Source organism: Leucopleurus acutus (assembly GCF_964270905.1).
Source record: "Leucopleurus acutus genome assembly, chromosome: 9".
Classification (NCBI taxonomy): Eukaryota; Metazoa; Chordata; class Mammalia; order Artiodactyla; family Delphinidae; genus Leucopleurus; species Leucopleurus acutus.
The window spans coordinates 30,769,056-31,057,413 of NC_139144.1; the positions used below are offsets into that span (position 1 = coordinate 30,769,056).

The window sequence follows — 288,358 nt, forward strand, 5'->3', positions numbered from 1 at the left end:
GATACACCATATTAACAAATTGAAGAATAAAAACCATATGATCATCTCAATAGATGCACAAAAAGCTTTTGACAGAATTCTATACCCATTTATGATAAAAACTCTCCAGAAAGTGGGCATAGAGGGAATCTACCTCAACATAATAAAGGCCATATACAACAAACCCACAGCAAACATCATTCTCAATGATGACTGAAAAAACTGAAAGCATTTCCTCTAAGATCAGGAAAAAGACAAGGATGTCCACTCTCGCCACTATTATTCAACATAGTTTTGGAAGTCCTAGCCACGGCAATCAGAGAAGAAAAAGAAATAAAAGGAATACAAATTGGAAAAGAAGAAGTAAAACCGTCACTGTTTGCAGATAACATGATACTATACATAGAGAGTCCTAAAGATGCCACCAGAAAACGACTAGAGCTAATCAATGAATTTGGTAAAGTTGCAGGATACAAAATTAATGCACAGAAATCTCTTGCATTCCTATACACTAACAATGAAAGATCAGAAAGAGAAATTAAGGGAACAATCCCATTCACCACTGCAACTAAAAGAATAAAATAGCTAGGAATAAACCTACCTAAGGATATAAAAGAGCTGTACTCAGAAAACTATAAGACACCGATGAAAGAAGTCAAAGATGACACAAACAGATGGAGAGATAGACCATGTTCTTGGATTGAAAGAATCAATATTGTAAAAATGACTGTACTACCCAGGTTCAACGCAATCCCTATCAGATTACCACTGACAGTTTCTACAGAACTAGAGCAAAAAATCTTAAAATTTGTATGGAAACACAAAAGACCCTGAATAGCCAAAACAATCTTGAGGGAAGAAAACAGAGCTGGAGGAATCAGACTCCCTGACTTCAGACTATACAAAAGCTACAGTAATGAAGGAAATATGGTCCTGGCACAAAACCAGAAAAATAGATCAATGTAACAGGATAGAAAACCCAGAGATATACCCACGCACTTATAGTCAACTAATCTATGACAAAGAAGGCAAGGATATACAATGGAGAAAAGACAGTCTCTTCAATAAGTGGTGCTGAGAAAACTGGACAGCTACATGTAAAAGAATAAAATGAGAACACTCCCCAACACCGTACACAAAAGTAAACTCAAAATGGATTAAAGACCTAAGTGTAAGACCAGACACTATAAAACTCTTAGAGGAAAACATAAGAAGAACAGTGTTCGACATAAATCACAGCAAGATCCTTTTTGACCCACCTCCTAGAGAAATGGAAATAAAAACAAAAATAAACAAATGGGACCTAATGAAACTTAAAAGCTTTTTCACAGCAAAGGAAACTATAAACAAGATGAAAAGACAACCCTCAGGATGGGAGAAAATATTTGCAAATGAATAAACAGACAAAGGATTAATCTCCAAAGTATATAAACAGCTCATGCAGCTCAATAGCAAAAAAACAAACAACCCAATCAAAAAATGGGCAGAAGACCTAAAGAGACACTTTTCCAAAGAAGACATATAGATGGTCAAGAGGCACATGAAAAGCTGCTCAACATCACTAATGATTAGAGAAATGCAGATCAAAACTACAATGAGGTATCACCTCACACCAGTTAGAATGGGCATCATCAGAAAATCTACAAACAACAAATGCTGGAGAGGGTGTGGAGAAAAGGGAATCCTCGTACACTATTGGTAGGAATGTAAATTGATACAGCCACTATGAAGAACAGTATGGAGGTTCCTTAAACTAAAAATAAATAAATAAATAAATAAAACTAAAAATTTTTAAAAACTAAAAATAGAATTACGTATTACCCAGCAATCCCACTACTGGGCATATACCCAGAGGAAACCATAATTCAAAAAGACACATGCACCCCAATGTTCCCAATTGCAGCACTATATACAATAGCCAGGTCATGGAAGCAACCTAAATGCCCATCGACAGACGAATGGATAAAGAAGATGTAGTACATATATACAGTGGAATATTACTCAGCCATAGAAAGGAACAAAATTGGGTCATTTGTAGAGACATGGATGGACGTAGAGACTGTCATACAGAATGAAGTAAGTCAGAAAGAGAAAAACAGATATTGTATATTAATGCATATCTGCGGGATCTAGAAAAATGGTACAGATGAACTGGTTTGGAAGACAGAAATAGAGACACAGACGTAGAGAACAAACGTATGGACACCACAGGTGGAAAGTGGCGGGGGGCTGGGGTGGTGGTAGGATGAATTGGGAGATTGTGATTGACATATATGTACCAATATGTATAAAATAGATAACTAATTAAAAAAATGTAGTAGAAAGAAAAAAGGAAAATTTGCCAGAAGTCAGGGTATCCAAGCATGTTCACCTTTAGATATAACATTGAGAAACTTTCACACAGGTCTATACAGAAATATAGACAAGGATGCTTATCCTACTGGTGTTTGTAGAAGAAAAGAACCATCTGGGTTGCTATGACCAGGGGAATAGGAGATCAGGCATATATATATGCCTGAATACCACTGCGAAATTCAGAGTCAAGGAAATGTGACTTATGTACATCAGCATTACAGATCTCAAAATATAATATTTTCCATGAAAAACAGTAAGAAACACATGTATAATTTATGCAAAGTAAACATATACAGATACAATACATTTTATACGTTACAAAAGCTCTAAATAAACATGTAGAGAGCAGATTGCAAGAATGTTCATTTAATACATTAAAATAGGTGTCTGAAATGGGTGGAGAAGTGGAAAATTGTTTCTTAAGAATATAACCAAGATACCAAAAGCAGTACAGTTAGATTGTCCTCAGTGATTTGCTCTTCATTATTAGTAACTTTGAGAGGAAATTGAAAAGAAGTCCTTTTCGGATTAGAAATTTATTTTAATTATCTGTTTATTAGTCAAGTATCACCACAATAAGGACGTGAAACAGACCTCTGCAAAATCTCAGTAGCTTGCAGGAAGAGCATTTATTTTTCCCACTCACAGCTTTGCCATTTGAATAGGGTGGTCCTATTTGAATAGGGTGGTCCTGCATCAGGTAATGTATCCGCTCAGGTTGAATCCAGGCTTCACACTAGTTTTCTTTCAGCCCACAGGTCTCTAGATGCTCCTTGCACCTGCAGTTCTCCAGGGCATGTTCATATCATGATATATCAATGGAATACAAGAGGCAAAGCCATGCCATGCAAATACTTTAAAGATCCTTGCTTGCATCACATTCTAGTAAAATTTCTTTAGCCAAAGCTGGTGATGTGGCCATGTTCAATATTAGTGGTATGAGAACATATATCCCTTTATTCTAAAGACATGAAAGATCCTATGGCAGAAGGGGAGTGGAGAATTGGGGGGAGAATCCAATCTACCATTGCAAAATTCACTCTCCCTGTCCCAACTCCCAGATTCTCATCCAGTCACAACATCGGGCTTGAAGTCCAGGATCTAATGATTTACCTCAGATCCAGATGAGGATCCTCTTGATCAGAAGACCTATGAACTAAAAAGACAACTAAACTGTCCTCTACACACCACTTGCACAAGAAAGTACTGTGATAAACACTCCCATGTAAAAGGTGGGGGGGGGGCGGTTGTGGAATGAGAGCCATATAGTAGCTATCATTCCACAGCAGTTCTGAAATTCTGGAGGCCAAATGTTGCAAGGTTCACGTAACTTGTGGGTAGGGTATATCCCTTCATCAGGCCCTTATCTACCTCCTGTGGTAGTTCCTCAGTCCAGTTTTCTCCAGGATTGTTGCTTTACCACATGGCATGTCCTTCTTCGATGTCATTCACCTTGGTCATATCTGAAAAGGGCACTGAAGAACTAAATCTTGGTGGCTGGGTAGCTTCCTGAGTTCACTTCGTGCTTACATAAAGTTACAATTCTAAAGGTATTCTTATATCTTGAATTTTAAATTATTTTGTTGCCAATGGAGTTCACAAATTCTGTAAGTATTCTGTATTTATGATTCATAACCAGTAAGTCTTTTTGATCAGTACATTTTCCTCTAGACTTATTTACTAAGGCTTTGGACATGTCTGGCTTCTGCACACCATGTGCTCAATCTTTTTAGGATTGATTGCTTTGTTCTAACTCATAGCATCTACAAGGTACTACCTTAATCCTTTCATAGGGCTAGCAGAGGTTGTGCCAGCCACATCCTTGAGTAGATCGTGCCCTAGGGCTTTGTCTTAATGGTTACACCCTTGATTTGGTCTTTGTTTTGAAGCTGTGTTTTAACAGCATTGGTTTCTTTTTTCAAAGAAAACAGTTTACAGAGGGTTATTCTCAGTGGGCTCAAAATCTGCTAGTTTCTTTGAGCTCTTATGGAAAACTTTTTCCTTGCAAATGGTGGATCTTCAGTTTTCCAACCTAGGGTAGGTTTTGTTTTCTTTTTTGACATTTGCAACTTGACCACTGAGCCCATTAGTTTTTGTTTAGTTTGAGACCTTCTTCAAGGTACCAATTACAGTATAAGTTAGGCATGAGGTACCTGAAAAGATTCTCTTAATTTGTTAGAAATGAATTTCAATTTAAGAACCAGGAACTTATCTTGGCCTCCAGCCCAGTGGCTAAATCTACTGCTTTCTTTTTTTTTTTTTTTTTTTTTTTTTGCGGTACGTGGGCCTCTCACTGTTGTGGCCACTCCCGTTGCGGAGCACAGGCTCCGGACGCGCAGGCTCAGCAGCCATGGCTCACGGGCCCAGCCGCTCCGCGGCATGTGGGATCTTCCCGGACTGGGGCACGAACCCGCGTCCCCTGCATCGGCAGGCGGACTCTCAACCACTGCGCCACCAGGGAAGCCCTACTGCTTTCTTTACACACTCTAACATAGAACAATTCTAAATTTAGATGTGGTAGAATGACCTTAAAGTATCAGAAAGCCAAATAAGCACATGAAAAAAAAACTGCTTATCACTAATCCCTAGAGAAATGCAAATCAAAACCACAGTGAGATGCCACTTCATACCTATTAGTATAACTATTATCAAAAACCAGAAGATAACAGGAGTTGGTGAGGATGTGGATAAACTAGAACACTTGTTCTTTGATGGTGGGAATGTAACATGATACAGCCAGTATGGAAAACAGTATGGCAGTTCCTCAAAAAGTTAAACTTTTTGCATGATCCAGCAATTCCACTACTGGTTATATACCCAGAAGAATAGAAAGTAGGGTCTTGAACAGATATTTGTGTACCAGTGTTCATAACAGAGTTATTCACAGTAGCTGAAAGGTGGAAACAACCCAAATGTCCATTGACAGATGAATAGACCAAAGGTGGCATACACATACAATGGAATGTTATTCACTGTTAAAAAGATATGTGTAACAACATGGATGAACCTTGAAGACCTTATGCTAAGTGAAATAGCCAGACACACTAGGACAAATATTGTACGATTCTACTTTTATAAGATACCTGGAGTAGTCAGATTCCTAGAGACAGAAAGTTGAAGTGTGTTTTTCAGGGGCTGGGAGGCAGAGAGAATGGGGAGTTATTGTTTAATGGGTACAGAGTTGCAGTTTGCAACTTAGTTGCAATTCTAAAAATGGATTGTAGTGATGACTGCACAACGATGTGAATGTAGTTAATACCATTGAACTGTACACTTAAAAATGGTTTAAATGGTAGGTTTTATGTACATTTTACCACAATAAAAATTATTTTTAAATATCAGGAGGCCTGCAGCAGCAAATCTAAAGGGCCAGTAATGTGGACCAGCGTATGTGGAACTGAGGTACTTTGAAAGAAGAACACCTACCTGAGGAGGGAGAGAGAAAACATCTGTAAAGTGTGGAAGTGAGAGGGAAATATTAGCTCCTGAATAGTGTGTCACTAAAATGACTCCTAAATTCAGCTCCCATTGACTTGTATCTGAGTCTTGGCAGAGGAGGAAGTGTAACTATACATTTTATAGAATCCAAGACAGTTATTCTTGGGAGCGTTACGAGACCCCCTTCCTAACCGGAAGTTGGGTAAGGTCTGAAGGAATCTCTAATTCTCACAGGTCTGCAGTTGGGCTTGAACTTTTTTCATTATGATTGTGACACTGCTGAGTACTTAACCTCGTGTGGTCTAAAGAAGCACCAATTACACAAGCTGTTCACATTCTAACTTGTATGAGAGTTGTCATCTGTCGTACAATACCTTCAAATTTCAAATGAAGGGGTAAACAAGAATGGAAATGAAGCTTCCTGAAACTGTTGGTAAGTGCAGAATTACTGGTTCCATTCTCTCATGACACCAGTAATTTCCACCTGGGATCCGTAAATTGATTCTTCTCTCCATCTATAAATCTGGCAGAAAGTTATAATTATAATGTTTTAACAGAGACAACATAAAATGTTCCTCTCTGCATTACAAGTGCTTTTATGCCAACTGCTGGAGGCAAATGCACTCCTTGCATCAACAAGTCAGTGAAAGTTGATTGAAACAGGAATAAAGCTGAGAGATTCTCTCAGTGATAACTGCAACACCTGTCTTAAAGGGCTAGCCGGTAAGAATTATGAGAAGTAATGAAGCAGTAGCAAATCTTATGTTTGGTGTTGAGTCCTTGACAACATAATTGTATCTTACTTGCTGTTATTTTAATCACAGTACTGGAGAACACCCAGTGAAACCAAAAAGAATCATGAAGACATCTGTGTCTGTATGTGTCCATGTTTTTCACCTGTAATGGTATATATATCTTTTTTAGAGAAAGGTGTAGTAGCCAATGAAAATGTACAGTAGCTAATATATCTTTTGCCTCCATCTTCTTTTAAAACCATTTACTGTGTTACTATTTTCACTAGTATCATTATAAAAACAGTGAAATAAAATTTAAGTTGCCAAAGACATAGGACATACAATGTAATAGAAATCATCTATTCTTTAGGTAACTTAGCCACAAATCTTCTGTTATTTTTACTGTAAATACACACAGTATGATGAATGTTAAATTGCTCATGACCAATAGATTTCACATGTATCCAGCTTCTCTTGAATTCATGGAAAAATAGACCGCAAAATTCACTGTAAATTAAAAATATTAAAAATTGCCTATAATGTGTTCGTTGAACAAATATTTTGCTGGTAACTGCAGCTAAACTCAAAATCTGCTCAGATTCTGCAGGCACTTAATGATGGAGTCAGCTCCTAATAATGAATCTACTTTAGCAGATTTTTCTAATGGAATCCTTCCTCCAGGATGGAAAAAAGAGGAGTAGGAAAGGGCCCTCTGTTTGCTCTAGGAATAACTAACAGTGCATTTTCAAACCAATTTTCTATCATTTATTATTCAAGATAGCATGAAACTCCTGTAACTAAAATCAATGGTATTTTATGAAAACTTTTATTTTTCTAATTTCTCAACTTCAGGCCTACAAATAAAACTCCCCTAAGAATAACCTATTAAGATTTCAGCAAAAGAACATATTATAGTAGCAATGGACAGTGCTACTCCTATTTATATTTTTCTTGCCCTTATTCAAATTGAATCCCCAGTGTCTTTTTCTGTACCTCTTATATGGTTGCCAAAAGGTTAACGAAGGCTATCTGGACTACATTTTTCCCAAATACAGCATAATTGTAAGCTTAGCATATAGCTGTTTGGCCATATTTTCTTTCTTTCTTTCTTTTTTATTTTTTTTACATCTTTATTGGAGTGTAATTGGTTTACAATGGTGTGTTAGTTTCTGCTTTATAACAAAGTGAATCATATGTTCCCATATCTCTTCCCTGTTGCGTCTCCCTCCCTCCCACCCTCCCTATCCCACCCCTCCAGGCGGTCACAAAGCACCGGGCTGATCTCCCTGTGCTATGCGGCTGCTTCCCACTAGCTATCTACCTTATGTTTGGCAGTGTATATATATGTATATATACATATATATATATATATATATATATATATATATTCACTGGCCATATTTTATTTAAGTAAAACCCAGTTCAGCTTCATGGTGTAATTTTTAATACTGTTTCTCTCTATTATATAATAATATGGTCCCATCAATTATATGATTAATATTATATTCTTGTTTATTACTGTTTCTAAGTCCAGTAGCTTGCCACAGTAAAAAAAAAAATTAATCTTAACTATAGCTTTATTTCTTATTTCCATATACCATTTGATAGACATCCTGAATTTTTCCAGTTAAGAGTGAACTTCTGTTACCTCTGCTGTCTTTAATTCAACCCAGATTTATTAATTATTGAGTGCATTCCTTATTTTTTAACATACATTAAAATTTGTTGGAGTATTTGAGGAAAAAACTAGAAAATTTCAATGAAAAAATACTTAAATGATAGAATATACAGCTTGTACTAATTAATCAACTTCTTTTAGATAAGATTTTGAAATAAATGGGACAAAATCAAGGTATTTTTAAATGCTTTAATATTGCTTTTGAAAATCTTGAGATTCCTATAATATCATCTGGACCCAGAAAATTTCATTCAAATTCAGTTTCCCATTGGGTACAACTATTTTTTAATGAATTTTTATTATATGGTCCCATAGTTGATTTGTACCCTCCTCCTGTTAAATGATGCACCTGAGGTGTTATTCTTATTCCTGAGATGTAGAACCAGCTAGCCACAGGTGTCAACCATGTGAGTTGCTGAAAGAAAGGCCATGAGGATTGTGGTGCATAGAAAATATGTTCATCTTAAAGTGAAGCTGGGCACTATTTGTACACTCAAGGTATTTTTACTAGTGGGCTTTGAACTACTTAGGCAGGTGCCTACGTAAAATTTTGGTCTGTGGAACAGATGTATATCTATCTATGCCTAACAAATCATAAAAACCTAAAGGTTTATAAAGGGATAAGAGGTGTGACCAAGAGTAGGGCTTGGTGTGAGTTCATAGGATAATTTAGCTATGAAGTTGACACATATAGAGAGGCACACTAAAGAGCATTTCCTTCCCTCTAAAGAGATACTTAAATGTTTCCATCTCCTTTGGGCTTGGTGAGATGTATGTAACCCTGTGCTAGATTATTTTCAGGTGGTATGGAGTTTTCGTGAAATGAGTGGTGTGTAAGTGGAATTTAGAAGTCAGTTGTTCTCTTGTTAGAAAAATAAAAATAAATAAAAATTAAAATCTGATAACACAGAGGATTCATTCCACATCATTCCGCAGAACATAGTGTTTCAAATGAAATTCAGTATGAGGGACATTAAGTTTGCTCTTGAAAATTATAGTTTCTTTTAAAAATAAAATTACTTCTGTGAGATGAAATCCAAATTTAGAAGGCTGTAGGTTTTGTACTAACATTATTGGCGTGTGAAATGCATAATTATGAATTTGAATTGCTTCAGAATTATACTAAGTTACTAAAAATAATTTATGGAATGCGGTTTATTGAGTACATACTGTAAAAGAAGGTATATATATTAGAACACAGGAATTATTTGAAATTCTTTAAAGCAGAATAAACAGATGTTGTTGAAGCAAATATGATTTAAATACACAAAAAAGAGCCAATACAAGAAATATTTTTTACTAAACTAATTGGTAATTAGCATAGAATAATGGGATCAATTCTAAAATTCTAGGTTAGGACAGGAAGTTAAAATGATAAATGTAATATTCATGTACATAAGAGCACTTCTTTTCAAACCTGTGTGGAATAATTGAGATAAACTTACTAATATCCAGCACAAAAATATGAAGCACTCAGAGATTCATGAACATGGTACATGTGTGAAGATATTACACATTTTGATATTTTAGGAATTATTTACAATCTTTGAAGTTTCTTTGAAGAATATCTTCTTTCAGATATTCAACAAAATATAAAGCAGGATTCTAGAAGTGTAACACTAGTTTGAGTCTAGCCTGAGCCCGCATAGTTTGTTGGTTTGCTTCTCTTATAAACATAAGATGTTTGAATTATGTGTAGAATTTGTATGAGCATCTCTGTGTGCAAAGTGTAATATTGGACAATCTACTAAATGATATAAGGATTTTTCAAAAGGTGAACCTAAGCTCACACTGTCTCAACAGTCAGTGAGGAGAATGCTTTCCACATGGCTTTCACCATGCCACAATCTGGTTCTCTGCTTTGAAGATCATTGTCAGTGGCAGAGAGGGAAGACACCAAGGGCAGAGTGATTTTAGGTCCACATCTGCTGGCAGCACTGTGGCTGCAGGAAAAGATATTCATACTCTGCGCTTGTAGTCAACAGGATTCTGGATCCACAATTCAGTCTTTCTGATGCCTTAGGTACTGAATATTGTTTCCATTTTAGTCAATTTCAATCAAGTTTGAGAACATAGTTTTGCTAACATGCAATATTTACCAGGAAACAGTTGGGGAAATTGTAATGCTAATTGGTATAGCAAGGTTTATCTGCATATTTAATTCTCAGTCTCATATTGAAAGCAAGTGTTTAGTGCTCTACCTATCTTTCACACAGGGTCAAGCCTATAGAAAACTTACAAAGACAACCTCACCAAACTTCAGTTTCCCCAAATCTGAGAAATGGGATTGAGGTAAAGATTAAGTCAGGTGATGCATGTAAAATACCTGGCACATGTGTGTGCTTAACAAATGTAAGGTTTTAAATATTTTTGTCATCATCATTTTTTTTAATTTGAAGCTCTACCTTCACTTCATAATTCAAAATTATAGTAGGCAACACATTTAAATGGTTTTAAAATGAAGATTAACAAAGAATATACATTGGAGACTCTTCATTCCTCCCTCTTTCCAATCAAGTGGTTCTCTGTCAGGAGAAACTCATCAGTTCCTTCTGTATCCTTCCAGAGATGTTTTGCATATATGCAGGTAAATATAAAAGTATTATTTACTTTTATACATGTTGCTGCATAGTATGCCTAACACATTTCTGCCCCCGCTTATTATTAGAATTATTATTATTCAGTATGTTTTCTCTCTCTTTATTCAGCCTCCTTGGAACTGACCACTTGTTCACAGGATAGTTAGCCTTACAGGCTATCTCTGGGTCAGGCAACCTCCTACCTTGCCTCCTCTTCTGATATGCACATTAGGAGTTTTTCATTCCTATCCTAATATTTCCCACAATCTTCTTTCCCCTTCCCTGGAATAAAAAATCTATTCTAAGGAAAACTTCGGTAAATAAATCATTCCATCATATTTCTATACTCAACTAATAGTGAATATTCATTTCAACAAAATGAGTCTACTTTGGTTTTCTCTCTTCCCTGATATGTAAGGACTTAACAGATGATCAGAAAAGAAAAGCCCAATAAACAAACTTTTTCAGTCTAAGCATTAGGACTTCGTAAATATGTGAAAAGTACGTTAATGGGGGACTGGAACACAGTGGTTGTGAGTCCTAGTTTTTCTAAGTGTCTGCCAATTCAGTCAACTCATTTTCCTCCTCTGTGTGTCCACAATATTATCTCTAAAATAAGGGGGTTGAGCCAAGTGGTTTCTGAGTTCCTCAGCATTAACATGATGGGTCTAATTTATATCTGCAAAGACCTTTTTGCTATCATCACACAATACAAATGTCAACAGAAACATGGAGAAATAATGAGAATTTTAATAAATCTAGGACATTTTGAAGCAAACTGGTATCAGTTACTCCCAATTTTCTGAAGAATGAGGCTTTATGCTTTGGGTTGAATGGTTGGCATCCCCAGTTTTTACTGTAGGAATATGTTAAATAGGTGCTTTAAAACCATTACTTTATTAACTTTTTAAGGGAAACTTCAAAAGTAGAATTTAATTTCTTTGAATTGTTTACAATTGGTATAAAATATCCTATGGAAATAAAATTCAAACACGAAAAGGAATGATAAGAGAATTTAAAGGGAATGCAATGAAAATAAAATGTAAGTGAAAACTTAAAATGTCAGGGTCTATTCCCATGCCCATCCTCCCAGAAATATGTGCAGTGGTAGATGTTCTTGGTGTCCCTTGCAAATCCCCTTCACTGGCCAGAACACCCATCCCCCACCTGCCGTGAGTGTTTGCTGCTGAAGTTTGCCAACTTTCACCTAGCCCATGGGTCAAGGAACACATGTGAGGATTCTGCCAGTTGCTAAGTGTATTTATTCCAACAAAGAATTCCAGAACTGAATTTAAAACAAAAAAGACCACCTGGGGGGGGTTTATGGACCCACTGGACCCACTCTGAGATGGACCTGAGGCAAACCTCCATCGAGCATTTAATTCCATAAAAGCCCTACTCACACTACTGGGCCAGAGTTGGTGTTCAGTGTCTCCAGGAATCAGGGTCAGTTCAGAGTCAGTGCTCAGTAATCCATGAATAGTTTGTGTAGTCCCCCTTCCCAAATTCAGAGTCACTCTGAAAAGTGGCCACAAGTTCTTTGAAGAAGGAGGAAGATTTATGGTATATTTTTGGCAGTGTAGCAGGGTCCTTCCTCGGGGGGTCTTGCCCTCCCACACACTCTAGGAGTTCTGAGTCTGTGAACTGGGTCAAGTATAGGAATGGGTGGAGGGATTCAAACTCTCTATTTTGGTAATTTGAGTCAGACCTCTATTAACATTAACCAGATTTAGAACTCTTTTAAATAGGTAAATCAAATAAGATTTTTGTAGAATGCCATCTATTTCAGTTTTAGGGAAACCAGGGCCAATTAGCCAAAGGCAAAAGCCTTAGCTGGTAAAACCATTTTAATTACTGCCTTGACTGTGATGCCCATTACAGTAACCACAGTCACCTTTTCTTGGTGATTAAGCACCACTGGTTGGCTTCTGCTATCCCAGGTACACATCATCCACATTGAGTTCAAGGAGTCCAGTTCAATGGCATTCTGAATGTATTCCCAGCCAGTGGAGAACGACCTCCACAGAAATCTTGTAGGATGCCAGGACTCTCGTCGACAAAGCATTCCTAAAAAGCTTTGTAGAGAGAGTGTCCTCTAGACTCTTCCAGGAGGTATATTAAGAGGACGGTTGAGCAGACCTTAACTGATAAATCTGCTGTAGGACTGCAGTCTCTGTGAGCTTTTACATGCCTTCCTCTATGGTATACCAAGGTGGGTTGGTTGAGGAGCACATTTGACTTTCACTGGGTCATCATGACTTGGAAGCAGGGGCATAAACTGGGAAGCTGGCAGTCACTGACCAAGTCCTGTCTGTTTGCCTTTCCTGCTGATCACTCAGATTATGAGAAGGTGTTCTATTGTTATATACGATCTGGCCACTATCCATTTGTATATCCACTTTCTCGATATAAAAATAGTTACAGGTTTGTTCAGTAACAATTTGGCCAAAATATTACTTTCGTCCATATCGTATACCACTAAGCAGGTGAAGTATGCACACAAAACATTGCAGAGAGATTACCACCTCCCACCTTTCCATAATGCAGTCTTATTAGAAAGTGGCTTCGTAAACTAAAATAAATGTGAAGCTAATAACAATTCAAAAATGTTTTTAGTCTTTTGTTTTATATTGGAGTATAGCAGATTAACAATGTTGTGATAGTTTCAGGTGCACAGGTTTCAAATATTATTGATTGTTAAAGCAAAGTCCCCAGTGTTACTGCATTAAGTGAAACATCCTTAGGGTTTTAAGTTGATAATTGATAGACGGTTTTATTTTGGAAATGTTTGATTGATAGAAAATTGCTCCAACCCTTCAGGCCTGTGCAGGAGTTCAAATCACTGGCTTTCAAATTTTGTTGTGCTTTTTTTCATTATTCCTTGTCATTCCATCTGGCAAAAACCTGCATCATGCCTCTTCATTTTCTGCATACGACATCAATAATGGGTTTATCATCCATGCAGAGATGCATAGGCTTATTACTTTGTCACTGAGGACGCTTTATTTTTTAATTGTTGGTTTTTTGAAGTCAGAATAACTGTCAATGAATGTCATACTTGGCATTGTGCCAAGATATATAATGAGAAATAAAATATTGTCAGTTTATTATAATCTCCTAAGTATGCTGAGTATATTAAATTAAATATAAATAAGTTTAACAGTTTGTCCATAATCTAGCAAGAAGATTCACACACACTTTCAATAGTATAATGTGCAGAAAGAAATTTTTTAAATGACAGCCTTCTGATGGTTTATTGATTCTATTTTTGGAGGGTTTTTTGTGACATAACAAACTAGTTGTGTGCTTTTGTGAGTTATAAAAAACATTTAGTGAATGGTGATGACATTTTGCATGTATCTTTTATTTATTTATTTATTTTAAATTTATTTATTTTTGGCTGCATTGGGTCTTCGTTGTTCCACGCGGGCTTTCTCTAGTTGTGGCGAGCAGGGGCTACTCTTCATTGCTGTGCGTGAGCTTCTCATTGCGGTAGCTTCTCTTGTTGCAGAGCACAGGCTCTAGGCGTACAGGCTTCAGTAGTTGTGGCACACCGGCTCAGTAGTTGTGGCACGCAGGCTTAGTTGCTCCACGGCATGTGGGATCTTCCCAGACCAAGGATCAAACCCATGTCCACTCCATTGGCAGGCGGATTCTTAACCACTGCACCACCAGGGAAGTCCCTGCATGTATCTTTTATTAACTCAACAATTGCCTTTAATTGGAGAAAAGACTACCAAATAAATATAGTAAAATTAAGATATAAAGAAAGAAAGCATATGAGAGATAGCAATCGTCTTCTCATTACCCCCACCCCACATATGCTATAACACATGCCCCATCTTGATCATAGATCTTTAGCCGTAGCCTCTACTGAACGGGCAATGATCTACATGCACCTAACCTGTGTCCTCCCCTGGGTTATAATTGGCTGGACCCACATTCACTCCTGGCACTGGACCAATCAGATGCTCTCTCATGAGAATTTTGGGTTAGAAATTATAGTCAGTGTCTGATGTAGAATAAAAGAAAAAATTGTTTGGTCATTCAGTAGATGTAGAAAAAATTTACTTGACAATGTTCAATTCTCCATTCCTGACAGAAGCTTTCAGTAAACCAGGAATTTAAGGGAACTTTATCACTCTGATAAAAAGGTATCAACAAAAAACTTAAAGATCACACTTAGTGGTAAAACATTGAAAACAATAAGATAAGAACAAGGCAAGGATGAATACTGTCTTTTACTTATAGTCTCTTTTGTAGGGTATCTTAAGTAGGGAAATATGGGGGGGTTGTCATGGAGAATGAAAAGAACAAAATGGGTTGAAAAAGACTAAAATTTATACCAGGGTTACAGAGGGGCTTATGTTATAGTCGAGTGTTCTATTTCTTAAATTGGTAAGTACATGAGGTTGCTTTTCTTATTACAGTTTAACATGTAGGTGTAACTTTATAAACTCTTGTTCAAATCAATGCATACTTTTTTTTTTTTTTTTTGCGGTACGCAGGCCTCTCAGTGTTGTGGTCTCTCCCGCTGCGGAGCACAGGCTCCGGACGCGCACGCTCAACGGCCATGGCTCACGGGCCCAGCTGCTCTGCGGCATGTGGGATCTTCCCGGACCGGGGCACGAACCTGTGTCCCCTGCATTGGCAGGCGGACTCTCAACCACTGCGCCACCAGGGAAGCCCCAATGCATACTTTTGAGATAAAGTTTAATCCAGGAAAAACAACATAACAGTATTTAATTTGGGTAAAGATAAGGAAATAACCTTAGGTTATTTAAACCAATTACTTTTTTAGGCAGATGATAATTGAGTCTCATTAAAATGACCACATGTGAAACTGCAACACCATACAGAATGTGAGGTTTCACTCCTCCTTAAAATAGCTGGAAGAGCCCACACTCCCTTCTATTTAGTGAATTCCCAAATAAAAGATTTAATTCCAAATTTCTGTACTTTATGTCCCCTTCTACTCAACAGTTTCAGAGGAGGCAATTGCGAAAAGTCTTGGAGAGTTGCAAATATAAAGGGAATACTGTTGAAGGGACTGGCGCCCCCACCACTGTATCGTTTAACGGTATACAAATGATTTAGCAGTAATACCACCAGGCTTCTCAGAGTTCACAGTCTCCATTCTCACGTCTGAAAATAGATCATAGCTCTGCTAACGGTTCATGCCATTTTTCTAAATAGGCCAGCAGAGCCTTTAATATCCAGTGTTTAAAAGGCATTACCACAAACGCTGTTCCTACATACACTTAGGTAAAATGGTGTGATTTGTGGGACACAAAGGAAATCCCCCCAAACAACATAATCACTTAAAAATAAACTTGGATTGCTCACTGGTCTTACAAGATGCTTAAAAACATCATCGTCCTATTTAATTGCAAGGAAAATAAATCTAGAGAAATTCAAATTTAAGGAGAGATGGAGAGGAGGAAGCAGAGACAAAGGGAGAGTTAGAGGGAGAAAGAGAGAGAGAAAATGAGAGCGAGAGAAAGAAGAGTGAAAGTGAAAAGGACAGAAAGCTGAAGAGACAGAGGGGAAAAAAAGAGAAAGACAGAGAGAGAGATTCAGAGACCAAGAGAGTCAGAGAAAGAGGAGAAAGTACAATAGGACACTGGAAAAAGAGAATGATATGCAGCAGATAAGGGAAAAACTCCCCTCTCCGCACTCCCCTCTCTCTCTCACACACGCACAATGTATGTATCAAATGATTAATTCAAATTCACATAATCACTGACATATGAATGATGATCCAGAACTGAGTAATGTGCTCGAATTTATAGCAGTTTTTTGGGGGTGGCTGCACAAGGGGAAGGATCTGCATGGTGAGAGTAAGAGGAGTAGGAAGAAGGACTGAGTTGACCGGACAAGGTAACAGGAATGGAGGATGATGAATAGTGAAATTTATGTTGGAACACATAGGTCAAGCGTCCTACTTTTTCTAGAAGTGACTGCCAATTCAGATAAGTGTTTGTCTACTGCAAGCCCCTCCAGTTGTACATAGGAGAAAAGAAGACAATAAATATTTAGCAGTCGGGGAAGGGAATCTGTCTCTTAACCTCCACTTTCTATGAAGCTGCCTCTGGGCCCCTGCTGACGCTTCCTGGACAGCTCAGTTACCATCACCCTTCTCCACATTGGAAAGCATCAAGACTCTGTTTATGGTTCTGACATGAAACTGAGCCCCTGCACTGACATGATTAACATGCAGCACAGTAGAAATTACTGGAACCATGCTCTGAAGTCATGCCAAACACATGCTCTGTAGACATGATAACCTTCAATAAAAATCACAAATAAGTGTTTTCATTTTCAAGTGAGAGGATTAACTGCAGGATTACCACCCAGAGAGCTCCATTCACGTAGCTGGGGCATGATTAATTTTGAATTATGAAAATAGAACTCCTTTCAATCATGTCTGAAATTCCATTCAACCTGGTATGAAAGCAACTATAATACACAGAAATACTATGAAGGGTGCAAATTAAACCCACACAAAGAGGGATTTGGGCCAGATTTCTGGAAGGATATTCAACCTTAGCTCATGCCAGTGTTGTGCAAACATAAATTAAAAAAGAGAAAGTGCCAATATCCTGACGGAGTAACAGCATGAATCTAGCCTCAGGCCTCAAGTCTGAATTATCCATTAATAATATTTCCAGTCTTATTCAAACCGGGCATGATCCTTGGAGCAACTCAGAAGAGCCTAATGCATGGTGAGCATTACTAGCCCGCATAAGTGAGGGAATATCAATCTCTCGTGGTAGAAAGGAACAGAGGTAATTTACCAAATGGTACCCTACTGACCTGAAAGAACTGATTTACCTCATATGGAAGTTTCATTTTAGAGGAGATTTTGTTTACCAGGCCTCATTGTAAGACCGACATATTATATGCTGATTAAGAGTGTATGGGACTATTTTTCTTCCCTATGGTCCTTTTTTGAAGTAGGAAGGTTCATATTTAGTTGCAGATTACAAGGTGCTGAGTTAATGTTCTAGAACTGGAAATCAGAGGTATGCTGAAGCATATTGGGCTGTGTTTTCATCTGCACTGAATCAGAATGATACCTATTACCGAATTATTAAAATGCAGACTGTTTAAAACCCTGAATCACAAAGGAAATTCTTTTCTCCTTGACATATTCAGCATATGTTATTATTTCAAATTCTGAGTTTCTCTGTGTTGTATGTCCTATAGAAAATAAATGCAATTAAATGTGATATATTAAGGGCTTCCCAGTCTGTAGTTTAGGATCAAGTTACTAAAAATTAGACTGTTTCTTTTACTAAAGGAAAAGAGAAAGATCTTGGGTAAGGATTTCAAATGAAGCATTAATGTTCCTGGATCTGTAGAAAGAAAGGTTATCAGCTTGTAGTGCATTGTGTCACTATAATTTCTGTTTAGAAGAATCATATTCAGGATAATGTTGAGACTTCTCAAAATTTCCACCATCAGAAAAAACAAATTGCTCGTCAAGCCCACAAAGTAGAAAACTCAATTGCCTTGGAGGAGTAAGAGGGAGAAATAATTATTGAAACACAATTCCAAACGCTCTGAGAACTGCATATCATATTTTGTCCTGAGGGTCTCTGAAGGACTCAACTGACAGTAACACTGTTGCTGGCCCCTGTGATACTCCCATGGCGCCGTTTAGAGCTTTCTCCTCATTAAATAACAGAAATTTTGTGGAATTGATAAATATAGTCTTCAACATTAACTAAATAATCCTCCCAATAGTCTGGTAAAGCAGATGGAGAGAATAAAACAGAGAAGTTGTTAAGGAGCTTAACTCAGCCCATAGAGACAAGCCTGTGATTTAGTTAGGACTGGACCTCCCTGGTTTAACTTCATGACACCTTCTCTTCCATTCTTTACTTATAAATAGGAACCAAGTCTCCACACCACAGCTACCCCAGCCCCCAATCCCTCATGCCTGTCTTTAATTCTTTCCATTTAATCAAGAACAGGACGTAGTCCTGCTGCAAAGGGAATTACAACTTTTTCATGTATACATTTCTTATGTATACATTTAAGAGCATTAAAATCGCTTTTAATAAGACATTTTTTTCAACTGGATGAATATTTTTTATGTTTTCCTTTTTTTTACAGGAGCAAATCAGTTTGAAGCACATTGTTTCTATCAACCTCTAAATTATTTCTATTCCTTGTCCTTTGACATCATCAACTCCTCTTTAATTAAGTGGAATAAGCTGATTATTGCATTTCTTCCTGGCACTTTTTTGGCCACTCGAGGGGCATAAATGAGTACGATATGGCTGCCATCTTGAAGGAAACTGGGATGGGGAAGGAAATTGATGACTAAACAAATAATACTGGTCATAGCAATGACAATAATTCCTGGGAGTTTATTGCATTCCAGAGCCTTTGCTGAACGTGCCTTACTTCATTTGATCCTTTCATGTAAGAACTATTTCTATTCTCATTTTTCACAGACTATGCAACTGAAGCTTGCCAGGTTAATGCCTTTACACATTGAACCTTTGTGAAAAACAAATACCCCATTCTCCCATTCAGAGAGTATCAAGCAGTGTTTTAATATTTCAGCTTTTCATATAATTTTTCCATACAGAGCTTGTCTGACAGTTTTAGTTCTCAATATAATTAATACTTTTCATTCTGGTTTATATTTTTATGATTTTTCTTGGCTTGAATTCTATCCCCAAGTCTAATCAATTCTGGGTCAGTGACAAATAGCATTTCAGAAACTGCAAAGTTGAAAACTATTTTGACAATTACTTTTAGGTCGTACTACCATGTCACTTTTTGTGGTTAGTGGGTTTTCTCTCAAATACCAGCTAATCTTTGGAAACTTTCCTGAGTTTCAGAGAGATGTGAATACTACTTTTCTACTGCCCTTTTAAAATATCCCTATATTGCTATATTTATTTTTATACCATATTCACATGATATCCTTCACTTTCAAGTGATAGATATCTTAAGATGGAAACTAAATGTGCTAGCTAAATTTGGATTCTTCAGGGTCCACATTCAGTGTCTGATATATAGTAAGTCTCAGTGTCCGTTGAGTTGAATTTTACTTTCTTGCGAAGAGGGCTTTATCTATAAGGTCTTTAACCTTTCTTTGTATTACCTATTCAATATCTCTCTTTACCTCTCTTTTATTTGTTTCTTATTGTTTCAGAGATGTAGAGGTCTCCCCTCCTTTTCAAATGTGGTCCCACCAGTTTTACACTGTGGTTATTATTGATCTGTTTTTCCCCATGACCAGTAGTCACTCAGTATCTACTTCTCCCTATCAGAAGCTCTCATGGCTATCTCTTCCTTCCCGTTTGACTATAAGTTTTATTTGATTTGTCAAAATCCCTTCCAAAGAGTACAGTGTGGAAAAAAAGAGTAACTTAATAGTGGAGAAATACTACCTGAACCACATGATCAAGGTCAACATCAACGGTGATAAATCATGTTGATAGTGTGTGCGTTTGATTCAATGTGTACTTTATCTCTGTGGTTTTCCTCCCAAGAACGCACATCCCCATTCTAACCATGGGAAAAACATCAACCAAATTCCAATAGGGGGCGTGTGAGAAAAATACCTGACTAGTACTGTCAACACTGTCAAAGTCATTGTTTTAATTTCTTAATGAACTGGCAACGCTGTGCCCCCACCACCAGGGGTTCTAGGAGAGATTCAGTCCCATGACTCTTCCAGCTTCTGCATTCCTGTGCTTGTGGTTGAATCACTCTAATCTCTGCTTCTGTGATCACATTGCTTCTTCCTCTTCTCTCTCTATGTCTCTCCTTTGTTTGCCTCATATAAGGACACTCATAATTGGATTGAAGGTCCACTCAGATAATTCAGGAAGATCTCATCTGGAGACCTTTAACTTAATTACATACAAAAGCTTGCTTTTCCAGATAAAGTCACATTCACAGTTTTCAGGGATTAAAACATGGAAATATCTTTTTGAGGGCCACCATTCAACCCACTACAGTCATTTTAATGACAAAGAATGTCTGAAAAACAGTGACAGCCAAGAAGAGCCTAAGCAGACATGATGACTAAATGTAATATGGTATCCTGAATGGGATCCTGGAATAGACAAAGGACACTAGGCAATAACTAAGGAAATCTGAATAAAGAACGACTTTAGTTAATAATAATATATCAATATTGGTTTATCCATTGTAACAGATGAACCATACTAATGCAAGATGTTAATAATAGTGGAAATTGGCTGTGGGGCATATGGGATCTAAAACTGTTCTAAAGCTCAAAATCTACTTTAAAACAACTCTATGTTTAATCCTTTATAACTCTATGTATAATCCTTTTCTGTCAGGTAGAAATATAATGCAAACCACATATGTGATTTTAAGTTTTCTAGAAGCCACATTTCAAAAAGTAAAAAGAAATAGGTGAAATTAATATTAATAATACATTTCACTTTATGTAGCCTGATATATCCAAAATAATATCATTTCAATAAGTGATTGATATAAAAATTATTAGCAACATGTATCACAGTCTTTTCTTGGTAATGTGTTATGTGTAATTCTAGAAATGGCACAGGTCCTGACAGAACTACAATCCAATAACAACACTGCAAGTAATCAAAGAGTGAAACATCATCCTAACAAAACAAAGTTGTGTTTAACAAAAAAAAAAAAAATTTTTTTTTTACATTGCTTCAGCTTTTAAGTTCAAATTAATTAGATTACATAAAATTCAAAATTCAGTTTCTCAGGCATGGTAGCCACATTTCAAGGGCTCAACCTCACTGAACTGCATAGCTCCAAATGTTTTCCTTGTTGCTGGTTTCCATTATCTACCCTATAACCAGCTATCCCCTCCCCCCAAATTAGTGCCTTAAAATAACAATAATTTATTATATCTCATAATGCTTTGAGTTGACCTTGTAATCATTTTCTGGTCTTGCTTTATGTCTCTCGTGCTGATGGTGTTAGAGAACCACTGGGGCTGGAACTTCCAGAATGACCTTATCACAGGTCTGGCTCCTTGGCTGGGACAGCTGGAAGGCTGGGCTGACCTGGGCCTCTCTCTCCTGCCCCGTAGCCCCAGGGCCTCTCCCTTGACACATGCCCTCTCCTTGTGTTCTCTCCAGCTGGGTGGTCAGACTTAATGCATCTGTGGTTCAGGGCTCCCCAAAGCTCAAAAGTAGAAACCTCCAGGACTTCTTAAGGATTAGATCTAAGGCTCAGCACAGCGTCACTTCTGTGCTGTTTAAATATTGTTGTTTAAAGATTGCTCTTGTTTAAAGTGAGTCATGGAGCCAGCGGATCCAAGATGGAAGGGAAAGACACAAGGGCATAAATACCAAGAGACGTGGAGATTAGTGTTGTTGAGTGTTGGTTCAGTTTTCAACAAGTATTTATTTCATGAGGATTGTCACTGTTAATTCTCATAATTGTGTACTGTTACTTCAAAGTAACAGAGATACAAAAGTTAGGAAACGTGCTGAAGCAAGGGTGCCTCACTAAGTGGGGAACCTGGGATTCAAACCCAGGCAGTTCTGATTCCTGAGCCCCTGTCCTTTTTGTTAATTTTTTCCATGTTAAATTTGTTGATGTAAACGACTTCTAAGGGCAAAAATTAAAAGAGAAGGAAACAGTCCTACTAAGCAATATTTTAAATCCCTGATGTTATGCTTGTTATGCTTAAAGGAGTTCTCATTTATTGAAACTTACAGTGAGCATTAATTACATCTGCCGTGAAAAGATCTGACACTTTCTCTCTCCTCTATCTCATACTTTCTCTCATTCTCTCTTTATGGATAAATGTGATGGTTGTGTGGAAATTTCTGCCAGCTTTATACAACCTATTCACTTAAAAGTTTCAGTAAAATGCATTTTTATCTAACCACCCAGGGCTCTTTCTGCTGACCTTAACTGTTTCTTATCCTTTGTAACCCCTGAAGACTCATCAGTGACATTAGTAGTTCCGTGTAATATAATATGTTTGCATTCCATATTTTTCTTAGGCAAAGAAATCAACTCTGATAAAGTAATGACCTCAACATAATTGTCATTAACAAAAAGGTTACAGTGTTCTCACCAGAATAATAGAGCCAGGAATCATTCTCTTTTGTGATTCTATATCTTACTTTGCTCTGAGCTCTTTAAACATAACAAATAATCGTGCCTTATTAAGCACCTGCTCAGTGAAGTTGGGAAATCAGACTATGGCGACATTAAATCCTGACCTTTGACTTCTTCTGTCAGATGTCAGAATGATTATTTCTACTGGATCTTGGTTTGACATTAGGGAGCAATTGGCTAATTCTCAGATTCTCCAAACTTGCTCTCTGGTCTCTTGCTAATGCTCATCTTGTTCTGAGTCTTAGATTTATTATGATTTATTCACAATGTGGGGTAACAGTATCTCCTTTTATCTTAAAGGGAACGGCATCTATATGGTTTTAAGCCCTAATTCTCAAGGGAACTCGGGGGAAAAGTTTAAAAACGTAGAAATGGGCTTTTACCTCTTTCCTTTGTCTTCTTTCCTAATATAGAATTTGGACAAGTGGATAAGGGAAGAGACGTGTAAGAGGAAAACACTCTGGGTCTAATTAGTCGGCACATCTCCCATGAGGGGTGAATATTAGAGTAACATCATACCCAGAAAAAGAACTACGGATTTGATAGCTTTTCCAAACAATGGGCCTAACATATTTGTTTTGAAATGTAATCACTGGCCTTTAGTATTTTAAAAGCGTAGTTGGAGTTTGGCATTGCTGTTAAATTACAAATATGATAAAGTCCAGAATTGTGAACAGTGTCAGCCCAGATTATATACAGAATGAAGTGTGAGAAAAAGTATGGGAAAATTTTCGGTAGACTAGGTAGGAGAGAGAAACCTTGGGGAAAGGAGATGTGCTCAAGCAGAAAATTTAAGAAAAGTGAAACTCACCTTAACTTATCATCTATTACGTGTCAAACACTGTGCTGGGCATATCATAAATGAACAGGAAAACTGAACAATAGCGGTAGCATCCCATGAAAAGGAGCTAGAATAGAAAGGAGAGAGCAGCATTGAAATAATGAATTTATATCTAGGATTTGCTGAAAACATCTGAACATAACTCTTATATCAGAAAATCCCTAAATAGGGCACAGTAGAGCTCTACATCCAACTATAAAAATTGAAGTGGGGACAAACAGCCCTTCTCCTACTTCAAGGCAATTTACTAAGCTTTATCCATCCGAATGTGCTTACAATTCACTCACTCCCTTTTTGCTGAAGTTACCCACAGTGTTTCTCTTCTTTGCTGCCATGAGCTGATGCTGGTTTGCCAGTAACAGTTTTAGAACTTTTGTGGGTTGTTGATCCATGTGTCTTAATACAATCCTTTTAAGTATTCAAAGTGAAGGCTGCTAAATAAAGAGCCCAGGTTCAGTACCTAACAAGAGTCCTTAAGAGGAGGGAGAAAAAGATAAAAGACAAGAGTTGTATGGTAGTAGGAGAGACAATAAAATTAGAAGGACATTGCAAACGATACGGTAATGTAGAGAAATGTAGGAAGCTTGCAGAGTCCTTAGCGCTTTGTTCACATGTTCTCCAGAACTAAGCACACCTTGATAAATACTGGCTGACTGGTAAGTGAATTGTTCAAGGCCATTGCTTCCACATCTTTTTCATGTCGCAGCAGGCTTAGAAAATGTATGGTAAACAGGGGTAAACGAGAGTGTTTTCTTGCAGCTGGAGAGGATTGACTTCCAGGGTTCCTGCCTACTCCAGGTCTTATGGGATGCCCAGAGGATGAGCAGTTGAGTTTCTGAGCACCTGCATGTGTTGTGGTCCAATGCATGAGAAGCAGTAACCTAGACTATGAAATATACTTTTCTTCACGTCTGTTATTAGCACACTCTAACCTTGGTGTGTATTCTGGACAGATGGTGCTTTTCGGGGGTAAAAATGCTTCCCTTCCTTTAGGTGGATTCAGCTCCATAAAACCTACTGCTTGGCACAAGTTACATGGGCTGGATTCAACCCCGGCTCACTCATCCACTGTGCACTCAGCATTCTACTGTCCTCTTTCACTCAGCTAATTTTATGCAATCTCTAATCTAGTGGTCACCGACCACCTTATACTTTTAAATTTATCAGTTCTGTTTCTTGCCTTCGTGAAATCTTCCTTTCGCTCAGATTTCTCGTAAACTATCCGCTCAAGTTTCACAGTTCTATATTCTCCTGAATCTACTTGAAAGGGAGAAGAAAACAGAAATCTAAAATTTTCTCTCCCCATTATCTTTTGTGTTGTCGTCTTTGTTTTGATTTGTTTTTTGCCAAACTAATTTATCCTGAATCACAGCCTCTGATGATTCGAGCTAAGGTCGAGGCCCACCAGCCATGACTTCGAAAAACACACTTGTTGGTTTACATGCCTTGCTCTCAACATGTGGGTTTTCTGGAGAAGTTTTTGAGGGGTGCTTATTGAAGTATTTGGGTTTGGACTATGTGATTCCACAAAGGGATGGAGAAAATGAAGGTCCTTTTTGGATTGAGTGCTGTCAGGAAGCAGGGGCAGTTCAGTGACCAGTTGTCTCAGTTATTTTTATCTGGAAAGAGAAAGGATTAAAGTCAAGCTGAAGTTGTCATTGATAAAGAAGCAGTTGTCCCTTGTGGTAATCAGCAGAAGGGCTGTTATTTTTGTAGTTGTAGAGTATCTTTGTCTCTGTCTTGTTTCAGGCATAATCACAGTGTGGACTCATCTGTTTTGTCCACCATAGTCACCAGATGGCCAGGTTTGGGTATTGCTTATACAGACATACCTGGGAGAGAGATTTCAGGTTCCTTTCCAGACCACTGCAACAAAGTGAATACCGCAATAAAATGAGTCACATGCCCTTTTTTTTTTTTTTCCACATGCCTTTTTAAATTTCCCAGTGAATATAAAAGCTGTTTGCACAATACTGTAGTCTATGAAGTGTGCAATAACATTATGTCTAAAAAAACAATGTATGTACCTTAATTAAAAAATACTTTATTGCCTTTAGCAAGCCACACTAGTTATGTCAAAGATCACTGATCACAGGTCACCATAACAAATATAATAACATAGAAAAAGTTTGAAATATGGTGAAGATTACCAAAATGTGACACAGAGACACAGAGCGAGCAAATGTTGTTAGAAACGTGGCGCCAGTAGACTTGCTTCATTGTCACAAAACTTCAATTTGTAAAAAACGCAGTATCTGCTAAATGCAATAAAGCGAAGCATGATAAAACGAGGTGTGACAGTATTCTGCAAGCATTTTTTATGTTCGGTTGGAAACATTAGGCCTAGCTACCAGCTCTGGACTGCCAGACCTCCAGCTTTTTCAGTGCAGAATCTTTTTATTCACGTAGTTATTGTTCTTTATTTGCTTGCACCCTCCCTTTAAATCTTTCCTACTTAGACTAAGGATTCACCATCAAGCCGGAAGATGGGAAAATCCTGTCAGATACTGATACGGGTCCCTTCCTGAAATCTTCAGGTCTATAAAAAGAGAGAAGGAAAACAGAGCTACTGTGAATTTACTTTGTAGTATCAAAGCTCTCAGCTGGAGAATAAAGACAGAGTCAAGAGTCAGAGAAGTCACAGCATGAAGTTTCACTCCTGTGAAGGCGTCCTGTGGCATAAATGAGCCTTGTAGGTGTCTGCACTCTGCCTGGCTTGGCCACACAAGTCAGGGATATTCCCCAAGTATCTTATTTTTGGATTGATGATCCTGCACACTTTAACTTGTCTTTGTCGTTTCCATTTTGTGTGTGAGATATTAGTGGGGTTTCGTCAGAATTACGTCCAAGATGCAGTAATATAGGGAAAATCCCAAGTGTTTTTTCCATGCTCTCCCTTAACTTATGCCATCTGTCTAGATATAACAAACCTTTTGAAATTTCTGGGAGGTCATCAGTAATAGATGTCTTTAGTTTTCTGTACTGATGTAGCTTTTCCTTATTTTTATATTCTGTTGGTAATTTCCATGGGAGCTGGTGGGAAGAGACAAGAGTAATTGCTTTCTGAGGTAGTCATTTCGCTCTCCTTTCTGGAGAAATGTATGTGATTTCTAAAGACTGAAAGAGAAAAGGTGTGTTTTCCATGTGTCATTTTTTTTTACTTGCAAATGGTTGTAGTTGCTGCAAACTTTCATCACCCAAACTTCTCAGGCAAAATGTCCCTTTCCAGATGAGAGAGAAACCGATTGTAGTAAATAGACTTAAGGATGCTCTCAGTTCCCTTAGGGAAGCCTCAGGTGTCCTTCTGCCATGTAGCCCAGCACTGCAGACATACACATAGCTAAGAGATGACCATTTAGCCGACTGACAAACCTGATGACCTGTTCTTAAGGAAGAACTTTATCAATAGAAATTAATCTAATGTTATACTTCAAGCTGCCTCCCTCCTCTCACCCAGAAAATTCTAATCACCGATCCTTGATCCCAGTGGATGGGTAGTGCAGGAATGTAGGCATTTTGGTAATGTGCTCAGAAAAACATGGTTTACGAGTAAAACAGGGAGTCTGCAATTTCTGCATCCATCGGTGCCTGATAAAAGCAATATACCTTCAAATCATTTTTATTTCTGTCATTGCTCACAGATTTGGATACCATTGATAAAGATTGATTTCTTTTTAACTGGCATGTTATTTAAATGCTTCCAGAAATATAATCATGCACTTTGAAAACTGAGAAAAACTTTGGGAGTCATCTGGCTTATAAATGGGTCTAAAAATAGCATAAAAAATGTGTTCCATTTTCACCTAACCTCGTTAAACACATGTCCCCCTGAAAGTTAAATTGCAGCCTTTATTTAGAGTCTCATTTATAAATATACACTGTGAATTTTCAAGACAGGATATAAAATACAATATTTCCCAAACTTATGTGATCAATCACCCTCTTTCAATTTCATACCAGTTAATATTTTCTGGAAGAATATTTGGAAAAGCACTGTTTGGAAAACTCACATTTATCCACACTTTCTCATTTTTATGAAGGAAACCTGGCAGAGTTCATCTATTAGTGTCAATTCCCAGAATAGCACCCAGGATCATGATTTCCAGACTAATTTCCCACTACATCACACACTTCAAAGATGTATGCATATCAACACTGGATAATCATTGTTGAACACACTTATCTGTATAAAATTATATTGTATCTTTGCTATCTTAGAATATATTAAAGAGTTGTTTCGTTGTCTAATGAACTTCTAATCAAGTAAATAATCCAAAACTGCCAAAGCTGCTGTGTTTTATTCTTTGTATTTGACTCTCTTGCCAAATACATACATTTTTAGTATAAACCAAATGATAGAGTGATAGGAATCAATAGAAGCTGGATGATTTTGTTTAAATCTTTGATTACAGTCAGCAAAATATAGTCACATAGCTCAAGTTAGCCTATAATATGTTTCTCTTCATTGCTTCAATTGCAAATTTAATCTGAATCCAGTGTTTATATATCTACTGCATAGTCAGAATAAAACACTGATTGAAGCCCCTTTTATAAATAAGCAGTTATGCTATTAATCAAGTTAAACATTTCAATAATATACAAAATATATTATTTTCTTGGAGGAAAGTATTGGTGGTAAAACTATTATGGGAGCGCTTAGCTCAATAAACAAAACTAGGTGGAATTGTAACTGTTAACGATTGAGTCGGGAAAAAATAATAGAGTTTTTATGCAAAGGTCTTTTGGAACTTTCCTCTGAGGTCTTTTAAACTATGTGGTACATTGAATCGTAAGTATAATTTTACCAAACTGGAGATAACTCAGAAAGTAAAATATACCTAAAAATCTGATTATTGCCATTAGTAAGAATTATTATTTTTAAACCAAGATAAAATTTGGATTAATTTAACCATGTTGTGCAATAATTGCATTGTTATAGTGCTTTCACAAGAATGCATTCATGACTATTTATTACAAAAAAAAAGAATTTTTGATTTTAGTATCACAAACACTTATTCTAGAAAAAAATGATCAAATTCTAGTGAATAGTTAGCTGTTCATAAAAGAAACCTATTTACTTTTCTTGCTTGTGATTCACAAGCATGGATTTCTGGGTCCTCAAAAAACCTGATAACATTCAGTATAAAGAAACAGAAGCTTTCTTCCATCTTTCCCTGTATATGTTACTCCTTAGCCTGTTTCTCCTTTTTATATTGTCAAGATCTTTCTTTCTTCAAGTTCTCACCTAAGTCCCACCTAAGTACAACATAAAACTAGCTCTAGCCTTTACATATTCCTCTACTCTGGAATCAGTCTTTGGTTATTCAGCCCTGTGAAGAGCCCAGCAATGAGGTCACTACACACTGATTAGAAAATGGCCAAAATGTGGAACACTGACACCAAATGCTGGTAAAGATGTGAAGCAGCAGGAAATCTCACTCATTGCTGGTGGGAATACAAAATGGTGCAGACACTTTGGCAATTTCTTACAAAACTAAACATACTTTTACTGTAGGATCCAGCAATTACACTCCTTGGTATTCATGCGAAGGAGTTTAAAACTTAGGTCCACACAAAAACCTGCACACAGATGTTTGTAGCAGCTTTATTCATGATTGCTAAAATGTAGAAGCAACCAGGATGTCCTTCAGTAGGTGAATGGATAAATAAACTATAGTATAATGCATCCAGGCAGTGGAATATTATTCAGCACTAAAAGAAATGAGTTATGAAGCCATGAGAAAACATGGAGGAACCTTAAATGCATATTACTAAGTGAAAGAAAACCAGTCTGAGAAGGGTAAATACCGTATGATTCCAACTATACAACATTCTGGAAACAGCAAAACTCTGACTCCAATAAAATGATCAACAGTTGCCAGTTGTGGGGAGGAGAAAAGAATAGGCAGAACACAGAATGTTTGGGCAGTGAAAATATTCTGTACAATACAGTAATATCTATGTCATTATATATTTGCCCAAACTCATAGAATGTGCAGCACCAGGTGTAAACTCTAAGGTACACTATGGACTTTGGGTGATTATAATGTGTTGATGTATTAAATAGCTTCATCCTTGGTGGAACATGTGCCCTTCCAGTGAGTGATGTTAATAACGGGGGAGGCTGTGCATGTGGGGGTGGGGCAGGACGTATACGCGAAATCTCTATACCTTCCTTTCAATCTTACTATAAACCTAAATCTTCTCTAAAAAATAAGAGACTTATACAATAGAATTCAAAGATCAAATTAATTCAGCAGGAATTCACTATTAATCATCAGCATCAGAGTTGGTAGAGAGATCAAATAAGAAAAAAGATAATAAGTGTATGTTGGAATTGTCACCTTCTAGATGACTGGTTATCTTAGCAAAACTCAGTGATTTGAGGATATGAGGAAAGAGAAGAAATATATGCAGTAATGGTAGCAACATCATCTTGAACCATGACTGTAAAAGAAAGGAGAGTTGAAGAGATGCAACCAGAGAGTATAGCCAAGGAATGCAACCAGAGAGTATAGCCAAGTAATGTTGAAAATACAAAAAAATAATTGATGCAATAAATTCTTGGCAAAGACATAAGTAGATGAGGTCAAGAGCATAAGTGGACAGGTGAGCTTCAAATTCTAAGATACAGTTTTAAAGGGGTAAGAATACGTACAGGTGTAATATAGGTAAGGGGAAGTTGAAGAAATTTGCAACTGATGGAGTCTCTTTGAGAAGTAAAAAATAAGATATATTTATTTAACAACTCCGTATCACACTGTCAAAGAGACTGTCAGCTGCACCTGGAAATGAGTAGAAACTTGACTACAGCTTAAGTTCTTTTGCAGAAAAAAAAAAAAAAAATCTGTGGTAGGGAAGTTTCTAGGGGTGTTTCAATTGGTTTTCCTAGAAAAGCTGAGTCTTAATCTAACAGTGATGAAGGAGAGAAATGAGGGTCTCTGTCATCTACGTGGCTGTAGCCCCATCCTTCCTTCGTTCTTCAACACAATCACCCCAGCCCTGTTCCCTGGATGTAAGAAATACCATCATTTAATTTACATATTGTCTTTCATCCCTGGGATCCTTCCAGCTGAGGATTATTTTTTTTCCCCTGGAGTTGAAGTCTTTGCTCACTGTAACTCCACTATAGTTCATGTAATTCTCCCTATCTTGCATCTAAAACCCCAGATTCTGATGTTTATATCACTTCCAAATCAATCTCAGAACTTGAGGGCCACCTTATGAGCCTCTTTTAGGCCTTACACTTGGCTTCTCATCCAGGTTTTATTCCCTGTTAATTTTCTACTACTATTTGTCTCACCATTTCCATATTCCTTTTTTATCTTATCCCAATGCCCTTCTTCTGGTCCCTAGCCTTCACTTCGCTTCTTTTAATTCTTGTTGTATCCGAATCTCATAACATCTGTTAGATGTGCGCATGTTGTATGTGTATATAAATGGGTGTAATGTGCAATTGAACATATACTTGATACCTACTACTCAGTACATGTCTTTATGTCTACTTAAGAAGGGCGTGTATTAAGTCAAAGAAGTATGTGGTTGAACATGTGTGACTGGCTAACCTGTGGACAGATAGCCAGGAAGGATATTGTAGAGTTTTACTTGGCTGGAAAAGACTATGGAAATCATATGGGAGATGATTTCAGGAAGGGGAAGAGATAAGCCTCTGTTAACCTCCTAGCATACTAAGATCCTCTTAGAAAAACATTGACTTTTTTGAGCACTTTTTGCTTTCTATTCCCTGGCCAGATTCATTTCTTACCTCACATATCTTCAGAGCAAAAAAAGTCAGAATGATGAGCAAAAATTTCCTACACACACACACACACACACACACACACACACACACACACACACACACACACACACACACACACACACACACACACACACACACACACACACACACACACACACACACACACACACACACACACACACCCCAAATCTGAAGAGCTTAGATTCTGCTTCTGAAGAGATTATTGTTCTGATGAAATATGCCTAATCCCAATGCTTTAGGGATATCTCCAGTTCGAAAGCGAGGTCCAAGGGGGAAATAAAGATACAGTTTAATAAACCTGTGTTGCTTCACTCTCTCTGTAATATTGGATGATTATGTAATACATATTAATTCACAGTGTGTGCACATAATAAACCCTCCTTAAATTAAAAAAAAATTGACAGGGGACAGTTTGAAATAAAAAATAAAATATTGGTGGAAAATTGCCAGGCCTCCACCCACCAGAAACTTACAATTTAGAACATTATTAATCACCTCTCCCTTATCTTTTATTTTTTTCTGTATTTTGTTCCTAGTCACTCCAAGTCTTAGGACAGGGTGTTCTCTCTAGCTCATTGTTTTTATAAATACCCATTTTAGTAATTGCCTGCAACTTTCTTTTGGAATCCACTCCACCGTTCTGTGTGCGATCATTTGGGCGTAACCAGTCCCTGCACCTTGGTTAGCACAGAATATATACAAATGCTGTTCTGCAGAAAAGCACAGCTTGCTCCTACTGATAGTGTTACCTGACATATGTCCCGATTACAAACTTGGCTCCCTGGAGAAAAGCAATCTGTGCCAAAAGGAAACATGGAATGAAGTCCTCTGAGCTTCCAGAGGAGGTTTTCTGTCTAATATGCCTCCTAAAATGGAACCATAATTCACTTAAGTTCTACAGACACTATCACCCTACTTCTAAGCAGAAGAGCAGTAACTTTTGACCAACAGACCCTCGCAGAGGTAACAAAGAGCCTTATTTGATACTCACCCTAGAAACCACAGTTGATCTTAGCTGAAAGGGTAATGTTAAAATACAAAGTAACTAAATGTTTATAAAAAGTCTTGAATTTTGCAAGTACGAATAAATAACTATAATGCTACTAACTGAATTTATGAACATATATTTTAACCTGTGCCTCAACTACTACCCAGTTAATTCAGTGCCATTTCCTAACTCTGTGATGGCATTTTCCAAATCTATGGGAATATATTAATTCAGAGAATGAGAAGGATGGACATCATCTCAGAAGAAACAGAGCAACTTCAGTTAATAAGAATTCATATGTTGCAACATGGAAAATTAGTATGACTATACAATTTTTGTCACCTAAATTATCCTACGTATAATTTCTTCACTCTAATAATGTAATATAGATGTTCACAGAGCAGAGTTTAGGGGTTGGGCTTGAGTGTCATTGCTTCCTTGCTTTTATCAATTTGCAGATGTAAGGCAACGCAGAATGATTCAGACCCAACCCCTGTAGCTTAAACCCTATCTCTGCCCCTTGCGGGGCCTTGGGCAAGTTATTTCACTTCTCTGTGCCTTAAATTTCCTTATCTGTAAAATCTAGATGAAAATAGTCCTAGTTCAGGCGAGGTTGTGGGAAACAAATAAATTAATATTTCTAAAGACCATAGAACTGGCACCAACTATGCCTATATTAGTATGTATAAAGTAAATATCATTGGAACATGTATTTAATCTCTGGAATATTGAGATTTTTTGTTAATAAATATAAATTAAAATAGTATTTACTAGATTTTTAAGAGAATTTAATGCAGATTTCATTACATAAATACTGGTTTTTATAATTATTAGCTGTTAATAAATAGAAACAAAATTAACTCTCCATATAGCAGTAATGAGAATATTTATTATAGACACTTTCAATTTAGAAATGGGCCGAGAGACAACAACACAGTTACTGTTAACACCTTGGAATTTAGGATCAGACAGACTGGATGGAATTTTTTGTTCTGCCACTTAGCAGCTTTGTAATACCTGTAATGACATCAGGTCACAGTTTTATTCTCTGCCAGTCTCAGCTTCTTCTTTTGAAAAATGTGGATAATAATCCCTACGTCTAAGTGTTGTTGTGAGCATTAACTGCGTCCATGTCTGTAAAGTAGCCGGCACCTGCATTCAATCATTGGTGGGTGTTAGCAACTTTAGTGTTTATTGGGTTCCACGGTTTGAAACTCAAATCACATTTTCCCCGAGAAACTATATTTCAGATTGTGGCCAGTATCTTGGAAAAGTCTAGGTAAAAATATTTCACTCGAAGATTAACTAAAATAAAAGCAATATTCCAATGAGAACATAGCCATCTGAAGTACCCACTGAGGAAATCTGGACCATGGCTACCTTCACAAGAGGGAACCCTTTTCTTACAGTCACATTCATGGTGGGATGTTTTTGTCCATGAAGTGGTAGATCTTCCATGGACCAGTAATTAAGTAACTGTCCTCTCCTGTTGGTCTGCCCAAATGCAACACTCTTTCTCTCCCTTGGTAACCTCAGCTACAGAGGTTTGAGTAGATTACAGCCCACAGTTCATCACACATTGTTATCATCGGATCATGCAAATCCTTTTTCTTTGCTTATTTGCTTGTTTATTTTATCCCCATATCTAGGCTAGCCCATTATATTTGCAGGGCTGGGGCAAGAGTATAAATGGAGGCCTCAGGCCCATGACTCTCTCTGCTTCCTGAACTTCAAGGGGCCTCAAGCAGATGCATGTGAATACCCCAGGGTACGTGTATTCCAGCATCCTCCACTACCCCACTTCCTGGGCTTGGGGATGCCACACTGACAAAGACTTTCCTTGACCAAACCTTCGGCTTCTTTAAGGCCTCTTCTCAACTAATTTGATCTTGGACCTCAGTGTCCGTCTTTGTTGGGCCTGCATCACCCAGTTTTAGCAAGAATCCTGTCAAGTCAGTTTAGGCAGAGACTCTCCTTACCACTGATGTTTTTGTCTTAGTATTTTCCATCCACTGACCCCAACTCTGTTTCTTAGCTATAAATCCCCACTTGTTTATGTTGACTTGGAATGGAGCCCCATTCTTTTTTTTTTTTAATATTTATGGAGGTTGTCCTTAAGCCATATACTCCAATTAATTCACCGTTACTGATTCCTTATATTTATCAAAATCTTTATTTCCTACCTGTAATACAAGAATTGAGCACACTTTTATGTCCCTTTGGTCCCCATCATCCCTTGCACCATAATATTGACATTGAGAAGCATGAATCGAACCTTATCCAATTTGCCATCTTTTCATGAGATGCAACAAACCACTTCATATTAGTCACTCCCTTGGTGAGATAAAGTGGAAAACAAAGGAGAGTTCCTAAATGTGTTTGGTGTGGAGTTCCTACTGAGATTCCCCAGATATACATCTGCATCTTATAAATTTCGGACAACTCTCCATATACTCAAAAAGAATTATCATTTTTTGTTAATTAAATTTGTTCACTAGAAATGTAAAACACTGCTATATAAATGCATTTATGAGTAGCTTTAATGAATATTAAGGGTCCAAAAGAAAGGATTGTTGTTTGTTATATAATAACAAAGAAAGCAGGTAGTTCTAAGCTTTGCCAATGGTTAGGAATGCTTGTTTTCCAGGAGCAGGACCTTGAAAAGCTGATTTCTGCTCTAGTTACATATAGCATCCTGAGTTTAAATAAAAACAGAAACTCTCATATGTCAATATTTCCCTTTTTAAAATATATGATGCATCTTAAGTAATACATCTTAATAGTTCTAAGTCAGTGAGAGAAGTTAACTTTTGCTATTTGATTGATAAAATGTGTAAATGTAACCAATATGCCTGATTCAACTGCATTTTTGAGACAACATAAACAGGGTTGAAAATGGATAAACAGGGTTATAACTTTGGTTTACTCTCATTTAGCACTGGACTTTAAAGGTCTAGTAGAATGTTTTTCCAAGAAGATTCCATTTAAGAGTTATGTGCTCTTTAATGTAAATTGAACAGGGAAATGCTATGGCACAAATAAAATAATTTAAAATATTATTAACCAAAGAATATCTATTAGAGAAATCTATATTCTTGACTGTGCTATGAATTTAAATGTTCAAAGTTTTCTTCAAAGACGTCTTCAAAGTCCTTGTGTTTCAACAAACCAACCATTACAAATGATATGGACCTTCTTTCTATCAGTTTAAACCTTGTAGATTATGGCACTGAGACCACCTGAATCAAAGGAAAAAAAACCAACACCAGTTTGTAATCGTTTTGTTTAAAACAGATGAACGTTCAAAATGAAAATAGACTTTCATCAATTTACCAATTTGATTTAAAAAGCAGAACATGGGGTAAGAATTTTAGAAAATGCTTCCATTTGGGGGAATTTTTTCTTACTAGTTCCTTAAGTAATGAATCATAACAGTTTTGAGGAAAACTTGTCGTTTTACAGCACAGGTTTAACTGGTTTTTAGTTGCCAGAGACTGCACTAGATATTAAGAATAGAGATTTTGTCTTCCAGAAATTTAGTTTCTGGTGGAAGATAAATTTTTAAGTTGTTTGGTACCTTAGAGACATCTCATTGAGGTACAGAGAAATGAATGATAACCCACATCAGGAGACACACTAATTTAGGCTAAAATGACCACCCTACTTGCTTGTATTCACTGAATCCCCTAGTGTGTTACTTCTGTCATTTATACCAGTGACCACACAATAATTCCAGCTTTCATTTCTCCTGAGCATCACACCCGTATATCAAACTGTCTACCAGACACTCCTCAAATCATCCCAAACTCACATCCCAGACTCCCCAGATCATCCCAAAGAAACTATGATCTTCCCACCCTAACCTCCTTTTTTCCCCACTATAATTCCTGTTTTGTTTTTTTTTTAAACTGTCATCCATCCATTCGCAAAACATAGAAATTAAGGGGTCATTTTTCACTTTATGTTTATTTCTCAAATGCAGATTTGATGAAAATCTCATTATATCATGTCTCTGATTAAAAATACCAAAATGTCTCCCCCTGTCTGCAGGATTAAATCTCTATCTCATCTGAATCATAAAGTTCCTAACAATCAAACCCTTGACTTCTTGGCCAGCTTTCTATGATTTCCACACCTGAGTAAGATATGGTTATTCTCACACTTAACTTTGCCTGTGGGCACTGAAACCTAAGACTACTTCCAAATGTCTATAAAGACTAACTGTAACAACACAAATTACCACAGGAGATTTTAAGTTTTTATTTGTTTTTCAATAGTAAAAATGACCTGTAGGAAAGGGCTGCAATTATAACACAATTCGATAATTGGAGATAATTACCTGATAGTAACTTGTTTCAATATATTAAAAGCATAGAGGGATATGGCCCATTAAACAACCCCTTTCCTGACTCTAAATGATAACTTCCTATCTGGTAAATGGGTTTCATTTTCTTCTTATCCAAGTTTATGTACTTTAAATGAATACTCTCTGAATATGCCCCCTTCTACTCATACAATGTGTATTTAAATGTACTAGCCCCTCATTAACAGGACCCAATAAAATTGAGAATTTGCAAACTGCAAAAACGTTGGGCTAAATTTTGACCCATCTCTACACATGAGCAAAACATCCACAGTAAACGAAAAATGAGGATTATATTTATATAAAATCTTTCCAATAGAAAATAATGGTTCATGAGATCATTTAAAGACATTTTGCAAGATATAAATATGTCTCGTCCCTCTTCAGCTTACCTAAAGAGCATAAGTTGGCTTATCAATTTGATATGTAAGCCAGAAAGAAGAAGCTGTCTATTTGAAATATAAATCTTGAACACTGTTCAGTCCAAGAAAGGCCAACTCAGCTGTTTGGAGCCCTTTGGCATGTTAAGCACATAGTTCCATATCCTAGATGCCTTAGGCATTTCCATAACAATAAGGCGTTGCTTTGAAAAATAGGCATTATTCCAGGGTCCGTGAGGCCAAACAAGGTCCTAGCTGTCACATTTTTAAAATAATCAGGGTGTCCAAGAAAGTCCATAATGTAAGAGTCAGGGGAACTGGAAAGTTGCATCTGTTATGATGGCTGCATATCTAATATTTCTATATATTATTCTTTTCTCTCTTTCCCTGTCTTTTTCTTTCTCTTTTTAGATTTTACTGCTAACTTGTTCTTTTATTGAGATGTAGAGCGTTCATCTGCTTTTTTATTATGAAATATTTTAAGCACACAGAATTATGTTGAGAGTAATATATTTAAATTATAATCCAACGCCCAACTTTGTGAAATATTAACACTTAAATATACTAGTTCCTACAAATATATGTAATATAATATTGAGTTTAGATTTTAAAATATGTATATTGAAACAGTCATAGCTCCCTGTGTCCTCATTCTCTTATTTCTTAGAGAAAAACATATTCTGAATATGGTGCTTAACTTTTCCAGAAATTTTTTTATATGTTTACTGCTTACATATGAATGTATGTATCCATAAGCAGTATCGTTTGCTTCTTTCAACTTGATATACCTAGTATAATTCCTTTTGCTTTCCTGTACTCCTTGATTCTATTCCTTTAACATTGTTTCTGAGGTTTTTCTATGTTGATGAATGTAGCTCTTTTTTTTTTTCCCATTTTAAACTTCTGTATCCATTTAGTGACTATACTTCAATTTATCCGTTCTCCTTTTGTAGAATATATAGATTGTTCTCTTTTTTCTATTATAATTAATCTTACAATAAATGTTTTTAAAAATGTCTGTTACTGCACATGTGGAGAGGGTTCTCAAGGGTATATACTTAATTGCGAAAAGCTGGTTCTTGGAGTATGTGCATTTTACACTTCATTGGATATTGCCAAATCCCTGTCCAAGATGTGTTTGTACCAGTATATACACGAATGAAAAGTATATGAGCTTCTGAAACAAACAATAAAGTTATTCGCAGCTTCATCTTCCTAGGCAAGAGTTTCCTGGACTAGCAAATCATGTTAAAGAGGATAAGTTGTGTGGTTATAGATGCTTTTGATTCTCAAATGCTAAACTTTTGTTTCTTTTGTCTTGAGAATCACTCGCGTGACATTCTATATTCAAACAAATACAACTGGAATGTTTTCAATTATTAATCTTCTGTTGTATTTTATTTATAGTAACAGCTTGGACATGATCCACCTAAGAGTGCCCTATATACATTTTTTTCTTTTAAAGATGTTATGTATATATACTACTATAAATTCTTATGTTCGAAGCTTGTCAGAGCCCTCAGAAAACGTGACATTTCTCTATACAACATCCCTACAATTTATTTCATTACAAGGTTGGAGGGGATATCATAATATCTCTTTGTAAACACAAAATATCCTTTATGTGAGTACCAAATTAACAAGACATATAATTTTCTCTAAAAGAAATTCAAGAAAGGTCTTTATAAAGCAAAAACAAAAACCTCAGCCTCTGCCTTTAAAAAAGTATACTCATACAGTACTAAACACATCGATGAGTAGTTTTAAATTTCACTTATAGAATGGTAGTTGGAAATCTTAAAAGTAGTTACTTGGAGTAGTAATATTAATTCAGTCTACCAAAGTCTAAATTTAAATCACTGTAAAGCTTAACTGTAATACTTGTATTAATTGGGGAGAGAAACTTATTCTTTTCTTTCATAAGGGAAATTACTGCATACTTACAGTGTAAACTATATCCACTAAAAATTGTCAGGAAATATTTTCCTTGGTATTTGATTTAGTGCGAGTCTATGTATAAAATCTGGTTACCATGTTTAGGGTTTGAAAACAAAATTGCACACAAACCAACATTCTGTTAATAACCATAGAACACTAATGTTTGTATTTTATTATAATACAACCAAAATATACATTTAACAACTTTCCATTGTTTTAGATTACAAGACTACATTTCTTTTAAAATAGCAAAACTACAAATTCAAAATAGATTGCTAACCACTTACAATTATTAAGAATTAAATTACACAATTAAGTGACAGATTTTTGCCCTTCACCCCCAAATCACCTATATCAAACTTACCATAAATACTTTATAGGACAAAATATTTAAATGAGAGGTATAAGTCATGTGCATGTTCCTGTCTTTGCACTGTCAATGTGTACAGTGTTGGAATTTTAGATCTCATTTTTTAATCTCACATGCAAATTAAATTATTTAAATACTGTGGTCATTTACTGTGAGAAAAAAATATTTCTTTCTATAAAACATTTCAAATATCTCTTTTTACTAAACTATCCATTCCCAATAAGGCTAATGAGTTCCAACATGTTGTCCAAGACAAATTCTAAAGGGAAGCTATTTCCGTTTTGATTTCCACTTTCATTTATGATATATATGAAATATCATATTTAAATTTAAAATATCAGTGTTTAATTAATGCTCTGGTCCAATTTAGTATTTCGTAGACATCTGGATGCTACCAAACCGTCCTTGAAAATTTAATTTTCAATGTAATGTGGAAAAACAGGCACCGACAACTGTAAACTTATTTTTTAGTTGAGTCTACACAATTCAGCAGAAACAAAAATTAATAGCATGTAAAGAACCGAAACATAGACCAAAGGAAAAATTCAAGAGTAAGACCATTTTGCAGGCAGCATGTTGTAAATAAGCATTATTTAATCAGCGGATGGATGAGGTATGGTGTGAATTATAATTCTTTCACTACTGTTGTGGCTTTTGCAAATTTCTAAATTTCTCTGTGACAGTTTTCCATTTCTTAAATAATTTGGTTGGTTTTCAAAAATGTTTATTCAATAATGTGAATGTAGTGTTTTGAGCTCTTTGGGGAAGAAACAGTTTATATATAAATTAATTATTTAGACTATCCCTTTCTAAACAAACTCTTAAAATTCCCAATAAATTGAATGTAAATGAATGCAGACAGTCAGGATTCCATTTAGCAGCAGAAATAGCTGGCGTGAAATGCAGATGAGAATATGCAAGTCAGAGCCATACGTATTCAAAACAGGGGAAAAAATATAAAACCAAGAATAAACATAGACGTTTTAAGACCTCTCCATAAAGAGCTGATTTCTTAGCAAATGTATTTGAAACTATTAACTATAATTTCATTTTTCATTATTTCAAAGAAAATTTGGTAAAAACTTTCAGCGGTGAGGAAGTATATATTGTATCTCATCTCTAGATTTAATATATTCACACTGTTCTTCTAAGTGTTCGAGGCAATTAAAAGATTAAAAAATTAAACATAGTAGCTTATATGTCTTCTGTCTTTATAAATACACATAAATCCTTGCCCATATGGTTTATTTATTATGACTTTTTATTTTACTAACAATATTTCAAATATATTTTAATTATCATAAATTAATAGTTTTAGATCCAAAGCAGCCTGTAAATTAAAATGTCCCCCCCAATTTTTTCTGAATAACTAAGATTAGAAGGAATTAATTAAAAAATGGCTTGGACATTCATATTTTGATGGAAACCAAATTTATTTTCACAAGTCAATCCTAACATTTGAGCTTCATGAAATTTTCCCAAAGCCATCCATAATTTGATCACTACTGTCTGATATACAAATATTTGGAAATCTTTTAAAAAACATGCTGCTACTTTGAGCTTTGAGCTTACTATGAGTTCCTGGAACATTTTGAGCCCGCAAATCAAGTTACAAACACTCTTGTTAGCAGTCTGATCTTGCTACAACTATTCTTATGAATTACTTTTTAATAGAGTGATTTGTTCTGGTTCACTTAAAAAAAAAAAAACAACTATCTTCCTTAAGTTTTCCTTACAGTAAAACATCTACACATATTTATGAGTATCATATCAAAAGGCGACTTAACCTCATAGATCAGTGTGACTACTTTGAGTAGGTAAACAATGCAAACACAATGAATGTAAGATAGAACGTTTTGAGCGTAAAGCCAGTCACAGACGTGATACTGAACTGTAATAAGTTGCCCTATAATCACAGGGTTCTCACAGGCTTTTATTTTCAAGACACGTAGAATGCATGAGAAACGAGCTATGTCTGCTATTTAGTTTTCTGAAAAGCTGCCTTCCATGTGAGGAAGTGACTAATTTTTCATTTCACACCAAAAACGGCATGAAAAGGCAAAACAGAAGAAGGCTAAGGGTTTTGTGTTATACGAAGGAAAGGTGAGTCCTTCTTAAACAGGCAGGAAACATTCCATACATATTCAGAGGAAAGGACACATTGGAAACATTTGCAAGTGCTAACAAAATGTGAAAAAATGTTTATGTTAATGTTGTGAGTTTGTTTTCTTTACATGCAGTAGGCTTATTTATTATTAAATTACTAAAACAATGCTACTTGAATTACAGCATATAATCTCAGAAATGCAAAAAGATTGTGTGAAGAAAAGATGTCAAAGAGTTAATTTAACCCTTTCCGTTGTCAAAATTTTTGCATTTGTTCTGTTATTCAACAAATATATAGTATTACCACTCCCCACCACTGTTGTCTACCTAATTCTATCTCTCTATATATGTATATATTGTTTTTTCCTATTCACTCAAATAAAATCTAATAATCCAATATTTGGGAGAGCATAAGGCAGTAAATAGAAATAATTTATAGAGCATGATGCATTTTTAGAAAAAAAGAGGAAGTACATACTGAAATCCCATTGGTTGTAAATAAATTTGTATTCATTTTTCCCATGATCCTTTAGAAAATTTACTTTTCCTCAGACTTTTGCTAGCAGTTTGTTATAATCTAGAGGTTTTTTTTTTTAACAGATGGATTACAAATTGGCAGCTACTTATATTCCAGTGAGTAAAGCTACAGTACATTTCACGCACTGTATTTGTGATTGTTCTTCCTTTTTATGGGGATGTGAGTTTTCCCCAAAGCCAGAATTTATGGCTGTCTTTCTTTCTTTCTCTTAACAAATCCCAGCTGTGTGCTTTCCCATTAGGATGCAGTATACATCATGATGTTTCCCTTATTTTATTAAAATGCTTTCCCATATCCTATTAAAATATTTATTAAGCATTCTGTCCCTGTAAAGCTCAGCATATATTCTAAAGACACATAACTGAGCACCACCTTCTCTCTGTGAACCTGTTATCCTGACAAGTCATAAGGAATCCTGGGAGGAACATTTATGCTCTTCAGTAAATCAATGCTCCAGGACACTAAATGTAACCCCTGGAGTCTGAAAGGAGTAATGCACCTCTCCAAATTCCTAAACCATGCACCAAGAGTGAATGGTTCACTGGGAAAGTTCCTGTTGATAATGTGAGCTGTATCTTATGTCTTCCCTCCAGTCCGACCACCAGGTAGCCAGTTCTAGAGTGGAATGATGTATCTGTTCATAAGAACATATAGCACAATTGCATGGTCAACTCCGTGCTTAAAGGCCATGCAAGGGAAATAAAACACCTTATTACAATGTCAAATTTGACACTTTCTTAGCTCATTTATGTAACATAATAAATTCAAAAACTCAGAGTGTAAAACATTTACAAATGTAAAGCCCCTCTTTTGAGATAATTCTGATACTTTGCAGGTATAAGTTTAGTTCTTGGAAAATTGGTTCAGATGAATGGTTTGCCCTTGCTAATGCCATGTCCACCAGATACAGTCTTATTCAGATTACTGTTCTTGTGCTTTAGCAAAACTCCATGGAAAGCTCTTATGAGTTAACGTAAGGATGAATAAAACAGAAGACAGTATTTTTGCAGGTGAAGAATTCTTTTTCTTTAAATTAAATAGAAAACTATGTAGCCACAGCTCTAGGAAGCTCTTCTAGGTCTCTGTGATGTCTTCGATTTCGTTTCTTCTTCATTTCCTGCATGTGCTTCCACTTTGGGCCGCCCTTGTTTCGCTGTCTCCGCTTCTCCCTGTGCCACATCTGTTCGCAGTACTGGTCGAGGCTGAAGTTTGGGCTGCTAAGGATTTGGATATAGTCTTTGTATCTCAGCCGTGACTCAGCCAACAGATCCTTGACCCGCCCCTCCTCGTGCTCTGCCCTCTGGGTATTTTCCATCTGTTCATTCTCAATGACATTCAAAGTCAGCTTCACTATGGTGTGGATAAAAGTGTGCTCCTGTGCTTTGCAGTAATACATCCCAGAGTCCTTCTTCTGCAGACTTCGAATCAGTAGCCCGTATTCTGTTTTGATGATCCTTTCATCGGGTTTCAACTGCAGAATTGGAAAAATGTAGGCAATAAATGAGAAACAGAGAGGGCTATGAGCAAAGGCAAAGAGGCTACATAGTTTTACTTAGATGAACCTAAAAGATACAATCCCTGTCTCTCTGTCATTAAGCATAGTATTGTCAGCCATAGTCGAAGAGAGTGACTAAACTCTCTTTCAACTAAAGTAACAGCCCCCAAAGATGTATGGTTGCATCTTATTACATCTAACTTAGCCTTTGGAATATAGTTTTTCTTCCAGTCTACAGATAGCAATAAAAAGCTGTGAAAGTTAATGAAGTAAACCTGGAAACTATCAACTGACCATCTTTACAAAGATTTCAGATACTAATTGGTGTACTAAGAGCACCAATTTGTTTCTGAATTTCAGAGCTAGAATGTGACTCTGACAGTCATTGTGCAGAAAAAGAGCTTTAGTGCACACTACTACCTGTAATGTAGAAGAGAGCAGTTATTCCAAAAGGAATTTAATGTTTGCTAGATATTGCCAAATAAATGATCTGAGCAGCTTATGGAAACTGTAAGTGGTGACTTGTTAAAAGTCAAGTGGAAAGGCATGGAGGATACAGCCTTTTGGATGTCAGGTCTGTACTGAATAGGACCATATAGTCAGAAGTTTAGCAACATTTAAAGCTGAATTTCTCTTTTTACTGTGGATTGAATTTTGATACTTTATGTCTGTGTGATACTTTAGACTATGTCATTTGTGGAAATATTTGCCATACCTCGGTATACTGTAACATGGTAATGTGATTTCAAGTGTGAGAAAGCTCAATGAACAAAAAGAACCTCCACTGAAATGTGACGCTCTTTGCCCTTTGAAGCAGTAGTACTGAAAGACAATTCAAACATTTAAGCTTGCCTGGCCTCCAATCTGGTGTGAATAGAGAACCTATCTTCAATAAACTACAGGCATGTTTACCGACACAAGAGCCCTGTTTAATGTGGAGTATTGTTGAGCGGCTCAGCATTAAGTAGAATAACAACAAAGAAGTCTGGAAGATTTCCCAGTTTACACATCTGCCCCTGTATTGTAGACTTAGAGTTGATGGAAATCAAGGAGGCATAAAGACGGCTAAATTAAATTTATTCACAGTGGGTGGACTATACTTTGCATCTTTATGTGAAAAATATGTAGGAAAAATCCCTCCAATTCTGGAAATATGAGAAAAGGCAAAGAAACATCTCTGGCTACCAGCCCAGTTAACTAACAAGTATATGGCCAACCACCTTCTATGCCAGAGAAGTGCAGCTGGCGGGGTACCACACAAGGCCAAAGGCAGGTCACAGCTCAGATCCCTGGTTAATGAGGCTGAATGGTCTCCAGCCCTGCCCTTGCGCTACAACGAATCCACACCATCAGGGGTTTGTTTGTTTCCCTTACTTTGCCCATTTGGTGAATTGGTGTGTAGTAGATTTTTTTTTTTTTCTAATGGATTTATCAAAGGCCCACATATTTTTAAATGCTACTGTAATACAAACTAATGTTGAAGTAACTTACATTCTCAGAAACTATAGGAATCTGATGCCAAAAATAAAAGGGAATTTGAATTGGTAGAGCTCTAAAGGATCAGTCTTAAACAATCATATCAATCTCAAATGTAACACATACTACATCTCTTCCTTTAAATAATTTTATTGTAGGAATTGTTGTTTTTTCATTTAAATATATCTTAGAACGTGAAATTGAAACTCTGACTCCACAGCCCACGTTCTGGTCCCTATCTGCTCTGCTTCCTATGACTACTCATTTATCTTCCCCAATTGGTGTCCCATTTATCAAGTTGGTGACACAGCGTACGGTGTATTTGGGGTGTTAAAAGTAAAGCTCTCTGAAGGTTGAGTGTGAAGTATTATTAGCAGCATCATAGACTGCTGCCATATTGCTGGAGAGGTGACGTTCTGAAGCCTTTACTTCTGTAGTTCTTTAACGGAAAATGGCCTGTGGTTACCAGCATGATGACCAAAGTGCGTGACTTCCGTTCCGTTTCATCTCTGGATGTTCTTTCCTAGCTGGTATTCTTGCTAATGTTTAAACTGCGTTTAACGTGGCTTTTAGAGACTGTCACAGCTCTGAGTCACTAGTTTTTATTGTTCTTTTTAAGCTTCTGACAGGAAGGAATGATGACTTTGTGACTTCACACATACTGTGCAACACTTCATCATTATTTTTGCTATTCTCTTTTTGTGTCCCATTTATGTTATTCTACTCTGAAGTCTGGCCCCCTTCTCTCCTTTCCAGTCTACTTCTGTCCCTAACAGGACTCAGGGTTTCATAAACACCTGACATTTCATTACTCCATCGTGGTCCTTCACCTTTCCTTTCTTTGATGGAATGCTTACTTTTTCCTTTGGTTTTTGACCTACAGATAAAAAGTTTGCTTTAATGAATTTCTTTCTGGATTTATTAGATCAGAAAGTCTATTAGATCATTTAAGTGATTTTTTTCTCTTCCTAAAATTTCAAAACTATGCCTTTCATGAAATGGTATCTCTAATAAAACACATTTTGAATTGATGTATTTTCATAGGATTTTTGCAGTCTAGAGATAGAAACCTGTGACCCAGAAATTAAGTGGTTGATTAACATTTGCCTACTTTACATTCCCATTCTCTGTAGTGCTTTCATTCCGTGCTGGAATAGGACGCATTATGCAGACTGCATCTCGACAGTGAAATGTCAGCACAGTCAATTTAGAAAATTCAGCTCCTCTACAAAGAGATAATGTAATCTCTGACCAGTGATTTAAATTCATGGAATGTTCTTCACTCTAGAAGTGATAAGTAAAAACTGCTCAGCCTTACATATCAAAACCATGCTTGAACCGGGCTCAACTATCCATTTGCTTAATGTGAGCAAGGATAATATATTTGGCATTATTCAATGTAGATCTTCAGTGAAGGGCAATTCATTTGAAGTGAAAAGAGAAACATGGTAAGGGACAAAGGACAGTTAGGTACTAAACAGCAGGTAAAGGTCAGTGACTTCCTTCTCTGATAATAGCAGCCTAATGGTAATTCCTCTGCATATAATTCACCTTTCAGGTCTTTCATAGCGAAAGCACTGCACGTGTCTTGGAAGTGACTAGGGATTCAAGAATATCTCCCTTCTTCAACAAACATAGGAGATGACTTATTTAAAAATAGTGCTGAGGCAACTGGCTCATTATTTAAAGGAAAAAAAAATCGAATGAATACATAACTCACTCCTAGATTAACTAATATCTTTAATTAAATGTAAATATAAAATGTAAACTGTAATTGTAAAAATAAAATCATAAAATGACTAGAAAATATATATTTGCTGTTTCATTGGGGAAGGAAATTCTAAGCACAAGTGAGAAATATAGATATAAATCAATAGATTTGTCTATATAAAACATAAAACTTGTGTGTGTTAGGGACACAAAAATTTTTAGAGATAGAAAACAATAAAAAGTTACATATAATACGCATAACATTAAAATGATAATATCTATAATATAAAGGGGTTTGTTAAAATAATTTTTAAATGAATATATCAACATAAACCAAGCAAATGATACGTAAGGCAATTTACCAATATGGTGATTTTGATGAGAAATTAGCAATATGCAGTTGTTTATCCAAAGCTGTAAGATAATTAAAGTCTTTAACTCACTTATTTTACATTTAAGAATTTGTCCTAAGAAAATAGACGAGCAGAGAAAGAGTTAGCTAAAGGAAAGTTGATTGCTTTTTTAAGAGGTTACGTGAACTTAATAAAACATGGAACATCTGTGGATGACTGTCATCAGGATGGCAGGGATGTGGGACAGGAAACATGGTATTAAAATTGAATGGCAGGGGAAAATGCTTATAGTGTAATGGTAAGTAGGAAAAAAAAAAAAAGGTGGAATAGACGTCAGAATAGTGTTTGTGCTTATCTACACTTAGTGGTCTCATAGTTGTTTATTTTCAAAACCATTTATATTGCTTTTATAATAAAAGCAACAAAAATAAAACGAAGACCTACAGATAGAAAAATACAAATATTTGAAGATGTTTTTAAAATGTTTTAAAAATCCACAGAAAAAATACTATCACAAATGGTATAAGGTACTGCCTCTTTTATTTATTCAGATCTCAGAAGTTCAACAGAAGCTTGGGGACCGATTAACTTGCTAGTTACAGCACAAACATCATCAATTTCAAGAACAGCTTTATAAGAAAGTCAGTGAATAACTGACTCATGACCTCCCCAACAGCACCCAACTGTGAAACAACTCAGTAAGGAAATGTTCTCCTCCTGGCAGAGAATAACCTGGTGACAGCGTCTGTGCCACAGGAGATCCTGGGCCTTCCCTCAGGCTTTTTTTTTTTTTTTTTTTTCTTTTTTTGAGTGGAGGAAAGATTTCAAACTGTGACCTTCTTGGTAAAGAGCAGAGGGTATCCTGCTGGGAAAAATGCTTCAAATCTAGTCTGGATTTTGCCCCTTTCCTCAGTTCAGGAAGCAGTACTGCATATCCTGGACAATGTATAACTATTTACAAAGGTAGATGAAAATACCAGTTGAAACATTACAGCTAAAATATTTTAAAGTATAAATCAATAAATACGCTATTTCTGCTCCATTGAAATTTATGGAGCATGCTACCACCATGACTGTCTGATATACTTAAAACATACATTAAAGTAATGTATAGCATTTTCAGGAAACATGAAAGATGTGAGTGCAAACATGCATAGGCAAACGTACATCTCTATAACTGGGAGAGTACCCCAAGCAGAGTTCCACATTTTTTAAAAGTCAGATTAAATTTGTCATGGAGAAAAAAAAAATCATTAAAAAATTATATTTAAATGAAATTATCAAACTTTATTAACTATAAAATTAAAAATAGTCATTGGGGATATTCAAAAGTAAAATACTGCAATATATCTAAAAGAAAATCTGCATGTTACAAAAATTCAGATAATGTCCTTGCAATATTTCATGGATAAATAATAAATGCTTTATATCTTGAAATTAAATCACCTCTGTGTCAGGTAAAACTTCAGTGTATTGGTAAACAGTGAGACTCTTAAAATAAATATTTAGTATAAATATGGATATGCCATATTCTTAGAACTTATGGATGTTAGGAACAATGAAGAATCAAGTTTTACCAGAGAAATCTGAAATAAAGAAGGAAGTTATTCCCATAATATTAAGTATGTGAAGGGTCAATATTTTGATAGAGAAATTATTCTCAGATGAAGAGAATGATAATTTCTTAATGTAACAGTGGAACGTATCTTTACATTAATCACTTATGATAAAATTTGGTTCTTTGACTCCAAGGTTTCTCAGCCTTAGCACAACTGACATTTGGGTGAGATGGATGGTCATCTATTGTGAGGTATTGTGCATTGCAGGATGGTAGCATCATCCTTGACCTCGACCCACTAGATGCCAGTAGCATCCTCCGTCCACCCAGTCGTGACAACCAAAAATGTCTCCAGGTATCGCTAAATGTGAATACCTTGGGAGCAAAACTACCTGAGGTTGAGAACCACTATTACACAGTAATGTTTGACCGATTACATATACTATTTAAATGTTTATAGACCTCACAAGGAGGCTGATATTTTAGAGAACATCTGGTCCACCTGCTTATATGGCAGAGAAACTGAGTGCTAGAGGAGTCACCACCTGCTTACGAACCCTCAGCAGTCAGGGTGAACACATCATCAGTGCTCTTTCGTATTTCACGCGTCCTCCCAGTAGAGAGTGCCTGCAATTTTATATGCATACTTTAACACTTGTGAGTAATCCTCTGCTTTGAAATACACATTCTTGTATATGTTTTCTCATTTAATTTTGACAGTAACTTTTGCATTGATTTTATTTACCTTAGAAAATTCCAGCCCACAGTCCTCAGTAATATTACCAAAGAATCATTAGTCAACGCATCTAATTCTGAGCCTGTGTTCGCGCCATTACCATTACAGTGTCCTTAGTTTAATATTGGGGCTTTTAGAAATCTAGATTGAGTATCACTGGTTTCTCATAGGCATTAGAATAGAAATATAAAAATTCTGTCATTTAACCTTTGTTACATGACATTTGAATAATACAGGATTTCTCAGACTACCCAAACTCATCTCATTAAATTCAGTAACATATATAACCTACATATCTCACAAAATCTTTGTGATATGTTTTAATCACATGTATGTGTTAGAAAAAAACAAACAGAAAAAAGTCAGAAGATGAGTAAAGCATCCATATTACTTTTCCCAATTACTTTTCCATATTACTTTTGATTTAATTTTAATACACTAGAGTGGAAAGGTACAGATGTCCAGATACTTATCCAACTTGCTCCTATGATATGATAAGACAGATATTTCCATTTCTGTACAAACTTGACATGTTTTATGATCTAAACTGAACACAGTGAGAGAGAGAATTTAGTCATTGTGCTTTTGTGAGGGGAAAGTCTTGTTCTTGGTCAGGGAATTATTCTAAAATATAGACCATCAATGAAAAATAAAATGTAGAAGAAGGATCCTGTATTTTTTAAATTCAATTTGCTTTTAAATGTATTTATTAACACATTTGCATTAAATTGGCCTATTCATATCTCAAAGGCATTGTTACCTTGGGTACTAGAGAGTATAAAATTTTATTTTCCTTGTTATGTAGTGATAAGAGCTCCACTTGGCACTAAAAGTTGAACATCTCCTCTCACAACCTAAACTTGATTTAAGTTTTACACTGTTTCCCTCAAGGTGAGCATTCTTTGATGACTATAACTTACCTCCTCTCGATATTCATCTCCTGACCGCTGGATATACCACTTAATAGATGCTTGTTGGGATTTAGGTATACATTCCAGAAAGGTTGAATTAAATTCAATGCCAAAAATCACCTTTTCATCAGCAGCTTCATGACTAATGCCTGGAAAGCAAACATGGAATAGGAGATTAACCTTGACACGATTTTAAAAGCAATGGGAAAATAGACTGATTTAGAACAGATGCCATGGAGGAAAGATTCATACACATTATTAAAGAGAAAGGAAATTCATGTTATAATGTTGTAACCTGAGAGTAGAATACTATCTAATAGATTGATTTTTAAAACTCTATCCCTGCACTGCAATTTTTACTTTTTCATCAATATATTAACTTTTTGCAATTTCTTTTTTTAAATAAGAATTCACAAGATCTAACTTTAAACACTGAGCCTCTCTGAGCTGAACTGAATAAACTTCAACATCTTTTAATGCTTTAATGCCTTTTAATTTATATAAAATATAACTAATTCTTCAGATATTTCTGAAGAGCAATTTATCTTACCTCTAAAGAGAAATTCTATTACGATTTGGTCCACAGAGCTGACCATATAACATATAACCATGTGTTATGACCATATGACATTTTGATCTCAGAAAAGTCAGTGCAGTGCTCTATACTTAATGAAACTCTATGATGATGCTAATAAGTTAGATGCTCTAATACTCAGAATCAGGACCTTATCTGTATTATCTACCAAAAAATGTTCTCTTTTATTCAAAGAGGGATATTATAGCCCAACATGCATTTGCTATAAGATAGTTAATGGGAGGCTAAAGGATCAGTGTCTCAGACACCTTTTTCTTGTAAATCAACTGCACCATCTGAAATACATTCCTTCCAGAGTAGCCAAAGGCTGTGTCCCATGTGTGATCTAAGATCTGTAGCTCAGATTTGATCAAATAAAAAATGACAGCTTCTCAGCCTGGCCCAAACATGCACTTTTTCATCGTATATTCACATGTCTCAATTCTGCAGATGGGCCTACTTAGCATTTTAGGCATAAACCAGAGTAAGGCTTAAGGGGCCTAAGTGAATCCTAAACCTAAGCACGCAGAATTATCAGCAAATGGCATGAATGCACATGCATCCAACAGTTAGGCTTCTTTTCAAGAAACTTCTTTTGAACTTATTTGTGTCTTACCAGCAGTGATTAAGTCAAACATGCTGACCCCATTATGAATTAACCTTACCTAACCTTCAAAATGTGTGGATTCCACTTGAAATCTGTAATCTATCCACTCTCTTCTGGCAATTTAACAGATTATAGCCACGATTTTCACAGCTAATAACTTCCTAATGTACAGGAAGATCACCAGTGCTGATCACGGAAGAGAAAGACACACATCACTTCATAGTAACAGATACCATTTTCCTGAGTAAAGGGAGTTCATGAACAAAGCAGGGAGGATGCAGGCTGATTGTTTAGGTGATGGGGCAAGGGCTCAGGAGAAACTCAATTAGACAGATTCAACCAAAGAATTGGTCAATTCAGTGAAAGATAAATTAGTGAAATCAACTGGAAAAGTGAAATAGTGAGCTGATTATAAGAAATCCATTTTCAAATCAGTAGAAACAGTGACCCTTTGAAACAAAGTTCATCCCTACATCAGTTTGACTGGAAATTAATTTGTTTCTTCCAATAATGTTTGTTTTATCTGTGAGTTTAAAATCTTCTATTTTTAAATTTAAACCTATATGTATGTATGTATATATACACACACACACATATATACATACAAACTATATATAAGGTCTGTTACTATCCATTTTTAAAAGTGCAAAAGTTGTATACAATAATGTTTTTAAATAGCAGAATAACTTCTCATTAAGTATAAAATAATTTTAAAGATAATGTTTTAATCTTCCAGATTGCAGGCAAAAATTTTTTTTCATAGAGAAATATCTGGAATATTTCTTTAGAATACACATATGACATGTCACTGAAGTCACTGCAGCAAGATTATATGTGTTTAACATTGTTAAACACAGTTCATCTACATGAATTACTGATTTTATATCATTAATAATCATGCAGTATCACAGTATATAACAATTAATGAACAAAGGAAGGAAGGAAGAAACAAAACAGCTATTTGCCAGTTATTCAAGACTTGACCGACTCAATGCAACACATATTTATGGTGGGTTATAAGCAAGTCATCTCCTTTCTTCTTTACCAGAAACAAGTGTTCAAATGTGACCCTTTCTCTCCCCTAAGATCGAAAACGCTTAGTTTGTAAATACCCTCATAATCTCTACTTTAATTCTCACAGTTGATTCTCTGTCTCTGGCTTCTCCTATTCCAATCAGTCACCAAACAGGTATAAATTACTTTTATTTTTAAAAACAATTTTTCTTAGTAATATGAAATAGCTCCTTAGCACCTATAGAGTGAACTCTAGACAATAACAAAGGGATCATCACAAACTTAACAAAACCTATGTGAATTCTTTCTGATTTTAATAATTGTTACTTCATCTACTTAGTAAAATTTGATTGTTTCCTTAAGGCACAGCTCAAGTGCTCTCCATCTGGGTATCCTTCCTTTTACCTATGCATTATGCAAAGATTCTTTCATGCCTACCATACTGGCATTGCTTTCAGTGCAGGAAATATACGGATGACTATGACAGGCAAATTCACCACCTTTATATTCCAGTGACAGAGACAAAATAATCAAGTGAATGAATAAATAAAGAATATAGTATCTGGCTGTGTTACACATTACAAGTAAAAATAAAGTAGCTTAGGGAATAATTAGGGTTAGAAGGGTATTTCAGGTAGGTTAGTCAGGAAGGGTGTCTCTGAGAAATTAACATTTCAATCCCGGGATTAAATGATGTGAAGATGGAGCCACGTGGACACCTGAAGTGAAGAGTTCTTCAGGTACAGAGGAAACAAATGCAAACAGGGCTGAGGCAGGAACCAGACTGGTGCTTTTGAAAAAGAGAAAGCCTGTGAGCAAGCTGTGCCACAGTGATGCGAGGGTCAGACAAGGTGTTAAAGCAGATCAGGTAGAATCTCGCAGGCCATGGTAAAGGCTGTGGAGTGTTTCCTAATTGCTCTAAGATGCTAGTGAAAGATTCTGAGTAAGGGAGTGACAAGATCTGATTAAAGGGTGGTTTTTTTTGGCTGCGTTGGGTCTTCATTACTGCGCACGGGCTTTCTCTAGTTGTGGCGAGCAGGGGCTACTCTTTGCTGCGGTGCGAGGGCTTCTCATTGCGGTGGCTTCTCTTGTTGCAGAGCACCGGCTCTAGGCACGCGGGCTTCAGTAGTTGTGGCACGCGGGCTCAAGAGTGCAGGCTCAGTAGTTGTGGTGCACGGGCTCAGTTGCTCCGTGGCATGTGGGATCTTCCTGGACCAGGGATCAAACCCGTGTCCCCTGCATTGGCAGGCGGATTCTTAAGCACTGCGCCACCAGGGAAGCCCCGTGACTGAAGTTTAGAAAGAGGTTACTCTGGCTACTGAGTGGGATCTAGACTGAAGGGAGGCAAGCTTGGAAGCAGGGAGACCAGTTTAGCAGCTACTGAAGAGTTCTGGTGGGTCTGGTTAGGATGGCATCTGTGGAGGTGATGAGAAGTGGCAGTTGTGACCACTGAGCCAAAGGTCTGTACTGAGAGGCTGGTGATAAGATGTAAAAGAGAGAGAAGCATAAAAAGATGACTCCTAGCTGCTTTTTTGACAAAGCAGTTGGGTGAGTGGTGGTGCTATTTCTTAATATGGGGACGTCTGCAGAGCAAATAGGTTTTAGAGAAGATGACAAGAATTCTTTCCCAGGTATAATTTGAGATTCTTACTCGGCACATGAGAGGGGCTCTTGAGCAGGCACAGAGCACACAAGTCGTGCTCACAGGCGAGAGTTCAGAACTGGACAATCAATCTGGGAGCCAAATTGCCTCTGACAGAGAATACTATGAACAATTATATGCCAACAAACTGGACAACCCAGAAGAAATGGGCATGTTTCTAGAAACATACAGCCTACCAAAACTGAATCAAAAGGAAACAGGCAATTTGAACAGACTGATCACTAGAAGTGAAATAGAATCTGAACTAATATAACTCCCTGCAAACAGAAGTCCAGGACCAGAAGGCTTCACTGGGGAATTCTACCAAACAATAAGAGAAGAAACTATACCAATCCTTCTCAAACTCTTCCAAAAGATTGAGGAAGAGGGAACACTCCCAAAGTCATTCTATGAAGCCACCATTACCCTGACACCAAAATGAGACAAAGACACTACCAAAAAAGAAAATTACAGGCCAGTATCTTTGATGAATATAGATGCAAAAATTCCCAACAAAGTATTAGCAAAGCAAATCCAACAACACGTAAAAAAGATCATACACCATTACCAAACTGGATTTATCCCAGGGTCACAAGGATGGTTCAACATATGCAAATCAATGTGATACACCAAATCAACAAAAGAAAGACAAAAACCACATGATCAACAGAACCACATCTCAACAGATGCAGAAAAAGCATTTGATAAAATTCAACATCCATTCATGATAAAAACTCTTATCAAGGTGAGTTTAGAGGGAACATACCTCAACATAACAAAAGCTATTTATGACAAACCAACAGCCAACATAACACTCAACAGTGAAAAGCTGAAAGCCTTCCTGCTGAAATCCAGACCAGACAAGGATGCCCACTCTCACCACTCCTGTTCAACATAGCACTGGAAGTCCTAGCCACAGCAAGCAGACAAGAAAAAGAAAGAAAAGTTATCCAGGTTGGAAGAGAAGAGGTAAAATTGTCATTGTATGCAGATGACATGATACTACATATAGAAAACCCTAAAGACTTCACACAAAAACTACTAGAATTGATAAACAAATTCAGCCAGGTAGCAGTATACAAGATCAACATACAGAAATTGGTTGCATCAGAAAGAGAAAGTGAAAAAAAAAAAAAAAAGAAAAAAAAATCCCTTTTAAAATCTCGTCCAAAAAAAATAAAATACTTAGGAATAAACCTGACCGAGGAGGTGAAAGACATATACGCTGAGAACTATAAAACACTTATAAAGGAAACTGAAGACGATTTAAAGAAATGGAAAAACATTCCATGCTCTTGGATTGGAAGAATTAATATTGTTAAAATGGCCATATTACACAAAGCAATCTACAGATTTAATGAGATCCCTTTTAAATTACCCCTGACATTTTTCACAGAACTAGAACCAATAATCCTAATATTTATATGGAACCTTAAAAGACCCAGAATTGCCAAAGCAATCCTGAGGAAAAAGAAGAAAGCAGGAGGCATAACCCTCCCAACCTTCAGACAATACTGCAAAGCTACAGTAATCAAAACAGCATAGTATTGTCATAAAAGCAGACATATGGATCAATGGAACAGAATAGAGAGCCTAGAAATAAACCCACACACGTATGGTCAATTAATCTTTTACAAAGGAGGCAAGAATATACACTGGAGAAAAGACAGTCTCTTCAGCAAGTGTTGTTGGGAATGTTGGACAGCCACTTGTAAATCAAGTGAAGTTAGAACACACCCTCACACTATACACAAAAATAAGCTCAAAATGGCTTAAAGACTTAAGTATAAGACACGAAACCATAACACTCCTAGAAGAGAATGTAGGCAAAATATTTCTCTGATATAAATTGTACCAATACTTTCTTAGGTCAGTCTACCAAGCCAATAGAAATAAAAGCAAAAATAAACAAATGGGACCTAATCAAACTTACAAACTTATAAACAAAACAAAAAGACAACCTACGAACTGGGAGAAGATATTTGTAAATGATGTGACCAACAAGGGCTTAATTTCCAAAATATACAAACAGCCCATACAACTCAATAACAAAAACAAACAAACCAAAAAAACAACCCAATCAAAAAGTGTGCAGATCTAAATAGACATTTCTCCAAAGAAGACGTACAGATGGCCAATAGGCACATGAAAAGATGCTCAACATTGCTAATTGTAGAAAAATTCAAATTGAAACTACAATGAGGTACCACCTAACAGCCGTCATGATGGCCATTATTAAAAAGTCTACAGGGCTTCCCTTGTGGCGCAGTGGTTGAGAGTCTACCTGCCGATGCAGGGGACACAGGTTCGTGTCCTGGTCCGGGAAGATCCCACATGCTGCGGAGCGGCTGGGCCCGTGAGCCATGGACGCTGATCCTGTGCGTCCAGAGCCTGTTGTTCCGCAATGGGAGAGGCCACAACAGTGAAAGGCCCGAGTACCGCAAAAAAAAAAAAAAAAAAAGTCTACAGATAACAAATGCGGGAGAGGCTGTAGAAAAAGGGCACCCTCCTGCACTGTTGGTGGGAATGTAAATTGGTACAGCCTCTATGGAGAACAGAATGGAGGTTCCTCAAAAAACTAAAAATAGAGTTGGCACATGATCCTATGGTCCCACTCCCGGCCATATATCTGGACAAAACTATAATTTGAAAAGATACACGCACCCCAATGTTCACAGCAGCACTATTTACAATAGCCAAGACATGGAAGCAACCTAAATGTCCATCGACAGATGAATGGATAAAGAAGATGTGGTGTATATATATAATGGAATAGTACTCAGCCATAAAAAGGTATGAAATAATGCCATTGGCAGCTACATGGATGGACCTAGAGATTATCATACTAAGCAAAGTAAGTCAGAAAGAGAAAGACAAATACCGTATGATATCACTTATATGTAGAATTTAAAATACGACAGAAATGAACTTATCTATGAAACAGAAACAGACACAGAGCACAGACTTGGGGTTGCTAAGGGGGAGGGGGAGGGGGAGGGCGACGGCAAAGGGATGGATTGAGAGTTTGGGATTAGCAGATGCAAATGATGATATACAGAATGGATAAACAGCAAGGTCCTATTGTATAGCACAGGGAACTATATTCAATATCCTGTAATAAACCATAATGGAAAAGAATATGAAAAAGAATAAATATGTATGTATAACTGAATCACCTTGCTGTACACCAGAAAGTAACACAACATTGTAAATCAACATTGTACTTCAATTAAAAAAAAAAAACTAAAAAAAAATTGCCTCTGATAGTATTGAAATGGATGGCGTTAAGGAGTGAATATACAGAGATTGGATGTTTAGATGGCAGGATGAAAAGGAAAGTTAAGAACACTCAGAAGGAGAAACCTGTAAGGTAAGAGAAAAACCAGAAGTTTTCCCTGTGGTGCCGTGAAGCAGAGGGGTGCTGGGGAGACCATCTCTGAAAACAAAAAGCCCTTATTTGTAGTGCTTGCCGATTTTCCTGGTGTAAACACTCCTGCCACGGCTGATTCAAGCCACCAGTGGTTTAAAACTCAGCTCACAAAATTCCTCCGTAATACACAGTCAGCTCTCATGGGGCCATAAGAGCTGGCTCCAGCACATCACTGCATGGAGCCTAGTGAAGAAAGTGTTCCACGGAGGAGGGAGCTAGAGAGTAAGTAAAACTGGGAACGGAAAAGTGGCCATTGGATTTGGCAAGGAGGAAACTGCTGGTGATCTTGACAAAAAATATATTGGGTTAGAGTGGTGATGATGAAAAGGAGATGTGCAATGGGCTATAACAAGAATGGGCTGTGATGAAGTGGACACAGTAATTGTGGGTGCCTTAGTAAGCAATGGTGTTTTATAAGTCCTTATAACATTTATCATTATATGACATGGCATATATTTTACTTGTTTTTATGTTTGTTGCCTGCTCCCTCCCCTAACACACATTTAAATGTCAGATCCATGAATGCACAGATTGTTTTCTTTTATGTTCATTAGCATATCCTCAGTACCTAAAATAGTCCCTTCTAATCTCATGTGCACATGTGAAAAACTGTGCATAGCACACAGTAATGATTGCTAAATAAAACACCATACATTACAGTGAGTCACCTACACATTAGAACAGGAAGACAAACGTACTATTCTGGACTAGAGTTTATTTTTCAGAAGAATGATACTATAAATTAGAAATAATTGTTTTGTTTTTAAAAAAGAAAACTCTGCCAGACCAGCAGTTATAGACTATGAAATCTGGGTTGTTTATTCAGTGGTAGGTGGTTACTAACAATATGATGATGGAAAGGCAGTTCATTTCTTCTTCCAGTTGTGTGTGTGTGTGTGTGTGTGTGTGTGTGTGTGTGCGTGTGCATATATTTTCTATCTGAAGGCAGAGCTTGGGAGTGGAAAGTAACTAAAGCTCTGGAATATATACTTCTACAGATTTTTTTCTCTGTTATCAGAGTCACTCAACAGACTTCCTCTCAATTCTCCACTCTGCCCTTCTCACACTCAGACTTTCAAGATCTTCCATTCTATGACATTTTCTCTGAACAGTACAGCCTCTGGTGACCTCTTTTTTTGCTAAACTCCCACATCACTAATTGTGCCTTATGACATTTCCCCAAAGAATTGTAAGTTCTCTAAGGAGCTTTTTCTCTCAAAGTAGATCCGGGACAATTACATGCACATGGAAGTCACTTAATAAATATTTACTGATTGAATGGATACACAAATTAATAAGTGAATACAAATAATGCACAGGCTACCTAAAATTTCTTTCTAGTAAGTCCAACACTTTTATCAAACTTTTCTAGGAGGGTCTCTTTGAGTTTACTCTAAATGTCCGTATGTTTTGGACTATATTCTGCTTTATCTCTAATAGCAGTTTCAAACTTTACAAGGATGGATAAGGCATTAAAGAAGAAAAAAAAAAGGTATAGGAATTTTAAAAGCCATATGAAGCAAATATAACAAAGAATTACCACTTAGGCACGTGAACAGGGGGTTGATTTATAAAACCTCCTATTGCTTTTCCAGAATGCAAGCATTACACAAAATGAGTAGGTGTTTTAACTTGTATAATAAAAAAGACACACAAAGACCAGGCTTAAAATTTTCAGTGGGAGGAAAGCATATTAAACCTATACTTACTGTCTTCTATGTCCCAGCACTGGGTGATTGGGTCCCCATACTTCACATCTTGGCGTCTAGCTCGCCTGTGCAAAAGGGATTAAATAGAACTTCAAGCATGACATCTGAGATATACAAAGTCTACATCTAACACTCATAACAGTAGCAGAAGCAGAATTATGCTTTACTGCTCAACACAAATGCAGGTCAATATTCCAATCACTCTAACATTAATTCAAATAATACTAGTGGTAGAGTCCTAACAGAATAAATCCTGTTTTGGTAATAAGATGATCTGAATTTTATTTCAGAATAAATCCTGTTTTGGTAATAAGATGATCTGAATTTCATTTAACTATCCCAGTTTTCTTTCTCTCTGGCTTTTGACAAATTATTCAACAGAACAGGCTGAATATAAATACAATCCAGTTATTATATACTTCCTATGGGGGTAACTATTTGTATCTTCTTTTTTTCAGTCAGCCAACGGAAAAGTAATAAGATATAAAAGAGCTTTAGTTAGTGGGTAAGAAAGTACACACAAATACAAAATGCCTTATCATATGAAGATTCATTATTATACTGATGTGATTAAACAACGAGATAAATATCATTTGAAACAGAAGTACAAGTTTGATATGGCCTAATGGCTAGATGTTATTTCTATCTACTGACACATAGTTCACATTGTTTCTCTGAGAGTAGTGATAATGATAATAATAAAATAATGGCCTTGTACATTATTGTCACATATTTTCCTTAAGAGAAAATAGTAACTACTGCATAAAAAAAGTAAAGATCTGCCACATCTAAGTTAAATAAGTCTTACACTCGGAGTACAGTTTCATTTGCTTTGGTTATTTTATATTGCCACATCAGAGATCCTAGATGTCACAGTAAACATTCTGTGATATGTAGGGTGTCCCTTAAGGGGCATGCTGACCAGATGACAGCCCTGTGGGAGATTCATTTATCATACACATTTTTTGGCTCACATGGACATTGTTAGGTAAGGGAGAACATCACAGTGGCTTGTCTGCAAGATCAGAGATACAGTCTTGAGAAATACAAGAAGAAAAAATTATGATGGTATAAGGTACATAAGGTCAAGAATGTTTTTAAATCTTGGCTTCTTAAGGAACAGCATCAATTCATCAAACTGAAGGTTCATTACCAACTAAATGAGCATTCTTGTTTTTTAGGTTCTTGAAAAGAAAAGCACTCCCCAAAGACTAACTAGGGTGAGTATATTCTTTGTCAAAAACTATAACAAAAATGTTGTGACTTTTTACTTTAAACTTGAAATAATGGTATCTCCCCACTTACATTTAATTCAGAGATTTCAGGGAATATAAAAAGGTCTTGGAATAGTATCTGTTTTTGTACTATACACTCAATCTGTGATCACTAGAATTTGCAATTTGACAAATCAGTAAACATTCAAAAAAATAAAAGTGCATATGTAGTAGCGGGACTAACATATGCTCACCTGTTACCTTATTTTGTTAAGACCTAAAGATAAAAAAAAAAATACCACATACAATTTGCTGACATTTTACGTAGAATAAAATATACTTTGGGCAATACTTTAGAAAATAGTGTTACTATAAACCACACTTTAAAATAATGATATTTTAATATACTCAGCCACCATCAGTCATATTAATGAGCATTCAGGGTGTTTCCAATAATTTTGCTATTGAAAACTGTGCTGAAATGACAATCAGACATATAATTTGTGGTACTTTTTTGCCCGTGTGTGTAAAATAAATTCCTAGCTGGGTACTGTTGGCCCAGAATAGCATTATTTTTAAGAGCACATAAAGCAAGAAACTACAAACAGCAGGATGTAGTTGGATATTTAAGCATATCTGGGTGGCAGAAATTGGTCAAGTTGGAGTAAAAGCAAAATTATACAGAATCACTGGGATGTGCTGTGGGCTGTATATAATCTACACTGTTACAAAAACATATTTATACATTATTTGTAAAACAGTAACTACGAGTATATACATATTTATAAATAAGGGAAGAATATACAAAGGGTAGAGTAGTAAAGAAAGCAAACTTTTCATGCTTTTAGACAAAGATGAAGAAAAAGGATATAAACAATTTATCAGAATTTTTTAAAGCTCTGAAACCGAGGGTTATCATCAGTTAAATCCATGAAACCTGTAACCTGCCTTCCTTAGTCAAGCTTGCTTTAATTGTTGCTATAAAAAAAAACTTGCGTGTCCTCCAAGCCTCAGGTAACCTAAACAGGATGTTTGCCCAAGTTGTTTAGGAACTTGGAGTCAGCTGTGTTCAGTTTGAGCTCTAGCCGGTTAAGACTGGTTAGGACCACTGACCCTCCCTCTGGGCACGTGGGAGTGTCCAGTGACCTTTTGACATCAGAGGCCAAAAACTCCACGCTCAGAGCAAGCATCCCAGGAAGAAGCTTGTAGCTTGGTTTCATCTGCGTAGAACGATGATTACCTCACCTTTTTCTTATCTCCAATTAACCTTCCCCAGGCTCCCCACGCCTCAGCTTTCTCCCATAAGTATCCTCAGTCGTTCGCCTTTGGGGAGGCGAATTTGAGACTTGTTTTTCCCATCTCCCCGGTTGACTGCTTTGTGAATAAACCCGTTCCCTGCTGCACATCTTGGCATCTCCACGTTTGGCTTGCTGTGCATCAAACAAAACTGGTTTGGTAAGACTTCCACATTTCCGGATTTCAGAACATTCTGTTTTATCCTCCTTCAAAATTTAGCTGTATGAAAAACTCTAAAACATTTAGATTGTAATATTCCTACCACAGACCATGTTCTCTATATGTTTTCTCTTTAAACTACAAGAGAAGGTATTCGTGTAAGATATTCATTGTGTGAAAAGCAAGGCTTCATCTTAATTTGATGTGCCTCTCACCTTTTTGAAGTGGGTGCATAGCGAGAGCATGCATTTCCATCCCAGGCACAGTAGGGGTCTCTGGCAAGACAACAGTCTGCACAAGCTTTCCCATAAGTGTCACATCTGTGCAAGGAGAGCTGAGCCAGTCCATCTCGGGAACCAATGTACAACTGTTGCTGCAAATCAGGCAAAACAAATGCATTAGAAGCATCTTTCAGACGAGTCTTAAGAACTTCCCTTTCTTGAATACCACATCACAGACCTAAATCTGTCTCCTCGGGTACCCTGCCCGTTATAAACACTTGCACAGAAACATAAGGGAGAGTAAGATAAGTCGGTCTTCTATCCCTGGTTGGATGGTGGTTTGAAGATGATGACACAGAATTGGACGGCATTCTAGAGAGCTAGAGTAACCTTGGCAGTAATTTAAGAAGGTCAAAAACCAGCTGCTAGACTGAGGAATTAAGATGTCAGATTCTTTCTTAGTAGTTGAAAATACACTCTGGTAGATTATATCAAGCACAGATGCTATAGGCAACACTGATGGGTCTTCTCCTGCCATGGCTTCTTATGTAAGAGTTGACTGAAAAGAGGTTTATGAAAAACTTTCCTGTGATCTTAACTAACCATTTCATTTGTTAATGAAGTACGGATCCCTGAAGGAAGTTGAGTGATAAGTGAGAGAGAAAGTATCTGCTATCACTGTGAAGAAAGTATTAAGGAGGTTTGTGGGATGCTGTATCACACGTGAAAGCCTGCAGGATACTGACAAACTCAGCAAATAGAATCACATTTTGAAAATAAGTCCTGAAAATAATGCACTGCTCCCTACATGTATTCACTTGAGGATATGTGGTGGAGGCAGAGGGAGGGATGATAACAAGTGAATAAGCCATAGTCTGTGCCTTCAAGTAACTTACGGTCAAGTCTAGTGGACATGCCAAACTTTAAATGGAGGGGGAAAAAAATCTGAGAAATAGATATTGGCACAAATAACGTACACGAACTCCACCTATAGAAATCTGTCTTACACCCCTACCACCCACTTAAGACCTCCTGGAGGCTAAATGTGGACTTTGTTTAGTATTTTACTATATAATTCTCTAGCGTTTGATACCAGTAAGACTAAAGCCTCCTTGAAAGTCTCTTCCCTTTCTCCTGTTCTCCCTCTTTATTTCTGCCTAGAGTTCTGTTTCCTTTGATGATTCCTTCCTTTGCCTTGAACATTGGGTTTCCCTCTTTGCGATTCTCATCTTTACTCTTCTTCCTGTACGAAGGCTCAGAGTTACTTTGAAAACAACATAAACACGCACACGCTGATTCCCCTAAATCTAGTCTTCCTACCCTACCCTGACCAAGAGACACCATCCCAGTCGCCCCCAGCACGAATCTGGGAGTTGTCTTTGAATCTTCTTTCACTCTCACTCTGTCCGCCACCTTATCTCTCCGTTCTCTTACACGGCGCTCTCAAATCCATTTCCGCCTCGCTCTGCACTGCCCCTTGCCTTTTCTCAGTCCTTATCGTCTCCTTCCTTGATGACCTGTAAGTGTCCTTACCGTTTCAGCTGGCTTCACCCTTGTTTTCCGGCAACCCTCACCTCCACCCCAGGACTCGATCCCTCTTCCACACTGCCACTCCAGGCTGCTCTCTCTAAGAGGAAAATCTTATCGTGACACCCGCCTGCTTAACGTCTTTAAAGGTCTTCATTGTCTTGGATAAACCTGTTCAACAGCTCAGGAGGGCATCCGTGGAAGGATGTGTCTACTCTTCTTCTGTCTTACTTCCCCAGGTTCCTTTCTGGCCTCCTTGCCCCTCGAGTGCAGCTATGCTCTCTGCTCCAATTGTACACAAACTTATTAGAATAAGTTCGAGTCTTTCACTCTTCATGCCTTTTCAAAGGACCCTCTCTTCTACTCGGCATATGCTTCCCCGTCCCATCCTTCTGTTTATTTATCTGGTTACCTGCAGCATCCTTCATAGCTCGAGTTGCCGGTCTCTCCCGCTCCCCTGGCTCCCTTTTACACCAGTTCATCTCTGTTTCCCCAGAACGTGGTTCCATTCTTGGTCTACTTTGTTAGCATGCTCCTTTGCCTTCCAGCTCCATGTGACTATTGGGCTGTTTGCCATTGCAGTCCATAGTCTAACTCGTAGACTCACTGATTAAGAACCATCTTTAATGTTTAGGGCTAGTATTCTACATGAATTAATTTACAGCCTTGACAGAATGACATTCTCATGAGACTAGGAAAGTGAGCTCAATTTTCAAGAGCCAAAGGAAGGGGAGAATGTATTATTCAATTAATGGAATTGGGTCCCCCGTCTCCTAAGGCAAGGCAGAAACAATGCCCTATAATCAGTTATAAAAGAAACAAATAATCTAAAGCTTTTTACACTATTTATAATTTAACTTCTAGTTTCAATGGATTTTCCCTAAAATAAAGTTTGATGCAAACAATCTTGCTTTTGTGGCTAATTTTTACACAAAAATTAGAAAGTACCTGCTTCAGAGACAGCTCCATGTTCAAGATGATTGATGAATGCTGAAAATAAAATTTAACTATTAATAAAGATAATCATGAACAATCTTTTAGAGGAGCCAATATTTTGTTTTATCGTGTACCAAGGATAATTGGAGTAAACTTCAAGGCTCTGTTATATAGAGGAGAAAAAGATCTTAATGTTTGCTGTTTCCTTCCCATGTGTAGTGATCCAACCTTAATAAAAATTATCAAAATAGTTATTTTTAAATCTTATTAAAGAAAAATTACCTAAATGTATGAGGAGACACTCTGCACTGAAAATTGTTCCCGGTTACCCACAAGGTTTCTCCCTCTTCTGACTCTGCTTATCTTAACTGCTTCCATATAATTCAAACGAGTGTTGACAAGAACATCTCCATAATTACTTATTGCCTCTTTCTGCTTACTTAGATCAGTAGTTCAAAAACTTGTTCAAGTAGTAAAATTCTAAAAAGTTATAGTGCTTCTCGTGGATGAGCATATTCTTTATAAAACACTGCAAGATACGATGCACATGGTTTCACAACATGAAAGTTTTATGTGTAGAAAACAAGCCTCTATGCGTGCAATACAAAATTTAAAACATGAACAAAAAGCTGCCAAACTAAAAAGGATGGAATGTTTAAGCATTTTTTTATCTATCGTCTATGTCTCTCTCTATATATATATGACTATTCATTTCTCACCAGCCAATATTTACTAAGTAATAAACACAAGCAGATATTAAAACTTTAAGAAAATATATGAAAAGAAATGTTAAATGAGAAAGTTCTATCCAATAACTTTTTTTAATGAATTAAGCAAACAGGGTCATTATTTAATCTTAACAGTGGAATCCAAACAATTCCTCTTGGTCAGTAATAACCGCTGAGTAGACTCAGTCTAATGTGCCTCTGGGTATTACGGAGGCTTTATTTTTGCCCTCTGGGTTCGCACTTATATTTGACATTGGCTTTTCCCTCAGGAACTACCCAGGACTTTGTTTCTGGTAGATTCCAGAGAGCAGGTCTTGTTCTTGTTAACTCCTGGACCACTATTATCATCACAATGTAAACAGGATCCTGGGGAACCCAGTCTGTTAATTAACTTGAGCCCCTCACAGCAGAGAGCTCTACTCTCTTTTAAGGCAATAGAAGTTTACATGGAAACAGTCTATTTTAATAAACTGTCTCAACAAAAAATGGTATAAAAGACAGCATATTTTTAAAAAGCTCTTCTAAGAAATGCAATTTTATTTCTAATTTCATTTTAGAAAATAACTCTAAATTGAATTTCATTGAAGGTCTACAAAGGATGCCACAGTTCAAATTTACTACTGTTAAAAGTCTAAGGACATTCCCCAAATCTGGAGAACTATTATTTTAGATCTACTAACTCTTTTGGTGGTTGAGGGGAATTTAGCATACATAAAGACTTACTATCAAGCAACTTAAAAAAAAAATTCCTTACAGAAATGCAGGGACACATGATTTATACACTCTTCCAGTTTCCTTAAATTCAATTGAGGAAAAATTGAAAAGTAAAATTTATAAAGTAGAAAAGCATCTGGATAGTAAAAGAGACCCTAGGCTTTCATCTACCGTGGTGATTTGTCTGAACATATGCTTAGAGAACTCAGTCATGAGGGGCAACCCAGGAGCCCCAAGTTCAGTGATATTTCTGCAGGAGAAAATGAGTCCCATTCTTAGTTGCTTTTAAAACTTTTTCCTTCGCTTAAGGAAAAGAAAAATAAAGAAGCTAATTGAAAAGACTTCTTCAGAAAGAGTGGTGACGTCTGACACGAACATGTCCTATATAAGAACTGCTCAAGTTCACCATCGCTTCTCCCGGAACTCTGGCCTAAGTCTTACCTTGAATATGTGTAACTCCTCCAGTACTACCTCTTCCATTTTCCACTTCTCCTTTGAAATGCTGACAACTTTTAGGACTGTTCCAACGTCTGAAAAAATACATTACACACGATCCTGTTGTTTCTATTTCAATGTTTAGTTAAGCATTCTCCTAGCAACCTTCACATGGCTCCCCTCATTTTTTTTTCCATGCCTTTCAAGCAATCAGGTTAAACAAAGCATGCGAGAAGTGAAGCTTAATGTATATGATTCTCCCCTTTTGAAATACTATAGCTTTCAGCTCATAAACACATTTATAAAGAAAATATTAAAAGACACACATTCAGAGTGTATTCCTAACACAAGGAATAGACATGTCTCCTTTAAAAATTAGTTGAAAGGGTAACAAAAGAGGAGCAACATTTTTGGAACTTAATTTAAAAGGTTAAAATATATTAACAAATTTTCTCTCTCAATGTAAGAAATATTTATTCAGTACTTATCCAGTTCACCATGAAAGATAAATATATATATATTTAATAATCTTAACAAATGTAAGAGAAATCATTGAAGCTATCTACATGGGGGAAGTAGTAGCTCACTCATAAAATGTATTTTACTTACAGAAATATAATTAATGGGCTAGAAAATAAAATTTTGTCAAATTATTTTAGTTCAATTTAAAAGAACTAAACTATTATCACAAGATTAATCATATATTGCAGTCCACAAGGTGGTATGTTATTACAGAAGGACGATCAAAAGAACATTTTAGAAAAAAATCCCATTTGGAAATTAATGTATAGACTGACTTACACATAAAAATAAATTTAAAATAGTTGCTTTTAAACTTCTGAGCACAGAGGTTGAAGTAGGTTGACATGTATGGGAATATCCTATTCGTACAAAATAGTCTGGATTATTTGTTTTTAAATGACTCTAGGATCTTTGAAAAATATTAAATATATATTTTCTGAATGTCATAATTGAAAATCAATCTATCTTAGTAGCCTCATAATTTTCTAAGTAAAAGTTAGGTAGTACCACCTAGTGGCTAAATGGCTTTCCTGACCCTGAAATGTTGAAGAACTAGAAATGAGCTTTGGGTGGGCAGTGCAATTAGGAGGCAAGCTCATTAGAATGGAGGACTAATTATTTCATGTTTTGACGCTTCAGTAGTAATCTCTGTAGTCTTGAAAGTATTACTTTTTTCCCTGGGCCTCGGTACTGCCATCTGCAACATAATCAGGTTTGACAACCGGTGTTCTTAAAGTCCTCTGAGTCTGTCACACAGACGCTTCCTAATAAACTTAACTTTTGTAAAACCAATATATTTTAAAAAATAAAATTATTCTAAAATTGTTTTATAGTCCTAAAACATTTCAATAAAAATGTCCATTTCTTAAAAACTCATCAAATTTCTATTTCTTTACGCAATGCGTGATCCATCAAATTACATAACATTATCTAGGATGTAGTGCTTTTGTTTTAATGATACATGTTACCTTTACTACCAATACAATTCACAGGACATTATTAGATATTACTTTTTGTTTTTTGAGATGCACCAAATAAGCAATATTTCTTTCCCTTGAAGAAAAAGGTAATCATTTTATAATTACTGAGTTGGCAGTCCAAAAAAAATAAATAAAATGGGCTCTAATAATGAAAGTGATACTTAATCCAAAAAATTCAAGGACAGGAAAAATAATCACCAAGTCGTTTCTACTTTAAGTTCTTTACAAATTAATGATTAACTTTTTTGAAACCACCATAAGCCACCTAAGTCAGTGATTCTCAAAATTGGGTGAAGGGATCCTTTGGGGTAAGGTTATCAAATATCTCTGTAGAGAGAGGGAAATGTGAAGTTTGAAAATAGAGAAGCTTTGCTTTACCTACTTGTTTTAGTCCACAGTCATTCAACAAATATGTATTGAGCACCTCATCTGTAGCAGGCACATTGCAGTCGTAATATAGTAGTATATTTTGAAATCTCACATAACACTAATGGAGGCTGGGAGATATGTATGATCGTCGATTAAAAGCACATGTTATGCAAGTTTAAAGAAAACACTGACTGGGTATTAGCTAATAGTTACTCATTTTGATTTTGGCCGGTAAACTTTTTTGAAGTTTTTGTTTGTCTAATAATGAAAAATTCATTTGAAAGAAGGCATAACTTGGCTCTAGCATACCTGTTCCAAGAAACATCACATCGTACTGGCCATCTTCTGCGACAACGTGATCCACCACAATCTGTGTCAGTCTGTAATCCACATTGATGCGCTTGAATGTTGGTCCTCCCACAACTGGATATACTGATTTATACATCACAGGGTGCCGCTTTATGAAACTGATGACATCGTCTGGAAAATCTCGGGTGGATTTAATCAGTGGGTCATAGGTTTTGCTTGGACACTGAAAAGGAATGAGGAGGGGAGTAAAGGCATTGTTCACACATCTGAGAAATTTTCACTTCTAATAAAGTTTTTAAGCCTTATCATTGATAATATTAAAGGAATGGTCACCAGGATCAATATGAAATCACATGTATTGACAGATGTAAATAAATGCGGTTTACCTGCAGTGTATATAAATCCAGTTTTTGCTTTCGAAAATATTCTTAATTATTACAATGAAATATTATTCAGCCACACAAAAAATGAAATCTTACTATTTGCTACATGGATGGACCTTGAGGGCATTATGCTAAGTGAAGAAAGTCAGACAGAGAAAGACAAATACTGTATGATTTCACTTACGTGTGGAATCAAACAAAAGAGCTCAGAGATACAGAGAACAGATTGGTGGTTGCCAGATGTAGAGGGTGCAGGATGGGCAAAATGGGTCAAAGGGTACAAACTTCCAGTTATAAATCCTGAGGATGTAATGTACAGTATGGTGGCTACAGTTACTAACATTGTATTGTGTATTGGAAAGTTGCTAAGAGTAGATCTTAAAAGTTCTCATCACAAGAAAAAAAAATTGTCACTATGTATGGTGACTGATGTTAACTGGACTTATTGTGGTGATTATTTTTCAATATATATAAATATCGAATTATGTTGTACACCTGAAACTAATGTTATATATCATTGATACCTCAATAAAACGTTAATTGTGCACATATTTTAAATCTTTTATCAATGTCCAGTTGGGCTCTTGCTTTTGAAATACTTTTCAGTTGCATAAGCACAAGTAAACATTGATAATTCCAATCCATATCTTTTCTTCCAAGAAGTTTGACTTCAGAAAACTAAATACAAAACCCCCATGCTAGATATTTCTTTAGTCTTTCGAACTATTCTCTTCTTGAATTAGCCTCAGATCTCAAAAGACAACTGTCTTTGCTTGTTGGCAGATGGAATGGCTAATGATCATCAAAGAGAACCTTATGAAACAAATTATCATGCTTATTAAAGCTTCTCAATGTTTCTCCAAAAAGATTTCTAAATTATATCCATTTACCTGTGTTTTCTAAAGTTCCCAAAGTGAGCTCTTTTCTTGCAAAGGTACATGAAATTTGAGTTGAAACAATTAAGAAAGTGATCTATAAACATTATTATTTTCAGTTTCCTTTAATTAATGTAAAATTTCAGTTTTAACTTAAAACCATGATTGTTAATAAAATGGAACAAATCAACACGTCATAGAATTACTTGTAAAAGAACTTCAATAGTTTGATATCATAATTATCTAGTTTTTCATAACTGGCGTGAAAATTTACTGTGAGCGAGTCAACAACTTCCCCTAAAGGATCTGTGGGGAAACCCTCAGGGAATTTTTCACTTCTGTCTAAAATGCGCTTCCTGTGCGCCTTTTGACATCCACTAATTCAATAGTTAGCATACCCTGCCCCCTGGTGGTAACAGTAAAACATTCACATTGGTATGAATTCAATGTGCCTCTCTCCCAAAACATGAAAGGGGAATTTCTTCATAAATCCCTTCAAAATATTACTTCAAATATCTCCCCTCCCACATACTGAATCTATTTTATGATTTTATTATATTGTAATTTAGTAAGTTATCTCAGAGAGAACAATGCTGTTACCACATTTGAATTCTTAATTGGCTAATACATTCTCTTGGAATGGAAAAGTTTAGCCGGATGATGCAGGCATAGAAAAGAAAACGAGTAATATTAAGCAAAGTTTACAAGAAAGTGCTGCTTTCTCCCTGTTTTAGTTTTTAGACAAGTTGAAACATAATCTCCACTGAACTGAGCCACTTACACCCAACACTAACTAGAATCTTGTCAAGGCTCGAAATTGTACTTCTCAAAGCATTCACAAGCGTCATTCTCAAGGAACTAAAGACACTGGAGTTAGTCACAATAAATGACCCTGACCTCAAATTTACAGCAATAAAATCATAATAGCTCACTAAATTACAAGAAATAGCAAAGAAGTTGTACTTTAAAAAAAATTCTGTTAATAATTTTCTATAAATAACTTGAGAATATATTTATCTTTCATAAGAATCTTGCATGTGAAAAGAAACTGATCTTTTCTTGATCAGTTTTATTGACTTGTCCCAGGTCTGTACCAAAAAGGTTAGAAATGTCCTGGAATGTTAGCCATTTGGTACTTACTGATCATATTCCTAGCTGGGTGTTGGTCTAAAGATCTAAGACTGTATCTTCAGTCATTGTTTCTAGCACTTTGCTTTCAGCCAAGTGAAATCTGTCAACTCAGTAATGCTAGGATCCCTATATTAAGTAGATTAAGCTGTAACTCAAAATGGATACGGAGCTCAAATGATACAAAGCTCTTGCCCAATTACAGGCTGCATGTTTGAGACTCAGTCAAAGGCCATTCATAGTGGGCTTATAGCTTATAATGCCTGTGGTACTATCTGGTGGGTCTATTATTAAAATCAAAGCAAATGCAAGATTTCTGCCTGCATTACATTTTTGAAACAGCCCTCCAACTTAAGAAAAACATCTCTTTTGACTTTGTAGCTATAATCATGCAGTAGCCAATATTTCAAAGGAAATAACATCGTGCCATTCAAGTCAGTTTTTTATATCAAATTTTCAAACCATAAGAAATTTTAATGTGAGAAAGGATAGGTGAATGAAGCTAGGAACATTCATCAAAGAAACAAACGTGATAATTTTCCTCATTGTTCACCTCTGACAAAGAAGTTTAAGTGTAATAAAATCTAACAAAAAAAGAAGAGAAGGGAAATCTGGCTTCTACTGACTATTATAAAATGATCTTTGAAAATGTTTTTTTTTTCATATGGCAGCTTTTCCTCATGGCATGCTGCCAGTGTTTGGATAAGATCTTTATCCTCTAAGTTGCTGTGTGTGATCTCTCTGGTCTGCGTCTCCACTCTGCTTTCACAAATGAAAGTGATTTGGTAGAGATACTCCCTGAGGTTTAAGATCGTACAGTTTGAACCAAATATTAAAAACCAGTGGAATTTTTCCTTTGATCTCATAGCTGCATCTCACACAGATCTAAAAATAACTTGGGATGCCAAGTATCTTATGCAGGTAAATGGAAAGTAGGAGAGAAAAATTCCATAAAGGAAAAAGAGAAAGCGTGGGGGAAATGCTACATCTAAATAACCATATTCAATTATTTTCCTCCCACAAATCCTAGAAAACTTTCCTATTGCAGCTATACATCACAGGTATTAAAAACCTAATGAATTTTTCCTCTGTATATATGTACTTTAAGTTCTACCTGCTGACTCAGTCCATCTGAATATACTGTAGAGGGCAAAATTTATTTCTGCTTCCAGCTTTCTAACATTTGTCTGACTTGCATCACTTTAGCTCCTGTGACTGTAAGAAATAAATGAGGGAACTTATCTGTGTCTCCACCTACTGTTTCAAAAAACTCTAAGACAGTTTAAAATATGAAGGGGGGGAAAAAAAGAGCGAGCTATTACCAAAACTCTAAAATGTCCGTATGTTGCTGGAAACAATACCAGCACAAGAGCAGAAGAAAAAAGGACCTGCCTAGGCAGCTCTGAGATGAAAGGGTAAACCCAGCGGCAATAAGCCCTGGTTGCATGCCTATCTCCCAGGGCTGGCTGCCACCCTGACTAGGTGTGATCGTGTTATGCTTGGCACATCTGCGTGTTTGCAGAGGGCCTTCAGTCGTGCAGTGGGAAGCAATGGATAAGAAGAGAAAAATGGGTTTTATCCAATGAGAGAACTTTGCCGCTTGGCAAGTCCCCAGACAGCTGTTACAAGTTTTCTCCCCCTGCTGCTTCGGGCTATTCACTACAGGTTGCAGTTTCCTTTTAAACAAATCAGAGGGGTGATCAGTGCAAGGGAAGACATGGCATGAGGCACAACTGAACCGGGCTTTCATTTTTAGCAAAATGGGAAAAATAAGCTAAATGTGTAAAGAAGTCTCATTTTTATTTATAAAGTAAAACATGCAAATTTAATAGGTGTCATCCTATCCCCCTACTTATTCCTCTAAGGGTCAGTTTATAACATATATGGGCAAAGAAAGATGCTATATTCAATATGAGATAGAAGGGCCAGAGATATAAATATACAGGTAAGTCTATCTTTTTTTGAAGGTTCTCTTTTTTTAGAAGAATTTCTATACCAGAAAAATGAAAACATGACTGAATGGAGTAGGTAGCCTGGGATTTGGAGAACCTCATTTTAAAAGCAAATGTTGGCCCTATGGAAAAGAAAGCTGAAGTCCAGTTGAAGAGATTGATTTGTTATTTGAATCAGCTGCCTTTCACCATTTGAGAGAAACACAGCCTATATACAGTTAAAGGAAAATGGTAGAGATGTTTTGTCATACACCCTTAGAAACTTGGAGTCAGGAGGCGCAGATTCTAGTCCTGCCTCTGCTTCTCCTTTCTAGAATCAAAAACCTAGAAGGGGGGCTTCCCTGGTGGCGCAGTGGTTGAGAGTCTGCCTGCCGATGCAGGGGAAACGGGTTCGTGCCCCGGTTCGGGAAGATCCCACATGCCGCGGAGCGGCTGGGCCCGTGAGCCATGGCCGCTGAGCCTGCACGTCCGGAGCCTGTGCTCCGCAACGGGAGAGGCCACAACAGTGAGAGGCCCGGGTACCGCAAAAACAAACAAACAAAAAAAACCCCACATTTTGGCTATAGTGAATAGTGATGCAAATGAACATGGGAGTGCTAATCTCTCTTCAAGATCCCAATTTCAATCCATTTGGACAGATATCCAGAAGTAGGATTGCTGGATCATATGGTAGTTCTACTTTTTAATTTTTTGACAACCCTTCATACCATATGTGGAAACAACCTAAATGTTCACTGACTGATGGATGGAATTTAAAAAGTGTCTATAGGGTTTCCCAGCGGGCGCAGTGGTTGAGAGTCCGCCTACCGATGCAGGGGACACGGGTTCGAGCCCTGGTCCGGGAGGATCCCACATGCCGTGGAGCAACTAGGCCCGTGCGCCACGGCTGCTGAGGCCACGTGCCACAACTGCTGAGGCCTGTGCTCCTGGAGCCTGTGCTCTGCGGCAAAAGCCACCGCAATGAGAAGCCCATGCACCGCAACGGGGAGTAGCCCCTGCTCTCCACAGCTGGAGAGAGCTTGCGCACAGCAACGGGGACCCAGCACAGCCAAAAATAAATAAATAAAATAAATAATTTTTTTTAAAAAGTGTCTATACATATAGTGGAATATTATTCAGTCTTGAAAGAAAGGAAACCCTACCACTTGTGACAACATAGTTAAACCCAGAGGACAATACACTAAGTAAAATAAGTCAGCCATGAAGGACAAAAACTGCTTAATTCCACTTATATATATATATATAATATATATATATTATATATATATTATATATATATATATATATATATAAAACATAGTCAAACTCATAGAAGCAGAGAATAGAACTGTGGTTGCCAGGGACTCGGGGGAGTGGAAAATGGGAAGTCATCAATCGGTGGGTATAAAATTTCAATTACACTGGGTAAGTTCTAGAGAGCTCCTATACAACATTACAGCCTGTAGATAATAATACAGTACTGTACACTTAGAAATCTGGTAAGAGGGGAGATCTCACGATAAGTGTCCTTAACACAATACATTTTTTTCAAAAAGTCCTTTCTTCTCACCTTTCTGATAAAAGAATAGTTTAAAAACTGAAGCTCACTTTCAAGTAAACATGTATTAATATTTACATTTATGCATAAATCTTAAAAACCCCTTATCAACACAGAATGAAACTACAGAGTAAATTTTTAATAATAAATCAAATGTCAAAAATAAAATCTTCTGCCTTTACAAATCTTCCCTAGATTTTTTTGCCTGATCTCAGTTTGGTTTCTATATCTGACCTGTCATCACTCATTGTATGGTAGATTCTTCCATACTGCATTTCACTTGGAACTTATTACCAAGACCCAGCAGTTCAGTAAGGCCCATCTGAACGAAATATAATTTGTTCAGAGACTCTGTTTGGACACCAGAGGGCAGAAGAATCACTTGAAGTGAAGGAATTCAGTGTAAGCGAATCTTGTGTATTCTTGAATTTCCAGGCTTATTAACATTGTAGAGTAGTGATATCATTGTAAGGCTAGGAGTTTAGGCTTGACTTTTTATCACAGGAAGTACAGAAGTCTGTCAAACTAAAAAAATTAAGTAGCTATGGCACACAGAAAGTTCTAATGTTTATTTACCGGAGTGATAATGTCAACAGAAGGCACTGCTGGGAGAACAACCAAGAATTCAACCTCCATAGCAACATGGATGAGAAAATGTAAGTGCAAAGGTGGTGTTTAAAATAATCTATTTAAAATGTTTAACATAAGTGGAAAGTGGCTTTTAGAGTAAAGATCCTGACATTTCATAGAAAGCAAATTATTCAGCAATGCTTTGATTAAAGTAAGATGTGTTCCCCTGAATTACAATAAAAGAAATGCCAAGTGCAATAAGACTTCAACACTTCACTATTATTTTTGTAGAGAACAGACTGATCTCTGGAGAAACAATGTAAGGTTCTGTTTGGTTGTTTGATTTTATCACTTTGAAGGCAGAATGGCATGGGGGTTAATGGCATTTGATTTGGAGTTACATGGCTCTAAATTTAATCCTAGTCTCACCACTTTAAAAACTATGAGACCATGAGCATGTGCTTACCCTCACTGGCTTTTTCTATTTATTTTTTTAAATTGAAGAATAGTTAATTTACAATGTTGTGTTTGTTTCCGGTGTACAGCAAAGAGATTCATTTATATTCATATATATATGTATTCTTTTCTCAGAATCCATTATAGGTTATTACAAGATATTGAATATAGTTCCCTATGCTATATAGTAGTACCGTATTGTTTATCTATTTTATATATAGTAGTGTGTATCTGTTAATCCAAACTCCTAATTTATCCCTCCCCCCTCTTTCTCTTTTGGTAACTATAAATTTGTTTTCTATGTCTGTGAGTCTATTTCTGTTTTGTAAATAAGTTCATTTGTATCATTTTTTTAGATTCCACATGCAAGTGTTATATGATATTTGTCTTTCTGTCTGACTTACTTCATTTAGGATTATAATCTCTAGGTCCATCCATGTTGCTGCAAATGGCATTATTTCATTTTTTATGGCTGAGTAATATTCCACTATACATATAATATAAATCCCACATCTTCTATATCCATTCATCTGTTGATGGACATTTAGGTTCATTGGGCTTTTTCTTATCCATAAAATTGGGATAATAATATCTACACCATTAAGTGGTCTGTAAGAATATACAGATAACATGAGTCCTTATTACTGTGTCTGGATCATAAGACAGGTTCAATAATGGTTTTTGACTAAAATTTCTGAGCTGGAGGTTTGTAGAAAATAAGACTCGTAGCTTCACTTAAACAAAAATTACTACAATTAGGCTGCTTAAAACAAAACAGAACAGATGAGCAAGTATGTCAGGAGAATATGTAAAAATAAATGCAGTTAATTTTAGGTAGAGCATTCAGTAGCATATTAATCAGGTGAATTTAGGGGATAGGTGAGTATTAGAGAATATCGAAGAATAAAGGAAAAAAGACTGGTCAGAAAACTTCAACATCCCTATTCACTCTGCCATGTTTGGTGATATGATATTGAGAAAATTATTATTCTGGGCATAAGTTTTCTCCTCTGTAAAATGAGAGTGAATTATGCTGTGTCTCTCATCCATTCCGGTTCTTAGATTCTCAAACTTAACCAGAGACATTACTTGATACACTGTGAAATATAATTTCAGTGATTAAAGACAGAGTTATTTAAATGGTAACCTTAGTTTACGAAAAGCTTATTTGTGTAGCAGATTTTCATATCAGATAGATGATATTCCTAACTTCAGCACCAGCCCGCCAAATATAAAATATAATGTGGAAAATCTGACTAAGCATTGTATGCAACTAAAAGGTAAGATATCACTGAAAACAAAGAATTAAGGAAGCCAAAGGTTACACATTTACATACGATTTTAGACATTTTCAAATGTGGTCACAGAGATTTCAAAGAGAGTACAAAAGTAGCTAGTTACTTCGAAATAACTTATACCCTTTAGTTATGGTAGCTTTCTCGATACTCTTGCAAACCTTTCGGGGGAGTGGTTATCACTATTCTTACAGAGAATCAATTGGAAAAAGATGGTAAATAAAAAAAAAATTTTAATATCTCAGTAATATTATTTTACATAAATAAATTTTTTTAACTGGCTTACCTGGTTGCTCCCCATCTAAAACCAGTGTAGACACAATCTGAGTTTAGTTCAGAACAAGAAAGAATGCTGCTTTTAAGTGAAACTATAAAGCAAGATAAATAATCCCTGACAGTAACTAGGATATATTTTTCTTTCCCTAAATTCTATAAAAGAACATAATGTACCTGATCAAAGAGTGTTCTAACAGAGTCTTCCTAAGGGAGACTTTGTCTTTCTGTCTCAGTTACCAACAGTGGCCCGAGTATGGGCTACAGAGTAAAGATTAGTTACAAGGCATAATTCCCAAAGCTTAGCTTCAGATGCGAATGTGTTTACACATTTACAAAAGCATAGGAGAATAATGATGTTTAGAAAGGATAAAAGAATAATTTTGTTAAATAGCACTTCCTTATGCCTGATGATATTTTTCCTTTTATCTAAATTATTAAAAAGAAAGAAAAGTATTTTTGGTAGTTTGGATACAGCTTATTCCCTAGATAATTCTGAACTCTTCAAGAAAATATCTACAGTATAAACACTTTGTATTTTGAGTACTCCAACAGCAAAGGCTGCTCTGTTTAACATAAGGAGGTGCTTCTTTCCTTACTGATGAAAACCCTCCTCACTGACATGTATGTTTTACTATTCGGGGGTCACAGATCAGAGAAGTGCCCATGTGCTTCCGAGCAGAGTCATGTAAGGTGGGAGTTGCCTTTAGGCTCCCATGACATTCACAGGTCTCTCAGGAAGGAGCAGGGAAGTGGTGACAGCAGCCACCTCTGCAGCATCTCCAGTCTACACTGTCAGATGTGATCTGGATGTATCGGCAGGTGGTCATTTTGATAATCAACTTCTAGCATTATAAGAATCAACTGCTGTATATAGGTAGGGAAATAATTTTCTGTAATGAATGTGGGTGATTTCAGTCCCAAATTCTTTCTCATGTAAATCCAGATAATTAAAGATTTGTTTTTAATGGCCTGAATGGTCACAGTCTTTATTTTTTAGAATAAACATAGGTAGAAACAACTCAGAGTATGATAGTCTCTGACACTGAATCCCAGAATCCTAGTGTGGTCAAATTTCCCCAGCTAGAGAGCCCTGTGAAGTTTTATCAGCCTCCTCAAACAAAAAACAAACAAACCAAAAAACTCAAACAACCTTCACACATACAATCATTGTATATACTATGTATATTCAGTAAAAGATCTTCCATTGAAGGGAAAAATAGATATAATTTAACATAAAAAGTTTTTAATGTAGTGTCAAAGTACAAGGACTCAGAGCTTGGACTCTACCAACAAGATATCTGGATTTAAAACTCAGTTGCATCACTCACTAGCTTTGTGACCATGGGCAAGTTACTGCACTTACCTGGGCCTGAGATAGCTCATCTGTAAAATGGCATTAATAGGAATAGCATTTGCTTTATAGAGTCATTATAAAGATTACATTAAGATTTTAAAAGCCTTTAGAAGAGTACCTACACCCTATGTTACTGTTTAAAAAAAATAACAAATACAGCTTTGATGTTCAAAGAAAATTAAAAAGTGAATATTGAAAATCATAATATTACTTGCAGAAAGTTTTTTCCACCAAAGTTGAGATTATCCTATAATCAGTTCAGAAACATCCCTGAAACATATTGAGGAATTACGAAAGGGAAAATAGACGTGGCTGTAAAGTGTGGTTCCCAAATTTAATCAGGTTACATAACAGGAGGATGAAAAGAGAATTCAGAAAGCCTGGCTACCACCTGTTTTCTCTTCAAGAACACACATAAGATAAAACTCAGTAGAATTAGATGGGTTACATCAATGATTTTTCTGGGATTTTGATGACTATTTTGAGCTCTTGGTAGAAATATTCATAATGAATCCTAATTTTTTAAAAGAGGCATTTTACCTTTATATTAGGCCAATTAACTAATTCTAAAATATTTAAATAACTAACTGTTTTAATCACATCAACAAAACAAAAGCCATTTATAATGCACATACAGATTTTAAATCGCAAAGTTTTTCCAAAACAGATGCATAAACTCTGAAACACATTTCTTACCTGTTTCATTTCTGCTCTAAACATGACTCATGCTATTTGAATAGAATTTTGGACTCAGAGCTTTCTATGTCTTTTCCACATCTAAAATATGCATATAATTCCAAGGTGCAACATAATAAAGAAAAGATAAATGCAGAACAAGAGAACAGATCATTTAAATGAACGATTATAACAGATGTAGTCTTTTTAAGGCAGAAGTGGGGACTAGAAGACTCTTAACTACATGCAGAGCTGTAGGTGATGAATACTTACTAGCATTTCCTTCTAACTTGGAGTATTTGTCATTCTAGATACTAAATCATTTTGATGATTCTATAGACATGTTGAGGATAAACGCTATATTCTCAGAGTAGTCTGCTCCTTACGATATAGCCCATTGTTTCCTGTAGTATTTAAAATTCTTACTCAAACGAAAAATGTTAAGTTCCAGTGAAGGTCAGACATACTAACACATCACTGTAAGTAAACAGTTATTTTAAAACCACAGTGCATGTTGCTGTGGTGAATAGCATAGTTTATTATAATAGGATTAGGAAGAGAATATGGACTTAAAATACTTTGATTATTAAGTATGGATACATACTGTACCAGGTCGGGGATAAGGAATTCTTCCCTCATACTGCACCCAACGATGATCTGCACTTTCCTTATGTGCATATGGACCATTAAAAACTGCTCTGATGTCGGCCATGCTATACACACACACAGCAGAGCCTTTAAAGATGGAGCTGAAAGGAAACAACATGATTCAGTCATTCAGTGGACATTCACTGAGCACATGCTATAACCAGGTGCTGTGGACACATTTATTCAGGACATTCTATCTGACAGGTGCAGCAGACAAAATGTGTGTATGTCCTCAAGGAGCTTACAGCCAAGTAATCCTGAATAAGTTTTGATAACACTTTTATTACAGGTAATTATAGTAAACTAAGCAAGCACACAGATGGGTACCCAATACAAGGCTGTCTGGTAAGTTTTCAGGGAGTAGGTAGCATCTAAATTGACATCTGACGGACAAATAGGAATTACCTGGAAAAACTGGAGGATAGACGGGAATATGCAGGAAAGAGTATTATATTTATTCACATGCTCTTGAATTTTATTTGAAGTTATTATAGCATAATGCCTTCTAAAGAACTTACAAAATCAGAAGTTATATTACCTACTTTTTAAAAAAAGAATATTTAGATATGTAAATAATAAATACTTATCTTTCTTAAAGTGAGTGAATGTCCATAAATACTGGCTATTAATGATTTCCTCATATAATTTTTATTAATTTTAAAAACACTGAAATAATCTTTTTGCTCCTTTTTGAATTTCTGAGTTTATGTATATAACTTATCTGATGCTTAAAATTAATCATGATTACACAGTAAGGGGGCACATCTAATTAAGAGGCAGCAAAGCTCCATGGGAATTCAACAAATTTTTGCAAACTAATGAAGAAAATTGTTAGCAGCAGCATCAGATATTTCATCTTGGTTTATTTCCAGAAATTAAAAGGCATTTTCTCTGAATCTAAAATTTTCAATGATTCCTGTTCTTAAAAACAAAATCACACTTTACACTCTAAGAGACTTAGCACTACACGAATGAGTTTAGGATTCACTAACATGAGTAACTCAATCATTAATCATTCTTGGAATGACATTAATGCGAAGCATCAGGAGCTGATGGTCAATAGGCAGCTGGGAGAAAACTAGCTGCTAAGAAGGGAAATGATGGCCCCATAAAAATCATATGACCTGCCTATGATACTTTAAAGGAACGACGCATCATGGTGTTATTGCAGATTAATTACATCTTCTCATTGGACCAAGGATGTGACTTGCATCCTGACATTACCTCAGTCTTCAGGGCAGCATTAAAAATAAAATAACGAAGTACACCAAGAACAAAGAGCTGACTTGTTACTTCACACTCTGGGTGGGCAAAAACTCGATAAGAGAGAAAGAAAACTATCTTGCGGCTACATTTCTTTGGCACACATCTGTGTCTTGTGAGTGAAACACACAGTGACTTTAAAGAAAATTCTGTGAATGGAAAGATGCCAAGAGAACCAGGGCTGAGAGACTTGACTTGAGTAACTACAGGCACGTGGTCTTCCTGCACCTTTTTAGTTCAGATATAAATTAGCAGAAACATGGAGTTCAAAATAGCAGCTTCTTAGGATATCTTCTCTAGCCTCATATTTAAATATTTCCACTCTAATTTTATAATCAACCAAATAGGATTTTGTTTTTGATACATTCTGAACCAATAGTACATTTGACTTTATGTCAAATAAGGTATTGTGAACTAAATGACAGTAATATCTCGGAAAATAAATTATAATTTTCCCACAAAATATTTTAATAATTTATTCAAAAGGAGGCAGTAAGACCATTTGTCTAATACTAATGCCAATACTGCCAATTCCTCCAATACTGATAGCAATATACATTGATAACGACCGATAGCAGCGCTATGGAAAAACTGAAAAGTATTTCAAAGAATGTAACACAGGCAGTAGTAGGTAACAAGAATAAAAGTGCACTTGGAACAGAGTCAAATGTAAGTTAATGAATTAAATAAAATTAATATTAAATAAGATTAAGTGGGGGTCCAAATATTCTTTGAGAAAGCTTCATGGCTGCTAGGACAACTTTTAAGGAAGTGACAGAGCCTCAGTGACAAGTACAGGCCAGTATTATGCAGAAAGAAGACAAGAATACAGGCGTAGAAATTAGGAAGATACTTTTAGTCGAAGTCCCAGTATTACTACTAATTGGCTACTCTTCTTTGGACAAGTACATGTAATACAAACTTCCTTTGCCTAAGTTAGTAGAGCAGTGATGATATGGTGATAATAACAGTCACACTTCCATCCTTGCAGAGTAATGGGGAAGTGCAAATAAGAGCATGTGAAGACATTTTCAAAGACAAGAATGTCATCTCATGATTATAGCCTAGACAATGACTAAGACATGTATTTTGTTGGTATTACTTCTCTGTCATGCAGCTCAACCTATTTATTATGATTAACATATGTATGTGCCCTTGTATCCAGTAACTGTAGTCTAGGAATTTAGCTCATAGATATACTTGCTCCTACAGGGAATAGCGTATGCACAAGGTTAGTCATTGAAGCATTATGTGTACTAGCAAAGAACTGGAAACGACGCAAATGCCTAGGTACAGAGGACTAGTTAAATAAATTGTGTTAATCCGTATAGGGGATACTTTGCTGGTGTAGAGAACAGAGACATTTTTATGTACTGATATTAAAAGATTTCTAGGAAACAATAAATGAAAAAGTAAAATTTTTTAAATGTGTGTTTTTTCACACAAAAGGAAGGGACAAAAAGAACATATAAGTATTTTCTTACATAGATACAACAATTCTCTAGAAGGATTATAGGCATTTTTTTTTTTAAACTTACCTGGTTGTGGTAAAGACTCCATATACTACAGGATTTCTTTCATCTCTTGTGGGGAGTAAGTAAATGTCTTCTATTAATGGGAAAAAAATAATGATTCTATATTTGTATTTTTCAGTATCATGTTTGCTTTTTCTTTAATAATGAAATATTCCTGAGACTGTAAACAGTATATAAAATTAAGATAGCAGTGAAAGTCATTACACTAGGACATAAGAAATTAAGGGGAAAAGACAAGTTCTCACTAGCTGTGTGACACTTAATTGAACATTCACCCTCGAAGGTGTTTACTTCAATCACCTATGAATGGGATGGTTCACTTGATAATCTCCATGACTGTTTCCAATTAGGAATATGTGATTTCATATAGAACAGAAACTAAAAACAGGTTATTTTTACCCTCCAGTGTTAAAAAAGTGTTGTCCTGTAATTGTGTCAACTTGTTAGTAATTCAATTACCTATTTGGTAATAATATGAAAATAGCTAGACTAGTTCATTCCTTGTGTGGTATTGTATAATTACTTGTGCAACACTGATATTAAAATATATGTAAATAATATTCTTTAAAACATCATTTAAGAGGTGAGCATACTTATATACAGCATGAAAAATCATCCATGAATACTGAATATATAATTTAACACTGTAAATACAATACTGACACAAGTCATTCAATGATATCATCATTTTTACACTGCATGGCAAAACCAAAAATAAAGTTCAAAAAGTAAAAGCTAATGATACTAACTTTATTTACAGCTGAAAAATTCCTTCTAGAATTAGCTTTGAGAGGAGTAAAAAGGGGAAACAAAAGAGGAGAATCTAACGCTTCTCAGTATCCTTTTTATTAACAAGTCAGAGCGACAGAGTTCACCAGATCTCCAGGGCTCTCCAGCAGAGGGCGTCTACAGAATAAGGAACCCAAGTTCTTGCTACCTATAGCCAGTGGCTCCTTCCAAATAAAAGACCACATGAAGAATGGATGGGCTTTGTAGTCCCAGAGCTAGTATCTTTCTGTCTCTTGCTGCAGTTTTGTTTCCCTCGTAACTTTGAGAACACTCACAGAAGGGGAACTTCTTCATTACGATGAACACCCAGACCTAGAGCACCTCCAAGTTCTTTGCGTGTGGGAACTTAGTAAGCACCACTCCTGCAAGCTGTCCTGGGCTTTATAATCAGTCATTTGGGGCTAAAATAAATTAAATGCTGAATTACTTACTTAGTAAGACTTTTTTAAGAAAAATGAAACGTGACTTACGAAGCTCATCAAAATGAGTATCTGCCCCATCACTTCCAGGAATTGAGCAAATCAGTCTGGCCTTGAGAAAAGTGGTCCATTTGTTTATCAGGCTGCGTTGTCCTCCTACATCATTCTGGGGAGAAAAAGAAAACACAATAAAGATACAGATTTACCAACATGATTCTATCACCAACTCAAACTGGTGGTTATCATAGGCAGTGTCTTATTAATGTCATTGCTTTTACAAAGACAGAGACCTTGAATATTTAAGTCCATGAATTTTCGAAGGAGGGAAAAAGCAGTTTTGTCCTTCAAAATTAAATGCTTTTCTCACAGTTAAATGTGCAATGTAAACACCATAGCTCTGCTGAATGAGCAGATGCATGCAAGCCAACAGTAAATAAGGCAGGCTTGGAATCGACTCCCATTTCTGCCAAGTTTTGCTCTATGACTTACAAACGATTATTTAATTCTTCAAGTCTCTGTTTTCTCATTGACAAAATATGATTAATGCCTTGAAATATGGCTTTTTTTGTTTGTTTGTTTTTGGTTTTTTTTTTTGCAATACACGGGCCTCTCACTGTTGTGGCCTCTCCCGTTGCGGAGCACAGGCTCCGGACGCACAGGCTCAGCGGCTGTGGCTCACGGGCCCAGCCGCTGTGCGGCATGTGGGATCTTCCTGGATCGGGGCACGAACCCATGTCCCCTGCATTGGCAGGCGGACTCTCAACCACTGCGCCACCAGGGAAGCCCGAAATATGGCTATTTTGATTATTAAATGGAAAATTTTTGTCAAGTGTTTAGCAAAGGCCAGGCAACTTGTATTAAAAAAAAATGTTACGCATTTCTCTGGTGGCACAGTGGTTGAGAGTCCGCCTGCCGATGCAGGGGACACTGGTTCGTGCCCCTGTCCGGGAAGATCCCACATGCCGCGGAGCGGCTGGGCCCGTGAGCCACGGCCGCTGAGCCTGCGCGACCACAGCCTGTGCTCCGCAACGGGAAAGGCCACAACAGTGAGAGGCCCGTGTACCACCAAAAAAAAAAAAACTTCCAGTTATAAAATAAATAAGTCATGTACATGCACCCCAGTGTTCATTGCAGCACTATTTACAATAGCCAGGTCATGGAAGCAATGTAAATGCCCATCGACAGACGAATGCATAAAGAAGATGTGGTACATATATACAATGGAGTATTACTCAGCCATAAAAAGGAACGAAATTGGGTCATTTTTAGGGACGTGGATGGATCTAGAGACTGTCATACAGAGTGAAGTAAGTCAGAAAGAGAAAAACAAATATCGTATATTAACGCATATATGTGGAACCTAGAAATATGGTACAGAGGAAGCAGTTTGCAGGGCAGAAATAGAGACACAGATGAAGAGAAACAAACGTATGGACACCAAGGGGGGAAAGCGGCAGGGGGTGGTGGTGGGATGAATTGGGAGATTGGGATTGACATGTATACACTGATGTGCATAAAATGGATGACTAATAAGAACCTGCTGTATAAAAAATAAATAAGGGCTTCCCTGGTGGCGCAGTGGTTGAGAGTCCGCCTGCCGATGCAGGGGACACGGCTTCGTGCCCCGGTCTGGGAAGATCCCACATGCCACAGAGCGGCTGGGCCCGTGAGCCATGGCCGCTGAGCCTGCGCGTCTGGAGCCTGTGCTCCGCAACGGGAGAGGCCACAGCAGTGAGAGGCCCACATACCGCAAAATAAATAAATAAATAAAAATAAATTAATTAAATTAAAAAATAAATACATAAAATAAATAAGTTATGGAGATGTAACATACAGCCTGGTGACTATAGTAAATAATATTGTATTGCATATTTGAAAGCTGCTAAAAGAGTAAAAAAATAAATTTGCAGCCATGTATGGTAATGGACATTAACTAGACTTATTGTGGTGACCCTTTTGCAATATATACAAATATAAAATCATTATGATGTACACCTGTAACTCATGTTGTATGCCCATTATACCTCAATAAAAAAATGAAAAAAAGATATTCTTTAGACATTTAGCAAAACATAAGCATTTATACCAATTAGGTAGAATAAACAGGGTTATGCTGTTCAATAATTCACCATAAAGAGATATTTTTCTTATTTTTAATTTAATATGTCCCTGTGAACACTAAATTAATACGATTTTCTGTTTGACTCAACTAGATCTGCTATGCTTATGATAAATAAATAAGGATGTTTCATGGTATAAATACATTAAGTACTTAATTTTGACTTTCAAAAATTAACTTATGAAGCCACTATTTCCATTAATACATTTCCATTTAAATCTAAATTCTATAAAAAGTTTTGTCTTTCATGCCATCTGTGTTCCATAAAGTTAATAAACAGTTTGCTGTCAAATTTCAGGTCTCAATATCTGGGGACTAGCTTCCCTGTGATTCTTTTATCTATGAAAATTAAAGAAAAGCATATACATGACCACTCCAGACAGAATTCAAAGTCATATAAATAGAGGCTCTTCTTGAAGAAAGAAATGGGGAGGAGGAGAGAGAAAGGAGGGCAAGCAAGGTCATTGAGAACGGAGACCATAGCTGTCTTTATAGCCTTAATACCTCACACCAAGGGTGTACCGTGACACCCAGAGTGAATGGTGTTTAACATCCCTCTCTGCTAAACAGAAGTATTTTAAGTAATAGCTCTATATAAATGAGTAATAATTATTATTTGCTTGAGTTCTTTAGGTTTATAACAATTTAAAAAGGAGAATAATTTAAAATTTTAAATACATTCAAATTCAACAGTTAGCACGAACTCACATTTGCACTTAACGAACAAAATAATCACACCTCATAATTTGCACTATGTCTCAGTGTTGCAAGTTTTAAATAACTCCAAATCAATGTGAACTTACCCTTGAAACGTGTAGCTGAGTTCATGTGTGTTGAAGACTGACTATACATATACATGTACACATAAATAAACATAATAGAAACACAATGGTAACCACAGCAATTGTTTAGAACTTGGATAAACAAAAGACTTTTCTGGCAGTAGTACTCTGTCACTGATACTGTTTAGAATTGCTAATACATGGTGATAATAGAAAGCAAAGTAACATCTAGTTGGTTTTCTAATAGTTTTTAATTCTTAGCAGAAAATGCATTCTCTTATTCCTTTTATGCAGAATCTACTTCAGATATGCCACTAACATCCTGCTTGTCAGGTACTTATTAAGATCATATTTAGTAATTCATGAATAGCTAAAAATGCAAAATAAAATTGACAAAAGTCTTTAGAAAAATATAGATAAAAGTATAGATAAATGCCCAATAAACTGAGCCTTCTCTGAAATTTCTTTGTTGGGAAAATGAGGACAGACCTACAAGGTTTAATACTCTCTAAAATTACAGGTGGATTCACACATGCAGAAATTGGTTCAGGAAACATTCTAGATGCTGGACAGACGAGGGAAAGAACAGCTGGTGAAACAATTCAGAACATGTATGGAGAACCAGGACAAATTTGGTTTAGACTAAGACTGGGATAAACTGAAATAGAGGAAAATGTTACGAAAGTAAACTGGGGTAAGATCAAGGAAGGGCTTGATACCAGGCCAAAGTGTCTGCATGTAATTTAGTACACAAGAATTACTAAAAGAATTACTAAAAGATTCAGTAATTAGCAAAGAAGTGAAGAAAATGAATATATATTTTATATAATAACGCTTTAGAAACAAACATGTCTGTAACTGCTCTTAAATTTATATTTTGTCTATAGTGCCTCTATTATTTACCATTGCTCAATAATAAAAATAATATTTCAGCTAGCTATTAAATGATTTCCTATGTCTGCAAATGCAAAGGCAGACTTTTCTACACATGACTTTTTTTTTTTTCCAGTACGCAGGCCTCTCACTGTTGTGGCCTCTCCCGTTGCAGAGCACAGGCTCCGGACGCACAGGCTCAGCGGCCATGGCTCACGGGCCCAGCTGCTCCGCGGCATGTGGGATCTTCCCGGACCGGGGCACGAACCCATGTCCCCTGCATCAGCAGGTGGACTCTCAACCACTGCGCCACCAGGGAAACCCTAGACATGACTTTTATTTCTACTGCTAATATCCTCAGATCAGTTAATAAATATAAATCCAGATGTTAATACTGATGCTTCCTCCTAATGTAATAATGAATTCTATGTTAATGTACAGAAAGATCCCAGTGACAAAATGTGTTATCTGGCATTATTCAGAAAGAAAGAGATTTTTAAATAAATTTAAAAATAGAAGATAACTTATCTCCTCATCTTTCTCCTGACCCTTGATTTATATCTTTTTAAATTATCATACCTAGCCTCTATATGTTTTTATTTTAGCAGAGCCCTAGTTGTACTAAGCAGAACTCTAAAGCCTATTTTAAGGCATCTTCTTATATTTATAGTATTTATAAAATTTTCATCGCTTATATTTGTATATTTTGATTCAGTAATAAATACTACAAAATAGTATTGATTCAATATGCATGAAGAAGTATATCAACTATCATGAATATAATACCAGGGACCATGTTTGGTTTACTGCTTTACCCCTAGCACAGAGCAGTTATTCAAATTACTTTGCTAAGTGAATAAACAGATAATATCAAATATTTGCTCCATAACATCCCTTTAACGATTGTACATATTACTACTTCATCATAAAAACGAGCAATCACATTCTCTTTTCAACACATTATTAGATAAAAGTGACAAGAAATGGCTCATTTTCAAACATCGTCCCTCTTTCTATTTGCAATTATCACCATATTTAAGACAAACCATGAAAAAACTATTCTATTAGCTCCAAATTTGCCAAAAAGAGGTTTATACTGTACCTGCATATTTTTTTCAACCTGACAAATGGAAATTGCAATCCTTTGAACAAAAGAATCTTTAAATGCTCTCACCTACCCATCTAGCTGCTGTGCGTGGCCTCTCAAGGAATAAAAAGATAAAAAACAAGCACAAAAATCCAGGTCAAAGATGAAAGCCACCTGCTGTCAATGGGAAAACAAGTATAGTTTCTGGGATAATAGCTCTCAGGAATGGATTATAAGCATTTAATGACTGGATAGTAACTCTTACAGACATCCAGAAGCATGACCTGGGATGGCAAAGTTCAATTCACAAGGAGTTGTATTTCTCCTGCAGGGAAGTGTCAGTTGACTGACTTTGTGGACCAGCTCTCAGTCCCTGGATTTGTTTGCAAATCCACAAAATCCCCCCTGAGAACTTTAAGCCCAGAAGAGGGCTGAAAGGGAAGTAACCACTTTTGTACTCAACTCTCACCTCCTTGCTTATTTTTGTGAAATTCTAAAGAACACAACTGTCTAACACTATAGATTTATTATTGAGATGTCAAAATCAGCAGCTTTTATCACTGGTCACTTCTGTGTGTCTCCACTCTATTTATCACAGCTTCTTTGTGGTCAGATTGCCAAAAGCCTCGCCATCCTCTACACAAAGATGCAGATGAAAGTAGCAAAGAAATTAAATGTAAACAAGCCCGACCACATGTGTGCAATCTGGGTGGTGAGTGCAGAGGTTGCCTGTTTCCCCATTCTTTATAGCTTTTTATATGTTTGCAATATTTCTTAATTTTTAAGTGATTAATGAAAACAGAAATTTTAAAAAATGAAAGACAAACACAAGTTACAATCTCTGTGCAGCTTTAAAGCATAGTTAACTCTGAATCATTGGATTGGGTGATGGCTGCATATTATGAAATACTGTGATCTTCTAATCCTGCTATCTCCTAATGGGGCGATCAGTCAGGAGGCAGGTTAATAGTGACTCCATTTTCCTTCTACTGTCATAGCAAACTCAAGTCCTTATAAATCTTACACAGACATGTAGAGTAGCTACAAGCTATAACACGTGAACTTTTATTGAGTGTATCTTTTGACCTTCGGGTCACTATGCTGGGTTCATCTGTTAAATGTGATTTTATCTCTATATACCATCCTCTCCAAGGATCTCTCAGCACTTTATAAATATTGTCATTTTCACCTTTATATTGAGAAACAGAAGCTCTTGGAAAGTGTAATAATTGACATTTAGCTCCTCTGCTCTTAAATCATGAACATTTTATAAATCAATGAAACCTCTAAGAGGTTCACCTTTGTGAACACGGTATATTCTATTAAAATAGAGATGTGCATTCAGAAATTTGTAGCCATATTAATTAGTTTAAGTTGAAGGACACCAGGCTTTTCAAATAAATAAGTACACCTTAAGCACTTAAAAAAAGAAAAAAGGTTTGATGGTGAAGTCAGAGGTTACAAATTCTCTTTTGCTTAAAATTTAGTTATTTTGCCTAATGGAGCTCTTCTGCATCTTTGTGCAGACAAGAGAAGGGAATTCCCTGAAGCACTTTAGAAACCATAATCTGTGCAAGTTTGTGCACCCCTCTCCCACATTCTACCCATCAATAACATTTAATCTCAGAGATTTTATCTTGAACTAACACTACCCACTTTCTTGTGAAGTGTGATCCAAATACCACAATACAAAACATTTGTTTTTCCATAACTGAAGCTATCACATGAGACAAACACACAGGCTTTCTGATTTTTTTTACAAATTAAAAAAAGATTAGGGCAATTAAATACTTTTCTGTCTTTGATTTAATGCCTGTTGTATTTCTATACATCATTCGTACTCTTTATCTGATTTGTTATTTAGAATAACTGCTGTACCTTGCAGGTTTTAAATAATCTTGTGTTGAGATATATCTTCAAATCACCTAAAGACCCGTTTGCACCAGGAAATTCTGAAGTAAGATCACAGCAACTGACATTTCAGAGCAATTGTTCAATGTACTTCTCTCTGGGCTGCCTCAATTTTCTCTGAGTTATTTCTAGGGACAGAATTTAGAAACTCTGTAAACTTAATACAGATGGTCTATATGGGCTGTATAAGTCAATAATAATGATAAGGATAATCCAAATGCAGGATGGCCTATTTAGAAGTTTGAAACTATTATCATCATGTGGTAGAAACAAAAAGTCAAACCCAGAATAAGATTCCCAGGAGGCTCATTAGGAGGACATGTATATATATTAAAATAAAAGTCATATATATATATATATATATATATATATATATATATATATATATACACTGTTAGAGGAAGAGCTTAAGTGAGGATATTTTAATACATTAAATGAACTCATGAAAGTGAAGTTAAACCCACTGAATCAAATGAGAGAACTATGTTGTACTTTCTTTTTCAGCCTATGAATCTTCTTCAGCAATATGTCATAACAATATTTCATTTAATTCTTTCATTGAGATGCAAAAAAAAGCTATGATCACTAAAAATAAAAACATAAAAGGAAAATAATAACGAGTCTTCTACTTATCTATTAATAATCTTGAAATACCTTAGCAGTAGAAGAAACAAAACTAGGCAAACTCAAACATCTCAAAGGGGAGAAGAAAAAACAAACAAAAAACTTGTACGGCAGGTATTGCACACAGTGGTTTTTAAGGGATAACTTCTGAATAGACTTTCAAGGCAAAAAAATTTTTTTCTTAAAAAGAACTCTAGTGTTTAGACATGACTGTTTTTGATTTGCCACTGGAGAATCGAAATGGAGAACATGTTTTTCTAACTACTTCAAAAACTTGTAAAGATTATTAGAAATGCAGGACTTGGGTAATACACTGTGCTAAAGAATTCAGTGTCTAAGATTTAACAGATTAAATTTAGGCAAATCTAGGCATATTCAGCGGTCTTTTTCAGGTAGGATCAGAGTTCATTAAATTTAAAAAAAAGTGTTAAAAGCTACGGCCAACAGTATTAATCCTTGCCTAGGAATTTCTGACAGGAAAACAGATGGAAGTGAAGCAAAAGCACATCTGTAACTTGTGGGCTCTAAATCTCTCATTTAGGTTGTAAGCAACAAGCTGAAAGTAAGCAAAAAAAAACCGCAACTCGGGGGAAATCAATAAATACGGAAAGTGTCATCAGCCTAAAAACACAAATCTTCAAAGGCAGTAATTGTCCAAATAGGATCATATATCAAAATAGACAGTGCAAGTAGAATCAAAGCAAAGGGCTATTAATTAGACCCCCAGGCAAGTTATGTGAAAGGTCCAACCAAACTGAATTCCTGGCGTGGACAAAAGGAAATACTGCAGAACAAAAAGGGAACTGGCATAACCTGCAGCTGTAATCCGGAGTGGGCTAGCATAAGTAACCTAATGGACAATGCTTCCAGAAATGAACAGAATCCCAAAATAATGCAAAACAAAATTGAGGCAGAAAGCTGCAAGCAAGCCCCACTGAAGTGACTGGTATTTATACACATTAACTTACAGGGTGGGTTTTGAAAGGAAATACACACAGACACACACACACACGGTAATAAACATCACACAATCATAAATAATAGTATCAGAAAGGACTAACTTGCAAAATAAATAGACACAAATCTTTTCAGAGGGTTTATTTCATGCTGTTTCACCTACCCTTTCAGACAGCATTTATTACCTCTCCACGAAGACCTGTGTAATTTACCATCTATGAGAGCAGTCCAGGGTGTAAGGTGCACCATTCAGTGCTTGAAAATATTGACTGTTCAAATCAAAGAATTATAGAGCCTGGCAAAGACTTTAGAAAGCATTCTAGGCTAAGCACCTTATTTTAAAAATGAGAAAACTGAAGAAGTTGTTTGATGGGAAAGTAGTGACACTACTGAAAACTAATTCATTAGTAAATGTGTTCTCCCATTTGTAATGATAAACACACTGAGTTTGAAAGAGATTCTTTGGATGAAGGTACTTATTATCCTGAGGCTGTCAATTATCTTCTAGGTCAGTTTCTTTACTATTTAGTGAACCTCTCTGTTCCTATCTCTTGTCCAAAATTTGCATTGTTCAAATTGTTCACATAATTTTCACCAGAGATGTCTCCAAATTCTTCTGACTCTATCCAAAAATAAGTTCTATCCTCAAAGTACAAATATTGCTAAAAATGAGAGCCAAGTAATAATAATAATTTTAACCTTTAAAACTGATGAAATACCATCTCTTCTCAGTAAACTTTGGTAACTAACCTGCCTCTCACCACCCCCCAGCTCCCAAAATATACACATACTACCACTTGTTCACTCCTAAGCAATTAATTGAGCTGACTCCAAAAGTGTGTACGTATGACGTGTATATGTGTGTACATGATTTTTGACATGTAACTTAGGGTGGTATGATCATGTACTCACGTTATTCACATGTCGATCTCTTAGATGGTTAACTGCTTGAAAACAGAAATCTAAGTAGCCCTTGTTTTCCAGTACTTTCCTCTATATCTGTCAAGATCCAAATTCATATGATCTCATTTAAGCCTTTCATTTGCCTGGTAAAATAGTCATAGAAGAGATGGGTGTCCTCATTTTCTAGGTTAAGAAAGTGAGCTAGAAAAAAGTAAAGCAGATACATGTCTTTTTGAATTATGGTTTTCTCAGGGTATATGCCCAGTAGTGGGATTCCTGGGTCGTATGGTAGTTGTATTTTTAGTTTTTTAAGGAACCTCCATACTGTTCTCCATAGTGGCTATATCAATTTACATTCCCACCAGCAGTGCAAGAGGGTTCCCTTTTCTCCACACCCTGTCCAGCATTTATTGTTTGTAGACTTTTTGATGATGGCCTTTCTGACTGGTGTGCGGTGAGACCTCATTGTAGTTTTGATTTGCATTTCACTAATGATTAGTGATGCTGAGCATTCTTTCATGTGTTTGTTGGCAATCTGTATATCTTCTTTGGAGAAATGTCTATTTAGGACTTCTCCCCATTTTTGGATTGGGTTGTTTGTTTTTTTGATATTGAGCTGCTTGTAGATTTTGGAGATTAATCCTAGTCATGTACTACAATGTTCATTGCAGCTCTATTTACAATAGCCAGGACATGGAAGCAACCTAAGTGTCCATCGACAGATGAATGGATAAAGAAGACGTGGCACATATATACAATGGAGTATTACTCAGCCATAAAAAGAAACAAAATTGAGTTATTTGTAGTGAGGTGGATGGACCTAGAGTCTGTCATACAGAATGAAGTAAGTCAGAAAGAGAAAAACAAATACTGTATGCTAGCACATATATATGGAATCTAAAAAAAAAAAAAAAAGGTTATGAAGAGCCTAGGGGCAAGACAGGAATAAAGACGCAGACCTACTAGAGAATGGACTTGAGGATATGGGGAGGGGGAAAGGTAAGCTGGGACAAAGTGAGAGAGTGGCATGGACATATATACACTACCAAATGTAAAATAGATAGCTAGGGGGAAGCAGCCGCATAGCATAGGGAGATCAGCTTGGTATTTGTGACCACCTAGAGGGGTGGGATAGGGAAGGTGGGAGGGAGGGAGACGCAAGAGGGAGGAGATATGGGGATATATGTATATGTATAGCTGATTCACTTTGTTATAAAGCAGAAACTAACACACCATTGTAAAGCAATTATACTCCAATAAAGATGTTAAAAAAAAAAAAGTAAAGCAGAGATGTAAGTCTAGATTTGACTTCAAGTTAACATTCATATCATTTGGGCAAAAGTTATTGATTATATCCTTACTGCCAAAACTAATATGTGACTTTTAGTCATAATCTTACCTGACTTCCTTTTGGTGTGTGACATTACGGATAACTGCCTTCTTCTTGAAACCGTTTTTATCCCTGACTTGTGACAGTACTCTCGTCCAGTTCTCTACCTGCTATCAAACTATTTCTTCTCAATTGCCTTTGTGGACATTTTCCTCTGCTTTTTCTTAAATGTCATTGTCCCTCAGGATCCTGTCCTTGCTGTTTGATCTTGTACTACAAATCTTCCTGGGCAATTTCAGACATTTCCATGACTTCAAGAACTACCAATACACTGGTGATTTCTACATTCCTGAGTCTAGACCCTATTGAGTCTCAGGTTTATATTTTTAACTGGTTATTATGACAGCATAACCCAGAACTACATCAAGTTCAATGTGTTCAAATATAAAATCTATGCCCATAAACTTTTTCTGGTGTTTCTTAAATATCAGAATGTATCTCTTTGTGCATTTTCCTAATTTCTGCCATATCTTCTGGAAAGCACAGTTACTAACAGTATAGGAGTCTTTTGTCTACAGGGATAGTACCAAGGTCTTTGGAATAGGAGTGAGGGAGAATTAAAATGCATGGAGAATCTAATAGGACAGGAAGTTGTTGCAGCCTTTTATGTATATCGTGGAATCAATACCTGCAGTTATTAATCAGTCCTAATTATGAACAGGAGAGATAAGACTTCTGAAGACTTCTGTTGAACTTTCGTGCATGTTTTAAAAGGAAACAGTCACTATCCTGCTAATTTTCCATTTGTTTGTTTTGCTCCAGTCACAGTAAACCTCTTTTTATTCCTTAAGTGCTTTTTCCCACCTCTGAGATTTCACATGTGCTTTTCCTTCTGCCTGGAATATACTTCCCCAGCCCTGTCACCTTTGCCCTGCAATTTCCTCATCATTTTTATCATCTGATTCAAAAGTCACTTTCTCAGAGAGACCTTCCATATACAATCTAAAGCCCACCTATTCTTCCTAATTGACCCTGTGATTTTTCCATTATAGCAGTTATCACACCTTCCACTTATATGTTAATCTGTGTGCTTTCTTGTTTAATGCATATATAATGCACTAGGTTGTAAACTCAGTAAGGACAAGTATGATGTCTTTTTTTAAAAAAACTTCTATAAGACTACTGCTTAGCAATGCCATGTACAGGGTTAGTTACCAATAGACGTGTTAAGTAAATGAATGTTTTGATAGTCTATATTTATAATGTAGCCACTAGCCACACGAGGCTATTTAAATTACAATTAATTAAAGTTAAATAACATCAAAAATTCAGTTCCTTAGTCATACTAGTCAACACTAACATGTCAACATGGCTACTATGCTGTAGAGAACAGATACAGAACATTCCCATCATTGCAGAAAATTCTATATTAGACAGCACTTGTCTACACCGGGCAATTAATAAAAGAGTGGTAATAAATTAAGGACCTTTTAGAAATTGACACATACATTCTATCTTAGAAATATCTCTTGAACTTACATGTATCTCTTCATTCCTACTTTCTTTAGGGAACTACCTAAAAGGTCTCCCAGTCACGCATATTTCTCAGTCCAGATATATTCTTGAAATAATTAATTGCTAAACACCTATCAAGTCACTTCTCTTCCTAAACACATTTATAACTTCTCATTGTCTACACAACAGAGCTGAAACTCCTTACCATGAAAATAATACTGCTTATCTTCCAATTTACCAGAATTTATGGAATAACATTGCTCCCCACTACCCCTCGAGTTCCAATGACAACAAGATTTCACTGTCCTTTAAACAAAATATACTCTGTTACAATGCTGCCTGAAATGCCTATCCTCCTTTCCTGTCCTTGGTGTAGTCTCCCTACCCCTGTAGGACTCAATTTTTGAGCTTCACTGAATGCACAGAGTTCTCAGTCTGACCTCGATCACATTATATTGTGATTATCTGTTTATGTCTCTATTACCCTCACTGCACTCTAAGGTTTTAAAGAAAAGGGACAGTGGTTTACTTACCTCCCAGTGTCTAGTCTTACTGCACTTTGCACAGAACTTACATTTTCTTGTTGAAATAATGAAATGATAAAATAATGAAGGAATGGGTTTCAAAATTGAAGAGATTCACCCTTATCCTGTAAACAATTCTTTGTTCATTTTGTGTAATTTTTGCTTATTTCCAAAAGCTCCTCCCCACCAATCACTATATCTTACTGACTAACAGTAATGTCTTTGACAGGTCAATAAAACAACTTTTACTTTAGTTTAGTAGCTGAAGACATAGGGAGCTCTTAAACTGTCAACAGTTTTTCATTGGCCTGAAGGTTATCAGGTAAAAATGAAAACAAACAATAATAACAAGAACAACAAAACCTTAATATTTCCAAATAAATAGGTACTGTGGAAATATCCTGGTGGGACAAATAGTATAAAGGACTCTCATGTTACTGACAAGCTCTGTAAATTCAGAACAGTGTACACAGTTACTCTTAACTCTCTCTAGCATGCTCTCTTCCTTCTTAGCTTTGTTTATATCTATTGAACTTAATTTTGTTTCACAGCATAGACGTACATTACATTACTACCTGTTGAAAACAGAAAAACAATATTATAATAACCTCATGGGATAAAAAAATGAAACAGAGAGGAATAAATATGTTCCCCCAAATGTCACAAGAACATTTTTTATGTGAAAATAATGTATAACAGCAACAATGATGCTGAAAAGCTATTTTTAAATTTAAGCTTGTTATTGTTTTGCAGGACATTCTTTTTTAAAAGACTTCAAGTCATTTTTAATCTCGACAGTGAAATCTCCACTTATAAGTGCTCACTTTTTACCGCACTTTAATCCTAAATTATTAAATAAAGTTAGTAACTTGGGCAGGGTGGGAGGCAATTAAGAAATTACAAAGATGCATTTACAACCAAATATTGTAAACATTGACCAGTGGATCATATTGTAGTGGGAAATGCTGAAGAGGGTGTTAATTGAAGACAGGGATTGAGTAAAGAGATACATCAATTTAAGAAGAACCTCTATTATCTCTCTTTTTTTTTTTTTAAGGAAATTCATCCATCACAAGTCCTTATTTGATATCACAATTTGTTAGCTTTTTATCCAAACACAATAGCATGACAAAATCTTGCTGGGTGGCCTCAGAGTTTTTTTGTGGTGGGAAGACTTATGTACTGCAATTCTCTCTGTCTTTTCAGTTCTATAGGAGTTTGTTCATAAATAAAATATCCCATGGCTGATACTTAAAGTCTAGATTATATTTTTATGATACAAATTTATAAATGGGGCAGCTAAATTTTTCTTTAATATGTTTCTCCACCTCTAAAATTAACTCTCAGTATATTTAGTATGAGTGTAAAAACATTACTTTGTTATAAATGAATTTCTATCAAATGGATTTGACCTATCAAGAAATAAGTATTGAACTGCTTCACAAAACCCACACTTGTTATACATGTGCTCATCACAGAGTGACTCTTAAAATACATTTAATTGATTGTAAATCTCTTATGACATACTTAACGTGATTCATTTATACAAATGATGTCCATCCACAGCACAGCTTTCCGGCTGGGGTACTGTTGTTCTAAGGCATGCTTCAGTACACTCACACGCTACGACTACTCCAAGCAATGGCCATTCATCTCTCGGCGAGAGGCTTCAAGAGAAATGACTGTGAATTCTTAGACTCTGAAAGAATGAGGATGCTTCTTAGAGAATCTGTCCCCTGGGGGTGAAGGGATCAGTGGGGGACAGCATTACTGGCTAGGACACTAGGTAAAGAATGATCTGCGCTCACAAGTTTGGTCTCATTCAAAAGCCATGTTATCATTAGCACTCTTAAGCGCAATGACGGTTTATATTTCTGTCCCTGGAAGTGTTCAAAAGCCTGAGGGCACAGACTGAGAAAAAAAACTGATAGGCTCAGATGGAAGAAAATGAAAAGTTTGTACAAGACCAAAGAAAGCTTCCCGCTGAGAGTATTTATTAAGTTAACAGCTCTTCCTCTTAATAACTGAGTTAATGCTGAAGGTGTCTGGCCATTTAAGAGAAGTGATTTCAGTGAAGATAAATCCAACTAACAAAAGAATATACTGAAAAGTATGATTCCAGTAGCATTTTTATTCTATAAAGCTTGTATTCACTCAAATGAGAACTTTGATAGCACAAAATGGGAGTGTTTCATAGAGTTGCTGTTTTCCTGTAATTTACACAAAATGGCAATATTAAAAAGCAAATTTCAGTGTTCTTCAAGATAAATGTTTTGCCTTTTGGATTGTTTTCTTTCCTTCCTATCCCATTTTTCTCTCAGAACCTAATCTAGGTTAATGCTCTAGAAAGTATTTTAATAATGAGACTATATAACTGCATTTTCAACTTATTTGATTCACGTAAAGATACCTAATTTTACATGTGATGTGTTTTGATAAAAATATGGGATATGATTTTGTTAGTGTTAAGGAACTCTAGTGAGTATGCGAAGTTACTTTCCATTTCAAAATAAAATTATTTAATGTACAAAACATTTTAACTTCCATGGATCAGGACAATGCAGGGATCTTACTGGGAACAGTAATAACTGGCAAAGGGAAAGCCCACCAATAAAAGGAGCACGCTGCCCAAGAGATCTAACTCAAACCTGGGGAATAGCTCAGGGATTGGAAAAAATAATGTGTAATATTGGAAAATTTTGCATCCTTCTTTTTTCTTTTTACTTTTGGATCTCAAAAATTATACATGTAAGATAATATGAATGTATTCTACCATTTATGAATAATGGAATTAACATCAACATTACATGGTTAATTATTCATACACATACACATATGCCTTAAGTGGAATAAATATATCTTGCCTTACAAACTCTTCCAACTCGAGAAAGGATGGTCTTATCAGAAGTACTCCCTTCTTGAGATGATTCACGAAAGAAGAAATATATTTTATCATCATCTGGATTATAGGTGTCTGGGATGGGGAAAGTTCCAATAAATTTTGCTCCTGTTTGGAAGAAAAGAAGCTATACATTAAAATACTGAAATAATTCAGCCACAATAGTACTGGTGTCTTTTGTATGTAAAACAATTAGCAGCAGAATTAGAAATAAACACATGAATGAAATGTGGGAAATGAGATATACACAAGTAAACATGACACAAAGCAGGAACATGTATTAGCCCAAAGAGGTCCTGAACAAGTTCTTTAGGACTCTGGACATCAGGTGAGAACACAACTGGCTGAGATTCACAGTTGTTTCAATTCAACTAAATTACATAGAAAAGTCCTTCTTTCAAACCTGGAGATTCTATGATTTTATATTTTCCTTTTTTATGATTGCAGTCACTGCTTCTAAACCAAAATGTCCATTATGAAGAGCTTAGGAAAAACTATAAACATATCCCAAATTTTGATATATTATGATGTTATTTGTTGCACTTTGTGTAACTGCCAAAAAAAATTGAAAGAACCAGTAATGCTTGGGTCAAGTCCAGTGTTGGCTCTGAAGACACTCTTTCCAACTTGATATCCTGTTTCTGCCGCTTACTGGAAAAGTGACTTTGGGCAAATTGTTTATCTTCTCTATGCCTCAATTTTCTCATACCTAATATGAGGCTACCAATATCATCTACCTAGTAGGGTAACTGATATGATAATCAAGTGAATTGATATATGTAATGCGCTTACTATCTGGTAGTGCGTGACACATAGTAAGGGTTTAATAAATGTTATTCATTATTAAAAGGATGTCTGGGATGATAATAATTATCATTAGGACCACAAACAAGAGAATGATGGAAAATTGAGCACATCCATACAATTGTTACAATAACATGTAGTTATTAAAAATGAAGTAGTTCTAAATGTACTGTCATGGGAAGATGTCCACGATACAAATCAAATGAAAAAATAATGGCAATACAATTAACTTCTTTGCACTGCATCAATGACAAGTCAATCTGGGTTACTAACGCCTTGTTTAAAAAGTACTGGACCTTTTAAGTCTTGGTTTTATATAACTGGGAGTTAATCAGGTAACAGATTTGTAATTGGGAGATACTAGTTCAGAAACAATCATTTTGATTAAAGCAAAGAAGACAAAGAGTGGTTATCGAGGAATGGAGGACTTCAATTAAGTAGAAAATACAAGATGCCTGAAAGAAAGCAAAGAGCACTCTTTAGGAAGCAGAAGCAGGAAACAAGAGAAGACAAAAAGTTTCCCCCAAAATAAATAAATATAATAAGTAGGAGGTGAAAAAAAATTAACATTGCCTTCTCTAGAGTTTTGACCAAGGCCCCGATTGCCGGATACTTCAGGAGTACTGACAACTATTCCCCTGCAAATGTAGAACAGTTGGTCAGTAGCCCAGTAAACAAGACTTCACAATAGACTCTTCAATAGAGAAAAGTTAATGTTTGATTCCAAGTGATGAGTAGTTCAGTCTTTATCATCCCAGCCTCTCTGGGTCAACCCTGGGTCTCTCATCCAGTCTATTCTCTGCTTAAATGGGAAACCTTAAGAGGAAAAGAGAGGCAGGAAATATGTGTATGATCTTTTTCCTTTTTGTTATTACTTCCCTGTTATTTCTCTGGAACTTAGAACTCCAGTGGATTTTTATGCCCTCAATAATCTCATTTTGATATGGTCCTAAATTACATAAAAATTAAATTTTAGAAAATCATACAGGATTTAAAAAAATTTCTTTTCTAATTAATCTTAAATTAGCAAGGTCCATTAACAATTCCACTCAAGGCTTTTTGTTTTTGTTTTTCCCTCCAGCCCCTCTTTTAAATTGTTTATACATCACTTAGTTTTGAATCCCTGAGCAAGGTTAAAATTCTTTTGTAGTCACAAATTAACATTTCTGATTTTTGACTTAAATATATCATGTTTTCTTAAAAAAAAAAAAAAACTCTCTGTGGAAATAAAATTTCCTACAAATGTAGCATTAGGATTTTAGCAAATTCATGAAAACAAAGAATATATCTAATTACTACTATATTCAGGGCACTTACAACAAGAAAAACTGCTAGGATAAAGAATACAAAAGTGAATAAGAACGGACTCTTCGCTTCAAACCAATTACAATCTGGATTAAGAAAATATTAACATATGGCCAAGATATGGCTAAGAAGAAGGCCCAGTCTTGATGTTTCCAACGACTTGAAAGGAGATTGCCAACAATGAGTAGAGAAAAAGACAACTGTGGGTTCCCACCGACACAGATCAGGCATTAATAATAATCTATAGCACGTTTTTTGAATTTACAGACGCCTGAATTCAATGCCATTGACCTGGATGCAAATCTCCAGTGGCACTAGCATGTGAATTTTTAAAATATATAAATAAAAATAAAGAAATAAAACCTTATAGGTGATTCTTACAAGAATCTGAGTTTAAGAGTCACTGCCGTAGATTACCGTTTCGTATACGGGAAAAGGACATAGACAAGACTCATTAACGCTAGGTCAGTAATGCAGATGTGTGTATGGACAGGAGGAGCGAAGACTGATAATAAATACAAATTCTTCATAATTAGAGTGGGACAAAAAAGGGATAAAACTGAAACTATACAGAAATTACAGGAATATGATTGCCTTGTTTTATCTTAACAAATATATGAGCTTAAAATGGGGATGACACAAGTAGAATTTATCACAGCACTTAAATATTACCTAAGTAGAAGTTATCCACGGAGCACGATGACCCTTGTAATTTTAGTATCAGAACTACTTCGTGATTAAGTTGAATTTATACTTTTAAAAATAACATAGTGGTACAAAATTTGCAGTCTTCTCTCCCCAGAGAGAAAATAAGATCTCAGTTATTTGAAACAGAAAATCATTACAGGTAAAAAGGATTCCAGTGTGAGGGAGCGAGTTGCTTGTAAAGGTTTTCTCAGACACACCGATAGGAGAAGCAGTTCCGTGAACTGATTGGTGGTCTCTCATTTGCAGAGTTCGACAAGAGAAACATAGCTCTACAACACAGCAGAATGTACTCGGCCTAAAAGTTAAACAAATAAATACGGTAATACGCAGTCTGTTGTAGAAATACACAGAACAGCCCCACTTTGGCTACGTGAAACATTATCCAGGTGTTGTTGCCAGGTACTCCCATTTGAAATGGTCAAAAGTTAGAGTATGACACCAGTCCCCATTCCAGGAATTTCATTATAATATCAGTGGGGCAAAATAGAATACTTTTCCAAGTTACATTTCTTTTCACTTTCAACTAATACATAACATAGATGTTCTTGTGTTTATTCAGTGACTGTTGGTTTTACTGGACTCTTTTTTAAATGTTGGTTCTTTTTCAAGTACTATAAGGAAATTATTCTGGAGTACTGTAAGAAAATTAAATGGTAGAAGTGTTTAAGCCAAATATTTATTATATGAAGGAATCTAATTATGAAAAAAAGAGTATCCCATAGTACTCTATTCTGTGATTTAAATAATAAGTAATTTTGAGTTAAAAATAAATACTTGTTTCAAGAATAGAGAGTTTTCTTTCTTCCAGACTCAACTGTGGTCCTGTGTCTTAGAACACTGATGTTAGTATTTTACGGTAGAAACTCCTTTTTGACTTGCTGCCAAGTTTGTGTAAAAATAGATATCATTTCATCAGTATATGACAAGCATAGTTGAATTAAGTAATTTAAAATCATACCAAGGGACACCTGGGCTTTATTTATAGCACATTTTTCCCCTGTGGCATTTGAAACACACGCCTTAATAGGGATGGAGTTTGAAATCGTGCATTTTCACAAATGAACTTTTAGCATGAAACCAGGAGACACTGCCAAATGAAAATGGCATAAATCCTCATGGCCTGAAATGCACATCACTTTCATTTCTGCTTAAGAACCTCTTTTCACCCAGATGAGCATACCTACACCATGACTTAATACATAGTGAGTTCCTTACTTTCCTTTATTTCTTCTTGTAATATCTTTTTCCTACCACTTTTGAAAAATGTTATCCTTCTCTGTGGAAGAAGAATTTATAGACAACAGTACTCCAAGAGAAACTTCAAATGAAAACTGCCTCCACATGTTAGAAATGAAAATTTGAAACAAAAGTTCTCATCTACTCCAGGAAAGAAAACAAAAACATATGCATCTGAGGCATCATTACTTGTTTTCATTTTCCAAATGGCCATACTTCTTAGTTTTATCCCCAAATTCTCATAAAAGCTCAACTGTGTTTGAGTAACCGCTCTGACATGTATCTGTATTCCCATTTCCTGCTATGTTCTACGATTAAGCTGATAAAGAAAAGTGTGGAACTATCTAAGTCTTCGTCTAAAACTGCCATCAGACTTAATCTCTGCAATTTTTCTCTCTCCTGGTGAGGTATTTAATAGGTGGGTTAATTTCTCAAAGAAGAAATCAAGATTCATACTTCTATGTCTTTTGGCACTGGATTAGACAAAGTCCCACAGAAAGTCTGACAAGGATCCTAGGACTGGTAACTGAAGAGATTAGCTGATCTCACTGGTTAAATCCAGGCAGGGCAAAGAACAAAATAGGGCATACACACAAGCATCAAAGATTTTAAACTGCCTAAGCGGTTCAGTGATAAAAATGATTCATGTAGAATCATATTTTTTAAAAGGTTAATTATTTAAAACCTGCCATCTTAAGAGTTAAATACTCAATTGCAAATTTAATTTAATTTTTGTATTCCACTCAATCTAAACATATCTGTTTACAAGAGTTTATTACAGACATGTAAAAGTAGGGGTTTTAACTAAAAATCAAAGTACAGAAAGCAAAATTTAACAGAAAAAAATTCTCAAACTGTCTAACCGGAAATAAATAATACAATGATGGAATAATATGTATAGGAGAAATTAATTAGACATTGGCCCCATTATTTGAAATATCAAGTATCTGTCAGTTGTTTCAACCTGGCAATAACTGTACAAAATCCAGGAGTGAGCTTCACATCTACATGGTACAGTAAAGAAAATTTACATCTGTTGCGTTATGTGATTGTGGATTGCACTGTGATATGTATTATACTGCGTGATTATGCTATTGTACATAATTAATAAAAAGTACACTTCAGGGCTCCCCTGGTGGCGCAGTGGTTGAGAGTCCGCCTGCTGATGCAGGGGACACGGGTTCGTGCCCCGGTCTGGGAAGATCCCACATGCCGCGGAGCGGCTGGGCCCGTGAGCCATGGCCGCTGAGCCTGCGCGTCCGGAGCCTGTGCTCCGCAGCGCGAGAGGCCACAGCAGTGAGAGGCCCGCGTACCGCAAAAAAAAAAAAGTACACTTCAGACCAGTGCTGTCCAATAGAAATTTCTGTGAAGATGAAAATGTTTTATATCTGTGCTGTCCAATAGCCTCTAGACCATGTGGCTTTTGAGCACTTGAAATATAATTAGTGTGACTAAGAAACCAAATTTTAAGTTTATTTCATTTTTCTTAATTTAAATTTAAATAGCCACATGTGGCTAGTGTCTACCACAATGGACAGTGCAGCTTTACAGCAAGTAGCCTGCATCAGCTACTGTGCTGTGTCAGGTCCAGTTTAAGGAAGAAACAGAGCCTTTACCCCCATAACTACCACTAAAATGGCAGTCAAGCTCCCAGATGCAGGAGACATGATATGATACTCTCGTCAGAAGTTTGGTATTGTAATGGAAGGATGGGTCTGGCAGTTAGGAGACCTGAACATGTCCCTTCTTCATACTGAGTCTCAATTTGTGGAATGTAAGGTTGAATAAGATAATGTCTAATATTCCCCAAATCACCACAGTTCCTTTAGCAATCACTGCTTTTTGTCTCCCCACATTCCTGACACTAGCCAGATGACCTATTTGACCTCTATCTTTGGACCCTAGGCTGACTATATCTGGAAAATGGCCACTTCTCAGAATGGAGAAGAGAAATGCTCCCCCCAAAAGCCAATCTTTTCCCTTAGCATGTGGGGTACTTCCTCATAACAATCTCATGTAGTTTCTATTATTTCTCCCTTGCTTTGCCCTAGTTTCCATGGACCAAGAAGGTCCTGACTGACTGGGCCTCCTGAAGCATCATGCTATTCTGATTCTGGCCAGCCCATCCCTCAGCAAATGTTCGCAATAACGACTACAGCTGACTGGCTAGGTCTTCCACATTGATTGCCTAACCACACTTTCTCTGTCTGCCGCGGTCTCCGTATTCAGACCCACATCCTCAGTTTGCTGTTGCCCAAAATGGCATCGTGATGTGGACCCTATTTGTAGTGAGGCTGCAAGAGCAGAGGATGGGTAATCACATTAACAGGATTTAGGTTGATGGACTGTATCATACAATGAGAAGAATAAAGTGTGTAGAGCTAGAGAGACATACCTGAGTTTCAATCTCACTTCCAATAACTGTTTAACCAGGGACTATTTATCTGACTTCTAATCTATCCCCAACTATTAAGTGGAAATAGTAATTCTCTCAAAATTATACCACTAAATAAGATAATACTTTAAAAGTGCCTAATACAGTGACTAGGAAGGATGCTATATAAAATAAATTTGAAGCAGAAGAGACCAGACATAGGGAAATGAGTTAACAAATAATAAAATTGTAGCAGTAAACCAGAGACAAGGTGATGGAGACCTAAAGAAAGATGGTGGCCATAGAAAGAACAAGGTCAACAGATATTCTGAAGGAAATAAAGGCTCTTTGTGACAGATTAGATAAAGGGAGATAAAGGAGAGGAAGAAATTAAAGATAACTTCAAGGTAACTGAGTGGATAAGTTAAGAAACTTAAGATAGATAAAAATCAGGAAACAGGTATTGAAGGGCAGGTTAGAAAGGGGAAACAAGATAATTTTGAGTTAGACTCACAGGATTTTAGATCCAATTAGTCTTTTATATATCTATATTTATATATCTATTTGAAGAAACTAAAGCAAAATATCACTAGACAACTTGTATAAATCTCAAAGCACTTTAGTAGTACAATCAAGGCCAAGGCTTAGATATCTTTACTCCCATATTAAGCAACTAGTTCCTTTTGTTTAATCTGAGATGACAATGTAAGACATAGAAATAAATATTTTTAAGGTCACTTAGTTACAGGAAAAGGTTGGAAATACAGTTTTAGGAAACAAGAACACAGAAAACTATTAGAATGGATGAGCTCACAGAATTATGAAATGTAGAGAGAGAGAAGGAAAAGGTGGTCTGTACTTAAAAATGCTAAGTAGATATCAGAGAATCAGAGCATCCGGAGCTTTAGTCCCACCGTGCTACCTCTCTCACCTTCAGGAATAACAATAATGATGGTGATGATAATATTGACACTGAATTGCTTTTACAATTGCCTTCCATCAGACTCCCCTATAAGATTTAATTCTTGTAACAGCCTGGGAACAGATACTATTATTATGCCAAGTTTTTAGACAAAGAATTTAAATGCACAGAAAGGTTTGACCAAGGTCACAAATAAGTGAGAGTCAGGATTTAAACTTAGGTAATTAAGTTCCACAAAAAAGAGCTGTAATTTTTGTCTAAATTGGGACACTTCAGAGAGTTAAAGAACAGCAAAGGTAAACTGGAAATGTCCAGGGCAGACCAGGTTATATGGTCCCTCTGGTTATTAACCACTAAGCAATCTGCCTTAAATGTCCTACAACCATAAATAATAGGTCTCCTAATTCTTAATCATTTGCCTGCATTCAATCCACTGAGACTTCTACTGTATATCCTGCCTCCCTCCTTCAGTTTCTTCCTTTCTACTGACTTCTTTCATTGCAAAGTTTTCCCAGTACCCAAAATCTTCTCTTGAATTTTTCCTCATATCTTGGGACTCTTCTATTCCCAAACAGATATCTTCTCTTTCCATTACTTGTTGCTGTATATTCTCATGTCCACCTCCACTGCCACTACCTTTGTTCCTGTCCCACCCTCATTCTCCTGTTTTTGGTGCAATGGCCCCTTCTCTCTCTGTCCTCCTTCTCCTTTAGTTTTCCCTTCCTGCTATTATCAGTTACCTCTATAAACAACAAAGATCTAATTTTCTGGTTAAAATTAGGGAATTGGTGAAGGGGGGTCCAAAAGGTACAAATTTCAAGTTACAAAATAAATAAGTCCTGGGGATGTAATGTACATCATGGTGACTATAATTAATAACGGTGTATTGAATATTTGAAAGTTGCTAAGAGAGTAGATCTTAAAAGTTCTCATCACAAGAAAAGAATTCTATGACTATATGTGGTGATGGAAGTTAACTAGACTTACTGTGGTGACCATTTTGCAATATATACAAGTATCAAATCATGTTGTACACCTGAAACTAATACAATGTTATATGTCAATTATCCCTTACCAAAAAAAGACACACAAAAAAGAATTAAATACATTAACAGATGAATGGCTAAAGAAGACATGGTAAATATATACAATGGAATATTAGCCATAAAAAAGAATGAAATAATGTCATTTGCAGCAAGGTGGATGGACCATAGAGATTATCATACTAAGCGAAGTAAGTCAGAAAGAGAAAGACAAATACCATATGATATCACTTATATGTGGAATCTAAAGTATGACACAAATGAACATATCCATGAAACAGAAATAGACTCCAAGACATAGAGAACAGACCCCTGGTTGCCAAGACAGAGGAGAGATGGGGGAGAAAAGGACTGGGAGTTTGGGATCAGCAGATGCAAACCAGTATATATAGGATGGAAAAATGACAAGGTCCTACTGTATAGCACAGGAAACTACATTCGATATCCTGTGATAAAGTGTAATGGAAAAGAATATGAAAAAGAATATATATATATATATATATATATATAAAATAACTGAGTCATTTTGCTATACAGCAGAAATTAACACAACACTGTAAATCAATTATACCTCAATAAAATAAAAATAAAGAATTAAATAATAGATAACTTCACAGTAGTTTCAGGAAAATATTTACAGCTTTCTGGCTCCATCACCCACTCTCCTCCTATGCTCCAGGCATTTATCATCCATGAGGTCAGTGACCCTCCCCTATAATCTCAGCAGGCCCAGTGGACAGAAGAGCATTCAGTATGCCACAGGCCCTTAAAAGTTGTTTATTAAGAGAATGCTAAACCAGCGCAAAGGTTTCTTACTTTGTAATTCTCTTCACACAGCACTAAGAACAGCATGTTAGGCAAATAATAGTTGAATAAATATTTCCCGCATTTACTGTTTTAGCAATACTGTTGACTTCTTTTGGACATGTCACAGGTAAGGAAAAAATAGACTAATCTCTTAAATGAGTGGCAACATGATGATGTTTGCCATCCCAAGCCTGGGAAATGCAATCTATACTTCATTTTAAAGCCATAATATCAGGACTTCCCTGGTGGCACAGTGGCTAAAAATCTGCCTGCCAACGCAGGGGACACAGGTTCGAGCGCTGGTCCAGGAAGATCCCACGTGCCGCGGAGCAACTAAGCCCGTGTGCCACAACTACTGAGCCTGCACTCTAGAGCCCGTGAGCCACAACTACTGCAGTTCGTGCACCTAGAGCCCATGCTTCGCGGCAAGAGAAGCCACCACAGTGAGAAGCCCGCGCACCACGACGAAGAGTAGTCCCCGCTCACCGCAACGAGAGGACGCCCGCGCACAACGAAGACCCAATGCAGCCAAAATAAATAAATAAATAATAAATTAATTAAGAAAGAAGAGTGAACATTCTTCAAAACAGCAAACTCTTTAAAAAAAATAAAATAAATCCATAATATCTTGTTACCTAAACAGATAACTGAGCTTTTCTACTGGTAAAATGTATGGAGTCACTCTCAAACCAAGTAATTCCCACGAAACCTTCACAATATTCACAAGATCAGCCTGCCTTGCACAAGTGTTAAGAAGTGAACAGTAATCACTTAGTTGGGGATATTCTAAATTTGTTTACTCTGTTAATAGGGTTCTCTTTTGGTCAACAGAGATCCCGCTGTTGTGTAAACAAATGGATCTGGAGGTTTTGACTAAAGAAATGTTTTAGAAGTGTTTTTCCCTTTTGTTTATGTTGTCACTACTTGAATGATACTGAGAGGTACAGAGATAGCCCCTGGGAAATCTCTACCTAGGCCTCCTCCACTAAAACCCAATATTTATAGCGGGAATGAGAAATGCTGTGTGTCATGCGGTGAAATAAATTCCTATGTTAATCAGAAAACTTTAAAAAATCATGATAAAACCTGACCTGTTGTAAAGCAGTGGGGCAAAAGAAAAAAAAAAAGGCTTTCACTATTCCTTCCATTAAATAAATTCATTTAGGAAATCCTTTTGTTGTTGTTGAAAATTCGGAATACTGTATGACCGCTAAACACAAAAGTAATCAGACAAACTCATGTCAATATCAATATGCTTAAATTTTTGGAGGGACATGTTTTAACCAAAATAGAAATTATTTTTTAAATAAAAGAAGTTAGCATTACAATAACCCCTTTCTATTATGCTCACAGACAGTATTTGGCTTAGTCATTAAAAAACAGATAGCAGGAGAAAGATTGCCAACTGGAATCCCAGCTCTGCAACTGACAAGTTGTAAGACCTTGACCAGATTATTCCACTTCTCTCTACCTCAGTTTATTCATCTTTAAAAAGCATAGGGCTTCCCTGGTGGCACAGTGGTTGAGAGTCCGCCTGCCGATGCAGGGGACGCGGGTTTGTGCCCAGGTCCGGGAAGATCCCACATGCTGCAGAGCGGCTGGGCCCGTGAGCCACGGCCGCTGAGCCTGCATGTCCGGAACCTGTGCTCCGCAACGGGAGAGGCCACAACAGTGAGAGGCACGCGTACAGCAAAAAAAAAAAAAAAAGCACATAATAATAATAACACATCTCTCATATTACATCATTGTGAATATTTTAAAAAATCAAGTAGCGCATGGAACAATGTCAAGGACAATAGCACACACACACAATAAATGTCAACTGTTATTATTATATACACAGTAGGTTCTGGAGATTTGTCGAACGCACTGAGGAACTATTTCAAATGTATTTTATATGTTGGGCTAAATCAGTTCCAAAACACATCTGAATGAATAATCATGAGTTCCTTATCTACCCAAAAGCAAAGGCAAAACGATCAAAAGTGTGAAAATCACTAACCATTGAGCCAGTGGTGCTCCGAAATATCAGTTCTGATGTAATGGTGGTCGTGAGTAGGCCCAAGGGACCGCGTGAATGCAGTGTCCTTGCCAAGGAAATCAGAAGCTGTTCCAGAGTAGAGGTACTCATCTGCAAGGGAGAAACGAATACTCAGGACTTCTAAGAGTTTACCGGCAGACACGACTGACAATAGGCTAATTTCACAGCATGAAACCAATGATGTCTATTGCTTAACATCAGAAATATATTGTTTCATAAATTTCCCCTTCAGATTTTGAAAAATCTGCTTAGTTGAAGAAAAGATAACTCAGTGAACTTTGGTAAGCCGATGCTAACTACTGCTTGAATATAAAAAAGGCCAGTGTCTTCCGAATTAATAATTGCACATGCATTTAGCTTCTGTTATGAATAAGTTCCTCTTCTTTCCCTTCTCCCCACAAATAATTCAAGGACATATCATAATTAGGAGTCTCTCTTTGTAATAACGCAAAAAAAATATTTAGAAAGTAAACGCCATAATGAGGAATGAATTGTGTAATTAGTATTTACTTAACCGACACAACCTCAGTGACCACAACTTTTCTTTGCCTAACCTCTGCTGAAAGGGAGCTTTCAGCACTGAAGTCATACTTTGTAATTATAACATGTTGCATTCCTTGTAGCTAATCATGTCTCTAATAGTTCTGATAAACAGGCATTTCTGAAAAAGGAAAGATGTTGCCATTACTGCATACCAAACTTCTCTGTCCTGTTATTTATGTAAAGTGAATATCCATGTTTACCAGAGACAGAAGGAGAGAGAGAGAAGAGAAGAGGAGAAAGGGGGTGAGAGAGGTAGAAAGAGGTGGAGAAGGGGGAGGAGGGAGGAAAGAAATGAGGAAGAAGGGAAAGGGGAGGAGAGGAAGATGGGGGAGAGGAGAGGAAGAAAGGATAGAAGGGAGAGGAGGGGGGAGAAAAGGATGGGGGTTGGAAAAGAGGGGAATGGTGGTCCATGTTCCCTAATGCTGGTTAGCATGTAGTGGGAGAGCGGCCTGAGGCAGGAAGAATACGGTCCCTACAATAGCATGCATTACCCCTTTGAGAGCTAAGCCTCTGTTTCAAGAAATCTTTATATTCAACTACTTGGGGTTACACTTAATAGACTAAAATTTAAAAAACAGCTAATCTCTACAGAGCATTTAGATTTTTTAAATGCCTAAATAGAAGAACAACTACAGACACTGTTTTATCACTAAAGTTCAATTTTCCTCAGAAACATATCTTGAAAATTCTGCCTTTGCATAAGTGATTCAGATACTTTCAAAATCCTCCGATTACATCCACTGAAATAAGACTTTTCCTGAACTATCTGAGACAACCAACCTAAATACTCATGACAATAGTCGACTTTCAAAAGGGGGAAACACACACACATACATATAAAAGAGAGAACCCCCCCCCCCCCAAAAAAGAGAGAAATCCAGTTATGTAAAGTAAATGTAGACATGGTACTGATTCCATCTCTTAAGTATATATGGTGGAAGGCAGTATTTCATTGTGGGGCAAGTTTTAAAAAGTAGAAGAATAACAATAACAACATCAATAAAGACATTATGAAAAAAGTTTGGTAAGAATAAAAACACACCATCAATTTGAAACATAAAACTACAAATATTCAAACATTTTGCCAGAAAAAATGGTGTATTTCAACATAAAAGTTGGATCTGTGTATCCAGACTTTAAAACTGTCTTCTTTGTATTTAAATTACTCAGGGGTTCCTACGAGGGGTCACCAACACCTACAATCTATTGTTTTTTATTAAGGGTGTGTCAACCCCACTTGACAGATCAGAATCACAAATCATCAATCTCATTTTCTGAGGATAATGACTGAACATTAGTCACATAATTTTCAAAAAACACACACACTTTCACTTCAAAGGAAGAGCATTAGTTCTCGCTAAGTGAAAATTAAAATGTCATGGGGCGTCACTCTGATAGTCTATTCAGACATCTGATGGACAAGTTAAATAAAAAGAGACTGAAGTCATGAACCAAACCAAGACAAAAGAAGTCCTTATAATGGTTGAAATTCAGAGGTCATGCCGACATTCCTCAGAAAAGACTTCAGACCACACAGTACTGCCTTCTTTAAACAGGACAGTCCTCCCATAAGAGAATTTAAGATGTATACAAAGCAAGAAAAGACTGAATGTGCTAGCAAAAATTTCACATTGCCATTAATGTAATCCGGTTATGGTGAAACTGGGGTGAGAGGTGTTATACCATTCTTTTATCTGCATTCTACAGTTTGATTTATTTGTTTTATTCATTTATCCACTTACGTCTTATTATTAATCCCCACACTCACATCTTCAACATATTTTGTAACATATTATGTTCAAGGAATTGCTCAATTTAACTGCCTTAGTGAACCAAATGGGGCATCGCTAAAGATAAGAAAATCTGGGACAGCTACATGTAGAATTATAGCACAATTGCATGTGTGTCATTTGTATTAAAAAGAATTCAACCTGAAGTTCATTTAAAATGTAACTGTGCTGACGTTAGGGATTACTGGAGCCTCACTTTATGGATAAGGAGCTAAGTATAGAGAGACATGACACTAAAAAACTACAACCAAACAGCCAGTGGACGGTTAATCCAAAATAATCTTTAACTCATTGAGAAAATGTGGTTGAATCGACACACACCTTTTTAGAAAAACACCTAAAAGCTAGAACTATCCATCATGGATCTTACCTGTCATTACTGAAGCAAAAGGCTGCTGAGGATCAAAAGGACATTTCAGTCTGCCAGACTCCAAATGATGTGTGTCTAGTTTGAACATAACTTCCTGTTATGAGAAATATTAACACAAGTGAGATTTTTAAAAAAATATCCGAATCAGCAAGAACGTAGGAGATAAGAACGAAATTCTAATTCATTAATTCAACAGAAACTGAGCATATAGCACGCACATCATGCTGTGCTTCTTAACTCTTCCACAAATATTATTTCTAGCAAGACTCAGTTCCCATGTTTTGGTCTCCCTTTGCCCAAAGTAATGATGATAATAATGAATGAATTTTTCAACCGGAAGTAGCAATATCCTCATCGATTCATTTAGCCTGGACCACTATCATAATCGAAATCACCATCAAACACTCCTACTTCTTAAGCCTAATAACTAATTTACTGAGCCTAATAAGCCAAGTTCCTCCTCTAAGGAATAAATTTACTATAATAATTATACTTTCATAACTATTATGGTCTATCTACCTCAGCATCTACAACTATACCAAATTACTGAAGCTTCGTGATATTTTGTAATTTTAGTGACTTAAAAGCGTTGTAAGGCAGGCAGTTCATTTTCAGAGCTGTTGATACATGTGGGCAAAAAAAATCCTGTTGTAGTATTTTCACTATTACGAAAACACTATGCACATTAAAGCCACATAGTTATTTTGGCTGAAACATCTATTTTTATAATAGTGGCCACAGACAGAATGGCATTGGCAGACTTTTAACATTCAGGGGAAAAAAACATCTTAAGTTGAACTTTCCAAGAAAAATATGAATGTATAATGAATATGGCCCCATGAGTTTGAGTGTTTCATAACAATGACAACACTGTCATCCAGCAAAAGACTGATGACTCAGGCTGCAAATGTACTAGTTAGAGAAATTCAACATTTCAGATATTCTCTCTAGATGGCATATCTACAGTTATATCAGAGCACACATGCAATTAAAAGGGATCATTCAGTGCCACTTACCTAGAAAGCAAGTAAAGAAGCAAAAGGGATAGAGGAAATATTTGGATTATTATTATTGTATGATGTGTCATTTCAGATCTTTTTCTTATTAACAGGATCAACAGTAATTACCGCCTTATTAAAAAATAGTAATACCAATTTAAATAGCATGATTAACATTTGCCATTTTATAGTTTTAAGTAAATACACTTTAATACTAAGAGTAATGGTACTTAACAATTAATACATACTAACCATGGGCCAGGAACTTGATGTACATTGTCTCATTGAATCTTCACCACTAACCTAAAGAGGTAGCTACTTTAATTCCAGCTTTACAAGAGGAATATTGAGCATAAAAGGGGGTAAGTATCTTGTTCAGCATCACATAGTGAATAAGAGGCAAAGCAGTAGCTTGAACTCAGGGCTGTCTCCAAAGTTCATGTTCTTAACTAATCTAGTCTCAGGATTTCAAACTCATGGATTTAGAAATGTGTTGAAATTAATGTATAGACTCACCATGACCATGTAACATGATCAAGCCCAAGTATGTTTAGTTAGAACAGTTCAGCTAATGACAAGTTGTGATAGTGGCGCCTAGGCATGAAAAAAGTCCAGTGAGAACACATTTAGGGCATGTTTCCCAACTGTGGATGGGGCTAGAGATATGTCAGGGAAAAACACCTACAGATCACGGCTCTTAAGAATGTTTAAATATTAAGGGCACATTATTCGCCACAGGTCAAACAGAACTGTTGACTCTAAAGCCTATAATGGGACGTTGTAAAGGGAAAAAGTAAACTGAATCCTGGTGTGCCAGAAGATTATAGTGAAAAGCTAAAAAAGAAAAACCAAGAAAACATCTGGGAGAATGTCATAGTTGATACAAAGTCCTAGATAAACCCTTATAATTGTACAGACTTCTGTTGTCAAAACGCAGCATTTCATTAAATTCTCAAGATAAGCCCATAGAATTGGTATTTGCGGAGGCTAAGGACAAGGTCTCCCTTATAATCTCCTGGAGAAAGGAGACAGCAGGAAAGCAAGTTTCCTTGAGCCAGAGTCAAGGATACCAACAGGAAAATGATGTAAAAAAATAATGGCTGATTAAATGGACTTCCTGAGATAAACTGAATGACATGACACTTTTTTTGAGACAACTTCAATTTTATAAGATTTTCCCCATTAAATTCCTTAAGCCTAATTAATCATGCAAAAAAGTACCTGTCTAAACTGCACACAGAGAAATACTGTTGAAGTAAAGACATAAGAAGATAAGAATAGGAAATGTTTAACTATCACATTAGGAAAAATTATTATTAATATTATTAATACTATTAATATTTAAATATGAGATTTGCAGCAGAAGGGAGATTCCAGAGGAAAGAACATACTTCCAATCTAATTATTAAACAACTATCAGGCACCCCCAGTACTGCTGAGTAGATACATAGGTAGATAGATAGATAGAGACTGCAGACACTATTCTGAAATAAAGTTTATATACATACTTTTGAAATACTTGTCTCTGCCTTTCTGTGTTCTTGTTGCCTAATACAGCTGCGAATTAAGTGACTGGAATAGAGCAAGGGCTATACCAAAGCCTATGCACAATCATTTTCTCATTTTATTCTTAAAATAACTCTGAGTTACTATTATTATTGTCATCATTTTGCTGAATAAACAGAAGCTTAGAGAGTTTATGCAGAAGACCGTGGAGCCATGGTAAATGATCCGAGCCATAATTCAAACTCTGGCTCCTCATGTTTAGCTCTTAGTTGTTGTCAACAGCCCTGACTTCTATCCTGAAATCCGAATCCAACCGCCCACTTGGTATGACCTACGGAACATTTCTCAAATGCAGAATGTACAAAACTAACTCACGATTTCCCCCACAAATCTGTTACTCTTCTCATCTCAACAAATAACCCCCCTCTCCAACTCACTGCCAAAGATAGAAATCTGGGATTTATTTTAGCTGTTTCCTCTTTCTTCCCGTTGCCCCAGGCACACAAAACAGTGGTCCCCAGGAAGAGGGCTTCGCACACTTCTCTCCTCCATCCCTGTTATCTGTTGCTCTTCCCTGTTCCCAGCCACCTGAGAAGCAATCTTATCTATTTGAAGATGGAAGTGCCTTCCCTCTGAATGGACAGTGAATCCTGGGACTAATAATTCATTTTGGAAGAGAACGATCTTCAAGCAGGGCTGCCATACAATTACCTGTACTCCTGACTAGTGGAAAACTCACAAGGCTCAATATCCCTGTTCACTCATAATTGTCTTATTCACAGAACTTGTAAATCTGACTGCCCCTGGGCTTTCTGACAGTCTCAAGCTAAGTAATTAGCTCCTTCTATATTCCCTTTCAGCATTTGTGACTTTTAGGAGTTAATGAACACTATTTGCATCCCTCAGCAGGTTGTGAGTTTGGCTTTTAGCCCCAGGCCTCAAAACACATCCAAGATGTGGGGCTATCTCATGTAATTGCAGCCTATGCTATAAGCCACTGTTACATATTACCCTTCATCAAAGCTAGGCAAGAGAACATTACACTGGCAACAAAGTATGACGGATTCAAGTTGCCAAGTCTCCTAGTGGTTCAGAGGTTTAACTATCAGGGTTGCTTTACTTTCAAACCATTGAGTCTGGGCTGGTTAGACAAGTTGGTTAGAGAGAAAAATTTATCCAGCCACAGTTGTGGGTTTGATCTCTGCTTGAATCAGTTAAATCAGTGTAAAGAAACCTGTACCATGAGCCCAGACTTTACTTTCAAACACGCAGCCAATTACCCTGCAAATATGTGTGGTTATTCACAAGAAGTATATACATAAACATAAGGATGACAGTGTAACCCATCAACCCACACAAAGGAATGATTTAGAGTACATATTCTAAAGCTCAGTTGGGCATGCTTGCTCTAGCGATAGACTACTTTGGTTCAATTCCTTGCTAGGCCATTTATTAGTTGGGTGACTTAGGCATGGTATTTCATTCTACTGAGACTCAGTTTTTACTAACTTGCAAACTGGAAGTTATTAAGGTACCAACTTCATTAACAGTGTTGTGAAATTACAAAAACAATCCATGTAAAGTGCCTGGCACAGTCCATGACACAAAGAAAGTACTCTAACATGTTAGTTGTTGATTAAATTATTGTAACCTGCATGTTTCTCATTCATTGAAATGCTCATTGATTGCTGGAATACATTACTCCTAATTAATACATCCCACATTTCCACTATGTCACTTTGGTCTGGCAGAAATAATAAGTCCAGTGTGATAACAAGTATCCATACAATTTTAAGAAAATCATTAAAATTATCTGTATTTAGTGTCTACTATTGTAAACATAAGTAACAGGTCAAATTTGTTGGATGGGGAAAATTAAATTATTTATAAGATATCATTCCGTTGCGAGGTCTTATGGGAAATAAATTTTTACCAACCGCAACATACTAAATAGATTTAGTTATAAAGGAAACTCAAGAGAAAATAAAGCTGTACATAGAGCCTAGAAAACAAGCACTTTCAACACTGTATACCATTTATTTTAATCATATCACTAAAAAAACTTTTAATGAAGAAATTTTTATTGGGTGGATAAAGTGTACAATCAAAATGGCAATCCATAAAGTGGTTTGGAATATAAGTTCTTATTCAGTTCACACAGAATACGATTCAATCTTTATATTCAAGTCTAACTATTTTATGTCACAGGCATTAAGTAACAAGTTATTATAATTGTTTTTGTGCTATTTCATTATATTTACCTCCTTGTAGATTCCAAGATCAATATATCCACATATTGGATGAAATGCTCCAGTTCCACACACATAAACATGAGTTTTGTTATAGGGTTGAAGTACCCGGATGAAATTTGCACATTCTGTCTATTGGGCATAAAAAAATAAAAGCATTAGCATACAATTCAGGTATTTGAAAGATTATCATTCATACCACCTGTTTCCCAAGTAGATGAATTATCAAAAATAAGAACTAAAATAAAAAAGACTTATGAGAAATGTTTAACACCTGACTTAGCAAAGGAGGCAAAACAAATTAGAAACTATGGCTTTAATGAGTGACTGAAGTTTTTTTGAATAAGGTTTTGAACTAATCACAGTGCTAGAATGCACATCTCTATAGTGGGACTCAATGGGGCCTAGAGAATGAACATAATGTGAATGAGGTATCCATACTTTCTTTCAAGGATTTCCTACAGAACCAAACCCATCATGCTCTGATGTTCCCACATTGTCTATCCCATATAGAACCTACTGTGTACAACTTCAACTGTCTCAGCTACGCTAAACAAAACACTCAACACATATGTGTCTTCCTATATATTATCCCGTTCTTATTTTCCGGAATTGCCTACCACTTTATTTCCATTTATTTTCAATGTTACAGAGCCTTTAAGACTTACCTTAATTCCTGCTTATTTCAAGAATCTCTTCTGTTTTTTCCATAAATATTTTTTTACACCAAGTCAAAATTTTAAGAGACGTATTTCTGCCTCTTTTGCAAATGTTTAGGCCTAAAAATATTTCTTTCCAATGTATAGCTTTATAACTTAATTATTTTCTATCCCCCAATTACTTGTAAATAGTGACTCAATTTTTCAGAGTAGTCATTCTTGTTATTATATATTATTTTCAATTCATCTTCTGTAAGTCATCCCTTCTCTTTACATAATTAATGGCAACAATTTGTTAACCATGGCTTCATGATTCCTGGGCCCAAAGACTCCTGAGAAAACACTGGGCAGTAGTCTACTTTTATTCTAGATCAACTTTACCCAGGAGGTGGGCAGGTGTTTATTAAGGAGGTTGGAAATCTACGAAACGACTGAGATTCAGAGATAAAGTCCATTTTCTCTCTGCCTGAGTGGCCACGGGTCCTTCACCTGTCAGGTCACTGTTGTTGTTAGGGTCGTTAGGAGGAGGGTATTAAAAAATAAAAAAGATAATGACCTAACTGGTAGGATGATTTTTTAAATTAAGTAAAATTTTTAAAAGGCAGACAACAACTTAGCTGATAGGATTATGATTGTTATGTGGACTAAATTAAAGAATGTAACATTTAATAATTGTTTATCACTTACTCTGATTTTGATCTATACAGAATAATCAATATCCCAGTGGCTGTTCTGATTTTAGAATGAATAGCTATGTCTCCATATCTGTGGTACAGAGTTCCTAGTACCTAGGTCTTCCTCTGTCCAGCTAGCCTGGCAATCTTATGTCTCAAGAATTTGTAGAACCCAGTGAATAAAATCTGCACATTCTACTACAGAAAAATGTTATAAAGAACTAACTTATTGAGTTTTCTGCTCTCTGCTTCCTTATAAACAAAGAAGTTGCTTAAGATTATATGAAAGGACAGTTCCAACCCCTCAGTTAACCACGCAAGGGAAGGATGTTTCTTTATCAGGTAGGAAGAGTGGGCACTTTGTAACAGCAGAAGGGCCACTGCATATGGTTACACAGGTTGTATGCTGTGAAAAAAGTCCTATCTGAGGAAGTGCAAATCACACTGCAGACATCTTTGTTACCTTGAATATTTTCATATGTTTAGTATATGTTCTCATATAATTATTATATGTAGCCTCCTAAGAAAGGAAAATTTTATATTCATTAAGACAATTTTCTGTCAGATAATCTTACTTAACAAAATCATATTCTGTGTTTCCCACCCTTCCATCAAGGTGTTTGATGAAGAGAATTTATTTTCTATTGACGCAAAGGCACCACAGAGAACTAGCTTCATGTTCTTTTACATCATGCTAGACAATCGCAAATGAAAACCTAATTCAGAGAGTAAATATGCCCTACTAATGGTTTTGAACGAATGACACAGTAATATGAGATAAGCCAAGGCAAAAAAAAGAGGAAAAATATATGCAATCAGCAGATAAATTGCAATGATGGCTTCACTGCTAGGGTAAGAGATTTTAATATTCTCTAGCTTTCATTTTGCTCACTCATGCTCACTGAAGGGACTTTTATTTATTGGTCTTTTCCCCATGAAGAGATTTATGCAGGGTGAAATCTACACATGGAACAGTACACAGGGAGGGCAAGAGTAGAGTTATATGCCTGGAGTAAGGTGGGATTCACTCACTGCCAGTGATTTCACCATTTTTTCAAAAGCTCAGTGTTACCAAAGAATCATAGAATTTAGAGGGTAATTGTTATGGAGTGAATATCTGTGTCCTCCCAAAATGCATGGGTTGAAACCCTAAACCTCTCAGGGTGATGGTATTAGGAGGTGAGGCCTTTAGGAGGTAATTAGCTTTAGAAGAGGTTTGGAGAGTGAGATCCTCATGATAGGATTAGTGCCTTTCTAAGAAGAGACCAGGGCACTCCCTCTCACTCTCTCTGCCCTGTGCAGATATCACAGGAAGATAGCCACCTGCAAGCCAAAAAGAGAATTTTCACCAAAGACCAAGTCGGCCTGCACTTTGACCTTGGATTTCCCAGCCTTCAGAACTGTGAGAAATAAATATCTGTTGCTTAAGCAGCCTAGTTTATGGTATTTTATTATGGTAGCCCAAGCCGAGTAACACAGTAATATTACAAGATTGTGAAATCAATATTTGTATAAAGAAATAAAACAACTGCCTTTCCAGATTATAAACTATAAAGTCAGAAAGACTAGGGACTGTGAGAGACACAGCACTGTTTAAAAAGGCAAATGAGGCCCAGAGTGAAGTTTTACACACATAGGAGATATAATTTGAGTGATGATAAAGAAAAAGCTCTGAATCACACCTAAAACATTTCCCATCCTTTAACTTTCCTGGGAGTTACTTTATTAAAACGCAGCCAGCCCTGGAAAGTAACCTATTATGCTAGTTTTTACTTTGGTGAGATGTCACCAAGAATATATTTCTGAAATTCCTCTCTTCTCTCAGATTGGGCTGCCATGGAATAGAACCATGTATCCTGAGTTATCTGACACAGTTTACCAAAAAAAGTCAGTTCTGCTCAAAGTTTTCTGTGGTGAAGTTGATGGAGGGCAGTTCTCTGGGAAGCCTGGAGGCAATGACAGGGCAGTGAGGGGAAGAAACCAGGGACAGAGATTCTAAAAGAGAAGGTCTCATTTTAAATTTTGCCTGGGGTGGACATTTCAGCCAAACACTGGAAGCAAAGCAAAAGCCTTTACAATGATTTCTCTTTTAATTTATAAAGGTTCCAAGATTTGCTTCAACAGCATGATCAATAATTAACTTGATTTAATTCACTTAGTGACCAGCATGGCTATTAATGGTGGTGTAATTCTGTGAGGCATAAAGAAAGATAAATTCGAGAAGCAGCTGTTTTAACTTTCCCTGAAAGCTGGCTAATTTATCAGCTATTGCCCACAATGGCAAGGGTTGGGACATGACACCAAACAATTCAATTCAGCCAGTAACGTACTCAACCTGGGAAAAGAACTGAATTTCTCCTTCCTTCCCCACGCTTCCCACCTCCCTAACTCTCCACTGGAAGAAAGAGAGACAGAACTAAAAACAAGTATCAACTTTCTAATTCTCTCAAGTAAGATTATTTTTTTCAATTTTTACCTCTCATCCACATCCTTACATATATCCAAAGAGATATGCAATTAAATAAATAAAACAAATATGAAACAATACTTAGAGAAAAGACAAGTAAATATTAGTTTATATATCAACACTTAGAATTTTTGTTTCCCCCTAATACCTAGAAAAATATTAGCAAAACAGAACTACTTGTAATTCTCTAACGTTACATATAGTCCAGTTAAATCCAATACAGCTTTATATGTATTTCTGATAACCGACTTATAATCACTAATTTTAATTTATTTAGGTTATATATGAAAAGACACTTATGATTAAGAATGTGGTCTGGGCTTCGCTGGTGGCGCAGTGGTTGAGAGTCCGCCTGCCGATACAGGGGACATGGGTTCGAGCCCTGGTCCGGGAAGATCCCACATGCCGCGGAGCGGCTGGGCCCCTGAGCCACAACTGCTAAGCCTGTGCGTCCGGAGCCTGTGCTCCGCAACGGGAGAGGCCGCGATAGTGAGAGGCCCGCGCACCGCGATGAAGAGTGACCTCTGCTCGCCACAACTAGAGAAAGCCCTCGCGCAGAAACGAAGACCCAACACAGCAAAAATTAATTAATTAATAAACTCCTACCCCCAAGATCTAAAAAAAAGAAAAAGATTGATAGATTAAAAAAAAAAATGTGGTCTGTTTTTGTGTTTAGCATATTTTGCAGAATATTGTGATCCTCAAATATTTTGTGATCATTCGCCACATGCCTATCATTGTGCTACATCTTACGTTTGTCTAGCAGACTTCTGATAGAGTTCAGTCTGCAAAGATATCTGTTTAGGTCTTACAATGTTGAAAATATTTTAATAAGTTGTCAATGCTTCAAAATAAGTATATGAAAATCCAAATATCCCATTTCTCTCTTAAAAATGAAACATCTCACAGGGGAGGATTTCTACAGAGCAAAACCAGTTGAGGTAGAAGGGCAAAGAAAAACATTTTAAAGGAAAAAAATTGAGAGATATGCCTATAAAAATCTACATATCAAGTAGGATAACTAGGAAAGAATATTTTTTATGTGAGTGGATCAGAAAGTAATAATATATGAATATAAATCCTAATTTTACAACTACATAAAATATTTAGCATTTATAGTAATTAAAGAATGTCAAGCTTGGGCTTCCCTGGTGGCGCAGTGGTTGAGAGTCCGCCTGCCGATGCAGGGAACACGGGTTCGTGCCCCAGTCCCAGAAGATCCCACATGCCGCGGAGCGGCTGGGCCCGTGAACCATGGCCGCTGGGCCTGCGCATCCAGAGCCTGTGCTCCGCAACGGGAGAGGCCACAACAGTGAGAGGCCCGCGTACCGAAAAAAAAAAAAAAAAAAATAGAATGTCAAGCTAAAACAACAAAAATAATTTTCTTTTTGTTGGCAAAAATTAAATATATTTATTTCATTCATTAATGTATTAGTATTAAACATTAACTATATGTTGTATCCAACATTAGCAAGGGTATGGGGAAATATACCTTTCATTCATTAATGTATTAGTATTAAACATTAACTATATGTTGTATCCAACATTAGCAAGGGTATGGGGAAATATACCCTCTTAAGAGCATGCACTGCTGGATAAAGCATAAGAAGCATAAACTTTCTGGAGGGCCATTTTACAATGTATATAAAAGATTTTATATCCTTTGACCAGTAATTGTACTCAGTAACCTAAGATGTTCACAATATTTATATATAAGGCTTTTCATGTGCAGCATCATTCACAATAGTAAAAACTGGATATCTACCAAAACTCTAACAATAGGGGATTGATGAAATAATATATAAAGGAATGCAGTGCAGCTATTAAAAGTAGTGTTATAAAAAAGGAATTTAATGACATGGGAAAATGCTCATGGCAGTCTGCGAAGTGAAAAAAAAATGTTTTAAGGGACTATGTATACAATGATTTCATTCTGAAAAATAGTAAATAGATAAGACAGAAGAATAAACATCAAAATGTCACCAGCTATCTCTGGGTAATATTCATGGGGGAAGAACTATTTACAGATGAATTCTATATAATTTGCAAACTTTCTACAATGAACACTTTGTTTTACTTTAGATGTTCTTAAAAAAGAAAAAAGAAAAAAAGAGTGTAATCAGAAAACTTTAGAGATGGAAGACCCTTTAACCCTATGTAATGTCTCCATTGACAAGGTTGTGCGCCTCTACAGTCAGGCCGACAACTCAGGCTGCCCACACCCCATGCATTCTTTTGCCTGGACTGAGCAGTTTACCCCACTCTTTTATAGCAGGACCAGACATTTCTTAAGTGACTTTCTTTTGAATAATATTTGAAGCAGACACAAAATGCAACCAAATAGCTTCCTGTCACCTCTTCCCTTCCTTGGATTAAACTGGGGACTGTGCTCAAGAAAGTGGAATAGCTCTCTTTTGTTTCCTCTCCTTCCACTCCCTTCCCACGCCAATGAGCTAACTTTCATTATGGTAAATAATTCACTATTTTTCAGTTATATAGTACCTTTGTGTAAAGGGACAGTCTTTCCAAACACTTGTTAATTCAAAACACACTCTTGGGAAGTAGGTAAAAATTACTAGAGAGAAGGGAGGAGAGAGGGTAATGCCAAAGGCAATAAAAGATGTTAATAAAACCACACACTTGCCTCAGTTTTCTGTTGGCCAAAATCTATGTAATGCTGTAAAATGAGGATCTGCATTATGGTTATCGTGAAGAGAGAAATGATTTGAGGGATACAGTTTGTAGACCTTACACATAGAACTCAGACCTTGATGTGTAGATTATAGTGTATTATAAGAGCATAGATGGTGGGGCAAGCCTTCTGGATTCAATTCAATATTTACTAGGTATGTAATATTGGGCAAGTCATTTAAACGTTCTGGCCTCAGTCTTCTCATCTGGAAAATGAAGAATAAAAATAAACTCTAACATACCGTATTGTTGTAAGGATTAAACGAGATTATAGGTATAAAGCTTTGAAAGCAGTTCCTGTAACATGGTAAGTGCTATAAAAATGTTAGCTATTCTTAGTAACTCTAAAATACAGTATTATTTTAAAGGGGCAAATTGAAAAGAAGGAAACAAAGACTTGCATTACACCTACATAATTCAACAGCAAACTTTATAGACTTCAGTAAAAAGAGAGAAGCTCCCTAAATCTCGAATCCTAGGTTAACAGTGTACTTAAAGTACACAGTGTACTTTAAAGTGTACTTAAAGTCAGAGGTGACTACAAGCTCTCAAATACAATTGAATTGGAAGAATAGGTTCCATATACTGGGTCTTATGTACTCTCTAGGATACCACCTTCAAGAAAGTTTATCACCCTTTGTTTTAGCTTGATAAGAGGGGCAACCGAGTTACTCTACAACTGGAATTAGTGAACATACTGAAATGAGAAAACTGTCACAATTAAAACTTCACTGATTAACCTTGAGTGCTTATCCTTCACCTGTTCCATGGGCAAATTGACACTACTCTGTTGGAGTAAATTTAAAACATCCTTTTCCTACTTGCCTCCTTATCCTACACTCAATACTGATGAAACACAAAAGTGTTCACACTGTTTATGACATGCTTCTACTGTTATGCAACAAAGTAAATTTGAAAAATCACAACCAAAGCATCTTTCTTTCCCATGAGTTCAAAAAGGTACTGTTGCTTTTGCAGACTGGGGCACCTGCTCACAGGGCATCTGACATTGAACAGGGTGGAGAGATTAGAGACATGAAAGGAAGAATATATTCTACATTAGTTTACACTCTTTCATTTCTAGCAAAATAAATGTAAAAACTTTTTCCTGTTGCATTTGAAGCACACACTCTCTGATATATTTCTGCTAACATAAGTGTGCCCCAAAAGTCACATTTAACACTAACTGAATACAGAATGAGGCATAACCAGAAGTTTTTTTCTTTTACTTTGTTTTGATTATTTTGTTTCGCAGGACAGTCATCCTTCAGTATCCTCGGTGGATTGGTTCCAGGACCTTGACATTTATCAAAATCTGAGCATGCTCAAGTCCCTTATATAAAATGGCAAACACACAGCCTCCCATATACTTTATCTCTAGATTACTTACAATACTTAATACAATGTAAATGCTATGTAAACAATTGTAAATACAATGTAAACACTATGTAAATAGTTGCCAGTAAGCAATAAATTCAAGTTTGCTTTTTGAACTTTCTGGAATTTTTGGAATATTTTTGATGCACGGTTGGTTGAATTTATAGACTTAGAACCTGTGGCCAACTGTACAGTGGCTACATATAAGGAATCATTTGTGTAATATCTATATCCCTCATTAGATTAAAAGATCCATGAGTGCTTTCATACACTATTAATGCACATATTTAGGCTCTTAATAAATATTTGTTGGATAAATGAATGAACAAATGAGTGAATAAAGTCTTCTAAGCTTCCCCTTAAGTTCATTAGGCAACATACGTCGTGTTGCTTTACCTTTATCACAAATAATAAAGTGAGAATTGTTAAATATAATTATGCTTTCATACAACACATACTGTTTGCTGTTATTAAATATGAGGGCACTGCTCAGTTTAATACTCCTGGGTTATAGTGGTTAGAGGAAACATTCCAGGATACTGCAAAGGAAGCCTCATGATGTCCATGCTTTTGCCCAAAGTTACAACTTTTTCATCTTGAGTTACATTCAGGATGTGATTTCTTTCGCCAAAGAAGAGCAATTCTCCCTATCATTACAGGGCAAGAAGTCAGGGCAGAACACAGAGCATCTGGCCTGAATCAGAACATTCAGATGAGAAGAGGCAGTTAGAGCCACAGCATTGCTGGAGATAAAAAAAAGGCAACACAATTTGGGGAAGCATGTAAGACAGCTTGGACAGTGCAAAAGCAATCCAGACAAGACACCCCAAAGATGATGAGGGCAGTTATACCTGTCAAAGGGGTTTCTCTGGTCCTTAAGGGAGCTTAAACTAGAAGTTTATACTAGGACCCCACTATTTATCCTTTATAAGTTATTTCCTATACTTACTCTTACATAAATTTTGGAGTAAATTATTTCTAGTTCTTATTCCAGAATGTTGTATTATTCATTTTCAACCAATCTTTCTTAATAGCTCTATAATGTCTACTTTTGCAAGAATTCTTGTAGATGTTGTAAGTTTAATTTCACCCCAAATTAACTTAAGATGTCAAGTGTGTGTTTGTAATGCTAAAACCACTGATGATTTTGTGTACATTCACAAAATATATGCATTAGATGAAAAACACACAACCCTAGAAATACAGTATTTTCTGATGGTTTATTTTTAAATATTTCAAATGTATTTCTGAGATTTTTTTTGTGAAGAAAATACAGTCAGAATTAACACTTTGGAAAGGGTAGTATTTCTAAATTTCTGAGAACAATGTCATTCCTTTTGGCAAGGTAGAAACATTTTATACCATATTAATCTTTACACAGAATATTAGTGTAGTCTTAAAAATAATATACTAATGCCATTAATTCAATAAAACCCAATATAAATATTTGTTATCATATCAGCACCAGTTTAACAAAGATGTTCTTTAAAGTCTCATACTTACATTGGCATCTTTCCCAGCTAATTTACACAATTCCACCCGTTCCTTTGCAGCAGGCCAATAAATCTGTAAAACATTTCAAGGTGTGTTAGAATCTGAATATCTAAAACACTACACAATTCTAATTAGGAAAGTGAGTGTGTGAAATTAAAGAGTGGCTATCAAGACAAAAGCATGCTGTTAGATAGGATGTAGGAATTTTGAGATTTAAATATTTTCCAAAGCCACCCTAAAAAGATTATAAGAAAACACTGGGCAGAATCATCCACTTGTTAATTTTCTAATTTCTTTTAAAATGTATTTAATAATAGATAAATCATGTTGAGTAGGCCATAACTTCCTATTGTGACGTCAACGGAATTTCAGGTTAGCATTTGCTTAGGTAAGAGATTCTTTTTACCCTGTTTTTCTGTGTTTTCTCGGACTGGTAGTGCATTATAAACACACGCAATGAGGTGTGAGAAACAGCTCTTTGTCACAAGCATAAATTATCACTCCAAGTCAAAGACCAGAATGCTTTAAATCATAAATTATAAATTATCATAATTATAATATATAATATATTATATATATTATATAATACATAAAATATATATTATATAATATATATAATATATTATAATATGTGATAATTATAAATTATCACTCCAAGTCAAAGACCAGAATGCTTTAAATCACTGCAATTATACTTTCACATAATTTTGAATAGTAGCCAGCAATAAAACATGAATGGACTACAGCAATGAAGAGCAATATGAATGGACCTTAGCAATTCATTATTAGGTGAAAAAAGTATATTCCCCCAAATGACAAACAGCATGATCTCCACAGAATAATGTTTAAAACAACTAAGATAAAAGACACTTTTTAGGTATATATGTAGATACAATAAATATGTAAAAAGAAAAGCAACAGAGTGATGAATACAGGACTCAGAAAGATGGTTACCCAAGACTGATAAAAAGATTATACTGGCGGTAATAAACAGGTTATTTAACAGATTTTAGCTTTTGTTCTGGATGGTGCATTTTCAAGTGTTTACTACATAATTAAAAACAACTAAGTAATGTAAGTTAGTAAATAAATCAAAATGGGCCATGCACAGGCCAAATGATAGTCGGTCATCGACCTGGAATCATGAAGTCCTAAATAAATGAATATATGAATAGCAAAAATAAAACACCGTAGCTGTCAGGAAATTTGACAGTTTCTTCACATTTTTTTGTTTGTTTTTGTTTTGTTTTTTTGTTCTTTGTTTGTTTTTTGTTTTGTTTTGTTTTGTTTTTGTTTTTAATCACTGGTAGCAAAAATACTGAATTGAGTGTTCTTTTTTGCCCCTTAAAAATAACATCCTGAATTTATGAAAACTTTGCTTCATATTTGAACTTATGAACTCAAGGTATCCTCTCACATTTTTCTTGCTGATTCTTTTTTTTATTATTTTTCATTGTGGTAAAACATCCATAACATAAAATGTACCATCTTAGCCATTACAGTTTTGTTAAGTATATTCATTTTGTGCAACCAATCTCAAGAATTCTTTCATCTTGCAAAACTGCAACTCTATACTTGCTGATTCTTGAATATTACAGTGATTTTACAAAGGATAACTTTGTATCATTGGAATGAAAATAAATGGTACACAGAAAGCATGTCCATGATGTGTCAACTGGTTTAGTCACTAGTTCATTTTATTTGGTCTCAAGTCTAGATTAATATTTCTTTGAATCCTTTCAATATGTCAGATCTTGTTCTTTTCTGTTTTATACTATGGTCAGATTTAGTCACATTTCAGAAATAAATTTAGAATAAATATTTGTAGATTTGTTCAGACCTGAATATTTCACTGGTATTAGTACTATACAAAAAAAGAAAGAAAGGGAAATACAGGACTCTTTCACATGAAGTGTGACTTAAAAAGGAAAAAAGAATATCACTGGGTTCTATTCTTTTACCTTTAACCAGTGTACTGGGTGATTTGAGTTGAAGTAAATTATGAGATGAATGATGTTTCTAAAATTAATTTTGAATGTATTTATAGGAGCTTCAAAACGGAGGGAGTTATTTAAAGATTGACAAAATGTGGAAGCAATCTTCTTTATCATTTTTGAAACCTAAATGGAAGTTGCAAGGTTAGCACAGAGTAGTTACTGTTCATTAACCATTTGTTCATTAGACACATAATTATGAAAGGGCTTCTGTATACCTGGCAAGGTGTGGCACTGAGGTGCTAAGATGTGAGTCAGGAAGACAGTTCTGTAAACAGATAGGGTACGTGCACTTCCATAGGAGATATAAACACTATAAGAAGAGAGCAAAGAGGATAGAGCCACTAGCCATTGTTTTAAATTACTTGGTTTTAATAGTTTCAACTCTAATGTAACAGTTTAGCTTAGCTTAATAGTTTCAACTCTAATTTGGTCTTAAAGACTTGATACTAAAATCGTAATTGCAGATTCTTTTTTCTCTTTGCAAAGGGATACAAATTTCTAAAAGATGTTTTAATGGTTTTGTTGTACATTTTCAGTTATTAATTTTAAGTCATACAACTGTAAATTAAATTGTGTCATCCTAGTAAATGAAGCCATAAAACTAAAAGGACAAGCTTCCAACAACTGGGTTTTTGATTAGTGGGTAAATGTTATACGAAGATATTCAAGCACTGAGAATTTGTTGGACTCCAAAAACCAATTTAAATATATCTTCTAATGTCTGTTTACAAAGCAGATTTTTTTCCCCAAAATGTTATCTCACTTTTCATCATTCACCTTCAATCCCATAAAGTCTAAAACCTGTTAAAAACAAAAATTATCCTTGGATCATTATTGTTATAGCATAGGAATTCTAAGATAGTATCACAAAGACAATTTTACTTCTTAAGGAAACATTTAAACCTTAAAAATAAAGTTATTGAGGCTACATACTGGCTTATTTTGACACAGTGCTGTCAAGAATTTAGGAATCACAAATAGAATTATCATAATAATAACAATGTAGGAGACATCTGATTGTCTTCCAGACTGTAAACATTTACTTAAAAGGAAAAAAAAATAAAAATCATTGTAGTTGTGCCAATATTTAAAAAGCTATCATTTTAATTATGATTTATGGTGAGATTTTCTTTTACTTGCCCATTCTAGTCACTAGAATAAGGTTTTTTTTAAAAAATATTCCTTTTGATCCCTTTTGGTAAACAATGTGAAGAGATAAAATTTCACATAACTCAATCTAAAAATAAAGCAAAACAAAAAACAACCAAGATTTCCACACACTCTTATACTTACATAGGATTGGCAGAAATATGTTCAAGTAACATATTTGTTTTTCAATAATCTTTTGAAGTGACATATATAATGTGACATATATATCTCTGTCTTTATCTATCTGTATAAAAGCATTCCACCACTTCCGTATATTTCTAGTCAAACCGTGTGTACATGTGTAGATGGATACAGAGGGGAAAAAGAGTGAGAAACAAAGAGAGATAGACAGATACATAGAGGGAGAGAGAGATGTTAACTCTGATTGGGTATAGAGTATTTCATATATAGTATCAAGTTTCAGCATCGTTTACACAAAAGCCCAAGAGGTACCTGAGATCTTGAAATTATTTCAGTAGCCCAGGTAGTACACTTTGAGATTGCCTCACTCTCACACAGAAATCACACCCCACACTTAAAAATACAAAGTCCACAATATCTATAAAAGGCCCTCTTGATCATTAATTAGGTAATGGGAAAGTTTTGAGGTAGTGATTATTACTACTCTCTTTGCTTGCTGAATTTGTCAAAAGTAAGATGACATACACATTTTCTTGCACTTTGGTGTTTTGAACACACAGCATCATGCCATATTAAAAGTTCCATTAAGCAAGACAAGCAAAACACATACCACTATTTCTAAAACTTGATGCAGCTGTATTACTTCTTTAGAAAGTTACCCACAGACATTTTTCTTTCACTTATCAAAGAGAGGCATACCAGAAGCAGAGGTGCTACTTGCATGACTGCCATATTTTAATTGTCCTGAAATATTCCCACAGAATGCTGGTTCTTAACATTGTATGATGTACCAGATACAGCTTTTAAGCTATCATTTTGGTGGGAGTAGTCTTCAGGACTTTGGAGCCCAGACATCAAGGATATCAAATATGTACAAAGCTGCTCTCTCCACCCACATGTAGGACAGACATCAGAAATCAAACAGATCCTTTCTGTGGACCCTGATAAGCCCAAGAATTTCTCTCAACATAGTTATCTACTGTGTAACCACTAATTGATCCACTACAAAATAATTAGGGGCTGCAAATTGGTTTTAATTTGAGTGCTAATCTTAGAGATCAAGCTGGTAACAGAAAACTACATGGGAAAGAAGAGAAGTAAGTTTACAAAATGTCTCCACTTGAAGATGATAATTTATGGGTTAAAGTTTAAAACAAGTATGTCTGATAAGTCAGTTTCCATATTCAGCAATTTACTGACTTAATCATGTTAGTATGTTTATGTTGTTTCATAGTATTTCATAATTGAAATTGATCATTTCCAAAAAATTAATTTTTGCCTGTTACACTTGGAAGGATCAAATACTAACCTCTAATAATATATATGTAGTGCTCACTTTGGCAGCACCTATACTAAAATTGAAATGACATAGAGAAGATTAGCCTGGCCCCTGCACAAGGATGACATGCAAATTCATGAAGGGTTACATATTTTTAAAAAAAGAATGAGTAAAAATATGTACGTATCTGTTTCCTTCAGAGTTATAGAATGTAGATTACTAGTATGAAAAGAGATCACTCTGATGAAATAAACATTGTCTTCACTGTCACTTTACATAAGCTTATATGCTATAAAGTTACATTTTAAGCACATTTTTCAAAAGAGAGTTAATATTAATTTCCTTATGAAACGATAGCAGGAGCTGTATGCGTTTAAAAATACAACCTATGATCTAGTTATCTTATATTGATTTTATTTGCTTATCTCTATCTAAAATCCAAAATGATTTGTTTTTTAAAGCATATTTACTTCACTTTGAAGACAAATAGGCAGGAGGAACTCACAGTAAAATGCTGCAATGTCTCTAACAATTACTGTTTCATTTATAAGTTATATAATTCATTAACAGTTATCATTTCATAACGTGAAATGGCAGGCACTTTATTTTTAATTATTTAATCTTAGGCAAGTTACAGAAACATTCAAATAATGATAAGGCCTTATAACAACATCCTAAGGAAATTCTAATTATATCTGCTCTTTGTTTCATCTTTGGAAAAGCAATTTAATTGACTCAAGTTAGCAAGTGCAAGGTCAGTCAAATGCCCTTTGGCCTAATTCAGAGATGCCAGGACAACTGAATGGAATACACAAGAGGAAGTTACAACTTGTTCATAAAACCTAAGTAAAGACAAAAACTCACAGCCTTAAAAATGCAAGTGGCCACCTCTGTCAACGAACAGGATTCAAGTTTTTGGCTGGTTGTAAAAAGGTTGGGAAAATGCTGCTCTAGATGCCATATGATACAAGGATTTGAACAACAAAGGGAGCAGTGACTACTCGAGTCTCAGTTCCAAGGACAGAGAGAGGTAGGAGATGGGAGCTCAAAGACCGAAGTACTGGGAAAAAAGGACAGGAGAGCCAGCGGTAAAGCACGTAAAACTGAAGGCGGCTGGGGTAGAGACTGTTACAGAAGGGAAGTTTCAATTCTCAAGGTTTGCGTCTAATCGCCCACATAGCTTCATTCATGAAGTCTTGGGTGAGAACTGTCTCTCCCTTTCCTGTTTTAGGACTCAGCCCAAAGCCTCTTTGACGTTTAGCTTTCTTCCGTCAACCAGCTCCGAATTCCAGTACGCTCGCGTCTACCACATCCATCTGCCGCCTTCTTTTTTGCAAGTAGATTTAGTTTGGGACCTTTTCCTGGCATAAAGAGCAATGAACTGCAGTGGAATTGGAAGATGTGGGTTCGAGTCTCTACTGCACCACTTGTTAGCAGCGAATGTTGCACTGCCAAGTATCATCTTAGCATTAGCCCCAGAATGAGTTTGTTCTGCCTGGAATGGCAGGAGCTCAATAAATATACTGCATGAAAATGAGAAAAATGCTACTGTAGCATACAAATTAAAACGAAATTTAAGAAATCCACAAAGGGGTTGGTGATTTTGAACTTGTGGTGCAATTACACTTGTGGATAAATTTCAAAATTCTGTGAGGAATACAAGTCACAGTCTCCCTTCTCTCCTTACAGGAAGTATATGACTCATTAAAGCTGAGAAGTATATGACTCATTAAAACTAAGTGACAAGGGACCTTATGTTTTCTTCCTACCCTCCTTAGCACCTGGCACAGCCCACATACATAAAAAGTACTTGGAAATTATTGAAAAGTGATCTGCAAAGTTTCCTTTAAAACTGGAGACAGAGACAGAGTCCTTGTCGAGTTCCGGCAGAAGTCTGAGCAGTCTGACAACATCCTGACAGTCCATTACAGTGACCAGATGGGACCTGCACATCAGCACCCGGGCGGGGGAACCCGCCCATCCATGAACGAGGCAATTGTTTCACCTCTGTGATTACTAGACAGCATGTGCTCCGCAGGCAATAGGAGAAGATTAATCACCGTGAAACTAAGTAGGGTGCCTTATACCAAAACTTAATTTATTGGGGAGTCCACAGGGTTTCCAAGGGTTTATATTTTCTTTATTTCAAGTATTAACTAAGAATAAAGAGTGGCAATTTTCTTTTGTCAACCATTACTTGATTTCAAATGAGAATTTATTTATTCTCAGTCTTTTCGCCTAAATAATAGGCTTCCAGGGTCACGCGTTAGATGAGAACGTCTTATGCAGCCGTGAAATGAGTTAATGAACTAGAGTCCGAAGGTCATTCTGATTTATAAAAGCATTTCTGCTTATACTCAATATAAAGCAAGCAAGTACAGGATCCCCGTGTATGAAAACCCTCGTTTTAGACTTCCTTAAGGAAAGGGAAATAACAAAGTCCTTTTCATGCTACACAAAAAAAGGGTGTTTAAATATGCCCCTGAAAATTATTATAGTTAAAATTATAAACTCATTTTGATTAGTGATTTTTCTAATAACAGTGATTAAAATAGGAGAACATTTTGATGAATTTCAAGTAAACTGACTAATTTTTATAATTACGTACCTCATTTTCATGTTAAATAAGGAGAAAAATAATACGAAATTACATTACAATTGCTGGGAAGAAGGAAAAAAAAACGTTAATAGAGTCATTCCATGTTTATAAATGTGACAGTCTGCTCAAACAGAAAGTCAATCTTCTTAAGAGTGTCTGAGTTCTAGCTTTTAAGTGTTTTAAGTTTACCAATGTTTCCTTTTAAATAGTTCTGACTGGTTTTTGGTTAATAAACAAAAGAATTAAAGTTCTTAAATGTGAGGACCTAAATTTTATTAGCAAGGTGAAATGAAATTCTCTCAAGTTATTCCATAAAAACATGGAGTCCTCTTTTAGGTAGGTTATACATTTATATTGCTTTGATACGTTGCTTTCTCATTTTAAAACCCATGGGAAAACTTCCTTGTTTTCTGCCAGAAACATATTTAGTGCTTTTTACCTTAAAAACAAACGTCAATTACATTAAACATAAAAATTTTAAGTATTATACTGCTTTTGCCTTCAACACTGTAAATTTAGCTAATAGGTTTTTGTTGGGGACCGGTTAATAATCTTCACCTTTGTTTAGTTAACATGACAATTCTTTGAACATTTTACTTTTCACACATATCAGTTTCAAGAGAAAATATTTTTAATTAAATAAAAATAAAAAAGATAAGTATTGTCTCAAAATGAAAGTAAACTATTTGAAGACTAATTGTTAGATTATTTAAAAATGGATCACTGCATGTCCTACACTCTCGTTTATTAGATTCTCAGTTACGGCTTAGCTTTGCTAGAACCCAACAGAAATAATACTATTGAAAAACATGGGAAACAAGATGTAAAACAGCAAATGTTTTGAATAAGGCTATTAATATCCAAAATGCAAATAGTACTAATAAGGATACTGACATTCCCCATTTGGTTACGCCTATGATTCTAGCGTGTATACATCAGGAATGATATACAATGAGCTTGCCTGTTATATTTGGAAGTAAAGCAAAATTCTTTTGAGAGCTCATTTTATGGCTTAGATAGTAAAGCAAGATGTTAAAAAAAGAAATTTTAGCTGAGAAAAAATTTAAAATGAGATGCTAGCTGAGGATGCAAAAATCTTCAAAGTAGGTGGCCAAGAATCATTCAGATGATTTCACCTATGTTCAAGCTATACAATAGTTGGACACTGGAACTTACGAAGTTTTTTCCTTTCCCTTGAGAAGGATATTTTGTCTGAGACAGTTGTGTCATGTGTCTTACAAGCCCCAGGGTGAGAAGCAGGTGCCAGGGAAGGGGCTTTGATGGGACCTCGAGAAGCACTTACTGTTGAACATGCCATTTGTGGGACATTGTGGACAAATGTCTAAAGGGTGAGAGAGACTGACAGGTTTCAGTGGACACAGAGGCCAGGCTCAGTGGCTATACTGATATCAACCTGAACTTCTAGAGTGTGCCAGGAAAATACACAAGACAGCTTCCTATAGAACAGATGGGAGACATGGTCATGCAAAAATTTGATGGCATGAGGTCACCTTAGGTCCTGTTCAAGAAGGCTGAGTTAAAAGACTTCAGAAGTTAACACCTGGTGGAACTGCAACCTGTCTCAGATAAAGAATGAGGACACACCAGTCAGAGGAGAAATGCAGTCACGCTTATCCAGAAAATTGCAAGGGAAAGAAGTCCAGAAAGAGGAAATTCCAGAAACTCACAGAGGGGCCAATGAAAGAAAAGTCACCCTTCTTTAAACGTCTGACAAGACCAGAAAGTTGAGAAGTGAGGTCCCTCTGACAATGGCAAAAGACATTTTCCTGAACCCCTCTCCTCTTCTCTTCCCCTGATACGACACCATAGGGTCAGACACTGACTGTAATAGCTTAGAGAAGAGGAGGAACGCAGTCAGGGTCAGGAGAGAAGAAGCCTCTGAACAACTCCCTTCTCAGGAACCTGCCCTCCCTCCCATGGCGTGCCCAAATGGGGACAGGTAGAGTGAGCGAAGGTTCAATTTTAAATGAGATTGGACACTCTGTTACATTAGACTGGACCTTTTAATTGCTGGAAAACAACTGTCTGTACTCTCTAAGAGTGACCTTGAAAGCCATGGGGTCTGCTGGAGTCATCAAACAGGTCCAGGGAGAAGACCCAGTCCCACAGAGCAGATTGAAAGGGACTGTGGGAGGTAAAATAAGTTGTTTATTATTATACCCCATGAGTTGACATAACGGTTGCTGCTGGATTAGTAGGTAAAATAAATAACAACTGTAGTCTCAGAATAAGTTTATTTCTCACTGGTCTACTCATCTGTCTCTATAACCCACTTGAAAAACAAGAGAAGACAGAAGAAAGAAAACCAAGAAACAAATGCTTCATTAATACATACAAAAGCAGTACTTAGCTTAATAAATCATTCCCTTTGTGACCTGTTTGCTTACATCCTGGTTTAGAGACTCACTCCACTTAAGCATGGTTTGAACTGCGTCCAAAATGAGTAACATTTTCAGATGGAAGGATCCCAACAATTCATTAACTCAAGAAGCCAACTAAGTAGCATAACCAGAGAGGATTGGACATTTTTTTTTTTTTTACTGTCAACCATGACTCCATTGAAAAAAAGGGAGAGAAGGAGAGAGGGGGAGAATTTCAGCTTGTATATATTACTCCTCAAGTTTACATAGAGAGGGCTCTGGATTTTACATGAATTATTGCTAGGACTACTTAAGGCCAGCTGAGGTAGAGAAAGTTCACTTGTAGTCAGTGACAGATGCCATGTAGTTTAGGATAATTTGTTTAGAAACCATAGGTCCTTAAACCATATTGTACAAGTGTCAAACACTTTCATTATTATGATGTCTACACTGAACAGGTTTCTCACGCATCACTTATAAATTAATGATAAATGGATATAAATGTCTACAGTTGACCACATTTTTCAAGGACTACTAAAATTCCTCTGATTCTAGAGATGGGGTACGTTAAGGGCAGGGAAACCTAGTTTCTTTAACGTAAACTATGAGAAATTTACACATGGAGGGGAGAAATGACTCTTCTACTCTATTTCTCCAACATGTTTTCCCCCATCCTAGCTGGACAAGGAAATAATAAACCTTGCGGTCCAAATACAAACTATTTAATTGTGTTAACAATAATTTACATTTACTCATCCATTTTGGACTAATTCAAATCCCATGCACAACATGTGATCTTTTTTCCCCCTCCCTGAATTCCTATGTGATCTGTCTCATTATTTTGGACATTTAAAATTTTTCTGACTTGTCTTATTTTAACTGTGTTATGTCTTATCTTCCTAAGTAGGGCATGAGCAATGACAAGACCTGAGTTTTATATTCTGTTAGACGTTCTTAGCACCAAGAGTAGATACTCAAATTTTTCTATGAAAATAATAAACAAACAAAAAACCCTGACTACAGTAGGACAAAATAAAGAAAATTATTCAAAGTTCAGTTACTAAAAAGTATTCCAAGTTTTACTTCTACAAACACATACAATAAATTTCAATCCCAGAGACTGACAAAACCAAATCAATCAAAGCAGCATTATTCTAGACATAATTCTGCTAGAAAATACTTTCAATGACACTTGTCATATTTAGTTATTTGATTTTTTAAAAATATGTTCTCTGTACATTAAATATTTAGTGGATAATGCTAAAAACTAGTACTACAGAATAATGATGTAGTCTTTAATTCTCTGAGTTAAGTTGTAATGTATTCCCTCCTGACGATGTCACCCTCAACAACAGTTAACAATGAAGGGAGAAAACTGACAGAGTATCAGCAAATGCGAAGAAATCTGCAGCAGATTAGATTTTACAAAACTTAGATTAAATAATCATAGAGAAGTTTTATAGAGGCAAACGAACTCTTACATAAGCAAGAGAAGTATTTGTACATGTTAGCAGATTTTTCAATCTTTACAATGCAGTGTGGAGAAAAATTATTTCAAGGATTTTTACTTGCAATGAATGCTTTCCAAGATATCTCCTGAAAGAAAAATAAATCCTTCCAGAAAATTTCCTTGTAGAACTAGCTAATCTTTATAATTTTCTCTGGAGAGAAAATATACACTCTTCTTTCTGATTGTCTGAGAAAACTTTTATGATTGCTTCAGGAAATCTACGTTAATTAGAAAAAAAAGTCCCCTAAGCAAATTATTTTTTTTCAGAAAACTTGTTTTCTACTCCCTCTCTTTAAGTGTAGTGATCAACGTGATTGATTCCTGAACACTTCTTCCACCTAAAGCAGTTGATTCATATAAGCAAATCATAGTTTCCCCATCACTCTTTCAAGTAAGCTTAAGAATTGGAATTGACACGTTCCTGGCCAATGAGATGTGAGGGAAAGTTCTTTAAAAGGTTTCCTTGGTGGGCTTCCCTGGTGGCGCAGTGGTTGAGAGTCCGCCTGCCGATGCAGGGGACATGGGTTTGTGCCCCGGTCCGGGAAGATCCCACATGCCGTGGAGCAGCTGGGCCCGTGAGCCATGGCCGCTGAGCCTGAGTGGTCAGAGCCTGTGCTCTGCAACGGGAGAGGCCACAACAGTGAGACGCCCGCGTACCGCAAGGAAAAAAAAAAAAAAAAAAGGTTTCCTTGCTCCTAAGGATGAGACATAGTGAGTAATGGTCTTTTATTCCTTTACATTTCCTTGTCTGAATGTGACTCATGAAACTGTTAAAGCCACTTTGCTACCAACCTAAGGATAATGCCAACACCAACAATGGCAGACAGAAGAGACAGAAAGAACTGGATTATTCACAACATTGTTAAGTAGATGATATTACCATTTACATAGCCACTCAAACTCTGTACATTATTCTTATTCTATAATATAACAAATTTCCTTATTTTTTACCAGCCCAAGTAAGATGTCTTTTAAGCTGACAGCACACTAATTGATTAAAGAGTAGTATATTGGTCTCACACTCAAGAGAAGAAAAGATAACAAAATTACCAACTCAAAAAACAAAATGAACATTATTTAGTATCCTTTATGTGTAAGACACTGTAGTATGTACTAAAGGAGAATCAGAAGTGTAGAAAAAATAGTTCCCCTATTCAAGGAGTATATAATTAAGAGGGTCATATATTTACACAAATGGATAATAACAGTTCTATCAGATAGGACATCTGACACTGGTATAAATATATAAAATGCTCTAGTAAACACAAAGAAGAGTTATGTCTCCTGAGGTAAAAGAGCAGTATTAGGTAAGTGCCTTCAAAAACAAAGAGTGAGATGAGCAAGAAAGTGAATGTCAATTTCACAAAGTTGTAGCAAAAGCACAAAACTTGAAAGCTATTCATTTTGTAACATGGCAGTTAGAGTAAAAGAAAGAGAGAAAGAGGAAAGCAGAAAGTAAAGTACTAGTGAGGAAGAGTAGATAAAAATGAGACTGGAAACAGAGCAGAAATGGGTAGGAAGGGCCTTAGAAGTCAATACTGGAAACAGAGCAGAAATGGGTGGCAAGGGCCTTGAAGTTTATTCAAGTTCCTTGGAAATCAAGAACTCCCAGAAGCGTGTAAACAGGGAAGAAATATGATCAGATTTTTGTTTTCTAAGAGATAATACGATGATCATGGTGAATGGATGAGATGGCGAGAAAAAGGAGATTCTCTTTCACAAGATAAACCCAGATGAATAATGGCATTATCACTTATACTAGAGAAAAATATTGAAGGGCCTGCCACCTTCTCAGCATGGCCTATCGGCTGAGGCTTTTGTTGGGACTGCGTCACAGCTTGGTCCTCCCCTTGTCTAATGCTACTTCCTTAGTGATGCCCTCACAAGTGTTGATCCCAAGAACACTCCCTTACAAATATCCTATAAGCTAATCTTCATATCATAGTTGGCCTCTGGGGGAACTCAACCTACAACAAAACTGTTGGGAGTGGTTAAATACAGTTCCACATCTTTGTCCTTGGAATGGGATCACTTATGTCTGCATCTGATTACTCCATTTTGATCTAGTGTTGCATTATCTGTCCCAAACCTGTCCCAGAGAGGAATCCACAGGGTACCTGAACTAAAGAGAGGCCTTAGGGAACAACTCTAGAAAAAGCCTACTTAAAAATTGAGGCATCACATCCCTGGTGATGCTTATACTTGCCCTTAGGTCTATTAAGTCCCTGTAGAAATAATTTTTTTTTAAAAGATCAGAATATTACCTCTCATCAAAATCTCAGAGAGTTAAAAAAAAAATTCAGTCTACTTAATTTTTACTTTCTAGATGGAAGAAATGCCCTGAAAGGTCTAATTTTGACTTTCTCCCTCTACAGCCATTTACTCATCAAAGTTTATTGATCATACACCTGCCCCATTCATTGCAGAAGACTCAAAAATCTAGTCTGAACAGAGTAAAGATAATAACAAGGATATTATTAAATATTTATTATGAAAATACTTTTGTAAACGATTTTGCTATTACTTCTGGTGATTCCACTCTAAAGGCTTGTGACAAATATGAAATGGCAATGGCTGTTTTTCAACAGGCACTTCAAATAAACATATATCCTAAATTTTGATACTTCAAATACCCTCTATAGAATTTTTTTTTAATTTCCCAGAGGAAAAAATTCCCAACCAGTCACTCATAACTCAATTATGTGTTGTAGATTGCTTTAACTCTAAAGAATACAACGGACATCCTTCAGCCCCAGAGTCCCAACATGTGTGGTTTCTTCCACAGAGCAGTCTGGATTTTTGCGGAGGGGCACTGAGCCAACGCAAACCACGTAGGTCTAAACACTGCTAAACTACTACATCTTGACACTTACTTGCTACTGTGGAGTAAGTACCTTTTAGCACTGGTGTGATTTATATCAGTTTTAAAGGTGGATACCTACATAAACATAAATTCTTACCTTTACATGCATAATCCCTTTATGAATGGTTCATTTTACAAAGATAAAGAAAAATCAGTTAGGCAGAAAATCTCTAGTACAGACCCTAATTTTATAATGTGTTCAAATGACCATTTATTTCAATAACATCATATGGGAAAGCAATATTTCACAAACATTTATTTTATTAAATATTAGCACATTTCAAGCATGGAATATGGCCAAAGAGAGATCTGCTTAAAATAGCCACAGAAGGAAGTTAGCTATCAGAATTTATTTTAAGCAATGATCTAATACACTCAGTTCAGATAAATGGACTTTTTCTTCCAATCCCTGAAGGCAGAGAACAGCACAAGAACAAATTCCCTTAAAAGTATGAATTGATTTTTGCTATTTTCTAAGACTGAGACATATTTGGAAAAATGCTTTGTTAGCTATGTAGCGTCTTTTAAAGCAAAACTGCAAAGTTGAATAGGCTTTTCTTTGGACACTTTCATAAAAAGACTCATCCCCTACTAAGATATTTACTGATGATTTAGATATTAGTTGATACCATCTATAGGCTATATACTAGAAGCATGAGTACTTAAAAAAAATTCCTAAGGAAAAAAATATATCCTTAAGAATAAATGGGGAGGACCTTCAAGATGGCGGAAGAGTAACACGCGGAGATCACCTTCCTCCCCACAGATACACCAGAAATACATCTACACGTGGACCAACTCCTACAGAACACCTACTGAATGCTGGCAGAAGACCTCAGACCTCCCAAAAGGCAAGAAACTCCCCACATACCTGGGTAGGGCAAAAGTAAAAAGAATAAACAGAGACAAAAAAAATAGGGACGGGACTTGTGCCAGTGGGAGGGAGCTGTGAAGGAGAAAAGGTTTCCACACACTAGGAAGGCCCTTCGCAGGCGGAGACTGCAGGTGGCAGAGGGGGAAAGGTTCAGCGCCGCGGAGGCGAGCACAGCAACAGGGTTGCAGGGGGCAAAGTGGAGAGATTCCCGCACAGAGGATCAGTGCCGACCGGCACTCACCAGCCTGACAGGCTTGTCTGCTCACCCGCCGGGGTGTGCGGGGCTGGGAGCTGAGGCTCGGGCTTCGGTCGGAGCACAGGGAGAGGACTGGAGTTGGGGGCGTGAACAGAGCCTGAAGTGGTTAGCGCACCACGGCTAGCCGGGACGGAGTCCAGGAAAAAGTCTGGACCTGCCGAAGAGGTAAGAGACTTTTTCTTGCCTCTTTGTTTCCTGATGAGCGAGGAGAGGGGATTAAGAGCACCGCTAAAAGGAGCTCCAGAGACGGGTGCGAGCCGTGGCTATCAGCGCGGACCCCAGAGACAGGCGTGAGACGCTAAGGCTGCTGCTGCCACCAAGAAGCCTGTGAGCAAGTACAGGTCACTCTCCACACCCCCCTTCTGGGAAACCTGTGCAGCCCGCCACTGCCAGAGTCCCGGGAACCAGGGACAACTTCCCAGAGAGAACGCACGGCGCGCCTCAAGCTGGTGCAACGTCACAACAGCCTCTGCCGCCACAGGCTCACCCCGCACTCCGTGCCCCTCCCTCTCCCCGGCCTGAGTGAGCCAGAGCCCCCGAATCAGCAGCTCCTTTAATCCCGTTTGAGCAAAGAACAGACGCCCTCCGGCGACCTACACGCAGAGGCAGGGTCAAATACAAAGCTGAACGCAGGGAGCTGTGCGAACAAAGAAGAGAAAGGAAAATTTCTCCCAGCAGCCTCAGAAGCAGCGGATTAAAGCTCCACAATCAACTTGATGTACCCTGCATCTGTGGAATACATGAATAGACAATGAATGATCCCAAATTGAGGAGGTGGACTTTGAGAGCAAGATTTATTATTTTTTCCCTTTTTCCTCTTTTTGTGAGCGTGTATGTGTATGCTTCTGTGTGAGATTTTGTCTGTATAGCTTTGCTTTTACCATTTGTCCTAGGGTTCTGTCTGTCCGTTCTTATTTTTTTTACTTTTTAAAATTTTTTTCTTAATAATTATTTATTTTTTATTTTAATAACTTTATTTTACTTTATTTTATCCTCCTTCCTTCTTTCTTTCTTTTTACATTTTCTCCCTTTTATTCTGAGTCGTGTGGTTGAAGGCTCTTGGTGCTCCATCCAGGAGTCAGTGCTGTGCCTCTGAGGTGGGAGAGCCAACTTCAGGACACTGGTCCACAAGAGACTTCCCAGCTCCACGTAATACCAAAGGGTGAAAATCTCCCAGAGATCTCCATCTCAACGCCAAGACCCAGCTTCACTCAACGACCAGCAAGCTACAGTGCTGGACACCCTATGCCAAACAACTAGCAAGACAGGAACACAACCCCACCCATTAGCACAGAGGCTGCCTAAAATCATAATAAGGCCACAGACACCACAAAACACACCACCAGACATTGACCTGCCCACAAGAAAGACAAGATCCAGCCTCATCCACCAGAACATAGGCACTAGTCCCCTCCACCAGGAAGCCTACAAAACCTGCTGAACCAACCTTAGCCGCTGAGGACAGATACCAAAAACAACAGGAACTACGAACATGCAGCCTGCGAAAAGGAGACCCCAAACACAGTAAGTTAAGCAAAATGAGAAGACAGAAAAACACACAGCAGATGAAGGAGCAAGATAAAAACCCACCAGGCCTAACAAAGAAAGAGGAAATAGGCAGTCTACCTGAAAAAGAATTCAGAATAATGATAGTAAAGATGATCCAACATCTTGGAAATAGAATAGAGAAAATGTAAGAAACGTTTAACAAGGACCTAGAAGAACTAAAGAGCAAACAAACAATGATGAACAACACAATAAATGAAATGAAAAATTCTCTAGAAGGAAACAATAGCAGAATAACTGAGGCAGAAGAACGGATAAGTGACCTGGAAGATAAAATAGTGGAAATAACTACTGCAGAGCAGAATAAAGAAAAAAAAATGAAAAGAACTGAGGACAGTCTCAGAGACCTCTGGGACAACATTAAACGCACCAACATTCAAATTACAGGGGTCCCAGAAGAAGAAGAGAAAAAGAAAGGGACTGAGAAAATAGTGAAGAGATTATAGTTGAAAACTTCCCTAATATGGGAAAGGAAATAGTTAATCAAATCCAGGAAGCACAGAGAGTCCCATACATGATACATCCAAGGACAAACATGCCAAGACACATATTAATCAAACTGTCAAAAATTAAATACAAAGAAAACATATTAAAAGCAGCAAGGGAAAAACAACAAATAACACACAAGGGAATCCCCATAAGGTAAACAGCTGATCTTTCAGCAGAAACTCTGCAAGCCAGAGGGAGTGGCAGGACATATTTAAAGTGATGAAGGAGAAAAACCTACAACCAAGATTACTCTACCCAGCAAGGATGTCATTCAGATTTGATGGAGAAATTAAAACCTTTACAGACAAGCAAAAGCTAAGAGAATTCAGCACCACCAAACCAGCTTTACAACAAATGCTAAAGGAACTTCTCTCGGCAGGAAACACAAGAGAAGGAAAAGATCTACAATAACAAACCCAAAACAATTAAGAAAATGGGAATAGGAACATATATACTGATACTTACCTTAAATGTAAATGTATTAAATGCTCCAACCAAAACACATAGACTGGCTGAATGGATACAAAAACAAGACCTCTATATATGCTGTCTAAACGAGACGCACTTCAGACCTACGGATACATACAGACTGAAAGTGAGGGGATGGAAAAAGATATTCCATGCAAATGGAAATCAAAAGAAAGCTGGAGTAGCAATTCTCATATCAGACAAAATAGACTTTAAAATAAAGAATATTACAAGAGACAAAGAAGGACACTACATAATGATCAAGGGATCGATCCAAGGAGGAAATATAACAATTGTAAATATTTATGCACCCAACATAGGAGCACCTCAATACATAAGGTAAATACTAACAGCCATAAAAAGGGGAAATCGACAGTAACACAATCATAGTAGGGGACTTTAACACTCCACTTTCACCAATGGACAGATCATCCAAAATGAAAATAAATAAGAAAACATAAGCTTTAAATGATACATTAAAGAAGATGTACTTAATTGATATTTACAGGACATTCCATCCAAAAACAACAGAATACACATTCTTCTCAAGGGCTCATGGAACATTCTCCAGGATAGATCATATCTTGGGTCACAAATCAAGCCTTGGTAAATTTAAGAAAATTGAAATCATATCAAGTATCTTTTCTGACCACAACGCTATGAGAGTAGATATCGATTACAGGATAAAATCTGTAAAAAATACAAACACAGGGAGGCTAAACAATATACTACTAAATAACCAAGAGATCACGGAAGAAATCAAAGAGGAAATCAAAAAATACCTAGAAACAAATGACAATGAAAACACAACAACCCACAACCTATGGGATGCAGCAAAAGCAGTTTTAAGAGGGACATTTATAGCAATACAATCCTACCTTAAGAAATAAGAAACATCTCAAACAACCTAAACTTACACCTAAAGCAATTAGAGAAAGAAGAACAAAAACCCCCAAAGTTAGCAGAAGGAAAGAAATCATAAAGATCAGATCAGAAATAAATGAAAAAGAAATAAAGGAAACAATAGCAAAGATCAATAAATCTAAAAGCTGGTTCTTTGAGAAGATAAACAAAATTGATAAACCATTAGCCAGACTCATCAAGAAAAAAAGGGAGAAGACTCAAATCAATAGAGTTAGAAATGAAAAAGAAGTAACAACTGACACTGCAGAAATACAAAAGATCATGAGAGATTACTACAAGCAACTCTATGCCAATAAAATGGACAACCTGGAAGAAATGGACAAATTCTTAGAAATGCACAACCTGCCAAGACTGAATCAGGAAGAAATAGAAAATATGAACAGACCAATCACAAGCACTGAAATTGAAACTGTGATTAAAAATCTTCCAACAAACAAAAGCCCAGGACCAGATGGCTTCACAGGCGAATTCTATCAAACATTTAAAGAAGAGATAACACCTACCCTTCTCAAGCTCTTCCAAAATATAGCAGAGGGAGGAACACTCCCAAACTCATTCTACGAGGCCACCATCACCCTGATACCAAAACCAGACAAAGATGTCACAAAGAAAGAAAACTACAGGCCAATGTCACTGATGAACATAAATTCAAAAATCCTCAACAAAATACTAGCAAACAGAATCCAACAGCACATTAAAAGGATCATACACCATGATCAAGTGGGGTTTATCCCAGGAATGCAAGGATTCTTCAGTATACGCAAATCAATCAATGTGATACACCATATTAACAAATTGAAGGAGAAAAACCATATACGATCATCTCAATTGATGCAGAGAAAGCTTTTGACAAAATTCAACACCCATTTATGATAAAAACCCTCCAGAAAGTAAGCATAGAAGGAACTTTCCGCAACATGATAAAGGCCATATAGGACAAACCCACAGCCAACATCGTTCTCAATGGTGAAAAACTGAAACCCTTTCCACTAAGGTCAGGAACAAGGCAATGTCGCCCACTCTCACCACTATTATTCAACATTGCTTTGGAAATTTTAGCCACACCAATCAGAGAAGAAACAGAAATAAAAGGAATCCAAATTGGAAAAGAAGTAAACCTGTCACTGTTCGCAGATGACATGATACTCTACATAGAGAATCCTAAAGATGCTACCAGAAAACTACTAGAGCTAATCAATGAATTTGGTAAAGTAGCAGGATACAAAATTAATGCACAGAAATCTCTGGCATTCCTATACACTAATGATGAAAAATCTGAAAGTGTAATTAAGAAAACACTCACATTTACAATTGCAACAAAAAGAATAAAATATCTAGGAATAAACCTAATGAAGGAGACAAAACACCTGTATGCAGAAAACTATCAGACACTGATGAAAGAAATTAAAGATGATACAAATAGATGGAGAGGTATACCATGTTCTTGGATTGGAAGAATCAATATTGGAAAAATGACTCTACTACCCAAAGCAATCTACAGATTCAATGCAATCCCTGTCAAACTACCAATGGCATTTTTCACAGAAGTAGAACAAAAAATTTCACAATTTGTGTGGAAACACAGAAGACCCCGAATAGCCAAAGCAATCTTGAGAACGAAAAATGGAGCTGGAGGAATCAGGCTTCCTGACTTCAGACTATACTACAAAGCTACAGTAATCAAGACAGTATGGTACTGGCACAAAAACAGAAATATAGATCAATGGAACAGGATAGAAAGCCCAGAGATAATCCCACGCACGTATGGTCACCTTATCTTTGATGAAGGAGGCAAGAATATTCAGTGGAGAAAAGACAGCCTTGTCAATAAGTGGTGCTGGGAAAACTGGACAGCTACAGGTAAAAGATTGAAATTAGAACACTCCCTAACACCATACACAAAAATGAACTCAAAATGGATTAAAGACCTAAATGTAAGGCCAGACACTACCAAACTCTTAGAGGAAGACATAGGCAGAACATTCTATGACATAAATCACAGCAAGATCCTATTTGACCCATCTCCTAGAGAAATGGAAATAAAATCAAAAATAAACAAATGGGACCTAATGAAACTTCAAAGCTTTTGCACAGCAAAGGAAACCATAAACAAGACCAAAAGACAACCCTCAGAATGGGAGAAAATATTTGCAAATGAAGCAACTGACAAAGGACTTATCTCCAAAATTTACAAGCAGCTCATGCAGCTCAATATCAAAAAAAAAAAAAAACCCAATCCAAAAATAGGCATATCTAAATAGACTTTTCTCCAAAGAAGATATACAGATTGGCAACAAACACATGAAAGAATGCTCAACATCGTTAATCATTAGAGAAATGCAAATCAAAACTACAATGAGATATCATCTCACACCAGTCAGAATAGCCATCATCAAAAAATCTACAAACCATAAATGCTGGAGAGCGTGTGGAGAAAAGGGAACCCTCTTGCACTGTTGGTGGGAATGTAAATTGGTACAGCCACTATGGAGAACGGTATGGAGGTTCCTTAAAAAACTGAACAAATTACCATACGACCCAGCAATCCCAATACTGGGCATATACCCTGAGAAAACCATAATTCAAAAAGAGTCATGTACCAAAATGTTCATTGCAGCTCTATTTACAATAGCCAGGACATGGAAGCAACCTAAGTGTCCATCGACAGATGAATGGATAAAGAAGATGTGGCACATATATACAATGGAATATTACTCAGCCATAAAAAGAAACGAAATTGAGTTATTTGTAGTGAGGTGGATGGACCTAGAGTCTGTCATACAGAGTGAAGTAAGTCAGAAAGAGGAAAAACAAATACTGTATGCTAACACATATATATGGAATCTAAGAAAAAAAAGAAAAGTTTATGAAGAACCTAGGGGCAAGACGGGAATAAAGACACAGACCTAGTAGAGAATGGACTTGAGGATATGGGGAAGGGGAAGCTGTGACAAAGTGAGAGAGTGGCATGGACATAGATACACTACCAAACGTAAAATAGATAGCTAGTGGGAAGCAGCCGCATAGCACAGGGAGATCAGCTGGGTGCTTTGTGACCACCTAGAGGGGTCGGATAGGGAGGGTGGGAGGGCGGGTGACATAAGAGGGAAGAGATATGGGAACATATGTATAGGTATAACTGATTCACTTTGTTATAAAGCAGAAACTAACACACCATTGTAAAGCAATTATACTCCAATAAAGATGTTTAAAAAAAAAAAGAATGGAATGGAGCTAAAATGGCAGAATGAAAGGACAAGTTTTTCAAATTCTAGCACATAATCAGCTGTTTTTTCCCCCTTACTGTAAACAATATCTAGGCTGCAGAATAATTCCAAAACAAATAAGATAACCTTATGAGTTTGTGTGTTTGGAATAACACAAGTCAAGAACAACTACTGGAAATATTTTAGCCCTCATTCTTCTTCTAGAAACACAGATTACATGGAATGCATGTGTATACATTTGCATTCAAAGATTATTTCTTTATCATACCTGAGCATTCATAAAACATTATTCCTTTTCCTTTGGTGGACCTCAAAAATGTGTGGAAGTACTTCTTAAAAATTAAGTGATTAGAAGAGCAAAAACATTGTTTCTAATGCATGTGTTCATTAAGTGATAGTAACACATATGGTGACAAATATTTTGCCTATGTAGACTGAAGCCCTGAGTGCTGATATAATTCAAATAACTGGACAACTGATATTTATTTTACTAACTCAAAATTAGAGGGTTAAGTTAAAGTGGTCATTGTAGGTGAAAGCCGTATGAAGCTTCAGTCCAAGAATGACCTACACATAACTCTGAATGGGAAGAAGTCTCTATAAACTCAGTGTTGGGAACTATTGACCTGAAAGCTTGAAATGGCTCCTTATATTTCTTTGCAGTAGTATTTCTTCTGGCAAAGAAGAGAAAGAAAAACAATCAAAGATACCTCATGGATGCAGAATAGGTCATATATTATGTCTTCTCATCAGTCATTCAACTCTTCTAGTCTTGGTATCCATTTTTGTTTGCATAGATATTGATATTTACTAAATTACTGGCTAACATTAATTGATAAAACAGTGTGACAGTCTTTTCTTTGGGTATCACAGTGCTAGCTGAAAATGTAGGATACAACAGCAGTTGCTTTTTGGGTTTTGAATAACTAGTATATATTTCTTTTACGTGCTAAGATTGTTCTTAATGAGCCCACAAGTGAGGCATTATTCATCTTCCCTACCTGAATGTGACTGAGCCATAGAAGAAACTTGCTCAGATATAAAAGGAGAGTGTGGAGAAACCAGTGTGGTGCTAAAATGCTACCAGAGTCACACTATCATTAAGTATGCTTATTCATTGAAAATTAATAAAAATTTAATTTTACAATAATTGCTATAGATATAAATGTTAATATTTCATGAATAACTCATTTTCCAGCTTTTAAATCCAAAACTTTTCATTTCTGTTATGTAAAGTAGTATCCATTTACTAACTTTTCATGCCTTTCATTCAGATTTTCAAAGGTTTTAGTATTACACTCACTCTTGTACTTAAATCCATAAAAATCCAAAAACATGTATCAGAGGCAATAAGTTCTTTTAACATGTTCTTTTTTGACATGTAAATGACCTACTGCATTTGACACTGAATCACTTAAAACAAAACAAAAGCGAAGGAAAAGGGCATAGATGAAAATAAATGCATTCAGTAAACTATATAGAAATAAACTGACCTTCTTAAAATTTTTGTTTATGTCAACCAGACTGAGCAGGAAGATGTGGTCCTTGGCTCCCAGCAGCAGCCTGCCCCTCTCCTCATCTAACAAAGTGGTTTGGAAATCCAGTCCTTCCGATGAGCCCAAAAAGGGAATACAGCTATTTGAAAGCAGCAAGTCTACGGGGAAGTAAAAGAAGGATAAAAAGAAAGAAAAAATTCGGAATAAGCAAAATCTTTATTTGCCTCCATACACACACCGTTCCACTTTGTAAATGCATATACACAGCATGAAAGCTCCAATTTAGATATATGAAAACAATATACAGTTTTTAGCACATACTCATTTAGCAAGAGATGGAACTTATATTTGTATTTTATTGACATGTTTATCTTATTATCAAAAATGAATATAAAACATGTTAACACAAAAGCAATAAATGCAAAATTTCTCACAATGCTGTTTTACCTTTTTTTAAAATACCTTTTTTAAAGTAAATCTATTTATCTATTTTTGGCTGCATTGGGTCTTCATTGCTGCACATGGGCTTTCTCTAGTTGCGGCAGGTAAGTGGGGGCTACTCTTCATTGCGGTGTCCAGGTAGTCGTGGTGCACGGGCTTAGTTGCTCCATGGAACGTGGGATCTTCCCGGACCAGGGTTCAAACCTGTGTCTCCTGCATTGGCAGGCAGAGTCTTAACCACTGCGCCACCAGGGAAGTCCCTGCCTTCTTAAGTTATAAATTAAAGCATCTACCAACTACAGTAAGATTTGCAAACTGATCAAAGTATCAATGTATGCAAAGTAAGCAGCAAACTAAGTGTGTGATAAATCTCAGGCATTTTTTCTCCCTTCTACTTTTGATAGTGTTCAGATTGACCCCATGTCTGGAAGATTACACGGTGCCTATTTCACATATACAGCAAGATGTAAACAAAGAAGCAATGGATTCTGAAGGAGATGTGATCCTGAACCAGTGATGAAATCAGAATTATAAAGCAAGAAGGGACCTTAAAAATCAATTAATGCAAATTCATGATGTTATAAATGGAGGTGTTTAATTCCATCAAGATGAAGCCACATGCCCTAAAGTCACAAAACTATGGTGGCAAAGCTGATAATATAACCTCAATCCCAGTCTCCATTTATCTTTGGTTTGTTACCGGGCCTAATTCTTTCTTTCGGTTATAATTGTGATATGAACAGATTCCTATTTAAATTTAGGTCTGAGGGTTAGTGGTTAGGACTCCACACTCCCACTGCTGAGGGCACAGGTTCAATCTCTGGTCAAGGAACTAAGATCCCGCAAGCCATGTGGCATGGCCAAAAAAAACAAAAACCAAAAATAAAACCAAACAAAATAAATAAATAAATTTAGGTCTGAGTTTACAGGAGCCCAAATCTTTTCAATATGTTTCACCTCAAGTACAAAACATACCCTCTCATTTTCTACAACCCTAGACTATTAAATACCAATAAGATAATAATATCATTCATCACTTTTATTAAAGTCCATTATGTTACTGGACTTTAAAACTAAATCATTATGTTCAAGCAATTCATTATCAATTAATGAGAAAAGTAAAAAGAGACGATGTCTTAGAAACAGGCATCAAGATGCTTCCGAAATGTGTAATGGCAGTTTTCAATCTCTGTAAAATGGATATTTGAGTCCCTTAAATTTAAAGCCTATATATTCCATCCATCAACTGTGGGCTTTATTACTATTTGATGTTTTTGAGAATTCCTGTCACTCTACTTTTCTAATTTACAATGATTAAATGTTACTTCTTTTAGTCACTGAGATAGATTTTTTGTCTTAGTTTTGACAAACTAAAAGGTCATATGCTGAAGAAGACACGATACTATTTGAATTCTCAAGTGAGTGTGGCTTTACCAAACATAAATGTCTTATTAATATTTATGAATCATGCTTTGTGCACCCTGGATCGAAGTCTTAACTCTACACGAATTATTTTTCTACTAAAGTTAAATAAAACATTAAGCGTTTTTCAGACCAAAGACACAATGGGATAATATATTTTAGCATCTTCAAATGTAGTAATAAGCCTATTTTTGCAGGGCTGATATCCAGTAAATATTCCATATTGATTGCAAAGTAGAACAGAAGGGAAAAGAATGGAACCAAGAGAACAGACAAGACAGATACGATCTAAAGCCTTAAAAAGAGAAAACATTTCACACAAACCTTTATTCAATCAGGCAATTCTGTATCTTCCATGGGATTTCCCCTTGTTTAACTAAGAATGAAATGGGCAAAATGGAAGTATGTAAAGGGATTTCCAAGAGGATATCTTGACCCAACTAATAGAGGAAAGTAGGTTTTAGGTTATAAATCCATAATATTTCAAGTGTCCATAGATTATAATCAACTATTTTGAACTATGCATTGCAATGTTAATTACAAAATGAAACATGGCTAAGCCTAATAAGCAAGAGTGTGAGCTTTAGGCCCAGATCAGCTACATCATATCCTAGTTTTGCAACTCTGGCTGTGTGATCGAGGACAACAAATTTAAACTCTCTGTGCCTTGGTTTTCTCGTCTATAAAGTAATTCTCATGATGATTAAAGGAGGTAATTTATATAAAGTTCTTAGAACAATGCCTTGAAAATAGGAAAAGTTCAAAAAACATTACCTGTTACTTTGAATATTAAACTCCGGTTTGGGCCAAATAAGTTCTATTAAAGAGTATTATCTCATCTTCCATTAAATCTGACTTATGAAGATTAGAACAGCTCTATGTTTTTTAAAATAATATTTGAATAACATTAAAAAGCTACTCTGTCCACAAATATTTATAAGCTTCTAGTACGTGTTAAGTATTGAACATGCTGCTTAAGGTTGTGGAATGGCTGAGTCCTACCATCAAGGAGCTCACAGAGCCCTGTGCAAATAGATATGCACAGACAGTACAACATATGCACAGACAATACAACATAAGCACAATAAATTATAATACAAGTGTATACAAAATGTTAACAAATCTTTCAAGTAATTAATTGTGCATCGCCTTACAAAAGGAGGTGATACTTGTGAACAGTCTTGAAGGACAGACAGAAGCTTTACAGGAAAAACATAAAGAAAAGTTTATTCCAAGCAGAAGAGTGCTAGAATGTACAAGGGTACACACCATCGTATATTATACTTACGTACTGCATGTTTAATGCTATCTCCTAATATGGGGTATGAGTTCCTTCAGGGCCAAGATCAGGCCTTACTTATCTTGGAAACCCCAGCACGTATCTCAGAGTCTGAGACAAATCAAGCACTTTAATAAATTTGGGGAATTGCAGTAGTTCAGTATGCTGGAACAGAGAGAAGAGGCAGGGGCAGTGAGAAGTGAGGATGCCTCCAGGTAATTAGGGCATAAGATGGCAGGCTGCGGAGGTCGGGTATTATGTAGGTAACTGAAAGCCACTAAAGTATTTTGTGCAGGAAACGTGACAGAGACTATAGCTGAGTATTACAAAAATAAGTCTGGCTGCAGTGTTCAGGATGGATGAGAATCAGGAAAGATGGGGGCAGAGAGGCTCCCCAGAAGTTTCTGAAACGTGGTGAGTCCCTGAATTATGGCAGTGCTAATGGGAAGAGGACGACATTTAAGAATCTTGCGTCTCATTTTCCGTCTCTACGCAAACAGTGAGAAAAATAAAGTTGAGGTCATCATTTGCTTTATTTTCTTTTACCATAATTAATTCTATTGGTTTTAGTTTCAAACAAATTTGACAAGGAAAAACAGCTGCAAAAATAGTGACTAACCTGAAGCATTATCACTTCAAAATGATTTAACGTTGCCTTGTAACAATGTTAGCATCAGAACGATTAAAGCATGCTTCCCAGATGCTTTGTAGCCAAACTAAATAACAAGACTTAGGCATTATATATGAAAATTTCTCAGGCTGATGCACACATTTTGAAAAGACCTTGGGACAGGGATTGGAACAGGTTCCCTCTTCCCCAAACAGTTTATCTTTCTTGCATTTCTGCCAAACCAAGCAAAGTCATTTTTGTTTCCACAGGATCATCCAGCCTAGAAAAAAAAAGTTAAATCCCAAGTCTGAATCTTAACACCTAAAGCTGATACACTCCAAGGGTTTCAGGAACCAGATATGGATACTAGCTGTGCAGGCTGCAAACTCATGCAAGTTAAAGACTAATAATTTGGCAATATATTTCAAAGCTTTATTTTTTCTTTTCTTAAACTGGCAAGTCTCAGGCACGTGATTTTTAAGATTGTCCACAGTTTATAATCCTTTTGAACAGAAACTCCATCTTGTTTTTTTTCCCCCTTTGGTAGTGGGGTGAATGGCTTCACAAATGCCATTCAGATAGGGCCTGCTCCCTACTTACTTAGCCAGCCCCACCTTTCCTCAGACTTCTAGGTCCTAAATGCATTCTTTGTTCTATCTACCTAAACCTTTGACCGAAACTACCATAATCACTCCTTCTAGCCGTTGTTTTAGCAATTCATTGTCCTATCACCTTGTTCTCAGTTTGTAATCTCACTCAATCACCCAGGCCCTCAAATTCCCACTCTTGTTCTCAGTACATTCTTGAAAAATATACAGCTGATTATTTCTGAAATAAATGCAGCAAAGTTATGATTCATCGTTTACTCCACTAGTTTAACTATGGAAATCATGCACATGATGGATTTTAATTGAATGTCGACACAGACCAGATGTTCATAATCCATGATCAATAAACCACGGCAGGGCTTCCCTGGTGGCGCAGTGGTTGAGAGTCCGCCTGCCGATGCAGGGGACGCGGGGTTCGTGCCCCGGTCCGGGAAGATCCCACAAGCCGCAGAGCGGCTGGGCCCGTGAGCCATGGCCGCTGAGTCTGCGCGTCCGGATCCTGTGCTCCGCAACGGGAGAGGCCCCAACAGTGAGAGGCCGGCGTACCGCAAAAAATAAATAAATAAATAAACAAACAAACCACGGCAGAGTAACGGGATGGCTCTGAGGTTCAAAACTCCTATAAACAGCATGGTATTTTCCTATATTTGTACGTATGTGTGCATTGCTGAAGAGTATGTCCAGAGTTCATCAACATCCCCTGATATCTTACCAGAAGTCACAGGTAAATTGTATGTCTCCCACATACAGTTAATAACATATTTAGAATAATTTCTCATGTCTAACACAACAAAGTAAGTCTCTACCCTCATAAAACTAGATTTTTGAAAGCAAACAACTGACTCATCTAAGATCGCCAGGTACTGTGCGCATGCTCCAACGACTGATGACGAGTTCCACTCTCATTGACCTCATAGCCTAGTGGAGAGAAAATGCTCATCCACAACAAAAATGAGAATATACATTTGTTTTTCCAGTGGCTGGAGACTTTATTTATCTAGTTATTTATTTATTTAGGCCACACCTTGTGGCATGCGGGATGCAGGACCTTAGTTCCCCGACCAGGGATCAAACCCATGCCCTGGGGTTAATTCCGTGCATTGGGAGCACCGAGTCTTAACCACTGGACCATCAGGGAAGTCCCAAGAATATACTTGTGACACAGGACAACAGTACTTAAAGTAGTAGACTGTTAAATATTTTTAATAGTAAAATAGAAAGGACTTCCTCTCTGTGTCTCCATTAGCAAAAGCCAAAAAACACAATTCTCGCCAATACAGTGGGTAGAGAAACTAAATGGTCTCTGATCACCTTCCAACCCTGGAGTTCTAGGGCATTAGAACCTAACATTGAACTTTGTTAAAACGGACAACGTATCGAGTAACAAACTGTCATTCATCTATTTACTCCAGGCCATTGCTCTGTTCTTTGGAGCAGGTAGTCTCTAACCTTTGGGAAGAACAGAAATACGGTATACGGCAATTAGAGCTAAAGGGAGAACTTCTCAATAAACCTGTTTGACTCCTCTGTTACCAATTCAGTGAGGCCCAGAATGGTTAAGTGGGCTTCACGAAACCAGTTTTCTCTTCGTGGCAAAATACAGCAGCAATGAATCCCCTCACCTACAGCCACATGCCCCTCCATGTGAGGGCAAGGCTGAAGATCCCACCGTCCCTGCTCCTATTTGAAATAAATGCTTGTTCTGAAAAGAATTCTTTGTAACTCCCTTTTAGTGTCCCTTCATATAATTGTTCATTCAGCCTGAAGAAACATTTGACCTGATGCTCTACAGTCTTCCTCGCTACCCCAGAGAGGAAAGGAGTGGTCAGTCACACTGAATCTAATAAATTTAGGATTAAGCAGCACAGACTTCCTCAATGTTTCACTGTTAAATGAATAAAATCCCAAACCCTTGAATTCCTGCATTTATTGCCAGAAATTCTAAACTGGGTGGAGTTGACAATCTCTCTCACGAGAAGACTACAGAGCTAAAAAATGGCTTCCCACATCCTTTAAAGAACACTTCACAGGAAGATCTTTTTTTAAAGAAGAAAATCAAAGTTATTAAAGGCAGAATTTCATGGGGTAAAAATAACATCAGCTTTGAGAAAAGTCAATTTCCAGTAGAATTTCTCAGCAGAGAAAGCTTACAGCCAACAATGAATCCAGATCAAAACCCTGTCACCTTGGGGATTCCCTGGTGGGCCAGTGGTTAGGACTCAGCACTTGCCAAAAAAAAACAAAGCAAAACAAACAAACAAAAAACAACCCCCCCCCAAAAAAAATACCTGTCACCTTTCCCTACCATCTCAGAATATTCAGCACAAAAGCACAAATTCTTGCCCCACCTACCCCCTCTTTTTTCTCAAGGAAATAGCCATTATATCAGTAGGGCTGTTCTGAGGGTTCTTGAATACAGTCACATCTCCAGTGTGTTCTCTGCAAAGTTGTCTAAATAAAGAAGGAAAGGAGTTTTTTTTCCTGCCTTCCCCATAAATTCAGCTTCTCCCCCTTGATCTCTGAATTCCCTGGGCTTCCATGCCAACCGTTAGGCTCCCAAGATTCTTTCTATGGAACTCCTTCGTCCCATAGTTCCCATAAATGTTTTGGCTACCAAAACACCCTTACCATCCCCCAACCCCCAAAGCCTGTTCTCAGTTTGGGTCCGGAATTGAGTAAAGGGAGCAAACTGCTCATCCCAAAATGAAAATGAGTCACTAATGCTGTGGCTCAGAGTCCCTTTGGCTCTCTGTGAACCTGTATTTGTCTCTCCCGCTTTTGGTCTGAGGCAAGGGAAGAATTCTTTCTTGGATTTAACGTTTCAAAAGTGAACTCATCTTAAATTGGCCCTACCTGACTTTCAATTGGTTTTCTGAGGTTTGAGATCATATGAAAAGACCTTGGTCACCAAGTTGGCTCACTTCCACCTATCAAACATACCCCTTATTCTCTATTTAAGTATCTTTAGTCTCCATAGCTAACTGCTCAAACAATATCAAATGTATAAAGAATGTTATTCAAAGCTAAACTCCCGACAAAAGACTAAATTATAGGCGTATTATCGTTATATTTTCCTAGGTGAAAAGTCTAACCCTAACCTTGCAAATGCAAGTTCAAATCAGAAAGAAAAAACAATGAAACTCTCATCTGCAATGGAATGTTGGAAATCATTCTGTTCATTAGGTCTTAGACAGAACATTATCTATATCAATAATAAATCAGATGATGCCACATAGGGAAACATAAATTAGGAACAAATAAAGCCTATTAATCATCAAGCTACATTCTTGCCAGGACAGGATGTGAAATAGGAGTGTAGTAATTTTACACCATCGCATTTTCATCTACATCCATGCATTTAAATCACAGGTTTCTTCTTCTTTGGCTAGCTTTCAACAGTAGACGCTTTATACAATCCATTACATGTGAGATTCATAATTTACGATTATGGGTGCCTTTTAAATTCTTACTTTGAGTAAGAATGAATTGTTTTAAATTCTCAAAAGCTTGGCCATGATAAATTTTCCTACTGAGCTATAAAATGGCTAACATTATAAATAACTGATACATTTCCAGAAGAACAATTCAATAACAGAATAAACTGCCTCAGAAATAGTTGAGAGGGTAATTCTGGGAAAGACAGATTCTATTTTGACAAATATTTTCTTAATTCCCTTCAAAGTATTGAGAATTTCTCCCTTTTCAAATTTCAAGGTATATTTAAAATCAGAACACCATGGCACAAGTGAATAGGAGTTTGTTTTCAATCTAGTATGTGTATTTAATTTTTTAAAAACTTAGAAATGTCATACCTTAATACACCATCTTTTACTGATTCTAAATAGCAAGACAAATATGACAAGACCAAATAATTCCTCAAGATAAGATCACCACAAGTTAATGTACAGAGCAAAGAGTTGTGAGAATAACTTTAAAAAACAATATTTTAACAATATTACTTTTAAATTAATTATATTAATCGAAGTTAAATATATACATACCAAAAGGTAAAGTTAAAAGGCATATATAAGCCTATCTGTCTCTTCTCCCATCCTCTGTCCACCTCTAATCTAGACCCCATATTAACACATTTAGTAGTTTATTTTCCATTATTTTCATATATAGAAATAATATGTATGTACTACTACCTTTTAAAACATCATTTTCAGACATTTCCACTGAATTCCTGTTTATAGAAGTTGAGAGTTCTAGCTTTCTTATGCCAACTCTTTCCCTCCAACCAAGCTCCTAACACTACGGTATGTCCATTCTTATAAAAGCTATATTTAATCATTCCACTACTATCGCAAGGTAAATATTCTTCCCTACTTTGAAAAGTAGTGTTCTCTAAATAAAGACTATTACAAGTGACAAAGAAGGACACTGCATCATGATCAAGGGATCAATCCAAGAAGAAGATATAACCATTGTAAATATTTATGCACCCAACATAGGAACACCTCAATACATAAGGCAAATACTAACAGCCATAAAAGGGGAAATCAACAGTAACACAATCATAGTAGGGGACTTTAACACCCCACTTTCACCAATGGACAGTTCATCCAAAATGAAAATAAATAAGGAAACAAGCTTTAAATGATACATTAAACAAGATGGAGTTAATTGATACTTATAGGACATTCCCTCCCAAAACAGCAGAATACACTTTCTTCTCAAGTGCTTATGGAACATTCTCCAGGGTAGATCATACCTTGGGTCACAAATCAAGCCTTGGTAAATTTAAGAAAATTGAAATTGTATCAAGTATCTTTTCCGACCACAACACTATGAGACTAGACATCGATTACAGGAAAAATATCTGTAAAAAATACAAACACAGGGAGGCTAAACAATAAGCTACTTAATAACGAAGAGATCACTGAAGAAATCAAAGAGGAAATCAAAAAATACCTAGAAACAAATGACAATGAAAACATGACGAACCAAAACCTATGGAATGCAGCAAAAGCAGTTCTAAGAGGGAACTTTAGAGCAATACAATCCTACCTTAAGAAACAAGAAACATCTCAAATAAACAACCTAACCTTACACCTAAAGCAATTAGAGAAAGAAGAACAAAAAAACCCAAAGTTAGCAGAAGGAAAGAAATCATAAAGATCAGATCAGAAATAAATGAAAAAGAAATAAAGGAAACGATAGCAAAGATCAATCAAACTAAAAGCTGGTTCTTTGAGAAGATAAACAAAATTGATAAACCATTAGCCAGACTCATCAAGAAAAAAAGGGAGAAGACCCAAATCAATAGAATTAGAAATGAAAAAGGACAAATAACAACTGACACTGCAGAAGTACAAAGGATCATGAGAGATTACTACAAGCAACTCTATGCCAATAAAATGGACAACCTGGAAGAAATGGACAAATTCTTAGAAAAGCACAACCTTTGGAGACTGAACCAGGAAGAAATAGAAAATATAAACAGACCAATCACAAGCACTGAAATTAAGACTGTGATTAAAAATCTTGCAACAAACAAAAGCCCAGGATCAGATGGCTTCACAGGCAATTCTATCAAACATTTAGAGAAGAGCTAACACCTATCCTTCTCAAACTCTTCCAAAATATAGCAGAGGGAGGAACACTCCCATACTCATTCTACAAAGCCACCATCACCCTGATACCAAAACCAGACAAAGATGTCACGAAGAAAGAAAACTACAGGCCAATATCACTGATGAATATAGATGCAAAAATCCTCAACAAAATACTAGCAAACAGAATCCAACAGCATATTAAAAGTATTATACACCATGATCAAGTGCGGTTTATCCCAGGAATGCAAGGATTCTTCAGTATACGCAAATCAATCAATGTGATACACCATATTAACAAATTGAAGGATAAAAACCATATGATCATCTCAATAGATGCAAAAAAAAGCTTTTGACAAAATTCAACACCCATTTATGATAAAAACCCTCCAGAAAATAGGCTTAGAGGGAACTTACCTCAACATAATAAAGGTCATATATGACAAACCCACAGCCAACACCATTCTCAATAGTGAAAAACTGAAACCATTTCCACTAAGATCAGGAACAAGACAAGGTTGCTCACTCTCACCATTATTATTCAACATTGTTTTGGAAGTTTTAGCCACAGCAATCAGAGAAGAAAAGGAAATAAAAGTAATCCAAACCGAAAAAGAAGAAGTAAAACTGTCACTGTTTGCAGATGACATGACACTATACATAGAGAATCCTAAAGATGCTACCAGAAAACTGCTAGAGCTAATCAATGAATTTGGTAAATAGTAGGATACAAAATTAATGCATAGAAATCTCTGGCATTCCTATACACTAATGATGAAAAATCTGAAAAAGAAATTAAGGAAACACTCTCATTGACAATTGCAACACAAAGAACAATATACCTAGGAATAAACCTACCTAAGAAGACAAAAGACCTGTATGCAGAAAACTATAAGACACTGATGAAAGAAATTAAAGATGATACAAATAGATGGAAAGATATACCATGTTCTTGGATTGGAAGAATCAACATTGTGAAAATGACTCTACTACCCAAAGCAATCTACAGATTCAATGCAATCCCTACCAAACTACCAATGGCATTTTTCACAGAAGTAGAATAAAAAATTTCACAATTTGTGTGGAAACACAGAAGACCCCGAATAGCCAAAGCAATCTTGAGAACGAAAAACGGAGCTGGAGGAATCAGGCTTCCTGACTTCAGACTATACTACAAAGCTACAGTAATCAAGACAGTATGGTACTGGCACAAAAACAGAAATATAGATCAATGGAACAGGATAGAAACCCCAGAGATAAACCCAGGCACATATGGTCACCTTACCTTTGCTAAAGGAGGCAGGAATATACAATGGAGAAAAGACAGCCTCTTCAATAAGTGATGCTGGGAAAATTGGACAGCTACATGCGAAAGAATGAAATTAGAACACTCCCTAACACCATACACAAAAATAAACTCAAAATGGATTAAAGACCTAAATGTAAGGCCAGACACTATCGAACTCTTAGAGGAAAATATAGGCAGAACACTTTATGGCACAAATCACAGCAAGATCCTTTTGACCCACCTCCTAGAGAAATGGAAATAAAAACAAAAATAAACAAATGCGACCTAATGAAACTCAAAAGCTTTTACACAGCAAAGGAAACCATAAACAAGACCAAAAGACAACCCTCAGAATGGGAGAAAATATTTGCAAATGAAGCAACTGACAAAGGATTAGTCTTCAAAATTTACAAGCAGCTCATGCAGCTCAATATCAAAAAAACAAACAACCCAATCCAAAAATGGGCAGAAGACCTAAATAGACATTTCTCCAAAGAAGATATACAGATTACCAACAAACACATGAAAGAATGCTCAACATCATTAATCATTAGAGAAATGCAAATCAAAACTACAATGAGATATCATCTCACACCAGTCAGAATAGCCATCATCAAAAAATCTACAAACCATAAATGCTGGAGAGGGTGTGGAGAAAAGGGAACCCTCTTGCACTGCTGCTGGGAATGTAAATTGATACAGCCACTATGGAGGACAGTACGGAGGTTCCTTAAAAAACTACAAATAGAATTACCATATGACCCAGCAATCCCACTACTGGGCATATACCCAGAGAAAACAATAAGTCAAAAAGAGACATGTACCACAATGTTCATTGCAGCTCTATTTACCATAGCCAGGGCATGGAAGCATCCTAAGTGTCCATCGACAGATGAATGGATAAAGAAGATGTGGCATATATATACAATGGAATATTACTCAGCCATAAAAAGAAACGAAATTGAGTTATTTCTAGTGAGGTGGATGGATCTAGAGTCTGTCATACAGAATGAAAAAAAAAAAAAAACAAATACCATATGCTAACACATATATATGGAATCAAAAAAAAAAAAATGGGGCTTCCCTGGTGGCGCAGTGGTTGAGAATCTGCCTGCTAATGCAGGGGACACAGGTTCGAGCCCTGGTCTGGGAGGATCCCACATGCCGCGGAGCAACTAGACCCGTGAGCCACAACTACTGAGCCTGCGCGTCTGGAGCCTGTGCTCCGCAACAAGAGAGGCCACGATAGTGAGAGGACTGCGCATCGCGATGAAGAGTGGCCCCTGCTTGCCACAACTAGAGAAAGCCCTCACACAGAAACGAAGACCCAACACAGCAAAAATAAATAAATAAAATTTAAAAAAAAAATGGTCATGAAGAACCTAGGGGCAAGATGGGAATAAAGACGCAGACCTACTAGAGAATGGACTTGAGGACACGGAGGGGGGGAAGGGTAAGCTGTGACAAAGTGAGAGAGTGACATGGACATATATACACTACCAAATGTAAAACTGATAGCTAGTGGGAAGCAGCCACATAGCACAGGGAGATCAGCTTGGTGCTTTGTGACGACCTAGAGGGGTGGGATAGGGAGGGTGAGAGGGAGAGAGATGCAAGAGGGAGGAGATATGGGGATATATATTTATATATATATGAGAATAGCTGATTCACTTTGCTATAAAGCTGAAACTAACACACCATGGTAAAGCAATTATACTCCAATAAAGATGTTAAAAAACAAAAAGTAGTGTTCTCTGATTATACTTTCTTTCTTGAAAATAAAAAAAATGTTGTTTTTGTTAATAATTTCCCAATTGTGACATTTGCTTAGACTTCCTTAAGATCATGATCAAAACTTTCCACACCTTCTGAAAAATGCCTCCATAAAATTTTCAAATGGAATTCTGTCAGATTGTTTTTTGTTTTCCTTCAGGAAACATCCCCTCTTGGCCCTTTCTTCCTCTTGCTCCAATCTGGACTGTCTATTCTCTGACCTGAGGAATAGCTTCCTCAAACTTCCTTCTACCACTCTCCTAGTATGAAACTCATTTTTACTGGATCCCATGTCTTTCCTCTTTGATTTATTTTCTTATTTTGGTGAGCCCATCTCCAGAAGTTTCCTAAAAAAGAGTGACTGTGACTTATATATTTGAAATTTTCCATGTGTGAAAATGTCTTTAATTTACCTTTGTTGATAATTGGGCTAACTACAGAATTCTGGGCTAAACAGCTTTCACCCTCAGAGAGCTGAGGCGTTTACATACTATCCTCTGGCTTCCAAAGTTATGGTTTAGAAGTCTCATGCCATCAGTGTCCCAAGCTTTTGAATGTCTTCTGTTTTTCCTTTCACCTCCTCACTCTTGCTATTATAAAACTTAAAATAATTGGCCTGAATATGTCTTGTTTTGTTTTTCACTTATCATGCTGGGCATTCAGTGTGACATCTGATCTGAAAGTTAATTTCCACTGATTCAAGAGAATTTCCGTTTGGCTTTTCATTCAGAACAAACAGATGTCAGTTATCTGTGCAAATTTTCTCTAGGTTTTCTCCAGAAAGGGTCCTCTAGCTTACCCAAGGAAGATAATTCTGTACAGGTGTGCACAGAATTTGCATCAGAATATGCTTATGGACTTCCAAGAGGGAGATTCAAAATACAGTCACAGAATAATGTCTTCCTTAATTTCAGTCAGTATTACAGGGCATAAACAATGAGATCATGTTTTCCATTTAGTTTCCCATAAATTGTTAGTTCTCTGCTGATGACTTCAAAATAGACACCTAAAACCCCACTGCCTCTCCCAAGTCACAGTTCAGAATTTCCAGTAGTCTGCTTGGTACTATCATTTTTCCCCCAACCACCTGGTCCTACTGACTATAATGACTTTAATGACATGACCTAGTTCCCAGGCTCAAGATAACAGAATCATTTTTAGTTCCTCTTCCTTATTCCCTTACTCTTTTATTCTCCTATTTAAATAACTGCTACCTATAAGTATATTGCATTTCCCTCACATCAACTTCCAGGTAAATTTAAAGCCTTATAGATTTCCTCATGCAAATTATCTATTCCTTTTCCTCAAACATTTATTTTTATCATCAGCCAGGCTAAGAGCCATATTACTGCTTCTCAAAATTACTATAACAGGCTCCTAAACAACCTTGTTCTCTGCCCCCCTCCCTCTCCAATCTCTCCCACATTATGCTGTCTATTCTGGTTTTCTCCCTTAAATTAGAATTAAGTTAGAATTTCATGATCAAAATCCTCTAGTGCCAACATATACTTTATTCAATAAACTAAATTTCTTCCAATGTTCAAAGTTCAATTTCACACCCAACCTCCTCCGAAATTCTTTGAAATGTTTGGTTTTATTTACCCTAATCCTATGGCATCAATCTTTTTGCAGTTATTTTGTCCCTTAAAAAGACTAGAAGCCCTTGCAGACAAGAATAATGTCTAAATCATTGCTGCAATTCATCACCTCTTCTTTCACATAAGAAGTCTAACAAACATTAACTGATGATTTTTCAAACTCTAGTGATTCTTGTTTATGTTGGTTTATCTACCTTCCATCTAAACCAGGATTTATTACAGCCTTATTAATAATTCAGAGAGGTTAATGTGCCATTTGGAGACCCAATTGTGGCTCTAATGCTTTGCAATCATAAGAGATTCCTGTTGTGATATCCAAATGCTCCTGTGTGTATTGGGGGTGGGAGGATGGAGGAGAGGAGGGTGGGAAGAGGAGGGAGTTGGAAATAAAACACTCTAAAAGCAGTGCTTCTCAGGATTAACATGCATTCAGATCAGCTAGGATTCTTGCTAAAAAATAGACTCTCACTGAGAAGTCTTGGAGGGAGCCTGAGATTCTGCATTTCTAACAAGCTCTCAAATTATGCTGGCGCTACTGGTCCTTGAACCACAGCTGGAGTAGAAAAGCTAAAGAACACTGTGGCCCCAATTGCCTTGAAGTGCTGGACTCTTCTTTCTTCTCCACACTACAGTTTCTCTCAAACCCTTATATGATGATGTGTTAATTTATGCAAAATAGCCAAATTATTATTATTTTTCCTCTACAACACTACATTGTTAGAATAAGTTAGGGATGTACAGCTGTGATCAATTAACTTATAACTGACTGTGATTAACTTATAACTAACTTAATTGCTATAAGTGATAAATAACCTACATAGTTTCAACCAAAGACATATAAAACTCTTTCCCCTCCATTTTCTCATCCAAAGAAGAGAAGTACATTCATTTAATATGCATTAACCTGGAAGGAAAATGTAAAGATGCCAAGTTATGATTTATTAATTGACTTTCAAGTAAATGTCCTGTTATGTGTGGCAGGAGAAATTGTATCCAAGATGCCTAAATATATTTTTAAAGACCTTGAATTTTCTTCACATCCTACTTCAATTAATTCAGTAATATATTATGTCTGGTCTCTCTTTGAAGCCTATCATAATATCCATTTGTGCTTTATAACTTCCAAGGAGCTTTTCCTCTATTATTTCATTTGATCCTTAACCAAAGGATTATCGCTAATTTCCAGATGAGAAAACCTAGATTCAGAAAGAGCAGACAACTGTTCTAATGGTACAAGAACAGTACATGGCAGAGAAAGCTAAAACCTATCAAGGTCTCTTCTAACTCTAAGCCCTATCACCCATTACAGCTATATTTTATATTTTAAGATTTACCATTACTTAGAAAAGCAAGGTTCTTTTTCAAAACAATTCTACTTACTGTTTTTATGGAACATACCCACAGACAAGTTCACTTCTATTGCTTCCTCCACTTTACCATTCCATTGGGATTACTGAAATATTTATCTTATTTTCTAGACTGTGTCTGGCTCACTTTGGCTTTAGTGAAATAAACCTCTTTATGAGTATCTTTCTTCCTAAATAAAAAGCACTTTAGCTTTAATTTATGCCTCTTTTGAATTAATAGGATTAAAACAGCATGTTGAAAGGACTCAGAAAAATGCAAAATGTATATTACAAGTTCTTAAGAGAGAGGCATTTGCCAAATTTTCTGTTAAAATGACCCTATGACATTCATTTAAAAAAATATCTGTAAACTTATAGTTTTACATTTATACTGAAAGAATCTCATTGCTAAAATTTATTTAATAAGACCCAAGAAATTAGAGCCAAATTTTAGGTAAGTGAAGTCATAAAACAAGAAATTGTAGATAAAAAATTTTATCTCCTCAATAATTTACAGAATAGTAAACCAACTATATACAGTATACGATCTATTCAAAGAAACCTACTTTAACCAAAAAATAGTGGACTGGGTTTAATCCCAGAAAAATTTGCCTTTACTTAAATTATGCCCTTATAAATTCCTTCCATATTTATGCATAACAAGGATGCAATTCAAGTGTCTCATGATGTAGCTCTCCTTTGCCCTGCCAGGAGGACACTACTGACCACAAAGGCCTCAGTGATTTTTATGTATGTTCCTAATTCCAGGAACACTTTTTATATGATACTTTTGTATGGCAATATTACATCATATGTTACCATATATTATTAGGTAACTTCTACCACTCTGTGAACCTCTACAGATCAATCATGTTTAGAAGAATGCTCTACATAGTGTTAAATAGATTTTAATCATTACTAAATCACAGTGTTGGATACAGGCAAGTTGTAGTACAAACACTATTGTACTGAAACGCAGAAGGCTTGGGTCAGCTTTTTAATTATCTACTAATGTGACTCTGAGGTCATTATTTAATCTTTCTGAAGTTTTATTTCTAAATCCTTACATAACAAATTTCTAAACATATGTAGTACTTACAAACCTATATCGATATATCAAACTGAATATATTTTTATATGTTTAACCTCTCTTTCTACCTACACAACAGTTGACACTGATAATGAACCAAACAATAGTTTATTATGCAAAATAAGCAAGTTTTATTAACATATGTTCTAAAAGCCTGATTTTAGAGGAAAAAAATCATTATTTTCTTCAATAGTGTATGAATTATCCCACATTTCTCCTGAATCATTAATTATTCCTCTCCTAGATTATTTCAATTAACAAATAAATATGCTGTTGTTTAGCTCATGAAAAAAAACAAGTCTCTTGATCTCATTGTCCTTCCAGCTACTACTGCCCACATCTCTATTATGGGAAAACTCCTTGAAAGAACTGTCTACACTTGCCTCCAGTTCCCCCGAGCCCATGCTCTTCAGAATCCATCTTAGTTGTGCTCTGGCTCCCACACTTAAAGACACTGCTCTTATCAAGGTCAACAATAGACTTCTGTTGTTATTTTATTTATTTATTTATTTATTTTTTGCAGTACGCGGGCCTCTCACTGTTGCGGCCTCTCCCGTTGCCGAGCACAGGCTCCGGACGCGCAGGCTCACCGGCCATGGCTCACGGGCCCAGCCACTCCGCGGCACGTGGGATCTTCCCGGACCGGGGCACAAACCCACGTCCCCTGCATCGGCAGGCAGACTCTCAACCACTGCGCCACCAGGGAAGCCCCCCTGTTGTTAAATTTAATGTTAATTTTTACTTATCTTTCGTGACACATTAGCTGAATATGACACTGCTGATAGTCCCTTTTCTTACTTTCTTCCTTTAACTTTCTCTACACCACAACTTCTGATTTTTCTCCTACATACCTGGGCACTTCTTTTAGTTCACTGAGATGCTCAGTCCTCCTTTCACTAATTTCCTGACTTAAGAGTATCCCAGAACTCAATCCTCTAAATTTTCTATATCCCTTAGTCGTCTCACAGAATTTCATGGATTTAAAATTTTCTCTATGCTAACTGCCAAATTCACATCTCCAATTGACATCGTCTATAAACTCCAAAAATGATATACTCAAGTGCTTTCTAGGCATCTTACTTAGATATCTAATAGCCTTCTCAAACGAATATGTCCACTTGATCTTCCCACACGACATTCTTTCACAATCTCTGCCATCTCAATTAATAGTAACCCCATCCTTAGATCAAAAGCAACCAAACAAAAAAACCATGGAGTCAGATTTGACTTCTCTCTTACTTCATATCCAATCCATCAACAAATCCTGTTGGCTCTACCTTCATATCTTCTTCTCCTACCTCCACTGCAACCAGTCTGGCTCATAGACCATCATTTCTCACCTGGATTATTACAGTCCTCTCAGACTTGGCTCCCTATTTCCCTGATCTCTCCCTTTCAGTGCACACACAGTACAGAAACCAGAGTGATCCTATAATAATGAAAGTCAGACCACGTCACCTCTGTGCTCAAAATTCTCCAATGGATTCCCATAACACTCAGACTAAAAACCAACGTTTTAACAATGACAAAAGTGAAAGGATCTAATCCTTCTTCCCTCCTATTAACTCTCTGATTTAATCAATTTTCTTCTTTCTCCCATTCCACTGGTTTTTTTTGCCATACTGTCTTCTTTAAGATCCTTGAACATGCCAGACACCTTTCCACCTCAGGACTTTTGCACTTGCTGTTCCTTTTGCCAAAAATGTTCCTTTCCTGAGTATCTGCATGCCTTGCAACAATAATTTCTTGAAGTATCTGTGAAAACATCACTCTCTGGGTGAGCTCTTTCTTGAGCGCCATATTTGACTACTACACCCCCACCAATCAACATTCCCGATTCATTGTTCTCCATAGCACTTATCATCTTCCATCTTGCTGTGTAATGTACTTATGTATGGTCTACCTTTCTGTATCAGAATATAAACTACATGATGCCAGGGAGTTTTGCCTCTTCTACTTGCTAACATATCCCCTTGTTGCCAGCATGGGGCTGGAAACAGTGGGCATCATAAACTATTGTTATTAACCACTGAGAGCTGAATATCAAATACACAATAATATTATCCTTGAGCTCTTAAACCTACGAAAGCCCAGTCCCACACACAGCCTCAGTTTAGAGAAAACACATCTGGGAAAACAAGTGAGTCCATTAAAAATTAAACCATCAATGACTTTCTCTATAGAAGAAAATATATGGCAATTCTTACTATTAGATTGATAATACTTCTTTACTATATACTTAAGGAGAGATATTCAGAGCAAGTCATCTTCTTTTCTCATTGATTTGACAACAAAAATGTCCACTTTAGAAAGGAACTCCTGAATGAATGATTTTATGATTCCTTTTAACCCACCCTGAAGGCTACCAACTACTCAAAGACACTACTCTTATCAAAGTCAATAACCACCTAAGGGCTTGTTAACTACTAGAAGACCATGAAGATAAAAATACTGGAAAGTACCTTCAATAAATTCACAATCTGTGGGTGGTACTGGACTGAGGGAAACTAACCCTAGTAGAAAATGTTTGAGAGTAAACAGAAGCAATTTTAATATATGCTATAAATCCCCAGGAGGAAACTATGTAATATTTTTCAAACTTGTTTATATAGGGAAAACTCTGGTCTGGGAACAACCATTAATATCTAGCAAGATAACAGTGTTTCACAAAAATTAATAATTGACAGCATTTATTAAATGTTTACTATGCCAAACACTGTTTTACGTGCTTTACATGGATCAAGACACCTTCACAACTACCTCATTAGAATTAAATAAATTAACGCACTTGGAAAACTGCAGTACATAAAATAAACATCCACACGCCCCACACTAGTAACAGCAGTTAAGACCTAATAAGCAGTTTGGCTTCAGAACCTTCCTTCTTCACAGCTATACTCAATCGAGATATCAGAACTTATACAAAACTAGTCAAATCAAACAAGTTAGATAAGTCAAATGGCCATGAATCTCTACTTGAGGCACACCACATTTCACAGCTAAATAGAGTCATTTTTAAATAATGAAAAATATATAGACTTATCCACTCATTCCTCAGAAGACTCAAACAAGATAAAGAACTATTCTATCAAATGCACTAATGTTTAGTTATACAATAGCAGATAAAAATTTTAAAGATGATTTCCAGTTTTCTTTTCTATGAAAAGACGTAAGTTTTGGAGGAGCAAAAAATAATTAGTACTATTGGTAGTTACTGAGAAAAGCATACTGCCAAAGATGTAATAATGAAACCTTGTATTTTTTTTTATATATATATCTTGATATTTGTGTTCCTGAACATGCAATGCCTCCCTCAAGGGCACAAGGTGGCAAGAACGTGGGCCTGGAACTAGAGAGGTGAAAACACACAAGTTAGTTCTGCCACTTAACAGCTTCTTGCTTTGGGGCAAGGCCTTCAGGTTCTAACCTCCTGTTTCTTATCTATAAAATGGGTATAAAAGTGATGGTTCTTCATAGTGTCCTAAAGTCTAAGTAGGGTCCTGGATGCAGTCTCCTGTTTGATGTTCCTGATAGAACTTCCCACTATTTGAAATAACCTTCATCTGTTTGTTTACCTGTTTATTGTTTGCCTCCCTATCTGGTAAAGAAATTCCAGGGGGACAGGGACTTTTCTCTTCCTTTTTCAAAGTTTTTGCCCATTCCCTCTTTAGCTATATTACCTATCTCATCTTTAGGGGTTGTCCAAACAAATACCATTGCAGATACAAACGATTCCTGGGTATAAATATCCTTAACCCGCATGAGTTCCTTCATGATGATTTATAATACAAAAAATGCTTACAGTAATTGCAAGACTGAAGTTGGTCATTTTTCAAAAGTTATATTTACTACATCTGCAGTATAAAGCATACAAGTCACTGTGAGAAGCTCACCTTGTAAGGCCATATATATATATTACCCTTATAAAACAAAACCCAGAAATACAGAACGTCCTGACCTCTAAGTTTCCTTACTTGTTACTCAAGAAACTGATTTAGTATGCATAAATGTGCAAGAATTCAAAATATGCAACTGAGGGGAAATCTCTTTACACAACAATAGAACCAAACAAGCTTCTGTGGATTCAGAGGTTCAAAGCTAAGTCTTTATCAAAGAGCATTCTTTGGATAAAATGGTTATTATATTTCTGTTGGCCTTTAAGAAATCCCTCAAAATAATCTTGCAGCTGTTTAAAGTAGCTAACTCTACTGATACTGGCTGTGTCTCTGGTCTGCACCTAAGGAAGCTTGAGTTATGGAAAGCAAAGCTGATTTTGTGCCCATAAAAATGAATTATTTTTGAAAATACAGTTAATTTTTCATTTTGACTGATTTTTCTAACCTCACATGCCGGCAGTATTTTAATGCCAAGCATGAAGTTTTAGACTCCCTCAAAACTAAGCAATGGGTGATACTAGGTGATCTTCACTCATTAGTCAGTCATAAGAGAAAGAGAAAATGCCAAAGGAGAGTTCTGATTATTATCTCAGAGGTAGGAATTTTCCTCATCATAACCCCAAGATAGCAGTGACTTTTATGTTATAACTTTGTTTATTCAGGAATAGGCTACTTTTTAAAACTATTACATCAGGATTTGAACTACTTTCCTTTTACACTCTCAGATATGGCAGAGAAGAGGTGGCTAGGGAAACTGTTGAAATTCTCCCAAGTGTATGGTTAATGCATACTTACTTCATAGTGCTGAACTGATGATTTCCAAAGAAAAGCCCCCAAATTCTTATAGGTGGAAAGAGGAATATTCTGTAAGCATTGTCAGTAATTCTCCTAGCCAAGATCATTATTATTAGCATACAATCTGGCAATGAATGGCTAACAGCAGCCACAGGGCGCTATAGGAGAGAGGGAGGGGGAGGGGGGAGAGGAGAAAGGGGAGACAAGGGGGAGAGGGGGTGAGGGGGGAGTGAGTGAGTGTTTGTGTGTGTGTGTGTGTGTGTGTGTGTGTGTGTGTGTGTGTCTATTGAGGGTGAGTTGAGAGATTTTTAAAATTCCTTCCCTGCATTCAGTCTTTGCTACTGCTTTTGACATGTATCAACAGACAATCGACATGTAGATAAATATCTAAAAAATATAACATTTGGAAAGTATAGTAAATATAAGAACCATCCAAAGAATAATTCTTATCGCATTTAATCCAACATTTATACCAGTTCTCCTTTTATGTAAGTACTAGGTGCTAGAAAGAGTGAAAATCTATAGAGAGATAAATAAAACAGGATTTTGAACTCTTATATGGTTGATTCCAAGTATTAATACAAAAACATAGATTCATACCCAAAAAAACCCCTCTAACTAGGGATAAACTAATTAGCAGCAGCTACATAAAATTAATGTTTTTTAATTCTTTTTATTTTTAGGAACTGATTCGTTATTTTCTAATGATCAAGTTACCACATTTGAGTTAATATTTTACAGTCACTCATATAAAATTTTGATTATGAACACAAATTAGCACAATGACCATCTCTCTTTTTGCCATAAGATTATCAAAGTCTGTAAATCTCTTTTGGCTACCAAGAGCGTGTGGTCTTCAACTCCATTTAATTTTGACAATTGAAATCATATAATCAGTTAGTCAAATATCAGCATGATGCTTCTGTCAACTTTAAAGTTCACTTCCGTAGGTAAGTGCCTCAGGCAAGAACTGCTGCTCTTGTCTAGGGTGTGAGAAATATGATTAGGCACCCAGGCTCTCCAAAGCACGGGGCTGACTCAGGAGCTGAGCCACCAACTAATTTGAGACCTCAATTTCTCAGTACCTCAGTAACCTCATTTCTAGGCAGATGGTAATAATCCCCACCTCACAGGGTGGTGATGAGGATAAAATGACATCATTCACACATACTCCTTATACCAATGCTTTGCTTATGATGACTCCTCAGTGAGTAATTATTAACTATTATTAAAGTTTCTTTCCAAGTCTAATTTATTTTGCATTGTCCACCCTCGTCAATGCAATGCTCCTGTGTTATTCACTGTATCATAGAAACCAGGTAGTGTTTCCTTCTTTTTCCGTTCAATCTATTTTCAAACTTTCTCTTTTTTTTTTTTTTTTTATTGTTTGGCTTTTCATACTTGTTTTCTGTTCTGTTCTTAAGATAAATTTTGAAAACAGGCAAACAAATCTGACTTGTGTAATATGATGGGTTGTGAAAAGTCCATATTATATACTTCGGTGATCCATATCTCTATCAGGATAGAGAACATTTCCATAAGCCCAGAAAGTTTCCTCTCATATCCCTTTCCATTCGATCCTTCCCTCAACTGCACAAAGGCAATGCCCTGAATTTTTTTAACCATAGATTAGTTGTCTCTGCTCTAGAAATTCGAGAATACAAAAACTCAAAAATAATGTTACCTTAACTCTTTAATTCATGAGGTATAAATTCCAAACAAATACCAACATATGAAATGTGTAATGAGTCAAATAAGATAATTCCACTTAAGCTTACATTAGACATCAAATTTGCTTTTACTACTGATATTTAATTTGAGCTGAAAATAAGTTGTCTTAAAGATTAAAACTGCCAGCATGATTTTTACCCGCCAAGTTCAGAATAGAGGAGTTTGAGTTCCCTACATTCCTCTCATTACTTAGGTATTAAAGAAGCCAAGGGGATATTACAGAAAAAAAAAAAAAAAATCTTTGAGCATGAAACTTGACTCGTTTTCTCTCTCGATATATATATTGATATATTACACTTACATATAAACACATATTAGTATATAAACTTTGCTTTCATACTAATTTAAACATTTAAAAACAATTAGCTTAGTAGATTTCATTTCTTAAATGTTTTCTCATCTCTGTATTTTAAGCTTTTCACACAGACTATTTTTTAAACAATAAAATATGTATATGCTTGAGATATTCAAGGTATTTTAGTTTGTTAATATTTTTGAAGATATCTTACTGTTTTAAAAAATACTAAGGATCAATGAATTAGTAGCAGCTGTATAGAATTAATGATTTTTCTATTTTTAGGCTGTTGAGCTGCACCCCACAGGCCTACAAGGCTTGTGCTTGCCCAGCTTCAAGACCAAAGAGCCCAGAGTCAGCGACAGAGCCATCAAAGGTTTAATGGATGGGAGATCTTACATGTCTGAAGCAAGGTTCTGGAGCAACACCCCACCATGTATGCGGCTCACACCGAAGCAGGACAAAGCGGACAGGCTTCACTCCCACGGGCAGGGGGAGGTTACCACTTATAAGGGAAATTGACGGCAGTTTGGCTCATCAGTTACCAGGGAAACCAGCAGAGGGGCCCGCCCCTAACTGCCCCTTTGATAGGCTATCATGGTGGCTAAAATTAGAACAATCATTAGCTGGGGCATGGGGCAAGCACGTAGGAAGCTCTGTCAGGCGAGTAGGGTATAGGTGAAGCAGGCACTGGTTGAACAGGGGACTTACAGAGAGCAAGAGAACAGCTATCTTGAGTGGCCTGACCATACATAGGTATTGATTTATTTTAATATAAAACTGACTACAGGGACTTCCCTGGCGGTCCAGTGGTTAAGACTCCATGCTTCCAATGCAGGGGGCGCGGGTTCCATCTGCGGTAGAGGAGCTAAGATCCCACATGCCGCACAGCATAGCCAAAAAACAAAACCAAAAAGCTGACTACAACTTGCTGACCAAAATTCCCTAATTATGCTAATCAGTAGTTTAAAATTGTAAATAATGAACTGAAAAGCATACATTAACAGTTTTGGTGTCTATTTTCTACACCAAGAATAATGAATCAGTGGGCTTTGCATTCTGTAATAATCATTATTATTATTTTTTTTTTTTTTTTTGGTACGCGGGCCTCTCACTGTTGTGGCCTCTCCCGTTGCGGAGCACAGGCTCCGGACGCGCAGGCTCACCGGCCATGGCTCACGGGCACAGCCGCTCCGCGGCATGTGGGATCTTTCCAGACCGGGGCACGAACCCGTGTCCCCTACATCGACAGGCGAACTCTCAACCACTGCGCCACCAGGGAATCCCAGGAGCCCCATGTTTTGTTTTGTTTTGTTTTGCTTTAACCATTCTTAACACGTAATTCTCAGATCCTAGCACCTGGTTTTTGTTTTGTGTTTTTAGCACCTGCGCCACCAGGGAAGCCCCTATAATAATCTGATTATTAACTGATGCCAATACTACAAACATTTCACTGAAGTCAGTATGCATTTCTAAATAAAAGAAGGCAACCTGAAAAACACTGACACATTTACCTTTGTAGGTTAGCTTGAGTCGTGGAATATTTTGCTTAGACGTTCCAGTGACTGGAAGAAACAGCATGGTCATGCTTAGCATCATCAGGGCATGAAAAAGGTAAAAATCATGGTTTCTGGACTTTGGTCTCTCATCTTTAGTAACAATCATGATGAAAACAATGTTCTGTTTCAAACAGCGTTAATTTAATCTAAAAAGAAGAAAAGAACTATTAATATAGCAGTTTGCAGATTTTCCTACACTTACGAAATTATAATTTTATGAATGTATGTAGATTTAAAAAAATACTTGCTCCTTGTCTCTTGTTCAGCTCTTAGAAATTGTTGCAAGGGAAACGAATCAGAACTGAGTAATAAAATTCAGGTCTGGCTTTACTCAGGACATGAGTACAGACCTAAAAAGTCAACTACTTATGTTAATTAGCGACTATTCTTCTACTAAAGTTTTTGTTTTGTTTTGTTTCATGCAAATGTAGGAGTGACCAATTCTTTCTGTAACTTGATGAAGTCTTGATCAGATAAGAATACTGGTAGAAGCCTACACTTTCCCCATGCCATTCTCAAAGGAAAAGATTCTCAAGCAAAATTTAATAAAAGCTGTCATTTTCAGAGAGTTCGTTTCTCACAAAACATATTTTAACAGTTCACCTAAAATTGGGACAACTGGACATGATCAGGTCAGGGCCACCAGTATAGATTTTAGGCCTGGGACAAGGCAATCTTACCTGCACCCTATACTACTCCACACAGGGTGGCACTGAATATAAAAACAAACTGTAAAATAAAAGGGTTTATAAGAGGAGGCGGTTTTTAACTAGGTTGCCATAAACAAGCTGCCTTGGTTGTCTTTGTTAAGACACGGAATAAATCAAAACACACATATTTCAAACTAAGTCTGGTAATAATAATTACAAATAATATTCGTTGAGTATTTACATGAACCAGATACTTTTTAAGAAGTGTGTTACATAAATCACTTAATGCTGTTAAATTCATTAAAGAAGTAGGTCATTAGACTGAGGTGGCTCTAATGCCATGGTAGCCCACCTAATCAAACAAAATCTAAGCCTGTAAATGCCTCAAAGCTATGAACTCAGAACTCTAAGAACAACCAGTTAACTAGGCTTTAAGCTATAGCCAATAAAATAATTTCCTTTCTTTGTTTCCTAAGTCTTCGCCCTAATATCCTATCAGTGGGGTGCTCCTAACCACTTCCAGTTTGGTGCCGCGCAATTCAAACTGATTTTTGCTCAAATAAACTCTTAAAAATTTTAATATGCCTCCATTTATTTTTTAATCAATGCTAATGACGGTCAAGAAAGATAGGTAATTATTTTCCTCATTTTACAGATGAGGAAACTGAGGTACAGGGTTTGATAATTCTCTCAAGGTCATGCTGCAAATAAGAGATGGATTAAAACATTTGTTCTGGACTTCAGCTAGAATCAGCCTCCTTAGCCCCTAAGTCTTCAGGTGCTTTTCATTATGGCAGAATCAAGTGAACTTCAATTCTTGATGCAGTCTTCAACTTCTCTTCTTTCTCCTCGACATCTTCTAATAAATAGCCCACAGAAAGGATTTGCTATGCGTACTTCGTGGGAGGATTCCAGATGTGGTACCTGCTTCAAGTGCCAATAATTTCTTGGTAACAGCTTTAGCCATAATAAAAAAGTATTATACTTTAGTATTTTTGTAATTATTTAATATCAAAATAAATATGTCTGTATGGCTTAGTTTTAAGAGAATGTCTAAATAAGAGTATTTTTCTTATGGTAGATCAAGTCTTTACTAAAATGCCTCAATGACTTTGAATCAAGGTTCCTTAAACTTACCTTAAATCTCAGAAGTTAAGATCAATCTGGGAATGTGAAATAAAATAAAATATAGGGATGTATTAATTTTTTATACAAGACAAACATTCTAAGAATAGACTACAAATTGTATGTTGTTTCTTCATGAAACGTTGAATATGAAGGCTTAATAAAGTATATTTTCTGTTACTTTAATTACCCGTAGGAAGTACCAAACTATTCTGTCTTTGTGTGTAATTTAGTTATTTGATTTAGAAGATTACTACAAATGAAAAGAGTCAAGTTCATTTAGATACTCATTTAAGAATATCGTAGGTCACACATAACATATTTTATTCACATTTACTTGACATATGTGAATGTGTCACATATAACATTTTATTCACATTTGCCACATATAACATATTTTATTCACATTTACTTGACATTTCTTGATGAGTTCACCTAATGACATAATTTAAGGGAAAACAGGAATGTCTGTCTGACCAAAAAGATCTACACTATTAGCAGTCCTTAATGAAAATTCTAGTTTTAAAAATTTCAGTAATATATATTTTAAAATAAAACACTAATAAAGCCCTTCTGTAAATAACATTTAAAACAAACTCTTAAAAAATAAAGAGTTGTATTATTTCAAAACTAGTAGGAAAACGCATATGCTATTGGCAAAAAACAGAGTCACTTAACTGGTCTACAGAAAAATTTATCAGGATTAGTTTTAAGTTATGTGAGTTTTCATTTACTCACTGTCTTAAGAAATGCATGTTTGCAACTTTTCAATTTTACATTTACACCAGTAAAACACAGATGCATTCTTTGAGTTACAGATTCTCCTTAAATACTTACTGTTTTTTTGCAAATAAGAATATGCATTTAAGAATATATAATACACATACACTTATGGTCATTAACACCATAACTCATCTCCAATGATTTATTAAAGTGAGAAGAAAGATAAGATTCTTATTTGAAAGGAGCAGTTGATTATACACAAATAAAGTATCATGAAATAATTGCTAAAATCGAGATATTTATAAGATGCTATGGAAGGCAGCTCAAAGGAGTATCATATAGGTTTAAGTAAGACAAGGATAGTTTCATAGAGGACAGAGAAAGGAGAATAAAAAGCAAAAAGAGACATTTCCAGGTAACAATGATACCTAGTTAAGGGTTTCTGAAAAGCTGGAAGCATGATAGGCCTGCGAAGGGTGAGACAATGTAGCATAATCCAGTGGAGTGAAAGAGAGAGGAAACCAAAAAGGGATTCAGCCTAATGCTTAAATGTGCCTCATGCCTGTTCTGGTAGCTAATATACAATATTAGGACTCAAACGATGCTGTTATTCCACACTGCCTTTGGTCGTAGATCACATGTGCTGGTTTCATCCATATTCATCAGTGCTTCTCTAATCCCACTTGCCTGTTTCTTTTACTTTTCCCTATGTCCACATGTTAGCAGAAGATCACAGCAGCTCCACAGCTTTGCCACACAAACATGTATCCTTCCACCTACCCATACCCTCCAAAAAGAGTGAAAGGTTAGTTGAATATAGAGATTAAGTATATTAAATTTCTCATTAGGTTTAGTTTTTCTGAGCTTCTGGACATATGTAATACTACTTTTTTTTATGACATGTAACAATGCATGTAATGTGAATGTATGTTTATGTACACACACGAAAGAGAGGAAACTTTCCGTGTGTTCATTTTATTAGCAATAATGACCTCAGTACAGGACATTTCCTGTGAATTAATGACCAGTTGAGGTTAATGGCCCTTAGCTATGTATTGAGATATCTACTCCTCCAACTGGTCATTAATCGCTAAGACATGCCCTGTGGTCCAACACTATAAGTTAAGGAGATTGATGTTTTGGTTTCCAATGAACAGTAGTCACACTGTTCCTTGTTACCTAACTCATTAATATTGTTAAATAACTTAAAAATCAAAGCACTGCTTTCCTTGCTAGTATGACATTCCGATAAGTGCCCACACGTGCTGAACCATTTGTTGAGGGTGAGGGACAAAATAAAACAAAAATTCTGAAACTCCTGGAACTTTTTTTTAAACTTTATATATTTTTCTCCTAATTCTTTGTTTTTCCTCCCAACAATCCTTTGAATTCAATAGTTAATCTTTTAATTGAGATAATTTATGGGTTAAATGTATTGCCAACAACGTCTCCAATAATCTGTTGATATTTTGCTATCTTCCAGTGCATGTCAGTGTGTGTATCTGTGTGTTTTTTGTACCTACACGTGTGTGTGTCCCGCATCTGGGAGGAATTATAGAGAGAAGTAGGTGTGATTTAACCTAAAGTGGGTGGATTTGGTGAATTGCATAGGTTATACTGCATGCTACTGTCTGTAACAAGCTCGACCTGGAGCCAATTAACTGCACATAATCTGTTCCACATGTTCACTGGGACAAACAGCACCCTTGGGGATCTTCAGATGTGGAGCCAATGGGGAGTGTTGTGATTATGAGAGATTTTTACACACTGTTCCACTAAATCAGAGCTCCAAATGTATAATCTCACACTCAAGAAGGCCTTGTGCCATTTCCCAAGGGAATACAAAGAGTCCAGAACTTATTAGATAGATGGTAAATTGTCAAAAATATTATTTGAGGAGCAAGGAATAGAAAATTTTACATGTGAACTTCATTGATTTCTCTTATTTATATCTATTTGTTGCAAGAACGTATAATTATAGTGAAAAAATAGACCATATGCATAGGAAAAGAAAATACATGATAAGTCTTCACACCTGAAAACATTGAACTTAGACATAGGATCATTTCTCAGGTATGTGTGTGCTTGTGTGTGTGTGCGTGTGTGTGTGTGTGTACGTTGGAGAAGGGAGAAAAAGAATCCTTGATTTCTTAATTTATAAAGAGTTACTTGTCCTTCATACCTTTGTGGTGGTGCACATGAGGTCACTTGAGAATTTTTTATCTTACTCATGAGACACAAAGAGCTATGACCATCCCCAAATTAAAGGTACTACCAGTATAAACTCACTTTAGCCTAACTGTAACTCATATTTTTGAGTTATTGTTTGATCAGATGGTTTTCCTATAGAGTACATAGACTGATCAATTTAGTAACATTACTTCCTGGCAGGGAAATGGAACATAGCGACAAAGAACCAAACAGAAATTATAGAATAAACTTGAACAACAAAGAGACAACATAGGCAAACAAGGAGAAACTTTATGTTTGCAGAGAGATATCTTACATTCCATTGATCAAGTGCAGTGACATCAAAGCAGAATGCAAGTGAGATGAATGAAGGCTCACTGGACGGGTGCTTGGAACGCTAAAATTGTCATTTACATTTATTTTATGTCATCCTTTTCCAATTTCTCTTTCTGTGTTTTCTAATATACATGATATTCTACTACTTTAGTACCATCGACAGTATGCAATCACTGCTCAAGTGTACAGTATTATTACCAATGGATGGAATTTATAGGGTAGGAACTTTTGGTTGACGAATTTTAACTGTCCATTAATAGACTTCATTGCCTTCAGATGTCACAAATTCTTCATCAATTGATATATTCCACAGGAGTCTGTCAGACCATCTGATTTTTCAGAGATCATGAAAAAAGAGACTTACATGCTAAACTCTATGTCAGTAAGAATAAATTACAGTAATTCCATTTTTATTTTGCAGTGGTTTAAACACAATGTTTGTATTTCTAAAATACACTGAAAGTATATTGTTGTATAAATCCCTGCTCACCAAAGCACCAGTGTTACATGTTACTTGAGTTTGGAAGACTTATAGCCTTGTACTTAGAGCCAGATCAAATTCTCCACGATCTTACCTCTAATGAATCCAGCTCAATAAAAAATAATAGAATAATGAGATTTCAGAACATACATGTGTAACATGTTAGATTTAATATCGTGGGTTACATTTTTTTCCTGAACATGACAGTAACAGCAAAACCATGCTTACATTGTAAAGAAGTCCTAAAGAAATCAAGTGCCTCTGACGCCCAAACTGCTCAAATAACACAGTTAGAAAAAATTAGTAAGACATGACTATAAATGACTTTGCTAGCCATCTTCTTTTGCCTATATCTCATATTAATTGGCTACTCAAAGCAGATCACTAATGGTTATCAATTTGTTGGGTCAGAGAAAGCAACAACAGCATAATCATAGTTTGTTTCTCTTTAAATTTGAATAATCCACAATTCAAAGGTTTAAGATTTTTCTTTCCAAATTCTCATTTTTTAGAGAGCATTTTGATCCACGCATCTTTTCATGACCAAGATAATCTTATCCCTCACGCTTTGGAATTCTGACATACATTTTGAGAATTATAGGATATCTTGTCAAATTTTAATGTCTGCCTTTTGTATTCAAAATATAAATGTATATTATTTAAACTGATTGTTTTTTAAAACTTAACATCCTACACCTCAAATATTCTGATACGTGCCCTCGGCAGTTTAAAAAGAGATTTTTAAGTAAATGAAATATTGAATAAAGCAGAGTAGGAATTACTGTAATTAAGAAGGCAGAACAATCATATTTTCTTGAAATAAAAAGAGTTAACCATGTGTCTGTTATTGAGAAGTTTCTCTATTTTATTCCTTTTATCTTTTAGGAATATCATTAGCATCAAAACAGATCATGTTCTGGTAAATATCCAAAAGCTTTAACTTTCTTTCCTAAAGCACACATTTAGCTATTAATTTAGACATTGAGTTATATGCCCAATAAAAATTTTCCCAGACTTTACAGTACTGATCTACTATTTCTGCTATGTGGGCAATAAATGGATTTACATCTTTTAAAAAATTGACTCTTCAATGATGGAATACACAAATTTTCTATATACAAATTAATTTATTGGCCCCATGGTCTCTGTATCAGCAGAAATAATTGTGCACCTCATGTAGCTTGTCTTTCAAAGCAACATAGGTATCTTATTACACTTAAAAATATTCTCATGGTGCTTTTACTTCAGCAGCGCTTACAAGGACGGAGCAGTGCAAAGACACACAAAGAGAAGAGCACAGCACCAGCATAGGAATGACAGACAAACATGTACAGTTAAGAATTTCTTTTTATTTCCTGACCTGTGTGGTGGTGCTGTTTTTTACAATTTTCACATGTATGTTATATTTTCCAATTAAAAATATTTATTGAAAAGATTAGTTATGCTACAAGAAGGAAACAAAGTTTTTTTTTATTGCTTAGTGGATACTTTACAGGACTGTGAGACAAGAGATTCATCATATCCTCAAAAACAATATACAGAGGTTATTAGCTGCCAAGCTGTAAAAATGATATCAACCTATTGTATAAAACTACTTATGTATAGGAAATAGTAAAGTAAGTTCCTATAGCAAAACTAAATTATAACATGGGTTCACACTATATTTAATTTAGGATCTAAAGGTTGTAACTATTGGAAACTAGTAAATAATAATGAACTAATTAAATTACGTTTTTAAGGCATGTGATATAGAACAATTATAAGGATTCTCTTTAAAACTCCTAACACTTTTAAATAAACAGACCAAGAAATCCAATCGAATTGCCAGCTACTCCAGTATCTAAAAGCAAACTTCTTAATCTGAAAAACAGCACAGAGCAGAAAAAATGTGACCCTGAACCTCATATTCCCATAAATTCTCCAGGAATGCAGGTACTTCTGAGACCAAAACACTTATGATAAGTTAAATGACTTTTTTAAAAAGCAAAAGGATGTGCTAAACACATGAACACAATTTATTTCTTTCTTCACTATTTAATGAAATGCCTAAGGGAAATAAACGTTTCTAGCAATGTAAGGATTCCACATGCATAGCAAGAAGAGTTTAAATAATTCACTTCATAAACATAAAACTATCTGGGAATAAAAATAGGCAGCATGTGAAGGGACCTAAGTGTCATATGCAGAATTTAGAAACTCAGTCTTCACATCAGATTTGAATTTCATGATAATCGACCCTACTCTGCTATAAATAAATTAAATAGGTAAGTAAATAGATAGATAAATAAATAAAATAATTTTAATGTAATTAAATGTGAAAGTCATTAATATTTTAAAATTTATCTTTAGCAAGTTGAATTCAACAACTGATGGCTATTGTGTCTTTCTTAGGCAAATATTACAACATAAGTTTGCACGTGCTCTTTGTAGGGGCTGCTAGCCCAGAAAAGGGCTGGGTCTCTGAAGACAGTTATCTGTAATAGAACTCTGAATTTTGTCACAGATGATCTACCAGCTATTACCAGAAATTCAAAAGTTCTCAAGACTATGACCCAGTCAATACTCTCACATTTGGTTTAGTTCTGCTATTAAAACACTAAAAATAATTTGAAAATAAAGTTGTAACTATTATACATAAACTAATATTATAATTTTCATTTTTGTACACTTATATGATTGCATTGTTCAATTTCTTCTGCCTATACTTCTAAACATGCCCAGTTATACCTTCCATAACTCCTCCAGGACATGTCAGAAGTAGAGTGGCATGGTGCTTGAGCACGCAGGCACAAAGCCCAGGTCTGCCGCTGGCCTCCTGTTTATTGATGGGAAAGTTACTTAACTTCACTGTGTCTCACTTATCGCATCTGAAATGTCTCACTTATCGCATCTGAAATATCGCATCGTATCTGAAATAGTAGATTATACCAGTATTTAACTCATTTGTTGTAAGGATTATATACCATGATGTAAAGCACTACACCATGCCCAATACATAGTAAGTGATCAATGTATATCAGCCATTTTTAAATTACTACATTTGATTTAATTTTCTATTAAGATTCTTTTTAAGTACAAAAGCAAATTATGGTTTTAAAGACATTTAATAATGACCTGAACATATGCCTAGAGTTTATAAGGGCTGTAAAATAAAGAGTTCTCAGGGAACTATTATATGATTTCCAAAAGTATGAAGATAAATGAAGAAAATAATCACAGGTTACCACCAAAACAAACAAATGACCATGCAAGTAAATAAACAAACTCCATTTCTATGGCTTAAGCGGGGACAATCAGTGATGGTCTGAATTTTGTCATGAAGGATAAGATACAATTGTATCTGGAGTGCTTCCAGTGCTACTCATTCAAATTAAATGATGTACTAAACCACAATGAGGTATCACCTCACACCAGTCAGAATGGCCATCATTAAAAAGTCTACAAATAATAAATGCTGGAGAGGCTGTGAAGAAAAGGGAACCCTCCTACACTGTTGGTGGGAATGTAAGTTGGTGCAGCTACTATGGAAAACAGTATGGAGGTTCCTCACAGAACTAAAAATAGAATTACCATATGATCCAACAATCTCATTCCTGGGCATATAACTGGACAGAACTGTAATTCTAAAAGATACATGTGCCCCTATGTTCATAGCAGCACTATTCACAACAGCCAAGACATGGAAACAACCTAAACGTCCATCAACAGATGAACGGATAAAGAATATGTGGTATATATATACCATGGAATACTACTCAGCCATAAACAAAGAACGAAATAATGCCATTTGCAGCAACATGGATGCAACTAGAGATTATCATACTAAGTGAAGTAAGTCAGAAATAGAAAGATAAATACCATATTATATCATTTATATGTGGAATCTAAAATATGACACCAATGAATCTATCTATGAAACAGAAACAGAATCACAGACATAGAGAATAGACTGGTGGTTGCCAAGGGGGAGGGGATTTGGGAGGGATGGAGTGGGAGGTTGGGGTCAGCAGATGTAAGCTATTATATATAGAATGGATAAACAACAAGGTCCTACTGTATAGCACAGAGAATTATATTCAATATCCTATGATAAATCATAATGGAAAAGAATATTTTTTAAAATGTACATATATGTATAACTGAATCACTTTGCTATACAGCAGTAATTAACACAACATTGTAAATCAACTATACTTCAATGAAAAAATAAATTAAATGATGTAGTTCTTTAAGAAAGAGAAAATAACTAAATATCCAATCAAATAACTTCATATAAGAAACAGATTCAAAATAGAATACACACTGGTGAATATGTATAATGCTTGGCTTTAATACTTTCACTTGTTTTAAAAGATTAAAAGGATCAGGCTTCTTTTGGTGTCTTTTCCAGAAAGGATACTAGCTTCAAAGGGGAAAACAGGGAATTTTAAATAACCTTGCGGGCTATGTAGAATTGAAGGATATACTATACTCAATGGTGTACTCAAAATATAGTAATGACATATGCTACAATTCAATATATCCTTTATATTGGATCGTAATACATTCCATACACATTTGAATTTTTTTGCATCTATCCTATCCATCTATCCTATTTAATTCAGTGTACTGTTTTCCATTCCTACCCCCACCTTTATTTTTAAAATGCGTGAAAAGATCTTTCACAAACTCTTATCAGTGTTCTTTACGTTTCACTTTCTTTAAACAAGTTACCCTTTCTAGTTATGATGCTACTTAAGAAGTTTACGTACTTTATATTTTATAAGTTGCTGACATTCTTTGACATATGTAAAGTATTAAATAGTTAATTAAAAGAATTTTCTTGCATGAAAAAATAGTCATGTTTAAAAAGTTATATTTTATCCAAGATCAATTTTTTACATTTTTTTACTAACCTTAAAATTGTTATTTTATTATAAAGTATATTTTGAAATTCATAACAGCTTACAAAGTGTGGTTGATCTAACTTCATTATTAACATCCTATGATTATCATAACACAGCAAAACATTGATATATAGCAGGAGCTCAAAAATAATTTTTAGTTTATTGACTATAATAACCCAGAAAATAGGAAAGAAATATCTCCTGACTGAAAGCAGAACAAAATTAGATCTTATGTTAATACTGAATTAGGTTTTGGTAAGTTAAAAAATCAATTACATTTAAACCATTTCAGATCTGCAAACATGCCAAGTATTATTTACAACAGCTTACAAAATTGCTGTATTTACAGCATACCAGATTTGAGGTTGTCTCTCTCACATATTCAAAGAGCTATCGTGCATGTTAGAACATCTTCATATATCTACTAGCCCTGAGATGGAATATTAAAAGCATATATTAAAAAATTCCTTCCAGGGCTTCCCTGGCGGCACAGTGGTGGAGAGTCCGCCTGCTGATGCAGGGGATACGGGTTTGTGCCCCGGTCCGGGAAGATCCCAGATGCCGCTGAGCGGCTGGGCCCGTGAGCCATGGCCGCTGAGCCTGCGCGTCCGGAGCCTGTGCTCCGCAAAGGGAGAGGCCACAACAGTGAGAGGCCCGCGTACCGCAAAAAAAAAAAAAAAATCCTTCCATATTCAATTATTATTCAAATACATATTTGCATAAGCATTTAATGTTTGTATAACATAAGCTTTACTGTCTTCAAAAATGCATATTTCAATTCATGTGGATCAGACACTAATCAAACTAAAAATAATATATAGACCAAATAGCATTATTATAAAATGATAGAGTATTGTTTTATAATTAACACAGGTTTTAAACTTTATATATACCTTCATATGAAGATATCATATTTTCGAGTATGACTATAACGCTTTCTTTCAGAAACACTATTAGTTATACCAGATATGCAATATGGAAGCATAGTGTGGACCTTGTTAACAAGCTCATGGGTAAAGGTGAATTCATCCCTTTTACGTACATTCTCTTAATACATATAAGAGAGTAGGTCCTAGACTAACACATTTGTATTTTAAAAGTAACTTGCAATTGCCCAGGGCATGAGACATATGGCTGTGTGAAGAAAGGATTGGGCTGCTGTCTTATGAAGTGAGACTGATAAGGTACCAGAAATTTCAACTTCTATATCAGGTAGCTTGTTACTTCTAAACATCTTTCTTGTCTTTCTGATGTAAATATATTTTGCTTTTTTTTTTTTTGGATGATTGTTCTGTTAAAGTCGTGTGCTGAATATTTGGCTATCCAATTTTCCCTTCCACCCTCCTTGCCATCCTTATCTAGTTCCCTAGCTACCAGTATCAGTTTCTTTTTTCTTTTTCTTTTTTATTGAGATATAATTGACATATAACATTGTGTAAATTTAATATCAGTTTCTGGGCTGTGTTTAATCCCATCCTTACCAGCTGTATCTGAAAAAGTGGATTTAAATGACCATCCCAGAAAATTAAATGTGATATAATACTGTCAACTGATTTATAGACCTTATTTAAATTTTGCCAATTGATCTACTAATGTCTTTTTACTGGTTTAGGATCCAATCCAGGATCACACCTTTTGTCTCCTTGTTTCTTAAACCTTCTTTAATTGGGGACAGTTCCTCAGTTTCTTTGTCCTTCACGATGCTGATATTTTTTAATTGTACTGATTCCTTACTTTATAGAATGTTCCTCAATTGCAACCCATTCATTTTTAAGCTTAAGCAACCAAGCACAGTGATTCCCTGAGATCTCACAGAAATTAGTGGCAGAGCACCTTGTACACATATAAAAGACTGCTGACTGTAAATAAATAAATAAGTAAAGAGATAAAAAAAAAATGACCATCCCAAATCTTTCTGCCTCGATTAGAATAAGCAGGAGATTCCTGAGTTGAGCGCACAGCTACAGATGTGTGCTCATTTTTATTTTTTACATATTTCTCTCTTAGGGAAAATATCATATCACCTCCTACGATATAACCTCTGAAGTTAACTCATAAGTGAAACTAGCACTGTGGTCTGGATTTTAAAATACAGAATTCACTTTAGGTAATCTCTCAAAATCCTCAATAATTAACCTCATTTATTTTTACCATGTGTTATAGCAACTATTATAAAATTCTTGAATCTCCCAGGGGTAACACAGCCTTAAGGGCTTAGGCCCTGGCTCTGTGATGGTTTGGGTTGTAATCCCCATTTTGCTGCTTATCAGCTTTACATCCTGAAAGAATTCACTTAATTTCTCTAAGTCCAGTTTCCTCATCTGTAAAACAGGATTGTTGGTTCTTATTAAATATGGTTGTTACAAGAATAAAATGAGATAATGCATGGAAAGCACTTACGACCTTGTGTGGCATATAGGTAGCTCTCAAAAAATGTTAAAGTTCCGCCATTTTTCCATGAACTATGATAGCAACTATTTTTCCAAAGATATTAAGTGGATATGAAACTTAAAAGGAAACCTGGAAACTCCCATGTTCTCCTTTCATGCTAGCAAACGTGTTTGTGTAATTTGGCATTAAAGTTCCCAACTTTCATCCCACAATGTAAGTTTTTTTCCATGCACAAGTAGATAAGATAAGATCCCATGCTGCAGGAATAATAATACATTATTTTCTCTGTACTTCCAGTTTGTTGAGCACTGGCAACATGAGCTGCCAAAATGAAATCCTAACCAAAAGAACACACTTGCTTTATTGGACATGGAAATTGTTAGAAAATAATAATAAAGGCCAAGTGAAAAATAAATGCTTTTTATATTAGAATATTCAATTTGGGGTTACTAAATGTGTTTGACAAAACTCTTGGAACTGAGATTAATAGTTAGAAACAGTTTTGAGGGTAAGCCAACCTAAAGTTACTTCTGAAAGCTTATTTGGATATTGTAAGAGCCAAAAGAGTTTATACACATAAAGAACTGTAGCTTTAAATTATAACTGCTGTACTTTTTCAAAGTATTCAAAAGAGTAAATTGTTATAGTATGGTAAAATCACAGTTTAAAAAATGTTTCCAAATAATATTTAGGCCATTCCCTACATCTCATAAGATTTGCATTTGTACCTTCCAGAACAAGTGTAATCTCCATCTGCAGACACATGTACTTCTTTTAAACCACATGAAAGCGAAGACATGAATCACATTCACCACTGTATCCCCAAAGTCTAGCACAGTGTCTGGCATGGAGTAGGAGATGAGCATATATGTGTTAAATAAATGAAAGAAGCAGTCGATCTCTTCCTTTTTCCTTCACCAGCCCACTTATATGATGTATGGTGATGAAGCAGCCAAAAATCTCCATGTGTCACCTCTGTGTGCTATCATGAAGACTTTAAAAGCCTGTGTAGCCTTAAGACTACCAGAAACATAGGGAAAATTTGGATCAAAATAGAATGACCCCATGTCTGCTACAAAGATTCATATCCACAGAAAATAGGAGGAATGACTGAGTGGGTCAGGAACATTCTTGGTATTTCTAGGTATCTTTTTCCAAGAGTTTTCAGAATCACATTTTTCTCACCTCACTTGAGAATGTTGCAGAAAACCCCTGTATGTAGAGGGGCCATGAAATCGTAAAAACTTTGAAATCTGGAGTCAGGTGGGCTTGGGCATGAGTTCTAGTTTTACCATTTTCTAGACAAGAATTTCTTCAAAATTTAGGAAAAAAGGCAACTTTGATATGTTATTTGATTTGAAATAGTACACATTAAATTCCCTCTCCACATAGTAAGTGTAAAATAAACATTAGCCATTATGATGATTATTCCTTAATACAGATTAAGATAGTTCCGTTCCCCCAACTGGGTGTCGTCTGCCAACGAATCCTGTTGGTACCTATTGGGAACCGAGCGAATGCCCATCAGTAATTTGGGAAATTTTGTTAAGTTTCACTCTCCCTATATCCCCGTTGGTCTCAGTGGAGAAAGTTTTATAATAAGAAAATATTTTAATGTGATTCTTTCTTTACTATCACCTTTATACTTCCCCTTTGTCTCCTTCTGTTAATTGTTGACTTTTATCTAGAAGACAAAGCACAACATTGAACTTAGCAGAAATTAAGCAGATATTTAAATACTCATCCTGTCTTTACAACCACAATAGTGCTAAACCATTCACAGCACAAATGTTTTCCTAAGTAAATACATACCCAGATTCAAACAGGGTAGGAGAGCAGTGTCTAAGCAGTAAAATATGCAAGTCACTTAGAGAAAAGTAGAAATGTAAAGGTTATTGCTGTCTGGGCCAAGAAAGAATGTGAAGTTCAATTGTAATAGTGCATGCATGCATCTTTTGGAATGTCAAAGAACAGGAAAAAAATTCTTGATTATAAAATGATGAGAGAAAAAGATATCCTCCTATCCTTGGCACTTGAAAAAAATCAGTTTTTCAGGCACTGTTCAATAAAATTCTTGTATTGCATTACTCTAATAAAGAGTTCTCTTTTTGAACGTTACTATGTAACTTAACTATTTTAAGTTTAAGTGAATAAGTACTATTTTACTTACTCACTCAAAAAGGGATGACTGCCAGTGACTGTGATAAGCATCAGTGTAAAGTAGGCACGCAAATTTGATTTTTCAAATATTGCATTTGAACCATTTGAAACAGGCACATATATCATCCACCCACCTAGGGAAAATTTGTAAATTCATATATTTTAAGAAAAAATATTATATTCTATAAATGGTATTTTATGATAAGGTTTAAAGCAATTAAATTATACAACTGTCTATAATCATGTTTTTAACTTCAAATCTGTAAAAAGGATGAAAATAATTACCATTGGAAGATAAAGTATGCCTTATTGTTGCTAAAAATGAATGTGCATCAACTGGGAGAAGATTTTCAACTGGGGGAAACATTTTTGATATTTTGCTATGTGTAGATTTCTGTCATATAACTTCTACTATTAAAATCTGACTTTTTAATATATGTCAACTTCTCCAGCGATTATTTTATAAAGGACACAGAGAAATATGAACAGGGAAGAATCATGTTGTAGCGGAAAGAGCAATAAAGCCCTAAGGCCTGATGGAAGTCCTGGCTTTGCCTCCTACAGGACATCTTATCTTCAGGAATTTAATTAACCACTCAGAGTGTTAGAGTTCTTTTATGTAAATTTAGTATGTTAATATGTCATCAACCTAACAGGGATATTATGTAGTTCTAGAAAAGTGCACATAAATATTTTGAAAATAATTAATAGGCAACATACATAAACCTATTTCTTAAAAGAGGTTAATTTTTTCAGCTTACTTCAATCTTGCTTTCTAAAGGATCAGTGTTATGGGATCATATCTAGTGCAGAGTCAGTTATCAGAAAGCCTGCTTTCAGATCTATTCTTATTTCTCTATCAAATAGAGAAGTAACATACGCCTGGGAAGAAAAGGCAGTATCTATTCTTTAACTACTAAACAAGGCTGTCATCGGTGTCAGTCATGTCATTTAGTAATATACATGTTTCTTTATGTCTAGTATTAATTTTTTTACTCCATTTTCAAGGTCACTAAGGAAGCCTTGAGGGGCTGTTACTATATGCCTGGGTTAGTACAATTGGTATTCTGGACTCCAGCTGTAGACTACAATCTTGGGAGTGCCTGATGTTTCCAGATTTGTTTGTTTTCATAAAGTGTTTGCTTTCATAATGCCATCTCTAATTAAAATATAAACTCCCTTGCTTGGTATGTCAGTTCCTTCCTCACATAAATTACTTTCTCTCTATATTCCTCAATGTGTACTCCCTGTTCCAGTCAAGATGGTCAACTAACACATGCCATCCAAATCATATTCATTTCCTTCTCCCCGTGCATGATATCCTGCTCTCCCAGATCCAATCACATCCAAAAAGCATTTATGGATAAATTCCAAGTCAAAATATTCACTCTTATCACGATCACATTTTTTTTCTACCACACTAACTTACAGTCAAATTATCTTGTATATTGCCTGAACTGTACACGCCTCCTGTCTCTCCAAAAATATTGGAAGGTGATTAAACACAGAAAACGTATATTCTTTTAAATCTCCCTTAAATAGCCCATAGAAGCTGACTAGGCTCAAAGGAGAAGTCTAGTAAATGTTTTTTAGATAGGTAAGAAATGAACAAATAAAGGGAAAACATAAAAAAAAAAATCTGTTCTTCTGACTTATTAAACTCTAAATGAATTTGGGCGATACAACGTTCTATAAATTTTCTAAGAGAAATAAATGAGATTCTTTAATAACCTGAAAATTGCATGTAAATTTGTGATAGAGAACCTAAGTATTAGGTTGGCCAAAAAGTTCATTCGGGTTTTCCCATAACATCTTACCAAGAACTTGAACGAACTTTTTGGTCAACCCAATATTGTAAGGAATTAGAAAGGTAGATAGGTTATGCTTTATGAATAAAAGAAAATATTGAGGTGTAGATGAAGAAACATAATGCTACCTCTTAAGTACTAGTTAATAAGCTGTTAACAAAGGTGGATCAAAAGTCTGATAATGATAATCAACATGGAATTGATTAGAAGTTATAAAAGAAAGAATGGGCCAACTAAAACATGATTTCATTTCATGGCTGACAGACAATGTATCTGTAAACACGACAAATGCAGTGTAACTCTGCTCAGGCACAAGAAAAGTACATCATGGAGTTATTTTATGAGTTAACCTGAGATAACAATACTCATGTTCTTAAAAATATAGGATATCACAGCAGTTATAGTATTTTCATTTCGCGTTCACTTATTTATACAGATGATATCAGGTTAGAAGACCTATGTAATATGTAAAGAATATGGAGTAAATACGTAAACTGATGTATAAAGCATTTAACACTGAGATATATGGGAAGTTAATATCAAACTATATGGTAACACTCACATTCTTTGAATGGCTCCATTACTTTAAATTATACTTAGTGTAATCAACACAGTCCTCATACAAAGGGCAAAACCAAGATACTTCATTTTCAGCCTCCTAGAATTTTTCATTCTTTTTAACAGCAACCATAACTGAGCAACATCTTGTAATAATGGATTGGTCTTTAATGGAAAACATCATGATATAAACAAATATTTGACTACCATTTGGAAGAAAGCAGTATCATCATGGATTCCTGATACTAATTTGAGGCCAGGTTCTGCCACCAACAAGCTTTTTAGCCTCACATAATTTATGTGGCTTTGCTATGGTCTGAATGTTTCCGCCCCCCCACCCACCTAAAATTCATATGTTGAAATCTTAACGTCCAAAGATGATGACATTCATAGATGGAGCCTTTGATAGATGGTTAAGTCATGAGCATGAACCATCATGAATGGGATTAGCGCCTTATAAAAAGAGGCTCCAGAGAGGCCCCCTAGCTCTTTCCGCCATGTAAGGACACAAGAAGGCACTAGCTACGAACCAGGAAGAAGGCTCTCACCAGAAGACAACCATGCTGACGCCTTGATCCTGGACTTCAAGCCTCCAAAACAGCGAGCAATAAATTTCTGTTATTTATAAGTTACCCAGTTGGTAGCATTTTGTTATAGCGGTTCAAGACCTCTCTAGGTTTTACTGTCTTTTCCTTTAAAACACGAAAGCTGGAACTATTGCAACTTTAAGGTCTTTTCTAAGTATAATATTAGCAATAAGAGTGCTAACCTTTATTTTTAGATTTTACCCCCACATCCATAACATACTAAGTATAGTATTGAGTTTGATTTCGCAAAAATGATTCAGAGTGATTTAAACAATCAAGTTTACTCAAGGAAAACCAAGAGTATCACAGACATAATCATTCCAGAATTCCAAGACAGGTAGGAACAAAGCCCCATGAAAAGTTTCAATACAGATGTATAAAATACGAAAAACTGCTATTCAAGTTAACTGCTTTTCTTTAAAATTTTAAAAAATGAAAACATTTTACTTCACCAAATGCTTTAAACTTAAAGCTACAGAGACATGACACTGATATAACAAGATATCTATACTACTTGCATTTTGAAAATATTTTTGTCTTTCTTGCAAAAAAAGACTATAGGATGCAAAGTTAAAATATAGCAATTCATTTGTATAATTACTATTGTCAGCATAATCTCTAATCATATGAAATGGTTGGACATTTGTAGAAAAGAAGATGAAGGGGCATCTTGAAATAGCTAGGCTGCTTTGGTTGAAACATACCATAAATATAAACAAGAATGTTAGAGAAATTTGTAATAAATTTATTTATGGCAAGGGAATATATTTATTTGTTTGATATTATTAAATGTCACAACATAAACTTGTAAATGAAATGAACAATAGAATTTAGTAATACAGCAGTGTCAGTTATTAGAAAATCTAGTTACCAGAAAATGATATGCTCAAATGTGGTATATTTCTGTTAAAGGACATTAAGCAATTGTGAAATGAATAAGAGAAAGAAAATTATTAATCTAAGTAATTGGAGTTTCATTCCTTAAAAAGTTAGACATAATATCTAACATGATTTATCATTTTTGTCAATCTGAGAAACCAATAGCAAAATGATCAGGATTATATTTTAAAAATGGATTATATTTGTTCACAATATTTATCAATTATACTGTTATAAGTAAATAATATTCTGATATTATCATAAATAGCAATATAGTAATAACATTGTACACATTAATGTTTTCACCATAGCTTATTTGGAGAAATATAAAGAAGAGGAAAATCAAGAAGGGCTTAGACAATGAAAAATATGTATAAAAATTTCAACATTAATTAAATTTACTTAAGTTCAGAGGAGCAACTATTTTACAAGCTTTTTGTTATACAATGAATAGTTATTGCAAATCTCCACTTTCTCTGAAAGTGCAGAATTTCTTTGGAAGCTTTAGAATTTCAAGAATGAAAGGAAATTTAGGTTTAAATATTTTTTCTTAAGGGGATATTTTTACATTATTAACTACTTTGTAGCCATTGTCATTTAATTGATTTGTATAAACAACATATTAAATTACTTTAAAAAGTATTCAACATAATATACAATAATTTTCTATATAATAATTCATACTTGTGGAAAAACTGCTGAACTATAATATGAGCAAAGAGAATTCAAAAATCGTTTTTTATAAAGAGTTGTCCTAAGTGTGGATGCACAGCTAACTAAAGTATATGCTCTATGAGTCATGGGTATGAAACATAGGTCAAGTGATATGTTTTCCTGGAAGGGAGAGAGAGAGGGAGGGAGGAAGGGAGGGAAGGAGAGCCAGAATGAAGGAGTATTTCCTATGGTGGTAATGCTGATAGTTTTAAATTCATTCAGTTATTACTTATAGAGCATCTGCAATGTGACAGACGCTCTTCCAGGTGTTGGGGATAAAACATAGAAACAAATAGATATGTTCCTGCTCCCAATGGAGCTTACATTCTATTAAGGATGGATGGGTACAGAGAGACAGAGTAGTCAATATACATATCACACAGGCCATGACAAGGGCTACAGAAAAAATATATGAAAAAGAGAAGAATGGAGAATGCCCCTGGTTGAGGTTTGCAGTTTGTTTGTTTGTTTTGCGGTACGCGGGCCTCTCACTATTGCGGCCCCTCCCGTTGCGGAGCACAAGGCTCCGGACGCGCAGGCTCAGCGGCCATGGCTCACGGGCCCAGCCGCTCCGCGGCATGTCGGATCTTCCCGGACCAGGGCACGAACCCCTGTCCCCTGCATTGGCAGGCGGACTCTCAACCACTGCGCCACCAGGGAAGCCCTGAGGTTTGCAGTTTTAAAGAGGATGCTTACAGAAGGCCTCAAAGAAAAGTTAAACTGAAGCAAAGATCTGGAAAAGGTTAAAATTCGGTGAATGAAACACGCAGAATTTTAGCTATGGAGTGGCAAAAAGTGATGGTCGGATTCTGCATGCGACCTGAAAACGGAGCTAACACCATTAACTGAGAGACTAGATACAGAATGTGAGAGAGGGTACTCAAGAGGAGGCTTGCTGGGAGACCCAGATTTGGGTGTTGAATACGTTAAATTTGCCTACTGGACATCCACCTGGCAACACTGAGAAGACAAGAGCGAATTAAAGTCAGAAGGTGAGGGGAGCAGTCGGGGTAGAAGTACACCTTTGATAGTCTCCAGCATGTAGATGGCATTTATAAGAGATGAGATCGTCAAGGGTGGCAGTGCAGGCAGAGGAAAGAACAGGTGCATGCACTGATCCCAGGCATGTTCCATGTTCAGAAGTCAGGGAAATGAGGCAGAATCAGTAACTAAGACTAGGAAGAAGTTGCTAGTGAGAGGGGAGGAAAAGCAAAGTGCATGGGGCTCTGGATCCGCGTGTGATCCTTAGAGGAAGATGAAGTGATCAAGAGAGCCACTGTGTTAAATATGGCAACAAGTGAGATCTGAGAATTAACTATTAGATGTAAATGGTACTAAGAGTTAGGCAACACATAAAAATATCAGCTGTAATCCAAACAGATATCTATTTATATGCTTTTAACAATGAAAATATCATTTTTACCTCAGCAAACGCTTTAAATCTAAGGCTTAAAGCAACCTGTAATCAATGTAACAAGACAATATTTCTGCCAAAATTTCTCACAGAGTCTGTAGATGAATGCTGTTTTTTAAGAATAAAGCTTTTAAGTATATTGTGAAAACATTTCTAAGAAAGTGAGTTAATATTATTTATTATACCTTATTTAATCTAACCTAAGGTGCTAATATATTATCCTGTACATCCTCATGTTAGGTCTCACCAATAAAAAAATGTTGCCAAACTATGATATACCATTGTTTGTAAGATCCATCCTATTTTCACAGATGTTAAAATAGGAAAAAATACTCATCTTTGAATTCATGAAATGCTACAGAATCATCCCCTTTTTGTGGCTAGACTAAGACACACATTCTATTTCTTTATCAAAAAGTAAGACAGTAAACACTGTAACTTATAGTGCTTTTGCAGAATAAGCAATTATTCCCACAACAGAATAATAACAACAAACACACTTAATCACTACCTTTTCTTCCTCCCAGGGTAAAGGTCAAAGCCACAGAGTTAAACTCTCTGTGTATGCTGAAATTATTAAGCAGTTAAAATATTACTACATGCTACTATTAATGTGTCCTATAATTTCTAATGTATATATATGAAAAATATTTACTGATCTATTAGTAAAATTAAATTTGTAAGATGACTTATAAGAGATAACATTTCTAAAATATAATATTTGTTAACATAAGGAGACAAATATTCTATTTTATCTGATTTAAGATAAAGTTGAACCACAACTGTGGATGACTATTAATTGATTTATTCATTCAAGAGAATATTTACTGAGCACCTTCTAAGTGTCAAAGTGTCAAGCACCTTTCCAGGCACTGCACATACTGAGTGAACACAGAAAAAAGAATCTTTTCAAGCAGTTTGTATTTAGAAAAAGAAACAGAAACCAAACACAAAGGAAATAAAATACGTCAGAATGTGGAAACTGCTATGGAATAAAATGGACAAGATTAAAAGGTGGGATGGGGAAGCTGCCATCTAAATAGGGTAACTTGGGCTTCCCTGGTGGCACAGTGGTTGAGAGTCCACCTGCCAACGCGGGGAACACGGGTTCGTGCCCCAGTCCGGGAGGATCCCACGTGCCGCAGAACGGCTGGGCCCATGAGCCATGGCCGCTGGGCCCACGTGTCCGGAGCCTGTGCTCCGCAGCGGGAGAGGCCACAGCAGTGAGAGGCCCGCGTACTGCAAATAAATAAATAAATAAATAGGACAACTTACTTAAGTGACATTAAGTATGCTTACTGTGAACATTTAACACATTTCTACTCTTTAAGCAGTTACTGCATTCAAAGCAATGACAATTCTCGTTTGGAGCCTTGTACTTACTGGGCATAGAGGGTTAGAAAAATGTCTTGTTTCCTCCACCTCAACTAGAAGGAGAATGATTTTCTTTTTGAAGTGTAAAGAAATAGCCTCTGACCTCTCTTTTTACCTGGTATTCTTCCTCTCTAGATATACCAGGTATGATGGTAAAAATGTCCAAATGTCTTTTCATGATGTGGTTACAAACTGTTAACATCTCAGTTGATATGAAAACTGAAAAGAGAAGTTCAAAACAAGTTTTTGAACAACATAACAGAATTGCTTCTTTCTGAAATCCAAATCAGAGTAAAAATATAAGCAGCCTACTCATATTCAGTCAATCTTGAGATGAGTAATATGTGACTCCTTGGACTTGTAATTCTTACCATAGTTACATGTTCTCTGAACATAAGAACTAATTAAATTGAATGATATTATATGATACTATGTATCATATATTGAGCTAAAATAAACACATAGAATCAATGGAAATGAACCAATGTGTTTAAGATTACTGTTCTTAAATTTTACAGGGTGATATTTGGTCATCTAAGAGAAATCAGCTTAACATCAAGCTTTCATTTTTAAGTTCAATATGATTTTCTATAATGCATATTAATTTATTAAATAAGACTTCTGCATTTTCTCCCCTTCCTCAAATAGGGAAAACTTTTTAATGTGACAGAGTAAAAATGCACAATATTAGAAATCACATAACTTAAGTTCTGGTTTCAGCTCTGCCAATAAATCTCAGTGTGACTGTTGGCAAATTATTCTTTGTGAATTGTGGTTTCCTCATCTTTAAATGAAGGGATTAGTGAAGATGGTCTTTAAGGTGTCTTACTGTTCTAATGTGTACAACATCACTTACATTATAAGAAAAAAGTTGAGACATTCTTCATCATGATGTTATTCCAAACATCAGCACACACAATTCGGTCCTACCTGTTAGAGTTCTTCTTATTTATTATTTCCTGACTCTGTCATATGTCATTTACGCTGCATAATCTATAGTCTGCAACTTGCAAGACATGAACACATTATTAACAGTTTCTGATTACCACAGAGTCCTTATTAACAGCCAGATCTACTTAATCCAAGTTTCCAGAAGTTTTTGTGAGGGAATGCCCTCATGCTGAATGAATGAATGCATAACATGACAAGTGATGGGAGTGAAAGGAGTTTGAAAAACTCTTTTATTAGAGCAATATTCTCTGTTTTGTTACCCGAAAACTTCAAAATGCATTTAGAATTCTCAAAAGAAGAAAAATCTGCTTTAATCTTATTGTAGAGAGACTTGATATTTCTTAGCAAAGTTCCAGTGTTGTTTTTGTACCAACTAGTTTATTATCAAGAAAAACAAATTTAGTATCATTAAAACAACCTGTGGGGGCTTCCCTGGTGGCGCAGTCATTGAGAGTCCGCCTGCCGATGCAGGGGACACGGGTTCGTGCCCCGGTCCCACATGCCGCGGAGCGGCTGGCCCCGTGAGCCACGGCCGCTGAGCCTGCGCGTCCGGAGCCTGTGCTCCGCAACGGGAGAGGCCACAACAGTGAGAGGCCCGCGTACCACAAAAAAAAAACAAAAACAAAAAAACAACGTATGGGATTCTACACCACAAAACAAAGACATAACCCAATGCACTGACTGAAGTCTAGGGGTTCTTTACATTCTTTCACAATACACAATATTTTAGTGTAAATGTCAAGGTAAATTTTACCGCTGGTTAATTATTTTATTAATAATAGATTGTAATTATTACAGAAGTAGTATATTTGCACTCTACACAGTTAAACCACAGACAAGCAAAAAGAAGAAAATAAAAACATCATATTTCTATTTACACTCCACTCGGAGATTACCACTGTTAAAATCTTGCTTATCGGGCTTCCCTGGTGGCGCAGTGATTGAGAGTCCGCCTGCCGATGCGGGTTCGTGCCCTGGTCCGGGAGGATCCCACTTGCCGCGGAGCGGCTGGGCCCGTAAGCCATGGCCGCTGAGCCTGCGCGGCTGAAGCCTGTGCTCCGCGGCGGGAGAGGCCACGGCAGTGAGAGGCCCACGTACCGCAAAAAAAAAAAAAATCTTGCTTACCTTTCCATATTCTTCCATATATATTTTCTTATCACAAGATCATATCAAATATTCTATTTTGTATATTTATAAGTTAATTACCTCTATTTATTATATTAAATAAAATTTTCATTTTATTTAATATCCAGTCCATATTAAATTTTTCACGATTGTCCCCAAATTGTTCTTTACAATTGGTTTGTCCAACTCAGGATCCAATTCAGTGTGACATACTGTACCTAGTTGTGTTGCTCTCATTTTTAATCTAGCATACAAATCATCCCTTTTTTTCATGACATTAACTTATTGACAAGAGATAGAGATAGGTTCAAGTTATCCTTTTAAAAATGCTTTAACCTCTTCATAAACTTCAGTGTTTTCAAGAGTTATTATTTGAAAACCATGCATTAACTAACTGCACAGGATGCCTATTTCCCAAAGCTTTTGTTGGAATTCAGAGAAAATTAATCATTGTACTATCAGGGATTCTGAGCTAATTTTAAAAAGACTGAGTGTTCTCCTGATCCTTCTCCAGTGGGAGCAGGACATGATGCATGCCTCCCGGACAGAGGAGCACCGGCCCTCATGAATGAGCATGAAGGTGTTCTAAGAACAAAGTCTTAGCTATCACTTAAATAAATGTCCCTTCTTTGCGATCTCTATAGAGCAATTTCCCCTCCTGTATACTTTCACCCATCACAATGAAATCTAACTAAGACTGTATTCCTGTTGGACTGAGTAGTACCAGTTTACCTAAATTAATGTTTATTTAGTATCTAATAATGTTTTCTATTGAGAGAAGCAGGGCTCTGTTTTCTCAAGGTTTTTGCCAAGTCTCATAAATCTGCAAAAAGGCAGTCAGTGTAACTCCTACTAATAACCAAAGTGGCCACACACAGAATAAACAAGGGCCTAGTTTATAAAGTCGTCACTGAGAGACCCTATTGGGGTAAATTTGGGTTTCTCAGTATTAATTTATGATGTATGCAATGCACTTTGCACTCAAAAACAGAGAATAGGAAAAGAGTTAAAAAATGCATTTAAACAGAGTTTTAATACATTAATGTACTATTTAAACTTAACACCCACTCCCCCAAAAGAAAGAAAAGAAAAACAATGTGTTTCTGTGAATTATATGGAAGTTGGCAATGAATTTTAGTTGGTTTGGGTGTATAAGAATTTCTAAGCAATGCGATATCAATATTACTAAAAAACACAATTTGCTGGGTGTTTCTCCCCCAGTTTTTAAATTATTCAATGGTTTACTTAAAGCTTAAATAGTCATTTCTTTACCAACATAACAGATTTTTGAGCCAAAAATGCCTAGTAAAATGTTGAGAAAGTGGTTAGTTTCATCTACAACTTCAGTATCAGCTAGAGTTACTTTCATATGAATTTTATTACTTTAAAAGCCAAAATTTATTTCAAGACATGAAATTACAACCTTATTTAAAACTCCACAATAAAAACTTTCTGAAGATGTCATAATTTATTTGTAAAAGACACACTACATCAGGGAATAAGGAATCTAACTGTCTCATGGTGGTCCTATTTTTATTTAATCGTTCTCCATGGTAATACAGCATTTTCCCAATTTGCATTCGTCATGGATCTCAGAGAACAGGATGTAGACAACTTTTAGAAAGAAGAATAAAGCCCTTTGATATTTGTTTGGTTTCAGAGATCCCAGAAAGAGATTTTTCATAAGAAAGGAAAGAGGGGCTGCCACTTCCTAGTGTCTGAAAACCCTGTCAATATTTTCTTTAATTTTATGGCTCCATTCATTTTCTCACTAGAAAGATTCCCAGACAAGCAATATGATGTGAATGTAATAACCTTTTCTCTTTTTGGCTGAGTGATTGTTTCTCAAAATAAATATAACCCATCTTATACATTATTTTCCTGAATATCTCTCTCTTGCGCCATGAAGTGAAAAGATCTTCTCTGGGAATTCCAAATGCTAAGACATTTCCACCTTAATTAGGAAAAATAACATTAAGAGGAAGTCTACCTCAAACAGTTTGTTAAAACTTTTCTTCTCTCTTCAATAATCCTGCCTCTCATACCTTTAGCCATGAGGCAAAAATTACTTCCAATAAGAGCATCTTAAAACTTACTCACAAGAATGATAATGGATACACACTACATACCAATCATGATGCTACATGTAATTAGATATGGAAATGAGATGACACGGCACACTCATATACAGTCAGCTAGAGAAATAAAGTGATTACTAGAGTACCTGACATATAAGTTTTAAGGTAAATGTTCATAATTTTATTCTCACAGTAATTTCAAAATAATCAGAGATAAAAATAACATAAAGTATGTTATTATATGTAATATTATATTTAATATCACTTCTAAAATATATACTAGTTCCGTCCAATAGAAATATAATGCAAGACACACACGTTATAAAATTTTTGTAGCCATGTAAGTAGAAAGTAACAGGTGAAACCAATTTTTATATTCTATTTAATCCAATATATTAAAATACCATCATTTTAACATTTAATCAATAGATAAAGTACTAATCAGACGCTTTATGCTTTTCATTCTAAGTCTTCCAAATCAGCTGCGCAATTTACACTTTCAGCATTTCTCTATTTGAATGTTAGATTTTCATTCAAAATACTTGGTCTGTATTCAGATTTCATAAAATTTACAATTGCAAAAGGAGATTGAATGTACCATAGATGTTTCAGACAAAGTTAAAAGTTTTCCAATAACTGTATCGAGTACCACTTTTAAAATTTAGACTAATTAAAATTAAACAAAATAAAAGGTGAAATTAAAACTAGCTTTGAAACGTCTGTAAGATGCAGAAATCTGAACCTTTTATTCTTGTCCCCAAAAGTAGAAAACATCATACTTTGCTGTGAGACAGAGGGGAAGGGATTCCCAGCGTGGTGATATATTTTTCGCCTCAAACTTGACGTGACAGAAAAATGCACACAATTTACAGAACCACCAGAATTTCTGTGAGGATCTTTAGCAAGATTTCCAAGCATTTATACAGAAACTTTTTTTTAAGAGCTAGTCTGCAATATCCAACACTTTAAAATGAGTCTAGAGCCCAAAATTAAAGTGTGCTTGTTCTTATCTTCCTTATGCCCTTCACCACTACTTTGAAACATCTGATTAATATAAAGCAGATATTAATACCTCACAGAATTTGCTTAGGATTTACCATGGATTCTTACTTTAATGCCAATCCATTGATTAACATCCCAGAGATGGGAAAATTGTCATTACAAATCAATCTGGCTTTGGTGGCCACTGTACTTAACTAAGGAGAACAAATCAGTTTTGGAGGGAAATCCTGGAGCAGCTGGCTAATACACACAGATCTAGCTTGGCTTTTAGTAGTGTTTAGTTTGGTTTATTTGTTTATAAGGCAAGGAGGAAAAATATAATCCTTGAAACCTCATTAGGAGTCTTCAAGACTCTGAATTGTTGAATATAAATGACAGCATCACTCTAACCTATCTTCTGAATTTTTAACCTCTTCCTGGAATGGTTCCATTCAAATATAGGAATTATGAGGATAGAGACATCTACTTTTTATCCTTTATTTTATTCTGGCATAATGCTTGCTATATAACACATGTTCAACTTATAATGGAGAATGAAAGAAACCATGAGTAAGTGAATGATGAAGCCAAATATAAATTGTGTAGTATTGACATAGATGTGATGATCTGAACAACATATTATTGTTTTTGGAGGGGATAGACAAAAGTACATTTCTTAAATCAAACAATAATTTAATCAGAGGATATTGATATATTTTATGCTATTGTTGTTATTTAATTTTTAGTTCTAAATGTATTTAAGAACTGAATGACAAGTTAAGAAACTGCATTTCTCCCCCACCATTTTACAGACACTTTTAAACTCAATCTATCCAAAATATCAGAGAAACTTGGCATTGCAAAAACTACCTTGGCTACCTTGCTGGACACTTGGAGTACTGAAAGTACAACTCATAGGAAAGAACTCGAATAAAAGGAACAGGAAATTATCATGACTCAACCTTCACACTGAGCAAGATAATACAGTGTGTTTAATAATAAAAAATCATAAAATATCTGCTATAGAGAAGGCCCTATACTGGGGAGACTATACTACAAAGCTACATTAATCAAGACAGTATGGTACTGGCACAAAAACAGAAATATAGATCAATGGTACAGGATAGAAAGCCCAGAGATAAACCCATGTACCTATGGTCACCTAATATATGACAAAGGAGGTAAGAATATACAGGGGAAAAAAGACAGTCTCTTCAATAAGTGGTGCTGGGAAAAGTGGACAGCTACATGTAAAAGAATGAAATTAGAACACTCCCTAACACCATACACAAAAATAAACTCAAAATGGATTAAAGACCAAAATGTAAGGGCAGACACTATCAAACTCTTAGAGGAAAACACAGGAAAAACACTCTTTGACATAAACCACAGCAAGATCTTTTTTTGACCCACCTCCTAGAGTAAAGAAAATAAAAACAAAAATAAACAAATGGGACCTAATGAAACTTAAAAGCTTTTGCACAGCAAAGGAACACCATAAATAAGAGGAAAAGACAACCTTCAGAATGGGAGAAAATATTTGCAATGAAGCAACAGACAAAGGATTAATCTCCAAAATACACAGACAGCTCATGGAGCTAAATATCAAAAAAACAAACAACCTGGGCTTCCCTGTTGGCACAGTGGTTAAGAATCTGCCTGCCAATGCAGGGACACAGGTTCGAGCCCTGGTCTAGGAAGATCCCACATGCCGCGGAGTAACTAAGCCTGTGAGCCACAACTACTGAGCCTGTGCATCTGGAGCCTGTGCTCCACAATGGGAGAGGCCGTGACAGTGAGAGGCCCACGCACTGAGATGAAGAGTGGTCTCTGCTCACCGCAACTGGAGAAAGCCCTTGCACAGAAACAAAGACCAGACACAGCCAAAAATAAATTAATTAATTAAAATAAAAACAACCCAATAAAAAAATAGGTGGAAGACTTTAATAGACATTTCTCCAAATTATACAGACAGCTCATGGAGCTAAATATCAAAGAAACAAACAACCCAATCAAAAAATAGGTGGAAGACTTTAATAGACATTTCCCCAGAGGAGACATACAGATGGCCAAGAGGTACAAGAAAAGATGCTCAACATCACTAATTATTAGAGAAATGCAAATCAAAACTACAATGAGGTATCACCTCACACCAGTCAGAATGGCCACCATTAAAAAATCTACAATAAATGCTGGAGAGGGTGTGGAGAAAAGGGAACCCTCTTGCACTGCTGGTGAGAATGTAAATTGATACAGCACTGTGGAGAACAGTATGGAGGTTCCTTAAAAAATTAAAAACAGAACTACCATATGACCCAGCAATCCCACTACTGGGCATATGCACTGAGAAAACCATAATTCAAAATGACACATGTACCCCAATATTCGTTGCAGCACTATTTACAATAGCCAGGACATGGAAACAACCTAAATATTCAACGACAGATGAATGGATAAAGAAGATGTGGTACATATGTACAATGGAATATTACTGAGCCAAAAAAAGGAATGAAATTGGGTCGTTTGTAGAGATGTGGATGGACCTAGAGTCTGTCATACAGAGTGAAGTAAGTCAGAAAGAGAAAAACAAATATCATATATTAACGCATATATGTGGAATCTAGAAAAATGGTACAGATGAACCTGTCTCCAGGGCAGGAATAGAAACGTAGACATAGAGAATGGACATGTGGACACGGTGGGGGGGTGGGGGGGATGGGGAGGGTGGGACGAATTGGGAGATTAGGATTGACATATATACACTGTCATGTGTAAAATAGATAGTGGGAACCTGCCATATAGCACAGGGAGCTCAGCTCGGTGCTCTGTGATGATCTAGATGGGTGGGATGGGGAGGGATGGGAGGGAGGTCCAAGAGGAGGGGATATATGTATACATACAGCTGATTCACTTCATTGTACAGCAGAAACTAACACAACATTGTACAGCAATTATACTCCAATTAAAAAAACTTATTTTCGATGACTCAAATACAAAACTTAAAGAGAGACTCAAAACATACACATAAAGAAAAACTAGTTGGTATAAAAGGACAATTCAATACACCTTATATTTGTATAGCATTTTATCATTTTGCAATATATATATGTACACACACAAGACATCACATTTCACACATACTATTTTTAAATCCTTTACTTGATTTTGCATTTAAGATAGCATGTCATTGTATTTATAAAAAGAAATTAGTCATAATTTCAAAAGAAAAAATAGCATAGTGGCAGATTTCATAGATAAAAGAAATGGAGGAGTGGCAAGAACCAGTCTCTTCACATGTTGTATATTTGTGTATGTGTATATATAAATATGTATAATATATATGTGTGTATATACATATATATATGCACAGCAAAATCTCCAAATACTTTTGGTAACATGGCAGCAGACTTTTGAAGCAGGCTAGAAAAGTATGCAGCAAATCAGTGTGGGTGCTCAGAGGAGTAGCAAATTTAACATGCACACTGCAAGGAAGGAGCCTCAGGAATGGAAAGTCCAGAAGAAGGCACTTTGGTATAGCAATTAGGATTAAGTGAGTGAACCAGGCAAACATTTTCATTCCTTCAGGGAAGGGGTTTATTATGTTGCCACAATTTTAACATTATTTACTCACAGTAGTAGGCACAGGGGTAGAGTTTCTGTCCACCTTTCTAATCATCCTTATTTCTAACTACCTGTAAATATGCCTCTATCTACAGACTTGCGACTAGCTACCTGGCTAGAAAGCAATTCAATACCAATCATGAAAAATATAACACTACAATCCATTTACAGGAAACATCCAGAAACACACATGCACACACACACACACACACACACACACATACACACACAAGTATGTGTATGTACGTATACATATACACACTTATATTTCTAACATTTAGGTGATAGGATTTTATGAAGTTAAAAATATCAAATTCTTTTTCTTATAGTACCATATTATTTACATATTATTATTTTCTCCTAATGTTTCACTTACTAGGTATTGCACGTCACAACCTAGGCTAAGTTATTGCTTTCTGCTCTCGTAGTTGGATATGAAACAACCAGAGTCAATCTTGCTCGTACAACATAGGTGAAATGCCCTTCCCATTACCTCCATACAGCCTTCATTCATATGACCAACTCCCTGCTACTTCTCCCTTTAGATTTTTAAGAGTTTTTTAGCTGAGAGAATTCACAAGATCCCAGACCAACCAGCCTGCCCAGCACCAGTTCTGGGTTTCATTCCTTCACACATCGGTTGTCTAGTAGATGAGAAATGGTTTCAGTCAGTGAGTAAAATTTAAACCAGTTATCCCTGTTATGAAAGTCAGCTAATTGGTTACCACAGCCAGAGATTATGACGACTTTATCTATTTAAAGGTACGGAAACTTTATTAACAAAGTAGGTGGTAGGGAAATTAGGATTCAAAAGGAACAGATGGGAAAAAAATAAATGACTCAAAACTTTAATTCAAAATCATAAGAATGTCAGTGACAAGAATGAGGTATCCCCACGAATGATCACTATTACTTAGCCCTGCCTGAGATATGTAAGAAGAGCTCTACATTATTATATTTTCTGTTTTACTTTTCACTTAAAAATTGATTTATATTCTTAATGATTCACTTTAACATAACTTGCTTTAGTTTTTGGTTCTGAGCCTTCAGTTGGGGACACTGATGGTTCTCATAGTTTATTGTTCAGGAAATGAATAACATCATCTAGTTTAAAAATTCTCATATTTGGTTTCTTCTAATAATCCAGATAAGATCCACTGAGTTCCTTAGCTGAGAGTAAATACACATTTCTATAATATATTTGTTTTTAAAAGGAAACAATGTTTATAGAGTTAACTGGGTTACTGAAATGCAAAATTAGATAAAATGGAAAATTAGTTCAAATCCCCTGACTTACAGCACCCCAGGGTTTATTTGCAGTTAGGATATACACATGAGAAGATAGAAAGTCTCCTCTCGTACATCTCATGGACTGTTGAAAAAAGGTAGCTGGAAAAACGTATAGTTGGAAACTTTGAAAAACAGTCCAACTCTTAAAATGCCATGTCAAAATTGAAAATGTCCTAATAGACAGTGATAATATTATTTTCTTAAAATATACAACTAACATTTGCGTCAAACAACCACTGTGTATGCTAACATCAAATTTCCAAAGCCACAGAAAATTATACTACGAATCCTGATAAATATTTGCAATAACTATATTTCTCAAATATTTGAGAAAACTAGAAAACATTGAGATTAAAGAATATGACATGTTAAAGAATAAAGAAGACTTGCTTAACAGTGCTTTCCATTTACTTTCACTCTGGCAGAGGCTTTTTGACTTCTCAGTTTTAAGATTCAGGGTCTATGATTCACTTTAGCATCTAATAGTTTACATGATTCCAAGACCGTGTGCCAAGGCACCCTGGAGTGCTAAGTGAACTCACAGGGCACGCTGTGGGATATTTTAAAATGTCAAGGTAAACACAACTGTATTCAACATCTGTCAGACACAGATGTTGTATCATTACAAATTACTAGTCAAGGTATTTCACAGTTTCAACATTAGAGAGTGAAACATTCCTTTCAATGGCATCATAGCTGTGCAAAGCTAGGTTTTCAGCAGGTCACGAGATCAAAAGCAAGTACCTCCTGAAAATGCATGTGGAACAGGTAACAAAGATGACAGTGTTCAATCTGTTTCCAAGGTTTGAGAAGTTGTGCAGTGCCCAACGTACACTCACACACCCATCAAGAAGTAATTGCGGTTATTTAAGAATAAAATAAAAATATTAATTTAATTTTTTCTTTCAATTTAGGCTGTCAGTACATAAATACCTATTAAGTTTTTTGGCTGGAACTAATAAGCTGTTTGGCTACAACTATTTATTAAACAGAATTCTTGGTTTTTGTTTATTTCTTGGCCTAGTGGTACCATGGAAATGTTACTGAGCTAAGGTACTGAAAAGCTTTGGAAATTTCCATTCTAAGTGCTTTTCTAGGAAATTTAAAAATGTATCACTGCAAGTAGCATCACCCACCAAATCATATCTGCAGGAGAATTTGCTAATGCAACATACTAATCAATGCACTGCTTGACTCTTCAAGCTTCATTTTAATATCTCCTTCACTCTTTTGTCTTTTCCAGCTCTTCCAGATTTATAGCCAGAAGATTACAGTCACTGAAGCTTTTCTATGTTTCTGTCTTCCGAGTTTATGTCTAAGTTCACCAAGTAGGTGGAAGCCTGGTATAACAACATCTTCATTGTGATACCAAAATCAAGCCCCGCTGGAGACAGTCCAAAGCTGACTTTCTTCACACTGACTTCCCTATGTGGTGATGGTGTTATTTTTTTGTTTCCTGTGAGTTTCTTTCATTGTAAATGTGGGAAAAACAAAATAATATTTCAAAACAGTGTTTCTAGAGTTTTGTGTTTTTTTCTTAAACACCTTTATTGGAGTATAATTGCTTTACAATGTTCTAGAGTTTCAAAAATAATTTAACACAGTTATAATATTTAAATGCTTAATCACCTTGAACTTTCTTCAAATGCTAAGCAATATAAAATAGCACTGTTGGGACTTGGCTGGTGGCCCAGTGGTCAAGACTCCGTGCTCCCAATGCAGGGGGCCTGGGTTTGATCCCTGGTCTGGGAACTAGATCCCACATGCTGCAACTAAAGGAGCCCGCATGCCACAACAAAGATCCCGCACGTGGCAACAAAGATCCCTCATGCCACAACTAAGACCAGGTGCAGCCAAATAAATAAGTAAATATTAAAAAAATAAATAAATAAATAGCACTGCTGCAACGAACATTGGGGTGCACGTATCCTTTCGAACCATGTTTTCCTCCAGATACATGCCAAGGAGTGGGATTGCTGGATCATATGGTATCTCTATTTTTAGTTTTTTAAGAAACCTCTATTGAGCACTGTTTACAATAGCCAAGACATGGAAGCAACCTAAATGTCCATCGACAGATGAATGGATAAAGAAGATGTGGTACATGTATGCAATGCAATATTACTCAGCCATTAAAAAGAATGAAATAACTCTATTTGCAGCAACATGGATGGACCTGGAGAGTATCATATAAGTGAAGTCAGACAGAGAAAGACAAATACCATATGATATCACTTACATGTGGAATCTAAAAAAAAATGATACAAATGAACTGATTTACAAAACAGAAACAGATTCACAGACTTAGAGAACAAATTTATGGTTACCGGGGGATAGACTGGGAGTTTGGAATTGACATGTACACACTGCTATATTTAAAATAGATATAGGACCTACTGTATAGCACAGGGAACTCTGCTTAATATTCTGTAAATAGCCTAAACAGGAAAAGAATTTGAAAAGGAATATATATATTCTTTATATATGTATATAACTGAATCACTTTGCTCTACACCTGAAACTAACACATTATTAACCAACTATATTCCAATATAAAATAAAAATTAAAAAATAAATATATAAATAGCACTGTTACCTGCATACAAAGAAATACACACACACACACACACACACGCACACCAGGAAATTAGAAGTTATCTGATATTACTGAGACTAAAAGGCAAGTAAAGCAACATAAGGGATTTGACACAGAAAACTTATGCAAAAACTGAATACAGAAAATAAATTATTATTTATGAAGTTTGTTCATTTTCTCCTTCCCTCTCTTAATTCTGAACAGTCTGTCTTCTTTCCTTCCGTCATTCTTCACTTCAGAAATCTTCAACAAAACTAGGTAAACTTCTCTACATTTACACACATATAAACAATTTCTGGAAATCTTCTAATCCCAAACAAAAGCAAAACTGAACAAAGCATACATACAAGCAAAACAGTGTGATGTTCTTAACAAACAGTAATAGATTATTTTCAAAATCAACTCCAGAAAGTATGTAGTTCTTCATCAGAAGATTTAATAATCAGACTAGAATACATTTCAATATTGGTTAAAATTGAGCTTTACTATCAATTTGTGTGTATGTGTGATGATCATTTAAGTATGCAGTTTTTAATTTAATTATTATAGTTTATTGGAATACCATTCTTTCAAAGCATCTCACATGCTCTTTGCATTAGTATTTCATATTCGATTGTATTGAACTGAAGGTTCTAGGCCATCTTGAGGTTTTATGTTAGCTTTTTCCTAAAAGATATTACGCAACTTGTAATTCATATTATAAATTCACAAATTATAGATCCTATCTAAAAAGAGTCAAGTTTTCTAAGCCCACTTGGATTAAAGCAACGAAAACGTCCAGAAAACTAATTTGCAAGGAAAATCTGTTACAGATGTGTTATATGTCCAGAATGGTTTTATTTACTTTCTAATTATATCATATGTTCATTATTGTATGTTTGCTATGGCCTGATAATAAAATATAGGAAAATATCATCACTGTAAAATTTCCTGCTTCTCTCACCTTGACTTCTTCCTTGTTACAATGTAATGTTTTATTTTACACCTACACTTACTTGCAGAAAAGTATTTGTTTACCCAGAGAGGATGCTTTTTGATCATAAGTTTTGATTATTTCAAACACCTGCTGGACAAACTTCACTGAAATGTGCAAGTAAGTAATGACTGGATCGACCTCTTGCTGATTATTAAGCTAAGTCAAAGCTGCATATGGAAGGATCATTGTTAATCATAAGCAAGTGAAAGAGCTATCAACATTTACAACTAAATTTGATCTCAGATGAACAAATTAAATGCTTTGGTAGCCCAAAGACATCTGTATTCTTGCCTAAAAAGGAGTAGTAGTGCAAAAAGAGGACAACATAAACCTACGTTGGGTTGTGGAGAAGAGAAGTTGGTAAGGATGAAAACGACCTCAGACTGGACAAGGGTGTAAAAGGTTAGTAACATCTTATAGTAAAAGAAAACAGAGGTATTGATAATGCTTGGAAAACACTGGAAAAATAAGAGCATTAACAGAGCTAGTAATAATTTAATAACAAAAGAGCTTTGCTAAGATTAGTACTAGTGATATGCCTTCAAATACATATTGATAACCTCATTATCAAAATAATTTCTATAAAAAGTATATTTTAGAAAACAAATACAAATATTGATCCAGATGAGAAATTGAACAACTGCTTGTCACCCATATGGTAAATTTTGTTATTCTGTAAATCTAATAAGATAGTTGAAAGCCCTAGCATAGTTGTCAGTCTTTTGCTCTTGGCACCCATGCATATCAAATGCAAGTAGCCTAGAAACTGGGACACTTGCACTTGTTTGTACTGGCAATTAACAGAAACCTGTGACCCTGATTCTGAGAGAAATAAATAACTATTGACAGGTAATTTCTAATCTTGACGACATTCAAAAGTAAATGACTAGTAGGACCAGAGGCATCATAATGACTTTACACTTTATTTGTTTCAATGAAAACTATCAGTAAAATTATATGCCAGAGATTCAATCATCATTAGTAATCCATGGTCTTTTTGTACTGATCATATCTATAAAGAACATTGCACGTGGTATGGACATAGATTATCCAAAGACTGCTAGCAAACCATCACGCAGACTGTCTCCTCTCCCTCTTTCAGCTCAGCCCAAAGAGGCCCTATCTTGCTCCTGTTCTCTAACACACAGTGCCTTAGCTTGCTCCTGCCTGCCTGGCCTCCTACCCCCGTGCCTGCTAAACTGAGAAATGTTCAGATGTTACTGACATCAGAGAGCGTCTAAGTTCCAAACTCTCCCTATGCCCCATTTTCTTAGGACTGTCTAGGATACACAGTAATTAAAGCTCAGGTATTCCTAACTCATAGGGGCTGATAACACGTAACTTTTAATAGACTGCTTAAATATTTTATTTAAAAAAAAGATGGAACAAAACCCAGAAGGACTAATAGATGTGAGGGGAATGGACAGAGAAGTACACAAATCCCACCATGTGGGGGGGTGTGCCACTTCCTCTGTGCAAAGGCCAACAGGCATTTACTTATTAACACTTTAGAAATGAACATGTATGAAATGTACTTGCCCAGTTTATTTGTGCTTTTCACTGCAAATGAAGTAATGGCTGGGATGGCAATGATTTGAAATACAGTAGTACAGATTGTTTCCATGTTTATAGGAAAGTAGAAGTGCAGCATAAAGTGCACTTTGTAAATGTACCAGAGAGGACCATAAAACTGAATAAGCCCATTGATGAAAATACAACACAAGGTGATAACTTTAGGTTATCTCTGAATAATAAACAACCATAAAAAATAATTAGGTTTAAACACATAATCTAAAGAGATAAGAGTAAAATCTGTTTCCAAAAAATATATACATCTGAAAGGAATTTAGCTAAAGTTCAAATTTACTTTAAAAATATACTTCACATATTAAAATATAGCATAGCTTGTCTTTCTACTTATAAGGAATTATATCATGTTATTATTGGCAGCTCCCTTCATATTTTATCACATTGATTGCTTTCAAAAATGATGTAATAGTCTATGTTGCAAATGTTTTTCCAAACTTTTATTATAAAAGTTTTTAATATTTTTAATATTTATAAAACATAAAATATACAGCAAACATCCATATACCCACACCCGGATTCAATGATTAACAGTTTTCTAAATTTGCTTTATCTATACATCCTGCCAATCCATCTGACTTTTTTAAAAAATATTTTTAAATGTGAGATGAAGCTATCAATACACTTCACCTCTAAACACTAAAGCATGATATAAATATTTTTATTTTCTCTTGTAATTTAAAAAATGTTGCTAAGAGATAGTAATACTTAATAAAATACATTTCTTACTGTGCACTAAATCACTAGGAGGCTAGTTAACTTGTCCATTAGAGCTTAGTACTCATGAGGCAATGGCGTTAGTTTTAATCTCCCTGATGGGTCAACTAGTTATTTCTTTTCCATGGGTACATATTAAATCTCTGATAACACCTGGTCATACCGAAACTTAATGTGTTTTCAACAAGGAGGTAATATGCAAGAGTACATGAATCCTTAATTATAGACAAATCAGTGAGCAGCCCCTAGTGATGGTGTTTATTAAAGACACTTTGTAAATAATTCATTTATATATTTAGTGACTGTGAAACATTTATTATTTGAAAAAGCATAATAATATAATTATAGCTTTTTTTACCTTCTAGGTGTATTACATTTACAGACATGAATGCCTTATTTTATTTTAGATATTTATTTCTAATGAAGGTTAGCTCTTTAATAGAATGCAAATTATTAAAGCATCTTATATTACCATAGTGGACTTTGCACCTATCATAGAACAACAAGTAAACAGTCTTTGATTTCTCATTAAAAAACTGAGGTACCTTAATCAACAACAATTTAACACTGAGCTGTTGAAATCATGAAAAAACAATACGACTCATCACATGTATACAATTCCCTTTATTTTACCTGATATGCTTTTAAGTCCAAATTTATCTGGATTTATTCAATTATGTTGATTTTTCTTCTGAAGATTGCTAGTTTTTAATCACCTACTTCTGACATGTATATTTTATATATATTAGCTTAGAAGTGCTACATGTAGACAAAATAAGGTGTTACTATATTTATATCTTATATTATGCCATAAGATAAGTAATTCTTAATATAACAAAGCAGTCTTCAACTTTTATGTATTTCATAGAACGCTAGAGCTTGATTCTACCAACCTGAAATAACAAGTGTACTTTCAAGAGTTAACAAAGTTCCAAAATTCTCTCCTGAGAAAAACAAGTCTCTCTTTAATTCTTATTGTCTTGATGACATTTTAATTCAATATTGAAAATTTTTAAGGTGCTTACCAACTTATGGGCAAACTCCATCCCCTCATGTGTTGTTTACATTTCCCTCCAAAGATATCACCAATATATCACCCATATTCAATTGGTATAAGGGATACATTCAGAAAGACAGCTAGCAAAGGTTAAGAAATTGACTTCTTTTTTTATGAAAGGACCAATGTGTCTACCCAGAAAATCATTAGCATAATAGATAGTAAGAAGAAAATAGTTATGCCATGTGAATGTCTTATAGACTACAAACTCTTCATGGAAATTCCCACATGAAACCTATGACAAAAAGTAATGGTTCTAACAGATTTTGTTTGAAATAATGATGCCATTAACACTTGGCACTACAGTTTCCAAATGGAAGTGAGTTTGCATAATAGTTTATTTTTCTCTTTATAGATAAGCACAGTAAGTCATTGTGCAGGGAGGCTGACATGCTTCAGAAACAAATGCCACTTTGAGATATAGAAAGTCTTACTATCCCCAACACAAGCCTACTTTTTTAAGTCAGATTTTTTTTTTTTTAAAGATCTGTGTTTTGATTCTCTTTCTTCATTTTGTGAAATAAAGATTCATTCTTATTTGCTTCGATGGCTAAAGAAAGTCAATACTAAAAGCGTGGCAGTAAATAAAGAACACTAATCTCAAACAAGGTCACAGTTTTGATGTTAATGTTGAAATACTGCTGTAGTATACTAAATGAAAATAACTTGAATAAAAGACTGGCTATTTTCAAAGTATTAACAGAAAGATATTTTCATTCATTTTCCCAAGTAAGACTAAGTTCCTAAAAAATGCTTCTGCAAAGAAGTTAACAATTTGGTATCCCTAAACAGGCCCCCACTGTACAATTTATGCATCTTTTCTCCACTATTTGACCCTTTCCTAAACCCTATACATTTTCTCTTAAGTGCTCACACTAACACTCTGATGTCTGGGTCCTAGGCACTGTGCCCGAAGATGATTAGCCATTTACTTTTTGATTTTGCTTTCCCAATACATATAAGTAAATGAAAAGCATTAATTTATAGCTTCACATGCATCACCACTGTTTGGGGAAAACAAAAGAGAACTAAACAACCAAATCTCTGCTGGCCAGAGGTGTAGTTCCGTTCCCCAACAATATTCTGTTCTCAACTTTTCACTTTAGTTACCTAAACCACACTGATTTGCAATACCATTCGGAAGTTCTTCTATTCTACTAAGAACAAAAGCTCAGAATTCCTAGGTGTCTCACAAATTCCTCACTTGAACTTCTTCACCCATTCCCATCAACCGTGCCTATTGTGTCTACCTGCTTGGTTAACCACATCATTCACTCATCGCAGGCCCAGGTTTTTCCCTCCATGATCCTAGTGTCTTGGTCCATTAATCCCCTTTAGTTACTCTTTCTTTTCCTCATCACACTAGACCCTAAAATTAACTTATTGTGACAGTGACAACTCTTTCCCCTTAAAATTCTGTAACCAGTTATGAGCATACGAAGTAACTGAGGGGCTTGTAACAATTACAGTTTCCATGCCGCCCTCTCCAAATACTCCATTTCAGCAAGTCACAGAGGGGTATTCTGGAGTCTGGATTAGCCATGAGTACACTCCAGGTGATGGAACAGGATAGAAAGCTCAGAGATAAACCCACACACATATGGTCACCTTATCTTTGATAAAGGAGGCAAGAACACACAATGGAGAAAAGACAGCCTCTTCAATAAGCGGTGCTGGGAAAACTGGACAGCTACATGTAAAAGAATGAAATTAGAACACTCCCTAACACCATACACAAAAATAAACTCAAAATGGATTAAAGACCTAAATATAAGGCCAGGCAATATCAAACTCATAGAGGAAAACATAGGCGAAACACTCTGTGATATAAATCACAGCAAGATCCTTTCTGACCCACCTCCTAGAGAAATGGAAATAAAACCAAAAATAAACAAATGGGACCTAATGAAACTCAAAAGCTTTTGCAGAGCAAAGGAAACCATACACAAGACGAAAAGACAACCCTCAGAATGGGAGAAAATATTTGCCAATGAAGTAACTGACAAAGGATTAATCTCCAAAATTTACAAGCAGCTCATGCAGCTCAATATCAAAAAAACAAACAACCCAATCCAAAAATGGGCAGAAGTCCTTAACAGACATTTCTCCAAAGAAGATATACAGATTGCCAACAAACACATGAAAGGATGCTCAACATCATTAAGCATTAGAGAAATGCAAATCAAAACTACAATGAGATATCTTCTCACACCAGTCAGAATGGCCATCATCAAAAAATCTAGAAACAATAAATGCTGGAGAGGGTGTAGAGAAAAGGGAACCCTCTTGCACTGTTGGTGGGAATGTAAATTGATAGAGCCACTATGGAGAACAGTATGGAGGTTCCTTAAAAAACTACAAATAGAACTACCATATGACCCAGCAATCCCACTACTGGGCATATACCCTGAGAAAACCATAAGTCAAAAAGAGTCATGTACCACAATGTTCATTGCAGCTCTATTTACAATAGCCAGGACATGGAAGCAACCTAAGTGTCCATCAACAGATGAATGGATAAAGAAGATGTGGCATATATATACAATGGAATATTACTCAGCCATAAAAAGAAACGAAATTGAGTTATTTGTAGTGAGGTGGATGGACCTAGAGTCTGTCCTACAGAGTGAAGTAAGTCAGAAAGAGAAAAACAAATACCGTATGCTAACATATATATGGAATCTAAAAAAAAAAAAAAATGGTCATGAAGAACCTACAGGCAAGACGGGAATAAAGATGCAGACCTACTAGAGAATGGACTTGAGGATGCGGGGAGGGCAAAGGGTAAGCTGGGACAAAGTGAGAAAGTGGCATGGACATATATACACTACCAAACGTAAAATAGATAGTTAGTGGGAAGCAGCCGCATAGCACAGGGAGATTAGCTCGGTGGTTTGTGACCACCTAGAGGGGTGGGATAGGGAGGGTGGGAGGGAGGGAGACGCAAGAGGGAGGAGATGTGGGAACATATGTATATGTATAGCTGATTCACTTTGTTATAAAGCAGAAACTAACACACCATTGTAAATCAATTATACTCCAATAAAGATGTTAAAAATAATAATAATAAATAAAAAACACTCCAGGTGGTAAGACAATCCAACCACTTTTGACCAGCCACTGATTTTAAAGTTGGTTCCCAAATCCATAATACTAGATTCAACTTTTCCTCCAAGCTCTAATCTTTATCTGTCTTTACTATCTAATTCCTGAACTGTTATAACATTTTCCAAGCAACTTTTCCAGCCTCCCTCACTTCAATTCTCCATTTTTACTCAAACCACATTCATACTCTTGAAAGTTTTGATAATATTCATTTGACAAGCAATGGGAAGCCTTCTGTTGTTTCACATAAAACTTTTCCAGTTGTCAAGGTCCTCCTTAATTTGACCCAAAACTTATTTAGGAGTTATCTCTCATATTCCTATAAATTGTGAATAAAATGCTGCCTTATTCTCACTTAATCATCACTTTTTTGAAGCCAGCTCTTGTTATGTATGAGAACACAAGTGACGATATAAGTGATTCAACGTGGCTGTACAGTTCATCCATCACTTTTAGAGCAGGGTCTAGAATCACAGGTGCTGCATTCTCTCCCTCACGCTATCCTGCAGATGCCAGGATTTCAGGACCATTATGTGATGGGAGGAAGGAAGCAGGAAAGACAGGGAAGAATGGAGTGAAGGAAGAAAGGATTAACAAGTATTTAAGAAACACAAACCATGATTTACATTGTAACTACTTCAGAGACATTATACCTATCATATCTTTCCCCAAAATATATAATTTATGGATTAAAAACTGAACTAAATGTCATTTTATTAAGTTGCAAACAGTAGTATTAAACATAATGTATAGCTCATTTCTCTGAGGAACTGTGATAAAACTAAATTTTCAAGCCTAACAGAATAATGTCAAACTACTTATTCTTTCGTTAAAAAATGACAAGGTAAGATATTAGATAAACATAAGGGAATAAGCATATCTTTCCCATGGAGGAGTGAAAGAAGTCGATCTGGTTAAGAGATAGATGCATGTACAATCAGAGTGGCAGAGATTGTTATCAGCACCAAGTAGAAAATGGTGGCACTGGGAAGATGTTGCGTTAGATCAAGAAAAAGACAGAAATGGGGAGAAAAACAGATGATTTAGATCATGAGTCAGGCAGGATAAGTAAAATAAAAGCAGTAAAGAGCAACAGGGACAAACTTACAGCGAGAGCTAGAGAGCCAGAAAATGAGGGGGGAGGAGAGAAATTGGAATTGTCACTCTGGAAAAAGGATTAACCAGAAGGGAGCTATAGGAGAACGGGGGTGATGAAGCCATGCTTGACTCTGCCTGTAGAGACAGGCATCACCTCTCTAATGAGCACCTCAGGGAACAAGAAGGCATCACAGCAGCCTGGAGGCAATGGGACCCTCCTAGACAGGACTGATGGGACCGGACCTGGTGCTCAGATCCAGGCACCTCACTACCCAAAAGGTGCAGAGAAGCTGGAAGGAGTTCAGGGACACGATGGAACAGTGATTAAGATGCAGAGAAGAATGACTGATGATAAAAGATTAAAGCGCTAAATGAGCACATCTTGGCAGGGCGACAAGTGGATGGGCAAAGTAGCTATCTACAAACAGGCAAAGGACATAAATAATCTAGAGGAGAAACAATATTATTTAACCTGGTACCAAGGGGAGAGGTTTATAGAGAATAATTGCAATAAGGCAGAAAAGAAGGCAACCCTAGAATTAGGAAGGGAAGTATAAAGATACAAGTGAAAAATCTGTTCACCTGGTATGGAGCGAGGCACGTCCCAGGAAACAGCTGATATCAGTCTGTATGCATAAGATACAAGCAACTTGACCACTCAGATGGTTACCACGATTCTAGAGGACAAAGCAATCAACAGAATAAAAAAAATTGGAATCATGTTAACAGTTCAAGCTCAATTTTCAAAAGAACTGAAAAATTTAGCTTTATCCTCCATATTTTGTTCATACAAAGGTCTTCATTAATTAATGGCTTGAAATGGTATAGCAATTCAGCAGTTTTCAGAAGGGAATAAAATGGGATAATAGATCCTTTTAATATGGCTTCCAGTGATTCTATGTGTTCACTTGCAATATGGTATTTTTAAAGATTAAAATGTAAATGAATCACTTATATAATTAGACATGTGGGGAGACATAAAACCTTGAAATCACCATTCCTGTGGGAGTGACATGACTCCTCACAGAAGGAAGCAAAGGATTCCCAGGTGGAACTTCATCCATAATAACACATGCTGCTGCATGTCTTTGTAGGTCATCTGTGTTTTCCCTACGAATCATACTGGAATAGCTACCCTATCATATGAAGAAACTGTGAACGACCCACATAGTATCATTTTTGGATGACGATATTTGGGTCAGCAAAACATGTCACCATCACCCTCACACACTCAAATATTTATAGGGCTATGCTGAAGTTTTCTTCCATTAAATAAAACCCAAAGTGCAGATTTCAAAATTTTAAGAAAACTCCTGACCCTCGATAGAAAACTAAATAAATGAAATTCTTATACAGTTCTGGTCATATTTGCCACTCGTTTTCATTTAAATTTTTATGTGCTTGACAAACTTTCATCTCTGTGCTTTGAGAGTCGATCTAATAATAATCTGTACCTGTTGTATAGCTATTTCCAAACTGTAAAACACGTGTGCTTTTTGTCTCATTTGAACCTCACCTTTGGAATTAGGTATTATTAATCCTCCATTTTACAAATAACAAAGCTGAGAATAAGAGGAGATACTGTAGAAGCTAAAATAAAGTTGACATTAAGAACCGCTAACAGCAAGGACTGGCATCTTCTGACTGCATGCCCGGTGATCTTTCCACTGCCCTGGATTTCTTACATGATTTGCGTCCTCAATCACAGCACCAATAAGCACTCATAGTTCACATACAGTGATTACTGTGTAAAGCCACATCCTCATTATGAGTTTCTTGGGAATCATTAAAGCACAGTTCTTATAAGAGAAATGAAAGAAGCAGATGGAGTAGATCAGGTAAAAAAATAATAACAAAACTTAGTTTGCTGAAGTTTCCAGAATGTATAGCCATTTGTTTTCACAGACTGACATACTGTAGTTAATTAAAATACAACTCTTGTTGCCACAATAAAAAAGACAGTGGAAGTTTCTGGTAGATTGAAGCATTCAGGACAAGGGATTCTGAAGGGAACTGGGGTGGAGAGAGAACAATATGGCAGAGGTGTACTAGCGGAGTGAAGAGAGAACAATGTAGAAAAAGAGTGGAAACTCTGTCAAGTTTCCAGGAAGTGAAAAGCGAGCATATGCACAAAAAGAAACTTGGCAACTTCATTCCAAATGCACCAAAAAGCAATCTGCAGAACAGAAGGTCCCAGTAGCTTAAAGGAAATACACTTAGCAGAGGCAAACATCATCTTGGAACTGACTGAGAGGAAAGTAACATTTAAAATGCTCAGACTCCTTGGAAGACAGAAGTAAAGGAACTGAGTCAGCAAATGAATGTCACAAGGCAAAGGTTCAGAGGCCAAGGACATCCCCAGCAGTGAGCTAGTGACCTGCAAGGACAAAGATGCGGTAAGAAAGGCAGAACAGGAGAGGGAAAGCAGTATATTCTAAAATGTTAATCTACATTTTGAAGGGAAGCGGGAAATTCCTAAAAGAAATGAGTAGGAATATAAAACATAGAGAGAGTAAAGGAAAGGGAAAAAAAGGCAGTCTTTGAAAGTGCCTCTTCAAGAAAATGAGGTAATATTTGTGTAGCACTGGAGAGCCTGAGCCTTGGAATCAAACCTCCTGGGTCCACATCCCATTCTTCACACTTAGTAGGCAGGAACTTGGGCAAGTGATGTAATCTCTCTGTGCCTCAGTTTCCTCATCTGTGTAAGGTAGAAAATAATATCACTCACCACACAACAGAATCATAATTTAGTAAGAAAATTCTTGCAAAGCAAAGAACATAGTGCTTGTGAGAAAGTGAAGAGTAAAATAAAGCTAAATTTCTAAAAATTCATGACAGTATATTTGTCACACTTGAAAAATAAGAACTGGAATCTGAAAAAAACAAAGGCTATATAAAGAGAGTACACATGATAGGAAAATAAATAAGGAAAGAAAGAGTCCAGTGTCCAACAGAAAGGATGTAAGGAGAGTGAGAACGATTAATAAAGTAATGAAAAAAATGAGAGATGTTACTTAAATTTTATCTGATCCAAAGCAATGTTCTATGAAAAATGTAAATTCATGGAAAATGGGCAAAGAACCCTATTATTTTTGAAAGACCCAATTCAGAAACCCAGCTTCAGTCATTCAGAGAGGGGCCCTTTTTCTAATTCCCAGAATTGCCTTCAACTAGCCAAGTGTTTCAATCCTGATTCAAGTAAATAATCAAGCATTTCATGTCTGAATGCCCTTTCAAAAACAGTCGGAAAAAAAAAGTAAGTCCTGCCTATCTTCCAAATATAAATTGAAATGAGTAAAGTCACAGATGCCTGTTCTAACAAAGAAGGCTTGAACTTGCACTGTAAGTTATGTTATAAGTTTTTAAATGGAACCATCAATAATAATGATAATAAACAACCTTTTTTGAATGCTTACTATGCACTAAACTCAATGATTTTCATTTCAAGCTGCTGCAGGTAGATATTTTTAATCCAAATTAGCTTGTGATGAAACTGATGCTCAGAGAAGTTAAACTAGTGTTTCACGTCATATAGTCAGTATCAGAGCATGGATATGAACGAAGGTCTCTCTGAGTAGAAGTTTGCTCTTTTAACAATGTTTCTATTGCAAAGCCTTTCTTGAATAATAATTTGAACTGAGCAACTACATTGTATAATGCCACGCATCCTAGATTTAAACTAGTTATTTAAACTAGTATTCTTTTTTTTTTAAATTTATTTAATTTATTTATTTTGGGCTGTGTTGGGTCTTCATTGCTGCACACGGGCTTTCTCTAGTTGCAGTGAACGGGGGCTACTCTTCGTTGCGGTGCTCATGCTTCTCACTGCTGTGGCTTCTCTTGTTGCGGAGCACGGGCTCTAGGTGCGCGGGCTTCAGCAGTTGTGGCACACACATGGCCTCAGTAGTTGTGGTGCGCGGGCCCTAGAGCGCAGTTGTGGTGCACGGGCTTAGTTGCTCCGCGGCATGTGGGATCTTCCCAGATCAGGGCTCAAACCCATGTCCCCTGAAATGGCAGGCGGATTCTTAGCCACTGCACCACCAGGGAAGCCCTCAACTAGTGTTCTTAAATCATTTTTAATTTTGGTAAACAAAAACCCATGTAACATGAAATTTATCATCTTAACCATTTTTAAGTGTGCAACTTAGTATTGTTGTGTATATTCACATTGTTGTGCAACAGATCTCCAGAACTTTTTCATCTTACAAAACTGAAACTCTACACTCATTGAATAATCCCCCATTTCTCCCTCCCCTCAGTCCCTGAAACCACCATTCTAATTTCTTATTTCTATAAGTTTGGCTACTTAAACACCTCATAGAATTGGAATCATACACCATGTGTTTTTTGTGACTGGATTATTTCACTTAACATAATGTCTTCAAAGTTTATCCATGTTGTGGCATGTGACAGGATTTCCTTCTTTTTTAAGGGTGAATCACTTTCCACTGTATATACACACCATATTTTGTTTGTCCATTTATCCACTGATGTACATTTCAGTTGTTTCCACCTCGTGGCTATTATGAATAATGCCACAATAAATTTGGGTGTGCAAATATTTCTTTGATACCCTGCTTTCAGGTCTTTGGGATATATACCCAGAAGTGGCATTGCTGGATCATGTGGTAATTATATCTTCAATTTTTTAATGGAAACTCTGGACTGTTTTCCTAAGCGGGTAGATCATTTTACATTCCCACTAACAGTGCACAAGGATTCCAATTTCTCCATATCCTCACCAACCCTTGTTATTTTCTGTTGTTTGGACAGTAGCCATCTTAATAGATGTGAAGTGATAACTCATGGTGGTTTTGATTTGCATTTCTCTAATGATTAGTGATATTGAGCATCTTTTCATATGCTTATTGGCTATTTCTAAATGTTCTTTGAATAAATATCGATTTAATCCTTTGCTCATTTTTCAATCAGTTTTTTGTTGTTGTTGATGTTATTGAGTTGTAGGAGTCCTTTATATATTCTGGATATTAACCCTTTTCAGATACATGATTTGCAATTATTTCTTCTATGTCATAGGTTGCCTTTTCACTCTGTTGTTTGTTCTGATGCACAGAAGTTTTAAAATTTGATATAGTCCTCAAAGCTAGTATATGTTTACCCAAACCTCTACTTCTCTATCCATCTATCTGTCGATCTATCTACCTACCTACTTACCTATCCAAACCCTTTTGAAAGTAAGCAACCAAATTTCATGAAAACCAAGAAGACAGAAAGAATTTTTAGACCACTTGGCTTTTTAAAAATAATCTTGAGGGGAAAAAAAAAGAAATCCCTTTAGTCATTCTTGGTTCTCATAGTCTAAACATCTCCTCAAGCTGTATTTGATTTTCATGTTTAAAGAGGCATGGATTTTTTTTCATACAACACAGCCTCTAAATACAAGCCAATTACTTCATCTGTGCTGAAGTAAAAAGTCAGTGACTTGATTCAATGTAGAAGGAAAACTTTCAGTGTTATGTATTTTTGAGAGACTGAATGTCAGCTCCTAGCCTGGCACACAAATGCTTTATAATACATTTTATGTATTACTTTAGTGACTTTTCAGGATAATATTGAAAAGATGAAATTTTAACTTTAAATATTGAACTTAGAACCTGTATAAGATTCAACTCCACTGTACTCTGTTTGTAGTTGGTCAACAAAATGTGGTCCTTGGGGCTTCCCTGGTGGCGCAGTGGTTGAGAGTCCGCCTGCCGATGCAGGGGACACGGGTTCATGCCCCAGTCCAGGAGGATCCCACATGCCGCGGAGCGGCTGGACCCGTGAGCCATGGCTGCTGAGCCTGCGCATCCGGAGCCTGTGCTCCGCAACGGGAAAGGCCACAACAGTGAGAGGCCCGCGTACCGCAAAAAAAAAAAAAAAAAAAGTGGTCCTTTACTAAAGGGGATAACAGTGGTGTACTTAAAAAAAACATGTATACAAACAGCTATAATTTAGACAGATTGTAAGTGCTATAAAAGAGGTATAAAATATGAACTAAATTGTTAAAAATTATTTCTTGACTGAGATGGGAGGGGAATGGAGTGGAAATTTCATAGTCGGGATAGCATTTAAGCTGGAATTTGAGAGTGGGTAATATTTCAATAAACATAAGATATGGTATGAGAAAAGAGGTGATGTTATAATTTCGTGTGGGTAAAATAAGTGTGATCTAAGCTGCAAATTTAGATTAAACCCAGGTCATACCAATTTAAAGCACTTAAACTGGATTCTGCCATCACTCTGGACAGGGAATGGATGACAACAGTGGCATTAGAGTACAGCTGATGATGTCGCGCCTTACCCACAATGGTTTCATTACTTGTGATTTTTCAGTAACTTGATGCATATGTACAACAATTTTTTAAAATTCACATTTAAGTCCAGTTCTGGTCATTCCCTTTAAACAAAAGAGCATCAACTATTCCTGATCTCTCTCATATAAAACAGGAATAAGTGTGCTATAAGGAGTCCCACTTTATGAAGAGAAGATATGGTAGAGAAAATAGATATATAAATCAAGGGAAAATGCAAACTGCTTCACAAATTTTAAAAGGTATATGGTCTCCCTAACAGAAAATTATATAAATATATACACAAGCATATCACATGCTTCAGTAGTTTTTTAATCAACAAGGAAGGTGCCAACAAGATGATTAGCAATACAAGGAGGTTTAATAACCATGAGTATCTAATTTGGTTAGAATGAGGTTGCTTTCACTTTTATTTAGTACAAAGTTTCTTACACATACACACACATGTATATACATACTCATGATACTTAATGCCATTTTTAATTTTGCTTAGATTATGTGTTTTTCTATAAAACCTTTATCTTGCCAAGTACAGTGTTCCTAACCAAGATAAAGGTTTCAGAATGCAACATTCTAAGTTAGTTAGAGCTTATGATTAAATGAGAACAGGAATATGAATTAGGAGACTATTAAAATAATACAGGCAAAAGACCATGAAGGTTTGAATCATGGTGTAGGCAGTGAGAATAAAAAGAAGGGAGGGCCTCCCTGGTGGCACAGTGGTTGAGAGTCCGCCTGCTGATGCAGGGGACACGAGTTCGAGCCCCCGTCCGGGAGGATCCCACGTGCTGCGGAGCAGCTGGGCCCGTGAGCCATGGCCGCTGGGCCTGCGTGTCCGGAGCCTGTGCTCCGCAGCGGGAGAGGCCACAACAGTGAGAGGCCCGCGTACCGCAAAAAAAAAAAAAAAAAAAAAAAAAAAGAAGGGTAATTTTAAGAAAACTTGCTGAACTAACTGGGAATAAAGAGCAAAGGAAAGTGAAAATAACAGCAGCTAACATTTATGCAGGGATAACTAAAGAACAGACACTATTCTAAGTTGAGAACTCATTGATTTATTTAATCCCCACATTAACCTGTTAAATATTCTTATTACTCCATTTTACAGTTCTGGAAACTAAAACAGAAAAGATAAAAATGTCCAAAGCTACAATTCAATAAGTGACACAGTCAGGATGGGAGCCCAGGTAGACTAAGCCCAAAACACATGCTCTACATTGCATTAGGGATGATTGTTAATTAAATTCAGATTACTAGTTGAATCATGACAAAAGAAATGAAGAGGTTAAGAAAATAAAATCCTGTTTTATTTTACACATTTTATGTTTGAAGGCCAGGAAGATAAAAAGAAACATGAGTTGGAGGTTTTGTACAGGAGGGTGTAACATGTAACAGACTGTGGCCAAAACAAGTGATCATACCATAGTCTGAATGATGGTGTATAGGTGTTGCGAAGGTGAGTATAAATTATCAAATTTGTCAAAAGTTGTCTGAAGATTGTTCTGAGATCAACACAAATTATTTGGTCCAGAGTAATATCCACCAGTAAGGATGGGCTAGTGAACCAGCAGGTAATTCATTAGACCCAGACGAATAGAAACCCATGTGAAGATCGAAGAGCTCAGACAAGTATATGCATCATTATGTAGGAAACTACGTCAACTACATCAGCATATGAGATGTTACAGTAGGCTGAAAAGTTTTGTTTGAAATGCCTGATCTGGAGATCTAGGCTGGATACATAGATAAGTGAAACCAAGAGATTCTGGAAAGATGGAGGACAGCCAAGGCTGGGATGTTCTGATGGAGACAAATCATTTCAGCAGGAGTGAAGAAAAGAAATGAAAAAGCTAGAAGGATAGGAGGTTGAGTTACTATAAATTTTCACCTTTAGATGTTACTAAAATTTTCCATGAAACTGCTTCTATTGTTGGAGATCCATTTGTTTGAATTTTAGTAGAAATATGATTACTTTCCCCTAAAATTCCCTGAATTTTTTTTTTTTTTGATACCACAGAAATATCCTCAGGAAGAGTTATAAGCACTCAAGCTCTCCCTATATAGAGATATGATCAAAAGACCGATACATTTAAGAAGGGAGACTGTATTTTCACGTCAACTCATCAGTTGAAAAAAATACATACAAAATTTGGGGAATTATTATTCCAGGAAGGATGGAATTTCCCTCTACAGGAAAATATCCACAACTGAAAGATGTAATGCAATAAATAAATACATGATTAAGAGAAAAATAAGACTGCACATCTGCTTCCTGGTAGAACTTTGGGAAATGTTTCTTTTGGTTTCTATTATTAAAGGTGACCACATCCAGAAAGCATGATATTGTGTAAAAATGTTATCTCTTTTTCTTCGTTCACACCCAAATGATGATTGGAAAGTGGCAACATTTTACATAAGGCTACCTCCTACAGACAAAGAACTATAAACAACAAACCAGTAACTGCAGAGGATACTATTAACATGAATACTTTTGATAAGAACATTTATTTTGGATTAAAGTCTACACTACAGTTGAATGGCTTGACAGAATTTTGTACCAGAGTTTCATATTTTAAAAATGTGGAAAAGACCCATCTCTGCCAGTATAATCTACCTATTACTTAGCATTTTGGTGGGGGGGGGCGGTATGTGCAGTTGGACACCAGTCCTTAACAAACAAGGGCGTGGTTGTTATGCAGATCTAAGTCTGTGGCCTTCTCCAGCAAAAAGAGTTTAAGATTCGGTTATCCTTCTCTTCCTGGTATGGAGTGGAAGACACCCTTACAAATGGATATTTCCTTTATAAATGTAAATTTCTCTTACAAAAGGGTAACTTCTATTAGATTTTCAGAGCTTCTCTTACACCTGTTGTCTCTTAAAAAGAACCAGGGCAAGATAAGCCTTATGCCAAAGAGGCAGTTTCAGAGGGTGACATATTTGTTCCCCTTCAGATATATGCATATATATGTATATATAAGAGTGTGTATACATGAATATATAGATTAAAAATTCTATAGTGCTAATATAAGGTATACTTTGATAAATGTACCCTTTTCTTTTTTAAATAATGAAAGTAGATCGAGATCAGGTCAAGTGCAGCTCCATAGCACTGGTGATCAGAACAGAGCTTTTGATTATCAGATAAGAAAATTAATATATTCTTTCAGAAATGGTCATGATTATGTGACTAGCAGTCATCACCCTGCCTGGATCTAAGTGTCGACAATTCTCGCAGAACGCATTAAATTTATTTTCTAAATCATCTGTCGACATCTGTAAAATGTAGGATGTCTGCCCCTCTAGGAGTGAAGAGACGTCAGCTATAAACTCAGCTTTGTGATGACTCAGTTGTGTGCCTCTGAACACACTACAACCAGTGTCTTATAGATGTGGATCATGAATTACTCAAGCCTGGGGCCATTCCTCTCCAAACATTCAGCACCAATTTTGAATACAGAAGTTGTTCTTTCATGTTTAAGGAAGGAAGTAAGGGAGAGAGGGAGGGAAGGAAGAACTCACATTACTTCATCCTCAGTCCTCTCTGTAAAATTAAGCAGCTGGACTAGACATTCTCTCAAGTTGGTTATTTTTATTCTGAAATATCACAAGTCTATGAGACAAAAAATTATTTTACTATTTATCACTTTTTTAATTACAGGCATTTCAAAATAGGTATCCTGAGACTGACAATTTATCAGGTTTACCCTCTATTCCCCAGGCTGGAATTAAAACAAACAAACACACAAACAAACAAAAGCCCTCAGGTACTATTTCTCTTAAATACGTTTTAACAAAATACACCCATGTTGCAGAAATTCCAAAATTCCGTATTGGATATGCACAAATTCAATATACTTGTTAGAATGTAAAACTGAACTTTAGGAGTACTATTTCCTAAACTAACAGGTTGTCTGCTACTTTCACATAGTAATTTTTGTTCTTAACAGTCTTTCAAATGCAGGTAATCTAAAGCCAAAATAAACTGATAGTAAGGAGGCAAAATAGAGTACTTAAACCATTTCCATAGCTTATTGACTAAATGGTACACAAGGTTCAACTACTACCTAACATATCTTTTTTAATTAAATAACTACTATCCACGAGACTTATTTTAGATGTCTTTGATTAAGAGAAGAATAATCATTCTATGATTTTCAGATGCTTTCTAAAATTAAAAAGAATAGCTGAAGTATCTATTTCATTATTTATTTAAACAAAATAATAGTTTGCTGATCCTACATCTGACTCAGGATCTTATTTTTGACTCTCACAGGTCTACTTTGATTTTTTCTTTTTTTTTTTCACTTGTAATTACAAATCAACAAAGACTGATTGCTATGCTAGGTGTCAAGGAGAATGAACCAGATGTGGACATACATCTCCACCCTAGGAGTGGATGGTTTGCTAGAGGTATAAAATGTATTTTAAATTAAAATAGTTTATTATAAAATGTGAGTATGTGTGACAGGGAAAATAAGTTACCGAACTGATTTATGTTTCATGAATTGTTATTCTGATGAAGAATGTGAGATTTGTATTAGCTTTTGAAAAATAGACAGGATACCAAAAGATTAAAAAAAAAAAAGACAAAAGAATGAACAGCATGAGAAATACCGGATGCTAAATGTTAAATATACATGACAACAAAATAAGGACTCACTATTTTATTTCACAAACTAAATATTTAGTTAAGATAGTCATTGGCTTATATTTCCAGTTCCGTGATATCTCCCTGAAAGTTGCTGTCTACACAAACTCTCCATCCTCTGTATCTAAAGATTATTTTCGCAACCTGAAATATTTAAAACTTCCTTTAGCAGGAAAAAATTCATGAGATATGTTATATCCTGCTGAGATCAAGTGTGACCTCAGACCTTATACGTGGGAAGATATTGTGAATTCTGGAAACAATATACATTGGTTTCAAAAAGCATAACATCAATGAGAAAGTTTTAACGCTAACACATCTATGCTCTGAGAGGAATATAAAACAGTTCTGAGTCAGGCTGAAAGCAAAGTTCCCATCATAATAATAATGCTTTGACTATACAGGGCAAAATCGTGAAATACATAAATAACAAACAGTAAAAGTCTGATACGATAGCCTTGTATTTCTCTAGTACCCTTATTTTCTATTCTCATCACCGGCGTGTTAGTCCAGACCTTATTTTATCTATAAAGAGTCTCTTAGCTGGTCTCCTTGAAAATTATTCCTAGGTTCATCTTCCTAAAATATTAATTCTTGGGTTATTTCATGGTTCAAAAACTTTTAGTGGCTCCCAGTTGCCTGCAGAATAAAATCCAAAGTCTGTATCCTGGCATTTCAAGGCTTTTGTAAACAATAAAACACGCTTAATGAATATTGGTGAGAAGAAATAAAACTATTAGTGTTGATTTATTAAATAACAAGGGTGTCAGGCACTGGGAGAGATTCTTTATTTACATTTTCTCATTTAATACTCACATGTGTTTTGAATACAGCACTGTCATTTACCCCACTTCAATATATGAGTATACCAAAGCTGGTAGAGTTAAATAACAACGAATTTTCCCAAATAATAAATTGTGACTCTAAAGTGTGCTCTCTTTCCACCACGAGATAGTGTAAACATTTGTGTGTACAAAATCACAGCCATAATAGAAGAAACTACATGATGAGATCATAGTAAGAATTTAAACTGCTTGTTAAGTGGATGATCAATTGCCTTAGACTGGGGTTTACTGGAAAAAGCACTGGCAGAGGGATCAAGACCATGAGAGAGGTCAGGATTAATAATTTATGTGTCTTTCTCATTTAAATAATAACGAAAATGAGGACAGTGAATGGACCAGGGAGGAAAGTCTGTAGAGAGACAAGAACAGAACTGTCGGCAAACTGCAATTAGTGGGAGGAAGAGAAAGGGGAACCAGTGACGGAGCTAGAGAAGGAGCGAGCCATCAGATACAACCCAGGAATTATAGGGGCCCCCAAAGAAGAACATGCCCGAGAACCTCAGGACTGTTCCACCTTCCCTGTCTTCAGTCCTGAGCTACAGACCTGGAACAGGAGGTGCTACCTTGGCCCGGGTCACACTTTTTTAATGACCTTGGATCTACCCAGAAAACTACTATTAGCCTGGCTGGTCCCCATAAATGACACTTAAAAGTAATCATTTGAAAAAAAGACTCCCCTGCCCCAGCAAAATACGTATTTAGAAAAGTAATATAAATAATCTCCCTTACTTAAAATCTCATCAAGAGACGAGCCAGGAGGTTTATAAATACTCACGAAAGAAATAAAAAACGGACAGGAGTAAGAGTGAATTGACAAAAGCAAAACAAACAAACTAAATTGACTCTGGGTTCTAGTTTTTAAAATTGTTCCTTCTCTTAATTTCCTCTAATAAAATCATCCTTAAGAACCCATGGAATAGAAAATGCCACATACTAAAGATATATCTATCTATCTATATAGACAGGTAGAGATGAAACATTTTACATCCATTTACATCAATCTATTTGCAACCACAGGAAAATATTTAATATTCCTGGGATGAGTACTGTGAGAGGTTTTATAATTATTTAGAAAATATTTAGACATTATTTCAAGTAAACTTATTTATCCTATCTCTGAAACATTTCACTTTCTGTGAAATAGACATAGGGTCTTACATATTGTTATAACTATGATATACATAACATACATAATTAATTTAAGATATATAAAACAATTTATAAATTATTATTCATATAAAGTATATTGATGAACATTCATAAGCAAAAGTGGCGATTACGGGAACAGACTAATCTGAAACAATACCAAGAATGGCATTAGAAAAGTATTTTCCCATAAAATAACTAGAACATTATTCAGTTTCACTTCCACTTGCTCAGAAGCTGAAGTGACCTTTAAGTTCAATTTCTGGAAAATATCACTGATTAACATACTTTCTGCTGTCACTAGTTATATTGCAGAGAACTGCTGAGAAGGTGAGGCAGCATGGGACAAAGGTGTTCTTCGTGTATTAGATTGCTTGTATCTAGATGCAGGAGCTACCCATTTATCTCTGGGCTCTTCTGAAACTTCCTCCTTGAGAGATGCCTTGGAACTTGATTCCATAAGTGCTGTACTGCAGGTTCCTGCAAGGTCCCCTGAAGCCCAACATTTAGGGAGCAAAAATCCAGGGACCTCTTTGTAGCTGGTTGAGGGCACCAAGTTCAGCACTGGTATAGAATCTAGAAAAAGTCTAGTCCCTGGGAATGAGACTGCCCTACAAGAGACTGTCACTGGGCCAATTTCCACATCCTCTAGTGGATGGAGAGCAAATCAGGTCACTGTGTTTCCCTTCACTCCTTATAAACGGGACCAACATGGAATATTCTGAAACCGCACAATAGTGAGAGCATTTAATAAGAGGTTTCAAGAGCAATAACTGGTTAGCAGAGGTACAGGGACAAGGTGGTGATCAAACAGTGGAAGTAATCTGTGGGCAAGGGGATTAGAATGACAGTAGGCCCACACTGGAGGGCTAGAGAAGTATCTGTGCATTGGGTGAAAAAAGTCAGGGGCAGGGGGATGTGCAAGTTGTTGAACATATCTGTATTGTTTATTTGGGGACAGAGCACTTCATTAAGGAAATATGCAGTGTTATAAATCCAGTAGTAGATAGCTAAGGAACGGTGGGATGCTACAAAATAAACCTGGAAATTTAGATGGGGCCTCAAAGGATTTTATTACTTGCTGTTTAGCCTCTATAAGTAGCTGCTGCTTCTGAGACAGCTGGTATTGAAGGGTTCCTTTGCCCTGGATTCTCCCTCACATCCCTATAGCATGGTCTGTTGCACTGTGCCCCCAAATGATGTCTCTTTAAAAGGTGGTAATAGCCAATCCTAATGTGTCATTCTCTTACCCAGGAATATACCTGAAGGTCACCAAAGGACTTTTTTTTTTTTAACATCTTTATTGGAGTATAATTGCTTTACAATGGTGTGTTAGTTTCTGCTTTACAACAAAATGAATGTTATATATATACATACGTTACCGTATCTCTTCCCTCTTGCGTCTCCCTCCCTCCCACCCTCCCTATCCCACCCCTCCAGGCGGTCACAAAGCACCGAGCTGATCTCCCTGTGCTATGCGGCTGCTTCCCACTATCTACCTTGCGTTTGGTAGTGTATATAGGTCCATGCCTCTCTCTCGCTTTGTCACAGCTTACCCTTCCCCCTCCCCATATCCTGAGGTGGATAGACCTAGAGTCTTTCATACAGAGTGAAGTAAGTCAGAAAGAGAGAGACAAATACCGTACGCTAACACATATATATGGAATTTAAGAAAAACAAATGTCATGAAGAGCCTAGGGGTAAGACATGAATAAAGGACTTTCTTTGAATGAGGTGAATGTAACTCAGCAGATAAAGAAGAAGGCAGTAGAACAGTGGGTAGGTGGTGTGAGAATCTGACCTATGTGTAATTTGCATCATCTGTGTAAGGATAACAGAAAAATAACACACAGACACTGTAATGCGTCACACAGATTTTGATTGTTAACCTATATTAACCTATTTATTTCTCACAATAACCCTATGAGGTTAGTGCCTTCATGAACCCCCAGTTAAAAGACAGGAGACAGATATAGAAAGGTCAAGTAACTTGTCTAAACCACACAGCTCAGTGGTGACAGAGCTAGGATCTGAATCCAAGCTGTCTGCTTTCATAGGGCATAGTCTTTTTTTTTTTTCATTAATTTTGATTGGAGTATACTTGATTTACAATGTTGTTAGTTTCAGGTATACAGCAAAGTGAATCAGTTACACATATACATATATCCACTCTTTTTTATATTCTTTTCCTATATAGGTCATTACAGAGTATTGAGTAGAGTTCCTGTGCTATACAGTAGGTCCTTATTAGTCATGTATTTTATATATAGTAGGGTGTGTATGTCATAGTCTTAACCATTGCACCATATTTCCCCCCGCACTTGAAAGCCTCAGTTTAAAGTTACAGTAATCAAAGATTCTTTCAGTTACCAGAGTGACCTCCTTTATAAGTATACAGTGTTGAGCAATGAACACTAGCCCACAGGTGTTGTAGTGGTGTGGTGACATACCTGGGATCCCAGAGAGAAGTCAGGGATGGCGACAATACTCTAAGCATAATCTCCACATAGATAAAAGTAGAGGTTAGGGAAGAAGGTGACATAATGAAAAAGGCTGCAGAGAGAAAAGGCCAAGACTATGAATAGGACCCTTTGTTTTTGGTTTTAAAGAGATTTGATTTGACCCAGGATGCTAATGAGCTCCTTTACAATCATCTACTTCATGATTGCAGCCAAGGTTTCTCAACTGTATTTCGTCAGTGACTCTTACAGTGCCCAGTACATGGCAGGCACTCAACAAATACTTCGTGAATTAAAGAAAAGATGAAAAGGGAATTCAAGATAGGAAGGCGTCAAGAATAAGATGAATATGTGTGAAATAACCTTTACAAAAAAGGAATGCACGTGCGACATAACCTTTATGATGAATTACACATCTAAAGTAGTTACAAGAGGAAAAAACAGGTAAGGGATACTGAATAGATTAATTTATACTCATGTATTAGAGATGGTGTACTTATTATATACAAGATTAGGTGATATGCATGGAAGTAAGAAGAAAGCTGTCAAGGTAGCAAACATTTGATCCTTATTCTTGAGAAACTTAGTCCAACTAAGAGAGAGAGAGTAATAGTTATTGAAACTGAAAAAGATCTTACAAAGAGGAGGGCAGAATTTGAGTGAAAAACACTTTTCCAAGCAAGATTTAGTGGACATAAGTGAGGGTGGCTAGGGGAGTGGGCATTGGTTGGAGGCCAGGAGAAGTGATGGCAGTAAAAGACAAAATTATCCAAGTGAAAGGAGAAATCACTGCAAAGCCCCACGAGGAAAGAGTACAGAAATGGTAGGCCCATGTGGTTGATGCTAGTTTGTCCTGTTTATTAATTTGGGGAATTTACGAGACTTAGTTTTGGCTCATCCTAATACATTATCCACTTAAAGCACACTTTTTAACACCACTTGTACACAATAAAGGAAAAAAGGGAAAGTCTAAAGTGTCATTTCTGATTAACAGAACTAACCAAGGGTTACAAATATATAAAAGAATGATTGGTGGCTATCATGAAGATGATGGTTATGTGTTCGATAAATACTAGGGGAAAGCAGATCTGAATGCAATTCTTATCCTTAATAAGTCTCAAGTGAAAGTGCACAGGATATGAATGACTATTCACTGTACTCTAATAACTTTTGATATATGGATCAAAAGTACCATTTTCTGGAATATGAAAAGGCCTATGTGATAATGACACAACAAAAGAAGGGCTCCAAACAATCAACACCCAGAGACTGAGGGTAGGGTCAAGTGAGGAATCCTAGTATCTCAGCCCAAGCTCTTTGAAGGGTTTTATGGAGTGCACATGTGTAAACATAGCATGCCTCTTCTATGGAAGTTATTTCTGCCAAAAACTTGCCCTTTTTAAATTTATTTATTTTATTTATTTGGGGCTGCATTGGGTCTTCGTTGCTGTGTGCGGGCTTCTCACTGAGGTAGTTTCTCTTTGTTGCAGAGCACCAGCTCTAGGTGCACGGGCTTCAGCAGTTGTGGCTCGCGGACTCAGTTGCTCCACGGCATGTGGGATCTTCCCGGACCAGGGCTTGAACCCATGTCCCCTGCATCGGCAGGTGGATTCTTAACCACCATGCCACCAGGGAAGCCCAACTTGCCCTTTTTAAAACCTGAACAATGAACAGTCTCTGCCAAACCTTATCACAGTGTAGTCTCAGACAACAATCCCCAGGGCTCTGTGAAATGTGAATCAAGCCAAAGAAAGGAAAATGTTATTCTCTTATCTGTATATCCAGTACAAATGCTTTTGAACAGCTACTTTACTGGTGATAAAAGTCTTCATAAGTTGATACAATAATTTCTTGATTTATATCAATTTTCCATTTTAAAATTATACGTAACTCATCTTACACTGTTTCATCATGAAAATACTTTTGCGGACAGAATAGTCTGGCTACTTTAACCTTCTACCAACCTGCTCGGAAAGCAACTTACTACACCCTAATTTGATTACGATAAGGAAATATCTGAAGCTACAAGACAGAAGCTATGTGGCCAAAAGAATGAATTTTGAATCAGAACATATGTCAAGGGTAAAGTTAATAGGTATACAATTTCACTACTATTTAAAAAACTTGTCTTCTGATAAGGAGAGTCAAACCTCAAAACTGATGAGATTTGAGATGATTATTTTCATTTGAAACGATTTTTTAAAAATAATACTCGTTATAATTATCTATTCATAAGTCACCAATTACTTGAAAATATGTTGATATGAAATAAAAAAGGAGACAATGGTAGTCCATGCAAAAAATGTAAATCACACATATCTCTACTATACAAATTAGGTATGTGCATTTCTAAAGGTTTTGGTCAGAATTTTATATTTCTTCGTTCCTTTTTTTGATTGAGTTAAATTATCACAGGCAGGATCTCTCTTTTCAAAATTGTACTCAATTCTCCTGTGTAACAAAAATGAAAACCTTGTATCTAAGATTCCAATGACATCCCAGAGCAATTAGTTGTATTGATCTGAGTCTTTTTCAGATACTTATTATTATTATTATTATTTCAGGAAGTTCAATGGGGTATCACCAAAAAAGAGGCCCTTTAGTCACATATTCTGGGATTGAATTCCATGGCTTTTCCCGAACAAGTTGTTGAAATGTGTTTTTTGTGTGCTATGATTCACAAACTAAAAACGGGGGGGGGGGAGAAGCAAGTTTAAACTTTTCAACAACTGCCACGGTAGAGCACAAATTCAACAAAAAGCAGTTAAGTGTAAAGCACAGAGTCAGGAAATTGTTAAATAATTATAAATATGAGATAACAGTAAAAAAAATGACATCAGCATGTATAAAAGCTTCAATAAGAAAGGTGAAATGACAGGACTTTTGGTCCAACAGTAAGCAAGACAGCTTATTACTAAAAAAGAATAAAACTCAGATTTAAAAAAAATATGCAACGATTTGTAACACAGGGAATAGAAAGAATAATATGTGATTTTTATATATAGAAAGTATATACATAAAGTGAGGGAAAGCATTGAAAACACACACACAGACACACACACAAACACACACACACGTAGAAAGGGAAATGGCAGCCCATATCGACATTTCTAGAACACATCTAAGTCTCAGCTTCTAGGAATTTGAGGGGATGTAGAAGCCTCCTAGGTATATTTTTAATTTTCAAAATAGCAATGATAAGTGTATTATACATATAACATTTGATAGGAAATAATCTTTAACATACTTAATGTAGTAGATGTCCTTGGGATTCAAAGAGGAGAAACAAGAATGCATAGTCATTGAGCCATTTTGGCAAGAATTTTGAAAGCACAATCACCATGTAGAACTGAAGACATCTGGCACAGAGGATGGATCTTGTCAATATCAATAAAATAGCAAAGACTGAAGTAGAAAAAAAGTGTGCCTTCTCTTTTAATATTTAAGATTGATTTATAAGACATGACTGATACATAGCTTTCTTTGCATGAGAACCTCCCACAATGGTGATCTGAAAATTTTTATTAATCCAAGTATACATTTTATTTTGAAAAATAAGTAATTATGAGAACTAATTCAAAATACATGTTTATTATAATGAGAACTACTATATTTAGTATCAACAGAAAAAAAAAAAGGTAAAATAGTTTCACCTTGAACTAGGAGAATAAATTGAATGACATTAACCTTTCTGACCAGAGAATGGTTCACCTTTTATACAGTTTCTCACCATGGTTAATCTATATGCTTTCAAATACAAGTTTTAAAAATAGACTTTATTTTTCAGAACAGTTTTAGATTTACAAAAACATTGAGAAGATAGTACAGAGAGTTCCCCGAGAACCCACATCCAGTTTCCCCTATTATTTTTACATCTTACATTAGTATGGACATTTGTTACAATGAATAAACCAATATTGACTTTTTATTATTAACTAAACTCCATAATTTATTCTGATTTCACTAGTGTTTATCTAATGTCCTTTTTGTTTTCACGGATCCCATCCAGGACACCACATTACATTTAGTTCGTGTCTCTCTGGCTTCTTCTTGCTTCCAATAGTTTCTCAGGCTCACTTTGGTTTTGATGATCTTGATAGGTTTGAGGAGTACTGGTCAAGCATATTGTAGACTGTCCCTCTACTGGAATCTGTCTGATGTTTTTCACATGGTTTTATGGGGGTTATAGGTTTTTGGGAGAGAGACTGAGAGGGACAGTGTTCTTTTCATCCCTCATATCAAGGGCACATATTATCAACATGCTTTAGGACTACTGAGGTTGACCATGATCACCTGGCTGAGACAGTCTCTGCTAGGTTTATTCACTGTAAAGTATTCTCTCCCTCCTTACCATCCTGAGTACTCTTTAGAGGAGGTGACCATGCTCAACTCATTTCAGAAGTAAGGAGTTTTATGTTCCCCTTCCTTGAGGGCAGAGTATCTACATAAATTGTTTGAAATTCTACTGGATGGGAGATTTGTCTCTTCTCCTTCATTTATTAATTTATTCATCATTTACTTATAGCAGCATGGTCTCGTGGATATTTATTTTATACCTTGGGTTATAATCAATAATACTTTTTTTTTTTTGCTCATATTATTCCAGCTTTGGCCATTGGGAGCTTTTTCAATTGGCTCCTATGACCCTTTGACATACCTCTGTCATTGTGCATATGTGGTGTGGTGAGTGTATGTGGGTGTCTGGAACACTTATTTTTTGGCACAAGATGATCCAGGCTCACATACATTTCCTGCCCCAGTCCTAGAATCAGCTATTTCTCTGAGGATCCCTGGTTCCTTTCACTGGAAAATAATGTTAGAAAATGAGATCTAGGCACTAGCTGTCACATACAAAATTTATTTTTAAAATAAATTTCATGTTTAAGCTGAGTTAATATATATATTTGTGTGTAGTACATTTATGGATAAATTCTTACTAGCCCTTACTCTATGCTTATCTGTGTTTACTAGTTGTTCAGCAATGATCATGAATTTTATCTGTAATGAAAATCATTACTATAAAAATAAAAGCTTTAAAAGAATGTACACCCCATTTCAACAAGAAAATGCAAATTAGTCGGTGGGCCAAAAAGTGCCTTCGGTTTTTTAAGTAAAAATAAAAGACACATTTTTCATTTTCACCAAGAACTTTATTGAACAACATATTCACCCTTTTGTTCCACTACCTTCTGCCATTTTCCAGGCAACTTCATAATTCCATCTTCCCAAAACTTTTTATCTTTCTGAGCAAAGAACTGTTTCAGGTCCCTTTTACAGTCTTCCAGGGAATTGAAATTTTTTCCATTAAGAAAATTTTGTAAAGACCTAAATAAATGGAAATCTGAAGGTGCAATGTCTGGTGAATATGGCGGACGAGTCAGAACTTCCCAGCCAAGCTGTAACAGTTTTTGTCCGGTCATAAAAGAAACATGCGGTCTTGCATTCTCCTGATGCAAGATTATGCATTTTCTGTTGACTAATTCTGGATGCTTTTCGTCGAGTGCCGCTTTCAGTTGGTCTAATTGGGAGCAGTACTTGGAATTAATCATTTGGTTTTCCGGAAGGAGCTCACAATAGAGGACTCCCTTCCAATCCCACCATAAACACAACATTGCCTTCTTTGGATGAAGACCAGCCTTTGGTGTAGTTGGTGGTGGTTCATTTCGCTTGTCCCATGATCTCTTCCATTCCACACTGTTGTACAGTATCTATTTTCCATCACCCGTCACAATTTGTTTTAAAAACAGAATGTTTTCATTACGTTTCAGTAGAGAATCGCATGTAAAAATATGGTCAAGAAGGTTTTTTTCGCTCAACTTATGTGGAACCCAGACATCAAAAAGATTCACATAACCAAGCTGGTGCAAATGATTTTCAATGCTTGATTTGGATATTTTGAGCATGTCGGCTATCTCCAGCGTGGTATAACGTTGATTGTTCTCAATTATTGTTTCGATTTGATCACTATTAACTTCAACTGGGCTACCCGACCATGGAGCATTGTCCAGCGAGAAATCTCCACCACGCAACTTCGCAAACCACTTTTGACACGATCAGTCAAAGCTCCTTCTCCATACACTGCACAAATCTTTTTGTGTGTTTCAGTTGCATTTTTACCTTTCTTGAAATGGTAAAGAATAATATGCCAAAAATGTTGCTTTTCTTCTTCCGTCTTCAATATTAAAATGGCTATGCAAAATTCACCAATTTTGATAAGTCTTTTTCTAAATGCACGCTGATATCACATCTGTCATATACAATCTAACAAAATTGTTTTGAATGAAGTTAAAGACAACTAAGTGCTACTAGAGTCATCTTATGGAAAAAAACGAACAAACCTTTTGGCCTACCCAATGATATCAACTTCTACTGACCTCGTATTTAGTATTACAAGTAAACTGAGAATTCTGAGAGTTCCAAATAGTTATCTTTGAAATGAAGTGTTATATTTCAAAATTGAAAGTGTTCCTCCAAGTAAAAATGGTGTTCATTTTTTACCTTAGAAAACACTTCTTTCTTTCGTAGAACAACCATTTCAGATGTAAAAAAACAAAGATTTATCTGAAAGCAACAACAGCAAATACCAAAACACAAGAAATGCCTGAATGTCCTATGTATGGACTGCTCTTTATGAGAAGGATAAAAAACAAAAAAAGGAGGAGTAAAAGCCTAACACTGATTTTATACATTCCATCAAAAAAAAAAAAAAAAGCCAACAGATTAGTTAGACATAACTTGAGATTATGACATCATGAGGCATGGCTTCAGCGGTCAATATAACATGTTTTTAAAAAGGCTTCTATGGGACTATGTAAGCAACTTAAGAGGGTACTTTTCTGTGAACATTGTTTTTAAGCAGTTCATACATGCTGATATTAAATGCATAAACTATACTGCTTCTCTGTCTCTTCACTAACGTAAATCCAGACAACATCTCTACTGAGCAATTTTATTAGTCTAATTTCTGCTAATATAATGTGCTTGAAACTCTATATATTTAACTCAGTAGGTACCAGCTATATAGGCTCATTTCAGGACCAAATATAACAATATAATCCTTAAAAGCAGTTTAAGATATACAAAAGACCAAGTAAAATGCATAATTAGTATAGGAAAAATAAATTGGACATTTATCTGATGGTAGATTAATAATGTCACATCTATATATCTATACAATTTTATTTATTTTCTATGAAAGTAATAATACTGTATTTCTTTTAAGATGCTCAATAATCTAGACTGTTTGCTTTTTTTATTCGAGTTTGTTCTTTGTAGTTATAGTCCCATTTAATAATGCTTGATTCTATTTAATTAGAAAAATACAGCGAATGTTCCCATTTTTCCTGTGATTTTCTAGTAGAACATACTTAAAAACATAAAATGTTGCAGTTATATTGTTAAATGCCCTATAGAAGAAACAAGGGACATTAAGTATGTCATTTCTAATCTCTGAAGCAGAAGACACCATATGTTTAAAAGGATACCAGATTCAGAGAGACACAAACTCTTCTGTGAACACTTGGTAACTTAATTCTATTTATTTTATACATTTTTATGGGAGGGTAATATTTGTGGCTTATTGAGTATGGCAAAAGAATGAGCAAACTGTCAAAATTTACCAGCAAAAGATTAGCAGGCTAGTTAAAGATATCCTGGTTCATGACTATTAGAAATTATTAAATATCATCATTAACATGGAAATAAATGATCAAATATTAATGATGATAGATTAAAAGTCACCAAAATCATTTAAAATCTAAACAGTATATCTTATTACATATTGCAACTTTTTCAAGCTCTTAACTATCTGTCTTTAATAATTTATATTTGTGAATGTCTAATAATTTAAGTACACCTCATTATTATTACTTAAATTTCAAAATAATTTCAAGTTTCTTCTCAGTGTATTTCTTGTTTGCAGAGAATTTAATTTAGCTTTACGCTTCTTTCTAATTATTATTTAGGTACTTAAAGTTAAGGTGAAATAATGCAGACACAGATGATGCAGATTCTCATTTCTTAATTTAGATCCTTCTAAAAAATACAAGAAATTCAAAAATAAAATGTAACTTTTTGTAATATGCCTCTTTTTACTATGTATTCTTATAAACCCTATTTCACATGATCATTATATTGCTCTATGTTATGCATCATGATAAAACAGCTTCTCAACATTTTTTTCTATGAAAGGGTAAAAAACTCATATAAAAGAAAAAACTCTCCTTTCTAAAATCTCAGAGAATGTAAAGTATAAAACCAAAGGTCTTTAAGCTGATCTTTGATAGGCAACAAAGAGATTCAAAATCACTCTCTTGGGCTTCCCTGGTGGCGCAGTGGTTGAGAGTCCGCCTGCCGATGCAGGGAACGCGGGCTCGTGCCCCGGTCCGGGAAGATCCCACATGCCGTGGAGCGGCTGGGCCCGTGAGCCATGGCCGCTGAGCCTGAGCGTCCGGAGCCTGTGCTCCGCAACGGTAGAGGCCACAACAGTGAGAGGCCCGCGTACCGCAAAGAAAAAAAAAAATCACTCTCTTAACTGCTCGGTAAGTAATTATACCTCAATATTTGTTAGGTATCTAAATATGTTTAGCATTGCACTAACCTGAAGGTGTAAAAAGTTAGAGAAAACAAGTCCTTCCTTCAAGGCTCTTACGATCCGGTTAGGAATCATAAACAACAACATAAGAAAGCAAATGACTGAAAACTTAGAACTTGAAAGGCAGGATGAAGATATAAAAATAGAAAGGAATTTTGGCCAAGATTTCCTAGAGTAAGAAAGTATTTTTTAACTAAGTTTTGAGGTAGCAAGTTATGTGATTAACAAGTGTTGCCCATGGTCAGTCATTGTTATTGTTGTTATTACTACTTATTTCACAAATGCAAATGTTTCTTTTTCCTTTAAGGACTATGTTATTGAGTCGAAATATTTACTACTTTACCTAGGTTATCTATATAGCTCCAGGTATATACAGAAAGAATAACTTTTCGAACAGAGCTATGGTTACTCATGTTTATTAAATAAATCATTTATTAATTGATAAGAATGTTCCCCAAAGAACATTTGTCATCAAAGCATTACATCTCCCAGACAGAACAGTAAAGTTCAGTCACGTTTTTTTCTAAAATAATGAAGCTATAACAAACAATCTGAAGACATACTAATATTCATTAAATCAGCACCAACTGGAATGTTTTCCCCTTGAGACTGAGAAGTTGATATTCTTAATACCTGATAAAAATGGGGATGACTTCACCCAGTACTCTGTCTAAGCAGAAAACAAACACTGGCCCACAGAGATACCTACCAATTCCAGAGGACACCTTCAGAGACACTTTCAGGTCTGTGATAAACCTTTTGATAGTTAACAAATACCCATCCAATGGAACGAGAACACAGTATGAGGAATAAGAACTGAGCACCACAAAACATCCTGTCTTAATTTAACTCCAACCCCAAACAACATATTTCCTAGCTTTGGAAAAGAAAAGATGTGAGAGTAATTCAGCTTGGTGACTCAAGTTCAAACCTATATTTGATCTGTTACCCTGTCACTGGAAACAGTACATGTGCTTCCTCTGCCTTTGTAATTGTTTATATTCCTGACCTTCCCTGACACCAAAAATAATTCACACTCCCACCCTTACCAGCCCTTCCCCACACACATACACACACACAAAAGAGATTAAAAATACAGTTTAACTTTGTGCATTCTTCCCATGCAAAATGATAAAGCAAATTCATTAACTAAGATGTAACTATAAAGGCAAATTCTGCAAAAAGGCAAAAGATACATAATTATTTCTTTACCTTTTACCCTTAGTTTCTGCTAGTGTTGGTTATAGTTTCCTAATAATTCCAAAACACTTTGCACTGCCAGACATTTTTTCCTTGACCTCACCTCTCAGAGAGTCAGCAGGAGGGGTAACAGGAGTCAAATTATTACTCCTCCCAAGTGAATGGGCCACAAACTCTTACAAAGGTGAAATAGTGGTGCCAAAATATGAAGTAACTTTGTAGTTATTCAGGTCATGAAGGCAGTAAGTAGACTAAGGAAAACTTCGTTAATCTCAGGAAATTTTCTCAACGCAGCCATGGAGTTACTATTTGAAAAATGTTTCTTTTGTTTTCATTTTTCCTTTATAAACATTATTAAAGCCACTAATAATTCCTATAGGTACAAGAAGACCTTTATAAATATAGATTACTAATATCATGTACATAAGATCCTTGACCTACAGACTTCATGTGACCCATACCCATCCTCAACCCTGGCTCCCATTTAAATTCTCGGGGTTCTTACCCTGTAAATTATAATATACAGATAATGCATCAACTGATCTTAGAAAGGTCCTCCCTTTAAGTGGGGTCATGGAAAGCTGCCTGAAGCCCTTAAAAGGTGACCTGAATCCAGGTAAAACAGTTCCAGTCTCAGCTCTGCCCCCTTACTAGCTTATATTTGAACGCATCAGCTAACACACCTTTACATCTCATTATTCTCACCTCTAAAATGAGAATAATTGCTTTGTCTACTCCCGTAACCACCGATACCACTTTTAAGAACTATGATTTTTCTTAAAATTGCAAAAGCCAAAATGGGACAGCACACAGTTCTAACTCTCTGTGTGTCTCTGCTTTTTTTTTTTAATCTAAAAAACAAACAAACAAAATAATGAAACTTCATATCGTGTTGCTGAGAATATTAATCGTGATAATGTACAAAGTACCTAGGATGCAAGAAGTACTTGATAAATGTCCCTTCCCTTTTCCACCAATTTTTCATTTCATAATGGGCAAATTCCATTTGAAATGTTGGCAGTCCAAATCAGTACCATTTTACTGTCTCTCAGCTTCCTCTTGACGCTATTCATATCTCTTCCCACATCACCTTCCTGTATTTCCTGGCCTTTTCTCTTTCAAAGGCCAAGGCCTTTTCCCATCTTCCTGACCTGAACCATCACTTTGTAGCCTACCAACGATGTCCCTCTGGCCAGCTTTAGCTACTCGGCTGAGCCTCAGTGACTCCGAGGCGGGACAGAGTTAAAGCAACTCCTGTCTGGGGCTGCTCACATCCAACCCAGACCCTTCCTGCTCATCCTCTTGGCTCTCTGGCCTCAGAACAGAGCGAGAAGCGACGGCAACACTGGAGTGATGACATGTGATTCTCTCCCTTCCCCACCCTTCACATTTTTCTTTCCACGTGCTGAACCCGGAAGGCTCTGACCGCTCGTGCCCTGGCGGTTGCCATGGTTACACAACAGCAGCACCAGACCCAGGAGGGGTCTCGTCCCGTCTCCTTTACCTCCCCCTCAACCCTTTCCATCCTTTAGTGAGCACGCCCCACCCCGCGCCCCCGCAAGGGAGGAGAACCTTTTCGGCTAAATTTGAGACTTTCAGTTCCCGCCCCCTCTTTTTCTCTTGCAGACACCACTGACAAGCTAAGGGAGGATGGGAGGGGCTTTGGTGGGGAAAGAAGAGCTCTCGTAGAGACATTTGCCTTTCATTACGGCTTCGCTCGGGGCTAAACGGCGAAAAGTTCGCCTATTTAACTCCAATCTCCGTAACTCGGAATTGGGGACCTCAGCGGCCCCAGGCGCTGGCTGCGCAGCTCCCGTCCAGTCCCCTCGAGTCCAGCCTGGTGGCGGGAGCGCGGCGCCTCCTCCTCCTGTCAAGTACCCCCCGCGCGCTGGGACGGAAGCAAAGCAACTCAGTCCACGAGGTTGAACTCAAGTCGTGAGGGAAGGAAAATGAGCCGGTGCCGAAAACGGCCCGGGCGCTGCCAGGGCGGCCCATTAACGCGTCAACTCCAGGCGCGTGATGAGGGAGCAGGGGGGAAACACCGGCGGGGTTAAATCCACCCGGTTAAATTCCCAGCAGGAGTCAAATCCGGGCCTTTTCGGAGCGAGCCAAGCCGAGGGTACGGAGGGATGCCCGGCCCCCACAAGAGTACGTTTTGCAGGAGCCGCCTTTCCCAGTCAGCCAGCTCTGAGGCTGGTGTCTGCTTCCAACTTTGCCCTCAGAGTCTGGGAGAATGCACGCTCCCGTCAGACGGAGCGTCGCGGTTCCCTCACAGGGAAAAAGGCGTTGCCCATCCCTCCCCAAAAGCACCACAACACAAACAGCCGCCACGGTCTCCCCGTCCCCTCCCCCCAGCCCGTCGGGAAAAGGAGCGAGTGAGGGCGCAGACGCCCTTGGTCAAATCCTCGCCAGACTGTCCTCACCGACGCGTCTGCGAATGAACCTGCAGCCAGAGGAGCCACGGGGCACGTTCAGACGCGCTCGCGGCCGCCGGGGCCCTGGAGGGGGCGAGAGAGAGAGCGAAGTTCCCGGGCGCGTCTCGGGAGGAAAACTTTACGCGGCGCGGAAAGCTCGGGCTGAGGAAGCGGCGGCGGCGAGCGGAGACTGCGCCCGCCGCCACGCTGTCCCCGCGCCGCGCGCCCGGACCGTCAGCGCCTCGGCGCCCAGTTCCCCGTCTGGCCCCCCCGCGTGCCCACTCCCGTCAGCTCCGGAGCGCTCTTTCCGCCCCAGAACGTTGCCTTATCTCCCGGCCGCTCGGCATTCTCACTTCGGACCCACGACCACCCCCAAAATCCAGTCACCCCTACTGGCCACCGCGGTCCTCCCACCGGAGCAGCAGGTGACCCGAAACCAGCCTTACCTGCCGCGAACTCTTCTCGCCCTCTCTCTGTGCCCGCTGTCTTTTCCGGGAGAGAGGAAGGGGATGCAGGCGGTGGGCGTGCGAGGCGGCGACCCGGGACACCGGCGCGACCTCCTCTGAGCGGCAGCCCTGGCTGAGCCGCGGAGCCGCCGGCGGCCCTGACGGAGCGTGGAGGCTGCGGCCGCAGAGGCCAGGCCGGGAGGCAGGGGGCGCTGCTGCCCCCCGAGCGTCCTGCCGGGAGCGGCGCGGAGCCAGGCACCAGCTGGAGCTGTGGGGAGGCGAGGGTGGCGAGGAAAGGCACGCTCGGAGCGGGAGGGCGGCTTTTAAGTTTGTGGTGTGACCGCAGCAGCTGTCCCGGGAGAGACTCAGTCTTTCTAAAAAGGGGATGCTCAGAACGCCGGGGATTACCTCTCCCCTTCCGATCTCCTCCCCCAGCCCTCGGCCCCCCTCCCCTGTGCGCACGCCAGTCCTCCCCAGCGTGCAAAAGTCCATCCCAGTCGGCGCGCGGGCTGTCAGCAGCGTGGATTAAATGTAGCTCCGGCCGCGCTGGGGGATGTTTTTCCGGACAGGGCACTCTGTATGTAAAGGAATTTCTGACGTTTGAGCCCGCGCCCGGGTGGCTTTGGGGCCTGTTTATTCTATACCATAACGTCTCCAAGGACTCCCTGCCGAAAAAACAGGACAAACACTGTCTCAAAAACTCTAAGCCTCAAAAAGAGGAGCTGTGTTCCAGTATGTAAAACCCCGATCCACTGTTACTGGCCTCGAAAGAGCAGGTGTTGAGGATGAGCGACAGAGATCAGCCCTCCACTATGGGGCTGGCACCGAGGAAGGACCAAGCAGGAGACCAACAGAAAACAAACACACACACACACACACACAAAATGTAAGTCTTTTTTCCTCTCTACCTCATACCAGGCCAGCAGGGTTGCGTCACTTATTCCTGTGTTAGATTTCCTTGTAGATTTGTACACACCTTGGTCACGCAATAGAAAACTTGGAAGTGTATGGGGACCAGGGTGGATCCACATTTTGTGGAGCCTGGAACTCTCACTATTTGGAGGTGGGATCCTCTTGAAAAAACTAATACAGAAATAGCTTAATTCTACAGATTTTAGAAAAACATATGACATGAATTCATTGTCTGGCTGACCACAGGGACATGGAAAGGGCCTCTGCAAGGGATGAGTCCTGAACTGGGGCCTTATTGGCTACATTGTAAATCCTTGTATGATTGGAACTCTAGGTCTGTGGTCACACACCTTGCACTTATTAGTCCCAAACATAAAACTAACTTGGGGTGGAGCCATAGAAAAAAGCAGCCATGGGGTCCTGCATTTGTCAGGTTGACTTAAGAGCACAGCTCGTAAGGTCCCAGAGTTCCCTTGGCAAACGACCAGGGGGGTTTCGATTTGGGGGCAGCGAGCAGACAGTGGCAACAATGGAAGAACTGGTCTGGGGGAGGAGACTCTTCATTCAGCCTTCCCTCTGCAGCAGAGAGCTGAGGGCCACCAAAGCTAAATGAGTCATTTTAAGTTACAGATGGCTGGTGGCAGAGCCAGCTCAGGAGGGACTCAAGTTTCCTAACTCTGACCAACTTTCTTTCCTGTGTCTCATACTGCCCCATCACTGTAACCTTGGTTTTGACTGTCAACCAACCAACCCCATAATTTTCCTCTTTGGATACAGGACAATTTAAAGCCCTACAGACTATTCCAATCTATAGCCACATTTTTTCTGAATGCTTTATATTCAGTGTTATACCACTCATTTTATAATTAACCACACACTTGATGTGTTTGTTGCATTTAAAACTATTTTTATATTATTTTTATTTGTTTATGCCATTGCCTCCAGTCCAAATGGCAATCTCATTGTGAGGACAAAATACCTCTTTTGTCTCCCAAAGCATAGCTTAGGGTTTTGCACATGGTGCGTTCATGATAAGTACTTTTAGATTTTTACTCTGTTTATTAATTTTCTAATAATTTTGTCAGTTTATTGGCCAGAATATTGTATTTAATTAGAGTTGTGGTTAACTCTGGATTTCCCCTTTTTTCCTTCCTGTCTAAAATCCTAGCTTAATATACTCAAGGCAAATGACATCTCCCTTTTGCTACTGTCTCAGCCTTTTCCACAAAGCCCCTGCAGGATTAATCACTCCCTCATGTTTTTCCAAAGCACTTTGATTTCACTACTAAATAAGTCCCTTTCATGTTATATCATAATAAATTACGCATTTGTCTGCATCCCATACAGGCGTATTGCCTGTTTTGTGTTCTTGTTTCCCCAGCTCCTAAAACAGTGCCTATGAATTTGTATTGAACTGATTTGGTTTGAAGTACCCTGACTTCAAATTTAGACTGTATTTACTAGGGCATCCTGAACATACCATGAGAAGAACATCTGGAAACTGGGTTCTGTGCTTTCTTTCCTTTTAATTACTCTGAGCACGCAGCAGGCAGAGTCAACCACACAGCTCAGTTGTGATGAATGGCCTCAGCTGTGTCCAGGGCTTTGTAATCCTCATGATACTTCTCTGAGTGTCTTGCATATGATGGGTGTTTAACAAATATTTGGGGGTTAAATGAATTAATGAAAACAGTGGATGTGATAACAATAATTAGTCACTGAATTATTTCTGAAATTTCTGCTAACTCTACAGGATCCCACCAGTATGGTTTTATAACCCTTTTTAAGAGTTTGAAATTTACTGTTACCAAAAGCAATTTGGTAATCTGTCCTATAGTGTTGCTTAATACACTATCTGAATCCTTGAAATAACACCCAGTAGGAAAGGTCTATTTTACTTTAAGTTTTGTTAAAATGTAATGTGTATTATACAGTTTAGCTTATCTTCAAGGGTGACTATTCAAGATTCAGTAAATAATCCTTAATTACACTGAAAGAGATGTGTGTATCATCAGTTAGAACTACCTAATTGTTGCTGCTATGCCTGTTCTGGTCTGAGGGGTAAAAAAGAAAGAAAAAGGAAACACAAACTACTTTCCAGGTGCTTGGAAACATTGTTGAATGAGTAAACTTGTCTTGAGGGTCCAGGTTCTTCCTCTGTGGCATACCACCCCTCACTCATCTTCATTTAGGGCTCACAGATTGAGTGTAAGTCATTCTTACTGTATGGTAGTAGATTTATGTTAGATAATATGAAATACACTGTTTCTCAAAGTATTACATTGTTATACTGAGTGAAGCCAAGGAATAAATTTCTGATTGTAGAATTTCAGGAATCATCAATCTATGTTGGGAGCCATAAAGGAATGTAGCAGGGATGGGAAAGAGTAGAATAGTTATATTCTAGGCTTTTCCAATTCCACATATAGCTACCTCTGCCCAGAAGACAGGAGAAAGATAATTACTGGGTTCAGAATTTAAATCTAGCAGGATCTCAGAGGATTTGACTACACTTTCTGCAGAAGGTGCTTTTCTGTGCAGTCTTCCATTCACAAAGCATATGGAAATTTGGTGAATTTAAAAGGAAAAAAAAAAAAGACAGATAAAAGAGATCACAAAGTTCTGTGCACAGAGACAAGAAAATGGAGATGAAACCCAAGCCATTTAGTGTTCACTTCTATAAAACTAATCATACCTTGGTCAGACATAAAACCTCTCTGCCTTATAATAAATACTACCTTATGAATGTTTTCTCACATATTAACATAACAGTACAAACAGATAAAAATGTTGTTATACTCATATGACAAAACTGGGATATATGTTAGTTTATGTCTGATTGAAACAAGTGATGGCATGAGTTGAAAGCAGCCTACCCACCTCCTACTTGTCTATCAGATATTTTCCCCTTATAAACTGCAGATTTTTTTTCCCCATCTGATTCATTTGATCATGACAATTCACTCATCACTTGATCACTAGCTAGTTACATATTAAGATAGTTATATCATGTTTAGTAGTGGAAAAGAACACTCCTGACTTTTGTCTTTAATGCAGTATTAATTATACATGCATAGAACTCTCAGAAGTAAATGGATCCCTGTTTCTCATCATCAAATAAAGACAGAAGATAGTTTAGGTTAGTTAATCGGAATGTGAAATTGTAATGTCTTTGTGTTTTAAACTCTTATAACATCATAAATAATCATAAACTTTCAGAGTTAGGAGAGACCTCAAAGCCCTTCTGGCCCTCATGTTATACATGAGGAAAAGAAGGCCAAGAAGGTGGAGTGATCACCTAGCTCCTTCTGACTCCTGCCTCAATGCCCTCTGCAAAATAGCACCCTGCTATAGAGCCTTTTCTTGAAAAAGAAAAAAGAAAAAGAAAAAAAAAATCAGCTATTTTTCAAAACCTTTCCAAGACAGAATCTTAAGGTTATATTTACTTAGCTGGGTTGGGGTGTGGTGAATAATTACATTCAGCAGGAATGCACTTCAAAATAAAAATAAAAACATAGCCCAACCCCTTTGGCCCAAGTCCTGAGACCTCAGAAGAGAGCACCTCCTTGACTATGAACATTCACTAGAGGCTGGAAAGGCTTTTTGTATCTGATATAGGACTCCACAGAGTTATTGCAGAATGGGGGAGTTTAAAATCAAATAAATGACTCTGTTTCTTATTTTTAACAATGTTCTTATAGCAACAAACCATCCCCAAGGAAAGATTTTAAGGAAAAGTAAACAACTTTTCTATATATCATATAAGAGAAAAATCTTTAAATTTGCTTTTCTTAATACCTCGTACCACCACGCCACCCTTAGAACATGCTTTAGACACAGTGTATTCTTCTAAGAAAATGGGAGAGGAGGAGGGATTCCTATGGTACCTAATTGAGGCAAGCCTTATTTATTTAAGGGTGATGAAACCAAGAAAAATATGCCCTCTTGTGGCTTACTTGTTCTAGTTCACAACTAATCAACGGTGCTCCATTATTTCCTGAAACTCAAACATACCTATATTCCAAGTGGAATTAAACTATTCCTTTGTGCAGTAACTAGAGAGAACAGGTCTGTGCAGACAGCAGGAAGGCATTCCAAGACTTCTGCTTTGTTCAAGGTCATAAGCAGCAGCTTAGCCACAATGAAATCAGTATCCCTCAAAACGGGGGAAGATTTTCCAAAATAACCCACAGATTCTTACAGATATTATAAAAATACCTTCCAAATAAATGCATTAGATAGAATTTCTTTCCTAAATAGTGAGGTTTATGTTGGACAAACTTAAACCATCAGTTTCCACAAATAGGAGAAAATTCATGATTTCCTTTCCTACTGTATTTATACCTCTAAGATTTCTTTAGCTGTGGGATGATGCCTATTTTTCCATTAAAAAAGCAAAATGTGTAATAAAGCAGTTAAGAGAATCCTGATTTTCATTCTCTTCATATTTTTTCTCTCCTTTCCTCTTGTTTCTTCAGAAATAAAAATATCACAAATGTGTTACATCCTATGATTTACAGGTATAATTAATTTCACTACCAAAAAAAAAAAAAATGCCCACCACGTTGTCCTAAAACAGCAGAGTGGAGATGGGCTTAATGGGAAATGACCTCTGCTGATCAAGAGAGTGACTTTCATGTAACTGTCATTTAAATAACTTAGTAACTAAGTGAATGTCAAAGGTTTAAAACAGGCCAGAATGCTAAATCCTTAGTCCAACCCTATAATAATAATATTAATAATTATGATTAACACTGTTATTATTTTATATACAAAAAATGACTTAAATCACACATTTTCCATTTGACTGGATCTGCTTGTGTATTAAGTAGGCTGGTGGGCCGTTTCCTAATCTGCAGGCTTACTTTAGCAAGTTGCTGCTGAAATAGACTGAATTGTATCTCACTTACCAGAAGGAATAAATACAGCTTTCCAAAATGCCCAGTTTAACATGGAGCTATTGTTTTTCTAAATTACAAGCTTAAAACAGAATCCTGTAGCTTTAAGTTTATCTAGTTCAATGATCATTCTGACCTTTGAAGCACAGATCTACTTTATTGGAATTGTCATTTGCAAGGAAAATTCATTCATAAAATAGTTGAAGGTTTTAAATTTTGTCTATTTAGTGAATAATAATGAACCACTATAATATTATTAACAAATCGCATTCTCTTTATACTTGACATTTCAGTAAAATTATCTTTCCCTATGTCAAGCAAAGTTTTACTTTCCAAAGTTTATTCATGCGTTTGCCAAAAGAGTCTATCAATACATTAAAAGTCTATGATAATATGTGTATTGTAAAAATTATCTCTAATTTTACTATATTTAAAATTTCCAGTTCTAAGAATGGAGCTAATTTTAAAAGACAAAATCATGACCATTTAAAAATGTATCAAGAAATTAGTATTTCACTAGTTAAGAATAAAAGACAAGTGGTCCACAATAATGAAAGTCATTATTGTAAGTATGATATGATTGATAGCATGTCTAACATTAAAAATGGTGACCTGCAAATATTAGCTATAAAAACATTGTAAACATGACATTAAAATAGTAAGGTATTAGAGAACAGATAAACAAATAAAACAAATTAGAAGTCCAGAAAATAGACTTAGTTTTATAATTATGTATATAATGAGAATTTTGTTTTCTGGCTCCATACTTGAGTGGACAATAAATTCCTTCTTTTCTAAAAATTACTTTTGTTTTGTGGCACTTGAAATACAAAACAAATAGCATACACACATAGACACAATAAAATGGAGCTCACATTGAAGAATATGCCACCCTACCTAAGAATTAGAAAATTACAGCTATCTTTGAAGTTTTCTTTGTGTTCCTCCCTGATTCCATCCCCTTGCTTACCATGCAGAAATGAACAATATTCTAAATTTAGAGCTTATTTTCTCTGTTTTTTTGCTGCACTTATGTATGTGGCTCCAAACAACATATAATATGATGTATTGTTCTTACTTTATATAAATAGTAACAGCTTCCTAAAGATAGCAATTTTCTGTGACTTTCTTTACTTAGCAGTATCTAAGATTCATCTTCCCTATTATGTATGCTGTTGCTTTGTTCATTTTCATTGCTTTGAATTATATTGTGTGAATACATCATGAGTTGTCCATTCTCATATTGATAGCCAGTTGAGTTTTTTCTAGTATTCTACTATTACAAACAATGCTTCATGAACATGCTTGAATATGTCACTTTATTTTTCTGTTTCTCAGGCCCTTTATGAGCCAGTTATGAACACAGAAACCAATCCAAGCATTTAATTGTCAAGCCAAAGGCATTTAAGGTAAGGAACTGGAATATAGGGAAATGGATGAAAAATGTTGGAAGGAGCAGCAAAAGAGAGAAGGAGAGGGTCTGGAAGAATAAAAGGAAAAAAAGAATGATAATCAGAGATTAGATACTAATGTTCCAAAGCTGCAATCTCTTTTGGGCGTGATCTTCTGGTACATATTGGATCTGCTAAGATGTGCTGCCTTGACCAGGACCGGGTTGCTGAAAGGTGTTATCTCTGCAAAGCTGGAGTTAGAAACACTTTGATCCTGTTATTTTTTTCACCTGCAACTACCAGAAACTACCTCAAAAGGACCTGCTTCCTTTTGAGATGCAGAAGCATAAAGCATTTCTGTTTCTCGGCTATTGATCTCCTGCAAATTTTTCTCTTGACTAAATCTAACCAAGGGCCAGATGGCAAAGTAGTATAAAATGGTCTAACGACTTGAGCAGACTTTTCATAAAAGAGGACCAATAACTTCTGTAGCTACGAGGGAAATGCAAATTAAAATCACAATGTGATTCCACTACGTACCTACCAGAATGACCAAAATGAAAGGACAAAAGGCCAATAGTTGCTAAGGATGGAAGGATCAGAACTCTCATACACTGTGGGTGGAAGTGTAAATTTTTACAACCACACTGGAAAACTCTTTAGCATCATCTACCAAACACTAACTGTATGCATACTCTATGACCAGCAATTCTATGCATAGACTGAACCCAAGAAAAATGTGTAAATATGTTAATCAAAGTAAACGTACAATAATATTCATGGCAAAATCATTTGAATTAATGCCTTACATTGGAAACCATGCAAACTATCCTCAACAATAGGATGGATAGTATACTGTGGACAATTCACACAAAGGAAGGCTATACAGCCATAAAAATAAACTACAACCATAGCAGCAATGTACATTAACTTCAGAAAATCAATTATTAGTGAAAGAAGACAGCCACACATAGCATGATTCATAGTTAATCTTTTTTCATGGAGTTAAACAAGTTGATTTTAAGATTCATATAGAAAATAATCATGCAAGATGAGGAGAATTGACTGTTTATGATCTTGACTCTTACAAACCAATAACAAACAACATCATTTTATCGGTTCAGGTTTACTTCTTTGTCTTTCCATAATGTTTTACAGCTTTTCTCATAATGGTTTTGTACATTTCTTTCTTTTTTGTTTTTGTTTTTGTTTTTGGCCTCACGCGCGGCTTGCAGGATCTTAGTTCTCCAACCAGGGATTGAACCCGGGGCAGTGAAAGTGCCAAGTCCTAACCAATGGACTGCCAGGGAACTGCCAAGTATATTCCTTAATGTTACTCCTAAATATTTTATATTATTACTGATATTGTAAATTAAGTTTCCCTTTCATTATATCTTTTAACTGGGTATTGTTAATATATGTAGAAACTATTGCTCTCTACATATTAATTTTATATTTTGCTAATTTTCTGAATTTTCTATTGTTTCCTTAATTTTCATCATGGGTTATCTCAGATTATTCATGAATACTATCATATAATTCTTAATATCTGGTCTACGAAGGTTTGGTGGATATCTGTAATGACGTTTTTCTTCTATAGAAATTTAACCTTTCTATCTCTACTGGGTTAAATATAGGTAAATTGTATTTTCCTAGAATGTTATCTATTTCATTTAGGTTTACAAGTTTACCTGCATAGAGTTGGGCAAATAGTCACTTAGTTTTTAATTTTTTTTATTTCAATGATTTTTACCAGTTATAATTTATTGTTGTGTTTATGCTTTCTTTCTTTTATGTTTTGATTAGGTGGGCTTGTAATTATCTTCATTTTTGTCAAAAAACAACTTTTTCCTTTATTATTAAAACAACTATTTCCTTTATTAGGTGGGCTTGTAATTATCTTCATTTTTTGTCAAAAAACAACTATTTCCTTTATTTCCTTTCCTTTATTAATTGGTTGTACTGTTTTCTATTTTAAAATTCATTAATTTTTGCCATGCATTAATTATTTGCTTCCTGCTGTTTTGTTAGGGTTTCCATTTTTTAACTTTTGCTTTGAGAATTTAATTAAATTATTTTCACTCTTTGATTTTTATTAATATAAATACATAAAGCTATACATTTTCTTTTGATTATCACTTTAATTAGAGCCAAGAGTGTCTGATATGCAGTGTTGAATTATCATTATTTTTCAGAAATTCTTCAATTTAATTTCCTATTTCCTCGTTCTCCAATGAATTAATAGAGTTTGTTTTTTTTTAAATTCTAGGATAAAGAGATATTGTTATTGTTGTTCTTGCTTAGTTTTAAATTGTGTTATTTTCTAAAACTATCATATCCATGTAAGATAATGTTGTTTGTAATATTTATACTTTACAGAAATTTGGGGCATTTGAGGGACCAAATATATGGTCAGTTTTCATGACCGTTTTTTGTGCACTTAAGTTGAAGTCACTTTCTCTGTTATTCTATAAATTTTCATATGGTCTATCCTCTACATGATGTTGCTTAATTCTTCTTTAGCCTTAATTTTTTTTTCATCCAGTTGATTTCTGTTGCATTGAGAATGGTAATCGCTTACTTTTAGTGGTTTTCTGTCTATTTCCTCTGCCTTACCTGTAGTTTCTACTTTATAAAGTGAGTTCCTCTGATGTTTGGTCCATAGATAACCATACCATCTCCATCATGTATTGTGGTCTTTAGTATTATAAACTGTCTCCTTTAATTCTTTTTTACCTATTCTACCTTGTTTACCAGGATTACAACCCATGCTTTCTTATTATTTATATTTCCTGATACATTTTTGTGCATCCTTTCACTTTTAGCTTTCTGAATAACATCATTTTAGGTTTATTTCCTTAATTCAGCATGTAGTTGACTTTTACTTTGTAAGTCAGTTTGAAAATGTTTATCTTTTAAGAGGTGGATTAAGTTCATTATATTTAATATGATTAATTTATTTTGACAAAACTCATTTTGTGTGTCGTGCGCTATATATATATAATGTTACATATTTGTAGTTTTTTTCTTTATATTGTCTAGCTTTGTTTTGCCTTTCCTTTTTTTTCTTTTTGATATTTTTATTTTAAATGAGAGAAATTTTCATCAGCTGAAATGTTTTTGATTCTCATCTTCTGCTTTTTTTCACGAAGTTATATATGGATGTTTTTTGCTAATGTCTGTTCCTTCTGAAAGAACAGATTTTCCTAGACCAACAAAAAACAGGTAATTCTCTATGAGGAGTTTGGGTGTGGATTCTTAAATTTCTTAGTTTCTAAATTCTTTTGGTACAATTAAAGGCAGTTTTATTCATAGATGGCTCCTTTTAATTCAGGGGAAGAGAAGGGTTGGTAAGTCTTCTGACTTTGAATTCTCTAGAATGCTTAGTTTCCACCACTTGTTTGTTCTCTCCCACCAGCACCAATGCCCCAAGGAATGTCTCCCTTTATCCCAGAAGCTATGCCTTGCCTTTCTAAAATTGCTAGTTTTGATCCTGCATTTTTAAGTCCTTTCTTTATAATTCCCCAGGAGTCCATGCTGTGACCTCTTCTCAGTATCTAAGTGTAGAACTCTCTCTCTCAGGGGTCCTTTTATGTCCACGCTGTGACCTCTTGTCAGTATCTAAGTGTAGAACTCTCTCTCTCAGGGGTCCTGTTATGTCCACGCTGTGACCTCTTCTCAGTATCTAAGTGTAGAACTCTTTCTCTCAGGGGTCCTTTTATGTCCACACTGTGACCTCTTCTCAATATTTAAGTGTAGAACTCTCTCTCTCAGGGGTCCTTTTATGTCCACGCTGTGACCTCTTCTCAGTATCTAAGTGTAGAACTCTCTCTCTCAGGGGTCCTGTTATGTCCACGCTGTGACCTCTTCTGAGTACCTAAGTATAGAACCCTCTCTCTCAGGGGTCCTTTTATGTTTTCTGCCATTGCTTGGCCCCCACCACCTCCTTGGTTCTGTTCAGTCTCTTCCTCACTCTTGGCCTCCAGACCTGGCCCCACTCATTTTTGGATGTTTGTTTCCTTACTTCTATGTAAATTAAGGATTGTGGTATTTTCTGTCTCCTAGTTAACATCTAGGAATGCGTTAAGGGTGGTTTCATGTGCGTTCCTTCTTGTTCTATATGGGTTTTCTAGAGACTGTGAGGAAAGATTCCAGTGTAGGTGGTTGTCATTATTCTACAGAAACCCAAAAATTTTTCCTTTTTTTCTCAGTATCTAAGTGTAGAACTTAGTGTAGAACCCAAAAATTTTTCCTTTTTTTCATAAAAACAATTACATTATGGTTTTATACCGATTGAAATTATATAGTATAGATAGAAAGAATTAGGAGAGACCTTTGGAATGATATCCTGGCATAGAGGCAAGAGAGAATGAGGTCTATTACCCACGGTAAAAAGTTACTGTTAATAAGAGCAAGGAGAGTTTGTGGTGAAATGAGACAGGGCAGAGTTCTGTATACTGAGAAGCAGGTTAATGGGCAGAAGATTTGTTGTGAGCTTGTGGAAGTTCTCTTCTTATTTTCATTGAAGGTTAGTTGATCTAAAATATTGTGTTAGTTTCTGATGTACAGCAGAGTGTTTCAGTTATATACATATATGAAGAATATATATATTCTTTTTCAGATTCTTTTCCATTATAGGTTATTATAAGGTATTGAATATGGTTACCTATGCTATACAGTAGGACCTTGTTGTCTCTCTATTTTATATATGGTAGTGTATATCTGTTTTTTAAATTAATTTATTGGCTGCATTGGGTCTTCATTGCTGCGCACGGGCTTTCTCTAGTTGCAACAAGTGGGGGCTACTCTTCGTTTCGGTGCGCGGGCTTCTCATTGTAGTGGCTTCTCTTGTTGCAGAGCACAGGTTTAGTTTCTCCACAGCGTGTGGACTCTTCCCAGACCAGGGCTCGAACCCGTGTCCCCGGAAATTGCAGGTGGATTCCTAACCGCTGCGCCATCAGGGAAGCCCTGGCAGTGTATATCTGTTAATCCCAAATTCCTAATTTATCCCTCCTTCCTTTCCCCTTTGGTAACCATAAATTTGTTTTCCATGTCTGTAAGTCTGTTTCTGTTTTGTAAATAAGTTTATTTGTGTAATATTTTTTTAGATTCCACATATAAGCTATATCATGTGATATTTTTCTTTCACTTACTTCACTTAGTGTGATAATCTCTAGGTCTATCTATGTTGCTGGAAAGAAGTTTTCTTATTGCCTCTCTTCTTAGTAATGTAGGACTAAGACCAGTAGCTGAAGTGAAGATTGGAGTGTGTATAATGAGGAGAGAGTGGAAGTATGCAATAGTTACCAAGAAGAGTGGGAGTGTGCTAGTAAGAAAAACAGCATGGTGTACGTTTTAGCCTAATTTATTTTGGAAATATGAATACGTTCATATAACATTTGTTTTCATAGGCTGATTAAATGAACCAAAACTGTAGTTTTGCCTAACACTTTGAAGACAGAAAGGGATATTTCAAAAAAGACTAAAAGAGGGCTTCCCTGGTGGCGCAGTGCTTAAGACTCCATGCTCCCAATGAAGGGGGCCTGGGTTTGATCCCTGGTCAGGGAACTAGATCCCACACACATGCCGCAACTAAGGAGCCCACAAGCCACAACTAAGACCCGGCACAACCAAAAAAATAAATAAAACAAATATTTTTTAAACAAAGACTAAAAAAGTTCTATTGGAGTTCAGAGAAAAGATACAGCCTAAGATTATGTAGAAGAGATTATAAATTAAGCGTATGGATAGACTGTAGTTAAGATAGCTTTTGAGAAAGGTCCTTCCAGGTGGAGCAGAACATAAGCACCTGGAAAGTGCGGGGCTGTAAGTGGGAGAGGCTGCAAAGTGAGGCTGTTTCGTGAGGAAACCATGTGAACAAAGTCCTAATGTGGGAATGTGGGCAGTGTGTTAAGGAGAATATGAAAATGTCCAACTTTCCTGAAATAAGTATCTATAAAACTGGAAAGTAAGAAACGAGAATGAAAACGTAGATATGCAAGATATCAAAGCAGGTTTTGGATGCCCGACTAAGAAAGTTAGGACTTCACAAATTGAACAGGAAAGATACTGGAAAAAAACAAAACAAATCAAACAAACAAATAAAAATCTTTGAACATAGTAATGATATCAGTGCTCCTTACATTGAGAAACCTAGTCTGCCAATAGCATGTGTTAGAAGTGGGAAAAATTAGAAGCCAAAAGTCCTTCTGAAAGATAATTACAATATTCCAGGGTAATAAGGATCTGAAATCAAGGAATGACCCATAGAATCAAGGGAAGAAGGTTCAGGTGTGAGAAATAGGTGAAAATTAGATGCCTTATGTCATCTAGATTAAACAGAAAAGGTAGTTTTAAAAATATAACTAGTTCATAATACAGAACACTTCTTAAAACCTTTGAGCTCTTGAAAAATAAATTTATATTTTGGCATTGGCGGGGGAAGAAGCTTGGTAGAATAGAATAGACTATTACTTAATTGACCTTTCCTGTGTTAGTTATCTGAGGGCAGTGACTTTTCCAACTTGCTAAAGGCATTTGAAATTATTACTCCAAAGCATTTGAATGAATAGCCCTTTCAAATGACAGCTATAGATCTAATATGGTAAAAAACAGACTGTCAGCCACTTCAAAATAGCCTTCTAGAGTCATTTATTGATTTGGTTAGATTTAGAAGTTAATTTTTCCTAGAAGTAGCCCCCAGACCTAAGCCAGTGCAATGCAACCTAAACCCACCGTGTAGTATATAACATTTCTATGGAGAAGGCATATTTAGCTCTCTCACGATGGTATAAGGAGAGGGCTCCTAGCAGTGATGGGTTTCGGTCCTTTCTCCCTTCCATATGGTTGGTTGTTAATATGATCTGGGAGATGAGGCTTTGTGCACAGGGGTGAGGCTAAGAGGAGGCTGGGTCCTGAATAGAGGCTTTTGGAAGTAAGGAGATGATTGGAACCAGGTTCAGCCCCCCAGTCTCACCCAGTATTTTCTTCCTTTAACCATTTTTTTCACATTCTTTATATGTTTAGAAAGTGGTTTAAGTGACGTAACATAATTACTGGTCATAAGCAGAAAGATAATGGCATGTTTTTATCATTCTCCTTCACCCAAATTCCATAAAAGAGGAGAGGTTTTACAACTTCCTTGGCATTTATTTATGCAAGATGTTCCAGCAAGGTAGACTAGCAGCTCTCACGTTGAAAAGGAGGCTGCAACGAATGTTTTAACGCAGTACTTTTCAGATAACATATACTTAATAACATCCAATGATTGCTTGCAGAGAAAATAGTTTGCTGAAACCAGCTGTAGAAGAAATCCAAATGGTATTCTTTCAGAATGCAAATGTTTCTTGTGTTACCTGATGTGAAGACTCTACTAAACATTCTGTTCCAAGAAAGGTCTTGAACAAAGTGTATATTCAGTGAAAGTAGAGATCCAGGTGGAAATTCAGAAATGTTATTTTTATTTTGCCTACCAATTACATTGATTTTTTGCCCAAATGTAGATCCAAGGATTAAGGATTTTTTTTCAGGTGACTTTGTGAAGCAGCAGGCATGTGCATTTATAAATAAAAACACAAGTTAGGGCAATCATGTTAATTTTGTGAAAACATTCAGTAAGTATTTTCTTTAAGCATTAAAAAATTATTTAAGTTGTGGACTGCCTCAATGAAATTCATCTTTACCAGTCTTCAAGTTCTGGAACTAACATGGAGATAGGTCTTTATCTCGGTGATTCACTACAGGAAGGAAAATAATAAGTTGTTCATAGCATCACCCTCTGAGTTCGATGAAAATATCTTTGCATCTTTCACTGACCTCAGAATAGAATGAGTATTTTGTCTTTCAAAATTGCAGTTTCATTTATTTAAGTAATATGCTAAATGAATACTAATTTACTCAGATTCAATTTTCAAACTTGCACACACTAATTTATAAAAGAAAGTTTGGTAACTATTAATTACAAAACATCATAAACATTTAATTCACATAATTACATTTACCAAGTAACTACAGCAATTGTAAAACATCACTTAATTTAAAAAATTTAACATATAGATGTGTCAAAACAAGTTGAGACCCTCCTTGCTTTAATCATTGTATTATGACCATCATAGCAGCCGAACAAGTATCATATTTGAGCGTCCATATATTGCAAACTTATGATAGAATACTGGCACAAAGAAGTTATAGACCATGCTAAAAAAGTAGTACATTATAATGCCAAACTTTAAAAAAAAATTAAACATTTTTTGGGGCTAAATAATAAATTTTTAAATGTTTCAGTTTTTCTTGTTTTCTAGTTCATTCTATGATGGTGAGATTTGGATTTGCCTTAGGTTAGGCCTAATTTTGTTTTTGCTACTTGCTTATTTGGCATTTTCCAAAATATAAATTCAGCATATCCTTTGTACAGGATCAAAAACATTGGAAATCTGAGCCTCGAGAAACAACACTGGTGACTTTGAGAAGGTGATAACCTCCCCTTATTCTCACCTATTCCATCACGTCTCACCCTACACTGCCACTGGGAAATGTGAGAAGAGAAGGGTGGCAAAGAAAGTAAGTAAGCCAAGGCACTTATAAACTATATCCTTCTCTCTCTCACTCTCGCTCTCTCTCTCTCTCTCTCTCTCTCTCTCTCACACACACACACACACACACACACACACACAGCTTTAACCAGCAAAGAAAATCCACACAGCATTACAAACACCTAGATACGTTACTTGGAAGAGGGAAATTTTGTTTTGGACTTAGGGAGATCAGTTCATCTGAGGAAAGACAAGTATAAGTTATGTGAACATGCTAATCGAATATAGTCAAGGGCAATTGGCTCTTTTATACCCCTACCGGTCCGTTTCTCTCCATCAGACTTCCGTATACTCTGTTAGTCTTATTTAACCCCAGATCAACACTATATGTGGTCCACTTTTCAATTTAATAAGTAGTAACAACAAAATATATCAATCAATGAGTGTATAGGGTAGTCTGAGCATTACCTTTCTTTAACAGAACGAACTCAAAATATATCTGCTGATATGATTGATGGCAAAACTGAGCCTGTGAGAATACTACTTATTTTTTGTGCTGTGTAAAAGTGTACTGTATAAAAGTAGATTTTAAGTGTAATACACACACACGTTAAGTACACGCATATGTACAACTGGTGTGATGGTACTAAAGCTTTCGGCACATTACAGTCATCATAGTTTACATACACGTTCTGTCTCCTGGGTAGGTGCTAGTTAGGCATTTGTCAATCGGGAGGAGGAGAAGGCCTCTGAAAGAAGGAGGGAGATGAAGCGGGAGAGGCAGACACATCAGAATGCGTTGCCGCTGAGTATATGCGCTGTTTCTCACCAAACAATTATCGAAAAGATTTTATGAGCAAAAAGAGTTCTCATTCTTTATTGATCGTCTCTCCATCTTATTTTCCTTATCCCACCTCTCCTCTGACATTTTCTAATGACTTATTCCTTTTTTCCCCAAAATAAAAATTTAATATCAAACTACCAACCAGTACACACTCTAAAACTCACTGTTCAATTCAATATGCTAAGATTTTTTCAATAGTAAATGCTCAACTACTTTTTGAGCTCTAAGGCTCTAAACATTTTACATGCAGTGTCTATGTACTTAATCCTCATCAAGGTCAACTAAAATATGTTTTCTTTCAAACAACAAAAAACTACTCTTTGCTGAGTTTCTCAATCTTTGTCTTAGTTCTGAAACCTGGCAAGCTATTTACAATGTATTGAAATTCTCCATTCAAAAATTTGCAAGAATATCAGAACTAGAATGATAACTCTTGAGGTTGCTATAGAAAATTGTGGAACTTTAGGTTTGGCATTTATTGATCCAAACCTGCTTATTTATAGACAGTAAACTGAGAGTCAGAATGGTTTGCCCAAGTTTGCACCATTAGCTAATTGGATGATCTTGAACTAGAATCCATTTTGTGCTAATTCTATCACTACCACAACCTCTTTAGCAAATGCTGATTAATATCTTCATAAACTTTTCTAAAACATACATTTCTACACATAGGAAAATAATCTATTGATTATTTTTGCCTTTATTTCACCTATCAAAACATTGGTTAATAATTATGTGGTCGGGCTTCCCTGGTGGTGCAATGGTTAAGAATCTGCCTGCCAATGCAGGGGACATGGGTTCGAGCCCTGGTCCGGGAAGATCCCACATGCCGTGGAGTAACTAAGCCCGTGTGCCACAACTACTGAGCCTGCGCTCTAGAGCCCGCGAGCCACAACTAATGAGCCCGTGTGCCACAACTACTGAAGTCCACACGCCTAGAGCCCATGCTCCGCAACAAGAGAAGCCACCGCAATGAGAAGCCCACGCACTGCAACAAAGAGTAGCCCCCACTCGCTGCAACTAGAGAAAGCCCGTGTTCAGCAATGAAGACCCAACACAGCCATAAATAAATAAAATAATTAAAATAATAATAATTATTATTATGTGGTCATAACATATATGATTTCTAAAACGAAAATTTATTTTTAACCTACCTTAACTATACAAGATAGGCTTACTCCTCTTTTATTCAGTTTATGCTTTTAGTAAATTCCTCAAATCACTGTCATTTGACACTGCAAAGTTAATTAGAAATCATCCATATGTGCATAAATATTTTAGGATCATTAGGAGTTCACACAGGAAAGGTACAGTGATGAAAGATTCCAGGTAACTAGATGCAAAGCATAAGTCTGAAATGAATAAAATTATATCATTGACTATACCTTCTTTTACATTAGTAACCAGTTTGAGGAGTTAATTAGAACATCTACAATAGATACAAAAATAAACATTCAATAGGATTAAAGATTATTTTGAAGGAAACCATATTTAGAGATGGAAAATTTTTCTAAAGTAACAGAAGGCGAAATTGTTCTAAAGTAACAGAAGGCAAAAATTTTTTTTAAAAAGCTGCTAATTTAACTTATGCCTTGCGTTACTCCATCTAATTTGTTTGATCTTCCAATACTTTAAGTTATGCATCAACGTATGATCCGCAGAGCTATTAGGCTTACTGCTCACCGTGGTCTTCAGTAGGATTAGGCCAAAGGATTTTACGAGAGTCACCTCTGCTTTTATTTACTTATTCATTCATCAAATGTTATGTTGAATGCCTACTATGACTCAGACACTACTGCATATGCTAGAGATAAATGGTGAGTTAAAACAATTTCTCAACATTTGGTTTAGTTGAGAGACAGATACTATCAAATTAACTCTCAAATAAATGTAAAATTAGAACTGTGATAAGTGTTGGGAAGCAAGGTTTATGATGCTAAGAAAAATTAAGTACAGGATTCCATGATTCTCTACTGTCCCCTCTCAGAATCTCACACACAGCAATCATCAGTGCTGTTCAACCACGGAGGATGAATAGGCTTAAAGCAAGTTTAAGGAATTTCTGAAAAATTGAGCCACTAACATGAGTTTCTAAAAATGGATGAAAATATAAAGAGAAATGGGACCCAATTCTAAACATTTGTTAGACTGTTTCTAGTATCTAATTCTCTGCCGCTGCTAATCTCTTTTGAAGGCCTTTTCGGATTGAATTCACAATTCTCCCTCTGTGTTTTTCTTTGTTGATATCTTTATAGAGAGGATTCATGTAGCCCACACCTTTAGGTGAAGATAGAAAGCCTGAGCATTTACTTTCATGTAACAGATGGATTCTTAACATCAAAACACTTCAAAAGAGCAAAAATGGTGTTTGCTGGAAAACCTGAGCCTCAGACCAGCAGTGTGTACCTATTAAACTAGTACTTCTCCTGAAGCAGATTTCAGAGCTAATTGTTTCTTCTTCTGAGAAATATGGTACCTGTGTGGTCTCTTCACTTTTCAGCTTTCTTATGGGCTAAGCTTTAAAAAACAAAGAAAAGTCTGTGAATTGTATGTATGTGCATGTGTTATTGTGTTTGTGTAATTAGACATTTGAAAAATATCCCTCCTTTTAATATCAAAAATTTGTACAGTTGGAGTAAATTAACCTTTGTTCAATGATTTATCAAAGACAACATTTTTGATTTTAAAACTTCAGCTTTGTTAACAAGATTTTCTTCCAAAATCTAATTTATACATTTGTATTATTACTTTCAAAACATTCACTATTTATTATTTGTTCTTAGGTATTTTTCATTTCCACTCAATTTATATCAAATTTATACCATGTGATTGCATGTCAGGCAAAATATCTGTTAAATGAAACTTCATGAAGTAATGGTATGTACAGTGTATTAGGCAGAATCATGACTTGCCTAAATTTTGCCCATAAGAAAGCTTATTTTGTGAACTATTAAAAGAACTGTTTTCTATTCTTGAAAATTTATCCTAGAAGTTATAAATTATCAGTTTATAGCAAAACATATTAGAATACATTTAGAATACATTTACATAGTGTGCTTAATTTATAAACACACATGTAAATAATTTAAAAAGTGTTTTTGTTAGCAATAGTAGCATGGGAAAAGACTTTACAGACTTTTGAATAATTTCTACAAATGCTGAAAGTAACCAAAGAGATACTAAGCTTTAACAGTTGAAATTCCTTTGAAAGTATAGTCTGCTAAATTCCAATATGACATTTTTCACCTCACTTATATGCTATCAGCTGACCTAAATATTAATTGCAAGAAAAAAATTACTTTCCAATAAGTTTCAGGTAAGGTTTTTTATTTTTATTTTACTCCCAGAGCATGTGTTTGTTTTTTAAACAGTAACCCTTTAAATTCTGTATCTCTAGGGAACTATTTTCTAATTATTCAATGTATTCAGGCTCCCCTGCATCCGCCACAGTCTGTATTTCTTCACAGATGAATAAAGAATGTTCTTGCCTTTAGTGCTGTGTAATCTTTTAAGAAGGCCAGAGAGGACAGTATTCTGGGGCATTAAACAGAAGATGTTCTCCCTTCAATCATTTAATATAAGCACATGATGTCTATCACCTTTTGACCCATAGTACTTGATTAGTACTAAAACTGCATCCGATACATATGTTTTATTTTTAATTTTCATTTTGTTTTGCACAACATTATGCTCAACTTAATTTAGTTTACATCAGCAACATTTCTAGATGTGGCTCTCTTTGGCTGCCTTTCAGTCTCATGGGCTATATAAAAAAATACATAAATTATTAAGTTTAGCATCATTGAAAACATGTGCATCCATGTAAAAATGTCATACATTCAGTGGCTACCATCTGTGGCTGTGGTAATATAAACCCATAAATGTGCATAATCCTGTATATTGATTCAAATAAACAAAACTTGGTTGGATACGTAACCCTGATATTGTGGTTTGGGTAGGTACCATTTTATTTTGTCAAACATCAAATGGGAAGAGTAATAGAATACACACATTGTTTCGGTTAGTTGGCACTTTCTTCCTCTAACAAACATGATCAGCTCTTTACAGTAAAATCACTGATTTAGCATTGTGGATTGATAGCAACGGGACATTTTTCACATTCCAACATTGGTCATCATTGGAAAATACGCTTTAGTTGTATACATTTTATAATAAAATGTTTGTACTGTTTTGTTAATTGTACCTAGGGTGACTTCTCTAGTATCATTTGTTAGGGATGGGAAGAAACAAATGACAAATAAAGAGAAAGATGTTATTTAATTTTAGTCTGGTGAGAATAAGGTGATTGTTCCTCTGTTAAATTCTTTCAATTTAACATCTATTTTTTAATAATCATGATTTAAATAGTTATTTCTGCATATAACCCCAAATACAGCATTCTAAGAACTGGTCAGACAATGCACATATACACATTTTCCTATGATTCTTTTTTTTATATATATTTATTTATTTTGGCTGCACCGGGTCTTAGCTGTGGCACGCGGGCTTCTTAGTTTTGGCATGTGGAGTCTTAGGTGCAGCAGGCTTGCAGGATCTAGTTCCCTGACCAGGGATTGAACCCGGGCCCCCTGCATTATAAGCGTGGAGTCTTACCCACTGGACCACCAGGGAAGTCCCTTCTTATGATTCTTTTTTGGCCTGTTCATATGACAATAATTTTGTAATTTTTTCCATGGAAAGAATTTAAAAAAATCAGTCTTTTCTCTATTGAGGTTATTAAAATTTGTATGTTATTGATAATTTAGGAAAGATCCTTTTAGCTTTCTAACTTGTTATAGCCAAGGTCATATAAACATTTCGGATTATTGCAGGAAATTCTACGAAATTTTTTTTCATATAAAAGCTGTAAGGTTTTAGGACATTTCAGGTTTTCTTTAACAGTGAATAGTAACTATTCTCAATTGTCCTACACTCATTAACTAGAGCTTGAAATGTACCTGTGCAAATCATAGGCCTTGAAGCATAAGCTTCATTAATTTCATATTACATCTACCTCTGTGAAGACCCCATGAAAGAGATGTTATTGTTATTCACATATTAGAAATAAAGACACTGAAGTTTAGAAGCATCAAGAAATTCCCTGCTACTGTCACAGATCAAGTAATATGGAGCATCCTGGATTCAGGGCCAATTTGTTTAATCTGATATGTATCTTTTTATTCTCCCCCAGTTATCTATACTCTTTAGCCATAGTGCTGTGTCTTCTAGTTAACTTAGAGGCCTTTAAAACTTAGGCCAAACTAGTATTTATTTTTACTCTGTCTAGATACCACTAGGTGATAGTTGCATATGACTGTTATCAAGCCAGACTAATATATTCAGTCATTCATTCATCAAATATATTTGATACTTACTATATGTTTACATACTCCTAGGCTGTGGAAAGATAAAAATGAGTGAGAGAGATATGGTCCTTGTTCTCACAGATCTTATAGCCTAGTGAAAATAATGTTTGGAGATTAGAGACAAATAATTAAATGAGAAATTAAGATATGTGTTCTGGGACACTGAGTTCAACAGAGAATTCAGTACACAAGGAAGTCTGATAAGTGGAGAAAAGTTAATATCATAAAGAAGAGCAAGACCGAGCCAGTAAAATAGAGGATGGCTGAATGAGAGTGTTCTGACTCCCAGGAACTAATATGTGAGGACTCTTCTGTTGTGGTGGTACTTTGCCCAGAAATGTCCTTTGCCAAGAGGTGCCTAAGCAAATACCCATTTATTTGCCAAGGACCAGTAAAAATATTATCTCTTACGAAGTCTTTTATAACTCTGCTAAGCAATTAGTTACCTTGATATAGGTGTTTCCTCATTTATACACGGAGGAAATGACTGCCTTTGATGAAATTTTAGCACAATGCTTGCCATAAAGCTGTCATTAATTTTTTTTTTTTTTTTTTTTTTTTTTTTTTTTGCGGTACGGGGGCCTCTCACTGCTGTGGCCTCTCCCGTTGCGGAGAGGCCCCTCCCTTTGTCCCCCCTGATAAACACAAGTTTGCTTTCTACATCTGTGACTCTACTTCTGTTTTGTAAATAAGTACATTGTACCATTTTTTTAGATTCTATAAGCGATATCATATGATATTTGTCTTTCCCTACCTTACTTCACTTCACTTAGTATGATAATCCCTAGGTCCATCCATGTTGCTGCAAATGTCATTATTTCATTTCTTTTTATGGCTGAGTAATATTCCATTGTATTTATGTATGTACCACATCTTCTTTATCCATTCCTCTGTCAATGGACATTTAGGTGGCTTCCATGTCTTGGCTATTGTAAACAGTGCTGCAATGAACATTGGGGTACATGTATCCTTTTGGATTATGGTTTTTCAGATTATACACCCAGGAGTGAGATTGCTGGATTGTAGTTCTATTTTTAGTTTTTTAAGGACCCTCCATATTGTTCTCCATAGTGGTTGTATCAATTTACATTCCCACCAACAGTATAGAAGTGTTAACTTTTCTCCACACCCTCTCCAGCATTTATTGTTTGCAGACTTTTTGATGATGAGACTGCATACTTCTGAGTAAAAACAATCTGAAAATATCCCAACACATATATATTAATAAATGATATACATTTACTACTGTATTAATACACTATGAAGTATGAATAAAACATTCATAAAATAGGAATTAGGAATAAAATAATTATTAAACATTTTAATGTACTTTTTACTTTTTCGTTGGAAGCATACCATTAACTCTCTATGATTTGACTCCATATTTCACATAGTCTTGAAAATTTTGGATACTTTTATGATTCCTTGACATACTGATGAGATCATCATTGGTTTTACTTCATGATTTGCAGTTCAAAGGGTTTACACTTGGTGAAGTTATGTCAGCTCTGCTACCTTTTTTGTATTTCATTTGTGTTTGTAGTAGTGCTATAATCTTCAAAATCAGCTTTAAGGAAATAATTTAATGGTCAATTTACTTTAGACATACATAAAAGTTGGAATACTGTATTTCTGTCATGAACAAGTAGGGTTTAAGGACCCTACTTTAAAGACCAATGTCCTATAATTTTATTTACCATCTGCAGTTAGAGACTATATTATGAGATTTTAAAGATTTTATCCCTCAGGAGACTTGTTTAAAATATGGGAATTCCCAGGTCCTCACTACCATAGATTTGATTCAATAGGTCCTGGGTGGACCCCATGATGTGCATTTTTAAAATACTCATGAAGTGTTTCTGAAATACACTTGAAATAGAGAAGTAGAATATATGGATTCTAGAACTGTCTATGCACTTACTTTGGAAATTCTCCTCTATACTTCTTAATCATGATTAATTGTATAACTGTAAGTAGAATAGGGTCCACCTTCACATCTCAAGGGGTATACAGCTTAGAAGGCCACATCCTCTGTAGATCCAGGCTTTCGTGGTGAAGAGCCCTAGGGGAAAGAGGATGTAGTAGTAGCTGCCAGAGGAAAAGAAGGTAGCTTGCTCTATAGAGCCCAGAGAGAAAAAGAAAAGGAGCCCTTTGGGGCATGAAGAGGTTTCTACTACTGAATAGCAGAATGCGTTATGAGGGCTTCTTGGCCAATGACCTCAATGAATTAGAGCTCAGAATGGACACTGGTCATATTTTATTCATGCTTGTATTTCAAGTAGTTTATCCATACCTAGTACACGTTAGTTCATGAATACAGGATGACGGATATTCTTATTTGCTCAGCAATATATTACCAATTCTATAGTTATTCTCTATCATATAATAATTATATGGAAATTCAGTTAATTTCATAGATCCAATATATCTAGTAAAAGTAATTAGATAGTTAGATGAAAATATCTATTTTTAAATAAGATTCCTAATAGAAGTATACAGAGTCATAATACATGCACCCACACATAGGTATGCACTTGCAGGAAAGCTATTCCAGATGGTAGAAGTCTTTCAATGATGTGAGTAGGAAAAAAATATATCCTTATCATTGGAGAGATAGTAATACTGGTGGGATATTTGCATAATTCTGTAATTAGGCATGCAAAGTATTTCCTATTATACCTAGCGTGTGGTTTAACCATCTCAAAGGAAATTTGTAAAAGAAAAGTAATTATTGTAAAATACTTTGAATTATATATTATTAATACAGAAATAAAAAACACACTTTAAGTCTCCCACAACTGGCTCATAGGATTTTTTCATCACTATTATCTCAATTTTGTCAATAGGAAATTTTCAAGTCATCAGGCCTTAAATATGTTATCTGCTATGTCATTAGCAAGTTATCAGTAATCTCCCTCTCAAATATATTTGTTTCTAAATTTAAAGATAAAAACAGTACTTATAAAAAAAATTACTTAATGTCATCTTATTCTTTCAGGTGCTATATTCTTTACATTAACAACTAGCAATATACCCTAGATGTTCTGAGTCAGATCTGGACACCATGTGTTGTGGCCATGTACCTAAACAATTCACTCTTTTAGTGACACTTTGGTTTCTTGGCTATATCAACAAGTCAGCTTAGAAACATTTCAATAAAAATTACATGTGGGTGGCAGAGTTTCAGGGTCAATTTTTTTTCTCTCTGGTCAAAGTTCTATTCATAAATTTACATTCAATTTATCATTATGTTATTTCTGGCCACACGTCTCCCAAAGAGAAACAAAAAAAATGTTTATTGGCACCTAGTCTTTCCTCATTTTGATTCACGTTGTTGAATGACTCAAGTCAGTCATGTATTATAGGAAGGAAAAAAATGGTTTCTGATTCAAAAAGCCTGAGATTTTATCTCAGTTCTGCACACTGGTTACTGTGTAACTTGGAGCAACTCATTTAACCTCTCTGGGTTTTAGCTTTCTTGTGTGTGAAATTAAGATAACAATAATACCTGCCTTATCTGCATTGTCTTATACTTAGAAGGAATTAAAGAGATAGTAGAGATATATATGGGCTTTGTAACATTTAAAGGAGACTACAAATTTAAAATTAATGTTTTACTCTTGCCTGATAAAGAGACAGTGCTGTTTGAAAGACAACTATTGAGATGGTGTTGACACAGAATGAAAGGAGCTCTTTCCTTCTTTGATCCAAGTAGAGCGATCACTTAAACTCAGGGTACAATCAGTTGGTTCAGGTCAGAGGGGCCAAGACCCGATTATGGAGAATCATGTTGCACAAACTGTAGGACAAAGATTTCAACAGAAAACTGGGTCAGAGTGGTGAATAAGTCAGAGCAGCAAACTACACTTCTTTTTTTAAATAAAGGTCAGGGTCAGGCAGAAAAGTGATGGGAGAGTCCAGAGGGCCTTTGGCCTCAGATCTTTTCAGGAAGACCTACACTTCAATATCATGACCCCAGCAGGGAAATAGTCAAAACTAGCACGGGTCCCATTTAACCATCATTTAGAAGAAATGATGAGTCCTTGTCTAAACTGTCCATTAATTAACCAGGCAGTTTCATCTTGGACAAAAGATGCCCATGTTAGGAAGAGAAGAAAATATTAGTAAAAAGCAACTCAGTAAAGAATATGAATAAAATGCAAATTAAATGAAAAAGGAGGTAAAATAGAAATGCAGATAACACTCTGTTGCTTGAAGTAGAAACTGCATCATTTTAATAGTTAAGACTCCAACGTACCCTCACATTACAGCTGAGAAGAACAAGCCTTGAGAGGAATAGATCATATGCTAAAGTCCACATACTGACCAGGATCTGAAAACTTTTATCTGTTGTCAGACCTTGTGTTCTTGAATTCTACATCGTACTATCCAAGCTGGTTGTCAAGATGCTCTCATTTGGTGATCACCAGTGATAGTTTATGATGTTTGGTGTTCTCAAAATATAAGTAAATATAAAACAGATAGTGCTCACTTCGGCAGCACATATACTAAAATTGGAACGATACAGAGAAGATTAGCATGGCCCCTGCGCAAGGATGACACGCAAATTCATGAAACGTTCCATAATTTTTTCTCTAATAATTAGTGACAAAAAAAAAAACAGCTAAGTGTGTAACAGCTCAATTCCTCATATTATATCACATGAAACGTATACACAACACATACAAATGTCTCATGTAATATGTCAAATAATGCTATAGGTATCTTCGGAAAAAGCAGGAGGGAAAATCTATATTAAAATAAACTTAGAAATCAGTGTTATGAATAACACACAAAAAAGTAAAGAAATAATAGCGCTGACTTAAATGTCAAATTCCCTTTTTACAAAAATCATATTCTATAATTATAGAGTTTCAACCTGGATTTTTTTTTATGCTTCTCAAATTCATCGCACGTAGGTTAATAGCCATCAAGCAAGTCTTTCCTGAAGGCATGAAACAGAGGCAAACAAATATAATCATTGCAGATAATAAAACTGCTAAGGTTGCAGTGAGGTTTAGAAATCCCCAATCAAATTTAGCTGTATGTTCTCAAGATGTGTACATTTCTAGTCCAATTATCCTAATGTGTGTTCTCATTTATAGACTACACACCCTTAAAACTAAAAAAAACTGAACGTCTTTATCTCTCAAATTTATTTTGCTACCACTTTCACCCACTGAGAAGCTAAACTTCTTGTGTTTATCCTTTCTACAGTGAGTTGACCTTTCATTGAAACCAAGCTCTTTTCTAGTAGCTAGAGATAAAATTGGAATTTTGTATTTAAATTTCAAATTACTTTAATGGAGAAAAATTACCTAAGGTGGGTGTTTGGAGATAGGTAGAAATTAACCATTCCAACGCAATGCCTGTATTAATAAATAGTCTCTCCTCGCCCCCCTTTCTCCTTTGCTACACACACACACACACACGCACACGCGCACACACACACACACACACACACACACACACACACGCCGACTAATAACTAAAGTTAAATTGACCTGTCATTCCCCTTTTTTTCTTTTCCACTGACTTTTTTTGAAAGATAAATTCAGTTGATTCACTTTTCTGTGTATGGAGCAACTGAGCTGTTGTAAAGACATGGGTAGAATTAATTGATGCTTTCAAGGCTGAATTTGAGAAAATGTTTATTTTCCCACCCTCGACCAGTCATGACATAAGTAGCCCTCCTCTCTGCTTCACGGAAGGGAAGGACTTGCCTTGCACTGCATTTTGGTCTCCAGAGGAGCTCCTGCACTGGGAGAACACCATCGGTGAGGAATGTGACCCTAGCCTAGGGGCTGGGAGCTAACTATAAATTTGTACTTCTGCTGCCTCTGCCATGCTGTTCAGGGAAAATTTCCTAATACTACAGTGATAAGTGAGAAAAGGGCTGGTGCAAATGTCATAGTCTCTTAAAAATTATTTATGGGTCAACAGATTTTGGCCTAACTTCTTGATAGCACTCGATAGGGGAAGCTATGCCTTTTACTTCAGAAGCACACTAATGGCCTGGCTTTTCATTTCCATAAAAACCACACAAATTGGACTGTTTAGAAATTACTGAATATTAGAGCGTAAAGGGATAACTTTACCTTTATTTTTACTTTATAGGTGAAGGAACTGAAGTCCAGAAAATTTAAGTAACTTGTCTAAATACCTGCAGTCATCCAGAGGTAGGGGAAACCCTGGAATCCTGGTAGGTGATTGGTGCTAGCACAATTCTTCTTCTCAGAGAAATGCTAGGTCACTTTGTAACTTAGAGTACACGGCTTCATGTTTTAGTGGAAACATGGAGTGGGAATGTTATAGCTGAAAGAATCAATAAGTATACAGTTCATCTAGTGGAATTTCTTCTTTTGCAGTTAAGAAAACTGAGGCACAGAAGACTTGCATAAAGCAGCAGCAAAGTTGCCTAAAGTGATGGATGTAGAAGGAGAATATGCACATTTTAACAAATCCCCTATTAGCTATATCATTGTTTAATAGGTTATTTTATTCACACATTAGCAAAAACTCAGCCATACCTATGCTCATCCCTTCTCCTCTTTGTTCCAGTACTCTATCTTCTTCCCTGCCTCAAATCATTATTTGAGTATTATGGAGAACAATATTTGTTAGTGTAATGATGATTTCTTAAATAACCCCCAAATTCCCATGTCTTAACACAATTAATTATGCCTCACATATCAGTCAGCTGGATACAGCTGTTCCCAGTCAGTGGGCAATTTCATTCGGTGTGGATATTTGGGGAATCAGGCTTCTTCTCTCTTGTGGCTCCTTCATCCCCTAAAGTCTGGAATCCTGTGCATCCAGCTGGTAGAAAAGAAAGGGGAAGTGGAGAAGACACACCTCTTTTAAATGCTTTGGTCCATAATAAGCACACATCAATTCTTTTGTGTTTCATTAGGACAAACTAATATACATCCCCTTCCATGTGCAAGGAGGATGGGACTGAAATTTTCAGTGATAACTCTGCATGTTTAATGGAAGGACACAGATTTCTGTAGACAGCTATCCATTTCTAGCGAAATAGTACATAAGTAAAGTGCTTCAATATTCTTGAGTTTTAGCTTTGCCTACTGAGTCATTCCAAATATCACTTCCTAAAGGACACATAGTAGACTTTGGGCTCATATTCAGGCTTTGGACCTTATAATGTAAATTTTCTAAAACAGTTCTGCTTGCTATGGTTTTTGTTTCAGTATAACAGGAACATGTATGAAATGAAATTCATTATTTTATGTTAAAACTAATCAATCTCTACCTATAACTAGCAATTCACATTATGGGCCTCTCATTATACCACAGACAACTGTTATATTTGACTAGTTTCCATACAGACTCAGTCATGTCTTACTAAATACACAAATTCACATTTTCACTAGAGCATAATAAAAAGGACCCCTCCAACTAATAAATGTAGAACATGAGTTTTTATATTTCCTCAACCTGAAGAGCAAATGACCTTTATGCAAGGCATCTGTCTCCTTTTTAAACATCATAGAAATGATGAAATTGGGCTGATTTTGTTTATTGCCACTTTCATATGTAATGCTGCACCAGGGGTAGGTTGGTCATCATCAGTAGCAGAAGCAGAAATACCTGCATTTGTGTCTGAATCTGCATAAGTCAAACTACTGTCGGTAATAGAGAAGGGAAGTTGAAAAAGCCTCTTGTAACCTCTGCAGATGGGGGTGGGGTAGGTCGTAAAAGCTTGCAGTAGTTGAACTGTAGTATCACAGATAGTGGAGCAATCTCATCCCAACATTACTGTAGGGGTAAGGGTAACACTTCACAAGTAGACCTCATGGCTCTGTGCTAGAGAGCTGCACAGCATCCTACCAGAAAATTTTGTGAGTGTAGTCCATGATATGAAGAAGTGTTTGCAAAACTGACCTTATCATAATCCAAAAGTAGTAATTCAGGAGAATGTTTATTTCCGTAAAAATCCAAAGAGATACAGTATACTTTAGAGAAAATAACTCTTTAAATCTCGGCTGATGTTTATTGACTGTTTTCCAAATTTAGAGCAAAAGAAGAATGTAAACAGTACTAATATTGCCTTCCTCTGTTTAGGCAGCTTAGTACTCTGGATCAACATAAAGAGGATATAGCTTCTTCTCATGAAATCACACTCCTTGGTTTGTAAGCTACTGCAGCATCCTTAACTCTTCTTAATAATATGTTACTGTTTATAACACAAACACCTACACCAGTTTATAGAAATGAAATGGTACAGTAGCTACTAGTCTTGAAATTCTCTGTGCTTACAAGGAACATTAAAGTAAAAGACTATTTTCCTGTAGTTTGTAATCACCTTCCTACTTAGTAATCATTACATTAATTTTCCAAATTAATCTACTTGATCACACAAAGTAAATTTAGAAATAAATGTAGTTAGTCTAATTCACTGTGTTTCATATTGAACTAGCTAGGTAGAATAACATTTTTCTAGCAATCAGAATTTTTTTTGCTAGAAATCAGGACATAATTTTATTTCCTTGGTTTTAATACAATGGCTAAAGAGAGATACTGATTTTCTAAATCATCCACTGTGTATCTACAGGTCAAGCTAATACACTCCACAGTTTCTGGGGCAGAGAATTTTCATATGTGCTCAGAGATAAAGTTTCTCCCTTTATTAACTGAATTTTCTTATTTTTAAAGGTCAAATTCAAAGATTTGCTTTGTGCAAAGTTTAATGTTTTCCAAGGCTTAAATCACTCAGGTTATAACTTGAGGTATTCCAGGATGTTTTTTCAGGTGCCTTTTGGATAATTATTAATAAGAAGAGATGGGACATATGTACTCAGCTAGCAAGGATATTAAGGTATTGATATACTATCTTTATTTCAAGGGAAGAAATGAAATTATCTCTTTGAGCCTCGAATAAGATAGAGTTAATAAATATTTGTTGAAGGAATGGAGAAAAAAATGGACAGAAGAATAATTTTGGGGAAAACAATAAAAATAAAACCAGTTTGAATCTCCAGTACATAATGGTATTTTAATCTATAACCAATCAGGCCTTTCTCTATGTGCAAATGCACATAAATATATTAATTTTTTATATAAAAATGAATACTGCTATATACTAGGTTTTCACTCAAAAACATATAAAACAATTATTTCCTAATATCTACTTCAAATTGTTTTAAAAACTATATGATATTCCAATTTATGACTGTAAAATAATTATTCTTCCAATTCTGTATTGTAGGACATCAGGTGGTTTCCATTTTTAAATTCATATATAGCATAGTTACCTTTATTACTATAGTTAAAAATTGTATGTGTTCTGATTTTTTTAGGAAATTTTCCTTAAGGTAAATTCTTGAAATTGATGATTCAGAACACATCTTGTAGTTCTCAAAGGCTTTTTCAATTATTTCTCTTTTTTTTTTCAATTATTTCTTAATTGAAGAAGAACATTATGATGTGGCCCTCTGTTATAGTTTTTCATATGTGGAAATAGCCATGTTCAAGTGGCCCAAAAGGAGGAACGACGTCACTAACTAATATATGGAATTAATCCCCCATCAGGTTACTCCATCAATAATACCCACTTTACTAATGGGGACACTATAGTTTCCCACTCTGTTAATTTCTGATTTGTTTGAATATTTAATATTCATTAAAAAAATAAGGGCTTCCCTGGTGGCACAGTGGTTAAGAATCCTCCTGCCTATGCAGGGGACACAAGTTTGAGCCCTGGTTCGGGAAGATTCCACATGCCTCAGAGCAACTAAGTCCGTGTGCCACAACTACTGAGCCTGTGCTCTAGAGCCTGTGAGCCACAACTACTGAAGCCCGTGTGCCTTGAACCTGTGCTCTGCAACAAGAGAAGCCACAGCAATGAGAAGCACGAGCACCGCAAAGAAGAGTAACCCTTGCTCGCTGCAACTAGAGAAAGCCCGCACACAGCAACAAAGACTCAACGCAGCCAAAAATTTTTTAAAGTAAATAAATTAAAAAAAAAAAAAACAGTAACAAGAAAATGATTTTCTAATTAGCAAATCATAGATTTTCATGCAAATGCCCTAATACTACTTCACTGTAAAGGAAGTTTTATAATATTAAACATTCTATATATAATGATATAAACCATTATATATAATGATATTAAACATCATATATAAAGATATTAAATATCATATATAATGATATTAAATATTATATATAACAATATTAAACAGTATATATATTTTTTGAGTTAGAATTTAAGGGAATTGAGGATTTCCTGGTGTTGAATTATTTAAGGGTCCTCTAACTGTCTTTCACCCTGCAATGCTAATAAATATTGACTGGAATAAAGCCAGCAAAACCGGTATTTCCTAAACACCAAGATGCCTATACTCTATGGCAATATTTTTAAACCCATGCTTCATTTTGATAAATATGAAATCTTACTTCCTTTCTCCCTCACCACAAGATCCTATCCTTATCCACAAACGTTTTGTCCAGCTTCATTTTTGAGTAGTTCATATCGTGAAACAATACATTTGTTTCCTATTCCAAATAACAAAATTATATATTGGCTATGCATTTCAAACCACAGAATCTGTAGTGTTTCTTTTTGAGAATCACTGCTCTTGATTTTCCAGTGGAAAAAGAGCAAATTGTGTTCTTATGATTTGTGACCCTCTTTCCTTTTCTCCTTTCCCTTCCCCTTCCTCTTTCTCTTCCTGAATGGTTCATTCCTATAGCCTTTGGGGAAGAGTGGGGCGGGAGGGTAGTACAGTGAACAAGGTATGAGCTCACCTGGAGGTGCAGCCTGGTGAGGGATGTTGAGAGCCAAAGCAGAAATGAGGCAGTCAACTTGCGAAGGGGTACGACATCCCCTGTGTAGGGATGGCTTGCTGTGGGGTTCCAGATCCCAAGTAGGCTGAGATGTTTATACATGGGGTGAATTAGTATGGGATATTAAAACCTGAATAAGGTGAAGATAGGATTTATCCTAGTGCAAGAGTTGATAAACAAGGTGTCAACATAGGGGCTGGGTAGCTATGGTAATGAGAGGTTGGTTAGTATGCAGGATGAGTCGAATATGTTAATCAATTAAGAATAATGAGACTTCAGTTTCCCACTGTCAGAGAAGGAAGTTACAAATACGGAAAGAGAGAAAACTAGAATGAACCCTGTGATGTGATTGTAAGTGGGGAGTGAACTCATGGACCTCAGTAAGTATGGATTTAGAAATGATTTCAAATGTAAATATATAATATGTGTATATATAAATAGAGTTATAGATATGGAAATTTATATAAGTGTAAGTATGTCAATATTAATGTAGTCAATATATGGGTACAAGTATTTATCTATATACATAAATTCTCATGGGGAGCGCCTTGGAGAAGTAAGCTGTCCAACATTTTCATATCATTGGAAATTGAAGTCTGATAAGGACTGTTTTAGATTTCTCATTTTCTTGTTTATCTGGGTAATTCTCATGGCTCCTTTAAAAGCAGTCCAAGCATCACCCTTTCTGGAAGACTTCTTTGGTATTCTCCAGACTGTCAGCTGTCTATTACCACGCTCCCTGGGCCTACTTCTATCAGAGCATTTCCTGCCCTACCTACTGCGTCCATGTACTCCTTTGATTCCACACCACTGTGTTCCTCCCTCAGTTACTTGCTCACACTGTGCTAACATAGAACGGACAAGCATTAATGTTTGTTCAACACATATATGAAGGTGTATGGAACAAAGAATAGAGTGCATTGCAGGGGAAAGAACACAAGCTTAGATACTCATGAAATCTTGGTTCACATCTTTATGCTAATTTCCCTGACCTTGAGTTTCCTCATCTTTAAAGTTTCAATAATAATACTTCTCTCATCTTACTCCCAGTATGTGATTTTTATTGGGGGAAACGATGTGGAAGTGTAGGGATATAATGAATAAGTACATGAAATTTACTTCTAAAATGCTAAGTGTTGTGTGAGTAATGAGGTCTATTCTATATGGATGCTGGAATAATAGCTTTCTTATCAAGAGACAGTCAATGAAATAGTGTTCATTTGACTATAGATATATATTCATTTGAGGATTCTTCCTTTCTCCCATTTCATAGTTTTTAATAAACACTTTTAAAAACTTTATTTATTTATTTTATTTGTTTTGGCTGCGTTGGGTCTTTGTTGCTACGTGTGGGCTTTCTCTAGTTGCATTGAGCAGGGGCTACTCTTCGTTGTGGTGTGCGGGCTTCTCACTGCAGTGGCTTCTCTTGTTGCAGAGCATGGGCTCTAGGCATGCGGGCTTCAGTAGTTGTGGCACGTGGGCTCAGTAGTTGTGGCTCGCGGGCTCTAGAGTGCAGGCTCAGTAGTTGTGGTGCACGGGCTTAGTTGCTTCGTGGCATGTGGGATCTTCCCAGACTAGGGCTCAAACCCGTGTCCCCTGCATTGGCAGGTGGATTCTTAACTACTGCACCACCAGAGAAGCCCTAAACACTTTTGAGTATGAAGATTTTTATAAAAAGACAAACGTATTCCGAGAAAGAAAATGAAACATATATAGTGAATTACATGTCCTGAAACATGGATTTGTTTTTCTACAATTTATGTTATCCTTATGTGTGTGTGTGTGTGTGTGTGTATATATATATATACATATATACATATATATATATTATATTTCCTTCTATATATGTACATCATATATATAGTTTTTACTGAATTTGGCTATTAACAAATCATATCTAGCCATACTGAAAGGTTTTTTTTTTTGTTTTTTTTTGTTTTTTGTGGTACGCGGGCCTCTCACTGTTGTGGCCTCTTCCATTGCGAAGCACAGGCTCCGGACGTGCAGGCTCAGCGGCCATGGCTCACGGGCCCAGCTGCTCCGCGGCACGTGGGATCCTCCCAGACCGGGGCATGAACCCGTGTCCCCTGCATCGGCGGGCGGACTCTCAACCACTGCACCACCAGGGAAGCCCCAGACTGAAAGTTTAAAAGTTTTTCTGGATAACCATGAGCAAGTTTGATTTAGGTAATTATTCAATCTAATTGACAGAAAAATTGTGACAACAACTTTAATTGTCTTCATCTCCTTGGGCTGCCATAGCAAAATACCACTTACTGGGTGGCTTAAACAACAGAAAGATATTTTCTCACAGTGCTGGAGGCTAGAAGTCTGAGATCAAGGTGTTAGCTAGTTGGTGTCTGGTGAAGGCACTCTTTCTGACTTGTAGACAGCCACCTTCTTGCTATGTCCTTACGTGCCCTTTCCTTGCTGTGCGCATGAGGAGAGAGAGCAAGTGAGCTCTCTGGTGTCTCTTCTTAAAAGGATGCTAATCCTACTGGAACAGGGCCACACCCTTATGACCTCATTTAACCTTAATTACTTCCTTAGCAGCCCATCTCCAAATATAGCCACACTGTTATTTGGATCTTTGATATAGAAGTTTTGGTGCGGGACACAAACATTCAGTCCATAATAACAATATTAATAGGAACTCATTTCTTCTTTAGTTGTGTTTATTTTGTTAAGTCTATCAGTTGCATAAATTTGCAGATATTGGATTGAGGAAATCTGATTTGCTGACACCTTTAATGAAATTTATTCTTTACAATCAATATTTATTAACAATTTTCTTTCTAAAAAAATATCTTATATACTCCAATAAGTTGCAATGATATATAAGTTCAAGACTTTTCATTTCATCATTAAAATAATAAGAAAACACTAGAAGCAAGTGAAAGGCCCATTTCCATGTGAATAATTATGTAAATTTTAATGTATGAATATAGTGGAAAAATACATAGCTGTTTCAAGGAATGTAAGAGATCTGCATTACTGATATGGACATATGGTTAATCTATATTTTTATTGCAGACAATATAGTTGAGGAGAGTTATTTGTATAAAGCAAAGGATTATGTATATATAGCGGCAATACTAATATATACAAGGAAATGTATGTAAATATAATATATGTTTTAGAAAGAGACTCTAGAATAAAGGAGGAGTTCAGTGGGAGATATTTTGCACTTTAGGCTATACTCTTTTTTAATTTTTAAATTATGTTTACCATGAGTATACATCATCTTTTGAATAATTTTTCAAAATATTTTCTATAACTGGTTAGGATCATTTCGTAGAAGGTGGTGGAAGCCAATGGGTCCCACAAAGCTTACTGTATTCAGCAGCTTATTTAGCTGTAACACAGAGACCTTGTGTTAAACACGTTTAATAGCTACAGTTTTTTTCAGGATTTTATGTTGACTTTGTCTGAAAGATATAACTGTGAAGTTATCCTAAGCAATGTGAACTAAAAAATTGTTAAAAAAAAAAAAGAGTGCTATTAAAGACAAAGAGAAACATCAGCAATTAATACATTTATGCTGCATCAACATTTATTTTGCAGCCAGGTATATCTTGAATTTTACTAGAGGATGGTGCCTGCATATTTTAAGCTTTTGATACTAGTATGCATTTCTAAACAAGCAAAAGTGGATTTATGATTTTATCTTGAACACATAATTTCTTAAGATATTAACTGTATTGCCTGGAAAGTTTCACTTGCTATACTCTATAAATACAATACAAATACAAAAGTATACAAATAAGACTATAAAACTTCCACATTGTCCTAATCTTGATTTAAAAGCAGTAGAAATTTTTCTTGAATTACACTTATGGTTTTTCTTTCACCAGTTTATCATTAAATTGTCAGAATCTTTGTTTAGCTCCTCCCAATCAAATTTCCATATTTTTCTACAAGTGCATAATTAATACATTTCTCTACAGTATTAAGTCTGTTTAAAATTTCATGGCTTTCATAGGCTTCATTCATTCTCTCTGCTGTAAATATTCTTTACCAGCTTGGATTTATATGACAGTCTATTAAACATAATTTTTTTAAGAGGTGGGATCAAGAGTTCAGTTTCAAAAAATCCTAAGATATAGGCATTCCATCCTTTTTTTTTTTAGGTTTGACAAATTAAAATGGCAACTTCATATTGCACTTCGAATGATAATCACTTGGAGTTTTTTCAGCTTCAATCCAGAGATAATTCAGTATCCTTATTTTTATAAAACTAGTTCACATTCTTATTAAATGACACACATTTTATACTTGGTGACCTCTTTCTTTACTTAAATATAGAGTTAAACTATAAATGATATCAAATATACTTTCAGTTTCTGTGGTTGTGGAAGGACCCCAGATAGCATATTTGCAGGTTTTGTGGTAGTTGTGGTAGCAAAAATGATTTTGAACTCCTAGTTTGCTTTGATGAAACGGTTACATGAAGGGAAAGGCAGTTTTCCAGTTTCAACACTGACAGCCTAAGATACTGATTTTTTTCCCTGTTCATATCCAAGAAAAGTCCTTGAATCATAAGCCAAAGATTTGCATCAAAGTAATTGCATTGTTTAAAGTGAAGGTTAAATATGGTCTCCTTTGTGGTATAGAAATTCTATAGATGGCAAGGACAGATGTTTTCAAAGTACATGCCATGTGGCCTTTTATTGAGTTTGTATTGTGGAAATTTATGGTACTGTAAAGATTTATCTAGACATCAGTGGATAAATGATGGCAAATGAAAAAACCTTGTGGTTCCTTATAAGGCATGTGCATTAAGCACAGTGACCTTTGTGCTCTTTCAAATTATAATAAAATACAATCATAAAAACAGTAATTGAGATACTTCACTACAGCTTAGCTTTTTGAAAAATGATATTGAGTTAATTGACTCTTTTTATCCTTTGTATTTCACTTTTTACTGCAAAGCATTTATCCTCTTGGAAAATATTTTAAAATTGTAAACGTTCTGTCTAGAAAGTATAGGAATTAGGACTGAAACTGTTTGAACACAGTAAAAATATCCATGTCATTATTGTTTGAAACACTGTCAATTTGTATGACATTTAATTTGAAACATATGTAATATATGTAACAAATATATATAATGTAAAGCCTACAGATAAAAACTTGGTATTCTTTTAGTAGAAAACAAATATATGATGAATTTCATAAATTAAGGCTCTGTTTACCACCTTGCTGTGAAGAAGCTTTTAAAGTAAGACCTCATTATTTATAAGTGCAATTTCTCTCAGGTTCTTTGTGCAATAATACAAAAGTCTTTTATTCGCTTGTGATCAACAATATATTTTTCCAAGGCAAATTACATTCGAAACAAATATTAGCATTGGCAATAGATATATGAATCAAATAATTTATAAATTAAGATATTGTTCTTGCCTTCCTTTTCATACTAATCCAGTTGCCACAGAGACATAGGAAAACATGCATTTCTAATATTTGTTATTATAATATATGTAATTGGTCATAGACACAATGTTGTACTATACTTTTTATAAATTCTATACAGGAAAGCAACACGGATTTTCACTTAAAATTGTGACTTATTTCTATGTACCTTTGAGTTTTTCTGGTCAAACATTTGTCATGAAAAGTTAGTATGTATCCTGCATATTACAAATTTGTGTCTAATTAATTTCAGTATGTCCAGGGAAAACGAAGAAATACAATTATCCAGATATTTTTCTACACTAAATGTCAGTTTTCTGAATGATGACTTTATTTTCATTTTTTAATCATATGACTGTCATCAACTAAGCAGTGCGTATATTCAAAAATGGAACAAACCAGAGATATCTATATCCATATCTATATCTATATATACATATACATGTATAGACAGAGAGCAATGGAGAGAGAAGTTGGGGAGAGGGAGAAGAAGGGAGAGAAAGAGAAAAAGAGAGAGCCAGAGACAGACAGACATGTAAGATTTAACAAAAAACTACTGGTATACATCAGTATTTGCTTCCAGTGTAGGATCTGGAAATCTCATCAGATAACTGGTGTTGATGCCTTCCAGGCTGCAGAGTTGAAATTCTGTTCTTTCTTCATGCAATCTTTGGATTCTGTTATTTGCTTTGACCACCCACATGTCTTGGAAAATTGTTTTTCAAAAGGCCCTAGTGATAGTTTATTCTTCTTATCTTTAATTTTACCTCCTCTATTCTCCTTATTAGTTTTTTGTTTTTTTGTTTTTGCCATTTTTGTGATTGCATTGTCTATGAGCACGGAGATGAGAGAATTATGAGAAGCGTGAAGAGAGAGGAAGTCATATACCTACTTTGCAACTCATTGCTCTAGGTTAAGAGGCAAATGACAACAAACTAAACCTAGTAAGTGCCTTGTGCCCTATTTGTTTACAACACTGTTAATCCTAGAGGACAACTGAGTTGTCCACTTTATACAAAGCCTTACCTGGCACAGTGCATTGGCCCCAACATACTCTGTAGTGATTCCATAAAGTAAAAACAAAGGAACCCCAGGAATCCCTGGAGGTTTCAATGTTTTTTCATTCAGTTTACTTCCTAAATCAAATAAAATCGCAATTTATCAACTTTTCTCCAAAAACTGCATTTCCTATTTCCATTGTATTTATTTCTTTTTGAATGCAAGCACTATTCACTATAAGAAAGAGGAGAGTTCAGTCGTAAAATTGAGCCCTTCCATGTTTAACAAAAAGAAAATATATGTCACCATAGTTTAGAAATCTTAAAATCACATATAATCGGAAGCCTTCAGAAGATAAACATCTTTTAAAAAATATTGGGTTATGAGATAATCCTTTTGTCTTAGAATGATTTTGCCAACTATTATTTCACTGTCAGAGCACATGAAATACTTAAAAATATATACCTAAAATGCTGCATTATTAAACAAGTGTCTTGATCCATCGCTAATTTTTAAAATGTCCTCCAGTAACTATTTGACTCAATAAAATCACATAAAAATATTTTCCATATTCAAGAACATTCAGTGGGAGTAGGATTTCTACCCCATTGGACCTTATCCACAGAAAGTTATTTTTAATAAAATAATTATTTTTAATAAAAGCATTATTGCTAATCTCTAAATAGCACATTTATTGTTTGGTAACATGTGTCCAACTTTAATGTGAGTATATCTTTAAGTGTCTTTGATAAAAGATCAAAATAAAGTGAGAAAAATTTTATAGTCCTATTTTATCATGCTAGCATTCCAAATGGAACACTGGAAATGATTAAATATAAAATCTCTTCCAATAACCGATTACATATTTATCATATTTAGAATTTTCCCCTCTCCTTAACCAGCATTTCTGATCTAACCTAATTCTACATCATTTGCTTCCTTTATTCCTGCTGATCATTCTTTTCCAACTACCCACTTTGCCAGCATACTTCTTACTTTCTACCCCATCCTTTGGAACCTGGTTTTAAACATAAGCAAGCTTCAGTGTACATTTGCTTTTCAAGAAAAATCTCATCTTAACTGTTTTAAGTAAAACCTAGTTATCTTGAATGGCAAAACTCAAGACATCTTCTGTTTCTGTGGTATTGACACACAATCAGTATACTTTGCTCTTCCCACTAGTACTTCCAGATCACTGCACAACAAAACAGCTTTGACTATCCATCTGTATCTCTGCCTGTTAATCAATGGCCTCCTTTTCCTACTCACTGTCTCCAATTCTTCAGTCTGTTTTTTGCCACCATAAGGTTCCTCTGTGTCTCATTCTGCCTTTCTTCACTTAGCTTTTTAGAGCCTTTCCAGAATCACGTGACTCTATGATGATCAGCCATTTCAGCAATGGCATTGCTTGAACCCTAAGAATCTCTTATTTCCTTCACTGACTTTACCAAAATCAGAACCTTGGGCATCTCTGCACTATATTTTCTGTGTTGTTAATTTGGGGCTGCTCTTTGGATTCAGTACATATGCATGGAGTCAATCCTCCACGGATCCTCAATATTGACAATTTATTGAATGACCAACAGTGTTTCAGATCACTTTTATCTTCTGTCATTATGCCCTACCCTTAC

General features: G+C 36.1%; 1 protein-coding gene across 1 annotated transcript; it reads right to left on the bottom strand.

Moving 5' to 3' along the window:
* Positions 1 to 43,084: 43,084 nt before the first annotated feature.
* Positions 43,085 to 220,167, bottom strand: SEMA3D (semaphorin 3D). The gene is made up of 18 exons (XM_082846434.1): positions 220,089 to 220,167; positions 176,004 to 176,194; positions 150,760 to 150,920; positions 127,553 to 127,615; positions 118,194 to 118,313; positions 113,429 to 113,522; positions 110,687 to 110,815; positions 99,451 to 99,593; positions 84,013 to 84,127; positions 82,757 to 82,826; positions 79,912 to 80,056; positions 68,807 to 69,029; positions 66,633 to 66,721; positions 64,762 to 64,803; positions 62,281 to 62,438; positions 59,397 to 59,461; positions 50,430 to 50,569; positions 43,085 to 43,652 (listed from the first exon to the last, which is right to left on the bottom strand). The coding sequence occupies exons 2-18, from the start codon at positions 176,152 to 176,154 to the stop codon at positions 43,227 to 43,229; spliced, it is 2,334 nt and encodes a 777-aa protein (XP_082702560.1). The 5' UTR covers positions 176,155 to 176,194; positions 220,089 to 220,167; the 3' UTR covers positions 43,085 to 43,226.
* Positions 220,168 to 288,358: the final 68,191 nt, after the last annotated feature.

Excerpts from the sequence above, each read along its gene's own strand:
- SEMA3D (XM_082846434.1), bottom strand. The coding sequence starts at position 176,154 with ATGATTGTTACTAAAGATGAGAGACCAAAGTCCAGAAACCATGATTTT. Across the intron at positions 150,921-176,003 it reads ACTCAAGCTAACCTACAAAG|ACTTGCTGCTTTCAAATAGC; the intron begins GTAAATGTGTCA and ends ACTTCCCCGTAG. Across the intron at positions 59,462-62,280 it reads TATGCACCCACTTCAAAAAG|GCGAGCTAGACGCCAAGATG; the intron begins GTGAGAGGCACA and ends CCTTTTGCACAG.